The following is a 288,358-nucleotide window of genomic DNA, read 5'->3' as shown; positions in this document are numbered from 1 at the left end:
GACGGAAGTTATACTGTTACACTTATATCTGTCCTATTTCACATGTACATGTGTGTATTATACACAATGTTTTTTTGCGTATCCTAACCCCCTAAGTGTTCAGTATGAGAAGTTGTCTTGTCATTTACCCCAGCGGTTCACACCCCTTCACATTCTAAACCACAGGTACCAGATAGAGGTGAATCGTGTGCCTGCTGGCAACTGGGTTCTCATTGAGGGCTGTGACCAGCCCATCGTCAAGACAGCCACCATCACCGAGCCCAGAGGGAACGAGGAAGCCCAGATCTTCCGGCCGCTCAAGTTCAACACGGCGTCTGTCATCAAGATCGCTGTGGAGCCAGTCAACCCGTCAGAGCTGCCCAAGATGTTGGACGGACTGCGGAAGGTCAATAAGAGCTACCCCTCCCTCACCACCAAGGTGGAGGAGTCAGGGGAACATGTTATCCTGGGTACTGGGGAACTCTACCTGGACTGTGTCATGCACGACCTGCGGAAGATGTACTCCGAGATCGACATCAAGGTCAGTTCTCGCTCTCTCACATGTCCCTTCACCCAATTGGAACAACAAACTAATCTTCCTGTATCGGAATTGTAACATCTTAAACAAAATACCCTTCATGTCTGGTGTTATTCCTTGATTAGTTTTCCAGTACTGAATGTTTCCCTCTTTCTCCCAGGTGGCTGACCCCGTGGTGACCTTCTGTGAGACGGTAGTGGAGACGTCGTCTCTCAAGTGCTTTGCCGAGACGCCGAACAAGAAGTAAGCAACCACCATCTCCCCTGGGTCACCAGTGACCTAGCCTACAGTACACTAAACGACTAGTGTAGACTGTCTGCGTCCCAAATGGCACCCCATAGGGCTCTGGTCGAAAGTAGTGCACTATATAGGGAATAGGGTGTCATATGGGAAGCATTCGGTCCCATGTTGAGGTGTGAGGTTTCCTGTGCTGTGTGGATGGGTGGGAGATTGAGAGCTGTGGCTGTTTTGTCTGAATTTTATTGAACCTTTATTTAACTAGGCAAGTCAGTTAAGAACAAATTCTTATTTACAATGACTGCCTAGGAACAGTGGGTCAACTGCCTTGTTCAGGGGCAGAACGACAGATTTGTACCTTGTCAGCTCGGGGATTCGATCTCGCAACCTTTCGGTTACTGGCCCAATACTCTAACCACTAGGCTACCTGCCGCCCCTGTGTGATTGACGGTTGTGTGTTTTGATTGACAGGAATAAGATCACCATGATTGCCGAGCCTCTGGAGAAGGGCCTGGCTGAGGACATAGAGAACGAGGTGGTGCAGATCACATGGAACAGGTACGGAACACACCTGCACACCACCTATTTCTACAGAGACCTGCTGTATCCTTCTACCTGTCCACATGTCAGTGTCTCAACCCAAACAGACACCTTTCTTTACCGTACCTTGAGGCCTATCCTATCCGCAGGTGTGTGTGTGTGTCACTAATCCATCCTGTTGTTTAATCCACGGTTCCAGGAAGAAGCTGGGAGAGTTTTTCCAGACCAAGTATGACTGGGATCTGCTGGCTGCCAGGTCTATCTGGGCCTTTGGGCCCGACACCACCGGACCTAACATCCTGGTAGATGACACCCTGCCTTCTGAGGTGAGACCAGGGCTCTGGGGATGGGCTAGGTAGGGGTGGTGTGGAGGGCTGGTGGTCTTTGGGTCAGGCTGGGCTGAGGTGAGTTGGGCAGGCTAGGGCTCTGGGGTCATGCTGGGCTACTTTGGGGTCAGCCTGTCTGTCTCTAGGCCTAACTGTAAACAGACTGTGTGTGAATTGTGAGTGCGTGTTGGAGTTATTTAGGATGACTGCTGTCTAGCAGATGTGTGAACATGCATCGATGGATGTGTCAGTGAGTTGGCCCTCTGTCGACACCGGTGTGATCATGGGGGCATTGACCCATTGAGTGGCCTGTCATCGGGCACAACAACATCGGTCGTGGGTTAGTGTTATGCCACCTGGAAGACGAGGAAATATTATGATCAATGAGAACAATCAATCCCTCCATATTGATCTTTGATTATGACACTTGGGTGTAATGAAGGCAATTTTGTGTCCACCTGTATTCAGACGTGCGTAGCTTGGCACGAGGCATATGTCTCCAGGTAGTTGACGGTGTGTCATTGTGTGCAGGTGGACAAGGCTCTGCTGGGCTCGGTTAAGGACAGCATCATCCAGGGCTTCCAGTGGGGCACCAGGGAGGGGCCTCTGTGTGATGAACGTAAGTGTCTTGCCACTCTTTATCACTCACTCACTCACGCAATCACCTAACCGCTGTATGTCCCCTCCCTAGCTATCAGAAACGTGAAGTTTAAGATCCTGGATGCGGTCATAGCGCAGGAGCCTCTACACAGAGGAGGAGGACAGGTCATCCCCACAGCCAGGAGAGTGGTGTACTCTGCCTTCCTCATGGTGAGATCGTCCCTCTCTCTCTCTCTACCTCCCTCCCTCACCCTCTCCTTCCATCTTTCATTAACTCTCGCTCCCTCTCTTGCTTCCTATCCTTTTTCTCCTGAGTTACATGACCTTGATTTAAAGTGCTGGTTTCCTCTGACTTGCTCTTGTTTGTACTGAGGTGTGAAGGCCTCCCTCTTTCAAGGGTGTCTCCTTTTTTCCCCTTTTTTCTTTTGGTTCCTTGCATCCCTCCATCATTGCCTGCCTCTCGGGCTTCTCTCCTCTGACTTTCTCCACTGTTCTTTCCTCCTCTGCCCTCTATCTTCTCTGGCTCTCCCTCCTGCCCTCCTCTCCTCTGGTTCTCCTAATGGCTGTCCCAATTACTGTCCCTCTCCTGTCCCTCGCAGGCCACCCCCAGGTTGATGGAGCCCTATTACTTTGTCGAGGTCCAGGCCCCAGCTGACTGTGTGTCTGCTGTGTACACAGTACTGGCCAGACGGAGGTGAGGTCCGCAAACCACTAAATAACGATGTCTCCTCTGTACCATCCCAATTACCCCACCCATAACTTCTTGACTGACCTTTTTAAACCTTCATCTGGAAAGTTGAACGTGGAAATATTGTGCTGATTGCTCAAATGTGGTGGTTTTGTTATTGTCGTTGTTACAATTCTATCTGCTGTGTTTTTGTGTTGTGCTCCAGAGGTCATGTCACCCAGGACGCCCCCATCCCCGGGTCTCCCCTCTACACCATCAAGGCCTTCATCCCAGCCATTGACTCGTTTGGCTTCGAGACTGACCTGAGAACACACACACAGGGCCAGGCCTTCTCCCTGTCCGTCTTCCACCACTGGCAGGTGGGATCAAACGGCCGGACACTCTCACACACACACACACACATGTGTGCCCTCTTTCTTAATGCCCACCAGCTGTGTTAACATACACATGCACACACACTCGGACAGAATGATGCCAGAGTGACGAACCTCGTGCTCATGCCTGCCACTCTGAGTAAATTGGTTTGGATGCTGACTAGAAGGGTGTTGAGTCAGCAGCTATTGTGTACGCTACAGTTGTCTCTGTCTTTCCCCCCCTGTGTCGTGTGTCTCTCTCTCTCTTCTCCTCTTTGGCTGTGTCAGGAAAAATGTATTTGCTCCTCTAGTCTCCCCTCTTCTGTAAAACTGAAACGGAGGGGATTCCTCTCCGTAGCGTGGCCATCACCCCCTCCCAGTGTGTGGAGAAACAGTGTGGTGTGATGGCGTTTAGCGGCCCTGCTCCATCTGTTCATTGGGCTGCAGACGCTCCATTGATTTTTTTCTCCCCCGTTCAATCTTTCCCCCGCAGGCCTGGGGTTTTGTTACAGCACAGTCCTAGGATTTGTCCCAAATGGCCACCCTATTCCCTATTTAGGCTAGTGCACTAATATTGACAAGGACCCATAGGGCTAAATAGGGAATATGTTGCCATTTTGGGATTGGAATGCAGCCCCACACGGAGGAGGGAGTGAGAGATTGCAGAGTTGGCGAAACGGCGCCTTGCCTGATTTGGCGCCAAGAGATTCACTACCCCCCTTCCAACAGGCATGAAAACGGGATTGAGGTGCCGGTGAAGATGATAGTTTTAAGTAATCATTTTAAAACGCCATTCTACTCCGAACTAGATGTGCTAACGTTGCGGCGATGAAGAGTGTGACGGACATCCCCCTGACTCAGTGACATGGAGAACGCCGGCTGACTAGCAGAGAACAGATCACGTGTTTGAGTGGTGAAAGGTTTAGTGGTGGTGACTCTATTATAGGAGGCCTCTGCTCAGGTTTCAGCTTCTGTACATCTAGTCAGTGTGTGGAACATGTGAAGCCGAAGACTAGATGGGAAATTTCTCAAACGGACCATATTGTCCTTTGCACTCATTCCCCTTTTTTTTCTTTTCAACCCTCATGATCCCTGTTTCTACTCTCTCCTCTCCCCCCAGATTGTCCCTGGTGACCCCCTGGACAAGAGCATTGTGATCAGGCCGCTGGAGCCCCAGCCTGCCCCTCACCTGGCAAGAGAGTTCATGATCAAGACCCGCCGGCGCAAGGTACATATGTATACTACCCCCCCCCCCCCCCCCCTTCACCATGTCTGTGAGGGGAGGTGTGCCTTAAGTATGTACTATTGACCCTGCACATCACGACCATGTGACTGACCGACTCCCTGGTTTCCATGCAGGGTCTGAGTGAGGATGTGAGCATCAGCAAGTTCTTTGACGACCCTATGTTGTTGGAGCTGGCCAAGCAGGACGTGGTGCTCAACTACCCCATGTGAGGTGTCAGGAGACTGGTAGACAACGACCGGAGTGCTACCCTCCACCACCAGCACCACATTGTATGGGGGCTATAAACCCCACTGAGGTGGGTGGACATTGTCACAGAGGGAAGCGGAGTCTGCCAGTTTTGTTTCCTGCTTTCATATTGGTGATTTATGTGGACTTTGTTAACCAGGTGCGGTCACTTACCCCCATCAGTGACTTAAGTTAATCAATGAAGCACTGATATGGAACCCAACAGACCCTTCAATCTCCTGTTAAGACTTTGGCCACCCGTGCTCTCCTTGTAGGAAGGACTGTTATTATGATAGGATTGCATCTACAGTTGTAGGGGCTGGCGGGATAGCAACATCTCTGACACCTCTCATCATCAGCGCAATGAGGTGTTTCCCCTCATCAATGTCTTTGTTTATTTTTTGACATGTATAAATTCCCAAATGTTTTGTAGATGGAAGATGACTTGAAAGCAGGCTTGATTTTTTTTTATTGTGAAATTGGATATCTTGCGTCTGTTTTGAGTAAAAAATAAATATGCTTGTGAAATCAGTTTTGTTTGAATCCATAACCAACTGAGGTAACTTTATTTTCTTCACTTCCAGGTGTTTAGTTTGGTTCACATTGAGGGCCCTTTTCGGAAGTTACTGTATATACGTCATCAAATCAAATCAAATTTATTTATATAGCCCTTCGTACATCAGCTGATATCTCAAAGTGCTGTACAGAAACCCAGCCTAAAACCCCAAACAGCAAACAATGCAGGTGTAAAAGCACGGTGGCTAGGAAAAACTCCCTAGAAAGGCCAAAACCTAGGAAGAAACCTAGAGAGGAACCAGGCTATGTGGGGTGGCCAGTCCTCTTCTGGCTGTGCCGGGTAGAGATTATAACAGAACATGACCAAGATGTTCAAATGTTCATAAATGACCAGCATGGTCGAATAATAATAAGGCAGAACAGTTGAAACTGGAGCAGCAGCACAGTCAGGTGGACTGGGGACAGCAAGGAGTCATCATGTCAGGTAGTCCTGGGGCACGGTCCTAGGGCTCAGGTCCTCCGAGAGAGAGAGAAAGAAAGATAGAATTAGAGAGAGCATATGTGGGGTGGCCAGTCCTCTTCTGGCTGTGCCGGGTGGAGATTATAACAGAACGTGGCCAAGATGTTCAAATGTTCATAAATGACCAGCATGGTTGAATAATAGTAAGGCAGAACAGTTGAAACTGGAGCAGCAGCATGGCCAGGTGGACTGGGGACAGCAAGGAGTCATCATGTCAGGTAGTCCTGGGACATGGTCCTAGGGCCCAGGCCAGTTGAAACTGGAGCAGCAGCATGGCCAGGTGGACTGGGGACAGCAAGGAGTCATCATGTCAGGTAGTCCTGGGGCATGGTCCTAGGGCTCAGGTCCTCCGAGAGAGAGAAAGAAAGAGAGAAGGAGAGAATTAGAGAACGCACACTTAGATTCACACAGGACACCGAATAGGACAGGAGAAGTACTCCAGATATAACAAACTGACCCTAGCCCCCCGACACATAAACTAATGCAGCATAAATACTGGAGGCTGAGACAGGACCTTGATGTGTTATTGCACTGTATGTATATGGCGGTGATGTACAGCAGAAGTGGGTGTGTGCAGTGCAGAGCGCCACGTTGGAGCACAGGCGTCCGTGTGAGTGATTGGCATGTCTGTTTTGGGAGGCTGTGTGGGCTGTGACCGATGGACAGGCCTCTGGATGGGGATAGGCAGCCACGGAAGATAGATGGCGAGACCAGGGTCACATGCACCACAAGTGTGCTGCCCTGTGCTGGAGCACAAAGCCTCAGTCTTTCTGTGATTCCTCACATTCTATCTCCTTGCCTCCTTTATTGGAGGAGAAGGTCCAGGGTCCCTCCCCTAGGACCACCTCCAATGGGTTTTGAGAAGGAGACGAGGAAAGATGAATTGAGAAAGAGCCACCGGGAAAGGTAGCAAGGTGGGAGAAAGGAGGTTAAAGAAATGGACACTGGTGGTTTTGTTTCTAACTGAGCCTCTCTCTTGGTGCCCTGATGATTAATGTAAAAGTAAGTCAAAGTTTTCCAAAGCTTTTTCCACTGACCCAACTAAAGTCTGAGTGCACAAGGAATTGGCTCCAAGATACAACATTTGGCAAAGACTTGTGACATATTTGTGTAATAGCTTAAATATAACCACTATATATATATATATATATATGTGTTAGAAAGCAGGGCTTGATTCAGTACACTTGACTAATAATGGATTATACCCTTGTCTTGATGACTTGGTGTATGGTTATGTCTGGCTGTCACACCTAGAGAGCTCTGACATCTCAGCTGTATGCCCATCATGATTACTAGAATGGATACGGGGATGCAGGGTGGGGGATGGGACTGGACCTGGAGGGACAAAAAAACAGTCATCTTCGTGAGGACTCTGGTTTTCATTCGCGGAGACATCGGTACATTAAGATATGGAATGTTCCAGCAGGTTATTAGAAGTCCAATGCAGCTATTTTTTTAATCTAGATATCAAATCATTCAAATGGTACAAATAAGCAAATAGCTTCTTACCGAAGAGCAATTTAAACCTGCTGTTGTTGGCAGAGAGGTTTGGAACCCTCTTACTTATTGGCCTGTTTAACTAATTTACTAATGTCACCAGGCAGGTCAAAATTCCATCCCACCAAAAAAGGCTGGCATTTCAGCTGTTCTTTTCAAACCGCTCTTGCACTAAAAGGGCATCATAAATTTCACAGTGTTATTCCAAAGTCGAAGTGTGAAATAGATAAACACAGGGAAATAATGTTTTTGGCTGCACTGAGCCTTTAAATGCAACGTTTTATGACTTTACATTTTGTATCTTGTACATGTTTATGGTCTGATGTAATCAGTATTGTCAGTGTCGAACACAGCAGTTACAAGAGTCTCAGTTTGTTGGTAATTAACCAAGTCCCCTACCCTCCTTCGATGGCGTCTGTTGTGACATTGTATATGATCATTTTCACTCTCCCACACTGCTGGTATGTACTGTACAGTGTGCGAATGTGTCTTTTAACCCTCTGCAGTGGTCCTATCTCTCCCTACCCCGTGCTGGCTGGCGTGAGTTGTGATCGTGCGTGGCCCTGGGCAGTGGTCCTATCTCTCTCCCTACCCCGTGTTGGCTGGCGTGAGTTGTGATCGTGCGTGGCCCTGGGAAGTGGTCCTATCTCTCTCCCTACCCCGTGCTGGCTGGCATGAGTTGTGATCGTGCGTGGCCCTGGGCAGTGGTCCTATCTCTCCCTACCCCGTGCTGGCTGGCGTGAGTTGTGATCGTGCGTGGCCCTGGGCAGTGGTCCTATCTCTCTCCCTACCCCGTGTTGGCTGGCGTGAGTTGTGATCGTGCGTGGCCCTGGGAAGTGGTCCTATCTCTCTCCCTACCCCGTGCTGGCTGGCATGAGTTGTGATCGTGCGTGGCCCTGGGCAGTGGTCCTATCTCTCTCCCTACCCCGTGCTGGCTGGCGTGAGTTGTGATCGTGCATGGCCCTGGGAAGTGGTCCTATCTCTCTCCTTACCCCGTGCTGGCTGGCGTGTGTTGTGATCGTGCATGGCCCTGGGCAGTGGTCCTATCTCTCTCCTTACCCCGTGCTGGCTGGCGTGTGTTGTGATCGTGCATGGCCCTGGGCAGTGGTCCTATCTCTCTCCCTACCCCGTGCTGGCTGGCGTGTGTTGTGATCGTGCATGGCCCTGGGCAGTGGTCCTATCTCTCTCCCTACCCCGTGCTGGCTGGCGTGAGTTGTGATCGTGCGTGGCCCTGGGCAGTGGGACGGATGGCAGCGGTTCCTGCCGGTCTGAATGCACGTCCCCTGAGCGCTCACTGCAATCTGTGGACTGCTGCTAAATATAGACGAGAGACACTAGAGACCGCTCTCTGCTATGGCCTGGCTGAGGGCACCCTCCCCAGCAAGGCCTTCCCTCTCTTTTCTCATCTGTCTCTTTTCATCCTCCTTTTCATCTGCTTGATTCCCCCTCTTTTCATCTCCTCGCTCTGTCTATCTTCTCCTACACCTCTGGTTCTGTCATCTGCCTCCCTCTCTCTTTCAGTCTCACCTCTCCTCTACATCACAAGCAGTCACATACATCCCTCTCACATCCACCCACCCCCCGCCAGCAGAAAACATATTCATGTCTACTGTGATAAGAAATGTAATAATATATCATTATTTACATTAGTTTGTTAGTGTGACCCAACCACAATACCCATAGACTGAGCAGAGACTGGTGGCTAAATGCTAAATATATGTCTCCCTTTATCAGCAGATGACTAGAGACTGGTAGAGAGTAGGTGGCTTGATGACAGAGCTGCATGAATACGTAGAGGTTATTTCCTAATCCTTTAACGGGGAGGAGGGTTTGTGGCTGCCCTGACCTCCCCTCCATCCTTTCCTCCCTGAATAGTCACACATGTCCTAGAGACACAGGGGGGCGCCATTGCTGCCTGGCTGGCCGGTCCGTGACAAGTGTTGGTCTGGCAAGGTCGGAATACTGAACGAACAAAGGGGAAAAGAAAAAAACGCATGACTGTGTGACTCTCTCACCCCTAGGGCACCTGAAGGACCCAAAACACTGAATCATCATCCTCCGATGATGGGAGATCACAGGATCTGTGGAGGTCAGGCCACACTGAAGAACACAAGCAGCTAGGCAGGGAGAGTCGGGCTGGGGGATTGGCTGCACAGACACATGCCTGACAGAAGAAGCGAGACAGACTGGGTGGAATACATTGGACCCACATTGAAGAATTAGACCTCAAACTTAACTAGCCTGGTTTCAGTTAGCCATGTGTTCCCTGGCTTGAGGCTTCACACAAAGGCAGATCAAGACCAGGCCCCGTGTCATTTAAACATTTTTTTTTTACCTTTATTTAACTAGGCAAGTCCGTTGACGGCCTAGGAACAGTGGGTCAACTGCCTTGTTCAGAGGCAGAAGGACAGATTTCTCAGTACTGAGCAGTTAGTTAGGGAATGGGATGGATGGATGGAGTGGCTATGTTCCTTTCCAGTATAGAGCAGGAGTGAGAATGTTAACGTTATTTCCAGTGAATCAAGAATGGAAGATTTGACTCTATGGGATCATGATATGGAAGGGACTCTTTTGGAACTTTATCTTCCCCTTGGGACACTGTTGTCTTTGGCCTGGTGGTGGAGACTGTCAATTACACTCTGCATTATGGGTCATCCAACCGAGTGAAGTCATCAAAGTTGTATTGAGATCCCAACTTTCCTCTCTCCTCGGGCTCTTGGTGTTGAGCAGCAGCAACTGAACAGAACTAACGAGTGTAAACCTGGCATCAGCCTCTTCTCTGGGCGCCCTCACAGGCAGAGCCCAGACCCAACCCTTCCTGTCAAGCCTGTCCTGATTTGACAGGGAGCTATCACTGTGGAGAGAGGCTGAGGGACTGCCACTGGTCACAGCGGGAACCCGGTTCCGTTGTCACTCTCCATTTCATTGCCACAAGGTTATCTCTAAAAGGACTTACATTGTTCTACCGTTGGAACTTTCCGTGTCTCTTCGCGCGCTTCTCTGTGATGGAAGAAGTAGAAAACCCGGTGTCAGCGCAACAGCTCCTTTCATAAGAAACGTAAATCTTACATCAGGCATTTTTAGGGTAAGTAGAGTCAATTCGATTTTGAATTGGCCATTGAGGCAAAGTCAACATTCTATGGGCTTGTGCGTTAATAGGGAATTAGATGTGGATTAGGTTACTCTAACATTTTAACAATTCATTTGGAGAAGAAATAGCCTACAAAATTAGGTTATCACAATATTTGCACATCTAATTCTGCAGACAGTTCAAGGTAAGGTAACTAACTTTTACACAATTTAATTTGTTCCATTGAAATGTTCCCTCCCTCTAGATATAGCTCATATATTGAAATAGTTGTTTGCTAATGCAAAGGAATTGCCTCCTCAACGTGCGGTGATGTTTATGATGAGTTGTGTCACCAAAATCCAAATGTGTAACCTGACGGGCACGCGCACTGTCAAAGATGCGCAACATCCCACTGTTCTTTCGCATCACATCGACATCACTGCGCTTCTGACAGAAAATCGAGCTGTCACTCTCCGGTGTCCATCGTATCTTCAACCAAAACGTGTCAGCTCGAAGTCTAGCCAGCGACTATGTCATGCCAAATGGTAAACAAACGCTCGCCTGCCATAATAGATACGAGAGGAGAAGTCACTGTCGGATTGAGGTGGATTAGACCAGCTGAAGTCACTTGCACAAGACATCAACTCTCTGGTTTTCCGACGATGAAGCGACCCAAGAAGGAACAATAAGATGTGAGCGATTCATGGCTTTGTTAGAAATGTTGAATTGTGGCAACCCAATTCAGCGACTGACATGAACAAAATAATTTGTCTGAGAAGCTGATGCTACTGTTCCATATGCAAAGAAGCCGTTAGACCCGACAAGTGGCGCATGTAGCCTACTAGAGCGTTGGACTAATAACCGAAAGGTTGCGGGATCGAATCCCCGAGCTGACAAGGTAAAAATCTGTCGTGCTGCCCCTGAGCAAGGGCGCCGAAGACGTGGATGTCGATTAAGAAAGACCCCGCACCTCTCTGATTCAGAGGGGTTGGGTTAAATGCGGAAGACACATTTCAGCTGAATAGGTTCAGTTGGACAACTGACTATGTATCCCACTTTCACTAGTAGGCTACCGAAATAACAAGACCGTAGACTGTTCAGGAGTGCGCTCATTTGGGATTTGGAATGCATTTTACGCAGCAGAGAACTTTGCTTTAATCGACGTACTTGTATCATGAGAGAATAATAGTTATCATAGGAACATGGACAAATAATGCACAAGCTTTGCCTGATGCGATGAGATACTCTTCACGTTCTCTTGAGAATTGGAGCCAACCATATCAACACCGACAAAAATTTAAGTTTGGACTGTGTGTAAAGCCAGAACCGACTAAACAATTTCACGGGAACACCGCATCTATATTAAAGCATCTTCACAGACTCGCATAGCGGTAAGAATTTCTGACCTATACAATAACGATGCTGCTCTTTATTTGCCTATTCATTGTCTGCACGAGGCTGTGTTCCGTAGTGCGTTTTGGTTAGCCTTGGGTAATGGCAAATCGAACGCACATTTTTGCATGGTCTGTTTTTTTCGTAAATTGTGATCTACATTTTGCATGGCCTGTTTCACTGTTATGTTGCCTACAGACCTACTGTACCTTAGTATCACCAGGAGGGCAACTCTCAACCGACCACACCTGCACATGTGGTTGGAGAGGCGGATTAGATTGTGGCGGCAAATTGCGCGACGTAAATCTATTTTCTGAGTGCAATCCGTTTGCCAATCTCAAATGAATAGTCTTATCACCGGTTAATTGTATGGTTATTTCAAATACGTGTATTCGGTTTGCATGTCAATAAACGCTTCATTATCCTATCCTTTGTTACAGAATATTGACAGTTGTCATGTTGGATGATGATGATTTTTTTTAGTATGCATTCATTTAAATGTATGTAGCTTTTAGGAACTAGTGCTTGGTTTCTCATAGATTAATTAACGATCATGTGCAGTGCGCTCGATTAATGGGATTAACAAACGTTCGGTAACCACAGTCAATGAGTTGGGGACAATAGGCTCTGGAGCGTTAGCTACAGTTCATAGTGTTCAGTATTTACTACTATGCACAATAAAACAATACACAAGGGAAATGTAGTTGTCAAGATATACAGATCCTTTTTATTTGTTTTTAGGCTATTCAGAATATCTTGTTTTTGTCTTCATGCGAATATGGTAACATTAAACATGATGTATCTTTTACTTTTATGACATTACTATTATATAACAATTACATTATTATTATTTTTTATTAAAGGAGCAAAAGAGTGAGTCGTGGACAGTGGAATAAAGGTATACCGTGATTTTCAGAAATGGCCCTCCTCCCCATAGCCACCTTTTCCGTTTCTCTCCATTCCGTGGGTGTTGCTTTATTAGCCACCTGATTCTCTAATCCATGCAAGTATTCATTTTGACAAACTTCCCTCTCCCTGGATGTATTTAATGTATCTGTAACTGGTTCAGTCAGAGGCACTCCCATCACTTGGTATGGTTAACCCCAGACATAGCCTGGATATTCCATTCTTATGTTACTGCAATGAGTTCCTGTTCCATTATCCCTTATGCACATTAAATATACACTGAACAAAAATATAAACTCAGCATGTAAAGTGTTGGTCCCATGTTTCATGAGCTGAAATAAAAGATCCCAGAAATGTTACATACAGACAAAAAGCTTATTTCTCTAAAATGTTGTTCTTGTTAATGTCGTCCAACTGTTGATGAGCATTTCTCCTTTGCCAAGATAATCCATCCACCTGACAGGTGTGGCATATTAAGAAGCTGAAAAAAACCAGCATGATCATTACACAGGTGCACCTTGTGCTGGGAACAATAAAAGGCAACTCTAAAATGTGCAGTTTTGTCACACAACACAATTCCACAGATGTATCAGGTTTTGAGGGAGTGTGCAATTGGCTTGCCGACTTCAGGAATGTCCACCAAAGCTGTTTCTAGGTAATGGAATGTTAATTTCTCAACCATAAGCCACCTCCAATGTTGTTTTAGAGAATTTGGCAGTACATCCAACCGGCCTCACAACCACGTGTATGGCGTTGTGTGGCGGTGAGAGGTTTGCTGATGACAACCTTCTGAACAGAGTGCCACAAGCTACGGACAATGAACGCAGTTGCATTTTATCGATGGCAAGATCCTGAGGCTCATTGTCGTGCCATTCATCCGCCGCCATCACTTCATGTTTCAGCATGATAATGCACAGCCTTTTGTCGCAAGGATTTGTACACAATACCTGGAAGCTGAACATTTTCCAGTTCCTCCAAGGCCTGCATACTCACCAGACATGTCACCCATTAATTAAGCATGTTTGGGATGCTCTGGATCGATGTGTACGACATAGCTTTCCAGTTCCCGGCAATATCCAGCTCCTTCACACAGTCATTGAAGAGTGAGACAACATTCCACCGACCACAATTAACTGCCTGATCAATTCTATGCGAAGGAGATGTGTTGCACTGCATGAGACAAATGCTAGTCACATCAGATACTGACTGGTTTAATGATCCAAGCCCCTACTTTTTTTTTAAGTACTGTATCTGTGACCAACAGATGCATATCTGTATTCCCAGTCATGTGAAATCCATAGATTAGGGCCTAAATAATTTATTTAAATTGACTGATTTCCTTATATGAACTGTAACTCAGTAAAATCTTTGAAATATTTGCATGTTACGTTTTATATTTTGATTCAGTATACATCCGGTTTCTGTGTAGTATCTAACACTGACAGACTGGGATGGACTTCAGCATGTTATACAGTGACTGCACCAAGCTGCAGACACACAATACAATGTCTGTCTACAAAATGTAGATACATTTTACATAGCCCAGCACCAACAGAAAAGCTCTAGCCATGAATCCTACGTATTGGTTTGTGTTAAATACAGATGACATGTATTTATTCCGTCTCCCCTTTGGTGAAATGACCATCGTCAGCCCCTCATTGGCCCTGTTTTCCCAATACCTTCTTGTCCTCCTCTCTGCTTTTAGATTTACAAGGTGTGTTTTGGCATTTCTCTTCATTTCCACCATGGGACTGTGGTGCACACTTTTTTTAGGCAGTTTATCTCTGTCCCCCCCCAACAACCCCCAGACCAGCCCCCTTAATCCTGAGCTCTCATCTTAGTCCCTGGAGAGTGGGTGGGAGACCCGACCACTGCAGGGAGGAGGAGGGGTCAGCAGGGAGACCAGCCTCCCCGGCCCCAGTGCTGAGAGAGGGATGAGTAGCAGATTCTGTGTGGCAGCAAAAAAAAAGAACACCATCTCCCACATCAGTTCTTTATCATCAAGACTGATGTGCTCTTCTAATATCTCCATTCAAAACACACAAATTGCTCTCTGTTGTTGAGTCATCTGTTGGGGGAAACCACTGGGCCAGACTTCTACTGTAGACAATACAAATAATGGATAAACGGATGGAATAAATCATGGATATTAAGAGTCTGCTAGGTGCTAGAAGAGAGAGATTCGTCTCCCCTTGGGTAATAGTGTAGAATGTAAAATAAATCACAGCTGTTGTAAAATAGTAGGCTAATCATGGACCTAAAAATGGTCGACGTCTGAATAATGGTGTAGGCCGACGGACTGTATCTTGCAAAAGATGTCCTGAAAATGCAGTGTGCTCTTTCAGAAAAGGATTTGACATTTTCCTTCTTTGAATAGTGAATGTCATTGTAGAGGGTTCCTCACTCTCCGTCCAATTTTCTAGCTGCATGGGACAAGAGCTGAAATGCCTAGGCATTATGTGTACGTCGAGTTTAGCAGACGTAAACACACCTCCGATTTAACCCTGGTCGCACAGCGCACAGACAGAGTAGACTGAGGCTTTGTGTCTGAAATGCAAATGCTTTAGATTCCCTCCATTTTCCTCTTGGCTAGTGCTTTAGACTTGTCAAAAACAAAACAAAAACGGAGAATAATCTTAAAGTAGAATGAAGGGACCTGTTTTATCGAATAGTGTAAATGGTTGTTGTAAATTGGGTTTGTTGTGTGTTACTGACAGTTTTGGTCTGGTATGAAGTTATGGCAAAATTAGAAGGGCATATGTTCATTTTTGGGGGGGGAGGGGCTGTATGTCTCTGGGTTTTAATGTGGTTTATGTTGTGGAACAGTACTGGTATGATGATTGGGCTGGTCTTGTAGAACATCTTGGATCTTGGCTATGGGTTGTGGATTGAGCTGGTCTTGTAGAACATCTTGGAACTGTTTGCTCTGGATTATACATTTGGCTAGTCTCTTAGAACCGTTTCAATTTCACTAAGATATTGGGACAATTCATTGAACACTTGATGACCGTTTTGTGACACAAAGCATTCCTCTATCCACTGACGGAAGGTCATGCTGTACGTGAGTTAAGAAAGCGAGTAGAGGATTTTTAAACGTGTGTGGGGAGATGGGTGTGTTAAATGAAAGTTGCTTTCTTGAGAAAGGTCGACTACGTAGAAGACTTTGACCTTGCGGTTTTGTTTAATTGCTCTTAACTAAAAATGCATTTCTCCCCCCTTCTAATTCATCTGTAAGATTAATGAGTGCGCACTGCAACTACACACGTTCTTTGTCCTTGCTTCTTCTTAACATTGACACAGAAACGTGGTGGGGCGTCTGTAGTCCAAAACACGCCATTAGCATCACTTTGTTTGGCAATCGAACACAAAAAAGGTCCAACTGAAATTTGACTTCTGCTTCATCCCAACCCTTCCAAACATTCTAACAAAACTACACAGTGAGCAATGGGGAAGGACTGTGTCCTTGTCCTCGTGACTCATCATGACTTGACGTCAGTCTGAGGAGAATGTCCCCTGCGGTCACCCTCCCTTAAAACACAAATGTCTGTAGTTGACATTCCACGTGCAACGATGAGTCTTTCATTTTTGCTAAGCAAGAGAAATTGGTCATTTTCCTAACGAAGATAATCCATATCGTCATGATTCACGATACACCCATACTTATCAGGGTCATTTTTCTGGGGATAAAGTCAACTGTGTCATTTTGTTCATTTTCTATTCTATCTATTTTTATTGAAGACTTGTAGACAGGCTTATAGAGAGCCATGAATGTTCATCAGACCAGACATCAGAAACTTTGTCAGTGTTTTAAAGGTCTGTAATGCAAAGGAAAATGTCTGTGTGTGCATGCGGGTGTGTGTGTGTGTGTGTACAGACTGTGATGTCTGGTTTACCTCAGTGTGTGCTCCTAAGGAGAGGTGAGCAGCACAGCAAAATGCATACAGCCATGAGACTCCTTCCCACTGGGAAAGTCACTGCTGAGCACGGGGATCTGCTCAGACACATGTGCCTCGTGTAACACACACACATCGTCTCTCTCTCTCTCTCTCTCCCTCTCTCTCACACACACACAGACACACACACACACACACAGTCTCAGACACACACAGATTCACACACTGCTCTTACACACAGAGACGTTTACGCTCTGACATACATATTCACACAGATTTCTCAGACTCATGAGTCAGGGCTCCATGATGCATTTACGTACAAGCGTGGAGGAGACGGCACGGCCCGCAATGCGTGGCGACGGGTCTCATGCCTACTGCCCGCAAGTCACTAAAGGGGTGGAGCCGCATAGCTGAAAGCTGGCTGCACTACACGCAGTAGGAAGGAATGTACTTTAACCACAGACGCTGGTCGTTCACTCAATTAAACTGAGATCTATGTGTGTCGTGTGTGGGTGTATGCATATGGACGTTTGCGTGTGAGGTGCAGCTGTTGCTAGGGTGAAATATAGTCAGGACGGAGGATGCACAGTTGCACTGTTTAAACATAATCGCCAGTGCCGCTTGAAACATATTATATTGAGATACTGTATCTTGGCTCCTTAAACCAAAGCCTTTCTTCGCCTGCCTGAGTTCTAAGCTCTGTGGCTAATAAGCAGCTCTAGACTAACACACACACACACAAACACACACACAGTATGATACTAAGGTGAAACACGCTGTGAAACACAGTGACAAATTATCAGCAGGTTGTCTCCGCTGCGGTGGAACACACAGAGAAAGCCCTTTCACTCACACACACACACACACACACACGAAATATCAGCACACTCGCAAGGGTCATCTGCAGGGTGCAGAGACTGAGGTGGTCGTCTATAAGAATCCAGTAGGGGATCTGTGTCACAGTGCTGTGCACGGCGAAGGACGCACGATTTGTCCAGCAGCGTTCACTGCTCATGCCCCATTGGCTTAGCTGGGCCAGTCGTGGCTGCATGGGCTCTGTCTCTCTCTGTCCTCGTCAGCAGGAGAGAAGAGCTGAGCACAACTGCCAATCTCAGGGGCCACCGCAGCAGAGACAACCTGTTACTCCCCGGCAGCCAGACACAGCTACACAGAGAGGGAAGGAAAGGCACAGAGAGAGGGAGACATTTGATTTGCTTCTTTGCTGACACAAATGTTTTAGCTTATGATATTCATTCATGTCAAATCTGACATAATGATCTTTTAACGAATAGATGTGAATGAGCAGCTGAAAACATACAGTACACTGTATATGTCTAGTCTGAAACCAAGGGCCATGCAACTCTGAGTTGTCCAAGAGAATCCTTTCGGTCAATTGAGCATCTTTAAGGGTCTGCAGTACACATGACCAAAATGGTAGAGAGAGAGAGAGACAAGCTGGTACAAGGTTATTTTTAGCCACTGCTACATGTGCAGTAAGGGTTATTTTTCCGAGACATCCCACTGTCTTTGGTCACGTAGCTGTCCATCCCAACTCCATATGGTGGATAGGCAGACAGGTGGATAGATATCCTAGATGATATAGACATTGTCTCCAATGGGCTGAAATATTCGAGGGATTTCTCCATTTATACTGTGATCAGATCCCAGACGAATCACCAAACTGACATTCTCCACAACTCTTCTACCTGAAATAGGCTACTATTACTATGCTGATATGCCATAAGCTTTGTAAGCATGCATATTTTCCTGGTCTGACTCGCTGTGGGGGGGAGGGTCAGTTAGAAAATAACTCTGTTATACTCTAAAGATATGGGTATGGTTGTAGAGAGTCGAAGGACCGTGAATGTAAGAAGAAACCTTAGGTGCTAGCTTAAGGCCCGGAAGCAACCGCTACCAGCCTAAAGAACAAGGATGAGGCGGATGCTCAGGTTAAGGGGAGTTTAATGGAAGGAGATGTCCACATTCATACACATCTGACCACTCTTGGTTCAGATAATTGAGAATCCCATCCAGTGAGAACGGACATTAATTGTGTCTGATAATGATTGTCGTTCTGAAAAGAAAGGATAAATAAATGTAGGCTGTAGCACTGATATGACATGCATGACATGAAAGTACAAGCTAGTGTACAACACTGTAAAAAGGCCTAGCATAAATGAACTAGTAAACAGGCTCCATAAGCTCGAGGTCCTGTATATAAACAAATATATAGGAAATACAGCAATGTAGAAATGTCTACAGAATATAGCCCAGATTATAAACCGGGTGGTTTAAACCCTGAGTGCCGATTGGCTGAAATCTGTGGTATATCAGACTGTGTACCACAGGTATGACACAGAATTACTATTTACCGGTTTAATTATGTTGGTAACCTGTTTATAATAACAAAAAGGCACCTCGGGGGGTTGTGGTATATGGCCAATACACCATAGCTAATGGCTGTATCCAGGTACTCTGTGTTGTGCCGTGTAAAAAAATAGCCATTAGCCATGGTATATTGGACATATACCACACCCTCTTTGGCCTTATTGCTTAATTATAGCATGAACCTGGCACCATGCATGAGAAATGCTAACAAAGGGCTAATCGCTAATAAGCATGCTAAATCCTAATGCATTCTGAATACAAATGCTAATGCTCGCACACGCTAACGGGAGCGCGAGCTAACTAACAAGCTCAACACAATACAATTATTTACAACAGATGCTACTTGGCTCCAAACCCACAAGACATAAAGATCTCTGTGTTAAGCTGCACGCACAATAAAACATCCAAACTGCAAAGGTATGTGACCTCATGCAGGAGGACGAGTAGCGTGACCTTGACCAATAAGAACTCAAATAAGTTTAGGACTTTCTGAATGACTGAAGAACACCAGTAGAGTGTGCTAGAACAGCTGACTGAAGCTGGCTGTTTTGACACAACTCTTCTGTCCACTTCTGTTCTTTCGCTCAACTTGTCTGGTTTAGTCACTCTTCTGCATAAGTCCCTTTCTCTCCTCTTCAAACTCTAGGGAGTCAGCACTAACTACTTATGGAAGGCTACTCCATGATCTTGAGTTGAGGCAGAGAGAGAAGGGGAGGTCAATTTGAAGGGTCTTAGCTATGGGTTACATTTAAGGCTGTCACAGTAACATTGCCCTAATCTAGGCATCGCTTTATCACTCATTGACCTATTTTCTTCAAATCAGCTGTCAATCAGTTGTCAGGCCCCTGTCAGATAATGACCTTTCATCTAAACAGATGATGGAACAAACAAACAAACAGACACAGCCATCAGCTACGCACAGAGGCAGGTCGAAAAAGTATGTGAACCCTTAGGAATTACCTGGATTTCTGCATAAATTGGTCATCAAATTTGATATGATCTTCATCTAAGTCACAACAATAGACAAACAAAGTGCGCTTAAACTAATAACACACAAATGATTGTCTTTTTCTTGTCTATATTGAATATATCATTTAAACATTCACAGTGTAGGTTGGAAAAGGTATGTGAACCCCTAGTCTAATGACTTCTCCAAAAGCTAATTGAAGTCAGCTAACCTGGAGTCCAATCAATGAGATGAGATTGGAGATATTGGTTAGAGCTGCCCTGCCCTATAAAAAACACTCACAAAATGTGAGTTTGCTATTCACAAGAAGCATTGCCTGATGTGAACCATACCTCGAACAAAAGGGATCTCAGAAAACCTATAGATGAAGAATTGTTGACTTGCATAAAGCTGGAAAGGGTTACAAAAGTATCTCTAAAACCCTTGATGTTCATCAGTCCACGGTAAGACAAATTGGCTATAAATGGAGGAAGTTCAGCACTGTCGCTATTCTCCCTAGGAGTGGCCGTCCTGCAAAAATGACTGCAAGAGCACAGTGTAGAATGCTCAACGAGGTTAAAAAGAATCTGAGAGTGTCAGCTAAAGACCTACATAAATCTCTGGAACATGCTAACATCTCTGTTGATGAGTCATCGATACGTAAAACATTAAACAAGAACGGTGTTCATGGGAGGACACCACGGAAGAAGCCACTGCTGTCCAAAAAAGATATTGCTGCACTTCTGAAGTTCGCAAAAGAGCACATGGATGTTCCACAGCTCTACTGACAAGATATTCTGTGAACAGATGAAACTACAGTTGAGTTGTTTTGAAGGAACTCACAACACTATGTGTGGAGAAAAAAAGGCACAGCACAGCACACCAACATCAAAACCTCATCCCAACTGTAAAGTATGGTGGAGGGAGCATCATGGTTTGGAGCTGCTTTGCTGCCTCAAGGCCTGGTCAGCTTGCTATCGTGGGCAGGAAAATGAATTCCCAAGTTTATCAAGACATTTTGCAGGAGAATGTTATGCTATCTGTTCGCCAATTGAAGCTCAACAGAAGTTGGATAATGCAACAGGACAACGACTCAAAATACAGAAGTAAATCAACAACAGAATGGCTTTAACAGAAAATACGCCTTCTGGAATAGCCCAGTCAGATTCCTTACTTCAACCTGATTGAGATGCTGTGGCATGACCTAAAGAGCAGTTCACACCAGACATCCCAAGAATATTGCTGAACTGAAACAGTTTTGTAAAGAGGAATGGTCCATTCCTGACTGTTGTGCAGGTCTGATCTGCAACTACAGAAAACGTTTGGTTGAGGTTATTGCTGCCAAAAGAGGGTCAACCAGTCATTAAATCCAAGGGTTCACATACTTTTTCAACCCTGTGCTGTGAATGTTTACACGGTGTGTTCAATAAAGACATGAAAACGTATGATTGTTTGTGTATTATTAGTTTAAGCACACTGTGCTTGTCTATTGTGACTTAGATGAAGATCAGATCAAATTTTTTGACCAATTTATGCAGAGGTCCAGGTCATTCCAAAGGGTTCACATACTTTTTCTTGCCACTGTACATGTGCAGTAAGGGTTATTTCTCTGAGAAATCCCACTGTCTTTGGTCACGTAGCTGTCCATCCCAACTCCATATGGTGGATAGGTAGACAGGTGTATAGATCTCCTAGATGATATCAGAGATGGTAATTCATGTTAAATGGTTGACCAATCACGCTAAGTGAAGCTACTACACTGTTAGTCCTTCACATGCTGGATCTGATCAGACAGGTACATTGTCTCCAATGGGCTGAAATATTCAAGAGGGATTGATCCGTTTCTACTGCGATCAGATCCCAGACGAATCACCAAACTGACGTCCTCCACAACTCTTCTCCCTGAAATAGGCTACATCTATATGCTGATATGCCATAAGCTTTGTAAGCATGCATATTTTCCTGGTCTGACTCGCTGTGGTGGGGAGGGTCATTTGGAAAATGACTCAAACACTGTCAGTCTACTCTTCTGTTCTCTCAACTTTTGGGCTTTAGTCACCCTTCTGCATTAATCCCCATCTTTCCTCTTCAAACTCTAGGGAGTCAGCACCAACTACATATGGAAGGCTACTCTGAAGGCCCTTCCTGATTGATACTGTCTCCATAATCTGAGTTGAGGCAGAGAGAGAAGGGGAGGTCAGTCTTAGCTATGGGTTGCGTTTAAGGCTGTCACAGTAGAAGCAATAGTTTAACATTGCCCTATTCTAGGCCTCTCTTTATCACTCATTGACCTATTCTCTTCAAGCTGCCAGTCAGGCCCCTTCAACATAATAACTTTCAATAACAGATCATGGAACAAATCAAATCAATGTTTGTTGGTCGCGTACGCAGATTTGCAGATGTTATCGCAGGTGCAGCGAAATTCTTGTGTTTCTAGCAACGACAGTACAGCAATACTGAGCAATACAAAACAATACACACATAATCCAAAGTAAAAAGAAAGAAATTAAGAAACGCCAGAAATGAATCCCATGAACAACCCAAATAGCACTGCAACAGTAATCCAAATGAAATCTGTATGTTTCTACACCAGAGGAATTTACACAAGATCTTCTAAGAATGATATGTACAATACATTAGTAGATATATTTGAGTGAGCTATGTCAAGAATCCAGTATATAAAGAAATATGCGGTGTGTATAAGCAGTGTAACTAAAATGCAATGTACAGTAGTAGAAATATTAGAATGGGCTATGTGAAGAATACAGTATATAAATAGACAGTTCAAAACCCCATAGCAAAATAGATAGAATTGCAGGAACTTAGCTTCCGGACCTGAGTATAAATAATGTATATGTATGTGATTGGTGTGTATAGACAGGATGAATAGAAAAGGTGTGTACAGCAGTAGTTATATAAGATGAGCCTTGACTAGAATACAGTATATACATATGAAGTGGGTAAAACAATATGTAAACATTATTAAACTGACCAGTGTTCAATCAATCTATGTACATATGGCAGCAGTCACTAAGATGCAGGGTAGAGTACCGGGTGGTAGCCGGCTAGTGACGATGTCTGTCACTAAGATGCAGGGTAGAGTACCGGGTGGTAGCCGGCTAGTGACGATGTCTGTCACTAAGATGCAGGGTAGAGTACCGGGTGGTAGCCGGCTAGTGACGATGTCTGTCACTAAGATGCAGGGTAGAGTACCGGGTGGTAGCCGGCTAGTGACGATGTCTGTCACTAAGATGCAGGGTAGAGTACCGGGTGGTAGCCGGCTAGTGACGATGTCTGAGGTTCAGGACAGGGTACTGGGAGGAGGCTGGCTAGTGGTGACTAATTTAACAGTCTGATGGCCTAGAGATAGAAGTTGTTTATCAGTCTCTCAGTCCCAGCTTTGATGCATCTGTACTGTCACCGCCTTCTAGATGGTAGTGGGATGAACAGGCACAGCCTGTCGGCCTGCCATCAGCTACGCACAGAGGCAGGTTGACAACAACATGAAACGATTGGGCAAGAATTTTAAACAACAACAACAAACTAATGTGGCACGCTCGTCATTTTCCAACGGCCTTGTTACATCACCGCCATGAGCTAGCTCTCTCAGGGCGGTCCGGTCCAGTCCTCTCCCCCCACCCCCACAGTCTCTTCTCCTGCCCAAGTCTCTTTCCCTCTTTCCCCCCCCGAGTCATGTTTAAACAAAGTAATACAAGTGTGTTTCCATGGCCACAAGGCCTGGCGATTATCTGGTGGTGTGATAGATAGGGGAAAAGGCCTAAAGGGCTACGCAGATGCTAGCATGCTAGCTAATAATGGGCGTTAGCATCAAAGCAAACTTTGAGATTTTATGTTTTTTTTTAAAGAAAAGATGAGCTTGACAGAAGAGCTCAAGGGCTAACTTGAAATTGGCTGGTTTCCACCGTCACATGGGAAGGGCATGGATTCGGGGAAGGGAGAGAGATGTGAGGGAAAAGAGCCTCTCACATAAACAGCCTTAACTCAAGAGTGTTTACAGTATGACCAAGGAAGGGCTGATGGGGAATGTGTTCTATCTGAAGGTGATAAAGTATATGTTTTGGTGTGGGGCATGGGGGAGAGACTGAGTAGGGGTCCTTGGCTGGAGCAGTGGAGTTATGTCTGGATCTCATCTTCTGTCTACTGAACTTGGCAGCAGAGGACTCCTGGAGCAGCCGGTCCTCTCCCCTACACTCTCCACCCCAAGCCATCCAGTTATTGACCCAGTGAGGGACTTATACTGGAAAACTGGTCCGTTTATGTGTGCGGAGTCACTGGTAGCCCTGGCAAGACTTAGGCTACACGCATGAATACTATCTGAAGTCAGAGAGACACATAGTGAGCCAGGACTGTGCTTCTTCAGTCCAAGTCTGTAATCCTTCAGCGCGTCTCTGTTATCATTACTGGAAAGGAGCACGCTTCTCCTTCAAACACTGGTTTCTGTGGAGAACGACAACAATGAGATTACATGAAAACTGAGACTGACATGGCCAATGAACAAGCCTTTATTCGTCTGCTTGCCTGAACAATAAGCATCAGCGTGTGGTCTTGGATGTGAGACAGCACAATGTACAACAGTAGGTCCTACAATGGTGTAGTCATGGTATACTCTTATGCTTTAGCCTACCACGTTTTTAGGTGAATAAGGGATTTTTTGGGGGTGAATTCACTTTTGTTAACATTTTTGGGAGAGATCTGATGTGCCCCCATATTCATTCCATAGTGACTCTACCCCTCCTCCCTTACTCTTCCACTCTGTACTCCATTCCTCTCTCCTCCCTGGTGCACACACAGTCTTTTGTGGAAGGTAAAGTGATTGCTTAGTTCAACATAATGCTTTCCATCTGTTGAATTTGGCTTCTATTAGTTTCAATTGAATAAGTTGGTGTTGGAATCTTGCTCTAGGGCCTTAGGGGTCTCAAATAAATCCAGGGGAAAGTCCTATACTTTTCCATTTTTTAATCCCTTACTTAGCTATGGGATGTCACTATCAATTACCTTTAACTATGAGCTGCAGTTTCCTCTTTTCTGAAACAGGGAACTCTTCCACATCAGAAACAGATACACTATAGCTTATAGGGCATCTCTACTGAATGTCTCTCAAATGCAATGATGTTGTTTGATAAACCTTGACCATGTTGATAATTTTTCTCTTAGAGATTTGGGTCCTTGATCAAAATTCCTAGCCACTTAAAGGCCTAGGCTATTGATGATTGAGTTGGAGACATGCGTGGCCACACAGTCATGGGTGAACAGGGAGTACAGGAGGGGCCTGAGCACGCACCCCTGTGGGGCTCCCTTGTTGAGGATCAGCGTGGTTGAGGTGTTGTTGCCTACCTTCACCACCTGGGGTCAGCCTGTCAGGAAGTCCAGGACCCAGTTGCACAGGGAGGGGTTCAGACCCCGAGCCCTGAGCTTAGTGATGAGCTTGGAGGGCACTATGTTGTTGAAAGCTGAGCTGTTGTCAATGAAGTCAACAGAGGTACAGACCACTGGATCTTAAAGTTAACTCACCCTTCTGTATGTAAGATGTCTATTTTGACTCTGCCAGAGGGGGTAGCCAACATTGATTCATTCATTATTCAATGCTAATTCATTTCTGTAATAACTCATGCGTGTTTTGAAGGATTTAGTCATTTTCACACCCCAAATTAAATGTTCACAGCTCATGACAATAGCTTAAGTGCCAATTTGGCGCTAGTGAAAATATAATAAGTTCAGCTAATGACATGTTATAAAGTGAAATGTCAGGTGCTCCTCCATCCTCTCTGAGGTCATTAAAGATCCCATGGCACTTATCGTAAGAGTAGGGGTGTTAACCCCAGTGTCCTGGCTAAATTCCCAATCTGGCCCTCAAACCATCATGGTCACCTAATAATCCCCAGTTTACAATTGGCTCATTCATCCCCCTCCTCTCCCCTGTAACTATTCCCCAGGTCGTTGCTGCAAATGAGAACGTGTTCTCAGTCAACTTACCTGGTAAAATAACGGAGAAATAAAAATCCTATTGTTAATAATATTACACTCATTTCACTCACTAATCAATTTCTAATTTGTGTCGTTACGTTTTTACCATGCCGATGTCATCAATCATGGCAATTGGCAACACACCTTTTTGTATTCATTTCTCATTCAGTCATTTGGCTTTAATTTCAAAGGACATGAAACAGCCCATACAGATTAGCCCTCCGCTGGTATCTGGAGCAGAGATGTTGAATATGTTCAGATCCCAGGTCAGTTGGGAGTGTTCAGCTCTGTGACAGAGCAACAGGGGGTGAGCACATTTGGCAGGTCTCAGGTCTGCTTTGGCCTCAGGCGATGTACCAACTACTAACACAATAGAACTGGGCTTCTGGGAGCTTGAAATCATATCCGAATGCTCTTTATGGCCTCTCTCCTGACTCTCATGACCAATTTCTCCTATTCTCTTCCTCCCCATCCCATTGTCCCATCCCATTGTCTCTCAGGTTAATCTGGGTTTGCTCTGCTCTGACAGCGTTTTGCGGTTTGTCCAGTCATGAATCACCATTCTAATCATCTTTAGTCTATACCAAACACTGCTGTAATGGACTCACTGGAAATCAATCTCATCAATAAGGGAATCTTCCCCCTGTGTGTGTGTGTGTGTGTGTGTGTGTGTGTGTGTGTGTGTGTGTGTGTGTATCGACCCTGGTTCAGTCTCTGATTCCTGCCCTGTTTAATCTCCAGGGGCCTTTCCTGCACAGCTTGTTAGCAGCACATCTCACATCAGAGGCGTGTCTGCCTTAAAAATAAATTACCCCCCCCCCTCCCCGCCCTGAATTGTAGGAGTCAGCTACAGAATAATGAATATGTGTTGGTCTGTATTTGGCAACATTTGATTCACCTAATTACTGAACACAGAGGGTAAGAGTTGAATGACATACTGCACATGCAACAAAGAGGAATAGACATACACACTGATGCTGTGTGTTAGATGTGGAAGGAGGGAGTCTATATCCTCAGGGTCTTTGATGGATGATGAGGAGTTCTGGTGAGGAAAGAGGGGGATGGGAGAGGAGAAGAGAGGAGGCCTCGGTAGAGGGGGATTAGGAAGGGGGGGGCTACAGCTACACTACAGACATGGTGTGGTGGACGGGGGCTGGGTAGCGAGGGGTGTTGGGGGAGGGGAAGAACCTTGTTAGAGAGCTGATGATTTCCCCTCTCAGAGTCCACACACACAGCTCCATTTTGTGCCCTGGATGAAAGGCTGTGAATGAGTTGGTAGGGCAGAATTGTGTCTACCGGGTCCATGGTGCCATGGGCTCACAGACAGACACAGCTTTCCATTCATACACATTCTACTGGCGTAAGACTGTGGGCTCCATGCGTGCTAGGCTGTCTTTGTGTGGGGGAGTTGGTGTGTGTGTGTTTCGTGTTGCCATGTGTGAGAATCGCTCAGCTTTCAGGTTTTTCTTTGCTAATGTATGTAGGTATGCATAGGGCATCATGTCACTATCTGTGGTTAGCATGGCTTAAAAGAAAGTCGGCATGGAGAAGGAGGGATGGGGGGATAAGATAATACCACTGAGGAGGACGGAGAGAAGGGGTGGATGGTTCTCTCTATCTTTTTCTCTCTCTCTCTCCAAACCCAATCATCAAGACTCTGTCTTTCACCCCTCAGGCCCTTGTGGAGATTTCTGCACACTTTGATTAGTGCGATAAGCTCACAGTGCCTCTTCCCAAAACGATGCAGCGACTCTCGTAGTGTGACCCTTATTTTACAACATCACCCCCCAACAGAGTCTGTTTTCTATCACAGTGTATACATAGAGTTGTAATAGGAATACATTCCCATCCACATACTGCTGTGTAAGTCAAATGCAACACCCAGTACAGTTCATAGGTGTCCACAGAGACACCATCATATTTTTGATTTTTAAATCTGTCAGTGTTTCTTTCAGATGACAGAATGTCTCTCACAGTACTAGAGACCCAGTGTGCAAGCTGCTGCAGCTGCTACACCCCCCACTCCATACACACGCACGCACGCACGCACGCACGCACACACACACACACACACACACACACACACACACACACACACACACAGGCACACACACACACAGGCACACACACACACACATACACTCATGCACACACACACACACACACACACAGGCACACACACACACACACACACACACGCGCGCGCATACATACAGACACACACCCACACGCCACCGCTGCACTCGCTGCCCCTCCCCATTTGTCTGATGTTTCGCTTTGCTTTAATAACAGGACTGATGCCATTTAAATCTCTCGCTTCAGTGGAACTCAGTGGAAATCCAGAGGCATAAGTGGGTTACTGAGTTTCTCCTTTTTCACCAAAATATGATAAGGCAATGAATTCAAGTCACTGTGTGAGCGCAGCTATGACAAGCTGTAAATAAACCTTATATTATTAATACTAATAACACTACTGCTAATAATAGTAATGACATATCTTATGAGCTGTGTCCTGACTTGGTTTGAAGGAAACCTTTCCACCCCCACTGCCCTCTCTTCCCCTGCCTTCCTCCCAGGGGGTGTCAGCCACAGTACCCAGTGCCTAGGCTGTGCCCCCAATTCCCCCCAATTCCCCCCTCCCTAACCAGCAGCCAGGCTGTGCACCTCACCCACCCCCCCTTACCCAGCGCCCAGGCTGTGCCCCCAATTCACCCCAATTCCCCCCTCCCTAACCAGCAGCCAGGCTGTGCCCCCAATTCACCCCAATTCCTCCCTCCCTAACCAGCAGCCAGGCTGTGCCCCCAACTCCCTGGACATTATGCATCCCAACACAGCCAGATGGTAGTCCATCTCTATAACTAAAACACATGCACATTTAGGAAACAGATTTGACGTTAATGAGTCTACAGGATGTTATTGAATTAAAACAGCCTCTCCTCCTACATCTATGTTTTTCTCTACCAAACAACCCTCGTTCAATGGAAGGTATTTTAAGTAGTGCTTATTAATCAAGTCACCACAAATACTTTGCAAGGTATATTTAAATTTAGACTAAACAAAACCAGGAAACTGCTGAGTGATGTATTAAATCTTATTTGAATGGTAATGGTGGTTTGGACCTGAGAAGTGAGTGAGTGTGTGTGTATTGCACACGGTCTCTTACCTCTCTACCCTAGAGAGTAACCACTGCACCAGTGGAGGCTGGTGACTTGAGACCCACAGTATGAGCGCGGATTGCACAGACGACAAAAGCGTCTTTCCAAAATTGCCAAATCAATTATTTTAACCTAAAACATTTAATAAAGACATTGATAGTAAAATGGAAATGAGAGGGCTACTTACATACTGTTGGGAAGGGACCGCAGCAGTAATTAAACTAGTTGACGTGTTCAGAGGCTTTCAGTGCAGGACAAGGGTTGAGGTGTTCAGAGGGTTCAGTGCAGGACAGGCTCATCATGGATGGATGGTGTTGGAGAAGAACTCTTCCACTGAGGGCAGGACAAGATTTGACTGGGAAGACAACAAACAAGAACACTACACAGTTAGACAAAAGAGTTAAGAATGAGTTAGTCCAAGCACAGATTAAAATCACATTGATGTGAAATAATGGGATTTAGTGATTGACTCTACATACAGTAATGAGAGAAAATTGAAAGGGAACATTCAATTTGCCAGATGAGACATTGTTTCAGTTCATATCAGGAGAGAGTTGACACTGGTGGTGGAGTGTTCATCCCCTCTTAGTCAGGGAACAGGAGGGGACTTGGTTGTAAATACAAAATAGCAGCGCCATCCTAGGTTTGGGCAACAAGTTTGGGCAACCATGGAGTTAAACTCAGAATTGATATTCAAACACAGACTGCACATCTCGCCCACTTGACACATCAAAGTAGCCCAAGAAACGTTCCTGAATAAAGCCCCGATCATCCACATACCTGATGATAACTAACAACTGATGTCTGGGGTTTCATCCATTTGCCATGCGTCAACCTCTCTTTTAATCTCATTTTTAATGGATGATGCGATAAAAGTGATCAAATCATTCTGAATTGATTTCTACATCCCAGAGAAGACAATAGAAACTTCCATATGCTCAGCAAGTAAAGCATTGTAACATGCAGTTACCTTTTCAAGTTGTACTGGTTTCCCTTGTTAGCGGAACTTTCCTTACCATCATACCCCTTTGCTTGACAACGTGTCCAAAAATGGAGTATCCCTTTTTCTTCTTGTTTTTTGTCGCGCAGTTTAAATACGCAGACCTTCGTCCATTACATGATCAATGCGTCTTTTTCTCAGAAGCTTGAATCTGATGTGTGCAATGAAAGGGGTTCTTCAACAACAATCCCACTATAGTTAGTGTTAACTAGCCATTCTGGCGAGAAAAAACTCCACTCGTCTAGTATCTAGCTACTTACTTGCTACTAAAGTTAGCAGGGCACTAATGGCACTAACTTGACACCAAAATAAAGTTATAAAACCAAGAAAACAACATATAATCTACCCCCTCTGTCTCCTGTAGTTTGAAGAAACTAATTTGAATGGAATAATGTTTTTTTAAACGCTTCTTTCACTATTTCACTATTCACTATTTCACTATTCACTATTTCACTATTCACTATTTCACTATTCACTATTTCACTATTCACTATTTCACTATTCACTATTTCAATCTATCCAACAATGTCACCAACTCACCAAGCTTCTAAATCACACATGCGTAGTACTAGGTTCATTCTCTGATCCTTCTAAATCACACATGCGTAGTACTAGGTTCATTCTCTGATCCTTCTAAATCACACATGCGTAGTACTAGGTTCATTCTCTGATCCTTCTAAATCACACATGCGTAGTACTAGGTTCATTCTCTGATCCTTCTAAATCACACATGCGTAGTACTAGGTTCATTCTCTGATCCTTCTAAATCACACATGCGTAGTACTAGGTTCATTCTCTGATCCTTCTAAATCACACATGCGTAGTACTAGGTTCATTCTCTGATCCTTCTAAATCACACATGCGTAGTACTAGGTTCATTCTCTGATCCTTCTAAATCATTCTCTGATCCTTCTAAATCACACATAGTACTAGGTTCATTCTCTGATCCTTCTAAATCACACATGCGTAGTACTAGGTTCATTCTCTGATCCTTCTAAATCACACATGCGTAGTACTAGGTTCATTCTCTGATCCTTCTAAATCACACATGCGTAGTACTAGGTTCATTCTCTGATCCTTCTAAATCACACATGCGTAGTACTAGGTTCATTCTCTGATCCTTCTAAATCACACATGCGTAGTACTAGGTTCATTCTCTGATCCTTCTAAATCACACATGCGTAGTACTAGGTTCATTCTCTGATCCTTCTAAATCACACATGCGTAGTACTAGGTTCATTCTCTGATCCTTCTAAATCACACATGCGTAGTACTAGGTTCATTCTCTGATCCTTCTAAATCACACATGCGTAGTACTAGGTTCATTCTCTGATCCTTCTAAATCACACATGCGTAGTACTAGGTTCATTCTCTGATCCTTCTAAATCACACATGCGTAGTACTAGGTTCATTCTCTGATCCTTCTAAATCACACATGCGTAGTACTAGGTTCATTCTCTGATCCTTCTAAATCACACATGCGTAGTACTAGGTTCATTCTCTGATCCTTCTAAATCACACATGCGTAGTACTAGGTTCATTCTCTGATCCTTCTAAATCACACATGCGTAGTACTAGGTTCATTCTCTGATCCTTCTAAATCACACATGCGTAGTACTAGGTTCATTCTCTGATCCTTCTAAATCACACATGCGTAGTACTAGGTTCATTCTCTGATCCTTCTAAATCACACATGCGTAGTACTAGGTTCATTCTCTGATCCTTCTAAATCACACATGCGTAGTACTAGGTTCATTCTCTGATCCTTCTAAATCACACATGCGTAGTACTAGGTTCATTCTCTGATCCTTCTAAATCACACATGCGTAGTACTAGGTTCATTCTCTGATCCTTCTAAATCACACATGCGTAGTAAATCTAGGTTCATTCTCTGATCCTTCTAAATCACACATGCGTAGTACTAGGTTCATTCTCTGATCCTTCTAAATCACACATGCGTAGTACTAGGTTCATTCTCTGATCCTTCTAAATCACACATGCGTAGTACTAGGTTCATTCTCTGATCCTTCTAAATCACACATGCGTAGTACTAGGTTCATTCTCTGATCCTTCTAAATCACACATGCGGTTCATTCTCTGTACACACATAGGTTCATTCTCTGATCCTTCTAAATCACACATGCGTAGTACTAGGTTCATTCTCTGATCCTTCTAAATCACACATGCGTAGTACTAGGTTCATTCTCTGATCCTTCTAAATCACACATGCGTAGTACTAGGTTCATTCTCTGATCCTTCTAAATCACACATGCGTAGTACTAGGTTCATTCTCTGATCCTTCTAAATCACACATGCGTAGTACTAGGTTCATTCTCTGATCCTTCTAAATCACACATGCGTAGTACTAGGTTCATTCTCTGATCCTTCTAAATCACACATGCGTAGTACTAGGTTCATTCTCTGATCCTTCTAAATCACACATGCGTAGTACTAGGTTCATTCTCTGATCCTTCTAAATCACACATGCGTAGTACTAGGTTCATTCTCTGATCCTTCTAAATCACACATGCGTAGTACTAGGTTCATTCTCTGATCCTTCTAAATCACACATGCGTAGTACTAGGTTCATTCTCTGATCCTTCTAAATCACACATGCGTAGTACTAGGTTCATTCTCTGATCCTTCTAAATCACACATGCGTAGTACTAGGTTCATTCTCTGATCCTTCTAAATCACACATGCGTAGTACTAGGTTCATTCTCTGATCCTTCTAAATCACACATGCGTAGTACTAGGTTCATTCTCTGATCCTTCTAAATCACACATGCGTAGTACTAGGTTCATTCTCTGATCCTTCTAAATCACACATGCGTAGTACTAGGTTCATTCTCTGATCCTTCTAAATCACACATGCGTAGTACTAGGTTCATTCTCTGATCCTTCTAAATCACACATGCGTAGTACTAGGTTCATTCTCTGATCCTTCTAAATCACACATGCGTAGTACTAGGTTCATTCTCTGATCCTTCTAAATCACACAGGTTCATTCTCTGCCTTCTAAATCACACATGTAGTACTAGGTTCATTCTCTGATCCTTCTAAATCACACATGCGTAGTACTAGGTTCATTCTCTGATCCTTCTAAATCACACATGCGTAGTACTAGGTTCATTCTCTGATCCTTCTAAATCACACATGCGTAGTACTAGGTTCATTCTCTGATCCTTCTAAATCACACATGCGTAGTACTAGGTTCATTCTCTGATCCTTCTAAATCACACATGCGTAGTACTAGGTTCATTCTCTGATCCTTCTAAATCACACATGCGTAGTACTAGGTTCATTCTCTGATCCTTCTAAATCACACATGCGTAGTACTAGGTTCATTCTCTGATCCTTCTAAATCACACATGCGTAGTACTAGGTTCATTCTCTGATCCTTCTAAATCACACATGCGTAGTACTAGGTTCATTCTCTGATCCTTCTAAATCACACATGCGTAGTACTAGGTTCATTCTCTGATCCTTCTAAATCACACATGCGTAGTACTAGGTTCATTCTCTGATCCTTCTAAATCACACATGCGTAGTACTAGGTTCATTCTCTGATCCTTCTAAATCACACATGCGTAGTACTAGGTTCATTCTCTGATCCTTCTAAATCACACATGCGTAGTACTAGGTTCATTCTCTGATCCTTCTAAATCACACATGCGTAGTACTAGGTTCATTCTCTGATCCTTCTAAATCACACATGCGTAGTACTAGGTTCATTCTCTGATCCTTTTAAATCACACATGCGTAGTACTAGGTTCATTCTCTGATCCTTCTAAATCACACATGCGTAGTACTAGGTTCATTCTCTGATCCTTCTAAATCACACATGCGTAGTACTAGGTTCATTCTCTGATCCTTCTAAATCACACATGCGTAGTACTAGGTTCATTCTCTGATCCTTTGATTTGATAGACAAGATGTCAGTTCATACTGCAAAAGCTTTGATTGGTTGGAGGATGTCCTCCGGAAGTGGTCATACTTACCATGTAGGTCTATGGAAAGAGGTGAGCAGCACGAGCCTCCTAGGTTTTGTAATGAAGTCAATGTAGTCAGAGAAGGATGGAAAATAGCTGTCCTCCAGCTACACCCTAGTGCTTTTGAGACTACTGTAAACCTTCATTGCAAAACAGTGGGTTTTATTCAGGTATTTGGTGATGTGAATATAGTTAGTGTATAGTTTTATCAAAAAAGTATCACTTTTGTAATGTTATTTTATTTGTAGTTTTATTCACTGAGCAGGATGGTCCTCCCCTTCCTCATCTGAGGAACCTCCACAGCACCACACACACACACACACACACACGCACTATTCATGCCTCAAGACACAACAAGAAACACTCCCTCCCCTCCTGGCTCACAAACACATTAAAGCATTTTTCAGCCTAAAGTGGACTCCCTCCATCCACACCATTTTCCCTGTAGTTAGTTACAGCTGGGAGGACCTTTATCTCTGCATTATAACCCATACATACTGTACGCAGCCAACTCACAGATACTAAACATGCACTACAGTATCTTCATGTTCCCACCTCCCCACCCCCACACAGACACACAAACACACACACCACACATACACAAGCAATCTTTTACACACTTCCAGCGGAACATCTATGAACCCCTTTGCCTTTACGATCCTGTCTGTCACAGACGATATAAAAAATATTTAAGAAATAAAAAGAAACAATAAAACAACAACCTGTATTTAACCTTTATTTAACTAGGCAAGTCAGTTAAGAACAAATTCTTATTTACAATGACAGCCTACCCTGGCCAAACCCTGACAACTCTGGGCCAATTGTGCACTGCCCTATGGGACTCCCAATCCCAGCCAGATGTGATTCAGCCTGGATTCAAACCAGGGACTGTAGTGACGCCTCTTGCACTGAGAAGCAGAGCCTTAGACCGCTGCGTATTAATAGGGTTTCAGACAGGGGACAAATATACGTATACAATAACTCTCTAAACTGTACGCAATCACATGTGCATTCGCTTGTACACCCAAATGAACTCTAAGACCCCCTTCCCCCATCCTCCCCTCCTCCTTCCCCCATCCTCCCCTCCTCCATATCTTCCTCCCTTCCACCTTCCCCATCCTCTCCTCCATCTCTTCCTCCCTTCCACCTTCCCCATCCTCTCCTCCATATCTTCCTCCCCTCCTCCTTCCCCCATCCTCTCCTCCATATCTTCCTCCCTTCCACCTTCCCCCATCCTCTCCTCCATCTCTTCCTCCCTTCCACCTTCCCCCATCCTCTCCTCCATCTCTTCCACCTTCCCCCATCCTCTCCTCCATCTCTTCCTCCCTTCCACCTTCCCCCATCCTCTCCTCCATCTCTCCATCCCCTCCTCCTGTCCTGCCTGCTAATGAGATATCTTTCTAGGAGCTCACAAGTGAGTCGGAGCTCGGAGGTGCGGAGGTGTGTGCCTGTGCACTTTCCTGTGTGTGTGTGTGTGTGTGCGCGCGCGTGCGCGCGTGCGTGCGTGCGTGCGTGCGTGTGTGCTTACAGTGCAGGCTGATAGTGCTCCCAGCATAGTGCTCCCAGCCTCACTTCACCCCCAGGTCGACTCATTTCCCTCACACTAATTACAGACAAGAATCTCAGGAAAGCTTTTGGTGTTTAAAGGCTTCCATGAAATTACAGTTTTATGGTATGGTTAAAGTCTGCATCTAATAAAGAAATTAGATGTATAAGATATAAACTTAGAACTGCATACTTGAGTATAGGTATTTAAAGGTAATGGTTTTCTGTACCATTATATTGGTGTGCTTTTATTTAATAGATAATACATTTATCAATTATAATCATTTATAAGTAAACCTGGCAAACTAACCAAGACCAGTCACAAGTGACAGATCACCACTAAGATAACAAGGCTGCCAGACAGAGTCCACATGTTAAATAGGCTGTGGATTTGTGAGATGTGATTTGAATGTTAATACCCAGCGATTTTTCTTTCCTTGTGAGATGCTGTGAAATGTGGTGATGGGAATCGGTCCACTCTCAATAGAGAGATAAGAACAGAGTAGAGATAGCCCTTAACTCTCATTTACACTACACCGGAACCACTGGTGAGTGAATTCCTACAATACCAACAAAACACTTCTTATTATTCTCAGCAGGGAAGGATTATAACTCTATGAAGGTTTGAAGACGGGAAGGAAGGGATGGAGAGAAGAGACATTGGAAGGATGAAAATGCTTATTTTATTCATATTAATTGCTAATATTAATTGCTGTCTGGACACTTACTGTACCCTACCATTCTAATCATGAAGTATTTCTTCCCCATACACTGTCTATTCTAATAGATTCTACAAGGTCACTCCTTCTGCCGTGGACGGTTAGCAATTATACCGCTTATATTACCTTCTTCCAATACCCCCTCTGTTACCACCTTCTCCCCCACCCATATCACTGTCAACCCCCCTCTTCTTCAGGGGGATTTACCATAGAACCCCACCCCACCCCCCATCCATGACCCAGTTCCGAGGAGATGAAGGGTAAGTGGGGAACATTGTGTTTGCCTCAGAGAGACGGGATGCTCTCTCTCCTCTCTCTTTCACCAGCGCCTCACACTTGGTTAGACATACACACTGCTTCCTTGTTGAAGCACATGGCTCCGGGGTCATCTGTGTTTTGTGTTGTTTAGTGCGCTTGGGATTAGGCCAGGGCACTGGGACGCCAGCTCAGGTTAGTTTAAGGAGTTGCTAAAGGAGACTGAATAATAACATTAAGGAGATAAAGAGATGCAGAGAAAACACAGAAACAGGCTCAATGACAAAGGAGAGGCTGACTGGGCTAGGAATGTGGGGATGTCGCCTCCCTATTCCACCTTGTGGTACCTTTTGTTTGTTTTTGTGTGTGTGTGTGTGCGTGTGTGTGCACGTGCGCGTGTTTGTTGTGAAAGAAAGAACCAGACTGTATGTGTGAGCCCTTTTGTTTGTTTACTTGTTCATTTAATACTGGAGCCTTTGGCAAAATACAGTCTTTTATTGTTCCTTTAATACTGGAGCTCTTGAGGAGATAGTCTTTTATTGTTCATTTAATACGGGAACTCTTGAGGAGATACAGTCTTTTATTGTTCATTTAATACTGGAGCTCTTGAGGAGATACAGTCTTTTATTGTTCATTTAATACTGGAGCTCTTGAGGAGATACAGTCTTTTATTGTTCATTTAATACTGGAGCTCTTGGCAAAATACAGTCGGACAGTTTGTTTACACGTGTAGTGTTTTTTTCTCAAGCTGAGGAGAAATCCCAGATGCCTACAGTGCCACTCAGCCCCAGAGAGGGGAAGGAGAGCCTGCAAGATTGTTCAACTAACAAACATATGGAACAGCTTCATAGTTGCCTTCACTCCCTTTCGGATGCTGTAAAATACAGAATTCCTCACAATCTGTAGGCCTACTTTCCCACGAACACAGAGAAGCTGACACTTCTCCCTCCTTCCATCCGCCCCCAAATGTCTCCATCCATCTCTCCAAAGACGTCCGCATTCTCCACCCTGATTCCCCACTTGAACCACGGTCCAATATATCTGACTGGATGGGAGAATGTGCTTTTCTTAGAAAAGGTCAGAGGTTGTCCAACACTGTATCCATGTTTACCCTCTAAGGAGAAAGATCTGTGTTATTCTTGGTGTCTCATAGTAAAAAACAAGATCTTTTTATAGAACAGTTGAGGCCCAAATGAGGATCCCCCCATCCATCTTCTCTCCACTGGGGAATAAACTGTTGTGTTTGCTTTTGATTTGTGTGTGTCTGTACATGCTTGCTAGTGCGAGTGTGTGTGTGTGTGAGTGAGAGAGAGAGAGCGAGTGACTGTGTTAACTATAAGTATGTACAGGTAATTGACAAAATAATGGAAACACTTCAGTAAATGAGATATACAAAGTATGTTGAAAGCAGGTCCTTCCACACAGGTGTGGTGCCTGAGTTAATTAAGCAATTAACATCCCATCATGCTTAGGGTCATGTATAAAAATGCTGGTCAGGCCATTATTTTGGCTATCGTGGCTATGCCCCCATAGGATGACAAGGCCTCCATCCACAGGGCACAAGTGGTCACTGAATAGTTTGATGCGCATAAAAATGAGGTGAACCATATGCCATGGCTGTCTCGGTCCCCGGATCTCAACCCAATTGAACACTGAAGTGTATAGGCCTCTAGCAGTATGTTTGCATTAGATATGCGGAGAGAACTGTCTGAGAACATGAAGTCAGCTCTTTGTAATGTGTGATCATAAACACTGATAACCGGCTCAGTTTAAACCCAGCTGTGTACAGTCATTTTTGGCAGACATCCTTACATATCTGTCTAATCCGCTCCCAGGGTTATTGGTTGGTGCTTAGACAAAATAACAGGCAAGGAGACATGATATGAATTCCTCTACTAGATATGCAGGGATTTGGAATATTCCTGAACATTTGACAAAGGGGCTAATCCAAACCCCCTAGCTCAGATGTGATAGAGTAACCAAGCAGGAGAGAAATCCTGTGGTTATTGCCTTAAGGATTTACCATTGCTTTCCTCGCTGGCTAGAAGAAAACAACTTCCTCCCTCAGCCAGCGGCCTCCAACAGTCCTGGTTGGGTCTGTGCTCACTAACATTAAATCACACAGATGTGAATGACCTTTTGAGCTCTATCCTCTCTCCCTCTCTCTCCCCTTCTATCTTCCCCCCTCTCTTTCTTTCTCTCTCCCTCTCCGTCCTCATAAGCATTTACTCTGGTGTTCATTGTTGTCACACCGTATTGGACATTCTACTGTGCATAGTGTTATGTATGTTAGGACTCTGTATTAGAAGATGGCTCTCTCACATGAACCTAAATATACCAATTTAACGGGGTTATCTCTTACAGATGCCATCCTTGCTGTCAATCTAGCAAATTACTATGGTGTGTGTGTGTACGTGCATGCGTGCGTGTATGTATACTGGCTGGTGCCGTGTGTGCGTTTGTGCATATGCATGTGTGTGTGTGCGTGTGACACGGACAAAGTCTTCACTACACTGAACTCTGGAGGTGAATCTTGAATGACGTAGAGAGGCCAGGTTGGCACTGACCCTTAGAACAAGAACAGTCCCCTCAGCATGGTCCCCAACCACCATCCTCAGATGCAGAGAGGGAGGTCCGTATGGATAAAACAGAGCTGTGTGCGACGTTGTGTCGGTTTGTGTCCGTGTGTGTGTTGCTTGTGTGTGGAATGTGTGTGTTTTACATGTGCTGAAGCCTGTTTCTGATTTGGGGCGTACAATCAGACATCGACTGCCAACTCCCCATATGGTAGTGACAATTAGGACATGGAAGTTTGGAGTGGATACAGGAATGAACCTGAGGGAGATTTGGCATGGGTTAAGGAGTGAGATGTTGGGACAAGTGGGAGAAGGGAAGGGGGAGAAGAAGAATGAGATGTGATGACTAGTGGGAGAAAGGAAGGGGGAGAAGAAGAATGAGATGTGATGACAAGTGGGAGAAGGGAAGGGAGAGAAGAAGAATGAGATGTGATGACAAGTGGGAGAAGGGAAGGGGGAGAAGAAGAATGAGATGTGACGAGTTGGAGAAGGGAAGGGAGAGAAGAAGAATGAGATGTGATGACAAGTGGGAGAAGGGAAGGGGGAGAAGAAGAATGAGATGTGATGACAAGTGGGAGAAGGGAAGGGGGAGAAGAAGAATGAGATGTGATGACAAGTGGGAGAAGGGAAGGGAGAGAAGAAGAATGAGATGTGACGAGTTGGAGAAGGGAAGGGAGAGAAGAAGAATGAGATGTGATGACAAGTGGGAGAAGGGAAGGGGGAGAAGAAGAATGAGATGTGACGAGTTGGAGAAGGGAAGGGTAGAGAAGAGGGAAAGGCAAAGACAAAAGGAAGTCTCCATTGATTTCCTGTTAGTGTCACATGTCGCCTGAGAGAGAGGCTGGCTCTCCCATGGCGAGCTCCAACAGCGTGCTTTTAATTAGGAGGAGGAGCAAGAGAAGGAGGGATGGAAGGAGGAATGGATGTGTTCACCAGGCTGGGACCGTGCCGTTTTGTGTATATAGGCTTCATGCTACAGCACTTTCACTTCTGTGAAGTGTTCCCTCCCCAACTGGAGAGACAATCACTATTTCCCCCTCACAACTCACTGTGGATTTATGTTCATTATCCAACTGCCCGCCCACATTTTCCTTCTAACACACACAGTAGCAGTGTGTATGCGTGTGTGTATTTATGTGTGTGCTTGTGTGTGAATATGCAGTCCCCAGCGGCAGTTAATGTAGACAAACAAATGTAAAGTCTCTTGTTCCCTTTGGGGGTGAGTGTCAATTCAACCTTGAGAGAGAAATAACACAAGAGAGAGAGAGTGAGAGAGACACAATATACTGCCATGGGGAAATAAAGAAGAGAGAGAGAGAGAGGACTGCTATGGGGACACAGGAAAGGAGGATATGAGAAAGAGCTAGAGCGAGAGAGAGAGAGAGAGAGAGAGAGAGAGGACTGCTATGGGGACACATGAAAGGAGGATATGAGAAAGAGCTAGAGCGAGAGAGAGAGAGAGAGAGAGAGAGAATATACTGCCATGGGGAAAGAAAGAAGAGAGAGAGAGGACTGCTATGGGGACACAGGAAAGGAGGATATGAGAAAGAGAGAGAGCGAGAGAGAGAGAGAGGACTGCAATGGGGACACATGAAAGGAGGATGAGAGAGTGAGACAGAGAGAGAGAGAGAAAGCGCAAGAGACGTGTACTGCCATGGGGAAAGAAGAGGGAGAGAGAGAGAGAGAGAGCGAAAGACTGCCATGGGGACACAGGAAAGGAGGATATGAAAGAGAGAGAGCGGGACAGAGACAGAGAGAGACAGAGAGATCCGATTGCCATAGGGCCACAGGAAAAGAAACAGGAGAGACGAGAGAGAAAGAGAGATGGAAAATAAACATGCATAAGATAAATGGTTGTTCATCATGTCAGTTTAGTTGACAGTTTATGGTGACTCCATGTAGTTATTTGTCTAATACAGCCTATCCACTGCTCAACAACACCCATGTAGGATATATCTGGATACAGTATATCCAGTGACACAAACACATTCCCTCTCACTGGGCTCTCCTTCCATCCCATCCACACATGGAGACACGACCCTCCATGCTCAGCTGGCCTGCCTTAGGACAGGGTTGGGGACAAATCCATTTCAATCTCATTCAATTCAGGAAGTACACTGACATTCTTATTCCAATCCTCTTCTATGCTTTTCAATGAGGAAAATGTTGAATTGGAATTTAGGGCTCGATTCAATCCGTAGTGCAGAAGATCAGCGTTAAAGGCAATGCTTCCGTGTACATGGATACTGCATTCACGGTGAATGCTGCATATGTTGGCTCAATTGGAAATTACATTTCAATTTCAACCACGCTACAACACAGACCTTCCATCCTAACTTTCTGAATTGACTGGAATTAATATGGAATTGACCCCAACCCTAGTCCCAATGCTCCCTTGTCCTGCCTCAAATCCAACCCCATGCTCCCCTGTCCTGCCCCTACTTCCAGCCCCATGCTCCCCTGTCCTGCCCCTACCTTCAGCCCCATGCTCCCCTGTCCTGCCCCTACTTCCAGACCCATGCTCCCCTGTCCTGCCCCTACTTCCAGCCCCATGCTCCCCTGTCCTGCCCCTACTTCCAGCCCCATGCTCCCCTGTCCTGCCCCTACCTTCAGCCCCATGCTCCCTGTCCTGCCCCTACTTCCAGCCCCATGCTCCCCTGTCCTGCCCCTACCTTCAGCCCCATGCTCCCCTGTCCTGCCCCTACTTCCAGACCCATGCTCCCCTGTCCTGCCCCTACTTCCAGCCCCATGCTCCCCTGTCCTGCCCCTACTTCCAGCCCCATGCTCCCCTGTCCTGCCCCTACTTCCAGCCCCATGCTCCCTGTCCTGCCCCTACTTCCAGCCCCATGCTCCCCTGTCCTGCCCCTACCTTCAGCCCCATGCTCCCCTGTCCTGCCCCTACTTCCAGACCCATGCTCCCCTACCCTGCCCCTACATCCAGCTCCATGCTCCCGAGGAGGACCAGTGTTTCTCTGGCTGCTGAGGTTACATTGAGACACAGCTGTCCCCTCAGTCCTCACCAGGACACACACTCCACTGCTCTGCTCCGTCTGTTGGGAGACTACATACACAGATGGTCCAGAATCTGTTGTGTATGGGGATGGAGTCTGGGGTTTCAAATGTCTGTCGGTCGGTCCATCCAGACCTGTTCAATGCAGGGTATGATATGATGGCGGTGGTGCGTGTCCATAACAGGGAATATAGTGGCATGGTTGCATTATGATGCATCGTAGAAAGTGCATCATCACCAGCGGGGTAATTTGCACAGAGTCTGCGCAGTGTGTGGTAGAGATTAAACTAGGTTATGTAACCAACTATCCCCTAGGACTCAGCCCTAACCCATCTGACCTTGCTCCTAACCCCTCTCATTTGGGCCTCAGTTTGTCTGTTTGGCTCTGAGCTATGCTACGAGCGTTGTGGAGTTGATATAAGAGGAGTGCGTACAGAATGATGATACACTATTGCATGGTCTGTGACATCTCTGCCTGTGGCTTTAAAATCATTGATCCGGACTAAAAAAGTTCAAAAACACGTGCAAAGGTTAGGGGTATTTTCTGCTAGAATGATTGAGAAAGGGAAGGCCAGGATGTGGGGGGTGGTAGGATGGTAGGGGGAGGCAGCTGGAGACGTGCCCATGTTGGAGGCTCTCGCATGGGCAGCTGGTGGTATGACGGCCCCAGGCTGCTAGTTCTTTCCATGGCGCTCCAGGCCTGTGAGTGCAGGAAGAGGCTAGTCCTGACTGCAAGGCAGAGGACACTCTGGCCATCTAACATGGTGCCATCTTACATGCTGCCATTTTACATGGTGCCATCTAACATGGTGCCATCTAGCATGGTGCCATCTAGCATAGTGCCATCTAGCATGGTACCATCTAGCATGATGCCATCTAACATAGTGCCATCTAGCATGGTGCCATCTAACATGGTGCCATCTAGCATGGTGCCATCTAACATAGTGCCATTTTACATGGTGCCATCTAACATGGTGCCATCTAGCATGGTGCCATCTAGCATGGTGCCATCTAACATAGTGCCATCTAGCATGGTGCCATCTAGCATAGTGCCATCTAGCATGGTGCCATCTTTTATTTATTTATTTTATTTCACCTTTATTTAACCAGGTAAGCAAGTTGAGAACAAGTTCTCATTTACAATTGCGACCTGGCCAAGATAAAGCAAAGCAGTTCGACACATACAACGACACAGAGTTACACATGGAGTAAAACAAACATACAGTCAATAATACAGTAAAAAAAACAAGTCTATATACAATGTGAGCAAATTAGGTGAGAAGGGAGGTAAAGGCAAAAAAGGCCATGGTGGCAAAGTAAATACAATATAGCAAGTAAAACACTGGAATGGTAGTATTGCAATGGAAGAATGTGCAAAGTAGAAATAAAAATAATGGGGTGCAAAGGAGCAAAATAAATAAATAAATTAAATACAGTTGGGAAAGAGGTAGTTGTTTGGGCTAAATTATAGGTGGGCTATGTACAGGTGCAGTAATCTGTAAGATGCTCTGACAGTTGGTGCTTAAAGCTAGTGAGGGAGATAAGTGTTTCCAATTTAAGAGATTTTTGTAGTTCGTTCCAGTCATTGGCAGCAGAGAACTGGAAGGAGAGGCGGCCAAAGAAAGAATTGGTTTTGGGGGTGACTAGAGAGATATACCTGCTGGAGCGTGTGCTACAGGTGGGAGATGCTATGGTGACCAGCGAGCTGAGATAAGGGGGACTTTACCTAGCAGGGTCTTGTAGATGACATGGAGCCAGTGGGTTTGGCGACGAGTATGAAGCGAGGGCCAGCCAACGAGAGCGTACAGGTCGCAATGGTGGGTAGTATATGGGGCTTTGGTGACAAAACGGATAGCACTGTGATAGACTGCATCCAATTTGTTGAGTAGGGTATTGGAGGCTATTTTGTAAATGACATCGCCAAAGTCGAGGATTGGTAGGATGGTCAATTTTACAAGGGTATGTTTGGCAGCATGAGTGAAGGATGCTTTGTTGCGAAATAGGAAGCCAATTCTAGATTTAACTTTGGATTGGAGATGTTTGATATGGGTCTGGAAGGAGAGTTTACAGTCTAACCAGACACCTAAGTATTTGTAGTTGTCCACGTATTCTAAGTCAGAGCCGTCCAGAGTAGTGATGTTGGACAGGCGGGTAGGTGCAGGTAGCGATCGGTTGAAGAGCATGCATTTAGTTTTACTTGTATTTAAGAGCAATTGGAGGCCACGGAAGGAGAGTTGTATGGCATTGAAGCTTGCCTGGAGGGTTGTTAACACAGTGTCCAAAGAAGGGCCGGAAGTATACAGAATGGTGTCGTCTGCGTAGAGGTGGATCAGAGACTCACCAGCAGCAAGAGCGACCTCATTGATGTATACAGAGAAGAGAGTCGGTCCAAGAATTGAACCCTGTGGCACCCCCATAGAGACTGCCAGAGGTCCGGACAGCAGACCCTCCGATTTGACACACTGAACTCTATCAGAGAAGTAGTTGGTGAACCAGGCGAGGCAATCATTTGAGAAACCAAGGCTGTCGAGTCTGCCGATAAGGATGTGGTGGTTGACAGAGTCGAAAGCCTTGGCCAGATCAATGAATACGGCTGCACAGTAATGTTTCTTATCGATGGCGGTTAAGATATCGTTTAGGACCTTGAGCGTGGCTGAGGTGCACCCATGACCAGCTCTGAAACCAGATTGCATAGCAGAGAAGGTATGGTGAGATTCGAAATGGTCGAAATGATCTAGCATGGTGCCATCTAACATAGTGCCATCTAGCATGGTGCCATCTAGCATGGTGCCATCTAACATGGTGCCATCTAACATAGTGCCATCTAGCATGGTGCCATCTAGCATAGTGCCATCTAGCATGGTGCCATCTAACATGCTGCCATTTTACATGGTGCCATCTAACATGGTGCCATCTAGCATGGTGCCATCTAACATGGTGCCATCTAACATAGTGCCATCTAGCATGGTGCCATCTAGCATAGTGCCATCTAACATGGTGCCATCTTACATGCTGCCATTTTACATGGTGCCATCTAACATGGTGCCATCTAGCATGGTGCCATCTAGCATGGTGCCATCTAACATTGTGCCATTTTACATGGTGCCATCTAGCATGGTGCCATCTAGCATGGTGCCATCTAACATAGTGCCATCTAGCATGGTGCCATCTAGCATGGTGCCATCTAGCATGGTGCCATCTAACATAGTGCCATCTAGCATGGTGCCATCTAGCATAGTGCCATCTAGCATGGTGCCATCTAACATGCTGCCATTTTACATGGTGCCATCTAACATGCTGCCATTTTACATGGTGCCATCTAACATGGTGCCATCTAGCATGGTGCCATCTAACATGGTGCCATCTAACATAGTGCCATCTAGCATGGTGCCATCTAGCATAGTGCCATCTAACATGGTGCCATCTTACATGCTGCCATTTTACATGGTGCCATCTAACATGGTGCCATCTAGCATGGTGCCATCTAGCATGGTGCCATCTAACATAGTGCCATCTAGCATGGTGCCATCTAGCATAGTGCCATCTAGCATGGTGCCATCTAGCATGCTGCCATTTTACATGGTGCCATCTAACATGGTGCCATCTAGCATGGTGCCATCTAACATGGTGCCATCTAACATGGTGCCATCTAGCATGGTGCCATCTAGCATGGTGCCATCTAACATGGTGCCATCTAGCATAGTGCCATCTAGCATGGTGCCATCTAGCATGCTGCCATTTTACATGGTGCCATCTAACATGGTGCCATCTAGCATGGTGCCATCTAGCATGGTGCCATCTAACATGGTGCCATCTAACATGGTGCCATCTAGCATGGTGCCATCTAGCATGGTGCCATCTAGCATGGTGCCAACTAGCATGGTGCCATCTAACATGCTGCCATTTTCCATGGTGCCATCTAACATGGTGCCATCTAACATAGTGCCATCTTACATGGTGCCATCTAGCATGGTGCCATCTAGCATGGTGCCATCTAGCATGGTGCCATCTAACATGGTGCCATCTAGCATGGTGCCATCTAACATGGTGCCATCTAGCATGGTGCCATCTAGCATGGTGCCATCTAGCATGGTGCCATCTAGCATGGTGCCATCTAACATGGTGCCATCTAACATGGTGCCATCTAGCATGGTGCCATCTAGCATGGTGCCATCTAACATGGTGCCATCTAGCATGGTGCCATCTAACATGGTGCCATCTAGCATGGTGCCATCTAACATGGTGCCATCTAACATGGTGCCATCTCTCTGTTCGCATTCACTTTGTGTAACTTTTTCACAGTCACACATAACGTATTCCACCTCTAGCTCATACACACACACACACACTTTGTACACTTTCACTTTCCTCCTCCACATGCACAAACACACACCTACACACAGATATAACACACACACACACACACACACATTCTAATCCTCACACCTTCCCATTCCAGAGAGACAGTATGTTAACATCCAGGGGTCTGTTACCCAGATCTTCCTTTCACACGGTGATGACTCAATGACAGGTGTCACTCGAGATCCCCCTCTGCCACAGCTAGCGCTGACAGATAAGAGACACAAAATGCACATTCAAGAAACAGAAAACTGGACTGGGCTTACACAGCAGAAACCTCCAAAAATAACAAATGTATGGTTAACAGGTGCTGGAGCACTTAAAAAAAACAGGCAGACATATTTATCTTCTTACACTCGGGCTTTATTCAAACACGTATACTGACATCTGACGGATCCTCAGTGACGTCTTCCTCAGATGAAAAGATCCCTGTCTGTGTCACACTGTACTCTAAATTACAAGTCACTTAGTGCCGTTTATTAGCCTCGAACTGGGTGAATGTACAGTATGTTTGTGTCTTGGCAATGTGAAATCATGTGTTGAGCAGAGGGATAACAGTGATGGTTCTATAAAGACGGTGTGTTTAATGATGTCATGCAGGAGAGGAAAGGCCAGAGCCAGACAAGAGTCCAGACAGTTGAAGGACAAACTGCCTAATGGCTCAATGTGTTGATGTCAGCTCAGCTCCTCGGGTATGAAGTGCTAACACTGGTGCAGTACTCACTTTTCTGTTTTGGGGAGGAAAATAAATAAATATATATATATACAGTGGGGCAAAAAAGTATTTAGTCAGCCACCAATTGTGCAAGTTCTCCCACTTAAAACGATGAGAGAGGCCTGTAATTTTCATCATAGGTACACTTCAACTATGACAAACAAAATGAGAAAAAAATTCCAGAAAATCACATTGTAGGATTTTTTATTAATTTAATTGCAAATTATGGTGGAAAATAAGTATTTGGTCACCTACAAACAAGCACGATTTCTGGCTCTCACAGACCTGTAACTTCTTCTTTAAGAGGCTCCTCTGTCCTCCACTCGTGACCTGTATTAATGGCACCTGTTTGAACTTGTTATCAGTATAAAAGACACCTGTCCACAACCTCAAACAGTCACACTCCAAACTCCACTATGGCCAAGACCAAAGACCTGTCAAAGGACACCAGAAACAAAATTGTAGACCTGCACCAAGCTGGGAAGACTGAATCTGCAATAGGTAAGCAGCTTGGTTTGAAGAAATCAACTGTGGGATCTTTTTAAGTGGGAGAACTTGCACAATTGGTGGCTGACTAAACACTTTTTTGCCCCACTGTATATACAGTGTTACTGTACTACTGTAATGTGAGACTGGTGTTAAAAACACTAGTACACAATTGTGGGAACATACACACTCACACACACACACACACACGCACACAAACACACTCTAAACAGCAGTATGCACAGCATTCCTGACATCTACAGTACCTCCTCTATCCTAGGCAGGCCTTTTATGGTCACAGTGATCAATACTGCACATGTTTTATGGTGAGTCCAGGCAGGCAGCTTCAAACATTCCCATCTCTAACTTTCACTCCCTTCCTGCTCCTCTCCTCTCACTCCTCTCCTCTCACACTATAGGAGACACTAACCAGGGGTCTGAGGAGCTCCAGCTCAAGCTTCCCTATGGGCCCTGGTGAAAAGTAGTGCACTATGTAGGGGATATGGTACCATTTAGGACACAGCCTACAGTATGTCTACTAACAGCCAAGCATCCACTCCCTCCAGCGTTCAGCAGACCTATATTGGCCTCCCTCTATCTGAGTTCCCAAACTGTGAGAGGGAAGGAAGGTCGCTGTGGAGCTCCTTTTAAACCTCAGCCTAAGCTCTTATTTCATGGTTGGGTTTACCTTTCAGTCCGACTCACAATGAGCCATGCACCATTGGAGCCACTTAGCAATGAAATATATATATTTTTTTTGTGGACGCGTCACTCTGTGCAGAAGGCAACCTGGCTCTTGACACCTGGCTAATGTGGGTCTGAGGTGACTCCATGCTCCACTTGTTTTGGCCAGGCCGCCTGCTGGTTTAACTGGTGCAATTGGACTGCCTGGAGCCCACGGCTAACTTACATAGACAGGCTTACATTTACATTTACATTTAAGTCATTTAGCAGACGCTCTTATCCAGAGCGACTTACAAATTGGTGCGTTCACCTTAAGACATCCAGTGGAACTGCCACTTTACAATAGTGCATCTAAATCTTTTAAGGGGGGTGAGAAGGATTACTTTATCCTATCCTAGGTATTCCTGAAAGAGGTGGGGTTTCAGGTGTCTCCGGAAGGTGGTGATTGACTCCGCTGTCCTGGCGTCGTGAGGGAGTTTGTTCCACCATTGGGGGGCCAGAGCAGCGAACAGTTTTGACTGGGCTGCGCGGGAACTGTACTTCCTCAGTGGTAGGGAGGCGAGCAGGCCAGAGGTGGATGAACGCAGTGCCCTTGTTTGGGTGTAGGGCCTGATCAGAGCCTGGAGGTACTGAGGTGCCGTTCCCCTCACAGCTCCGTAGGCAAGCACCATGGTCTTGTAGCGGATGCGAGCTTCAACTGGAAGCCAGTGGAGAGAGTGGAGGAGCGGGGTGACGTGAGAGAACTTGGGAAGGTTGAACACCAGACGGGCTGCGGCGTTCTGGATGAGTTGTAGGGGTTTAATGGCACAGGCAGGGAGCCCAGCCAACAGCGAGTTGCAGTAATCCAGACGGGAGATGACAAGTGCCTGGATTAGGACCTGCGCTGCTTCCTGTGTGAGGCAGGGTCGTACTCTGCGGATGTTGTAGAGCATGAACCTACAGGAACGGGCCACCGCCTTGATGTTAGTTGAGAACGACAGGGTGTTGTCCAGGATCACGCCAAGGTTCTTAGCGCTCTGGGAGGAGGACACAATGGAGTTGTCAACCGTGATGGCGAGATCATGGAACGGGCAGTCCTTCCCCGGGAGGAAGAGCAGCTCCGTCTTGCCGAGGTTCAGCTTGAGGTGGTGATCCGTCATCCACACTGATATGTCTGCCAGACATGCAGAGATGCGATTCGCCACCTGGTCATCAGAAGGGGGAAAGGAGAATATTAATTGTGTGTCGTCTGCATAGCAATGATAGGAGAGACCATGTGAGGTTATGACAGAGCCAAGTGACTTGGTGTATAGCGAGAATAGGAGAGGGCCTAGAACAGAGCCCTGGGGGACGCCAGTGGTGAGAGCGCGTGGTGAGGAGACAGATTCTCGCCACGCCACCTGGTAGGAGCGACCTGTCAGGTAGGACGTAATCCAAGCGTGGGCCGCGCCGGAGATGCCCAACTCGGAGAGGGTGGAGAGGAGGATCTGATGGTTCACAGTATCGAAGGCAGCCGATAGGTCTAGAAGGATGAGAGCAGAGGAGAGAGAGTTAGCTTTAGCAGTGCGGAGCGCCTCCGTGATACAGAGAAGAGCAGTCTCAGTTGAATGACTAGTCTTGAAACCTGACTGATTTGGATCAAGAAGGTCATTCTGAGAGAGATAGCGGGAGAGCTGGCCAAGGACGGCACGTTCAAGAGTTTTGGAGAGAAAAGAAAGAAGGGATACTGGTCTGTAGTTGTTGACATCGGAGGGATCGAGTGTAGGTTTTTTCAGAAGGGGTGCAACTCTCGCTCTCTTGAAGACGGAAGGGACGTAGCCAGCGGTCAGGGATGAGTTGATGAGCGAGGTGAGGTAAGGGAGAAGGTCTCCGGAAATGGTCTGGAGAAGAGAGGAGGGGATAGGGTCAAGCGGGCAGGTTGTTGGGCGGGCGGCCGGTCATCACAAGACGCGAGATTTCATCTGGAGAGAGAGGGGAGAAAGAGGTCAGAGCACAGGGTAGGGCAGTGTGAGCAGAACCAGCGGTGTCGTTTGACTTAGCAAACGAGGATCGGATGTCGTCGACCTTCTTTTCAAAATGGTTGACGAAGTCATCTGCAGAGAGGGAGGAGGGGGGAGGATTCAGGAGGGAGGAGAAGGTGGCAAAGAGCTTCCTAGGGTTAGAGGCAGATGCTTGGAATTTAGAGTGGTAGAAAGTGGCTTTAGCAGCAGAGACAGAAGAGGAAAATGTAGAGAGGAGGGAATGAAAGGATGGCAGGTCCAGTTTTCCTCCATTTCCGCTCGGCTGCCCGGAGCCCTGTTCTGTGAGCTCGCAATGAGTCGTCGAGCCACGGAGCGGGAGGGGAGGACCGAGCCGGCCTGGAGGATAGGGGACATAGAGAGTCAAAGGATGCAGAAAGGGAGGAGAGGAGGGTTGAGGAGGCAGAATCAGGAGATAGGTTGGAGAAGGTTTGAGCAGAGGGAAGAGATGATAGGATGGAAGAGGAGAGAGTAGCGGGGGAGAGAGAGCGAAGGTTGGGACGGCGCGATACCATCCGAGTAGGGGCAGTGTGGGAAGTGTTGGATGAGAGCGAGAGGGAAAAGGATACAAGGTAGTGGTCGGAGACTTGGAGGGGAGTTGCAGTGAGGTTAGTGGAAGAACAGCATCTAGTAAAGATGAGGTTGAGCGTATTGCCTGCCTTGTGAGTAGGGGGGAAGGTGAGAGGGTGAGGTCAAAAGAGGAGAGGAGTGGAAAGAAGGAGGCAGAGAGGAATGAGTCAAAGGTAGACGTGGGGAGGTTAAAGTCGCCCAGAACTGTGAGAGGTGAGCCGTCCTCAGGAAAGGAGCTTATCAAGGCATCAAGCTCATTGATGAACTCTCCGAGGGAACCTGGAGGGCGATAAATGATAAGGATGTTAAGCTTGAAAGGGCTGGTAACTGTGACAGCATGGAATTCAAAGGAGGCGATAGACAGATGGGTAAGGGGAGAAAGAGAGAATGACCACTTGGGAGAGATGAGGATCCCGGTGCCACCACCCCGCTGACCAGAAGCTCTCGGGTGTGCGAGAACACGTGGGCGGACGAAGAGAGAGCAGTAGGAGTAGCAGTGTTATCTGTGGTGATCCATGTTTCCGTCAGTGCCAAGAAGTCGAGGGACTGGAGGGAGGCATAGGCTGAGATGAACTCTGCCTTGTTGGCCGCAGATCGGCAGTTCCAGAGGCTACCGGAGACCTGGAACTCCACGTGGGTCGTGCGCGCTGGGACCACCAGATTAGGTGGCCGCGGCCACGCGGTGTGGAGCGTTTGTATGGTCTGTGCAGAGAGGAGAGAACAGGGATAGACAGACACATAGTTGACAGGCTACAGAAGAGGCTACGCTAATGCAAAGGAGATTGGAATGACAAGTGGACTACACGTCTCGAATGTTCAGAAAGTTAAGCTTACGTAGCAAGAATCTTATTGACTAAAATGATTAAAATGATACAGTACTGCTGAAGTAGGCTAGCTGGCAGTGGCTGCGTTGTTGACTTTGTAGGCTAGCTGGCAGTGGCTGCGTTGTTGGCACTACACTAATCAAGTCGTTCCGTTGAGTGTGATAGTTTCAACAGTGCTGCTATTCGGGGGCTAGCTGGCTAGCTAGCAGTGTTGATTACGTTACGTTGCGTTAAAAGAACGACAATAGCTGGCTAGCTAACCTAGAAAATCGCTCTAGACTACACAATTATCTTTGATACAAAGACGGCTATGTAGCTAGCTATGTAGCTAGCTACGATCAAACAAATCAAACCGTTGTACTGTAATGAAATGAAATGAAAATGTGATACCGGGTTGTTGAGTGAGGAAGTTCTATTCGGTAGACGTTGGCTAGCTGTTGGCTAGCTAGCAGTGTCTCCTACGTTAAGGACGACAAATAGCTGGCTAGCTAACCTCGGTAGATTAAGATAATCACTCTAAGACTACACACTCTAAACTACACAATTATCTTGGATACGAAGACAGCAAAGACAACTATGTAGCTAGCTAACACTACACTAATCAAGTCGTTCAGTTGAGTGTAATAGTTTTTTACAGTGCTGGTATTCAGAAGACGGTGGACGTTTGCTAGCTGGCTAGCTGGCTAGCTGCTGGGCAGATAGCAGTGTAGACTACGTTAGGACGACGAAATACGATAATTACGCAATTATCTTTGATACAAAGACGGCTATGTAGCTAGCTAAGAATAAATTGCTAAGATTAGACAAATCAAACCGTTGTACTATAATGAAATGTAATGAAAAGTTATACTACCTGCAGACCGAAGTGCTCGGATGCGACCGCTCGCTCCAACCCGGAAGTAGAGGAGGCTTCTCCTCTCCCACACACACATACATTTTAATACAGCACTACACACAACACCACACCACACTACACTACACAATGCCATTTACACACCAGAACAACACCGTTAAGTCAACACAATCTGCACCTCACACAGAGGGATCACTAAGAGGATTCCCAAAAAGAGAGAGAGTGTGTGTGTGTAAAATGTGTTCTGTGATAGATCAATTCCTATTGGGATTATTTTGGCTCCTCTCTGCTACATTTGAGCATATTTTTCTTAGGTTTGATATCCTATTGTTTGGTTTGATATCCTACAGCCCCTCAAAATAACCCCATTTATTTCACTGTGCTGAAACTGTGTTGTTGGGTTGGATCGTGTATTCTTTTGGGGTATACCAGAGACTATAATGGATTTTATACATGTGGAGATTGCAGTCTGTCTCAATTTCAGAGATAACACTTGTTTGGATTTATGCTTTTCTATCTGTCTCCTCTCCTCCGTAATTCATCTCTGACTCCTGCTGTTGAACTTGAAGAAGTGAAGCTCATTGGTCTAACTCGATTTTATACATGTGGAGATTGCAGTCTGTCTCAATTTCAGAGATAACACTTGTTTGGATTTATGCTTTTCTATCTGTCTCCTCTCCTCCGTAATTCATCTCTGACTCCTGCTGTTGAACTTGAAGAAGTGAAGCTCATTGGTCTAACTCGACTATCTCTACATTCTCTGTCAAAATCCTCTCACTCATCCGCTTTCATGATAAGATATTGCGCGCTCGTACTTCTTTGCTCTTCCTTCGAAATTTTTGAGACATGTTGGTAGACAGTACGTTATGTATAATCTCCTTTCATATTTGACTAATTCTCTCTTTTCTCTCTCTCATCCCTCTGTCTTCATCTCTCTCCCCTCTCTCTCTTCATCATCCATCTCTCTCTCTCCTTCCCACCTCTCTCTTCATCCATCCCTGTCTCTCTTTATCTCTCCATCTCTCCCCCCACCCTCTCTTTTCATCCACCCCTGTATCTCTCTCTCTCTCTCTCTCTCTCTGTTTCCATGTCTCCATGTAGAGTCTGTGAGCAGGTGAGTGCGGGACCCTGTCTGCCCCACTGTCCAGTGACATAATGAGCTGGAGCTTCCTCACGCGGCTGCTGGAGGAGATCCACAACCACTCCACCTTCGTGGGGAAGCTGTGGCTCACCGTGCTTGTCGTCTTCCGCATCGTCCTCACCGCCGTCGGGGGAGAGTCCATCTACTATGACGAGCAGAGCAAGTTCGTTTGCAACTCGGGCCAGCCGGGCTGCGAGAATGTCTGCTACGACGCCTTCGCGCCGCTATCGCACGTCCGCTTCTGGGTCTTCCAGATCATCCTGGTGGCCATGCCATCTCTCATGTACATGGGCTACGCCGTCAACAAGATCGCCCGGCTGGACGAGGACAAGGGCGGGGGAGGGTTGGCCACTGAGACAGGGGGAGGGGGTGGAGGGGGCTACACCCACCGGAGGCCCAGGAAGATCTGCTTCGGGGCGCGGCAGCACCGGGGTATAGAGGAGGACCGGGACCAGGACCAAGAGGATGACCCTATGATCTACGAGGTGCCTGAGCCCGAGCCCCTCGCCGGGTCGACCCGCTGGCCCCGCGGCCCAAGCCCAAGGTACGCCATGACGGGCGGCGGCGTATCCAGGGTGACGGGCTGATGCGTATCTACGTGCTGCAGCTGGTGACTCGCACGGCGCTGGAGGCAGGCTTCCTGGCGGGCCAGTACCTGCTGTACGGCTTCCGTGTGATTCCTGTGTTTGTGTGCTCCTTCGAGCCCTGCCCCCACAGCGTGGACTGCTTCGTGTCACGTCCCACGGAGAAGACCATCTTCCTGCGCATCATGTACGGCGTCACGGTGCTCTGCCTCACCCTCAACGTGTGGGAGATGCTGCACCTGGGCATCGGGACCATCTGTGACATCCTCCGCCGTCGCCGCTGCCCGCCCCAGGAGGACGAGTACCAGCTGGGGCTGCTGGGACCCAGTGTGGCGGTCTCCGTGGGGGTGCCCGGGCCGGAGCCGGGAGCAGGGGGAGGGGTGGTGGGGGATGGGGGTGCTGAGTACGTGGGGTACCCGTTCTCGTGGAACGCCCCGTCAGCTCCACCAGGCTACAACATCGTGGTGAAGCCGGAACAGATCCCTTACACAGACTTGAGCAACGCCAAAATGGCGTGCAAGCAGAACCGGGCCAACATCGCCCAGGAGGAGCAGCAGCAGTTTGGAAGCAACGAGGACAATTTCCCCACGGGAGGGGAGGCCCGCGTGGCCCTCAACAAGGACATGATCCTGCATGCCCATGACCAGCTAGAGGCAGCCATCCAGGCCTACAGCCAGCAGCATAGGGCAGAGGAACACCTGGGGGACAACCATGATGACAAGCCCCAAAGCAACATCACTCAGGCCCAGCCACAGCCTCAGCCTCACAAGGAGCGCAAACACCGCTTCAAACACGGCAAGGGGGGCAGCAGTGGAGAAGGGACTGGAAGCAGCAGCAACAGCAGTAGTAGCAAGTCAGGGGTGGGCAAGCCTTCTGTGTGGATTTGACCCCAGACACACACAAATAGACAAACACACACACACACACTCCAGCCCTGGCCTGAGCCAGCACTGACGGAGCCCCATATCCGTGTAGTGTATGTGTCAGTGAGGGAAGGGGTGGTCCCGAAAACACCAGCGCCAGCCCTGAATGGAGGGCTGAGGTAGTGGGATGTCATGCTGTCTTTCTGTGGATATTTCAACACCATGTTGTGCCTTTAAAAATCCCACAAGCTGGAGGAGACTAGCCTACAGTAGTAATATGTCAGTGTGGACAGGTGAGGAGAGGTGTGTCAAGAGCACTAGGGATTTTTCGGCAGGCAGTTGTGTGTCTTGGTTGTCGCTGTCTAACCTACAAGACCCCGACACAACTCTCTGAAACAGTCTCTAGTGTTTCTGAACTCTTCCAGTTCTGAAGCAGACACTTGTTCTCTGTTGTTTTCCTACTGTCCCGTCTTCCAGTAGCCTGACGACTCACACTAAATTATTCTGTAGTTCGCTGCATACTTTAGTCTGAGCCTGCCATTATTGAAGTCGTTTGTGGTGACGAAGGGCACGTGGGGCATTGTACAAACAAAGTCATTAGTGATTGGATCGTCTCTAACCAATCAGAGTCCATGAGGAATTTTCAAACTGAATGTGTTGGCATTCGGTGAAGGATTGGGGAGGTACTCAGATCCAGACTCATTGAGGAGAAGAAACTAACGTCTGTGGGTGTGGTGTAGCGTTTGGCCGGAGCAAGGATTCTTGGCAGCCAGGCAAGTCTTCCAGAGGATATTGGGCTGAGAAAATGACTAAATCGTTATCACCATCTCTTTTTGGGGATTTCTGATCCATTTATTTATATCCCGTCCATTCTCTTGGTGATCCTGATTTCCATGCCACATTTTGATCAAGATAATCTGCTGGCTGACTTTCTGCAAAGTCACAGACTTCATAATACATTGGCATCAGAATGAATGGACATCATAATGCAATGACATCGCAATACAAAGACCATATAAAACAATGACTTTATAATGCAATGACATCATAATGTAATGAATGACATTGTAATACAAAGACAGTATAAAACAATGAATTTATAATGCAATGACATCATAATGCAATGAATGACATCATAATACAAAGACAGTATAAAACAATTACTTTTAATGCAATGACATCATAATGCAATGACTTCCTAATGCAGGGATAATATTGAAAAGGTCAATCACAATGTAGATGTTCAAATTCCCTGAAGGCTATTTTCTCTCCAAGGTCACTGATGTTTAATGTGTGTGTGACTTTATATTTGACCCAGGCCAAGTCTTTGAGTGCATGCATCTTCCAGGTGGAGGGACTGATCATGGCTTGATCAGATGAAAGTGGTCAGGGAGATGGTTGATGGAGACAGTCTGGTGAAGAGGGCTACTCTTGTAGCCACTGGAGTTCCCCTCCTTCACAATGTGTATGAGAAGCAATTATTCTCACCATTAATTAATACCATTTATTGACACCTCCCTGTGTAAACCTGCACTCTTTTCACTTTATTTTCTCTGTGTTTCTCTGTCACTAGTTCTTTCCATTTTGCACCTGTGTAAGGTTTTCTCAGTACTGGGTTGACATTTTATCTGTCTGGTTATTGAGTGCCCCCTGGTGGTACAGCTTTTAAACTAAGGATTTATCATCCCGTTAGTACAATATTACTTACTTTAATTTGGTATCTTACTAGTACTTACTAATTTCGAGTTACCAATGATCACCCAACATTCCAAACACCTGAAGTTAGTCTCTTCAGTTACACAGTAGCCCACTGTTTCCTTTTCAACCTCTTCCTTCCAAGAGCCTTCCTCACAGTGTTCAATATGAGACCAACAAGGCTGGAATAAAAACAGCTCTCCAAGCTAGCCGTGTTGATGAAGATCTGCCTCTCTGTTCTCCTCTGTCCAAGTATTTCTCTGAACTGCCATATAGGCTGTGTCCCAAATAGCGCCCTACTCCCTATGGGCCCTGGTCAAAAGTACTGCAATATATAGGGAATAGGGTGCCATTTGGGATGAAGCTATAGAGACCAAACACTGTTAGTGTGATGACGGCAGCGTCACTGCCATTGCCAAGACAACGTTAGGCTACTATGCAGCCAGGTTGTCATGTAGCTTTGCTAAGGAATACTGTGGCCATGCTACCTGAATCACAAAGGAGAAGAACCTGTGTGCTGTATGTAAGACCAATCCTTTGTATTTTTTGTAAAAGTCGCTCTGTTTTCTATTATGTGTAAGTGTGTTTCGGTGTGTTTTGGGAGGTCTAATGTAGCAGAAGTTAAATTGGTTTCCGTTTTGTTTTTTGACCAGTGGTGTTTTTCAAACAAAACTTTTTTTCTTCAATAAAGATTTTTAAAATAAACAATAATGATTGTTTTTACAGATAATTTCTTCTATAATTGTTTTTCTTTCATTGCCTTCAAATTGTACAAATAATATATTTTTTATAGGTACAATAGTTGTGTTTCATGTGGTTGATGTGTAAAATAAAAAATGTAATTGCCAAATGTATCCTTGTTTGGAAATAGACTCGTATTTGCCATGTAGCAAACTTCTGGGCCCATATTCAGAAATCATCTCGGGGTAGGAGTGCTGATCTAAGATCAGTTTGGCCTTTTAGATTGTAATTACACTCCTCAGTGTACAAAACATTAAGAACACCTGCTCTATCCATGACATAGACTGACCAGCTGAATCCAGGTGAAAGTTATGATCCATTATTAATCCCACTTGTTAAATCCACTTCAATCAGTGTAGGTGAAGGGGAGGAGACAATTGAGACATGGATGTGTGCCATTCAGAGAGTGAATGGGCAAGACCAAATATTTAAGTGCCTTTGAATAGGGTATGGTAGTAGGTGCCAGGCGCACTGGTTTGTGTCGAGAACTACAACACTTTTGGGTTTTTGATGCTCAACAGTCTCCCGTGTGTATCAAGAATGGTCCACCACCCAAACCGCATACAGTCAACAAAAGTTCTGAGTAGTGCTGACCAGCTGTGTGTATAGGAGCGTGCCAGGTTTTGGGCATGGGGGAGAAACTGCGAAATCTTTCTTAGCTCTGCTCAGCAGTGACTTTTCCCAATTTTAGGACTAATAATCCTGCTCTTTCTGTCCTAGTTGTACTGTTGGTTTACTATGGGTAGACCTTTCTCCTGATAGGCCTCTCCGGGTTGGAGCGAGCGGTCGCATTCGCACTTCGGCCCGCAGGTAGTATAGCTTTTCATTACATTTCATTACATTTCACTATAGCACAACGGTTTGATTTGTCTAATCTTAGCAATTTCTTCTTAGCTAGCTACATAGCCGTCTTTGTATCAAAGATAATTGCGTAATTATCGTATTTCGTCGTCCTAACGTAGTCTACACTGCTATCTGCCCAGCAGCTAGCCAGCTAGCCAGCTAGCTAACGTCCACCGTCTACCGAATAGCAGCACTGTAAAAACTATTACACTCAACTGAACGACTTGATTAGTGTAGTGTTAGCTAGCTACATAGTTGTCTTTGCTGTCTTCGTATCCAAGATAATTGTGTAGTTTAGAGTGTGTAGTCTTAGAGTGATTATCTTAATTTACCGAGGTTAGCTAGCCAGCTATCTGTCATCCTTAACGTAGGAGACACTGCTAGCTAGCCAACGTCTACCGAATAGAACTTCCTCACTCAACAACCCGGTCGCATTCCGCTTCGCTCCACAGGTAGTATCACATTTTCATTTCATTTCATTACAGTACAACGGTTTGATTTGTTTGATCGTAGCTAGCTACATAGCTAGCTACATAGCCGTCTTTGTATCAAAGATAATTGTGTAGTCTAGAGCGATTTCCTAGGTTAGCTAGCCAGCTATTGTCGTTCTTTTAACGCAACGTAACGTAATCAACACTGCTAGCTAGCCAGCAAGCCCCCGAATAGCAGCACTGTAGAAACTATCACACTCAACGGAACGACTTGATTAGTGTAGTGTCAACAACGCAGCCACTGCCAGCTAGCCTACTTCAGCAGTACTGTATCATTTTAATCATTTTAGTCAATAAGATTCTTGCTACGTAAGCTTAACTTTCTGAACATTCGAGACGTGTAGTCCACTTGTCATTCAATCTCCTTTGCATTAGCGTAGCCTCTTCTGTAGCCTGTCAACTATGTGTCTGTCTATCCCTGTTCTCTCCTCTCTGCACAGACCATACAAACGCTCCACACCGCGTGGCCGCGGCCACCTAAACTGGTGGTCCCAGCGCGCACGACCCACGTGGAGTTCCAGGTCTCCGGTAGCCTCTGGAACTGCCGATCTGCGGCCAACAAGGCAGAGTTCATCTCAGCCTATGCCTCCCTCCAGTCCCTCGACTTCTTGGCACTGACGGAAACATGGATCACCACAGATAACACTGCTACTCCTACTGCTCTCTCTTCGTCCGCCCACGTGTTCTCGCACACCCCGAGAGCTTCTGGTCAGCGGGGTGGTGGCACCGGGATCCTCATCTCTCCCAAGTGGTCATTCTCTCTTTCTCCCCTTACCCATCTGTCTATCGCCTCCTTTGAATTCCATGCTGTCACAGTTACCAGCCCTTTCAAGCTTAACATCCTTATCATTTATCGCCCTCCAGGTTCCCTCGGAGAGTTCATCAATGAGCTTGATGCCTTGATAAGCTCCTTTCCTGAGGACGGCTCACCTCTCACAGTTCTGGGCGACTTTAACCTCCCCACGTCTACCTTTGACTCATTCCTCTCTGCCTCCTTCTTTCCACTCCTCTCCTCTTTTGACCTCACCCTCTCACCTTCCCCCTACTCACAAGGCAGGCAATACGCTCGACCTCATCTTTACTAGATGCTGTTCTTCCACTAACCTCATTGCAACTCCCCTCCAAGTCTCCGACCACTACCTTGTATCCTTTTCCCTCTCGCTCTCATCCAACACTTCCCACACTGCCCCTACTCGGATGGTATCGCGCCATCCCAACCTTCGCTCTCTCTCCCCCGCTACTCTCTCCTCTTCCATCCTATCATCTCTTCCCTCTGCTCAAACCTTCTCCAACCTATCTCCTGATTCTGCCTCCTCAACCCTCCTCTCCTCCCTTTCTGCATCCTTTGACTCTCTATGTCCCCTATCCTCCAGGCCGGCTTGGTCCTCCCCTCCCGCTCCGTGGCTCGACGACTCATTGCGAGCTCACAGAACAAGGCTCCGGGCAGCCGAGCGGAAATGGAGGAAAACTCGCCTCCCTGCGGACCTGGCATCCTTTCACTCCCTCCTCTCTACATTTTCCTCTTCTGTCTCTGCTGCTAAAGCCACTTTCTTCCACTCTAAATTCCAAGCATCTGCCTCTAACCCTAGGAAGCTCTTTGCCACCTTCTCCTCCCTCCTGAATCCTCCTCCCCCTCCCCCCCCCTCCTCCCTCTCTGCAGATGACTTCGTCAACCATTTTGAAAAGAAGGTCGACGACATCCGATCCTCGTTTGCTAAGTCAAACGACACCGCTGGTTCTGCTCACACTGCCCTACCCTGTGCTCTGACCTCTTTCCCCTCTCTCTCCAGATGAAATCTCGCGTCTTGTGACGCCCGGCCGCCCAACAACCTGCCCGCTTGACCCTATCCCCTCCTCTCTTCTCCAGACCATTTCCGGAGACCTTCTCCCTTACCTCACCTCGCTCATCAACTCATCCCTGACCGCTGGCTACGTCCCTTCCGTCTTCAAGAGAGCGAGAGTTGCACCCCTTCTGAAAAAACCTACACTCGATCCCTCCGATGTCAACAACTACAGACCAGTATCCCTTCTTTCTTTTCTCTCCAAAACTCTTGAACGTGCCGTCCTTGGCCAGCTCTCCCGCTATCTCTCTCAGAATGACCTTCTTGATCCAAATCAGTCAGGTTTCAAGACTAGTCATTCAACTGAGACTGCTCTTCTCTGTATCACGGAGGCGCTCCGCACTGCTAAAGCTAACTCTCTCTCCTCTGCTCTCATCCTTCTAGGCAGCCGCCTTCGATACTGTGAACCATCAGATCCTCCTCTCCACCCTCTCCGAGTTGGGCATCTCCGGCGCGGCCCACGCTTGGATTGCGTCCTACCTGACAGGTCGCTCCTACCAGGTGGGGTGGCGAGAATCTGTCTCCTCACCACGCGCTCTCACCACTGGCGTCCCCCAGGGCTCTGTTCTAGGCCCTCTCCTATTCTCGCTATACACCAAGTCACTTGGCTCTGTCATAACCTCACATGGTCTCTCCTATCATTGCTATGCAGACGACACACAATTAATCTTCTCCTTTCCCCCTTCTGATGACCAGGTGGCGAATCGCATCTCTGCATGTCTGGCAGACATATCAGTGTGGATGACGGATCACCACCTCAAGCTGAACCTCGGCAAGACGGAGCTGCTCTTCCTCCCGGGGAAGGACTGCCCGTTCCATGATCTCGCCATCACGGTTGACAACTCCATTGTGTCCTCCTCCCAGAGCGCTAAGAACCTTGGCGTGATCCTGGACAACACCCTGTCGTTCTCAACTAACATCAAGGCGGTGGCCCGTTCCTGTAGGTTCATGCTCTACAACATCTGCAGAGTACGACCCTGCCTCACACAGGAAGCGGCGCAGGTCCTAATCCAGGCACTTGTCATCTCCCGTCTGGATTACTGCAACTCGCTGTTGGCTGGGCTCCCTGCCTGTGCCATTAAACCCCTACAACTCATCCAGAACGCCGCAGCCCGTCTGGTGTTCAACCTTCCCAAGTTCTCTCACGTCACCCCGCTCCTCCGCTCCCTCCACTGGCTTCCAGTTGAAGCTCGCATCCGCTACAAGACCATGGTGCTTGCCTACGGAGCTGTGAGGGGAACGGTACCTCAGTACCTCCAGGCTCTGATCAGGCCCTACACCCAAACAAGGGCACTGCGTTCATCCACCTCTGGCCTGCTCGCCTCCCTACCACTGAGGAAGTACAGTTCCCGCTCAGTCCAGTCAAAACTGTTCGCTGCTCTGGCCCCCCAATGGTGGAACAAACTCCCTCACGACGCCAGGACAGCGGAGTCAATCACCACCTTCCGGAGACACCTGAAACCCCACCTCTTTAAGGAATACCTAGGATAGGATAAAGTAATCCTTCTCACCCCCCTTAAAAGATGTAGATGCACTATTGTAAAGTGGCTGTTCCACTGGATGTCATAAGGTGAACGCATCAATTTGTAAGTCGCTCTGGATAAGAGCGTCTGCTAAATGACTTAAATGTAAATGTAAATGTTAAATCTCACTAACCTATGTAAATCAATCAATTAATCAAATGTATTTATAAAGCCCTTTTTACATCAGCCGATGTCACAAAGTGCATTGCAGAAACCCAGCCTAAAACCCTAAACAGCAAGCAATGCAGATATAGAAGCCAACTAACAGTACTTCATAAACTATAGTAACCAATTCAAACGAAAAAAAAGCATTCCTTGTAAGTAATAATCCTAAAGCCTATTGTACATGTTCAGTGCCACGTATCCATGGTTATAAGGCAGCCAACAGGCAGGCATAAATCACAGGAAGTTCTCCGTCCAGTCAGCTTCTCTTCTGGCAGTGATTGGCTGATTGGTATTCACTCTGCTCTGATCCCAGCAAGCCGCAGGTGTTATATATATATTTATTTTTTTTACCTTTATTTTACTAGGCAAGTCAGTTAAGAACAAATTCTTATTTTCAATGACGGCCTAGGAACAGTGGGTTAACTGCCTGTTCAGGGGCAGAACGACAGATTTGTACCTTGTCAGCTCAGGGATTCAAACTTGCAACCTTTCGGTTACTAGTCCAACGCTCTAACCACTAGGCTACCCTGCCGCCCAATGAAATGAAATCACATTTTATTGGTCGCATACACATATTTTGCAGATATTAACGCTAGTGCAGCAAAATGCTTATGTTTCTAGCTCCAAAAGTGCAGTAATACCTGACAATACAAAACAATAGACACAAATCCTTCAAAAAAATTAAGAAAGGAATTAAGAAATATCAGAACGAGCAATGTCAGATTCAGGAATATAAATATTTTTGTGTATAGACATTATGGACTGTATATGAATAGAAAAGGTGTGTACAGCCGTAGTTATATAGGATAAGCTTTGACTAGAACACAGTATATACATATGAAGTGGGTAAAACAGCATGTAAACATGATTCAAATGACCAGTGTTCCATGACCATCTACAGTGCATTCTGAAAGTATTCAGACCCCTTCCCTTTCTCCCCATTTTGTTACATTACAGGGTTATGAGACTTAAAATGGAGCTCAGGTGCATCCTGTTTCCATTGATCATCTTTGAGATGTTTCTACAACTTGATTGGAGTCCACCTGTGGTAAATTCAATTGATTGGACATGATTTGGAAAGGCCTACACCTTTCTATATACAATGCATTCATTAAATATTTAGACCCCTTCCCCTTTTCCACATTTTGTTACATTACAGCATTATTCTAAAATGAGTTAAATAAAAAATCCTCATTCATAGAGCTGGCCGCCTGGCCAAACTGAGCAATCGGGGGAGAAGGGCCCTGGTCAGGGAGGTGACCAAGAATCCGATGGTCACTCTGACAGAGCTCCAGAGTTCCTCAACCATCTCTGCAGCACTCCATCAATCAGACATTTATGGTATTGTGGCCAGATGGAAGCCACTCCTCCGTAAAAGGCACATGACAGCATGTTTGGAGTTTACCAAAAGGCACCTAATGGACTCTCAGACCATGAGAAACAAGATTCTCTGGTCTGATGAAACCAAGATTGAACTCTTTGGCCTGAATGCCAAGTGTCACGTCTGGCGGAAACCTGGCAAGATCCCTACGGTGAAGCATGGTGGTGGCAGCATCATGCTGTGGGGATGTTTTTCAGCGGCAGGGACTGGGAGACTAGTCAGGATCGAGGGAAAGATGAACGGAGCAAAGTACAGAGAGATTCTTGATGAAAACCTGCTCCAGAGTGCCCAGGACCTCAGACTGGGGTGAAGGTTCACTTTCCAACAGACAACAACCCTAAGCACACAACCAAGACAAAGCAGAAGTGGCTTCGGGACAAGTCTCTGAATGTCCTTGAGTGGTCCAGCCGGACTTGAACCGGATCGAACATCTCTGGAGAGACCTGAAAATAGCTGTGCAGCAACGCTCCCCACACAACCTGACATAGCTTGAGAGGATCAGCAGGGAAGAATGGGAGAAACCCCCCAAATACAGGTGTGCCAAGCTTTTAGCGTCATACCCAAGAACACTCAAGGCTGTAATCGCTGCCAAAGGTGCTTCAACAAAGTACAGAGTAAAGGGTCTGAATACTTATGTAAATGTGACATTTCAGGTTTGTATTATTTATTTATATCTTAAAAAACTGTTTTAGCTTTGTCGTTATGGGGCATTGTGTTTAGATTGATGAGGGGAAAAAACAATTTAATACATTTTAGAATAAGGCTGTAAAGTAACAAAATGTGGAAAAAGTCAAGAGATCTGAATATTTTCAGAGTACTGGGTGGTAGCCGGCTAGTAACAGTCTGATGGCCTGGAGATAGAAGCTGTTTTTCAGTCTCTATCCCAGCTTTGATACAACTGTCTCTGCCTTCTTGATGGTAGCAGGGTGAAAATGCCGTGGCTCAGGTGGCTGAGGTCCTTGATGATCTTCAATGTCAATCTCTCGCTTCCCTTTTTTTTTTACAAGGCAATCAGCCTGCATTAAGAGGAGAAAAAATGTTTTTTTTTATTTAGATCCATTTAGTTTCAGTTACTTTAAGGGTCATTCTTGAATTACGGTGGCATTTGGGCATGGCATTTCAAAAATAAAAACCACATTTTTCTCTATATATTTGTTTTTACATTTGGGTACATTTTTCCATTCTGAATCAACTAATATGGTATATTAATAACTTTAAATCATTTTTACCATTATGATAACATTGTGCCACCAGTAGGAGTAGTAGCAATGATGGTGACACCAATGAGACATTTTAGGTAAATGAGGATTTTCTAAAATGGAGACCACAAGTGCTCAAATCTAAGTTAATCAATCCTTTAAAAACAATTTACTAAAGTGATATGAATAATCATTTTACTCACAATGTTATTTCCCTTCATTTAAATTGACTTATGCCACATTCGCGTGCTAGTCAGAACAAGGAAACTCTGAAATGTCTAACTGGTTGTAGTTATACACGTGCCCGTGTTCCACCAGTTAGCAAGTCGGAAATGTCAGTTTCCGACTAGCATGTGAACGCAGCATAACACCAAGTGACACTTTGTATTTAGACACCAAGTTATCAATGGAATCCTCAAATTTATGACATACTAAAAGGGTATGATTAGCTAATAATTTTCTTTAATACATAGACCCCTCTCCCGATAACAGTTTGCCAATGGAGAGAATGCTCAAGGTCCTTGATATCCTTGCAATCAGTGATTTTAAAGGCGGTAACACCAATGGCATAAAACTGAGGGCCAACCCACCTGAGTGGCGCAGCGTTCTAAGGCATCACTACAGTCCCGGGTTCGATCCCAGGCTGTATCACAACCGGCCGTGATGGGGAGTCCCATAGGTCGGCGCACAATTGTCTGGTTAGGGTTTGGCCGGGTGGGCTTTACTTGGCTAATTGCGCATTAGCGGGCCGGGCGCCTGCAGGCTGACCCCCGGTTGTCAGTTGAATGTTGAGTGTTTCCTCCGACAATTTGGTGCTTCTGGATTAAGGGAATGGGTTAAGAAGCGCGGTTTGGCGGGTCATGTTTCGGAGGATGCATGACTTGACCTTCGCCTCCCGAACCCGTTGGGGAGTTGCAGCGATGAGACAAGATTGAAATTGGGGGGTCAAATAATAATAAGCTGAGGGACACACATTATACTAGTACAATTGTTTTTATTTTAATTGCCTTCTTTGTTTTTATTCATTTTATTTATATATTAATACTTTTGTTCACTGTCTAGCATTCAAAATGATAGATATCTCTAAATACCTAAAACATCACCTCTATACATCACTAGTGGGACAAACCAATTCGCAAGCCATCAGTAGTTTCTATAATACATACAAATAAATATGTTGCAGTATAAAGGACTTACATGTTTTGTTACTAAATAACAGTTAAATAAAACGGAACATTTATTATTTGTCATGTTTTGTCATGTTTTTGTTTTTACATGGTGCCAAAATCAAGAGGCAGCATCTACCACCACAATTCAAGAATGACCCCTAAAGAGGCAGGGGGAGAGCTGGGCCCCTCTTTGAAATCAAACTGTGTACAGTATATAGACTAAATGCCACAGAGAAAAGGGTTCAAAGTACCTGGGTGTGTTAGGGGCCAGTACAGGGTCTGTAGAGGCTCGACAGTGGCTCTATAGGGGCCTAGAGTCTATGTATGCATCCCAAATGGCACCCTATTCCCTATATAGTGCACTACTTTTAGGGTGCCATTTTGGGATGTATCCTGTATAAGCTGTGTGCAGTAGGGGGAAGCTGTCTCTATGTGGCCCCAGCCAGCAGACCCTCAGTGGGACCCGGTCCCAGGCAGTATAGGGGCCATCTCAGAGAGAAGGAAGGCTGAGGCCCCATCTGCTCCACATCTGAGCATCAGTCAGTGCGGACTGGGGTGACTTATGGCTCCAAGATGGGGCCTGTGTAGTTTGGATTTGTGTGCATGTGTACGTTCATGTAGGGGCGGACTGGCCACCTAGCATTTCAGGCAAATGCCAGATGGGCTGGTCCATTTTTAGCTCAGTGGGCTTATCTAACTTTTGTGCAAAATTATAATTATCTGGATAATAATGGGGGCCTCAAGGAACAAAATGGGCCGATGTGGGGGCCTCAAGAAAGAAACCGGTTTGGTGTCCTCAAGGAAAATAATTGTCCGGTGTGTTATACAGTGCCTTCAGAAAGTATTCATACCCCTTTACTTATTAAACATTTTGTTTTGTTACAGCCTGAATTCAAAATGGGTTAAATATTTTTCACCAAATATCACCCATTTACACACAATACCCCATGATGACAAAGTGAAAACATGTTTTTGACATTTTTGCAAATATATTGAAAATTAAATAAAGAAATATCAAATTTACATACTTTTTCACACCCCTGAGTAAATACATGTTAGAATCACATTTGGCAGCGATTACAGTTGTGAGTCTTTCTGGGTTAGTCTCTAAGATCTTTGCACACCTGGATTGTACAATATTTGCACATTATTATTTTTAATTCTTCAAATTCTTCAAGCTATATCACCCATTTTCAAGTCTTGCTGTAGATTTTCAAGACGATTTAAGTCAAAACTGTAACTAGGCCACTCAGGAACATTCAATATTGTCCTGGTAAGCAACTCCAGTGTACATTTGGTCTTATGTTTTAGATTATTGTCCTTCTGAAAGGTGAATTTGTCTTCCAGTGTCTGTGGGAAAGCAGACTGAACAACAAAGGGGTTCATAACAAAGGGGTTGCATACTTATTGACTCAAGAGATTTCAGCTTTTCATTTGTAAATTAAAATGTATAACAATGTCTAAAAATATAATTGCACTTTGACATTATGGTGTATTGTGTGTAGGCCAGTGACACAAACTATCAATTTAATCCATTTTAAATTCAGGCTGTAACACAATAACATTTAGAAAAAGCCAAGGAGTGTGAATACTTTCTGAAGGCACTGTAAATGCCAGGGCCAATTTCGGGTCCTCATCCGCCCCTGCATGCTTGAATGTGTGTGTGTGTGTGCAAGTGGATTTGGGCACTCTTCCTGACTCTGTGTCAACATGGTCTCAACATGGTCCCATGGTGCTTGGTGAGTGGGGTTGGAACTAGAAGGCGACGGTATTCAGCAGAAGTGCAGATGTGACACATCGCTTTCCCAGCACTTTTCATTCCAGCAGGAGACATAATGGCTTGTGATTGGCCTTGTAGGCTGTTTGTCTAACTGTGTGGGTTCTACATTAGACAGATACTTTTCTCAGACGTCACATTGTGTTGATGTCAGGCCCAGAATATAAACTGAAAAAAATAAAAGATCTCCAGTCAGACTGAATCAAAATGAAGTTTTGTTAACTGTGTCTACTCATCAGGAGGCTACATTATCTTCCTTCAGCATGTGTCTGTTGATGTCTATGTAGTTGAACCCTTTATGTACCCTTTACGCAGGGATCTATTTGTCTGATGATGGGTAGTCTGTTAGAGGTCCTCTATGTTTGTCAAAGTCACCTTTTGGGGATTTCATCACAAACCAACAGTAGAAAAGCACCGTTTCATAAATAACATAATAACATTTGTGTTTTCTAGCCTTTTGTAAAGGATGTTTCTGAGAGTTCCAGTCTGGTATCCCCATCAATGTACTGTATGTCTCCCTGATGCCTGTCTCTTCAGTATAGAAACACCACATCACCAGAACAAGACAAGACTGACATGGACTTTTGGGATGTTGTTGTATTGTCCTCTTACTGTCAGTCGGGTTCCCGTTTGATTTTGATTGGTGGAGAGCAACGGGCTGTACGGTCCTATCAGAAGGATTACAGTCTTACAGGCTGATGCTGTGTCACTATTCCAGCGACCCATGCAGCAGACGGGCCTAATATGTCACTTCTTCTCATGTCAGCTATGTCATATTTATTTGGCAGTTGTTAATTTGGTGACAGTTGAGTTTCAGGTTGGTATGAGAACATTTCAATCCTTGAGGGAGGCCTTGATTGACTGTCACAGAGGCCCCACTGGTATAAAGCCATTCTTAAAATAGAGGGGATTTTCTATTTGCAATCAGCTTGCTTATAATATCATTAATCATACAACAATGCACCAGTCGGAGACGGAGCGGAGAGCAGCAGTTGGCTCTACACTCAGGTCACAGTCCACATGAATGCAATCTCATGAACCCATGTTCTTGAACCGCAACATGTGAGGACCACTGCTTTCAAACAGTAACAAAAGTATTTTCCCTTATTATATGTTCTCGCTGACTGAATTGGCAGTAAATAAGCTATGTTACAGGGATGCAAACTGGTGAGGGCCTAAAAAGGTGGGACTTTTTTTTTGCACTGAAACATGCAAAAATTCCATGCTACGGGGAAATGCAGGTTTTAACTAATTAAACAACAAAGAATATGATCCACATGGTCAGGTGCTGTGGGTAAAATAAAAAGTGGTTAATGTGAACCTAACTCACAGCTAGAAAATTGAAAGAATTTGTATTTATTATGGATCCATATTAGCTGCACTCTTCCTGAGGTCCAGCAAAATTAAGGCAGTTTATACCATTTTTAAAACATTACAATACATTCAGACTGTGTGCCCTCAGGCCCCTACTCCACCACTACCACATATATACAGTACAAAGGCCATGCGTAAGTGTGTGTATAATGCGTATACTATCGTGTGTGTGTGTGTGTGTGTGTCTGTCCCTATGTTTGTGTTGCTTCACAGTCCCCGCTGTTCCATAAGGTGTTTTTTTTAATCAAATTGTACTGCTTGCATGAGTTACTTGATGTGGAATAGAGTTCTATGTAGTCATGGTTCTATTTAATACTGTGCACCTTCCATAGTCTGTTCTGGACTTGGGGACTGTGAAGAGACCTCTTGTGTCATGTCTTGTGGGGTATGCATAGGTGTCTGAGCTGTGCTCCAGTGGTTCAAACAGACAGCTCGGTGCATTCAACATGTCAATACCTCTCATAAATACATGCAGTGATGAAGTCAATCTCTCCTCTACTTTCAGCCAGGAGAGATTGACATGCACATTATGAATATTAGCTCTCTGTGTACATCAAAGGGCCAGCCATGCTGCCCTGTTCTGAACCAATTGCAATTTTCCTAAATCCTTTTTTGTGGCACCTGACCACACTGACTGAACAGTAATCCAGGTGCAACAACATTAGGGCCTGTAGGACCTGCCTACAGGTAGAGCAGCGCCTTATCATAGACATACTTCTCCCCATTTTAGCTACTGTTGTATCAATATGTTTTGACCATGGCAGTTTACAATCCAGGGATAATTGGTTAGGTTACTAACGTTAGCTCATCTGTTGTTGTAACGTTAGCGAACACCATAAACTCAATTATTTGATCAGTTAAGTTGGCTAATGTTGCTCAATATATCTGACTAGCTAACGGATCATTCGATCCAGCAAGCAAGATACTTAACAATACTTGTTCCACCACAATTTCTCCCTCAACTCAAACTTTCCAAATGCCAGTTGTTTTTCGGTTACAGTTCATGAAGTACGCAACGTCACCTTCTCACCCCGGTCTCCTTACCTAATCTTTATCGTTCAGAGAACGCGCTGCTTGCTGTACGTTAACCGACAAAACTGCCTTTCCACTCTCCGGCTGTCTTTCCAGAGCGTGCGCGGATGTCTCTTCAGTCGCGTGGCTGAGCCTTGGATACAGCATGTATTACTCCAAACGCGCATAACTCGTTCTCATACAGCTTGTAATCACCCCCCCCCCCCCCTCGCCTAAACTTTTCTCATTGGACCTGAACAAATCACTTAGGTCACCTATTTTGCATTAAAAATGGCGAATTTCGCCAAAAGGTGTCTAGCTTCGCATCCCCAATGTTAACATGATGTATTTGGGGAAGCAAGGGAAGAGGAGAGGAGTAACACCAGTGCTTTCAGGGGATAATTCCGGTTGGTTCTCTGCCCCAGGAAGATAAGAAGACATGAGTATCCAGCTGGTAATTTGAGGGATCTTCCATGGCTGGAGACAGTGATAAATAGCTGCTCGGGACTGGCAAGGTACAGTAATGATAGCACAATACAAAAACGGAAAAATCACATTTACATAAGTATTCAGACCCTTTACTCAGGACTTTGTTGAAGTGCCTTTGGCACCGATTACAGCCTCACTTCTTCTTTGGTATGATGCTACAAGCTTGGCACACCTGTATTTGGGGAGTTTCTCCCATTATTCTCTGCTGATTCTCTCAAACTTCAGGTTGGATGGGGAGCGTCGCTGCACAGCTATTTTCAGGTCTCTCCAGAGATGTTCGATCCTGCATTGTCTTGGCTGTGTGCTTAGGTTCATTGTCCTATTGGAAGGTAAACCTTCACCCCAGTCTGAGGTCCTGAGTGCGCTGGAGCAGGTTTTCATCATATTCATTTTATTTCGCACGATCCAGATTAGTCTCCCAGTCCCTGCAGCTGAAAAACATCCCCACAGCATGATGCTGCCACCACTATGCTTTACCGTAGGGATGGTGCCAAGTTTCCCACAGATGTGACACTTGGCATCCAGTGAATCTTGTTTTTCATGGTCTCAGAGTACTTTTTGGCAAACTCCAAGCAGGCTGTCATGTGCCTTTTACTGAGGAGCAGCTTCCTTCTGGCCACTCTACCATAAAGGCCTGATTGGTGGAGTGCTACAGAGATGGGTGTCCTTCTGGATGGTTCTCCCATTTCCACAGAGGAGCTCTGGAACTCGGTTAGAATGACCATTGGGTTCTTGGTCACCTCCCTGACCAAGGCCCTTCTCCCCTGATTGCTCAGGTCCAGCACTAGAAAGAGTCTTGGTGGTTCTAAACTTCTTCCATTTAAGAATGATGGAGGTCACTGTGTTCTTGGGGAGTTCAATCTTGGCTCAATCAGACCTTTTTTGGTACCCTTCCCCAGATCTGTGCCTCGACAAAATTCCTTCGACCTCATAGCTTGGTTTTTGCTCTGACATGCACTGTCAACTGTGGGACATCATATAGACAGGTGTGTGCCTTTCCAAATCATGTCCAATCAATTGAATTTACCACAGGTGGACTCCAATGAAGTTGTAGAAACATCTCAAGGATGATCAATGGAAACAGGATGCACCTGAGCTCAATTTTGAGTCTCATGGGGTCTGAATCATGCAAAAACCAGCCTCAATGGTAAGACATTCTCACACAGCATTCCATACATAGGTAATGCTATTTGTGGTGGCATAAGAGTCTGTTCATTTCCATCTTTGAAGTCTAGCGAAATACATTGAAATCGATAAGAAACAATACTGTGCAGCCGTATTCATTGACCTGGCCAAGGCTTTCGACTCTGTCAATCACCACATCCTCATCGGCAGACTCGATAGACTTGGTTTCTCAAATGATTGCCTCGCCTGGTTCACCAACTACTTCTCTGATAGAGTTCAGTGTGTCAAATCGGAGGGCCTGTTGTCCGGGCCTCTGGCAGTCTCTATGGGGGTGCCACAGGGTTAAATTCTTGGGCCGACTCTCTTCTCTGTATACATCAATGATGTTGCTCTTGCTGCTGGTGAGTCTCTGATCTACCTCTACGCAGACGACACCATTCTGTATACTTCTGGCCCTTCTTTGGACACTGTGTTAACAAACCTCCAGACGAGCTTCAATGCCATACAACTCTCCTTCCGTGGCCTCCAACTGCTCTTAAATACAAGTAAAACTAAATGCATGCTCTTCAACCGTTCGCTGCCTGCCCCTGCCCGCCCGTCTAGCATCACTACTCTGGACGGTTCTGACTTAGAATATGTGAACATCTACAAATACCTAGGTGTCTGGTTAGACTGTAAACTCTCCTTCCAGACTCACATCAAACATCTCCAATGCTAAGTCAAATCTAGAATTGGCTTCCTATTTCGCAACAAAGCATCCTTCACTCATGCTGCCAAACATACCCTCGTAAAACTGACCATCCTACCAATCCTCGACTTCGGCGATGTCATTTACAAAATAGCCTCCAATACCCTACTCAATAAATTGGATGCAGTCTATCACAGTGCCATCTGTTTTGTCATCAAAGCCCCATATACTACCCACTACTGCGACCTGTACGCTCTCGTTGGCTGGCCCTCGCTTCATACTCGTCACCAAACCCACTAGCTCCAGGTCATCTACAAGACCCTGCTAGGTAAAGTCCCCCTTATCTCAGCTCCCTGGTCACCATAGCAGCACCCACCTGTAGCACGCGCTCCAGCAGGCATATCTCTCTGGTCACCCCCAAAACCAATTTCTCCTTTGGCCGCCTCGCCTTCCAGTTCTCTGCTGGCAATGACTGGAACGAACTCCAAAAATCTCTGAAACTGGAAACACTTATCTCCCTCACTAGCTTTAAGCACCAGCTGTCAGAGCAGCTCACAGATTACTGAACCTGTACATAGTCATCTATAATTTAGCCCAAACAACTACCTCTTCCCCTACTGTATTTATTTATTTATTTACTTTGCTCCTTTGCACCCCATTATTTTTATTTCTACTTTACTTCTTCCACTGCAAATCTACCATTCCAGTGTTTTACTTACTATATTGTATTTACTTTGCCACCATGGCCTTTTTTTTGCCTTTACCTCCCTTATCTCACCTCATTTGCTCACATTGTATATAGACTTATTTTTCTACTGTATTATTGACTGTATGTTTGTTTTACTCCATGTGTAACTCTGTGTTGTTGTATGTGTCGAACTGCTTTGCTTTATCTTGGCCAGGTCGCAATTGTACATGAGAACTTGTTCTCAACTTGCCTACCTGGTTAAATAAAGGTGAAATAAAGGTGAAATAAAAAAAACAACAACATTGAAATGGTGTGGAAAGCATATTGGAGTGGGGTTGAAGAAAAGTATTTAAGGGATAATCATCTAGGGTTTATGTGTTCCATGGAAAATAATGAACGACGTGGAAGGTGTGTTCCATGACCCGCTAGGTGAGTGGAACTGACCTTCCACTGAATTGCATTATTTTCCAGAGAACGCATAGAGCCCCGAGTTGATTATGCCTTTTATACCATGGCTATAATTTAACACATTTGCGTTAGAAATGTGTTCATTTGACGCAAGAAATGTGTTCAACATCCACTGAAGTAGCTAGCAAGTTTACTTGATAGCTACAGTAGTTGCCGTGGTAACCAAACAAACAGACTTGCTAGTTTAGCCAATCAAACCATCAGTCTGAGTTTACCACTATGAAAATCTAATTAAAAAATGACAATAGTGTTTTCATTTCGACTTTTGCTTTCAAAAGCAGTCCAAACATAGAACATGTAAGAATGAACTATAGCCATTGAATTCTACCTTCCAAATATATCTTGCATTATAGGGAAATAATACAAGCTCTAGAATGCCCTTCTTACCCATGCATCTAGTTTTAACCTATTACTTACAGCAGCTACGGTGCTAATAAGTGAACTGTCAATCCTGCATCCCCCCCACCACTCCCTTGCTAATGTTGTTATTTAGTAACAGCACAGTTTCTTTACTGTCACCATGGTCACAGGGGGAGAGTATTTGTTGTTATAACGCTTTGACTTGTGAGAGCTGGTAACCATGGAAACCCTTTTTGAAAAAGGACTCCCCAGAAATGTTTATGGGTGACATCACTTCCCTGGTCTCCTTCTGTTCCCCCTTCTGTGTTTTTGCCCAAGGCTTCTGTGTCTGGGAGGTTGTGTTGCATTGTGCCAGTGTGGGCATGGCACGACCCAGAGAGCCAACCGGGAGACTGAGGCCTGAGACTGAGGCTGGGGCCCAGCCATCTCTGTGCTACATCCAGGACTGTCAAATGGTACAAAGAACCAGAATGGAAGAGATCTCTGTTTGAAGGGTTATGTAACATCAGTGTGTTTATGTTATTTATAAAACACACTGTGCCAGGTCACTTTCAAACACTGGACTAACATTGGACTAATGACACTCCCTAGATCCTTTTCACATTTGTTTTTAAATGATGTGCAAAGACAATTCCGTGCTCCAGCATCATTACTCTGAGTTAGTTTGGCCTGGGTAAGGTAAGAACCCCCCTTTGTTGTTATTTTATGGTTACAGAATCATTGAAACACTGTTTTTCTTTCCCAAAATGTATTTTGAAATGATGAAACAAATAGTGTTGGTATAGTAGTAGGGTCATTCCAGGAAACGAGTCCCTTCTGGTGACCTAATGAGACTCTTAAGGAAATGTTCTCTAAAGTTGTGGGAACATTTGTTGTTAGCTGGGTTTTGGATAGTCTAACTTGGAGAGAAAATAAACGGTTTTATTTCACCTAATTTGAACATTCTGTCATGAAGAGCACATGTTCAACTTAATAAAAATCGTGTTTTCCCATCATAAGAGGTTCAATAAAAAAATTAATATAGTCAGTGCCTATTAAGTGCCAAATAAAGTATCGGGGTTAACCGCAACAGGGTATACCATTTAATCTGAAATCAGCCATTTCTCCTTGTGACAGGAGGAATGGAAGCTTGTTGTGTGAAACAGAGAATGGCACTTGAAATAAAGCATTTTACAAAATGTATTTTTTTTAAATAATTTTAGCCTGTTCCTATATGGGTAACAGGGTTGACATGTTATGTTCAACCCACTCAGTTTCCCACCACAAAACACCAGAAAATAGCCAAAAAGAGTAGAAGCAGCTCTGCTTTTACACTATGATTTGACTATTAGATATTCAATGTTTCTTTTCAAAAACCTTTTTAAAAGAAATAGTTTCACCATATTAAAACGAGAGTTCAGTTCACGTAAAATGACGGCCAAGTTTTTTTTTTTTTCCTTAAAATGAATAACTAAATCATGTGAAATAAATAATAATCTTCAGAAATTACTTTGTTAAAGAAATAAAATAACTAAGGGCTTTACAATGATGGTGAAAATTGGTTAAGTGGGGTTAAGTGGGTTAGAATCTTTCTTGAAGTCACAGAGGGTGCACAAAGGGAGATCTAAAATTCAGAAGTCTTTATTCATTTAAAAAAATATGATTTATTGAATTTTCCATGTGGTCTATATTAAAGGGCACTTCATTTAATTTAACAGTCTTTTAAAATTCAATATTGGTGCACAATTTCTACTTAAAATATCAAAGAGACAAAAAGGGGACTCATTTCATGGAAGGACCCAGTACCACATTGAATGTATTATACACTATGTCATAATGAGATATAACACATTTAATCATCATTGATATTAAATAGAAATCTGAATGTAACAGTCCAGCTAAAGATTGCCCAATCCAGGAGGTATTAGATTGACATGACCATACATTCAGTTAACTCTTAAAGGCTCGCATGTGTTTTTTTTTGGCTAGGGTCAGGAAGGTGAGTCATATTAGGCACTACACTGACCCCCTCTGTAGTTGGGAAGGCCTCATCTAAACCATACATGTTCCAAAACACTTTGTATTTAAGTCCAACAAAACAAAAACATTCTCTAGATTCCAGCTAGAACACTTGATGATAAATACATAATTGTACACCTATACAGTATATGATATGCATATTTCATGTATTTACACCCATTTTGGGTACAGTACAAATTATTTGATTGCAGATCAACGTGTTCTGCAGACTCTCACACTGAGAATCTACAAACGGCTGCTGGGGAGACTAACTGTCCCAGTCTCTCCCTTGCTCCTCCACTGTGACCAGACATACGTCACATAAAACATGCCCCTGTGCTGAATACCAGAGTGTTCTGGGCCAGTCGGGGCCATCCCATCTGGCAGGTAGCAAAGACATGACTGGGTAAGTGCATGACTGGGTAGGACTCCTGAGAGAGCCTATAAGAGGGCCCTATGTCCCTGTTGTGTCTGTCCTAGCTGTAGGTAAAGTTCCGGTAAAGGGGTGGGGCCTACCTGGCCATGGGCGCACACTCCCCCAGGTGTATCCTGAGCACGCCCTGGCTGTGGAGTCTAAGCAGGTGGTCAAACTCAGCGGGCATAGCGTGCACCGTCTTCTTACTCTGCCTGTTGTCGTAGTAATGGTTGGTGAGGGGCTGGTGTCGCAGGGGGTGTTCATTAAAGGGCCAGAACCCATAGAGATGCACGTTGGCGCACAGCTCCAGTGCCAGGCTAGCCACGATGAGTCCTGTGCTGAGGCGTACCGTCCGCAGGCCCTGGCCCTGCCAGAAGTGCGCCAGACTCTGTAGGTACTCTGGGTTGAGGAAGACAGGCCGCAAGGGGCTGTCAAAGTCCTGGATGGTGTAGAGGGCCCGCAGAGACACAGGCGTGTTGGGGCCATACGAGAAGGCTGGCAAGAGCATCAGGGAGTCGCCATAGCTACGCAGGCTCTCCACGAAGGGCCGACGACGCTCCTGCAGTCCCCCATATCTGAGAGAGGATGGTATGGAGAGAAAAAGAGAGCGGTGAAGAACAGCTGGAGGAGATGAATTTGACCAGCACCAGAATATATGATCAGGTAATTTCTTAATCCACCATAAAACACCAGGTGATAAGCAGTATGAGAAGCCCAATGAACTCCGAAACTCACTTCTCCATGAGGATGCTGGGATTAGCTGTCACCAGGTCTGTCTTGTTGCCCACGTCTCTCTCATAGCCGTTTTCCAGAGGAGGGAGATTACACCTGAGAAAGGGAGACATAGAGGGAAGTGGTCAGTGAATTTGTTTCTAACAATGTTTGAGAGGAAAGGGTAATTATTGTGGAGTAATTTTTCCGTCTCACACCTGATAACAAACTGGGCGGAGTCGATTTTCTCTCCACAGCTGCTATTAGCTAGGATTCCCCCATTCCCAACAACAGAACACGTATCCCAAGTTGTATTCACAAAAGGATTCTCCTGTAAGGCAACACAACATGTGTCATGTCACTCTCTTTCTTAAACACACACTCACACACACTAATCATTGAGGTGACACTCTGGACCAGCTCAACAAACCTTAGCAAAGGTGCTGAACAGTTCAGGGGTCACCTGAAGAGGCTTCCTCTTCTCTCCATCGTACACAACCTTTGACCCCAGAGGAGTGTTGTCCTGTGTCACCATAGCCTTGGTAAGTCCATGACATCTTTTACTCAGAAGAGACCTGAGAACACAACAATAACCTTTTGATTATAAGATAAAGACACAGTATTAAAAGCGAACTGTAAATGAGTCATGTACTTCAAACACACATTTCTCTTATTTTGAAACAGTCTGTTTGATAAGTTAGGTATAAAAACCTACTGGTGATAAATGTAAGAAAATATCAGATATAGGAATACATAAACAAGGCCTCATCTTCATCTTGATATAAATATACAAATTGGAAAGGAATGTTTATTGAAAAGTATTGTCTTTTAGAATGTCCTTCCTTTCAAGTGTTTATTCATTTACAAAGCTCCTTACAGTTCTCTTTGGTGTTGTTTGGTGTGGTTGAAGTCTCTGTATACTCAGCTTCCTGTCTCCGCTAGAATTAGCCCGCGGAGACAGGAAGCTGAGGAAGATAGCCTTGAGAAGGGAAATACCCACTGACTGACTGACGCAATGTGTCGCAACAATCTTACATAACGCTGACCTCTACTTCTACTGCTACTAACAGCATGAAGAAGTAAACGCTAACATTTCACAGGTCACTTCTCCTGCTTTGAAGCACACTTCCACGTGCTTTGAAGCACACTTCCACGTGCTTTGCATCTCATTCTTCTAAGAGTAGAAAGGAAACATCCCCTTTGTTATGGTTAGTGACCCTCACAAAGTGGTCTTTGGCTCATATTGGCTGGCTTTTAGTGGGGTTCAGAGTCTGGGTTTATAGTGTGGTGATGTTTCACCTGAAATTTCTGAACTTGTCCTCCTGCTTCTTCCAGCTGTGAGAGTAGCGCTCCACCACTTTTTCAGTAACTGTATCCCTTTGACACACAGACACACACAGACACACACACACCACACAGACACAACACAGAACATGCAGTTATGAACCATGTAATGAAGTTAAGAACAGTAGAGAGACCGATGAGGTGGTTGTTGAGCAGAGAGGATTGTGGGTAGTGGTTGCCAGGGCGTGTATCTAGTCTCACCTGCAGCCCTTGCATGTTCCGGAGGGGACTGGCCCAGAGTTCATAATAGGATCTTTGTGGGGGGGTCTGCCAGGTTGAACATTGCTATGTACACCAACAGGGACAAGAGGAAGACAGAGAGAATAGAAGGATGAGTAGATCTCTGTTTGAACCCAGTACACCACTTATCTTGTCAACGCTTGTATAGCTGCATTGTTTGCTGTTGTATTTGCAGTGTATTGCTTGAGTTTACCATGTTACCTTCGTTGAATTAATTGTGCTGATGTGGTCATTTACAGTGTGTTTACATTAAACCAATAGCTGAATGTTGTGCATACTATAAACAACAACCTGGTGAGCTAAAGGGTTACTGAAGGGTAAACACAGCTGTTTAAGCGTGTTTTACTGTTCAAACAGGAAACCCGAACGCTTGAAGGAGTTTTACAGCAGCATTACAAACGGCAGTGCCAACCCCAAATTAGCTGAAAGACAAGGGACTTTATCAAAAACAGTCTGAGAAGAAATCCAAGGTCAAAGGTCAAGCCTGAATTTACTACATACAGATAATCCCCCTTGAAGTGAGCTATAAAGAGATATTTTAAGAACACACTTTCAGAGGGTACATGGGTTTCCCTGCTCCACAATGTGACACTCTTGTAGACAGTTATTTATGGCGGGATAATTGTCATATCCTGCAGATGGTGAATGTCAAACAACACTTAGTTCTATGATTCATCTGAGTCTAACGTCACATTCAGACAGTTAGTCGAGATGTGACTGGGGGGGGGGCGTCTCTCAAGTGTCAGTGTCACAGAAGGGCAGACACTAAGCTACAACAAGCCAACAGTGTGTTCATCAAGCGTGTTTTGGTAACAGCACGGGAAGACCTTTTACAGTGACTTCTCGATCTCAATCTCTTGTTCTTGTTCCCCTTTCACTTACTTATCTTCGCCTGCCTACAGGCGACATCTTCATTTCCCGCAGGAAACAGATCACTATTTCAAGTCAACGTCTAACATAGCACACCTACAAGCACATGCTAGGTTCGTATGTTTTTATAAAACAATGGGTCGAGGGGAGATAAGATCTGCTATAATATTTTTTTTTGTGTGAGCATGATATTTCAAAATGCACCAACGTTGAGCCATGTGCCTTTGCAACACCTTCCTCTTATTCTACCTACACTGTCAAATAAACAGTTGAGTTCGCTTCAGCACAAGTTGTCAAATTAGAACAGGTTGTCCAGAGTCCATTAATAGTGGTCTGGTTTAAATCCACAGTCAGTTAAAGACTTTGGGATTTATGATCTGAAATACATCAGCTCTGCTGGGGCACAAACAGAAGTTTCTCTCTCTCTCTCTCTCTCTCTCTTCCACCACATAATCAGGGTGTGTCGGTGGTTTAGTTAAGATACCCACAGTAACAAGCATTGAGAAAAACCAACCATTGCTCTGAGGAGAGAGCGAGAGAGAGAAGAGAGAAAAGGGGAGTTGGTGGAGGGGGTACCAGTGAACAGGCATAACCACCAACACTAAACATATCATATTTCACCCCCTGCACAACTCTTACCTTGTTCCAGTAGAGCAGCTACTCACACCAACCGATGTGAAACAATCACACATTAAAAGCAAAAGTGTGGAGACTCACTCCCTTCTGTCCTCTCTGTGCCTGTCTGGAGTATATGATGCTAGCTACCACCAGCCAGGCCTAATCCCCAAACCTAGCCCGTGGCTAAAGGCTCCAACACCTGCCCAGTCGAGAGGGAGGAAGTTGGGGAGAAGGGATGTGAAAGGGAGTGGGACTCACCGGTCTCTGAAGACATACCAGACGAGTGCAGTCAGGACAGTCCCCAGGATGGACAGGGTGAGCATAAAGCAGAACAGTCCCCTCATGCCTCTCTCCCCCTACTACGTCCTCTGGCTGGCCCTCTTCTCTCTCTCTCCCTCTCTTCTAGTGTCCCTCACTCAGCACTGACACATTAGTTTGTTTTGGCACCTTTCCCCTCTTTCATTTTCTTTTTTTTACCTCTCATGCACCCTCCTCCCTCCCTTGCTTTTTCTCCCCGATTGTACTTCACTGCTCACTCTGGCTCTTTCTGACTGGTTAATCTTTCTGTCTCACTCACTCCCCCTCCTTTTCCGCCCTCTCTTTCTCTCTCTCTCTCTCTCCCCTCGCTCTCTCTTTCTGAGCGTTTCCAGGCACACCGCTTCTGTAAGCAGGCTATCATATCTCTGTCTGTGCCCTATAAAAATACCTCATGTGCCTCTCTCCTTTCTTTCTCTCCTTTCCCCCCTCTTTTCTCCCTCTCCACTCGGCTCCTGTAGAACTACAATGTCCGTCTTGTCCTCACGCCCTCCTTTACGTAGATTGATGTGTCTTGTTTCCTTTCATCTCTCTTTCTGGCTTTCTCTTTCTCACTCCTTCATTGAGAGCACACCACGCTCTTACTTTCTGTCCACTGTAGTCCCACACCACGCTCTTACTTTCTGTCCACTGTAGTCCCACACCACGCTCTTACTTTCTGTCCACTGTAGTCCCAGAGCTCAAGCTGTTGCTCCTTCTGCATTTTCCAACCCCACCCCGGAGCCCCAGCCTTCTCTGCACTTTCCCCCTCCCTCCCTCTCTTCCTGTAATATCCGTCCCACCCCCATCCGAACCCCCTCTTCTCTCCCCTCCTCTGCATGTAGAGCAGCCAGTAATATAATTCCCTGGTACTGAATTAGCCCAGGGTCTGCCTCTTGACTTGTGTGTATGAGTGTGTGTAGTGTATGTACGTGTGTGTGTGTGTGTGTATGTGTTGTGTGAGCGTCTGTTTGGCAGGGATTTATTTTTCCCCTAGCCAATGATGGTCAGAGTAGGCTATCGGCCAATCAGATCGACGGTTTCCCTGTTCTCTATCTCGTGCCCTTCTTTGACTGCCCCGTTCCATATCTGGCTGGCTCTGCAAGTTTACTTTCCAGGTGGTTTTCAGGCTCAAGCTCAACTTTGTTTACAGCATCAGGCATCAGTTCTAAGAAGCTATTAATTAATACAACTTTTCTCACCCTGAGAGATGATGAGAGAGAAAGAGGGAGAAAAATATATACTTTGTGTACAACGCAAAACCCCAAACAATGCATGCAGAGCAGAATTAGGACTATATCTGCTAGTTATCAAAATGTAATTCTACAACCACCTAAAAGGAAGCAATGCCCACACATTCCACCACAAAGCCCTCACCTACAGAGAGATTAACCTAGAGAAGCATCCCCAGGCCAGCAAAACAATTAGTCCCAACCAAATTATGAGAAAGCAAAAATATAACTATTTGACACACTGGAAAGAATCAACCAAAAAACAGAGCAAATTGGAATGCTATCTTTTCCTAAACAGATAGTACACAGTGGCAGAATAACTGACCCCCATGACTGACGCAAAATTAAGAAAATCCTTGACTATGTACAGACTCAGTCAGCATAGCCTTGCTATTGAGAAAGGTCGCCATAGACAGACCTGGCTCGCAAGAGGAGACAGGATATTTGCACACTGCCCACAAAAGGAAGTGGAAACTGAGCTGCATTTCCTAACTTGCTAAATGTATGACCATATTAGAGACACATATTTCCAATAGATCACACAGACCCACAAAGAATTTGAAAACAAATCAAACATAGATCAATTCCCATTTCTGTTAGGTGAAATACCACAATGTTCAATCACACAGCAAGATTTGTGGCCCGTTGCCATGAGGAAAGCGCAACCAGAGGAGCACATTGTAAATACCACCAACATTTCTCTTTTTTTAATCTTCCACCACTATTCGTATTACAACTATTTACACATTGCTAAAACACTGATAATATAACACTTAAAATGCCTTTTTGAAACCTCTTTGAATGCAATGTTTACTGTTCATTTCTAATAATTTTGTTAAATATGTTTCTTCTCACTTTTGTTTATTGTTTATTTCACTTGCTTTGGCAATGTGCACGTATGTTTCCCATGCTAGAGTGGTAGAGGGCTCAGGGATGAGTAGTCTGTACTGATGAGCTGTGTGTGATGAGAACCTGTTTGTGACATAGCACTGGAGCCGGTTCAATCACCCGGGAAACTAAAGCAACACCCCCAAAATGACTTGAGAGGAAGAAAGAGCGAGGAAGAAAGAAAAAAAGAAAGTGAGAAACAGATGTCCTGAGGAATAATACTGGTTTGTATGGGATCCTGTTGCTTTGTATGAAACCTGTCTCCATCTCTCTCCTGTTCTGGTGGAGAGAGGGGGGAGTGTGGAATACAGAGGCAAAGAGGTGGAGGATAATGTTCAGGGTTTGGCTTTAGGAAAACCGTAGGCACAATGAACAATAAACACCTAGCTAATAGAGGCCACACCGAAATCATGTGTATTATACACCATATATTCAAAAGTATGTGGACACCCCTTCAAATTAGGGGATTCGGCTATTTTAGCCACACCCGTTGCTGACAGGTGTATAAAATCTAACACACAGCCATAGACAAACATTGGCAGTAGAATTGCCTTACCGAATAGCTCAGTGACTTCAACGTGACAATGTCATAGGATGCCACCTTTCCAACAAGTCAGTTCATCAAATTTTTTGGCCTGCTAGAGCTGCCCTGGTCAACTGTAAGTGCTGTTATTGTGAAATGTCTAGGAGCAACAATGACTCAGCCAGGAAGTGGTAGTCTACACAAGCTCACAGAACGAGACCACAGAGTGCTGAAAATCATCTGTCCTCGGTTGCAACACTCACTTCCAAGTTTCAAACTGGCTCTGGAAGCAACGTCAACACAATAACTGTTCGTTGGGAGCTTCATGAAATGGGTTTCCATGGCCGAGCTGCCGCACACAAGCCTAAGATCACCATGCGCAATGCCAAGTGTCGGCTGGAGTGGTGTAAAGCACTTCAAAGAGCAGTGGAAATGCGTTTTCTGGAGTGATGAGATGGCTTCACCATCTGGCAGTCAGACGGACAAATCTGGGTTTGGCGGATGGCAGGAGAACGTAACCTGCCTGAATGTATAGATGCCAACTGTAAAGTTGGGTGGAGAAGGATTAATGGTCTGGGGCTGTTTTTCATGGTTTGGCTAGGCCCCTTCGTTCCAGTGAAGGGAAATCTTAACGCTACAGCATACAATGCTGGCGGCAGCATGCATGCCTACAAAAATTGACATTCTAGACAATTCTGTGCTTCCAAGTTGGTTGCAATCAGTTTGGGGAAGGCCCTTTCCTGTTTCAGCATGACAATGTCCCTGTGCACAAAGCGAGGTCCATACATAAATGGTTTGCCGACATTGGTGTGGAAGAACTTGACTGGCCTGTACAAAGCCCTGACCTCAACCCCAATCAAACATCTTTGGGATGAATTGGAATGCCGACTCCGAGCCAGGCCTAATCGCCCAACATCAGTGCCCGACCTCACTAATGCTCTTGTGGCTGAATGGAAGCAAGTCCCTGCAGCAATGTTCCAACATCTAATGGAAAGACTTCCCAGAACACTGGAGGCTGTTATAGCAGCAAAGGGGGGACCAACTCCATATTAATGCCCATGATTTTGGAGTGGGATGTTCAACGAGTAGGTGTCCACATACGTTTGGTCATGTAGTGTATGTGATCAGATTTTATCAACAAGAGATAAGTCCTGTCTTTAAATTCCAGGGAAAAGCCCCATTGATTATGAGTAGGGCTCTGTCTTAAAAGCTACCGTTAATCTGGGAAGTTGCCCAGTAGGCTGGACTGTGCAGTCTTAAGCTCCCAAAACAATAGAGCTCTAAGAGAGGTTCTCCTGGCACATCTCACAGTATGCCCCTGCCCATGCAAAGATCCTGCTCAGTTATATAAGGGCACTAAATGTGCTACATTATGATTATGTGCAGTAAGGCTAATAAAAGATCATGAAGATCGGTCTACTAATAACACACACTAGGACTAATAGTGTTGCTAATGTTGGAGCTCACTGAGGCAATGAGGGAGCATAAGGGCAATCTGACAGTGCTATTAGCTAGCTCTGTGTAGGCAGGGAGGAAGGTGAATGGGTGAGTTGTGTAATGTTTTTGTGTATGATGACTGGTGTCTCTATGCTATGCTAGGCTCATGGATTCAGTGATTTATGTAAGCAGCTGGGCCTCCCATGGGGAATGTTTGCTATGTGTGTGCTGTGTGTTCCATTGGCCTAAGCCGCTGTACCATCTGGGCTTGACGTTGGTCAGGAGGAGGGGTGGATGTTATGTCCTTCTAGTTCCGTTGTGTCATTTCCTATTGCAGACAGAAGAACGGACAGACAGACAGACAGACGGACATACACGGACACACGCCGACTCTTCTATCTCCTATACACAGATAACAGTATTTCCTCTCAGATAATAATATGTATCCTTTCATGATAGAAGAGGGAGTTCTGGGAAAGTTCTTTCTTCTTCAGACTGTATGAACTATGAACCTTGTGTAGACGCCAGATAAATGACTCAGCCCTAGAGCATAAGAAGTACACGGCAGCATGCATGCCTACAAAAATTATATGATCGGAGAAGGACTGTGACGCACTGATAAGAAAAGACAGCGCTAGCTTGGAACCCTAAAAACAACGAAAGCAGCAGGCAGCAACACTGAGTATATGATATGCTGATAGTAGAAGGAGGCAGTGTTCTCTCTCTCTCTCTGTCGCTCTCTCTGTTGATAAAAGTCTCATCTCATTTTCCCCGTGTTACATGCTGTCCCACACACAGCACTCCAAGCCATATTAATTCCTTCTTGTTCCAAGCAAAAATGCCTTTTTTCCTAGGGCACATTTCTAATCTTATTAAAGCCTCGCTCTCTGGGAACAACCTGCTCTCCTCTCCCCCGCCTCCCTCACTTCCCCCGCCTGACTGAATAATTCATAAATTATCAATCTAATTCAATTGAGTATACTTTAAAGTGATTAATCTATTATTCAACAGAGAGAGGAGGAATCAGTCCAGTACACTCTCGATAAATTATCAAGATTTGTGTATGTGTGTGTTTACTGTTGACCTATTACAGTAGATTTGTGTATGGATAAAGGTCTGTTTGAGAGTTCTAGGTTTATCATGAATGGTTTTCTGTGTATTTAGGTGAGTGTATTTTGTACCTGTATATTTGTGTAAGTGTACATAAGTGCTGCTGGTCTTGATTGTCAAGGTGTTGGTTAAGTGTTGCTGTGTATGTTTCCAGGCTGATATAGCCCAGCTGTTCCACACAGGGAGCCTGAGAAGGAGCTTAGCTGTGGGGGTGGGATGGAGGGATGGAGGGATGGAGGGGAGGGGCAATTACTTCCTGCCTGTGCCCATGTGACATCACACGGCATGGCTGGGCAGCTTCTGGATACAGGACAAACGGTAACAAAAGGACCCAGTGTCCCCCGGCAAATCAAATCAAATCAAATTTTATTGGCAGCATGCACAGATTTAGCAGATGTTATTGTGGGTACAACGAAATGCTTATGTTCCGAGCTCCAACAGTGCTGTAATATCTAACAATACACACAAATCTAAAAACTAAAAGAATGGAATTAAGAAATATATAAATATTAGGACGAGCAATGTTGGAGTCCAGAGTATAAATATATATGTATATGATGGGATGTATAGACATTATGGACAGTACAGTGGCTTGCAAAAGTATTCACCCCCTTGGCATTTTTCCTATTTTGTTGACTTACAACCTGGAATTAAAATGGATTTTTTTTTGGGGGGGGGGGGGGGTTCTAAAGTTAATTTTTCATTTCACCTCAGCAAGTTGGACTATTTGTATATGTCCAGTACACGACATCCACATATAAAATCAATTTAAATTACAGGTTGTAATGCAACAAAATAGGAAAAACGCCAAGGGGGATGATTACTTTTGCAAGGCACTGTATTTGGATATAACATGTAGTATATCTGTAGAACACGTAGGACAGAATAGTATATGTACAGCAACAGTTAAATAGGATAGGCCTTGACTACAATACAGTATATCCAGTGTATTTGGAAGTATTCAGGCCCTTTGACTTTTTCCACATGTTGTTACTTTGTTATTCTAAAATTGATCAAATTAAATGTTTTCCTCATCAATCTACACACAATACCCCATAATGACAAAGTGAAAACAGGTTTTTGAAAACAGAAATACCTTATTTACATAAGAATTCAGACCCTTCGCTATGAGACTCGAAATTGAGCTCAGGTGCAACCTGTTTCCATTGATCATCCTTGAGATGTTTCTACAACTTGGAGTCCACCTGTGGTAAATTCAATTGATTGGACATGATTTGGAAAGGCACACACCTGTCTATATGAGGTCCCACAGTTGACAGTGCATGTCAGAGTAAAAACCAAGCTATGAGGTCGAAGGAATTGTCTGTAAAGATCTGAGACAGGGGGGCCCACAATGCAAATAGTCCGGGTAGACATCTGATTACCTGTTCAGGAGTCTTATGGCGTGGGGGTAAAAACTGTTGAGAAGCCTTTGTGTCCTAGACTTGGCACTCCGGTACCACTTGCCATGCGGTAGTAGAGAGAATAGTCTATGACTGTGTTAGAGGATTTTTATTCCTATATGTTCATTAAACAATTCAATTATAACAAAGCAAAACATCTGGTCCGTTTCTAAGAATTTGCAAGATTCTTATTTGTATAAAATAGATAAAGATCAGTCTCAAGATTAATAGCGTTTATTCCCGAGAGCTCTGAACATAATCCCATGTACATTAGTTTATATAACACACATTGCGTCATGTCTTACGAAAATGTCCCTCCTCCTCCTGGATCATGTCAAAACTGCTTTTCAATTCAGTTGCAACACATACACATTGCTTATCTTCTGCTACCATATGTTACACAATCTACTGCACGCCCAACAGTTTCTCCCCTCCCTGGTTGGGGACCAGACATATTTCATGTTGTTAGTTTCACTGTGATCACGAGTTGTCTGTAGACCCTTCCTCTTGGCCTATGTAGCAACATATTCTTCAACAGACAACAGATAACTCTGTGAGTTATAACTCTACGCCAAATGTATACATTATTTAGTCATTATTGATAAAAATCCTTCAACAGACTGGGGTGGCTGGGGTCGTTGACCATTTTTAGGACCTTCCTCTGACACCGCCTGGTGTGGAGGTCCTGGATGGAAGGCAGCTTATCCCCAGTGATGTACTGGGCCGTACGCTCTACCCTCTGTAGTGCACTGCGGTCATATGCCGAGCAAATGCCGTACCAGGCAGTGATGCAACCAGTCAGGATGCTCTCGATGTTGCAGCTGTAGAACCTTTTGAGGATCTCAGGACCCATTCCAAATCGTTTTAGTTTCCTGAGGCGGAATAGGCTTTGTCGTGCCCTCTTCACGACTGTCTTGGTGTATTTGGACCATTCTAGTTTGTTGTTGATCTGGACACAGAGGAACTTGAAGCTCTTAATCTGCTCCACTACAGCCCCGTTGATGAGAATGGGGGCGTGCTCGGTCCTCCTTTTCCTGTAGTCCACAATCATCTCCTTAGTCTTGGTCGCGTTGAGGGATAGGTTGTTATTCTGGCACCACACGGCCAGATCTCTGACCTCCTCCCTATAGGCTGTCTCGTCGTTGTCTGTGATCAGGCCTACCACTGTTGTGCGTCGGAAAACTTAATGATGGTGTTTGAGTCGTGCCTGGCCATGCAGTCGTGGGTGAACAGGGAGTACAGGAGGGGACTGAGCATGCAACCCTGTGGAGCTCCAGTGTTGAGGATCAGTGTGGCAGATGTGTTGCTACCCACCCTCACCACCTAGGGGCGGCCCGTCAGGAAGTCCAGGATCTAGTTGCAGAGGGAGGTGTTTAGTCCCAGGATCCTTAGCTTAGTGATGAGCTTTGAGGGTACTATGGTGTTGAACGCTGAGCTGTAGTCAATGAATAGCATTCTTACATAAGTGTTCCTTTTGTCCAGGTGGGAAAGGGAAGTGTGGAGTGCAATAGAGATTGCATCATCTGTGGATCTGTTTGGGCAGTATGCAAATTGGAGTGGGTCTAGGGTTTCTGGGTGTTGATGTGAGCCATTACCAACCTTTCAAAGCACTTCATGGCTACGGATGTGAGTGCTACGGGTCTGTAGTCATTTAGGCAGATTGCCTTTGTGTTCTTGGGCACAGGGACTATGGTGGTCTGCTTGAAACATATTGGTATTACAGACTTAATCATGGACATGTTGAAAATGTCAGTGAAGACACCTGCCAGTTGGTCAGAACATGCCCGGAGCACACGTCCTGGTAATCCGTCTGGCCCCGCAGCCTTGTGTATGTTTACCTGTTTAAAGGTCTTTCTCACATCGGCTATGGAGAGCGTGATCACACAGTCGTAAGGAACAGCTGATGCTCTCATGCATGCCTCAGTTTTGCTTGCCTCGAAGCGAGCATAGAAGTGATTTAGCTCGTCTGGTAGCCTCGTGTCACTGGGCAGCTCGCTGCTGTGCTTCCCTTTGTAGTCTGTAATAGTTTGCAAGCCCTGCCACATAAGACGAGTGTCGGAGCCGGTGTAGTATGATTCAATCGCAGCCCTGTATTGACGCTTTGCCTGTTTGATGGTTCGTCGCAGGTGATAGCAGGATTTCTTGTAAGCTTCCGGGTTAGAGTCCCGCACCTTGAAAGCGGCAGCTTTGCCCTTTAGCTCAGTGCGACTGTTGCCTGTAATCCATGACTTCTGGTTGGGGTATGTATGAACAGTCACTGTGGGGACGACGTCCTCGATGCACTTATTGATAAAGCCAGTGACTGATGTGGTGTACTCCTCAATGCCATCGGCAGAATCCTGGAACATGTTCCAGTCTGTGATAGCAAAACAGTCCTGTAGTTTAGCATCTGCTTCATCTGATGACTTTTTTATAGACCGAGTCACTGGTGCTTCCTGCTTTAATTTTTGCAGAACAACGTTGGACAGTCCTTACCATGGATACTTGAGTTTCTGGAGCAGGCGTGATCTGATTTGCCGAAGGGAGGGCGGGGGCCTTGTAGCCATCCCAAAAAGGAGAGTAGCAATGATTGAGCGTTTTTCATGTGCGAGTAGAGCAGGCAATGTGTTGATAAAACTTTGGTAGCGTTTTCCTCATAAAAGTAATTAAAGTCCCCAGCTACAATAAATGCGGCCTCGGGATATGCGGTTTCTAGTTTGTACAGTGTAGTTCCTTGAGAACCATTGTGGTTAAGCCTGAGGGGGAACATAAACGGCTGTGATGATGACTAAAGAAAATTATCCTGGCAGGTAATGCGTTCGGCATTTGATTATGAGATATTCAGGTCGGGTGAATGAAAGGACTTGAGTTCCTGTATGTTACCAAAATCACACCATTTGTAGTTATTCATGAAACACACACCTCCACCTTTATTTTTCCTGGAGAGTTCTTTATTCCTGTCTGAGCGCTGTACTGAAAACCCAGCAGGCTGTATGGACGGGGACAGTATATCTGGAGAGAGCCATGATTCTGTGAAACAGAGTATGTTGCAGTCCCTGATGTTTCTCTAGAAGGAGATCCTCACCCTTAGTCCTCCGATACACAACCCAACCAAGCCGCACTGCTTCTTAACACAGCGCTCATCCAACCCGGAAGCCAGCCGCACCAATGTGTCGGAGGAAACACCGTGCACCTGGCAACCTTGGTTAGCGTGGCCCGCCACAGGAGTCGCTGGTGTGCGATGAGACAAGGATATCCCTACCGGCCAAGCCCTCCCTAACCCGGACGACGCTAGGCCAATTGTGCGTTGCCCCACGGACATCCCGGTCGCGGCCGGTTACGACAGAGACTGGGCGCGAACCCAGGGTCTCTGGTGGCACAGCTGGCGCTGCTGCGCCCTTAACCACTGCGCCACCCGGGAGGCCACAAAGATGTTTTTTTAAACGAGTCGGACACAAAGGATTTACTTCAGACACGAGACAAGGCCCGTCATTCACATGAAGAAGAGATGGAGATATCGGGGATGTACATAACCAAACAAAAGTTTGGGGTCACTTGAAAATGTCCTTGCTTTTGAAATAATTTTTTTGTTTTTGTCCATTAAAATAACTTAAAATTGATCAGAAATACTGTGTAGACATTGTTAATGTTGTAAATGACTATTGTAGTTGTTTTTTTATGGAATATCTACATACAGTGGGGCAAAAAGTATTTAGTCAGCCACCAATTGTGCAAGTTATCCCACTTAAAAAGATGAGAGAGGCCTGTAATTTTCATCATAGGTACACTTCAACTATGACAGACAAAATGAGAAAAAAAAATCCAGAAAATCACATTGTATGATTTTTAATGAATTTATTTGCAAATTATGGTGGAAAATAAGTATTTGGTCAATAACAAAAGTTTATCTCAATACTTTGTTATATACCCTTTGTTGGCAATGACAGAGGTCAAACGTTTCCTGTAAGTCTTCTTCACAAGGTTTTCACACACTGTTGCTGGTATTTTGGCCCATTCCTCCATGCAGATCTCCTCTAGAGTAGTGATGTTTTGGGGCTGTTGCTGGGCAACACGGACTTTCAACTCCCTCCAAAGATTTTCTATGGGGTTGAGATCTGGAGACTGGCTAGGACACTCCAGGACCTTGAAATGCTTCTTACGAAGCCACTCCTTCGTTGCCCGGGCGGTGTGTTTGGGATCATTGTCATGCTGAAAGACCCAGCCACGTTTCATCTTCAATGCCCTTGCTGACGGAAGGAGGGTTTCACTCAAAATCTCACGATACATGGCCCCATTCATTCTTTCCTTTACACGGATCAGTCATCCTGGTCCCTTTGCAGAAAAACAGCCCCAAAGCATGATGTTTCCACCCCCATGCTTCACAGTAGGTATGGTGTTCTTTGGATGCAACTCAACATTCTTTGTCCTCCAAACACGACGAGTTGGGTTTTTACCAAAAAGTTATATTTTGGTTTCATCTGACCATATGACATTCTCCCAATCTTCTTCTGGATCATCCAAATACTCTCTAGCAAACTTCAGACGGGCCTGGACATGTACTGGCTTAAGCAGGGGGACACGTCTGGCACTGCAGGATTTGAGTCCCTGGCGGCGTAGTGTGTTACTGATGGTAGGCTTTGTTACTTTGGTCCCAGCTCTCTGCAGGTCATTCACTAGGTCCCCCTGTGTGGTTCTGGGATTTTTGCTCACCGTTCTTGTGATCATTTTGAGATCTTGCGTGGAGCCCCAGATCGAGGGAGATTATCAGTGGTCTTGTATGTCTTCCATTTCCTAATAATTGCTCCCACAGTTGATTTCTTCAAACCAAGCTGCTTACCTATTGCAGATTCAGTCTTCCCAGCCTGGTGCAGGTCTACAATTTTGTTTCTGGTGTCCTTTGACAGCTCTTTGGTCTTGGCCATAGTGGAGTTTGGAGTGTGACTGTTTGAGGTTGTGGACAGGTGTCTTTTATACTGATAACAAGTTCAAACAGGTACCATTAATACAGGTAACGAGTGGAGGACAGAGGAGCCTCTTTAAGAAGAAGTTACAGGTCCGTGAGAGCCAGAAATCTTGCTTATTTGTAGGTGACCAAATACTTATTTTCCACCATAATTTGCAAATAAATTCATTAAAAATCCTACAATATGATTTTCTGGATTTTTTCTCTCATTTTGTCTGTCATACTTGAAGTGTACCTACGATGAAAATTGCAGGCCTCTCTCATGTTTTTAAGTGGGATAACTTGCACAATTGGTGGCTGACTAAATACTTTTTTGCCCCACTGTAAAAAGGTCTGACCCATTTTGATTTATCCTAAATTAAAATGGCTATTTGAATATACGCTCCATGATCCCCTGCCTTAGTCTCTTCCTATAAAGAAACATTCTATGGGCGGCAGGTAGCCTAGTGGTTAGTGTTCGGCCAGTAACCAAACGGTTGCTAGATGGACTCTTCGAGCTGACAAGGTAAAAATCTGTCGTTCTGCCCCTGAACAAGGCAGTTCAGGCCGTCACTGTTCCTAGATCGTCATTGTAAATAAGATTTGTTCTTCACCGACTTGCCTAGTAAATTAAAATATGGACACAATTCTCAAATGGCATAGAAAAGTTGCCCAACTGATACATAATCATATTTGGCTAACAATGTGTCATGTAATTATTTAATCAGTGTTCATAAATTCCAATTATATTTATCTGTCTGATACCCAGAGGTTGTAAAGCTCTGGTCTTAAATAAAACAGACAGAATTCCCAGCTCACAATTGATCAGATCCCAATTTATTTGAGAGAGCTCTCAAGTTTTCACAAATACATTCCTTCTCATACCATCCTGTGGCACAGGCATAGCATTCTTCTTTGGCTACTGATCTGGTCGTATATTGAATCCACTCTAACCAGAGGTTGGAATCTCTAAACCCAGTCTCCAACTCTATCACTTCTTTAAAGTATTTTGTCTGAACTATTTGCACTGGTCCTTGGCCCTGGATGATTACACTAGGAATACCAGTTGTGTTAGGGAAACTGATTAAACTATTTGCACTGGTCCTTGGCCCTGGATGATTACACTAGGAATACCAGTTGTGTTATGGAAACTGATTCAACTATTTGCACTGGTCCTTGGCCCTGGATGATTACACTAGGAATACCAGTTGTGTTAGGGAGACTGATTCAACTATTTGCACTGGTCCTTGGCCCTGGATGATTACACTAGGAATACCAGTTGTGTTAGGGAGACTGATTCAACTATTTGCACTGGTCCTTGGCCCTGGATGATTACACTAGGAATACCAGTTGTGTTGGGAAACTGATTAAACTATTTGCACTGGTCCTTGGCCCTGGATGATTACACTAGGAATACCAGTTGTGTTGGGAGACTGATTCAACTCTGGCTGCCCATAGTATCCTTACCAGCTTTTACCTCTGTGACCTGGAACGGTACCATAGTATATGTTAAAGACTGATCAAAACCAATATACCATAATCCAAGACCCTGGATCTTTACAGTTTTAATGGTAATTCATACCTTTATACAATACCACCCCTGCTCCGGAAAACAGCCCAAAACTCCCACCTTTACTGAACTCCATCTGTTCCCATATTGAGTGTGTGGGTTTGCATAGCTACCCTTCTCAGTGTGAGCTATGACTTGATTCCATGAATTACACTGTGGTTTACACAAATACCTTCCCCAGAGACCCATTGTTCTAGACTGCCAAGGAGTGAAGGACCCCAATTGGTCTACATAGAACACAACTGAAATATCCTTCCCCAACTCCACTCTCACTTCCTTACTATTCAGTTTCAGTGAACTCTTAAGATGCTTTGGTAAAATCAAATTTCCCTCATCTACCATACGAGTCCATTTACCCTTTTCGGCCTCCTCGGGGGGTTCATGGTGTATCAGGAATATGACTCCCACAATCAGATAGCTCAGGACGGCCAGCATATCTGTAAAGCCCCACCCTCTCCCAGAGAACACATCATCAGCTAGAGGCCAGGCACACTTCCACTTCTATGAACAAACACAGGGATGAAATGACGGGGTTAGGGAATTTTCGTCAGAGAGATTGACCCCCGGATCCTATTGATTCCAGTTCTCCAAACCTAATGATAATTCCTCTTTACCTCAAATCATTAATCATAAGTTTTAATCAACGTCAATGTATATGTATGCTTAAGTGAACATGCTACCCTTAGATACAATTATCCTGATATCATTACTATCTAAATGTAATATTTTTTTCCTCTGTCGCAAATGCAGTACATTTCTCAGCGTAAGAAATCAGCAATTCAATCCCAGGCATTCAACAAAAAATGTAAACGTGTTCTCCCATGGCTCCTTCAACTTACATAAATTAGATAACTTCCATCTGTCCCAGAAGAAGGAATCCTACTCAAAACACATCAGATAATACCGTGTTTAATTAAGTAAAATCAACACCTAAAATCTACAATAAACAGTAAACAAATAAACAAACCAAGAATCAATTACCACCAGAATACATTATCAAATCAAATCAAATGTATTTATATAGCCCTTCGTACATCAGCTGATATCTCAAAGTGCTGTACAGAAACCCAGCCTAAAACCCCAAACAGCAAGCAATGCAGGTGTAGAAGCACGGTGGCTAGGAAAAACTCCATAGAAAGGCCAAAACCTAGGAAGAAACCTAGAGAGGAACCAGGCTATGAGGGGTGGCCAGTCCTCTTCTGGCTGTGCCGGGTGGAGATTATAACAGAACATGGCCAAGATGTTCAAATGTTCATAAATGACCAGCATGGTCCAATAATAATAATAAGGCAGAACAGTTGAAACTGGAGCAGCAGCATGGCCAGGTGGACTGGGGACAGCAAGGAGTCATCATGTCAGATAGTCCTGAGGCACGGTCCTAGGGCTCAGGTCCTCCGAGAGAGAGAAAGAAAGAATTAGAGAGAGCACACTTAAATTCACACAGGACACCGAATAGGACAGGAGAAGTACTCCAAATATAACAAACTGACCCTAGCCCCCCGACGCATAAACTACTGCAGCATAAATACTGGAGGCTGAGACAGGAGGGGTCGGGAGACACTGTGGCCCCATCCGAGGACACCCCCGGACAGGGCCAAACAGGAAGGATATAACCCCACCCACTTTGCCAAAGCACAGCCCCCACACCACTAGAGGGATATCTTCAACCACCAACTTACCATCCTGAGACAAGGCTGAGTATAGCCCACAAAGATCTCCGCCACGGCACAACCCACAATGTTTTACTGTTCAAACATTCAGATCTCCCTTTCTTACAGCCAAATATAGCCCAATGAACGCCACCAATCAATGATGGCCACCTCGCGATTCTGTTGCTAGTTTTAGCATCTTTTCAGACTACCCTGACGATATACAGCTACTTTTACAAATGTATTTGGAAAAACGTATTTGGACATTTTTATCAACTTCTGAAAAGTGACTCAAAGCAGTAATGCACGCATTTTCCTTCTAAATGACACAAACAATTTTCTCTGTCACCCTCAGTCACAACATCATTGCCGTGGCGACAAAAGTGCATTGTGAGTGATGTCATTAACAGGCGCTCGGCCCAGCCCAAACCGCAGCAACTTTCAATGAATTGCAAATTATTGTTGGCTGTCTGCAGCAGCAGTAGTACGGGTTCGATAAACCAAACCCCAATTTATCACAAATGTTGGACAACATCAATCAACATCTCTCAATCAAAATTGTACTGCCAGAAGTACAGAAAAGAGTGTATCTGAACAACGGTCAAAACAATTTGAGTAATGTTATTGTATATCCAATGTAATGACGCAGTTTTACGTTATTCCACAACAATCTACCTGCCTCTAGCAATTTACCCTGAAAATTAGTAGCCAACACAGCAACTAACTCTCTTCCTTACTTTCAGCATTTTAATTACGACTCCATTCCCAATACATTATTCAAACAGACATCGTCTTGCATCAAAATTCGCTTCGCCCTTATTTTAAGTTGAATGAATTAGTCTTTCAATTTGAACCAAACAAACTATTTAAAACGTTCAGTTTATATCTTATACAAACACTAGCGACTAAACTTTCTAGGCAAAACATACAAATAGTTTAAATACAATCAAAAACTCTGATTTTAGTAAAAGCATTTCCCGGGAACTGAACCCGGGCCTCCCGTGAGAATTTGACCACCGAACCACACATGCTATTTGGATAGCGAAGACTCTCCGCAAAGTAAACCTATTTTTACAATTGTCTGTATTCGTAAAATCCAGCACCGAGACTACAAAAATAGCCCTAATTTAAAAGCCCAAGCTTTTCCTCAGCGAGGATTCTCATTAATCTCGCTCTCTTCTATCAGAATTTAGGAATAGTTACTATTGTGACTCTTGATAAATTATTAGGTCTCACACGTGAGCGAATTATCGTTCCTTATGACTCTTGACTTGTTAATGAACCTTTCCCTTGCTGATATTCTTACTATAATTTTGTCCTACTGTATATTCTCACAATCTACATATATACATCATTTCCGTTAGTTTCCCTAGGTTCACAAATAGTTTACATTAATTTGTAATAGCCCCCTATATCTCGTCTCTTAATTGACCCACTAATATACTCTTGATCAGGTTCCACCTTAGATCTCAATATTAATTCGTTTACATTGGTAGTGCAGATAACCTAAGTCGTTTCGGACCTAAATCGCTGAGGACTTTTCCCTTCCTAGGTGGCTTCTAAATCAAATTCCTGTCTTCCAATTGCATAGGACACTACCTATATCAGGGTTCTCTACACATAATTCTAAAGACAGGTCACCAGATCAGAATGCCCCATGGATTTAAAAAAACAACGCCCAAACCACACAAGAGTCATTAACCATATTTCTCCAAATGTAGCCCGTCCGTCAATTCCCCAAATAAAGTTTTACTGAGCTTGTTTGTAGGCTGGGAAAAGCAATTTCCGTGAGATTCCGTCACCGTCTCTGTCAACCTTAGATATATCTCGGCCTGTTTTTTTAAACCCAATTTTCACGGGCCAGGTCTTTAAATAACGGGTTAAGACCGGCCCGTGCACGGTTTTCGGCGTACTACCTTCAGACGACAGAGGCAGGCTTCCAATTTATTTGCGAGAGCTCTCAAGTTTTCACAAATACATTCCTTCTTCTACCATCCTAAACGACGCACATACATACAAACCAACATGGATTTTCTCAGTCTAACCACAGTTTTACAACCCCTCAGCTGACAGTTCCAGGCTCCCCCAGACACCACAACCCTGGAGGGGCCCTCCCTGTCCTCTTATCTCCACATACATTCCTATCTTCCTAGCTACATGCCATATAACCCCTTCCTATTGAACATTAATATTACAAGAAAGACAGGGCAGAATTCTTGCCAGTTATAGTGCAGTATACCTCATTTAGTCATTATAGATAAAAATCCCATAACACAATGAGTCATAGACTGACTAGTGTTGCGAAGTAGGTGCCACAGTGACCACGAGAAAGTGCACAAGTCATACAGCTTTTCATTTTGTACTTGCAAATGTTTGATAATTTCATCAAATAAACAATTCCACCATTGGCTTTAGAGGAGTCAGCTATTGTACAGCTGAAAAGTACATTCTTATTCCATTCCTTTACTTAGATGTGTGTATTGGGTAGTTGTGGAATTTGTAGATATTGCTGTACTGTTGAAACTAGACTCAAGCATTGCCCTACAGTCGCATTAACATCTGCTAACCACGTGTATGTGACTAATAAAATTTGATTTGAAAAGGGTAGGGATACAACCACACCCCGCATATCCAAACCACTTGAATATCACCAACACTTATCACATTCTAACACTTTGTGGCACATGTGACGAGACAGTTTTACTAACTGTCCTCATAGCTCAACCATGTGGATTTACAAGTTAATAAAAATGCCAAGATTCTTAGCTCGTCATACAGCAAATGTAAGGTCATGTAACGCTTGTCCTGTCAATTTCCTACAAGCTTTTTGAAAAGTCTGGACTGAGGAAAAACAGTGAGATCAATCACACAATGTCATTGTGTAGGACAGGTTATATCCTTGTAAATATAAGTAATCCAATGACAGTTCACAATTGATAAACCCATGAAACCATGTCCAGGTAGTGTACATCACAGGTGTGATCAAGTAAGAGTGGACTCAGGAGACAGGGTTCTTTCATACACTTTTTATTGTCATCACTTGACAGAGGGAAGGGCAGGCGGTGCATGCCAGGGACAAGAAGCTGTTTACTTCTTGGTGGTCTCCTCCTCCTTTGACAGGGTCTTGATGATCTCCTCTTTCTTTGCTGCCAGGCGCTCCTCTCTGCGCTTACGGGCCTCCTTCGTCTTGGAACGACGGGCCTCAGCCTGGTCACTGCAGAGAGAAAAGTGGTCAAACACCAACTTATCTTTTGGCTGAACACAAATGTACATCTTACCATCTATAAACACTCCCATATAAAGTTCTGCTTTCAAGTGCTCATCAGCTCAGTTCCTTCTCCACTAATACAAAACATTGCACATAGAAACGTCTAAGGCAGATGGGAGTTGTAGTTTTGGTTTTAGACTTACCACAGAAGCTTCTTGCGGGCCTTGTCTGCCTTCAGCTTGTGGATGTGCTCCATGAGGATACGCTTGTTCTTGAACACATTACCCTTCACCTTAAGGTAGAGACTGTGGTACCTGCGGGGAAGGGGCAAAACAAGATGAGCAAATTAATCTACAATACACGGTTTAAACAATTCAATAAATACAAAATGAATAATTTAGCAATTAATGAACTACATTTGAAATTCCTTCCTAAATCAAATAGGAATTTGAACAGGGGTTAATCAGATAGCCAAGAGAAACATGACATCAAATTTCAACAAAGTTTGCAAAACCATTCTCAGGAAACATTTCTACCATTATAACTCGGTTGATTGTTAGCCATTATCGCTAGCAAATTAAGCCTAGGCTAGTAGAGTTAGCTAGTTCAACATAATCCATGTGCAAGAGACATCCTTGAAATGGACACAATAGGAGTTGCTATGCCTTGTGAATCTGTATACTCGAGGGTGGATGTGGAGAACTTACATGTGCCTGTCAATCTTATGGGACTCCCTGTAGCGACGGAGAAGACGACGCAGGATTCTCATGCGACGCATCCAAGACAGCTTCTCTGGCATACGGGCGTTGGCTGTACCCTTTCTCTTACCTGGGAGGGTGAGCAGAGGAAAGGATGGTGTTAGGCCTGAGATTAATACACCCCATAATTCACAATCCCGTTTTCAGTAAAAATCAGTTACGTAAATAAAAACATCACTAGTCGATATAGCTACTACAGCATTCACTCACCGATTCCTGTGTGTCTTCCCTTGCGACGCGCCAGCGTGTTCTTGCGGCAGCGGGCACGAGAGTGCACCGTGACAGGCTTGCGGATGATAAGACCATCCTTTACCAATTTACGGATCTGCTGGCCTGAGGGGGGACAGAAAATAGGGGTTAGACAAAGCAGGTGAATTTACAGCAAAAAATATATAAATATTCAGTCAACTACTGGGTAGATTATGCACAGGCTACATTAACTTCATCACATAGTACCAGAATAATGTGCAAAACACAAATTGGCTGAATCCTTACGGGAGTTGGCGTTAGCAATCTCATTGGTCTCGTTGGGGTCCAGCCATACCTTCTTCTTGCCACAGCGCAGGACGCTGGAGGCAAGCCTCTTTTGAAGCCTGAGCATGCTGGGTTAGAAATGAAGAGTTAGCTAACGCATTACATTGTGTGTAACGCATAACAATGTTGCTAACAACATAACTTAAATGTTTGTAGTGTGAACAGGGGCTAATCACAAATTTGAGCATAGTTTGCGAAACCATTCTCAGAATCATCATATTATCCTTTATAACTCCGGGTTCATTGTTAGCCATTAGAGCTAGTTAGATGCTAATGACTTAAGAGTTACCTTGGCTGCAACTGGGCTAACGTTACTCGACGTCGGGCTAGTAACGTTGACTATTATAGTCGTATAGCTAAATATCATCCACATGGTTACGGTTCTTAAAAAGTGACATGTTTGACACTGAATCTTACAAGACACAAATAACCAGCTCGCTAATACAAAACACCGGGGGAAAATCAGTCAAAATCGGGAGTCCAGTGTCCAAGTAGGTGTAGGTAATGTTAGCTGCCAAATGCTAACAAAATGTGGTAGACCAAATGTCAACACTCAGATTATATGGAACATGGATATCGTTGATACTACCAATATGGGAATCAGACGTGTTTTAAACGATCGTAATCTAGTCAGCTATGATAGCAAATGGGTTTAACTCGCATTTGTTTAACGTTAGGCCTGGAATGCCTCGTCTCAGAAATCTCGACAACATGGCCTCCCTGGCTCGGAACATCGTGCGGCACATTTAAATGAAATGTAGCTCTTCCAAGATGACATTTGTTAAGGGACTTTGACGGTAGTGTCGCGTAAAAATGTTGGGACAACCTTGGTAACCGTTTAATGGGCAATTCATGTTTATTTTATAAAAAATATGCGAATTTGGACTCGCACAAAGTCGTTTGGCTTACCTCATGGCTGCTACTGCAATAGAAAAAGGAAGAGTCGAGGGACGGACAGGGCCGTACCATTAAAGCTACAGGAGAATCCAAAATGAGATATACAGCGATTCTTTTGTGAAATAAACGGAATATGACACACATATAATCTTTTTAATGTGAAGTGTTAGCATTAAAGTACTAATTGGTAGAGAGAGCGAAAGTAAGATAGAGCAATATTGTCTGAAATCATAAGATAACGTAAATAGAAAATATGTTCTCCCCTTATCTGGGAATAATAGTATATTCCAAAGGTGGGTAGTGATTTCGCACTGCATTGTGGGTGAAGTCATACAAAATGCAGCTCACTCCTCACAGGAGAACAATGTCGAAGCCAAAGACTAAGACCGTTAACAGCTGATTTACACTGTCAGAGGAAACGTTTCTGTAAGGCTACGTTTAGATAAGCAGCCCAATTGTGATCTTTTTCCCCCATTAATTGGTCTTTTGACCAATCAGATCACCTCTGAAAACATATGTGAAAATATTTGATATATAGCATTTACTTTTACTCAAGTATGACAATTTAGTAGTTTTCCCCATCCCTGTACTTAAGTACATTTAAAACAAGATACTTTTCGACTTTTCTCAAGTAGTATTTTACTGGCTGACTTTTACGTGAGTCATTTTCTATTAAGGTATCTTTAATTTTACACAAGTATGACAACTGAGTACTTTTTCCACCACCTTGAAGGAGACCCTAATGTTGAAGCGAAGTTCGTGTGACATGAATGCATTGTGTGATTTCCTCTCTGAACTGAAAGAGATGGAGACCCACACACTGTTGAGAAAAATAATAAATCCAGAACTGAGGCTTGAATGCAAAATAAAGATTTTTATTAGAACATCATGATGCCCCAAAAAATCATAAATGGAATGTGAAAACAAAACAAACGTTTTGGTCTCAGGCCATCCTCAGTGTAAATCTTCAGCAGCACTCACACCTGGCTTCCATTTCAAGGATAATTGCATATGCTCAAGCAAGACAGAAAATCAATAAATCTCTACCTAGTACAACATAATGCATGTTCTAGATTATATACAAAAGGTAGAAATGCGGACAGAGAAATATCATCAATCATTGCTTTGACATAAACCATGTGAACATTTCCTCTGAATAAATAACACATGATTGTAATAGAGTATGAAGTTAAAGAGACCACTAGATGGGGCTATCGATCACCAATAAGAGGCAATGATAGCAAAGGGGTTTATTGAAACACTTCAATAACAATTCTTAATTAATCAAATAAAATGTTATTTGTCACATGTAGTGACGATTTTGGCATGTAAATCTTGGTAGGGCAAAAAAAAAAAGTGGATGCATGCCAACAAAGCCACTGTAAAATACAACACTAAACAATACATGAATTGCACTATAACGGTGACAAACGGTGCCCACAAACTGTTAGGACCTACAGAAATCTGTCCCAACAGCAGTTCCAACATCTTACCACTGCTACACCTGGCTATCAGCGGAGCCTTGTCTGGCAGTGAAACAGTTCATGAAATGCTTACTTACAGGCTCTAACCAATAGTGAAAAAAAGGTATTAGGTGAACAATAGGTAAGTAAACAAATGTGGTTTCTAATGACAATTGAGATGTACAAACTATTACATAAGGGGATGACAAGCGGATAAGAGGCAACCCCTAATTTCGATTAAGACATTAATGAGAAAGCTAGGACGGACGTAGTCAATATAACTATTTGTTTAGCACTTTTGAAATGTACAGTGGCAGAATTCAGAACATGGGCCGTTCTTACAGTGTTCTCCCTGTACACCAAGTCAGAACCCGTAGGACAAATAAAGGTGGCATATAAGCAGGCAATGAAAGCTCTTACAATATTTAGTGATTACATTTCTCAAAACAGGTTATAGGCTACATGTGCACCACCAAGTCAGAACAGTAGGCGAAATTAAGAGGGGGTAAAAATACTAAATTATTAGGGTGAGGCACATGGGCTACTAACATCTTACTACACAACATACACTTAGTATTACTTTCTTAGCTACAGTATTCATATCTCCCTGGCATATTACATCATTTATGCAGCAGCATACAATACATTTTTGGACTCACCTTGTTTTGCAGAGCTCACTTGAACAAGAAGGTGGCGTGGCGGTCCTTCGTGGGAAAATTTTGGCATCAAAGTCTGGCATTCTCTGGATTTATGGTGCTGGGAACTCTGAACAAAAACAAGGTTCAATCATGATGACATCATTGATCTTCAGGTCATAGCTCTAGAAAGAGGCCAGATTTACAATTTCGAGTTGGATGACCATTCAAATCGTATTTTCCCAATCGGAGCTCATTTATTCCCGGCTTCTCAGTTGTCTTGAACTCACTGAAGTCAAGTTTTCGCAGTTCCAAGTTAACAGTTGTTTTGAGCATGGCACAAATCATGCTTCATTGACAGCATGGCCAATGTTAAATGTTTAATCCTAGATTTGGGACCACACAGCCACTCCACTGAATAGCAGGCTAGGGATTGCTTTGCAATGCTTGCAGTTAGTCACTGATTCCTTCCAAACTACTGATTGTTGAATTTGCGATTTCCAACTTGTTGTATAATGAATATGTCCAATGGCCGATGAGCACCAATACGTTTTATCTATAATTTCTCTTCATTATTTCTCTTCATATGACAAGGATTAAAAAGGATTTTCCAGTAGATTGTCGACTTGATTCATGATGATGACTGCTAGCTAAGATTTTGAAAGTATGATATTGACATGTCAGTCCAATCAAAGCTACTGTACATATAACGTGATATGATGTAATTTTATCTGTGGCCAATGACCTTAAGCCTTCTTGGATGAGCAGTTCTAATGTAACTCTATGGAGGCACCTAAGGGAATAGAATTTTCTAGCTCTACCCTTAGACTTGGCAGTGACGTAGTGTCCCCATGAGTGACAGAACACTGAGCCAATCATGGTGCAACGCTCCGTATTTTCTGCTGGCTTGCCCCACCACCACAGAAAGCACTGAGCTAGGCTGAAACACCTGCATTTTGGAGCTGCCTTACTCAAGAAAACAAAAAAGAGACCATGTTTGTATGCTGATGAATTAACTCAATGATATATGTATTATTTACATTCTTTGCAAACTGATATGTGACACGTATTAATGCAAAAATAACATGCAAAACAGCAAGCTCCCCCCACAAAAAAATCATATATCATGAATGACAGGTCGCCACTGGTCACATGAGCCAAATACAACAGGTGTATTCAAGTGAAATGTTTACTTACTAGCACTTAACCAACAATGCAGTTTTAAGAAAATAGAGTTAAGAAAATATTGACTAAATAAATGGAAGAAAAAAAGAAAGAAAAAAGTAACACAATAAAATAACAATAACGAGGCTATATACAGGGGATACCAGTACCGAGTCAATGTGCAGGGGTACAGGTTAGTCGAGGTAATTTGCACAGGTAGGGGTAAAGTGAATATGCATAGATAATAAACAGCGAATAGCAGCAGTGTAAAAACAAAGGGGGTCATTGCAAATAGTCCCAGTGTCATATTTGATTAAATGTTCAATTGTTCAGCAGTCTTATGGATCGGGATAAAAGCTGTTAAGGAGCTTTTTAGGACCTAGACTTGGCGCTCTGGTACCGCTTGCTGTGCGGTAGCAGCGAGAACAGTCTATGACTTGGGTGGCTGGAGTCTTTGACCATTTTTTAGGCCTTCCTCTGACACCGCCTAGTATATAGGTCCTGGATGGCAGGAAGCTTGGCCCCAGTGATGTACTGGGCTGTACGCACTACCCTCATTAGCGCCGAGCAGTTGCCATACCAGGCGGTGATGCAGCCGGTCAGGATACTCTCAATGGTGCAGTTGTAGAATTTTTTGAGGATCTGTGGACCCATGCCAAATCTTTTCAGTCTCCTGTGGCAGAAAAGGCATTGTCATGCCCATGACCTTCTTGGTGTGTTTGGACCATGATAGTTTGTTGGTGATGTGGACACCAAGGAACTTGACATTTTCGACCCGCTCCGTCGATGCGAATGGGAGTGTGTTCGGCCCTCCTTTTCCTGTAGTCCACAATCATCTCCTTTGTCTGGCTCACGCTGCAGGAGAGGTTGTTGTCCTGCCACCACACTGCCAGGTCTCTGACCTCCTCCCTATAGACTGTCTCATCGTTGTCGGTGATCAGGCCTGCCACCGTTGTGTCATTAGCAAACTTAATGATGGTGTTTTAGTCGTGCTTGGCAATGCAGTCCTGGGTGAACAGGGAGTATAGAAGGGGACTAGGCACGCACCCTTGAGGGGCCCCCGTGTTGAGGATCAGTGTGGCAGATGTGTTGTTCCCTATCATTACTACCTGGGGGTGGCCTGTCAAGAAGTCCAGGATCCAGTTGCAGAGGGAGGTGTTTAGTCCCAAGGTGATTAGCTTAGTGATGAGCTTCAATGGGAGTATGGTGTTGAATGCTGAGCTGTAGTCATAATTCTCACATATGTGTTCCTTTTGTCCAGGTGGGAAAGGGCAGTGTGGAGTGCAGTTGAGATTGCATCATCTGTGGATCTGTTGGGGCGGTATGCGATTTGGAGTAGGTCTAAGGTTTCCGGGATGATGGTGTTGAAATGAGCCATGACTAGTCTTTCAAAGCGCATCAATGCCTGATGGGTGGAGAGTTATGAAATATAACATCCACCTGCATTCTGTCTGGAGAAGACTAAGTTCAAGATTACTACACTACGTGAATGTTTTATCTGCTGTGTAGAACAGGAGGACATGGAGGAGACGGGGTGACCAGACTGAAGCCATTTTCCCATAAAACTTCTACCTGCAACTAGCCTCTGCCACAAGCTTTCGCCTTCAGGAGCGAAGCCGGGGAGCTAACCTGCTTGCTTTGTTCATGTTCAATTTGATTTGATTTGACTTGACTTAAAGCCATTCAGACTACCCAGCAGCATAGAATGCAACTGACATCTCTCTTCTTGATAAGAAGGCATGCCAAATGGGTTACTGTAGTAATTTTCTTGACCAAAAAATAATTGTATGACATTGTCATCTGAATCAGGAATTGAATGGACATCAGTCGGCAAACAGCTGGAGAGAAGGATCTCACCTGAATGCTAAGCCCTTCTGCAGCCCAAATGAATGAGTCAATTAAGCAATAAGGCATGAGGGGATGTGGTATATGGGCAATACACCATGGTTAAGGACTGCTCTTAAGCACGACGCAACGCGGAGTGCCGCGATACAGCCCATAGCCATGGTATATTGGCCATATTCCATGAACGCCCGAGTTGCCTTATTGTTATTATATACTGGTTACAAATGTAATTACAACAGTAAAAATAAATGTTCTGCTATACCGGTGCTATACGGTCTCATATACCACTGCTTTAAGCCAATCAGCATTCAGGGCTCAAACCACCCAGTTAATAAAGGCACATAACCTACACACACACACACACACACACACACACACACACACACACACACACACACACACACACACACACACACACACACTGCCACTCAGGACACACACACCACAGAACTGCACTGATAAAGGGACATTCCTTGCATGAGGACCTCACATAAATAATTTACACTGGACAGAAGAAGGGGACAAAAACCAATCTACACTCTGTCACACCCTGATCTGTTTCACCTGTCTTTGTGATTGTCTCCACCCACCCCCCTCCAGGTGTCGTCCATCTTTCCCACTTATCCCTGAGTATTTATACCTGTGGTTTCTGTCTGTTTGTGCCAGTTTGTCAAGCAAACCAGCGGGTTTTGTGGCAGCGCCTGCTTTTCCCCAGTCTCTTTTCTCGTCCTCCTGGTTTTTGACCCACCTGCCTGACCATGTACCCACCTGCCTGACCACTCTGCCTGAGCCTGCCTGCCTTCCTGCCTGTACCTTTGCCCCACCTCTGAATTACCTGACCCTGTCTGCCTGCCGTCCTATACCTTTGTTGCTGTAATAAACATTTTCACTTCGACACGGTCTGAATCTGGGTCTTACCTTGATACCTGATACACTCAATACATACCTGTGTGATTTACATTCATGCACCTCCCCCAATGAAGAACACTACTTATTCAGACATGATTTCCTCTCTCTTTTATTTTTGTACTCGTTATTGCTACTACTATTTTTATACAAAAAATTATCATTTTCATTAAGCCTTTAAAAACATATTAATGGGAAAAATGTTTTTGTGAAAACTGAATAAATACTGAAGTGAAGTTAATAAATACACAAAGGATGGCGGTCAGATTCAGTAAGAACATAGTAAAAAGTTCTAGATGAACCTAGCTGGCCACATCTGTACTGCTAAGCTTCAATATTTTTTGCCTTTATTATTCCCCTGAGTTCAGCCATGTCAGATCCTTTACTGTGCAGCAGACTGTAAGGAGGAATGGACTACAGTATGCCTGTGCATCGCAGTATGGACATGAATGGACATCTATGTACAGTACCAGTCAAAGGTTTGGACACCTACTCATCCAATTCATTCTTTATATTTACTATTTTCTACATTGTAGAATAATCGTTGAGACAGAACTATGAAATAACACTTATGGAATCATGTATTAACCAAAGAAGTGTTAAACAAATCGAAATATTTGAAATTCTTCAAAGTAGCCACCCTTTTCCTTGATGACAGCTTTGCACACTCTTGGCATTCTCTCAACCAGCTTCACCTGGAATGCTTTTCCAACAGTCTTGAAGGAGTTCTCACATATGTTGAGCACTTGGCTGCTTTTCCTTCACTCTGCGGTCCAACTCAACCCAAACCATCTCAATTGGGTTGAGGTTGGATGATTGTGGAGGCCAGGTCATCTGATGCAGCACTCCATCACTCTTCTTCTTGGTCAAATAGCCCTTACACAGCCTGGAGGTGTGTTGGGTCATTGTCCTGTTGAAAACAAATCAGATGGGATGGCGTATTGCTGCAGAATGCTGTGGTAGCCATGCTGGTTAAGTGTGCCTTGACTTCTAAATAAATCACAGACAGTGTCACCAGCAAAGTGATCACACCACCTCCATGCTTCACGGTGGGAACCACACATGCGGAGATCATCCGTTCACCTACTCTGCATCTCACAAAGACATAGCAGTTGGAAGCAAACGTCTCAAATTTGGACTCATCAGACCATAGGACAGATTTCCACCGGTCTAATGTCCATTGCTCGTGTTTCTTGGCACAAGCACTTCTCTTCTTATAATTGGTGTCCTTTAGTAGTGCTTTCTTGCAGCAATTTGACCATGAAGGCCTGATTCACTCAGTCTCCTCTGAACAGTTGATATTGACATGTGTCTGTTAATTGAACACTGTGAATAATTTATTTGGGCTGTAATTTCTGAGGCTGGTAACTCTAATGAACTTATCCTCTGCTGCAGAGGTAACTCTGGGTCTTACTTTCCTGTGGCGGTCCTCATGAGAGCCAGTTTCATCATAGCGCTTGATGGTTTTTTCAACTGCACTTGAAGAAACTTTAAAAGTTCTTGACATTTTTCGGATTGACTGACCTTCATGTCTCAAAGTCATGATGGACTGCCATTTCTCTTTGCTTATTTAAGTTGTTCTTGCCATAATATGGACTTGGTCTTTTACCAAATAGGGCTATCTTCTGTATACCACCCCTACCTTGTCACAACACAACTGATTGGTACAAATTCATTAAGAAAGAAAGAAATTCCACAAATGAACTTTTAAAAAGGCACACTTATTAATTGAAATAGATTCCAGCTTGTTGAGAGAATGCCAAGAGTGTGCAAAGCTGTCATCAAGGCAAAGGGTGGCTACTTTGAAGAATATCAAATATCAAATATATTTTGATTTGTTTAACACTTTTTTTGGTTAGTAAACACAGAAAAAAGAAGAAACGTCCTCTCACTGTCAACTGCGTTTATTTTCAGCAAACTTAACATGTGTAAATATTTGTATGAACATAAGATTCAACAACTGAGACATAAACTGAACAAGTTCCACAGACATGTGACTAATAGAAATGGAATAATGTGTCCCTGAACAAAGGGGGGGGTCGAAATCAAAGTAACAGTCAGTATCTGGTGTGGCCACCAGCTGCATTAAGTACTGCAGTGCATCTCCTCCTCATGGACTGCACCAGATTTGCCCGTTCTTGCTGTTAGATGTTACCCCACTCTTCCACCAAGGCACTTGCAAGTTCCCGGACATTTCTGGGGGAATGGACCTAGCCCTCACCCTCTGATCCAACAGGCCCCAGACGTGCTCAATGGGATTGAGATCCGGGCTCTTTGCTAGCCATGAAGGAACACTGAAATTCCTGTCTTGCAGGAAATCACGCACAGAACGAGCAGTATGGCTGGTGGCATTGTCATGCTGGAGGGTCATGTCAGGATGAGCCTGCAGGAAGGGTACCACATGAGGGAGGAGGATGTCTTCCCTGTAACGCACAACGTTGAGATTGCCTGCAATGACAACAAGCTCAGTCCAATGATGCTGTGACACACCGCCCCAGACCATGACGGACCCTCTGCCTCCAAATAGATCCCGCTCCAGAGTACAGGCTTCTGTGTAATGCTCATTCCTTCGACGATGAACACGAATCCGACCATCACCCCTAATGAGACAAAACCGTGATTCGTCAGTGAAGAGCACTTTTTGCCAGTCCTGTCTGGTCCAGCGATGTTGGGTATGTGCCCATAGACAATGTTGTTGCCGGTGATGTCTGGTGAGGACTTGCCTTACAACAGGCCTACAAGCCCTCAGTCCAGCCTCTCTCAGCCTATTGTGGACAGTCTGAGCACTGATGGAGAGATTGTGCATTCCTGGTGTAACTCGGGCAGTTGTTGTTGCCATCCTGTACCTGTCCCGCAGGTGTGATGTTCGGATGTACCGATCCTGTGCAGGTGTTGGTACATGTGGTCTGCCATTGCGAGGACGATCAGCTGTCCGTCCTGTCTCCCTGTAGTTTTGATGTCTTCACTACTTTTCTACAATGTGGAAAAAAGTTAAAACAAAGAAAAACCCTGCAATGAGTAGGTGTGTCCAAAGTTTGACTGGTACAGTATTTATGACCATTATAACAATGTAGTGCTCATATGGGGGAAATCAAATGCAATGTATCTTTGTTTTTCGTGTCTCATGATTTTAATGTAATGAATATTGACTTATCTGTATAACATTGGAATCAATGTACCGTATAATTATCATCTTCAGGACTATATTGATGCTTTTCATGTTTCTCTGATTGCATTGAGATGATAGATAGATGATAGATGATAGATAGAATGTATATAAGAAAAAACAGTAAGCCAACAGGCTACATATCCTCACTGATGTACCACTGCCGACAAGTGCCTACAGTGCTACTTGAAATGAGGTGAGCATCTAAAAATGTGGATATAATCTGTGGTTAGACCAGGTTGCAACCTAGTCTAATTGCCTTACCCATTACCCAATCACAAGACATCCCTTCCGTGTTGGTCTCTCGTTGATTAATCAGTGATGAGGGTGGGGCCTGGTCAATGGGGCGTGGACCTATTCGGTTCGCAGCTGGAATCTCGAGTGGAGCGCCCCGTCCGTATTGTCTGAGTGAAGAAACAGAGGGTGGTGGGCTAGGATAGACTGTAGACGACGCCGCTGTTGCTATTGTACTTCGCTTGGGAAGCACCCTCGGGGAAACAACGGCAAGTAATTCGTTGACAATGACAATAGCGATATCATCATAAATATAGGAATTAGAAAATAGGATTGAAAAAGTAAATCAATGGTACAGAAAAGTAGTATGTCCAGGACGCCTTCGACCTCAACCCAGGAGATCCAAATGGACATGTTTGATCAACATCCACACGCACAGGTAAGCAGTATAGGCTACAACTCAAGCCTACCCGGGAAATCCCACCGTAGGTTTGATGGAGCCAGTCCGCCTGTTGCTGAAGCTTTTTGTTTAGACATTTTGACAGTCCACAGTTTGACTTGTCATAACAGGGACGATACAAGCAGGGAAGCAGGTGAACGAACCAGCTGCGAATAAGATTTAATGGAGTAGGTTATAATTCCCTGACACGTTTTTGTTGCTATGTGAACTTATCAGTAGGCCTAATAACCAGGGTAATAACAAAGTAATGCACGTATTCTTCATCTACAGTAAAAGCATTGGTTTGGTCACAGTTGGCCATTAATATGGTAACTGTGGCTGCTGTGTGTCTCTTCTTCCGTTTCTCGTTACCATCTACAGCTGTTTCACTTTCAAATAGAACCACAGGAATTATAGACTATGACATTTTTTTATTTTATTATTTTTTAAAAACAATTTATGTGTTGTAAAAGTGTGTATTTATGACATGACAATGACTATTTTTGGTTTGACCATTTGATGGTCAATAATTACACAAAGCTGCCTATTATTGTAGGCTAATGCTCAATGATGATTGAACTAACTCTGTCCGCAATTATAGCGCTATGTGCTATATGTTACTAGATGGATGAAGTCCACAAGTGATGCAAGCCACGCCCACGTATTAATGGACTGTGTGGACAGTGGACACGATTTTCTCGCTCATCCGTTTTGCCTTCATGCAGGAGTAAAGGACACCAAACTCTGTTTAATGGCTTTATAGCCTACTCATAGCTATTGCATTGTTATTTCTTTGCTGCCAGGAACTGTCATGGACTCAAGGTGTTGCTGATTAATGATGAGGATCACGAACATCCTTTTTCCAGAAATGAGAGGGGATGAATGCCATACACACTGGCAGACACATTTAATGGAATAAGATCGCACTTAATTATCATATCATGTGTTATAATGCTCTCTCTTAGAGCCATGCCTTTTCTGCCCTCCAAAAAAAAACAGCATATTGGCTTTTGATAATTGCTATATCTGTGCTCATGCAATATTTTCTTACAAAACACTTGTTCTTTTAGAACTCTAAATGTTCAGAATGTAGCTATAAATGGCATTCGGGAAGATACAGTATATGTTAAAACTGAACAAACCCCTCCCACGCCAATGACCAGAACAAACCCGCCCACGCTAAGCTCCATCGTTGTCTCTCCACGGAAACCGCGACATCACAGAAAAACAACACGTGCTGTATACAACCCAACACCTCAAGCCATGCCAAGTATGCTTCCTGCATGCCTCACTCTCCCACTCTTTCTCTCTCCATCTCTCTCTCCCTTCCCCATCATTATTTCTCTCTCTCTCGCTCTCTCTCTCGCTCGCTCTGCCTCTCTCTCTCTTTCTCGCTCTTTCTCGCTCTCTCTCTGTGACTGTTTTTAGATGTCAGATTTCTATCCCTTGCGTGTTAGTGCTGTGCTGAGAGACAGATGGACCCCCTCCTTGTGTAATGTGGTGGGGAAGGGTTTGTGTGTGGCACTCGGATCAATTAGATATAAAGTTCACGCAGACCTGCGGCGGGTCACGCTGGCATATTTATAACTCAGCTGTGGAGAGACGACCGGGGGACCACACTTGTAGACTACGTCCCAAATGGCACCACATTCCCTACATAGCGTACTTATTTTTGACTGAAGCCCTGTGGGTCCTGGTCAAAAGCAGTATAGTACGGTATAGCAGTATATAGAAAAAATGGTTCCATTTGTGACCGTACTAGTAATATCCTGGAGGAAAGGCACCCCAGCAACACTGAATGGCAACAACCAACCCCAACAGAGATGGAAATATATGAGCAGGCGCCGGAGAATGCTGAACTGATCTAAATCAAGCCTGGATACAATAGCTCAGATTATAGATTGTGTTTGTTCTTCTGCATGCAGCACCAGCGGAGGAGTGTTGTTGCTGTATGTTTGCCTAGAGAATGTTCGACTATGCTCTGTTAATGCTGGAAGATGGAGACACACCACAGGCTTGTCCTCCCATCCCTCCCCAGTTTACAGTTCCTGTCTAACAGAGCAGCGCTCGCGTCACACCCCCCTCTAATTAGTCACTTAGCCCTGGAGGTTGGTTACAGACAGGAAACCTCCCCTCCCTACTTCCCCTCTATGGCATTTCCCTGCCCTTTACTGTAGCCAGCCTCTCCCCATGGCCAGCTCAATACACCCCCCTCATTTCCTACAACTCACCTGTCAAGGATGCAGAGATCGTGTTGCGCTTTCTCTTTTCTTCATCCTCTGAATATGATCTATAGTGTGTAGACCACAGAGGATGCTGCACATGTCCGGGCCAGCATTGTTGCGGCTGTTGAGGGCACATTTGTTTAGAAGTTGTCAGTATAGGCAGAGACATACCTCTGGGCACTATGGTGCCCCGGCTCAGTGATGATGGGAGGGGAGCTGGACTACAGCTGGACCTACAGCTTGACTCAAACTCTCTGACAGCTGGCCCATACCACACACTGAGGAGTATTCTGATTAGACCTGTTGTAAAGTGTACTGCTCTGATAAATTTGGTCATATCTGTGGGCGCAGGTGTGTGCGTGCGTGTATGAAGGTGGGGTTGGTTGGGTTGCTGGGAGCAGGTGTGTGCGTGCGTGTATGAAGGTGGGGTTGGTTGGGTTGCTGGGAGCAGGTGTGTGCGTGCGTGTATGAAGGTGGGGTTGGTTGGGTTGCTGGGAGCAGGTGTGTGCGTGCGTGTATGAAGGTGGGGTTGGTTGGGTTGCTGGGAGCAGGTGTGTGCGTGCGTGTATGAAGGTGGGGTTGGTTGGGTTGCTGGGAGCAGGTGTGTGCGTGCGTGTATGAAGGTGGGGTTGGTTGGGTTGCTGGGAGCAGGTGTGTGCGTGCGTGTATGAAGGTGGGGTTGGTTGGGTTGCTGGGAGCAGGTGTATGCGTGCGTGTATGAAGGTGGGGTTGGTTGGGTTGCTGGGAGCAGGTGTGTGCGTGCGTGTATGAAGGTGGGGTTGGTTGGGTTGCTGGGAGTAGGTGTGTGCGTGCGTGTATGAAGGTGGGGTTGGTTGGGTTGCTGGGAGCAGGTGTGTGCGTGCGTGTATGAAGGTGGGGTTGGTTGGGTTGCTGGGAGCAGGTGTGTGCGTGCGTGTATGAAGGTGGGGTTGGTTGGGTTGCTGGGAGCAGGTGTGTGCGTGCGTGTATGAAGGTGGGGTTGGTTGGGTTGCTGGGAGCAGGTGTGTGCGTGCGTGTATGAAGGTGGGGTTGGTTGGGTTGCTGGGAGCAGGTGTGTGCGTGCGTGTATGAAGGTGGGGTTGGTTGGGTTGCTGGGTGCAGGTGTGTGCGTGCGTGTATGAAGGTGGGGTTGGTTGGGTTGCTGGGAGCAGGTGTGTGCGTGCGTGTATGAAGGTGGGGTTGGTTGGGTTGCTGGGAGCAGGTGTGTGCGTGCGTGTATGAAGGTGGGGTTGGTTGGGTTGCTGGGAGCAGGTGTGTGCGTGCGTGTATGAAGGTGGGGTTGGTTGGGTTGCTGGGAGCAGGTGTGTGCGTGCGTGTATGAAGGTGGGGTTGGTTGGGTTGCTGGGAGCAGGTGTGTGCGTGCGTGTATGGAGGTGGGGTTGGTTGGGTTGCTGGGAGCAGGTGTGTGCGTGCGTGTATGAAGGTGGGGTTGGTTGGGTTGCTGGGAGCAGGTGTGTGCGTGCGTGTATGAAGGTGGGGTTGGTTGGGTTGCTGGGAGCAGGTGTGTGGCGGCAAACTGTACAGTTTGTGAGCATGATTTTGTGAAAGAGAACATGGCTCTGAGAGGTTATTGATTGCAGGAATATGACCCATGTGGGTGTCTACCTTTTGAACACTGCACGTATTCATGCATACAGTCAATGTGTGAGTGTATTGTATGTTCCGATGTACTGGTCCCTGTCCATCTGTGCACACAGGAGCGACACAACCCACTAGTCTGATCCATCAGGCTTCCTGATTGCCAACAAATGCAATTATCCGGCACTGCGTATCCATGGTGACGTGGCCAGGGTGGGCTCTAATGCAGTGGAGGGCCCTGCACAAGCCAGATAGGCCATTTGCCAGGGATCAGCCAATCACATTACAGGGTCCCAACCTACATGAATAATGACAAGTAATGGAGGTAGAACATGAAGCTGAGCTAAGATGGTGGAGTACACTGGTGCTGGGAGAGGATCAGGACACATTGTCTCCTTTTAACTCCCATCTCTGGCAGCGCTCCATCTGTTCTGGTCATTGTCTTCTATGTTCCTGAAGCTCTCCTAATCATAGAGTTCCAGTATCATAAACAATTTAATTTTGTGGACTTAAAAGTCTTGAGATGAATTTACCGCTAGAACAAAGCTGGGAGGTTTCGTTATGTTTTCTCAACAGAAAATATGTTTGTGAACAAAACTTTGTTCAAGTGTACTTTTTTATTAAGACTTGCTTTGTGAAGCTTCTTCTAATGTCTCTTTTTTTTGGTTTCTTGTCTCCTTGTCTCCCTTCCTTCTAGGGAAAGTATTCCAAACGGAAGAGCCGCTTCAAGCGCTCCGATGGAAGCACTTCCTCTGACACCACCTCCAACAGCTTTGTCCGGCAGGTAAGACCCCCTATTCGCCTTATGCTGTACCTATACTGTACCGTATACTAGACTACCTGATTCCTCTGGTGATTAGTTCAAGAGATTCATAGGTGAGGATAGCCCGATTGGATCAGTATGGATGTTGCGGCAGCGCTATTAGCGCCTTCTCATATAAGTAACCCAAACACATTCACACGGTCACTCACACACAGCCGTCAAAGCTCTCTGCAGTTTTACTTACATTACACGTTGTTATCCTCTTTCTCCTCCCCCTTTCCTTCTCTTCTTTCTCATCTGTGCAATAGCTTTCTTGTTTCTTTTTCCCTTGACCTATCTCGGTCACCCCTCATTTATGTTACTCTCATAAACACAATTGATGCCTCTGCTGTCCTCCCCAGTGGACGCCCCCACCTACTCAGGACTCAATGTTTTTCACTATGAATCAACAATAAACTGGTCAGATCGATGCAGCTTGGATAAGAACAAGACCGAGAGTGAGAGTGCCTCTTAGGGACCCAGGAGATAGATCCCACCAGTCCTGATTGTCCTGGTTCCAGGTCCTCGTGTAGGGCTCAGACCCTCCCCAGCACTCCCTCCCCAGGTTCCCCGTGGTTCATTGATCAACACTGTCAGGGTGAGCCCATGGGAGCCTGCTATTCTCCAGCAGGAGAGACAGGCTTTAGGAAATATGTTTCCATGGGGGAAACGCACCACACAGAGACACTTCCTTTCCGGGAGGTCTGGAGAGGGGGAAGGTGTTTAAGGTGACACACGTGTCATCTCCATCACAGCTCATCATGCGGACGTGACATTTTATTAAAGCGGCCCTGTGTTATGCCACCATGTGTCCCCTTTCCCTCCCCGACCTCTTCATTTGAGGTAGGGGACGTTTTGCCCTGCCTGACGACATTAACCTGCTCGCTATGGGTGTCACACAAAAAAACTCCCCTCTCTTGGCAGTGAACACAGGGAGTGTAGCCTTCCTGTGGATTCTAAAGGTTAGCTAACTTCATCCTCTGTGGCACCCCTCCCTCCCCTACTCACTGGCACATCTCCTCATTAACTCTCTGTAAGTCTGCTCTGAGCCGGACATGTACGGTAGCAGGCGCCATTAAAGTGTGTGTCCCAAATGGATACCAACCTGTATACAACCTCAATTTGCAGTAAATCCTTCATTTACATGTCATAATGCACTACGTAGGCAGGCTGTGTTATGTCTATGTATGCAGCTAGCTGCACTGTATATGTTTGCCCCCTCTTGCGCAACTGCGAGCTGAACACTCTTTCCAAGCTTTAAGTCTCACACACACTGTCACACAATCAGCCAGCGGTGAAGCCGGTACACTGGTCTGGTTTCCATGGCAACCGGCACACCGAATCTCCCCTCTGTGTGCAGGCGCAGTGGGATGGAGAGGAGGAGAGGATGTTTCGATGGATTAGTGTGTATGTGTGTGTGTACACAATAATAGAGTACTTTAGATACACAGGGAGTGGCAGGCATGTAGTAATGAGCACCATTACTAGCTGTGATTGTAACCTGGGAAAGAAGAGGCAATATGGATGTGAAAGACACAAGATGTAGATCAGATGCACTTCTTGTGACCTCCTTGCCTCTTTGGAATTGTTCATTGCTGTTTCAATGTCTGGGCTGACTGAAGATGATTTGAGGATTCAATTCTACATCTCTCTCTTTATCTATCAATCTCTTTGTCTATTTCTATTTCTCTCTCTCTCTCTCTCTCTCTCTCTCTCTCTCTCTCTCTCTCTCTCTCGCACACACACATTCAGATGGGTTTTTGTGATCAATACAGTTGACTGTCCGGCTGTCCGGCAATGCCCTGCAGCTATTCTACCATAGAGACATGAGATGAGCTGACCCCTACACAACACAGTCAGTGAAGGACCATAATCAACCTGGCATCCCCGGGGGCTCATTCGCCAGGGTTCAGTTTCCTTCTTTTGCCATTCCATTTAGAGCAACTGTGTCAGTCCAACGCCATTAGGTCATGATTAATCATTATTTTTGATGGCACCAGGGTCAGGTCAATTGGCTGTTTCACAATAGAGAGGGCGACTTGTGTTACGTAAAAGAAAGCTGCTCCAAGCTCAGGACAAATAAATTAAATGCTACGACCGCAATGTTCACAGGATGAAGCCTATCTTAATAATACACCCTGAAATCACCTCTTCTCATTTGAGTGAGGAGAATTTGATAAACCGATAGTTACAATTTCCTCCATCTGAGTGGCAGTTAGTCATTTTTCCTCATTTCTTTTTCGCCCTCATATTTTCTCAGCTGTGTGGGAGAGAAATCCTGCTCGGGTGTATGTTCTCTTTCCATTGGAAGGGAAAATGTAATCAGTCCTTCTGTCAGTGCAGCCTGGCAGTCGGCTGCTTCTCTTTGAGGCGAGGGAACCAAACAGTAGTCTGAGTGGCTGACACTTGGGAGTGGCTCTGAGAATACTAGCCTGCCTGCCTCTCTCTGGCAATCTGTTCCTCATGCTGTGGACCTGGCTGGCTGGCTGCCTGTTCATCACCAGTCAGTCAACCACTCCTGCGTCGCTATGGCGAGGCACCTGTCACAGTGTCAGAGGTTGCCCTCTGCTGGTGGAATAGAGAGATACCAGACACCCTGCTTTCCTTAGTTTAGGCCTAGATTCAATCAAATCAAGCGTTAACCGGCGACAGCCAACACCCACATAGCTGATGTACACTGGCGTAGCACTCACCCCCATGAGCCCCCACCCCCCCACAATAAAACACACTTTTTTTCTCATTGCAAAATGTATAGAATAGCAGGAAATTTGCTCAGGGATTCTTGAAGGTTGGGACTGTCCTTGTCTAGTAGGGAAACATTTTATAGTTTAAAACAATTATTTTGTTGCATTATTTGAGCTTAAAATGTACATTTAAATTTTTTAATTTTCAAACTACTTTCAATATTATTCATTTCCATGTCTGCCCTATGCCTGGAAATGCAAAGGATCCCAATTTCATAATAAAAATGTCAATAATGAATATTAACCAAAGAAGTATCTTTCTTGTGACTATAAAGAATATACATATTTTAAATTGTTATTCCTAAAAGATGTGTTCGGAGATTTGGCCAACAGCGTCAGATTTGTCTAAAATCCTTATTCATGTCCTCATTACATATAGGGCAATGCATAGTCTGGAAAGTTCTCTACTTTTGATAGATTTAAACAGACAATATGGGAATCACCATGGTCACAACCATAAACTGTCAACGCCATCTGGAGTATGAATGTTGGTTCAAATATGTTACATTTAATTCGCTTTTAGTCATAAAGCAACTGAGGAAAAAACTAATTGCTACGGTCTAAACCACTTGAAAGAAGATGAAAAATGCAATTTTTGTTAACTCCGTGAAGCATCAACTCTATCAGAGTGCAGAAAGATCTGATGGAATGGTAGTTTTTTATTGGGGATTTTCAAATGAATGATTTTCCATATTTTACAGATGTTTGTATTGGACTTTTGGCAAAAATATGTCTGTCTTGAGAAGTTGTCAACTCCGTCAGTGGCTTGCCAGCTATGTCTCAACCTATATCTTAACCCCTTAAGATGAAAATGTCATCACCGTTTTCCATCACGTGCTTAAACAGTCAAAGTATTTGCTGCGCAAGGCCTAAGGGTTTGCTTTATACATTTTGTTTTATGTTCTACATCTATAGAAAAACATGCCAAAATGCTAAAGAAATTAGCCCTGCAGCATTTAATAGTGCTATTAAACTTGGATTACATATTTGAATAATCTAACATTAGCTTTAGAATTGCTTGGGCCTTGCGTGGGGGCCCTGCTAAATTGTGCTACGTCACTGCTGATGTTTTGGCGGTGTCATAGGTGGAACCGCGTCAAATCGATGAGCAGCTGCTCTTGTGATCATTGTTACGAAGCCACATCCGTTCAACTCGCATTAGAAATTAAAAACAAGAAAGTGTAGGATATATGGAAAACATTAAACAAAATAATGAGGATTTCTATCAGTCTTATCGAGGTGTAGATTACATCTCACATTCCAGTGTTCCAACTTGTAAACAAGCTGCATGGGATTTCGCTTAGTGCGACTCCGTGCAGCCAATGGCAATGTCCGCTTTAGGTACAGTATAATGCCAGGAGCCACTTGTGGGTTGGACAGCTCTAACGCAGTTCCACCTCCGACACGTCAAAACATCAGCTATGCGGATGTTGACTGAAGCAGATATGATTGAATTGGGCACCTTAGTTTAACAGGCTGGAGCCATTTTAACTGACTGACTGCTGCCTGGCTGGCTGCCTCACTGGGCCAAAGAGTTCAAGTTCAATTTTTTAATTTTTAAATTTTTTTTACCTTTATTTAACCAGGCAAGTCAGTTAAGAACACATTCTTATTTTCAATGACGGCCTGGGAACAGTGGGCCTGTTCAGGGGCAGAACGACAGATTTGTACCTAATCTTCACTAATCTGCCGACTCGTCTTGACTTATTTGCTGACTACTTGAAATGATCTAAGTTTGCGTACCTGCTTTCAGGTTGATGAAGTATGATCATGACATAAGGAAGTATGATCTAAAGAAGAAGGGACATGTTCATGATAGTAGAAGCTGGAATAATCCATTGAAGTGCAACACATTAGAACTGAAAGCTAGTAGGTATTGTATCTAGTTTGTGTAGCTGGAACAGGAATGCCAACTGTTGCCTGAACTTAATCAAAGAGATTTTAGAATAAACCTGTGTGGCCTTGAAATGTGTCAGTTTTATTTCCCTTGTCTTTAGTTTAGTTTTTTTAGTTTAGTTTAGTTTATTTTTACAGGGACAGTGCACATTAATCAACGTTTCAGTAAAAGTGCCGGTTTTAGCCAGCCGGCTAATTTTCAACCGCAGTCCCTGGGGACACTCACCTCCTATGTGCTGACTGGTTCCAAGTGTGCTGTCATATTATTGCGCACTGGATGTCCTTGTTGCCCCCCCCCCCCCCCCCCAATCTAGTCACTTCCTCCCCTCTGACCCCATATCATCCCCTTGTTTGATGTCCTGTTCTGGGTATAGAGAGAGGGAGAGGGCAGGATAGAGGACAGTTTTTTACACCCCCCCCTGCCCCAGCCTCTCTCCCACGTCAGTGGGGGCATTGAATGACTGACGGCTGCATACCAAGCCTCCTTCTGGGGCTCGCTGTGTTGCGTTCACGGTCCTGTTTCTGTCCTGCCAGGGCTAAATATAATTCCCCAGTTTGCAAATGTAGCACAAGTCCTGCAACCCGACCCCCCCCCCCCCCCCCAGCTCCCTCACTCCCCTCTCCTTTCCTCATACACAAGGTTCAGGTTCTTGGGGGTGGGGGGGTGTGTTAGGAGGGTTGGAGAGCACTCTCCTATTTTCACACATACAGTACTCTCTCTCTGGCTCTCTCTTTCAGACACACACACACACATACTTTTGGACTTACACACTTGCCGGCACGGTCTCTCTCTCTCTCTCTCTCTCTCTCTCTCTCTCTCTCTCTCTCTCACGCACACTGCTTGCTGGTCGTTGGTGTGGACTGTGGCTTTGCCCCTCTGGTTTGCCGTGGTGTGGCAAGCGCGGTATGGAGCAGACCGACAGGTATCGCAGGCCCGGCATGGTAAGACAGACCTGGCTAAACCTAAACGCATTACACTTTTGGTGAGTCTGTTTTGGCACCTGGTCCGGGAAGGGCGCCTTGCCGTACTGTCGGAGTGTGTGTGTTGGAGTATGTCTATGAGACTATGTGGGCGTGTGTGTCAAAGAGGGTTGAAATTTAGGTTGGTGGACAGGACACTTTAACTTAGAAAAAAGTTTTTGATGCGCCATTTCCTGGTCTCTCTCATTCTCGCTCTCTTTGATGCTATTATTTCGCCTGCGTTCTGTGATTCCATTTTGGGCTGGGCCACAGCTGCAGGGAGGGCGCTGGGTTTTTAATTAGACTTCCAGCCCCCCTGGTAGACTGCCTGCCTGCCGAGGGACCCGCCAGCCTCACTGTCCCAGACCCTAGCCCCTACAGAGGCTTCTTTCCTTCTCTCTCTCTCTCTCTCTCTCTCTCTCTCTCTCTCTCTCTCTCTCTCTCTCTCCTGTCCCAGCTGGTCTCAGCCTGGATCCACACAGACACAGATCACATCGTGCCTAACGTCAGTGTTTCCTAACGAAGAGTGTCCATGAGAATGTAATGGTTTTGACCTCCACAAGTTTCAGACCGAGTGCTACATTTATGTTGCTGATTTCTTGACCCCTAGTTTTCTGATGTTTTTTGTGCTTTTTATTGTTCCAGTTCCTAGGCGTATTGTCATTGTTTTGGTTGTTGTTTTGGTTTCAGAGTACCTTTTTTTTAAAATGCTGTAGGTTTCAACAGTATAATTAGACTTGCCTAGTACTACTATCTGCTATTAGCTTATCCTTTTTCAAAAAGTTATTGTTGATATTACTTCATCAGTGCCCACTTTGAGCTGAATCACACCTCTCTGTGTATTTGCGGTGAGGTCTGTACATGACCCACTTCTTTTTGTTTTTGTCTCTCTCCGCAGTGCAGGGCCTTTTTTAGATAGCAGTTCACAAAGACACGGTTGTCCGTCGTCCAGCCCATTGTCATGACAACGGCAGGCATCGTGTGCCAAGCACATGGCCATTTAGACATTGGGAAGCGCCACTGGCCATCGCGAGACAAGGAACGTCTCTAACGCTTCTCTCTTAGTACACTGTTAGCTACCAACCTGGCATTCTGCTTCTCAATACCTGTTGCTTTTTTAATCCTCTGGAAGAGTGTGGCTTTTTGTTGCTGCTTGTTCTTCAGTTCCACCGCTGACTGGTGTTGTACCTACTGTTTATGCCAGTGCTGCTGTTGTGGGATGTGAAAACCCCTGTAGAATAGGGATTGAGCCTGGGCTGATCATTCTGTCCCACCTCCCTCTCTGCTGGCAGTCTGAGTGTGTGTTTGCCCTGTCTCTGACTGTGTTTACAGCTGGGCAGACTGTTTGCTCCGATCACACAGAGGGCTTGGAGGGAGGGCTTGGAGGGAGGGCTTGGAGGGAGGGCTTGGAGGGAGGGCTGGAGGGAGGGCTTGGAGGGAGGGCTGGAGGGAGGGCTTGGAGGGAGGGCTTGGAGGAGGGCTTGGAGGGAGGGCTGGAGGGAGGGCTGGAGGGAGGGCTTGGAGGGAGGGCTTGGAGGGAGGGCTGGAGGGAGGGCTTGGAGGGAGGGCTTGGAGGGAGGGCTTGGAGGGAGGGCTGGAGGGAGGGCTGGAGAGAGGGCTGGAGGGAGGGCTTGGAGAGAGGGCTGGAGAGAGGGCTGGAGGGAGGGCTTGGAAGGAGGGCTTGGAGAGAGGGCTGGAGGGAGGGCTGGGGCAGAAATACAGCCTAGAGGAGTAGCGAGAGATTGTGATCTTGTCAGGATTAGAATGTCATAATTAATCATACCGGTGGTTTGGACCATTATTGTATTTCACTTCGGTATCTTTTCTTGCCATCGTTTCAATCTTATTTCACTCTGCCACACACACCGCCTTCTCACTTTGAATCGTAGTCTGTTTTTATCTGTACATCTTTATATCATCATGAAGGCGAGGCATATGACTTGACAACACGTATTCTTTGTTTTCAGACAGTCACAAAGGAGGACAGTAGATAGATGCATATAATATTCACCAACACATACTGGATACAGTGAGCTCTGAAAGTATTGGGACAGTGACACTGTCTTCTCCAGCACTTTGGATTTGATATGATACAATGAGGTTAAAGTGCAGACTGTCGGCTTTAATTTGAGGGTATTTTCATCAATATAGTCGGGTGAACCGTTGAGAAATTACTTCACTTTTTGTACATAGTCCCCCCTCCCCCCATTTTAGGGGACCAAAAGTATTGGAACAAATTCATTTATATGTGTATTAAAGTAGTCAAGTTTAGTATTTGGTCCCATATTCCTAGCATGAAATGATTACATCAAGCTTGTGACTCTACTAATTTGTTAGATGCATTTCCTGTTTGTTTTGGCTGTGTTTCAGATGACTTTGGCCCGATAGAAACAAATGGTAAATGTATTGTCACTTTTATTGAAAATAAGAAATGAATATGTTTCGAAACACTTCTACATTAATGTGGATGCTACCATGATTTACGGATAATCCTGAATGAATCGTGACTAATTCGGAGTGAGAAAGTTCCATATCATGCGCCTGTAATTTATGTGGCGGTAGTCTAGCGGTTAGTGTTGGGACAGTAACCGAAAGGTTGCTTGTTCGAATCCCTGAGCCGGCATGGTGGAAAAATCTGCTGAATATCTTGCGTCTGTAACTTATGCTGTAGCCTGTAGATGCATTCTCCCTCCTCCATCATGCCATCACGTATTGGAACAGTAAGGGCTTCATTGCATCAGAAGAGGCAACATCATTAACATAATTTCTCCCCTCAAGGCAACGCTTTTCACCCCTCATTATTCAATGCTCTTGTCTTTCACACTCTTTTCCCTCAGTTTTCAACTGAAAGCATTTCTTACTGTAAATTGTATTTAATGGATAAGGATGTGTGTCTGTGTGTGTGTGTGTGTGTGTGTGTGTGTGTGTGTGTGTGTGTGTGTGTGTGTGTGTGTGTGTGTGTGTGTGAGTGTGAATATTTGCCAAGAAAATCTAGTTTGTGAAACCTTCTGCCATGGCTCAGCTTTGAAGTGATTACCCATGTCCTCGTCCTCCTTCTCTCCTCCACCGCGACTCTACCTCTTCCTCCTCCTCCTCCTCCCCTCTGGGGTGGCAGGTAGTCTAGCGGTTAGAGTGTTGGGACAGTAACCAAAAGGTTGCTTGTTCGAATCCCTGAGCCAGCAATGTGGAAAAATCTGCCATTCTTCCCTTGAGCAAGGCAGGTAACCCCCACAACAGCTCCTCCTCGGGCACCAATGATGTGGACATCATGTCTAATAAATAAATGTATTTGGTGCCATATGTATTACTGACTATTTCTAGGGAGAACTTAAACGAATCTTGTCAAATTCTTCTAGATCTTTTCCATATGGGTATGGAGTGAGATTATCAGAGATGTGCGTATTATGAAACATTCTGTCTTATTGATTTGGGTGGGACCCAGTCATCATTATATAAGTCTATGGGCCCAGCTCTATAGGCAAAGCCTTGAAGCAGGATGTTTATTTTACATTTACATTTAAGTCATTTAGCAGACGCTCTTATCCAGAGCGACTTTGTTTATCAAATAGAAGCTCAGCTGTAGCCGTTAGTAACCAGTTGAGTGTGTTTCTGAGACCATGTTAATCTAGCCATTTCTTCTGCCTTCACCACTTCCAAAAGTGAGCGGTCCTATTCTGATTCTCTCTCGCTCTCTCTCTCTCTACTAAGCAACTGGGCTGGTTACTATGACACTACTGGGAACACTGGCCTGGCCAATGGGAGAGCAGCTATGGGATCAGGTGGTCTTTAGCTATTTTGAACAGGAGCTGTGAGCAATTAAATTAGTGACAGAATCCATTGACAAAGAGAGGGAGTGGAAGAGGGAAGGACAGTATGCAGTAAATGGGCATGTAGAGAGGCGATGGGAGAGAAAGAGAAAGGTGGAGGAGAGAGAGGACAGTAGGGGAGAAAGCGTAAGGGGGAGGGTAAGAGTAATTAGAGGTATCCATACTGCCTGTTGATCGGTACATCACCCTGGTCTCTGCCTCACACTCCCCCTCCAGACTTTATTTGTTTAGTCAAGGATTGATTAAGTCCCTAATTGTGTCTCCCTCTCTCTTTTTCTCTCCATCGATTTCACTCCCGTCTTTCTGTCTTTCTATTCTGCGGGTTTGTTATGTGGCGTGACCAGGTTGAGTGAGTGAGTCACGCATACTGTAAACACACAAGCGCGCACACACACACACACGCAGACTCACTCATCCCTCTTGCTCCCTCTCTGCTGCTTTCACTGCATCACAGACCTGTTGCAGCAGTCAGGGAGTTGCTGTTCTGTGAGTTATTCTGAGGCAGTAAGCTATTCTCTCTTTATTCTCTCTCGTAGACAAACACAGTCCTCTTGGTTCCTCATCTAGCTTAATTAACCTTTCTGTAATATTCAGCTCTCCATGTTGGGATGCACCTGTATGGGTTAGAGGATGACTCAGAGCCGGTAAGTGGCTATTCTCATCATTATTAAACACTGCATGTCTGTGTCGGGGAGATGGGCAAGGGTGTGTGTTTGTGTTAATGAAACAGGAAGTAGGGATGGTCGGGTGGCTCCCCTGGAAGTCTAACTGTTGCCTTGGTTACCGGGCGTGGCATTGCTAAGCCACTGATGATTTTGATGCGACAGGTGGCTGCACTAGAATCAACGTTCTGTTTGTAATTCATTCAAACCGTATAAAGTGACACAGTAAATATCAAAGTACCTATCTCTCTCTCAGATACAGTATTTCTGTTTGTCAGCGGCAGGTTGCCCTGGTGTACATTTAGTCCTTCAAGTCCTGTCTGGTCTCTATTGCTCTGGAGCAGAGATGGAGGCTGAAGCCGCTGAAACTTCACCTCCGACCCCTGACCCTGTTTACCTTCTGGGGCATTCTGGAACTCGACCCTTCTTTTTAATTTCTTCTCTTCTTTTCACACGGTTCTATGCATAGCAACAGTACCTGTAGTTGCTGTTGTAACAGCCAGAGACCAATAGGGAGTCCGAGTTTTCTGATTTTGTTATGGCACATACTTGTGTGCTAATTACCAAATGCCCACGTATTTGAACTCATATTTGAAATCATTACATATGGTGGATGTCAATTCTCACCACATTCTCACCTCTATTTTAAAACCCCACACCTAATGACTCACTCATTCTGCCTTGCACATTCAGCTGTCCGCATTCTTGTCTGCACCTCCCACGGGTGTATGCAGCAAGCGAGCGAGAGAATCTGACACCTGGAAAAACAGAACAAGTGAGATAGTTACATAAAGAGAGCACTCAAACATTTGACAAGTGAGCCAGGCTGTACTCCCAGTGCTGGGCTGTAGTGTACAGTATACCAGGCAGGGAACGCTCCGCTCTGAGCAGAGCCCCCCCAAGAGAGGAGGCCAGGCCAGCGTTTTTATTGTGTGGTATGGGTGGATTAGGGTCAGCCAGAGAGGCTCAGGTTACCAGGCATCACGGGTGGTGAAAGTGGACGAAACCATAGCCACTTCATGAGTAATTTATCAGTGCTAATATTAAATCCGGGCCTTTTTATCTCTATCTCCCTCTCTCTCTGACACGCCCACACTCAAACACATCAAAGCGCCTGATCAGATGTGATTCAGGTTTGCATATGTGTTTTGATGCATCCACTTCACACTCATATCACACCAGCCAAGTGTTATGTGCCAGACAGTAATGTGTGTATTTGATGAGTAGGCTTGAATGCAGGCAGGCAGCCAGGCAGGTTCCCTTTGTGCCTCCAGGTTATTAATAAAGGGCGAAACAAAAGAAATGCCACAGAGAGGTGGACCTGATGACAATTATAGGTGATTGTTTGGGATATTTGCCTCGAGCCATTCAAAATGAGGTAGGCATCAGGCAGTAGTACAGAACACACTACAGTACATATTATGGTCTAAACGGAGATGGACAGAACACACTACAGTACATATTATGGTCTAAACGGAGATGGACAGAACACACTACAGTACATATTATGGTCTTAACAGAGATGGACAGAACACACTACAGTACATATTATGGTCTAAACAGAGATGGACAGAACACACTACAGTACATATTATGGTCTAAACGGAGATGGACAGAACACACTACAGTACATATTATGGTCTAAACGGAGATGGACAGAACACACTACAGTACATATTATGGTCTTAACAGAGATGGACAGAACACACTACAGTACATATTATGGTCTAAACAGAGATGGACAGAACACACTACAGTACATATTATGGTCTAAACGGAGATGGACAGAACACACTACAGTACATATTATGGTCTAAACAGAGATGGACAGAACACACTACAGTACATATTATGGTCTAAACGGAGATGGACAGAACACACTACAGTACATATTATGGTCTAAACGGAGATGGACAGAACACACTACAGTACATATTATGGTCTAAACGGAGATGGACAGAACACACTACAGTACATATTATGGTCTAAACAGAGATGGACAGAACACACTACAGTACATATTATGGTCTAAACAGAGATGGACAGAACACACTACAGTACATATTATGGTCTAAACGGAGATGGACAGAACACACGACAGTACATATTATGGTCTAAACGGAGATGGACAGAACACACTACAGTACATATTATGGTCTAAACAGAGATGGACAGAACACACTACAGTACATATTATGGTCTAAACAGAGATGAAGCAAAGCATAGGGAGATGGGAAAAGCCAGGCAGTAGAAAATAACATGTTGAGAGAAGGGACAGAGTGAAGGAGAGAGAAAGCAGAGGGAGAGAGATCCCAGGGGAGGAAAAACACGGATTATCACGTTGGGCACAAGGCCTTGATTGTGTTATACCACAGAGATGAAACGGTATGAACATTTCATATCACGATTATAGTGACCAAAATGATCACGGTTATCAGTATCGCGGTTTTGTTAAAATGTGTAAAAAAGTAATGATACACTGAAATCGTTTTATATTGAAAACCAACAAACAACAAATAAAATTAGCAGCACTATGCACTTTTTGTGTGTATAAACGTTAAAATAATAACATTAGCATTAAAGATGGCACCATGTGGCCATGAGAGTTTAACGTTTCCCTAGTGCAGCTTTAAATGAACACAACCTTCAGTAAGCAAATCAAATAAACAAACAAACAAATAAAATGATCAGCACTCACTTTGTAGTGAGGCACGGCAAACTCCATCAGCCTCAGAAAGACAGGCCTCTCAATTTGAAATGGCATCATGTCCTTTGCAATGCAATATGAAAGGCCTGCAGTGAGGTCTTGAGCATTTTTTTGATGTGGGTGCATGAGCCTGCCTTTTTAAATGCTCGAGTGTCTGTGCCACAACTGTAGATGAGGGACCAGTAGCATCACTGGGTTTGCCTGCTGCACGCCTGTAAACGAGGGAATAGCAAATGTATTTATTATTATTATTATTGGTGTTTTATTATAATTATTCACTTACACACACACACACACAGTCAATCTTCTGTGTTGCATTTGAGTGTATGCAATGACCTCATGCGCTATTGACATAAATACAAATTAATCTTAAGAAGACTGTTATAGTAATTGCAATGAGCCCAACAATTGACCTAAATACAGGAGTCTTGTATAGGATTCTATAGTGTTTCTGCTGTTGGAACACTTTTACAACCCAAGTCGACGTCTGCCGGATTTTTAAATTCACAAAATATGTTGATTGGGTGACTAAACTCAGCAAAGAAATAAACGTCCTCTCACTGTCAACTGCGTTTATTTTCAGCAAACTTAACATGTGTAAATGTTTGTATGAACATAACAAGATTCAACAACTGAGAGACAAAATGAACAAGTTCCATAGAGATGTGACTAACAGAAATTGAATAATGTGTCCCTGAACAAAGGGGGGGTCAAAATCAAAGTAAATCAGTATCTGGTGTGGCCACCAGCTGCATTAACATTTACATTTAAGTCATTTAGCAGACGCTCTTATCCAGAGCGACTTAATGCATCTCCTCATGGACTGCACCAGATTTTCCCGTTCTTGCTGTTAGATGTTACCCCACTCTTCCACCAAGGCACCTGCAAGTTCCTGGACATTTCTGGGGGGAATGGCCCTAGCCCTCACACTACGATCCAACAGGTCCCAAACGTACTCAATGGGATTGAGATCTGGGCTCTTCGCTGGCCATGGCAGAAGACTGACATTCCTGTCTTGCAGGCAATCACGCACAGAACGAGCAGCATGGCTGGTGGCATTGTCATGCAGGAGGGTCATGTCAGGATGACCCTGCAGGAAGGGTACTACATGAGGGAGGAGGATGTCATCCCTGTAAAGCACAGCGTTGAGATTGCCTGCAATGACAACAAGCTCAGTCCAATGATGCTGTGACACACCGCCCCAGACCAAGACCGACACTCCACCTCCAAATCGATCCCGCTCCAGAGTACAGGCCTCTGTGTAATGCTCATTCCTTCGACGAAAAACGCCAATCCGACCATCACCCCTGGTGAGACAAAAACACGGCTCGTCAGGGAAGAGCACTTTTTTCCAGTTCTGGCTGATCCAGCGACGGTGGGTTTGTACCCATAGGTGACGTTGTTACCGGTGATGTCTGGCGAGGACCTGCCTTACAACAGTCCTACAAGCCCTCAGTCCAGCCTCTCTCAGCCTATTGCGGACAGTCTATGCACTGATGGAGGGATTGTGCGTTCCTGGTGTAACTCAGGCAGTTGTTGCCATCCTGTACCTGTCCCGCAGGTGTGATGTTCAGATGTACCGATCCTGTGCAGGTGTTGTTACACGTGGTCTGTCATTGCGAGGACGATCAGCTGTCCATCATGTCTCCCTGTAGCGCTGTCTTAGGCATCTTACAGTATGGACATTGTCATTTATTGCCCTGGCCACATCTGCAGTCCTCATGCCTCCTTGCAGCATGCCTAAGGCACGTTCACGCAGGTGAGCAGGGACCCATGGGCATCTTTCTTTTGGTGTTTTTCTGTAGAAAGGCCTCTTTAGTGTCCTAAGTTTTCATAACTGTGACCTTATTGCCTACCGTCTGTAAGATGTTAATGTCTTAATGACCGTTCCACAGGTGCATGTTCATTAATTGTTTATGGTTCATTGAACAAGCATGGGAAACAGTTTTTAAACCCTTTACAATGAAGATCTGTGAAGTTATTTGGATTTTTACGAATTATCTTTGGAAGACAGGATCCTGAAAAAGGGACGTTTCTTTTTTTGCTGAGTTTACATAACGTGTTATCGTGTGACAGTATTTACCTTGAGTTTTTCAAACTGTGGCAATGAAACACGGTTTTAATGATAATTAAAATTTGAAATGGTATACTAATAGTCGGGAATTTCACCTTGGTTTGTCATGAAACCGGTAACTGTTTCATCCCTAATTCCACACACACCTCTACAGTCAACTAATTTCTCTCCCCCATGTCTGTCTGTTGGTGTTTGTTATGGGGAGGTGTGTGTGTTGCTTGTGTGTGTGTGTGTGTGGTTCCAGTAATACTATTGCTGTCTTTATTGTCCTTACTGGCACAGGGGTTTTATTCAAGGACGTGTGGTCATGCCATAGAATACACTTGTTTACACACACACACACACACACACACACACACACACACACACACACACACACACACACACACACACATGCACACACGCTCGTACAAACATACAGCACACTAGAACAAATGACCATGCTCCTTCTTTCCTTCTCTTTATACCTCCTATCTCTCTGCCCTCTTTCTTTCTCTCTCTCACACATAAACCCTCACTCACTCTCTCACTTCCTTACTCTGTCCCTGTGTGTGTGTGTGTTGCAGGGCTCTGCCGACTCCTACACCAGCCGGCCGTCGGACTCAGATGTGTCTCTGGAGGAGGACCCAGAGGCGCTGCGGAAGGAGGCAGACCTACAGGCCCTCGCCACCCTCGAGAAAGCAAAGGTCAGAGGTCACTATGGCCCTCCCTGTGACCCTGTCCCTCTGTTATACAGTACAGCCGTACAGAACAGCACAGTCTTTAACCATTCACCCCGACCCTAACTATACACCTAACTATTCTCGCTAACAGTGTTCCCTCAATGTTTTAGGCACACGGTTAACACATATTATAACATATATTTCAATTCAATTAACATTCATTAACAGTCTTTGTGAAATAATAGACATTGAGCGACATGAGTTTAGTATCTCATCCTGTCTTGTCCACTCTGTCGCCCTCATGTCATTCGTCATTCGTCATTCTTATCCTCTATTCTCATTCTTTGTTCTGCCTTTTTCTTTTGCTCCCACCTCCCCAGACCAAACCAGTAGCCTTCGCTGTGCGGACGAATGTGGGCTACAACTCTGGGCCCAACGACGACGTCCCAGTGCAGGGCATGGCCATCTCCTTTGAAGCCAAAGACTTCCTACACATCAAAGAGGTACCAGAGCTGCGTAAACAACACTGGGCCTTCCTATTTCTTATTGTTAGATTGTTTCTGAAGATGAGTTAGTCCCCATACCCTTGAGCTTTACGAAGACGGCGGGATATTGTTCAGTTATAGTATGAACATCCGGTTCTATATATATATCTGATTGATGTGTCGATAAGCAAGCTAAGATGGCGGTGGTGGTTGCCTTGGCAACAACAGCAGGGGCTCTGAGCGAGGGAGGAGAAGACCGGTGTGTGTATTATTGGGTGGTATTGAGGTGTTTGTCTGTCTGTGTGCTCTGTGCAGAAGTACAATAATGACTGGTGGATTGGGCGTCTGGTGAAGGAGGGCTGTGAGGTGGGGTTCATCCCCAGCCCAGTCAAACTGGAGAACACCCGGCTACTGCAGGAGCAGAAGATGAGACAGAACCGCCTCAGCTCCAGGTACTGGCTGCTGCCCACACCCACGTCCCCTGGCACACATCACCCTGTCACTTTACGGCAACATAGATCAGTTACCTATTGGCTCCGTCATATCAGAGCTGTTATCCAACAGGGTTGGGCTCAATTCGAATTGAGGGCAGTTAATTCAGAAAGTGATTTGAATTTGAAATAATTCACGTCTACTTTTCAGTTTATTGAGAAGTCATTGAAAATAAATGCCCTTTTTTCGATTATTCAATTGTCATTTTAGTTTACTTTCTAAATTGACTGCCTTCAATTCGAATTGAGCCAACCTTGTTATCCAATTAGCTTCCACAATGCATGCAACATAATACAGTACAATTATCACCAAATCAACAGTCACTACTTCACAATTAAAAATAGGAAAAGTTCAATTTATTTTCAATGACAATTTTTTTTCAGTCCACCTCACTTTTCACCAGTAACCATCCACTCATTGTTCTCTCCTCCACCCTCTTACAGTAAATCTGGTGGCAGCTCCAGCCTGGACGTTGCCACTGGAACACGCAGGCCCACCCCTCCTGGCACAGGTAAGGTCAGGGGTGGTGGGGGGGTGGGGGGTCACCTTCACCTCTCGACTGGCTAGAAGAGACACACACATTACAGCACTGTGTGTGTGACGATAGATATAGCCCTCTGCGGCCTGTCGTTAATATTCTGTGTAGATTTTAACTGGATAGTTGGTGATCCATGATGAAACGGATATCTGCAGTGTGGAGGGGAGCGTCTCAGTGGGTGTGCTGCTGATACTGGAGTGAGATAGACAGAGAGAAGGAGAGGGGTCCTAGCAGGTCATTAGTATGGCTAACAGGACCAGCCTGAAATAGAGCGGAGGATATAGTGCTCCTCTCATTAAATCTGATCACTACGCTTGGCCAGACCAGGGAGGCATCCCAAAGGGCACCCTGTCCCCTACATTGTGCACTAGTTTTGACCAAAGCCTTATTGGCCCTTGTCAAAGGTAATGCACTTTAATAGGAATAGGGTCCGATTTGAGACTCAGCCCATACCTTATGTGTTAGCACTGAGCAGCAACAGTGTAGTTCAGTTCAGTTGCTGCTGGATAGACAGTACGGTTCACTGAGACGGAGGGAAATAAATAGACATAGAGACAGAAGGAAAGATTGATGGTGTGGAATTACAGAAATATATACACTACTGTTCAAAAGTTTGGGGTCACTTAAAAATATCCATGTTTTTGAAAGAGAAGCACATTTCCTTGTCCACTAAAATAACATCAAATTGATCAGAAATACAGTGTAGACATTGTTAATGTTGTAAATGACTATTGTAGCTGGCAACGGCAGATTATTATTATTATTATAATAATTTTTTTAAATGGAATATCTACATAGGTGTACAGAGGCCCATTATTAGCAACCATCACTCCTGTGTTCCAATGGCACGTTGTGTTAGCTAATCCAAGTTTAAAACACCAGTCTCAACGTCAACATTGGTGACTCCGTGACTCCGGGATGCTGGCCTTCTAGGCAGAGTTCCTCTATCCAGTGTCTGTGTTCTTTTGCCCATCTTAATCTTTTCCTTTTAGTGGCCGGTCTGGGATATGGCTTTTTCTTTGCAACTCTGCCTAGAAGGCCAGCATCCCGGAGTCACCTCTTCACTGTTGACGTTGAGACTGGTGTTTTGCGTATACTATTTAATTAAGCTGCCAGTTAAGGACTTGTTAGGTGTCTGTTTCTCAAACTAGACACTCTAATATACTTGTCCTCTTGCTCAGATGTGCACTGGGGCCTCCCACTCCTCTTTCTATTCTTGTTAGAGCCAGTTTGTGCTGTTCTGTGAAGGGAGTAGTACACAGTGTTGTACGAGAACTTCAGTTTCTTGGCAATTTCTCGCATGGAAGAGCCTTTATTTCACAGAACAACTTTCAGAAGAAATGTCTATTTCTGGCAATTTTGATCCTGTAATTGGAGTCACAAATGCTGATGCTCCAGATACTCAACTAGTTTGAAGAAGGCCAGTTTTATTGCTTCTTTAATCAGAACAACAGTTTTCTGCTGTGCTAACATAATTGCAAAAGGGTTTTCTAATGATAAATTAGCCTTTTAAAAATGATTAACTTGGATTAGCTAACACAACGTGCCATTGGAACACAGGAGTGATGGCTGCTGATAATGGGCCTCTGTACGCCTATGTAGATATTCCATAAAAAATCTGCCATTTCCAGCCACAACAGTCATTTGCAACATAAAAAATGTCTACACTGTATTTCTGATCAATTTGATGTTATTTTAATGGATAAAAAAACGTGCTTTCTTTCAAAAACAAGAACATTTCTAAGTGACCCCAAACTTTTGAATGGTAGTGTACATGTTTTTATTAGATAAGAACTGCCTGGGAGTGAGTTCATTGAATAATTGAATTGAAGACAGACGGACTAGATCAGACACGTAGATTGACTGTAACTGGCGTTGTTTCTCCGTTGATGGATGACCTAACAATGATGGATGTGTTACGTTAAAACACGACAGTTATAGTATGGTTCTCTGTATCAACCATATTTGTTATACCTGAACTGATATACCAAACCCCTCTTCCTGCCTGGCTGTGCCGGCTTAAAACACCCTTACCCACATCCAAATCACAGAGCCCTCACCACCGTAACCAGTCCCAGCACACAGCAAACCCCTCTTCCTGCCTGGCTGTGCCGGCTTAAAACACCCTTACCCACATCCAAATCACAGAGCCCTCACCACCATAACCAGTCCCAGCACACAGCAAACCCCTCTTCCTGCCTGGCTGTGCCGGCTTAAAACACCCTTACCCACATCCAAACACAGAACCCTCACCACCGTAAACAGTCGCAGCACACACAAAACCCTCCTCAAGGCAGCTACACACCTTTTTCTGCCTCCACCTCCTAGCACCTCTTCTTCTCTGCTCTCTCTCTGCTCTTTCTCTCTCTTTCTCTCGTCTCCGCCACTTCTTCATCAGCAGTGGATAGCTCTCTCTTCCACCTCCTGTCTCTCCACATCTCTCGCTTACTCACTGTTCTGTTTCGATTGCTGTTTTTCTGACCTGCTCATACACTGATTTCGTAGTCACCTATTGACTTTTTATTTCAGCACTGTTATTTCTGGTTCAGAACGCTGTCATTTCTCCCATTTCTAGATCTCAGATCGGAGTCTGTCCTACTCTCTGCTTTTGATTGCCTTGTCTTTTATTGATTACCTTTCTTATCATGCCTTTCTTGTCCTCCTTTTTCTCTTTCCTCCTTTTTTCTCTGTCCTCGTTTCTCTGTATACATCTCCACTTTTTCTTCCTCTTTCACTATTGCTCGATATTCTTTCTCTCTCTTTCTGTCATTCTCTGTCCTCTCTCTCTCTCTCTACCCCGCCCCACCCCTCAGCTCATGTGGACATGTCCACGATGGCTTTTGACTTTGACCCCCTGGACCTGGATGCTGAGGAGCCCCCTGAGCCCCAGGGTGACCCTCGCTCCCCCAAGGGCAGCGCAGGCAGCGTCACCTCCCCCCAGGGCCAAATCCACCGCCTGCCCTTCTTTAAGAAGGTAAAGCCCTCCAGGGGCCCCAGGCACTACGGCTGCTTCCCCTCCCCACCTCCCTTCAACCAACCCCCTCCCCCTACTGCACGCAGCTATGGCCCAGTCCTAGGCTATAATAACCTTTGTCTGTCCCCACTAGCCCCTCCTACACCCCTCATCTCTGACTTACTGCCCTAAACTGACCCACCGTTCCCGCCGCTAGCTAGCGCCTGTCTGATTCCCTAATCCCGATTGGCCCCTCTGTCTCTGGTCACCATGGTAACGCCGAGTTATGTTTGCCTGTGCGTTTCTGCGCTGATCAACTGGGGGAGGGGTTGAGCTAAAGACGACCCTGAACATGTTCATACATTCACCGATGCAAAAGCAATGTATGAATATTCGCAGACGGTGCGACTCTAAACAATAAATGTCATTATTGATCAGACTACAATGGATGTGGCCTCCGCTGTACTATTGAACAGCTCCCAATTCCCAACTAATCGTCACCTGTCAATAACAACACGTCCTCTGTCTTTTGTGCTTTTTGTCTCTTTTTGTCCCTTTTGCTCTGTCTTCTCGTGGGGGTTGTGTGCGGAATGGTACTGTAGGTGGTCCGGCTAAACAGAAACAGAAGTCGGTGAGTCGGTGCTGACCTTTAATTCACCTTTACCTTCTGTTCTGTCTCATCCTCCTCCTCTTCCTCTCTGTTGTCTCTCCATGTTTCTCAGTCTGCTCTCATGTCAGCTTATGCTAGAGAGAGTGGGAGGTGACTGGATTTGAACATTTCCTCATTTTTGTCAAGTTTTTCACTTATTCCCCAAGAAGAAGATTTCCGTGTTGCAGTTGTCCCCAGGGATATTGTGTTCCAAAATGATCAATTAAGAAATTCTTGGAAATTATAGGGAGGAACTGTGGGAAGGGAAATGTTAGTTCCACCCCCCAAAATGCCAGCAGGGCTTCCATTTGTCTCTCTCGTCAGAGCTGATTGGGTAAACACGGGCTGTCAGTATGCAGTCAGAGCTGATTGGGTAAACACGGGCTGTCAGTGTGCAGGCGTGTCATGGCCCCTGTCACACACGGTTCTGGTGAACGTTAATGCTCCCTGATGTGTTTTCATTCCCATTCTGGATGGCTGCTTTGAGTGACAGCCAATAGCCTATCATCAGCCCGCCTCGCTATCCCTCCCTATCTCAGAGCTGTCAACACAGCTTTGATCCCGTAGATACAGGAGACTGTGGAGGCAGAGGCACGCTTTGTCCTCCAATAGCAAAAACACTTTCTATAGATTACGTGAAAGTTCATGTTATTCAGAAGAAGCAACATAAATGGTGATCCACAGTACACCTCCCTCAGCACTGCCCCTCTAGAGATGAGCACCGTTTGGAAAAGTTCTTAAGTGTATTTTTTAGATGTAGTGAATCGTAAGGAGGTGAACTGCGTCCACTGCCTGGTTGTGGAGGTGTGGCTTTATGTAACGGAACGGAACTTAGTGGAGGAGAGCTCTTCAAGCCTCTATGCTACTGCTCTCAGTGCACTAAAGTGCTGCACGGAATACAGAGGAGAAGGCGTGTTGAGAATACAGAGAGCTGACACCGAATACACACGAGCACCCTACAGGTGTAGGATCTTAATTGGATCCCTTTTTGTTGCTGAGAATCTTGAAGCTCATTTGCATTTCCTGCAGCGTGATTTACATACATTTACTGAAAACCCACACTAGCACACCGTTATATTAACAGTATTGCACTTTTCATGCACACTACTTTTGGCCAGCTAATAGCCTAACCATGAATCAACCAACGTTATGGACTAAGCCTTCAAATGGGTCAAATGAAGAGCCTACATCTGTATTCTCCTCATGCCTTCCTATCTGTTACTGGATAGACCATGGGACCTGTTTTCCTCTCACCTGTCATTCCAAAACAGGACGCTTTCGATAACAGAGCAGATGCTTATAGATGCGGTGTTGGGCAGATGAATCATGCTCCTCATGATTCATATTGATGGAATGTTAATGTATGCGTTTTGTTTTACTTGTTAGAATATTGATTGACCGTGTGTGGGTGTTTTGCGTAAGAGTGCATGTCATTTTCAATGTGATTTGAGTGTTTGAAGTAAGTGTCTTGAGAAATGTATGCTCTGTATGTTGGTTCAAAATGAGGTATCTTTTTGTAGGTTTAGTGTGTGCTTGTTGTCTGTTTTCTCTGGGCCTAAAAACCCATTTGGCTTGGTGTTTATCTGGCTTCTTTCTATACAGCAATTGGGGTCTACCACACAGATACAGTGGGGCAAAAAAGTATTTAGTCAGCCACCAATTGTGCAAGTTCTCCCACTTAAAAAGATGAGAGAGGCCTGTAATTTTCATCATGGGTACACTTCAACTATGACAGACAAAATTAGAGAAAAAAAATGATGTTTTGGGGCTGTTGCTGGACAACACAGACTTTCAACTCCCTCCAAAGATTTTCTATGGGGTTGAGATCTGGAGACTGGCTAGGCCACTCCAGGACCTTGAAATGCTTCTTACGAAGCCACTCCTTCGTTGCCCGGGCGGTGTGTTTGGGATCATTGTCATGCTGAAAGACCCAGCCACGTTTAATCTTCAATGCCCTTGCTGATGGTAGGCTTTGTTACTTTGGTCCCAGCTCTCTGCAGGTCATTCACTAGGTCCCCCCGTGTGGTTCTGGGGTTTTTGCTCACCGTTCTTGTGATCATTTTGACCCCACGGGGTGAGATCTTGTGTGGAGCCCCAGATCGAGGGAGATTATCAGTGGTCTTGTATGTCTTCCATTTCCTAATAATTGCTCCCACAGTTGATTTCTTCAAACCAAGCTGCTTACCTATTGCAGATTCAGGCTTCCCAGCCTGGTGCAGGTCTACAATTTTGTTTCTGGTGTCCTTTGACAGCTCTTTGGTCCTGGCCATAGTGGAGTTTGGAGTGTGACTGTTTGAGGTTTTGGACAGGTGTCTTTTATACTGATGACAAGTTCAAACAGGTGCCATTTAATACAGGTAACGAGTGGAGGACAGAGGAGCCTCTTAAAGAAGAAGTTACAGGTCTGTGAGAGCCAGAAATCTTGCTTGTTTGTAGGTGACCAAATACTTATTTTCCACCATAATTTGCAAATAAATTAATTAAAAATCCTACAATGTGATTTTCTGGATTTTTTCTCTCTCATTTTGTCCGTCATAGTTGAAGTGTACCTATGATGAAAATTACAGGCCTCTCTCATCTTTTTAAGTGGGAGAACTTGCACAATTGGTGGCTGACTAAATACTTTTTTGGCCCGCTGTACATACTGAGAGAGTTATCTTTGACTAGAACCACAGTCACGTATGCCTTTTGGCTGGACGAAAGCTCCTGAGAATTTTAAGATATCAATAATGGCTCTTACCATTATCCATAGCTCATTCTGATCCAGTTGAATTATAGTTTATTTCATTTGCTATGACTGGGAGAGCAGACTTGAGAAATGGAAATGAGTGCTTTCGGTGAACATTTTTTGCGCTTGGTCTTGGTGCTTTTATCCTCTCCAAGAAAATAAACGGTCTCTGTCTGAAATGCTTTATATATATCATTCTGACTGTGCAGAGAGAAGGGAGAGTGTTGACATAATGTTGATTTATGTGTGTGTTTCTGTGGCTGTAGGTTGTGCAGCTCCGTACGTGTGTGTACAAAGTGGCTATAGGTTGTGCGTCTCAGAGTATGCGTGAGCTCTGTTCGTGTGTATGTCTTTGTTCAGACACAGTGGTTATAGTGTCTCACCCCTCTCTTGGTGCTCTCCTGTCTGACTCAGATGGAGCATGTCCCCCCTTACGACGTGGTCCCCTCCATGAGACCCATCATTCTAGTGGGGCCGTCACTGAAGGGCTACGAGGTAAGGCTACTGTGTAGCTCAATCTCCCCAACTGTCTTCATGGTTTATTATACCGGTCATATCCCCACGCCTCGGTTGTTCTTCTTCTCCTTGTCTCCCACCAGGTGACTGACATGATGCAAAAGGCTCTCTTTGACTTTCTCAAGCACAAGTTTGAGGGCAGGTGAGTTTCAGGCAAGCCAGAGAACACGACTGAAATATTTTTACCATATTTAGTAAAGGTTGAAAACGTCTTCAACATAGTATTTAGTTTAACCTGCTTTAAGACTTTTCCAGTTCTCAGCCCTGATTGGTTGATCGTGTTTCTTCCAGGATATCCATCACCCGGGTGACCGCAGACATCTCCCTTGCCAAGCGCTCGGTCCTCAACAACCCCAGTAAACACACCATCATCGAGCGCTCCAGCACCCGCTCCAGCCTGGGTAAGACAGGACCAGTAGGGCAAGACATCCTTGTACCTTTCTTGTACCTATAAGAAAACCATTGATCACAATAAGCGCCAGGACTGGCTCTGTGCCTTTCTAACACACACCCACGTGATCCATTTCAAAAAGCTTTGTTAGTTCATGTCTCTTATCATACGTTGAGCTATTGTGTTGTTACCTTTCACTATCAGTGTTGTCATATATCAATATTAGCTTGTGTAAGTATTTGATCCGGCTGATGACCTGCCTGACTCTAAATGAAATGCCAGTTTGTACTTGGACAATGACTGGTGTTTACCTGTCACCGAGTATTGGGATAAAGATATTTAAAAGTATTGTTTCTGTTGGTGATAGCTAACTGGTCAGCAAAAGGTCAGGGAATATTGGATGTTAGCATCTATTGATAACATACAATAGGGAGCCTCATAGTCAATTGAATTGAATGACACAAATGTTTTTACTTAGGTCATCAATCCGTTCCTTTTGGCATAGATAGTCTTCGATATCAGTGAGTAGGGCTAAGCACAGGACAGCAAGGCCCCTCTAGAGGAGAGGCTAGCTGAGCAGAGAGGGGCAGTGTAGCCTGTCCATGGGAACCTGAAAGGGTTGTTCTACCCTGAATTACTCACTGCCCCTCTCTGATCTGGCCTCTTCTCTTTCTCCATCCTGTCTTTTCCTACCCTCCACCCACCTGTCCCTCTCTCCCACCTCCCCTCCACTCGCTCTGGGTCTCTCAGACGTACTGGGTACGTATGCTCTCAACCCGTATGCTCTCAACCCCACGAGGAAGAAAACCAAGAGCTTTTTTTCTCTGTTTGCCTCCCCTGTCTGTCTCTCACTACTCTCCTCATACACTCATACCTCATGCATCTGTTTGCCTGTCTGTTCCTCACACATGTTTGTGAAAGCCTGTTGCTTGCAGTAATAACAATTTGAACTAAGGCTTGGAAAGAGTAGACTAATTACACAGCAGAATGAGTGCTCGGTGGGTCTGGTGGCTCTAGGCTGCTCAGCTGAGCGTCTGCCTGCTGTCTGTCTGTCTGTCTGGGGTTATGGGGAAATGTGATAGCGGGCCTGGGGGGGCAACTGTGATCAGGGAGGAGTGTACAGGGGAAGTTGATACTCCCTCCTCCATCCCCCATTGCCTCCCACCCTGTGACCCAGAATTAGGGACCCGACTGTAAAGCAACATGTAACAACACTTTACCTACAAGGAGCCTGTATGCATACTGAAACTCAAGCACAATTAGACTCTCATATATTCATGTGTTTTATATATATATAAATATATATATTTTATTGGTTACTACCAATCTCTGATACAGGGAACACATTCTTCACAGAGATGCAGTGTAAATAGAGGGAATTTGGAGGTTAATAAAAGCTAGGACAGTTTGTTAGGTTTTCATTATTTTAGGTAAAGTTAATTTCTCTTATCTCTCTGCGGAGCTTCTGGTCGCTGCCTTCCACCTGCAGGTTTAATTCCCTTTCTACTTCAGCGCTTCAGAGGGAGACCGTCTGAAGCCCGCAGCCCCTCTGCAAATTACCTGTCCCCTGTTTATGTAATTGTGGCTGGGGTTGCTACCAGAAGCTCCACAGAGAGATAATGTAATTGTGGCTGGAACACAGCCCCCCCCTCCAAAGAAATTTTACACACATCTGAGCGTATGATAAATGGGGACAGCCACACTGTTAAAACCATACAGGCTCTTCTAGGGTTTTGCTGAAGGAGAATAAGAGTGTACAAAGCCGAGAACATCCGAACAGACTAATACGTTTGCTCTGCCTGGTAGCTCTAACAGCGAATGCTATTACACTTCATCACTTTCAGATGATTTGCTTCGTTGACATGTTCAGAACGGTATATCAAACGCCACCACATGCATCTCATTCTTACAAGCCTCCTTGTAACAAGTTTGAGTTGATGTAAAAAGTTGTGTTAGAGACCATGTTTAACAGTGCATAACATCAGTTACTGCTCGTTGGAATGTGGCAAGAGAATGAGAATGCCCTTATGTTCCATTTAGTGGTGTGTAAATGGAATATCTAATGAGATGGGTTCTGTTTCACATGCACAGAACCTCTTGCCAAAATGTTGACATGCATGATAGTGTTAACATGCCACGTTTGCATGTGCGTGTATGTATCCTGTTTATTTTGGCGTGTGTGTGTGTGTGTGTGTGTGTGTGTGTGTGTGTGTGAGAAATATGAGTTATCAAAGTGGCAATAGTCACACGGATCTCCCTGTATACTCCAGAAGGGATTTAAATGTGGACAGAATTGAGATTTGACAACCAATTCAATTTGTATACTCTGTGTGTTCAGACACCTACTACACCCTGTTACTTATTGCATTTCCATGTTCTCTACCACATAGCGGAGGTGCAGAGTGAGATTGAGCGAATCTTTGAGCTGGCCCGCACCCTGCAGCTGGTTGCCCTAGACGCAGACACCATCAACCACCCCTCTCAGCTGGCTAAGACCTCGCTGGCTCCTATCATTGTCTACATCAAAATAGCTTCACCTAAGGTACCCCCTGAATTTGTGGTCGATTGACTTCCTCTATCACGTCCTACTGAAATGTCATGTATTTGACTGAAATGTCTGTGGATGTGACATCTCTGTCAGTGACCAGCGGTATGTTGTTGCCTGTTTCCCTTCAGGTCCTCCAGAGGCTCATTAAATCCCGGGGGAAGTCCCAGGCCAAACACCTAAATGTGCAGATGGTGGCAGCAGACAAGCTGGCCCAGTGCCCCCCTGTGAGTGTCTGTCTGTGGCCCTGGATTCCATGGCCGAAAGGCACATGTTCTTACATGCTGTTTGCCCTGAACAAATTAATTCACAATTACCAGTCTGAACAATGGCATTGGCTTAACATTGAAATGAATGCCCTTTTAAGTAACTGGCTGAATCTCTGACGTAATGTCCCTCTGTGTTGTATGTAGGAGCTGTTTGACATCATCCTGGATGAGAACCAGCTGGAGGACGCCTGTGAGCATCTGGCTGACTACCTGGAGGCCTACTGGAAGGCCACCCACCCCCCCAGCAGTAACCCCCCCAACCCCCTCCTCAACCGCACCATGGCCACGGCCGCCCTGGCCGCCTCACCAGAGCCCGTCTCCAACCTGCAGGTACAGGTGCTCACCTCCCTGCGCCGCAACCTGGAGTTCTGGCCCGGCCTGGATGGCCCCGGGGCCGAGCATGGGAAAGTGGCCGAGCACGCCCTCTAAAGGCCAGCTGTGGGGGACGGGGGACGGCTCAGGGGGAGCGACACCGCCTTCCTAACCCAAACCCGTCTGCCTGCTCTCCAGATATATCTCCTCCCATCCTCCCTCTCTCCATCCCTCCCTTTGACCTGAAAGAAGAAACCTAATCACATTGTTTAGACCACACACATTCTCATTCATAATACTATATAGAGAAACACTACATACATGGAGAGATGGAGGGGGCTGTTAACTGGAGAGTGTATACTGGGTCCATCACATTGGATCCAATTGAGCACAGACATTCATATTCACACACACACACACACACACACACACACACACACACACACACACACACACATCAGAGTGCTCAGAACAATATAGGCCCCACACATTACTGTGAAAGCCTTCTGCATTAGAAAACACCCACACACAAACAGAGAGCTTCGTCCTCTTCGAGAAAACCTCTCTGCAAATGACACAGTATGTTAGAGCAACACACACAGCAAAATTAGCAAAGGAGAGTTTATATGGGCAGGACACTGGTTCCAGACCAAACCAACACTGGGGAGGGTTTTCTGTGAGAATAACACACACACACAATCACATTGGAGTTGTGAAATTAATTGACGGGCGCAGTTATTGGATGAAATGAAAATCCTCCATCTGTCCATCAGTCAGAGAGGTACAATACCTCTGTCTCTGGTCTGCTGCTGATTCCTTGTTTACTGTAATTGGTTGAGAAAATGGAGTTGTGTGCCCCTTACCCAACCTCAGGGCTCCCTGCCTGGCCTCCTTTCTTCAGCACTCCTTTATCGTCTGGGAAACGGTGTCCAGTTTACTTCCCTTCTCCGTGTTGCCATGGCACCGTCCCTGAAAAGGAGCGAATCATCTCGGCTGCTTGGCCAATGTGTGCCTTGTTGTTGTGGCATCATTTCTAGTTTTCTGATTTGTGTGGCGTGGCAGGGATGGGCTGTGTGTGTGTGAGAGCATGCATATGCGTGCGCGCGTGTGTGTGTAAAGTGATGTGGGCCATGACTAATAGGAATGTCCTATTTCATGAATTCACACAGGAAACTCTAACCAGCAGAAAAATTATAATCTGGGTCTCATCTCCAATCAGCCACTGGCTTCAGCCAAATACATACAGCATGACTCATGACTGTCATAGTCCAAGACCTTGTAAAAGTGTCCAAGTTGCTTCCATATATCAATGAGTTATACCCACAGAATTGATTTAATCGTGTTCATTTAGATATAAATGCACTATTATGAACTGTGCTTTCTCTGATTCAGTAGGTCATATTTTATATGGTGCGGCTAGCTGTACATTGCCTGAAGTCAGCGCGTCAATTCCGCCTGCACTGATCTGTCTCGGCTGAGGGCCGAGAGAATGGCGGCTGTATAGATTCATTAGAATTCATTCAGTTGGAGGAGATTTTGTTCAGTTATTATTTTACTGTCAATGGGTGTGACTAAGCTCTGCCTATTCAAAGTCATTAGCAAGGATCAGCCAAATGTTGGCTTCACCCAACTCTAAAGTGTCTTGTTAAGTGTGCTGAGTTTAAACAGAATGTAATACTTACTACTTAGGATGAGGAACATGCTTGTGAATGAAAAAGAGATATCACAATTAGTTGAAACATCATTTTAGCTGCTGTGAAAAATCAGCCATAAGAGGGCACTGTTGGTTTTGCAGCCAGGAGCTGAACATGGTGTTTTGCTTGCCTAATGACTGCATGGCTGATTCTCTTACAGATGATGAATGAACACATTTCTGTAGTCTAATGGAAAAGAGTCTGCGTGCATGTATTAAATACAAAAAAGAATGTCACTTTGACCAAGTAATTATTTACACGGTGTGTTTTAAGTACTGCATAAATATATCCATTGTTATACTGTGAACCTCTATGTGTTGCATTGTGAACTGACTGACTGACATTACTGATATCCTGTTTGATCTAACTGCACCCTAACCTGTCCTAACCCTGTTGACTAACCCACTGCCCGGGTCTTGTTCTGTCTCACTGTGTCTCTGCATGGCGTGTGGTGTGGGCGGGGCTCGCTGCAGGGGCCGTACCTGGTGACCGGAGAACAGAAGCGGGAAGGGCCTCTGTCGGAGTGCGGTGGTAGCGGCAGTCTCCATGACTACCAGAGTGACCAGGGAGGGAAGCAGCAACCGCAGCAGCAGAAGCAGCAGACCTACATGCACTCCTCACGGGGCCAGCTACGGGCAGGGGGTGGGAGGGGCCTGTCCCGGCAGGACACCTTCGACTCTGAGACTCAGGGCAGTCGGGACTCTGCCTACACTGAAGCAGGGGACTCTTGCATGGACATTGAGACCGACCCCTACGAGGAGTCTGAGATGTACCGCGGGGTAGGGGGCGGGGGCAGCCGCCTCCACCTGGCCCAGCACCATGGCCGGCAGGCCTCCTGGGAAGACGAGGGGGCCGAGCCGGACCAGGAGAACCTCAACCACCCTCCCATGGCCTCCCATACCCAGCCTGGGCAACATGGCCGGGCCAAGCTAAGGGAGAGGTATTGCCAGGAACCCGGGGATACCGGCACCAACATGGGCCACAACAAGAATCAGGAGGACTGGGGGAGGGACGTGTACATCCGCTGAACACACATCACAACAAATGGGCTAGGAGGCTGACAGACAGACTGGGGGAGGAAGGGGAGGGAGGAAGATCACGGTTAGGGCTAGGGGGTTAGCGGGGAGAGGAGGGTGGGTTTGGGGCTCATGAATTAATCTGTTTACAACCCTACTAAAGAGGTACTTTTCTCATTGTTGAGTACGCTGTAAAGAAGAACACAACTGCCAGACGCCATCCACCTCATCCAGATATTTTAGCTATATTCAATTAATTTATGTTTTGAGAAAAAAAGCAGTTTGGTTGGTCTCTTTTTAGTTTATTTTGTTAGTACTACTGCATGAATACCATGGAATCCTACTGAACTGACAGCACGAGGACAGTTATCATTATGATTATGAATTCATCATTGTGTGATCTGTATGGCTTAATCTCTGTAGTGTAGAATGTGAAGGCTGATAGAGCTGTAAGTCTGTCATGTCTGTCCTCTGCAGTCTTAAACAGGGTTGTATGTCCCATGTACAGTACAGAGCATCAGGGTCTCTATCCCCACAGCTTCAGGCTCAGCTTCAGGATTCAGACACTTTCAGGATGGATCCTAAGCTTTTTGAGTCCCTCTCCCCCGATTCCTCATCACCCAGACCTTAAAAGCTATCTGGATGGAAAGTTGCCATAATGTCTTCAGAATAGTTTTGAGATAATTGGTTTATTCGTTTGACGCTTACCTTAATGTTAAGAATAAAAGGAAACACCCCAAAGATACTACTTCTTCTTCCCTAACCGACTTCAGCCATAGCATTGAAATATAACTGTATTTGTCTGGTTGTCCCCATCTGTTTACTGCTATTTTAGGGATACTGTCTGTCTGTGGGTGATAGCTTTGCTCCTGTAATATACATTTGTCTTTTTGAATGTGGTACAGTTCATACGCAGCACTACAGTAGTAGTCGCGTGAATGAAATGTCCTACCTAATAGTCTCTCACACCCTCAGACTTTACTTCAAGAACTCCAATCACAAGTGCCGGAATGTTTCGCCAAGCCACGCCCACCATTGTCATGGCGGGATGTCTTATCTCTTGTCACACTCGCTGTTTTCATACGCGTGTCTTTACTGTATGTGTCTTCTTGGCAACTACCCTGCACTGTAGCCCACCCTGTCGCTCCAGCACGATGTCCACCACCATCTTGTTTTCTCTGCACCAGCTTTGTGTTGTCTACGTGTTACAGGGCACACTAACAGTTATGTAAGAGTTGTTTTGCGTGGTAAATCACCCCAAACGTTCAACCAAACGGCTAGCTTGTCTGAATGTCAGATGCCATGCACTTCACTTCTTGATTTCTGACTGACATTAGTGGTGTTTTTTTTTCTTCCTGTGGACATTTGCATTTTATAAGGTCCTCAGTTCTTTAGCGCTAGTGAGAAGAGTGTAAGGGGGGGGGGGGGATAGGTACAAAACATGGTCTTTAACTCAGTTAACTAAATGGAGGATCCACAAATATCTTTGGTGGGCTCCTTCTGCCCACCCTTTCAGTCAAATAAATAAATATAAAATAATAATTCGTAAATAATGTTTATTGTTGCGTTATCGCAATTGTTAAAAAGATGGAAGAACATGTATCATTGGTGCCTGATTGTAGCTACATTTAGCTTTTTCTGCCTTTCATTTTTAATCTGTGGATAAATTCGTATTTTAATTAAAATTTTAATCAGAAGAAAAAGGTGCTTGGGAATTTCATTGTGTCACTCCTTTAATCAAATAAAATTGTATTGGTCACATACACGTGGTTATCAGATGTTAATGCGAGTGTGGTAAAATGCTTGTGCTTCTCTTTCCGACAGTGCAGTAATATCTTAACAATTCCACAACAACTACCTAATACACACAAATGGAAAGGGATGGAATAAGAATATGTACATATAAATATATGGATGAGTGATGACCGAGCGGCATAGGCAAGATGCAATAGATGGTATAAGATACATTACTCATCCCATATGTATATACTGTAAGATATGTAAACATTAAAGTGGCATTATTTAAAGTGACTAGTGATCCATTTATTAAAGTGGCCAATGATTTAAGTTTATGTAGGCAGCAGCCGATCTGTGTTAGTGATGGCTGTTTAACAGTCTGATGGCTTGAGATAGAAGTGTTTTTTCAGTTTTTTTAAATGTATTTTTATTTCACCTTTATTTAACCAGGTAAGCTAGTTGAGAACAAGTTCTCATTTGCAACTGCGACCTGGCCAAGATAAAGCATAGCAGTTCGACACATAGTGGGGCAAAAAAGTATTTAGTCAGCCACCAATTGTGCAAGTTCTCCCACTTAAAAAGATGAGAGGCCTGTAATTTTCATCATAGGTACACTTCAACTATGACAGACAAAATGAGGGAAAAAATCCAGAAAATCACATTGTAGGATTTTTAATGAATTTATTTGCAAATTATGGTGGAAAACAAGTATTTGGTCACCTACAAACAAGCAAGATTTCTGGCTCTCACAGACCTGTAACTTCTTCTTTAAGAGGCTCCTCTGTCCTCCACTCGTTACCTGTATTAATGGCACCTGTTTGAACTTGTTATCAGTATAAAAGACACCTGTCCACAACCTCAAACAGTCACACACCAAACTCCACTATGCCCAAGACCAAAGAGCTGTCAAAGGACACCAGAAACAAAATTGTAGACCTGCACCAGGCTGGGAAGACTGAATCTGCAATAGGTAAGCAGCTTGGTTTGAAGAAATCAACCGTGGGAGCAATTATTAGGAAATGGAAGACATACAAGACCACTGATAATCTCCCTCGATCTGGGGCTCCACGCAAGATCTCACCCCTTGGGGTCAAAATGATCACAAGAACGGTGAACAAAAATCCCAGAACCACACGGGGGTACCTAGTGAATGACCTGCAGAGAGCTGGGACCAAAGTAACAAAGCCTACCATCAGTAACACACTACGCCGCCAGGGACTCAAATCCTGCAGTGCCAGACGTGTCCCCCTGCTTAAGCCAGTACATGTCCAGGCCCGTCAGAAGTTTGCTAGAGAGCATTTGGATGATCCAGAAGAAGATTGGGAGAATGTCATATGGTCAGATGAAACCAAAATATAACTTTTTGGTAAAAACTCAACTTGTTGTGTTTGGAGAACAAAGAATGCTGAGTTGCATCCAAAGAACACCATACCAACTGTGAAGCATAGGGGTGGAAACATCATGCTTTGGGGCTGTTTTTCTGCAAAGGGACCAAGACGACTGATCCGTGTAAAGGAAAGAATGAATGGGGCCATGTATCGTGAGATTTTGAGTGAAAACCTCCTTCCATCAGCAAGGGCATTGAAGATGAAACGTGGCTGGGTCTTTCAACATGACAATGATCCCAAACACACCGCCCGGGCAACGAAGGAGTGGCTTCGTAAGAAGCATTTCAAGGTCCTGGAGTGGCCTAGCCAGTCTCCAGATCTCAACCCCATAGAAAATCTTTGGAGGGAATTGAAAGTCTGTGTTGCCCAGCAACAGCCCCAAAACATCACTGCTCTAGAAGAGATCTGCATGGAGGAATGGGCCAAAATACCAGCAACTGTGTGTGAAAACCTTGTGGAGACTTACAGAAAACGTTTGACCTCTGTCATTGCCAACAAAGGGTATATAACAAAGTATTGAGATAAACTTTTGTTATTGACCAAATACTTATTTTCCACCATAATTTGCAAATAAATTCATTAAAAATCCTACAATGTGATTTTCTGGATTTTTTTCCTCATTTTGTCTGTCATAGTTGAAGTGTACCCATGATGAAAATTACAGGCATCTCTCATCTTTTTAATTTAGTTTAGTTTAGTTTATTTTTACAGGGACAGTGCACATTAATCAACGTTTCAGTAAAAGTGCCGGTTTTAGCCAGCCGGCTAATTTTCAACCGCAGTCCCTGGGCAGGTTATTAAAAACAATTACAATATAGACAATAGCACCATAGAACAAGCAAGACATAGCAACATAGGACAAGCAAGACATAGCATACAGACAGAGCAACATAGAACAAAAAGCAGCAAGACAAAATTCATAAAAGCAACAAAGTGTTTCCACACCTCACAAGCTACAGACAACAGACAACATGGAAAGCGGCAACACACAGCTAGGGACCATGTTCACAAATCTGATTGACCTTTAGCCAGGTCTTCAAGCATTTTGTGAAAGTGTGATATGTGGTGCAGTTATGTGTGTCTGATGGCAGTGTATTCCAGACATGGGAAGCTCTCACAGAGAATGCAGATTTACTAAAGGTGCTTTTCCTTAGGGGAGCTATACAGTCACCTCTCATGGCAGACCTTGTGGGAGAACTTGCACAATTGGTGGCTGACTAAATACTTTTTTGCCCCACTGTACAACAACACATAGGTTTTTTTTACCTTTATTTTACTAGGCAAGTCAGTTAAGAACAAATTCTTATTTTCAATGACGGCCTAGGAACAGTGGGTTAACTGCCTGTTCAGGGGCAGAACGACAGATTTGTACCTTGTCAGCTCGGGGATTTGAACTTGCAACCTTTCGGTTACTAGTCCAACGCTCTAACCACTAGGCTACCCTGAACAAAACAGACAGTCAATAATAGGAAAAAAAAAAGAAAGAAAAGTCTATATACAGTGAGTGCAAATAAGGTCAAATAAGGGAGTTAAGGCAATAAATAGGCCATGGTGGCAAAGTAATTACAATATGGCAATTTAACACTGGAATGGTAGATGTGCAAAAGATGGATGTGCAAGTAGAGATACTGTGGTGCAAAAGGAGCAAAATAAATAAATACAGTATGGGAATGAGGTAGATAGATGGGCTGTATACAGATGGGCTATGAACAGGTGCAGTGATCTGTGAGCTGCTCTGACAGCTGGTTCTTAAAGCTAGTGAGGGAGATGGGAATGTCCAGCTTCAGTGATTTTTGCAGTTCCTTCCAGTCAGTGGCAGCAGAGAACTGGAAGGAAAGGCGAGCAAAGGAGGAATTGGCTTTGGGGGTGACCAGTGAGATATACCTGCTGGAGCGTGTGCTACGAGTGGGTGCTGCTATGGTGACCAGCGAGCTGAGATAGGGTGGGGCTTTACCTAGCAGAGACTTGTAGATAACCTGTAGCCAGTGGGTTTGGCGATGAGTATGAAGCGAGGGCCAGCCAACGAGAGCGTACAGGTCGCAATGGTGGGTAGTATATGGGGCTTTGGTGACAAAACGGACGGCACTGTGATAGACTACATCCAGTTTGATGAGTAGAGTGTTGGAGGCTATTTTATAGATGACATTGCCGAACTCAGTCTCAGTCTTCAGTCTCTCGGTCCCAGCTTTGATGAACGTACTGACCTCGCCTTCTGGATGATAACGGGGTGAACAGGCAGTGGCTCGGGTGGTTGTCCTTGATGATCTTTTTGATCTTCCTGTGACATCGGGTGGTGTAGGTGTCCTGGAGGGCAGGTAGTTTGCCCCCGGTGATGCGTTGTGCAGACCGCACCACCCTCTGGAGAGCGGTTGAGGGCGGTGCAGTTGCCATACCAGGTGGTGATACAGGCCAACCAGATGCTCTCAATTGTGCATCTTTAAAAGTTTGTGAGGGTTTTAGGTGACAAACCAAATTTCTTCAGCCTCCTGAGGTGGAAGAGGCACTGTTGCGCTTTCTTCAACACACTGTCTGTGTGGGTGGACCATTTCAGTGTGTCTGTAATGTGTACACCGAGGAACTTAAAACTTTTTCCTTCTCCACTACTGTCCCGTCGATGTGGATAGGGGGTGCTCCATTTGCTGTTTCCTGAAGTCCACGAAACAGCAGAGGGGGCCGATAATCACTGATGATTATCAGGGACACACACTTGCACATCCTCCACACCTAGAGAGCTGTATGACTGAATACATTAGTTTGCTATTTAAATTAGCTATACTTTAAATTATCACTCAATTCTTGCACTGCAAGTAACTTAGGTATAATGCTGATTGAAGCCGTTGTCAAATAACAGAAAACCTCATCAGGCGCATATCGTAACAATACGTATAACAGCTGAAGCTTGCTGTACTTTACCTTTTATTACATAAACTATGGCTTCAAATATGTTTTCTGTTTCTCTTGCGAAGGCAAAAAAGAAGAAAGCCTCTTAAGAACTTGTGGTTTTAGACTCATCTCTGGTTGAAAACCCAATAGCCGCAAGGCTCAGTACGTGACGTGCCCTGGATTGTCATGCCTACACTGTGGAGGAAACTATTTTGTTTTGTTTTTAATTCCAGACATTTTAAAAAGAAGTAAGAACCATATAATGTTCTATGGGAGGAAGTAGTTAAGTAAATATCTAGAAGTTTGGGTGCGGTGGTCCCTCTTCCTGAATCTGCGATCATATGTTGCATAGTTTTTCAGGCTTTCCCTAATGTCCACACCATGACCCAGAGTGACCCCTGACTGAGTCCTACCATTACAGGATTCTTGAGTGAATCCCATGTAACTAAATAGGGGTCTGATCAGTGTTCGGATTAGGGTGGATGTCAGTGTTGGCGATATTCAGTAGGGATCCGGCTATGATATTCAGTGGGAGCACTAGGGCATACACTTCACAGAGTAACTAAGATATGAGTGTGATAATACCGTTTTAAAAATATATTCATGTGAATTAAATGGAAAAATGGAACAGCTAGTGTTCCTGAAGTTAAATGGAAAACACATTACCCCCTGCACTGCCATAAAGATCCAGACTTCTAAGCAGAAGCCTCATGTTGTGGGACTATCACTTCTACCACCAGGACATTTTAACTTGGGAAAGTCAAGCCCTGAAGTTAATTCAAAACATATTCTCATTCACGGGAATAGAAAGGGAATTCCAGGGGAATGTCACAGTCATTGTTTTACTTTTGGAAGCCATCAATAAATATCACCTGTAGAATTCCCCTGAAATGAGGCTTGGTCAAAGTACACGGTACTTTACGGGGCAACTAAGATATTAGTGCAGAGTTCCGTTTTTAAAACAATTGATGGATATTCATGTGATTGAAGGGGATCAGCTAGTGACCCTGCCCACTGGGCACAGACATCAATTCAACGTCTCTTCCAAGTTTGTTTAATGTAATTTCATTGAAATGACGTGGAAACAACGTTGATTCAACCAATGCGTGCCCATGGGTGAGGTTTACATGCAAAAATATTACACACTGCACTGTGGTGAAATAAAGATCCAGATTTCTTAGCGCCTACGGTTGAGAGACATTCCCACTTCTGCCATCATTGTAGACAATATTTCAAATTGGGAAAGTCATGCCCTGAAGTTTATGATAAACACAATCTCAATCACAGGAATAAAAAGGCCATTCCAGGTGAATGTCACAGTCATTGTTTCACTTTTGGTTACTAAACATGTAGAATTCCCCTGCTTGAGATTAGGTTTGAGGAACTATAAAGTTCCGCGTCCATATGTGGGTGATGGAGTTGTCCTCCCATTCATCAGCGCTCTCATTTCATTCGTCACATTTGCGTCATGTTTTGCTACAGACGCGTGGCCACGCCCGCTTTTAGCTGCTGAGGAATTCCTTTGCCCCGCCTTTTTCTGTGACTCGCTCCAATCATCCCCCAAAATCTAGCTGGCTAAGTAAAAGAATGCATTGCCTATTTTGATCGCAGAATCAATTTGGTATCGATAGACAACCCATGGGCACATATCTCGTTTTGTTTGTGTCGACGAAGGTCAGGAAAAATACCTTTCTAGGTTGTGCTACCTAATGTTTTCCAGGTAGTTGGCTTAATAGCCTCGATGCACAGCACAGGGTTAGTTATCAGTACAGTTATTTAGCTAGCTAACGTTAGCTATCTTTGCTTGAAGTGTGGGTTGCCTATTGTGCTAGCTAGCCAGCTACCGTTAACCGCTATCTGATTTGCTGTGTTTGAAATATTTTCATATTTCTTTGAGTTGTCTTCATTCTCATCACCGGTGGATATGGGACTACTCTTTACCAAGCTGATGACTGTCTTCGGAGACCGAGGTAATCGGTTGTGTGCCTGGATACATTTAGCTAATTTACTGCTATTATTGTTGCTCCTAAGTAACGTTAATCTGCACTCCTTGCCTGATAATTTCTGCTTGCTTGGTTTGATAACGTTAGCTGCTTTGTAGCAGAGTGTTGTTATGGACTGGATTTAAATTATGAGAACGCAAGAAAAACTGTTAGACGTGATTTTCAATAACGTTAGTGACAGTTTAAAAAATGGTTTAATTTCGGCATAGCCAAAATTGTAGCTAAATTTCTAACTACACCGGGCACCTTCCAATAACTGGTTAATTTCTGTCGGACACGAGCTAGTCCGTACTGGATGTTCTGTTCACTGTGTCAACGTTCTGCACACGTGTCCCGTGTAATTATCTGTTTTCTATGTAGCGGTAGTGATAGTGAATTGCATTAATATTATGTAACCAATAACATTTTGTCAATCAGTACTGTTTACCTCGTTGATGAGATGATGGCAGGTTATGTCGCTGGGGTTGACTATCAGGGTCAAATGGCCCTTGTTTTACCTAATAGTAACACTGCAAACAGAGGTTTTGACCCCTTTGGATAATAAAGATGTCTGCCCATGTTTTTCATATCTGGTATTTGAATCCATGGCTAGACCCTTCAAAGAGAGTCCATCAGTCAGATGTGTTGTCATGGTGATGTTTGATTCGCTTTGGGGGTTACAGGTCTGTGAATGGCAATCTGTGTGTCTGTTGTGTAGAAGTGTGTAAATCACTTTCCTCGTTCCTTTTCTCATAGAACACAAAGTGATCATAGTGGGCCTGGACAATGCTGGGAAGACCACTATCCTCTACCAATTGTGAGTGATATCAAAATAGATTTGTATAATTCATGATCACATAAGTCTCACATTTATGCAAATTATATTTATAATCACTTAGTCATAACAATCACTCTGTCCTCTCAGCCTTACCAAAGAGGCGGTTCACACCTCCCCCACCATTGGCAGTAACGTAGAGGAGATCTCTGTACGCAAGACCCGCTTCCTGGTGTGGGACATCGGAGGCCAGGAAAGCCTGAGAGCCAGCTGGAACTCCTACTACTGCAACACAGAGGTACGGATCTCTTGATGTGTGTGCCGCAGAATGTCTTTGTCGAGGAACAGCATGTGTGTTTTTTTTACATAACAAAGTGTGTACAGGTTGGTTTCTGGCCAGTTACAGCTGGAGTAGAAATAGAACCCTGGTGAAGGTGCTAATGCCTAAACACTTTTAGCTTTAACTTCCCCTTTTCCCTCCGAGACTGTCTGAATAGCTACAGCTGGAGACGAGATGTTTTCCAGCTCTCCAACGATTAGGCCAACACTGAGTTATTACACTTTAACCAGCAGCTGATGGTTGTTGTCATTGATAAGGCATGGGAACACTATTACATCATCTGTTACAGAACTAACCATATCAGTCTGCTGTCCTGAGTATTCCTCTAACACACTAGACTGTTACTGAAGTCATGTTAAACGTTGATGAGATGAGAGCACTCGGAGCCTGGGGTAAAGTTTAAGTGAGTAAGTTGGTCCTCTTTGGCCAGGGTATTCAGTTGTTTTGTCTCTCTTTAGATTGTGATTCTGGTTGTGGACAGCACAGACCGCGAGCGCCTAAATCTGAACAAAGATGAACTTCACCGCATGCTTGCACATGAGGTAACAACCACCTGGGGCTTTTGGGGGGGATTATGGGAAGGGGGAGGGAGGGTCAGCTCAACCTCACTGTTGAGATTTTTTTCTGAAGACCAGTTTCAAATGCAGGAAAGTTCATTCTTAACTTCCTTTTTCCTGTATGTGACACACCAGAAATATTAGCCGATTGTAATTTCCTTATTGTATCAATTAGGTGGATGATTGAGGATTACTTTTAAGAATAAGGGCACTTTGTTTTCTAGGTGGTTCACGTTCCATTGTCACTCACCTTATGTATCTTTTTAAAGGTGCAATATACAGAAACCAGCCATTTCCTGGTTGCTAAAATTGTAATAGTTCACCTAATTTCAGTTTGTGACAAACAAGCAATCCAAACTGCTGTGAAATATCTTTTTGATACCCAAAAATATAATATTTTTAGCTGTTTGAAGCTGGTGTATAAAATTGCTTCTTAGGCTTGCTTTCAATGAGAATGACAGATCTATAACTCACATTTCTATGTGAATTTGATCAGGTGGCCCAAAAAGTGACATATTGCAGCTTTAACATGTTGACGCGTGAGCTGTGTTCATGCTCTCAATATGACTCACATCAACACTACAGAGCAAACAAACTGATTTCAAACCATGATGGGTTGTTTCAACATTTCCCCAGTGTATTGACAGCTGAGCTATTCAGTTTCTGTTCCGCTGATGCTGCTATTTTCTATTATCTGAGACGTCGCAGCAGAGAGATTCTGTAGATTTCCACAGGAAACGCTCAGACGTGTAAATATGTTGAATATAAAAACAACATAATTGTGCCTCCTGTCTGGCTGGTGTGTAGGACCTACAGAATGTAACCCTGCCTTTCTCTCCTGTCCTGTCTGGCTGGTGTGTAGGACCAACAGAATGTAACCCTGCCTTTCTCTCCTGTCCTGTCTGACTGGTGTGTAGGACCAACAGAATGTAACCCTGCCTTTCTCTCCTGTCCTGTCTGGCTGGTGTGTAGGACCAACAGAATGTAACCCTGCCTTTCTCTCCTGTCCTGTCTGGCTGGTGTGTAGGACCAACAGAATGTAACCCTGCCTTTCTCTCCTGTCCTGTCTGACTGGTGTGTAGGACCAACAGAATGTAACCCTGCCTTTCTCTCCTGTCCTGTCTGACTGGTGTGTAGGACCTACAGAATGTAACCCTGCCTTTCTCTCCTGTCCTGTCTGACTGGTGTGTAGGACCAACAGAATGTAACCCTGCCTTTCTCTCCTGTCCTGTCTGACTGGTGTGTAGGACCTACAGAATGTAACCCTGCCTTTCTCTCCTGTCCTGTCTGACTGGTGTGTAGGACCTACAGAATGTAACCCTGCCTTTCTCTCCTGTCCTGTCTGACTGGGGTATATGACCTACAGAATGTAACCCTGCCTTTCTCTCCTGTCCTGTCTGGCTGGTGTGTAGGACCTACAGAATGTAACCCTGCCTTTCTCTCCTGTCCTGTCTGACTGGTGTGTAGGACCTACAGAATGCTGCGATTCTAGTTCTGGCCAACAAGCAGGACATGAAGGACTCTATGACAGTGGCAGAGATCTCCCAGTGCCTCACCCTCAGCTCCATCACAGCCCACTCCTGGCATGTACAGGCCTGCTGTGCCCTCACAGGGGAGGGGTGAGTACACTGCATAACTACAGACACGCCTGGGCCTCCTCTGTGTGTGTGTGTGTGTATTATAACATTCCCATAAATAACCTTAAGTCACTCAAACACAGTTTAATTTTCAAAACCATTTCCATCTCTTTCTCCTAACCTCCAGACTACCTGCCAGTCTGGACTGGATGAGGTCTCGTGTCCTGGCCAGTTAGAACTCCTTCCGTGGGCTCATCCCAATTGGAACCAGGACAGCTATCCTTTGATCCAACAAACACAACCTCTCAGACGTCACAGCCAAAGCCACAGTGCCCAGATCAGGATCTCCACTATCTGTAGTGACACTGCCCCTCTGAGCCCCAGGGGTGGCCCCAGTCCTGCCCTGTCACCCTCATGCCTTACCCAGCCCTTAGTGTGTATGCCAGGGCTGACCAGAGTCCAGGTCTGCCTCGGGATAGAGGAGGCCTGGAGGAACCTGGCAGAACCTTAGCTAGACATGCCATGGTGTGCCAGTGTGCATGTGCATTAGCATCTATGTGTGGTGTGTGTGTGAGACTCCGTTCTAGAGGTCCACCATGTTTACATAAGAATCCCTACCTGTCAGACCTGACTCCATGAGGATGACACAATATGCCCCACATAAGCTGAAAAGGGACCTAATCACAGTATTTAAGCCTCCTGTCCTCATGAACTCCACAGAGGTAGAATGGGAGGTTGCATTGGATTTCTTTAACATACAGATTTGTACCTCTGACCTTGAGGAAAACCACAGTACAACAGGTTAAGAGGCCAGACCTAATGGTGATCAGACTGGTGCTCAGCCTTCTAAGCTAACAATGCACAAATTACTTGAAGTATTTATATCAAATAAGAAAAAGGGGGTTTGCTTGACAGTGTAAAATAGTAGCATGCTTTCTGTAAAAAGCAAGATGCAAAACAAGTATTGTCTGATTTAAAACAGGTTAATCATGTATTTTTATACATATACAGTGGCTATGTATTTTACGGTACAAAATATTTTTTTGTACAAATAAATGTTATTATTGATAAACTTGTGACTGGGCTGCCTTCTCTGTAGTAGGGGAATTACACATGGAACAATTTGGGAACGCCTGAACCAATGATGTATATACTGAACAAAAATCTAAGTGCAAAAATTTCAAAGGTTTTACTGAGTTACACTTCATAGAAGGAAATCAGTCAATTGAAATGCATTTATTAGGATTTCAAATGACTGGGCAGGGCTGCAGTGATGGGAGGGCATAGGCCCATCCACTTGGGAGCCAGGCCCAGTCAATCAGAATGAGTTTTTCCACACAAAGCGTTTTTTACAGTAAGAAATATTCCTCAGTACCCCCCCCCCCTTCTCGGATGATCCCACAGGTGAAGAAGCCGGTTGTAGATGTCCTGGACTGGCGTGGTTACACGTGGTCTGCAGTTGTTAGGCCAGTTGGATGTACTGCCATATTCTCTAAAATGATGTTGAAGGTGGCTAGTGGTGGAGAAATGAACATTCAATTCTCTGGCAACAGGTCTGTTCGACGTTCCTGCAGTCAGCATGTCAATTACACACTCCCTCACAACTTGAGACATCTGTGGCATTGTGTCGTGTAGCAAAACTGCACATTTTAGAGTGGCCTTTTATTGTCCTCAGCACAAGGTGCACCTGTATACTAATCAATCTGTTTAATCAGCTTCTTGACATGCCACACCTGTCAGGTGGATGGGTTATCTTGGAAAAGGAGAAATGCTCACTAACATGGATGTAAACAAATTTGTGAACAACACATTTGAGAGAGAGCTTTTTGTGCTTATGGAACATTTCTGGGATCTTTTATTTCAGCTCATGAAAAAATGGGACCAACACTTCACATGTTGTGTTTGTATTTTTGTTCCCTATATATATATATATATGGAACACCCATGTCTTGCTCCCATGCAGATTTTGTATTTGCCAAGGAAGGCAGATTAATGTTCTGTATTATGTCTGATTAGATGTTAATAGAGAGAAACTGCTTGCTTGTTTAAGGCTAAAGTGATTTCGGAATTGGGACCAGATTTTATTAATTTAACTCACATTTCTATGTACATTTCGTGGGGTTGCCGAGGTGCCTTATTGCTATTGTAAACGGGTTACTAACGTAATTAGAGCAGTAAAAATACATGTTTTGTCATACCAGTTGTATATGGTCTGTTATAAACTGGGTGGTTCGAGCCCTGAATGCCGATTGGCTGGCCAATATACCACGGCAAAGGGCTGTTCTTACGCAACGCTGAGTGTCTGGACACAGCCCTTTTAGCCGTGGTATATTGGCCATGTATCACAAACCCCCAAGGTGCCTTATATTAGCTGGTTACCAACGTAATCAGAGCAGTAAAAATACATGTTTTCTCATACCTGTGGTATATGGTACTACGGTTGTCAGTCAATCAGCAATCCAAGGTTTATATTCCCAACAGTTAACAGCTGCACTACACTTTATTTACTAGTCTTGATAACACCAGCCCCTCCACAGCTCGCGCATTAGCGGGTTCAAAATAGGGGGCATCCGGATTTGAACCGGAGACCTCTTGATCTGCAGTCAAATGCTCTACCACTGAGCTATACCCCCACTGTACTGTAGTAGCAAAATAAAAGCTAATTATCCTAAGGACTATGTTCCTATATTAGAAAAACATTGTTTTATGCGGTAGTTTTTATTTTCGGCACAAAAAAAATGTATTTCGCGGGTTAACGATGTTTTTCAAGACGTGTTCGTCTGTTAGGAGAGCGCACACTGTGCACTCGTTTCCTCCACTAGGAGGAGACAAATACATGTGTCTCTTGGGTGCTTTCAGTACTGTACAGTACACTGTATTTTATATATGCTATTAAGGGAGAAACGAATGTTAGTGTTTCTTTGTATCTTTTTGTCAGTAACAACATCAGTCGGCTCTCATGCATGCCCAATGATATATATATTTTTTATGAATATGCATGCACCCTAAACACATTAGATAAAAAGATGGGTTTGGTCACAGTTTTAAACCTCAGATAGTAAAACTCTAGTTATGTCGTGCATTTGCCATAAAACAACAACAATAACCACTCACATGACACATTTCGATCAGTTTAAGTTTTATGGTGTATATAGGGCAGGAATTGATGATGAGACAATTAAGGGTGCAGAATGTTGTTAAAACCGTGACCATGGAAACCAAAAATGTGCGAAAAGGCCTGTTGGGAAGACAATGCAACAACTAAAAACATCTTTCCAGGCCTTATTACATCCCAGACACTTGAAATGACATTGAGGTTTATTTGCATTACAACAAGGAGATTGCATTCCTCCGAATTTCAAAAGTAAATCTGGTGGTGATAGAAACGTGTACATTTGAAAATAAAGGAGAGCCGCACACTCTAGGAGCTCAGATGCAAAGAATGTAATATCCAACGTTTCACACACTTATGCTTAATTTGTAATGATGTCTGAGTGTTGAAGTGTAAAAATGACACCATGTGGTTTGCTTAATATAATAAATTATAATAATATAATTACTTTTACTTTTACTCAAGTAGTATTTTACTGGGTGACTTTCACTTTTACTTGATTCATTTTCTATTAAGGTATCTTTACTTTTACTCAAGTATGACAATTGAGCACTTTTTCCACCCCTGAGAACCAACATTGATCCTTTCAGATTTAAGAGCGGTATGGGGAAAGAACCCTTTTTGGAATTGTTGGGTTTCTGACATGATTTGGAATAGTCTTCCAAAGAACTTGAAATTCATAAAACCTCCATGGTCCATATCAAGTTTTCTCACTTAAAATAGCTAAATAGTAGGATGTCTCGTAAGTGAGCCGTAAGACTACATTATGTGGGTGAGAAGAAAATGCTCCCATCTACTGGACAGGCTGTGGTACTACTAAAAAAAGCATCACAGTAGAAGTAAACTTTCGAGATGAACTCTGGTATCCTTGATGATTTTCTTAAATTGTAGGTGGAGGCATATCCAGCTGGACTGCTCTTATGTATGTATTTTAAACATGTCTAATAAATGAAATTAATCAATCAGTCTTACAATATATATTTCTAATGGAAAATGAATAGAGATAGACATACATTTAAACTGTAAACTGGTTAAAACTGACCATATGTGCATGTTTGTTTATAGATCTGTCTATGTCTAGGCTTCAACATCCCCATATTCTGTTTGTCTATGGCAGGGATGGGCAACTTTGATGGGGGTGGGGCAAAGGGAAAGTAATACAAAAGTAACTGAAAGTTATCAGATTACGTTACAGAGTTTGGGTAATCCAAAACGTACGTTACTGACTACAATTTTGGACAGGTGACTAGTAACTGTAATGGATTACATTTAGAAAGTAACCTACCCAACAACCCTGTGTTCACTCATGACTGTGTGGCAGCGCACATCTCCATCTCAATCATCAAGTTTCCTGATGACAGAACAGTGGTAGGCCTGGTTACCAACAACATCGAGACAGCCTACAGGGAGGAGTTGAGAGCTCTGGCGGTGTGGTGCCAGGATAATAACCTTTCTCTCGATGTCAACAATACAAAGGAGCTGATCGTGGACGACAGGAGACAGCAGAGAGAGCACGCCTCCATCCACATCGACGGGGCCACAGCGGAGAGGGTGAAAGCTTTAAGTTCTTTGGCGTGCGCATCACTGAGGACCTACCTGAAATGGTCCCTTCACACCGATCGTGTGGTGAAGAAGGCGCAACAGCGTCTCTTCAACCTCAGGAAGCTGAAGAAATTCAGCTTGGCCCCTAACACCCTCACAAACATCTATAGATGCAACATTGAGAGATCATTCTGTTCGAGCTGTATCATCGCCTGGTACAGTAACTGCACCGCCTGCAACCGCAGGGCTCTCCAGAGGGTGGTGCGTTCTGCCCAACGCATCATCGGGGGAACACTGCCTGCCCTCCAGGACATCTATAGCACCCAGTGTCACAGGAAGGTCAAGATGAGTATCAAGTACCTCAGCCATGGCCCGTCCACTACCATCTAAAAGGCGAAGACAGTACAGGTGCATCAAAACTGGGACCGAGAGACTGATAAACAGCTTCTATCTCCAGGCCATCAGTTAAACAGTTATCACTAGCCGGCCTCCGCCCGGTACTCTACCCTGAACCTTAGACACTGTCACTAGCCGGCTACCAACCGGTACTCTACCCTGAACCTTAGACACTGTCACTAGCCGGCTACCAACCGGTACTCTACCCTGAACCTTAGACACTGTCACTAGCCGGCTACCAACCGGTACTCTACCCTGAACCTTAGACACTGTCACTAGCCGGCTACCAACCGGTACTCTACCCTGAACCTTAGACACTGTCACTAGCCGGCTACCAACCGGTACTCTACCCTGAACCTTAGACACTGTCACTAGCCGGCTACCAACCGGTACTCTACCCTGAACCTTAGACACTGTCACTAGCCGGCTACCAACCGGTACTCTACCCTGAACCTTAGACACTGTCACTAGCCGGCTACCAACCGGTACTCTACCCTGAACCTTAGACACTGTCACTAGCCGGCTACCAACCGGTACTCTACCCTGAACCTTAGACACTGTCACTAGCCGGCTACCAACCGGTACTCTACCCTGAACCTTAGACACTGTCACTAGCCGGCTACCAACCGGTACTCTACCCTGAACCTTAGACACTGTCACTAGCCGGCTACCAACCGGTACTCTACCCTGCCCTGAACCTTAGACACTGTCACCCTGCATCTGTACATAGAGTCGTTGAACACTGGTCACTTTAATAATGTTTACATACTGTCAATGGTGGAAAAAGTTCTCAATTCTCATACTTGAGTAAAAGTAAAGATACCTTAATAGAAAATGACTCAAGGTAAAGTGAATGTCACCCAGTAAAATACTGCTGAGAAAAAAACAATATTTAATCAATTTTAGAATAAGGCTGTAATGTACAAAAAGGTGGAAAAAGTCACGGGGTCTGAATACTTTCCGAAGGCACTACAGTATTTATATTGAAGACTCTGACATTGCTCGTTCTGCTGTGTCTTATTTTTTTTCCTTCTTTTGGATGATATGTATTGTATTGCCAGACATTGCTGCACGGTTGGAGCTAGAAACAAGCATTTCGCTACACCTGCGATAACATCTGCAAAACGGTGTACTTGGCCAATAAAATTTGATTCGATTTGTTCATTTGGATGGATATCACTGCTAAGATATGTCGTCTAGGTTCTTCGAGAGCATACACGAACACAACATTTGTTTGATAAATTGTATGTGCCACTCAGTTCCATAGTCAGTAAGGGCCCGATTCCAACATAATAAATTATGCCTTTCTTACACATGCACTTCCTACCCACTTCTCAGTAGTTGGTATTCAGACTTACTGAGACTTACCTAACTGAGGATCTCAATTTAACCTTGCGCAATACCCTAGATGCAGTTGCACCCCTAAAAACTAAAAAAATGTCTCATAAGAAACTAGCTCCCTGGTACACAGAAAATACCTGAGCTCTGAAGCAAGCTTCCAGAAAATTGGAACGGAAATGGCGCCACACCAAACTGGAAGTCTTCCGACTAGCTTGGAAGGACGGTACCGTGCAGTACCGAAGAGCCCTTACTGCTGCTCGATCATCCTATTTTTCTAACTTAATTGAGGAAAATAAGAACAATCCGAAATTCCTTTTTGATACTGTCGCAAAGCTAACTAAAAAGCAGCATTCCCCAAGAGAGGATGACTTTCACTTTAGCAGTGATAAATTCATGAACTTCTTTGAGGAAAAAATTATGATTATTAGAAAGCAAATTACGGACTCCTCTTTAAACCTGCGTATTCCTCCAAACCTCAGTTGTCCTGAGTCTGCACAACTCTGCCAGGACCTAGGATCAAGAGAGACGCTCAAGTCTTTTAGTACTATATCTCTTGACACAATGATGAAAATAATCATGGCCTCTAAACCTTCAAGCTGCATACTGGACCCTATTCCAACTAAACTACTGAAAGAGCTGCTTCCTGTGCTTGGCCCTCCTATGTTGAACATAATAAACGGCTCTCTATCCACTGGATGTGTACCAAACTCACTAAAAGTGGCAGTAATAAAGCCTCTCTTGAAAAAGCCAAACCTTGACCCAGAAAATATAAAAACTATCGGCCTATATCAATCTTCCATTCCTCTCAAAAATTTTAGAGAAGGCTGTTGCGCAGCAACTCACTGCCTTCCTGAAGACAAACAATGTATACGAAATGCTTCAGTCTGGTTTTAGACCCCATCATAGCACTGAGACGGCACTTGTGAAGGTGGTAAATGACATTTTAATGGCATCGGACCGAGGCTCTGCATCTGTCCTCGTGCTTCTAGACCTTAGTGCTGCTTTTGATACCATCGATCACCACATTATTTTGGAGAGATTGGAAACCCAAATTGGTCTACACGGACATGTTCTGGCCTGGTTTAGATCTTATCTGTCGGAAAGATATCAGTTTGTCTCTGTGAATGGTTTGTCCTCTGACAAATCAACTGTAAATTTCGGTGTTCCTCAAGGTTCCGTTTTAGGACCACTATTGTTTTCACTATATATTTTACCTCTTGGGGATGTTATTCGAAAACATAATGTAAACTTTCACTGCTATGCGGATGACACACAGCTGTACATTTCAATGAAACATGGTGAAGCCCCAAAATTGCCCTCGCTAGAAGCATGTGTTTCAGACATAAGGATGTGGATGGCTGCAAACTTTCTACTATTAAACTCGGACAAAACAGAGATGCTTGTTCTAGGTCCCAAGAAACAAAGAGATCTTCTGTTGAATCTGACAATTAATCTTAATGGTTGTACAGTCGTCTCAAATAAAACTGTGAAGGACCTCGGCGTTACTCTGGACCCTGATCTCTCTTTTGAAGAACATATCAAGACCATTTCGAGGACAGCTTTTTTCCATCTACATAACATTGCAAAAATCAGAAACTTTCTGTCCAAAAATGATGCAGAAAAATTAATCCATGCTTCTGTCACTTCTAGGTTAGACTACTGCAATGCTCTACTTTCCGGCTACCCGGATAAAGCACTAAATAAACTTCAGTTAGTGCTAAATACGGCTGCTAGAATCCTGACTAGAACCAAAAAATTTGATCATATTACTCCAGTGCTAGCCTCTCTACACTGGCTTCCTGTCAAAGCAAGGGCTGATTTCAAGGTTTTACTGCTAACCTACAAAGCATTACATGGGCTTGCTCCTACCTATCTCTCTGATTTGGTCCTGCCGTACATACCTACACGTATGCTACGGTCACAAGACGCAGGCCTCCTAATTGTCCCTAGAATTTCTAAGCAAACAGCTGGAGGCAGGGCTTTCTCCTATAGAGCTCCATTTTTATGGAACGGTCTGCCTACCCATGTCAGAGACGCAAACTCAGTCTCAACCTTTAAGTCTTTACTGAAGACTCATCTCTTCAGTGGGTCATATGATTGAGTGTAGTCTGGCCCAGGAGTGGGAAGGTGAACGGAAAGGCTCTGGAGCAACGAACCGCCCTTGCTGTCTCTGCCTGGCCGGTTCCCCTCTTTCCACTGGGATTCTCTGCCTCTAACCCTGTTACAGGGGCTGAGTCACTGGCTTACTGGGGCTCTCTCATGCCATCCCTGGGGGGGGGGGGGGTGCGTCACCTGAGTGGGTTGATTCACTGTTGTGGTCGGCCTGTCTGGGTTGGCGCCCCCTTGGGTTGTGCCGTGGCGGAGATCTTTGTGGGCTATACTCGGCCTTGTCTCAGGATGGTAAGTTGGTGGTTGAAGATATCCCTCTAGTGGTGTGGGGGCTGTGCTTTGGCAAAGTGGGTGGGGTTATATCCTTCCTGTTTGGCCCTGTCCGGGGGTGTCCTCGGATGGGGCCACAGTGTCTCCTGACCCCTCCTGTCTCAGCCTCCAGTATTTATGCTGCAGTAGTTTATGTGTCGGGGGGCTAGGGTCAGTTTGTTATATATGGAGTACTTCTCCTGTCCTATTCGGTGTCCTGTGTGAATCTAAGTGTGCATTCTCTAATTCTCTCCTTCTCTCTTTCTTTCTCTCTCTCGGAGGACCTGAGCTCTAGGACCATGCCCCAGGACTACCTGACATGATGACTCCTTGCTGTCCCCAGTCCACCTGGCCATGCTGCTGCTCCAGTTTCAACTGGCCTGGGACCTAGGACCATGTCCCAGGACTACCTGACATGATGACTCCTTGCTGTCCCCAGTCCACCTGGCCATGCTGCTGCTCCAGTTTCAACTGTTCTGCCTTACTATTATTCAACCATGCTGGTCATTTATGAACATTTGAACATCTTGGCCATGTTCTGTTATAATCTCCACCCGGCACAGCCAGAAGAGGACTGGCCACCCCACATATGCTCTCTCTAATTCTCTCTTTCGTTCTCTCTCTCGGAGGACCTGAGCCCTAGGAACGTGCCCCAGGACTACCTGACATGATGACTCCTTGCTGTCCCCAGTCCACCTGACTGTGCTGCTGCTCCAGTTTCAACTGTTCTGCCTTATTATTATTCGACCATGCTGGTCATTTATGAACATTTGAACATCTTGGCCATGTTCTGTTATAACCTCTACCCGGCACAGCCAGAAGAGGACTAGCCACCCCACATAGCCTGGTTCCTCTCTAGGTTTCTTCCTAGGTTTTGGCCTTTCTAGGGAGTTTTTCCTAGCCACCGTGCTTTTACACCTGCATTGCTTGCTGTTTGGGGTTTTAGGCTTGGTTTCTGTACAGCACTTTGAGATATCAGCTGATGTACGAAGGGCTATATAAATACATTTGATTTGATTTTGATTTGACTTACCTTATGAAGGTGCGTAATGGGCTTTGCAGGCATGGTTCTCTTGCGCATGCTGAATGAATGTAATTCAAACACTGAAAACCCTCTAACTTCCCAGACGGCAGATTTTCAGGGTTTTCAGTACATTTATATTAAACCATCCTTTCAAATACAGTGAACCTTTAAGTTTGAATTTTGATGACAGACTCAATAGAATAATCCAGAGAACGGCTTCAGAATATTTGGGATCAATGAAAGAAAGCCATCGAAATATATTCATATTGATCTGTCGTTTCAGCACCAATTGATAGATTTAAATTACTATGTTGTCACGACATTTTCAACCGCTCCCTGACCCAGTCTGTAATACCTACATGTTTCAAGCAGACCACCATAGTCCCTGTGCACAAGAACATCAAGGTAACTTGTCTAAATGACTACTGCCTGTAGCACTCACGTCGGTAGCCATGAAATGCTTTGAAAGGCTGATCATGGCTCACGTCAAACTCACCATCCCAGAAACTCCGAACCCACTCCAATGCGCATACCGCCCAAACAGATCCACAGATGACGCAATCTCTATTGCACTCCACACCGCCCTTTCCCATCTGGACAAAAGGAACACCTACGTGAGAATGCTGTTCATTGACTACAGCTCAGCGTTCAACACCATAGTGCCCACGAAGCTCGTCACTATGCTAACATTGTAAAATAAATGTACACGTACATGTTATTCAATCATTGCACCCACACTGCTCGCGTGCGCCAACGAGCGTCTGAGTAGCCAGGTGCTAAAATAGAACTTAGTTCTATTTGTGACGCTTGACGCACTACAAGTCATGTCTCTCCCATCTTCTCATTGGTTTTTAAGAATATATTTACCCACGTGGATGATTGAAAGATGAGAGGAGGTCCACACTCCAGTCCAGTCGGTTGTGGTAATGCACCTTAAAGTTGGTGGCCCACCTCCATAAAAAGTATAAAAAAGAAGAAGAAGCCTGAGGAGAGGAGAGATTACTAGAAAACAAACGTTTACCCTTTTATCTGTTGATTAATTGTCGGAGTAGAGGACCTTGTGCATTTCAGGTAAAATGCAACCTAATTTTTATATCCAAAGACAAATTAGCTAGCAACAGCAAGCTAGCTAGCTACATTGCCATAAATGTTTAATGCTTTTCAACCTGTCCCTGAATATAGTTGGTTCAGAGTTTGTTTTAATATTTCAACCTACGTGTCCTGATTGCATCTGGTGTGGTGGGACAAAATCAACATGCGTGCGATGGCGCACACGGACACACGCGCGTATGCCATCTGGTCAGCATGTTAGGTCCCTGGAACTGAACACTTCCCTCTGCAACTGGATCCTGGACTTCCTGATGGGCCACCCCCAGATGGTGAAGGTAGGCAACAACACATCCGCCACATTGACCCTCAACATGGGTGCCCCTCAGGGGTGCGTGCTTGGCACCCTCCTGTACTCCCTGTTCACCCACGACTGCATGGCAGCACATGACTACAACATCATCAAGTTTGCTGATGACACAGCGGCGGTAGGCCTGATCACCAATGACGATGAGATAGCCTATAGGGAGGAGGTCAGAGACCTGGCAGTGCGGTGCCAGGACAACAACCTCTACCTCACCGTGGGCAAAACAAAGGCGCTTATCATGGACTACAGGAAACGTAGGGCCGGACACGCCCCCATTCACATCGACGGGGCTGTAGTGGAGCAGGTTGAGAGCTTCAAGTTCCTCTGTGTCCACATCGCTAACGACCTATCATGGTCCAAATACAAAAAGTTCTAAAGATGCACCATTGAGAGCACCTTGACTGGCTGCATCGCCGCTTGGTATGGCAACTGCTTGGCATCAGACTGCAAAGCAATACAGAGGGTACATCTCTGGGGCTGAACTCCCTGCCATCCAGGACCTCTATACCAGGCGGTGTCAGAGGAAGGCCCTAAAAATGGTCAAAGACACCAGCCACCCAAGTCATAGACAGTTCTCTCTGCTGTCCCATGGCAAGCGGTACCGGAGTGTTAAGTCTGGGACCAAAAGGCTCCTGAGCAACATCTACCCCCAAGCCATGAGACCGATAAATAGTTAACCAAATAGCTACCTGGACTATCTGCATTGACCATTTTTGCACCAACTCTTTTTGACTTTATGCACACACACTGAACTCTACCCACACACTCACATGTACTTACACTGACACTCCAACACACACACACACACACACACTCATCAGATACGCTGCTGCTACTATCTATTATCTATCCTGTGGCCTAGTCACTTTACCTCTACAGTATATTTACATATCTAACTCAATTTCCTCGTACCCTTGCACATCAACTCGGGTACATAGCCAAGCTATCATGGCTAATTTTGTATTCATTCCTCATGTTACTATTTTTTTAAAATTATAATCTTGGTTTTGTTGATCGTATTCTGCATTGTTGGGAAGGGCACATAAGTAAGGATTTCACTGTTAGTCTACACCTGTTACACCTGTTGCTGAAGCATGTGACAATAAACATTTTCTTAGTTTAGATTTGATCTTATTTCGGGATTAGAAAAGTATTTATGATTAATAAAAATACAATTAAAATGGTTTGGAGAGCCTTTACACACGAAGGAAAGAAAACGGTGGTTTGATTCCTTCCGAAAATTGGCACATTCAGTTCTTAAACCCGTGGTAATGTTGGGAAATGATTGTACGTAGAATTATAATAGGGAGAATAATGTACAATAGTAGGCTATACCCTCGTCTATTGCTACACTAACCATGGAACTGTGTGATGACACAGCCAACTATTGCACCATACGCCGGGTTCAAACTGTTACGGCTTTAGTCGGCGCTCAGCTCCATAACCATTGAATTAGCTTTAGCTTACTTGTCGTTTAATTAAAATATATTATCAACTGTTACTAACGATCTTCAGCAACAACCACGTGGCCGTGGCGGCGCTTACAGAGGAAGAAAATGTGGATAAACGAAACAATGTAATGAAATGGAACGATAATGTAGGCTGTACCAACTGAATGTGTGTTGTTGAATGCGTGTTGTTATCAGGAATACTGACGGTCAGTACTGATAGTGTGTAATATGTATCAATGTAATGAAATGGAACGATAATGTAGGCTGTACCAACTGAATGTGTGTTGTTGAATGCGTGTTGTTATCAGGAATACTGACGGTGTAAGGAATTGCTATTTCGTATGCAGGTGACTAACTTACTGCTAATTACATGGCTACAACTCACAGTAAAGCCTGTGGGGTCCCCTACAGGATAGCTCCCACATTACACATAATCTCCTTTGTAACCGAACACTGTGCCCGAAGAAGATCCTACGATGATGGACAGACAACTGAGCCAATGGCGGAAGACTACAGACTACAACCAGCTGAACCAATCCGGAGATCCGATCTTCCTAGGGTCAACCTACTTTCTGTGACGTATATAAGAGCTGTGCTGACTGTTTACGCTCTCTGCCTGCTGTTCCAACACGAACTAACGGAAGAGCCGTATTTACGTGTACCAGATATTTTCACTCTGAATAAACTGTTTACTTGTCATAAAATTTACCACTTAGTCTGAATCGATCCTTGACCGGCTCACCCATCTACATATCCAATTGCTAACACTACCCAGATTCATATCGCACGGCGGAAGGGTAAGACATTTTTTCACTGTCGGACAATAAACAGAGTTCGGGAGAAGAACTGGAATTAACAGAATTCCGGGGGCCAACTCTCGAATGAAGTAACCCTACCTGTCCTATCACCCCTGTTTTTGTTCATAGAAGTGAAGATGTGTCTGGCTCTGGCTAAGTGATGTGTATTTTGTTCCAAAATAAGCATAAGAATCCCTAGATCTGGGTAGACAAGAAGTTAGAGTAGAGATTACATGATAACCGACTTCGGACAGTTCTAGGATTGGAGAAGAGGGTATCCTTATAGCATGGAGGATCCCACAAGGGTGGATAGGTTTTCCATGATATGGGGAAACCTGGGAGCAATGTTGAACTTTGTAAAGGTGATGAAATCCTACTAACCATCCTCTGCTACCATTTCTGTTAGCAATTGGATATGTAGATGGGTGAGCCGGTCAAGGATCGATTCAGACTAAGTGGTAAATTTTATGACAAGTAAACAGTTTATTCAGAGTGAAAATATCTGGTACACGTAAATACGGCTCTTCCGTTAGTTCGTGTTGGAACAGCAGGCAGAGAGCGTAAACAGTCAGCACAGCTCTTATATACGTCACAGAAAGTAGGTTGACCCTAGGAAGATCGGATCTCCGGATTGGTTCAGCTGGTTGTAGTCTGTAGTCTTCCGCCATTGGCTCAGTTGTCTGTCCATCATCGTAGGATCTTCTTCGGGCACAGTGTTCGGTTACAAAGGAGATTATGTGTAATGTGGGAGCTATCCTGTAGGGGACCCCACAGGCTTTACTGTGAGTTGTAGCCATGTAATTAGCAGTAAGTTAGTCACCTGCATACGAAATAGCAATTCCTTACAAAAGTCAGTACTGATAGTGTGTAATATGTATCAATGTAATGAAATGGAACGATAATGTAGGCTGTACCAACTGAATGTGTGTTGTTGAATGCGTGTTGTTATCAGGAATACTGACGGTCAGTACTGATAGTGTGTAATATGTATCAATGTAATGAAATGGAACGATAATGTAGGCTGTACCAACTGAATGTGTGTTGTTGAATGTGTGTTGTTATCAGGAATACTGACGGGCAGTACTGATCGTGTGTAATATTTATCATGATAGAAATAGGAAACAGAGAAAGTCGGGGTAGCCTATAATTAAGACATCCGAGAGTGCCCATCCCTGCAAGTTTCAATACAATGCTGTACAATTTCAGTTCTGCATAATGGCACAGCATTTCAGAAACGTTACTGTGGGAAAGTTGATGTGTTGATGTGGTTCAACATTTGTCTAATAAGGTCAAATATATCTAAAAGAGGTGTCGTTTATATTTACAATTCCCTTTTCCAAACGGATTACTCCTTTACCTAGCTCTTATTAACAGCTCTTATCAAGTTGTAAATTACAGTGCATGAAGAATCTAGACCTTATTCATTGTTTCCTTCTGCGCAAAGACGGTGGAATTATTAGGGAATTAAGTCAAGGTCAGAGTCCGGATATCTATAGACACATTTCCACCACACCTTCATTTATTTGATCTCCACCCAAAACAAATAGCAGGTGAATAGCATGCTATTCTCAAGCTTAATTCTAGGTCGGAATAAACGTAGAGAGAAAACTGCATAAAAAGGGAATTAAGCTCCATTGACTCTGGTCTGAATCGGGCCCATGTTTATGATGGCCTTACCTACCCAGTTAGACACCATTCACTATTCACCAACCCACCATTGATAATAACTATTAGACCTGTATCAAAGAAAATGAGGGGGCACCCAGATTTGAACCAGGGACCTCTTGATCTGCAGTCAAATGCTCTACCACTGAGCTATACCCCCTGATAGAAAGGCCTGTCACTAGAGGTATTCTAGTCAATGTTCTATGTGTTTAATAGGTTAGAGCTACTAGAACATTGCTCCAAGCCCTGTAACTATAAAGTGTATGTTTTCTTTTATTTTTATTTAACCTTTATTTAACTAGGCAAGTCAGTTAAGAACAAATTCTTATTTACAAGGACGGCCTATCTCGGCCAAACCCTAACCCGGACGACACTGGGTCAATTGTGCGCCGCCCTACGGGACTCCCAATCACGACCGATTGTGATACAGCCTGGAATCGAACCAGGGTCTGTAGTGATGTCTCTAGCACTGAGAAGCAGTGCCTCAGACCACTGTGTGTGTGTGTGTGCAGGGTTGGGCAGGTTACTTTCTAAATGTAATTTGTTAGTTACTAGTTACCTTTCCAAAAGGGTCAAATGTGCGCAGCCCTACGGGACTCCCAATCACTCCCGGTTGTGATACAGCCTGGAATCGAACCAGGGTCTGTAGTGACACCTCCAGCACAGAGGTGCAGTGCCTTAGAACACTGTGTGTGTGTGTGTGTGCAGAGTTGGGTAGGTTACTTTCTAAATGTAATCAGTTAGTTACTAGTTACCTGTCCAAAATTGTAATCAGTAACGTAATTTTTGGATTACCCACATTTTGTAATGTAATCTGATTACTTTCAGAAACACACACACACACCACATCCAGAACACAGAGCCAATATTTACCCAGCCGTCTGCACAACACAGGAGGATCAGATGTACAGACACATGAAAGAGGAACAGAAAAATGGAGAGAGAGAGACAGGGTGACAGCTACTAAAAAAAGAGTGAATGAGGAAGATGGAGAGAGAGAGCTTTGTTAAATGAGAGGGAAAGAGTACAGAACTGAGTGGGTGTTTGTAATACAGGAGAGGAGCTGAATATGAGAAATAGTTTGGATTGAAGTGAATGACACTGGAACAGCAGAACATTCTTCGGAGGTTTGTATTTTTACATCCAGATCCAACATGTTATTGACCTCTTTGAATCTGACTGACTAGTGGAAAAGGCTGAATGACCCACAGCATAATGTGAGTCACTTACAATTCAAGTCTCTCCCTCTATTTCTGCTGTAATTCCCCAGATGACCAGTAGAGACCAGTGTAAGCAAATTAAATTGTGGGAGCTTATTCAGAACATGCTCGTAGAAATCTGTTTACAGTAAAACCGAGATTTATCTTTTCATTGTGCAAGAGAATAGTCAGCTCTATTGTAACATTCCAATGTTCAATGACATTCGGAGTATCATGCCCTACTAAATATGTCCCTAGCCCTAGTATGCAGGCTACATTTTCCAGCAGTGAATCTTGAAAAGTCTCAACTGTCATTTCCTCACCAGCGTTCTCTAGCCTGATTTTTCAAAGTGGAACTGATTGTAATGGAACAGCTGAGAGAGAAGCGGAGTGATGGTGGAGACGACCACACAGTGTATGTAAAGGAAAGCTTATTTGAGCAGTATAACAGGCAGAGCTGCTGTCGCATGTTCCTTGGAAATTAAACCATAGCCAAACAAAACCAGACATGCCTCTTTTTCATACGACCCACAGAACGTATGCTAAGTACTCAGACAATATGTTTGTTTTGTATTGACCAGATCAACGTTCCATAGCAGTGGGCATGGAAAACCAAAACTAAAGTGCTTATGGACAGTACCTGTATATGTCATTGTGGTAATTATCTGGTATGGTGGCTGTATGGTTAGAAGCACTGTTAACCGCTTGTTCTTCACTACAGTTTATAACCAGAAGGTCAATAGACAGATTCCGGGAAGAGATTGTTCTGTTTTTACTGCATTCATTTAATTCTCGGCAGCAGCCATGTCTGAACACAAAGGCACTATATCACTGTCCAAGGCAAGGAGATGGCATGGCATCTACTATTGAGTTCCCTCAGAGATAAGAGAGAGGGCCCCACTGGGATTCCAGACGATTTCACTAGAATCCAAGTCCAAATATGGAAGGAGAGAGACAGAGAGTGGGGCACATCAAAGCAAAGAGGATGAGAACATGAGAGAGGCAGGACATGCAGGGAGAGAGAGAACACTTTCATCTCCTCAGCTGCTACGCCTGATCATCCCTCTGTCTTTGTCATCGCCATGGCAACAGAAGAACAGCATTGAGAGGGTGCTGTAGAGGGAGAGAGAGTGTGTAAGTGGAGAGAGCACGCGAGGAGGGAGGGAGAGGAGAGGGAGCTACAGGGTGACTGGGACCAGGAGAAACTCCGTGGCTGAAAGAGAAGAGAGGGAGAAGAAGGAAGAGAGAGTGAAGAGAGAGCTGTGTGTTTTTGTTGTTGCTGAACAACATGTGTCTCAGTGTGCTGCTGCTCATCTTTCTCTCCCAGGCAGAGTTGGGGAGAGTTTGGGCTCAGCAACAAACAGGTAAGCTTTTCTTTCTCCCCTACCTCTCCTGTGTTTTCCATCGTGATTCTCTTGTCTCAGTGTACTTCCTCACCTTTTTTCACCTGTTGTCTCCTCCCTCCTTCTCTCCTCATTTCCCCCATGCATCACTCTCTTCATACCACTGGAAGTTGGTGGCATCTAAATTGGGGAGGATAGGCTTGTGGTAGTGGCTAGAGCAGAGTTAGTGGAATGGTATCAAATACATCAAACACATGGTTTCCATGTTTGATGCCATTCCATTCGCTACGTTCCAGCCATTACTATGAGCCGCCCTCCCACCAGCAGCCCCCATTGCTTCACACAGCCTCTCTTCAGGTCACTCGGGTGTTGTACTTTCTGCCGTACAAAATACCACCTCATCCAGGCGCTTCTCTCCCTTTTTTAAAATTCCAGAATCCTCTTTTATTTACATAACATATGCCATTTACATCTGTCCATCTCTCTTTCCCCTTCATGGCTCTCCCACGTCCATCCTAAGATGTCACAACAACTTATGATCACATGGAATAATAGCAACTTTTGTATTTAACATGAAAGAAAAGCTGTAAGCGTTATGGCATTCTTTTTTATTTTGTATTTCATGGCTTCAATAACCTACGTACAGATGTCTTTGAAGACCCTGTTTTTCACTAATTGACTTATATAAGGGAAATGGTACAGGTTCATGATTGTGTTTGGAAACGGGCATACCTTTATTTTCTTTGTTTGTGCAGAAAAGTTAGTTCCTAGTTTGCAATGAAAGTGTGACCATAAAAAAACACCATGGTCCAGAAACGTGCAAATGACTCAGAATAACAATCCCACAAAACAGCTTCTGCCTAACATTAGATTTGGACGTATTTCTCCCTGCCACTCTGCTAACCTAAAAGTCAGGCGGTCCAGGGTGGGAAAGGAGAGGTGAACAGACAGAGAGAGAGAAACTGTTGGGGAATGGAGGCAAAAAAAGGTGGTAGCTTGATGAATCGTGTGCGTTTTTTAAAATCCTTTATTTACCCAGGTCTTTCTCACTGAGATCAAATCTATTTTTTTTTCAAAAGACACCTGGTCCAACAGCAGCAGGGGGGAAAATGTTTCAGACACAACATTGAACAAAACTCTACACAGACACAGTACAACAATGACATATTACATGTGTGTTTGTATGTACGTGTGTTGAAAGTGTATGCTTTTCTGTGTGCTTGGGGTGTGACAGGAATGCCTGTGGACCGATGGAGGGGGATGCATCGCGATGTGTTTCTCCTCCTAGCCATGTAAAGCCTTTCATCAGAGACTCATTAGATTTGTCTCCACCACTGTCCCACCACTGCACTCCTCTTTCTATGATCTCCTCACTTTTCAATAAATCCTGTAACCCTTATTAGCCAAATCTCTGCTCCCAATTCCTATTTGATTTCACTAGTACTCTTCGCTGACTGTCTTCCTCTCGTGACCTTTGTTTTGCTCCAAAATCCCTTGAGGAAAGGCAGATGCATCCCATTCTCCTGCCCTGATGCTATCTACCACTTTCAAAACAACAACAGCTCTTCACTGATACTATCTACCACCTTCAAAACAACAACAGCTCTTCACTGATACTATCTACCACTTTCAAAGCAACAACAGCTCTTCCCTGATACTATCTACCACCTTCAAAACAACAACAGCTCTTCCCTGATACTATCTACCACCTTCAAAACAACAACAGCTCTTCACTGATACTATCTACCACCTTCAAAACAACAACAGCTCTTCACTGATACTATCTACCACCTTCAAAGCAACAACAGCTCTTCACTGATACTATCTACCACCTTCAAAACAACAACAGCTCTTCACTGATACTATCTACCACCTTCAAAGCAACAACAGCTCTTCACTGATACTATCTACCACCTTCAAAACAACAACAGCTCTTCACTGATACTATCTACCACCTTCAAAACAACAACAGCTCTTCACTGATACTATCTACCACCTTCAAAACAACAACAGCTCTTCACTGATACTATCTACCACCTTCAAAACAACAACAGCTCTTCCCTGATACTATCTACCACCTTCAAAACAACAACAGCTCTTCACTGATACTATCTACCACCTTCAAAACAACAACAGCTCTTCACTGATACTATCTACCACCTTCAAAACAACAACAGCTCTTCACTGATACTATCTACCACCTTCAAAACAACAACAGCTCTTCACTGATACTATCTACCACCTTCAAAACAACAACAGCTCTTCACTGATACTATCTACCACTTTCAAAACAACAACAGCTCTTCCCTGATACTATCTACCACCTTCAAAACAACAACAGCTCTTCACTGATACTATCTACCACCTTCAAAACAACAACAGCTCTTCACTGATACTATCTACCACCTTCAAAGCAACAACAGCTCTTCACTGATACTATCTACCACCTTCAAAACAACAACAGCTCTTCACTGATACTATCTACCACCTTCAAAGCAACAACAGCTCTTCACTGATACTATCTACCACCTTCAAAACAACAACAGCTCTTCACTGATACTATCTACCACCTTCAAAGCAACAACAGCTCTTCACTGATACTATCTACCACCTTCAAAACAACAACAGCTCTTCACTGATACTATCTACCACCTTCAAAACAACAACAGCTCTTCACTGATACTATCTACCACCTTCAAAACAACAACAGCTCTTCACTGATACTATCTACCACCTTCAAAACAACAACAGCGCTTCACTGATACTATCTACCACCTTCAAAACAACAACAGCTCTTCACTGATACTATCTACCACCTTCAAAACAACAACAGCTCTTCACTGATACTATCTACCACCTTCAAAACAACAGCTCTTCACTGAGCTAAATGAATAGCTTTTTGTGTTTATCTTACACAGCATAAAATTAGATTATTTTATTTTTTACATGCAGTGTAAAAAAAAAGAAGCTGTTTGAAATAGGATCAAGTAGAGCTACCCCTCGAGAGCTTTCTGCAGCATCTAAACCAGATTATGAAAACACCGTTTGAGGGATGAAAATGAATTGTGAGGCTGCTGACCTCAGAGCTTGGCTCTCTGTTCTTTGTCCTGTTGAGAATTTCACTTAACAAATGACTTGTGTCTGGTCCAGCCATACTGGGGCCAAGCCTGAACAGAATAAAATGGAATGGATAAATCTGGATATACTAAATATCTGTGTGGCTGACATCCACAGATGTGATTTCACTGTCGTGGAGATTTTGATCTGCAACAGCAAGGGTCATTGTGACATCGATAAAGACACTCCTGGCAAGTTTCAAGAGAACAGAAGGATCCGTGAAGTAGGGATAGAGCAGGGAGGGAGACAAAGATCCTATTCATTATCTCCAGCACCATACCAGTGTCTACATACGTGTTCACGTCACGTTTCTATGATCTGTGGTCAAAAAGAGAATAAACTAATGTAAAATAAATAATGGTTATCTGTGACATCACAGAGTAGGATTAAAATAAACAAATTAAAACAGTGATTTTCAAAACCTTGTTTCTAGTCAGAAGGGGGGTATTTTATTGCTCCCCATGTTACTATGCATCTCATAGTGTTTGAAAATCACAGTTTCTAAAATTAAGTGTTTTAAATTTAATGGTGTCATCGGCTAGAACATTATAACTTTATTTTTTTTTTCTACAAAGCATAGAAATGCTCCATTTTCACATATGTAGAAATATTGTGCTGGAAATAATGAAAATGAGGTTGAAAAGTGGTAGAATTGCCCTTTAACGATTCTTTGGCAGAGTTAAAGAAAGTGGTTTTCTGGATGATGAGGTGTGATGTTGGCATTGGGGAATAAGACATGGTTCAGCACTGATCTTCATTGAGCTGCCTGACTTAGTTCGTTATGGGCTTTGTCTTATCGTACAATGAAAACCAGAATTAATTCCTTTACCTCATCCACTGAGAGATTGGGTTTCACCATAACAAAGGAAGTGTGAGGTCATCACTGCTCTCTTGTTTTCATAGAAGAGATCTTGGTGTTTTTTCAAAATGTAAAATCTCTTGTTTCAGCATAACACCTGCTACCTTATAGGCGTTATCATATATACGTTTTTGGGTATTGTGCCACCCGCCAAGTCTTATTTGACTGATATGAGTAATGTATTCAAGTTATAACGTGAGGACAATTTGCTTGATGCAAGTTTTTCAGACTCTTCACAGTCACTTTCTGTTGGCATTCTGGATGGTGGTTGTTCCTCTTGTGGTTCTGACCCTACAATTACCACTGCAGCTGTAGTGAGTGAGTGTGTGTGCATGCAGTATATGTCAGTGTAAAGCAGGGATGGGCAACTGTTGGCCTGCGGACCAAAAAAAAAATATATATATATATTTAGGAACTCAGTTGGGTCTCAACTTAATGTTGAGAGTTAGAATAATAGAATACACAAAGTGTAAAACTGATACTTTTTCTCTGCGCCTCATGGGCATTAGTTATCACATTTGAATTGCATGAAATTAGGTATAAAATTGCAGGCAACGCCATGACCTGGTCACAAAGCCTAATAATCAACGTACATTTCAATAATCCATAAGAATGGCTGAAGAGAAATATTTAGCAATATTTTTGCCATATTAGGTCAAAAGTTCACTTTTTAATTCAGGTATCAATGATCATTTGCTGTGGGTTTTGTAGTTTCAAGCTTTTATTGTCACGTGCACAAGTACAGTGAAATGCCTTTCTTGGAAGCTATTTCCTAATGCAGTAACCAATATCAATGTAGTGCTATAAAATAAAGTAGAACAAAAACACACAGGAAATAGAAACAAGAACACTGCAAAGTAAGTATGCTATACACAGAGTCAGTGTCTATATCATATTTACAATGTGCAGGGATACAGGAGTGATAGAGGCAGATATGTATAGGAGTAAGGTGACCAGGCTTCAGGATATATGATAACAGAGTGTCAGTGTGCGTGTTATGTGTATGTGAGCAAATTAAGTGCATGTGCTAGAATGTCAGTGGGAGTGAGTGTGTAGAGTTCAGTGAGTGTGTAGAGTTTAGTGAGTCTGCATAGAGTCAGTGCAAAAAAAATAAAAAAGAAGGCAGTCATATTCATATGATCGGCCACATTGAGTTGATCTGTGGAATTAGTGTGGCATCCAGCTGATCCTGGGCCAGCCCTGGCAGCTGCTCCCATGCAGGAAAGGGTGTGCCCTCTCACCCCCGGTCTGACTGACCACTCACAGAAACCGGCCTGGAAATATGGGCTGAGTGGTTTCTTAGCATCAGGGTTATTTTAGTGCTCAGGCCAGAAGACTGTTTGACTGTCTATCGGCCTATGAGTTGTAGTTTAAACTTGACCATGTTGAGAGAGGGTGTGGTGTAGTTTTTCTGCAGACCTGACCTCTGTTTTAGACAATTCAAATCAAATGAAAGGAAAGCCTGAGGTCTGTGACTAAGTGACAGTTTCCTGTGTTTCAGCAGGCCAGACACTCAGTGTGGGCCTTATATTATAACAGAGGAGGTGTTTATGTTATAATGGTATTCTCACTTGTCATATCCTATTTCTCCTCTGTCATCAGGCATTCTAATACAACAGTGGTTCCCAGACTGTGGGGTCGAGAGGTCGGCAGGGGGGGAAGTCAGTTGGGCTTTCAACATACCTTTAAAACTTGTAATAGTAGAAGGCACCAAATTGGGTAGTGCATCTACAGTTTTCGTCTTGTCATGTCAGTCATCGCAGACGTTAAGAGAGATATTTATAACTTGTCTGAAATGTCCAGATCAACTAATCCATTTTAGCTAAAAAAAATGTGGTCGATTTTTTTGCCCATTGATTTTGTTGTAATGTTTGAGGCACTCACTCTTGTCGTGATGTGTGTTTTGTCCTATATTTTAATTGAATGTATTTTTAATTTTTAATCCCAGCCCCCATCCCTGCAGGAGGCCTTTTGTAAACAAGAATTTGTTCTTAACTGACTTGCCTAGTTAAATAAATAAAAAAGTTAAAAATTAAGTCAGATATCACATGAACACTCAACAGGATGTTCGCCAATGATGGAAGGGGGGCCAGAGTGAAAAAGTTTGGGAGCCACTGCAATACATGATTTATTACCCCGCTGGCTCTGTATGTTCTCTCTCCCATCTGGGGAGATGACCCTGGATTGTAGAACTGTGTTGGAACCGGGTTCACAAGAGAATTGGATGTTGTAGCCATAGAAATAGAATGGTCCTATATGTTTTACATCACCAACCATACCACACCTCATTTCCCCAGAAACATGCTGCAGTGCTGGCAAAACGCATACGTCTATGGGGAAAACGTGACACCAAAGATCCAATTGGACTTTTGATATTTTCTTTTGCAGAGAAGGTCCCCGTACTTTTCCTCAAAAAGAAGAGCAAGGATACAAAACAATCTAGGACCAAATCTCCCTCGTGACACTACCCACTATCACAGGCCTCTCACACTCTTTTAGCATTTTAATTGCCCTTAAATTGCCCTTAAGTCCCCTCCATTTCCTTCACAGCCCTCTATATACTCCTTATCTCGACTTGAAGCCTCTTGGAGTATTTAATTGTTCTCCCCCTGCTCTGGGTATAATAGTCTGTAGAGTTATGCCGTATAATTACTAGCCTTAGTGCTAGTCTGTTTGTTTCTGCTCGCTTGCCAAGCAGGCAGTAGGTAGCCTGCCCGTTAAGAGCGTTGGGACACTTACTGAAAGGTCGCTGGTTCGAATACCCGAGCTGACTACCTGAAAAATCTGCCGATGTGCCCATGAGCAAGGCACATAGACCCGAATTGCTCCTGTAAGCGCCACTGGATAAGAGTGTCTGCTAAATTAATGTACATGGAAACACCTTTTGGAATTGTCATGCCAAACATATGTTTGTCTTGACAATGGAGTAGGCAGAAGCACAAACAGATCTGGGACCAGGCTATAAGAATGCATAGGAATTTAACTTACAGTGATTTATAGGATCTATATCAGTTATGGGATGTAAGAGCCTTTATCGCATCCAGTTGGACAGTGTAGTACATGCATTCAAGATAGGGGTCATTATGTTTTAGTGATATAAAAAAGATATATGACTGAACATTTCCTTTGAAATAGACCTCGGCTAGAGCCAATAAAAACATACCATGTAAGAATCTCAAACGATAACGTCGACAAAATAAGACATTTACGATTTACAAATAGGATGGAGTGATAAACCCCTGATCGCCTGAGTCTATTTGAGATGAGGGGCATTAGATGAACCTTAGCTGCACTTAAACCCTCTTCACTCCCTTCTCTCAGCAATCATCCTACTAGCAGGACGGAACACATGCAAAACAGTCTGGATGGAAGAGTGACTCTTTACCACAAACAGTCCTTTAAATCAAATCAAGTTATATTTTCACATACACATGGTTAGCAGATGTTAATGCGAGTGTAGCGAAATGCTTGTGCTTCTAGTTCCGACAATGCAGTAATAAACAACGAGTAATCTAACCTAACAATTCCACAACTACTACCTTATACACACAAGTGTAAAGGGATGAAGAATATGTACATAAAGATTTATGAATGAGTGATGGTACAGAACGGCATAGGCAAGATGCAGTAGATGGTATCGAGTACAGTATATACATATGAGATGAGTAATGTAGGGTATGTAAACATTATATTAAGTGGCATTGTTTAAAGTGGCTAGTGATACATTTTTTACATCAATTTCCATTATTAAAGTGGCTGGAAATGAGTCAGTATGTTGGCAGCAGCCACTCAATGTTAGTGGTGGCTGTTTAACAGTCTGATGGCCTTGAGATAGAAGCTGTTTTTCAGTCTCTCGGTCCCTGCTTTGATGCACCTGTACTGACCTCGCCTTCTGGATGAAAAAGGGGGGAACAGGCAGTGGCTCGGGTGGTTGTTGTCCTTGATGATCTTTATGGCCTTCCTGTGACATCGGGTGGTGTAGGTGTCCTGGAGGGCAGGTAGTTTGCCCCCGGTGATGCGTTGTGCAGACCTCACTACCCTCTGGAGAGCCTTACGGTTGTGGGCGGAGCAGTTGCCGTACCAGGCGGTGATACAGCCCGACAGGATGCTCTCGATTGTGCATCTGTAGAAGTTTGTGAGTGCTTTTGGTGACAAGCCGAAGTGAGACCTCTTCCTCCACCTCCTGCCCTCTTATCAGAATCCTCTAGACAGGCAGGCTCCTCTTGTTGGCTTGGTGATAAGCCAGTGATTTAAGTACCGATGGCCTTGAGAGTTTTACTCTAGACCACTGAACTGATCAGAGCTGGCCAACTACAGCCCTGCTCCCTCCACACCCCTCCCTTCCAAAACATGACCACTTATTGCAATGCAGACCATCACAGATAGAATAAAGCTATACATATTGTGGCAATGCATTGCTGTTGCTATGTTTTACATAACACAAGAGGCACCTTATAACAATGACCACCTTGTATTTGATGCAGTCTGTTTTCCAACGCCCATATTCAGCAGTCATGTTTCATTGATGCTGTAATGAAACAAAAGATGGCACATCAAGAAGAAATATCGTATTCGGAGTGCGTGCAAATATCAGACAAAATGAGACCTGACAAATATGGGTGGTGCCAGTATGGTCAACACATTGCTAGTAATACTCATCCTGTGGCCGTGGTTTGATGAGGGCTTTGGATAGAATATCACTAATCGCTGGTGAAGTGATCACTAGAACCACATTTTTTAGGTGTTGTGAATGAATGCAATTTCATGGTTTGAGCAGCTGGCCTGTGTTTTTCCCCCAGTCTACTAATTTTAGTGTGTGAGGTATGCCAACTTAACCGATAGGTTATATCACCAACACCTACTTTATGTCTCCTACCCACCCACACAAACACTTGTGGCCACCATAGAATCCGATCATTGCCAACACACATTCCACTTGCAGGTTATTTCAGTGTTTGGTTTAGCGTTCTATTTATATACTAAACATAGGCTTCTTTTCAGATTTGTCAGAGACAAGCCACATGGACACAAACTGCTGGCTAGTGTTTGTCAAGCACCAGATTATTCACTTAGGGTTAACTATACCTAAACGTTCTGAACAGTTTAAATGAATGAAGTGATTTGACTCAAAAAAATGGCAGTTTATATGAAATGAACACCTGTTTGTGCCAGCCAGGGTTGATTCCACCCAGTAGGTGCAACAACAAAATCGGCTACCAAAAATGGCCATGTTCTGAGTTGGAGTTCTATCACACACGGTATACGATTACAACAAACATCTCTTTCTCTCGCTGATCTAGTAAGAAAATTCCAACGTGACCAGACTGCAGACTGTGTTACTACCCGCCTGTTACCCAAGTCAGTTTGATCTGCTCAACAACAGTTCTTTTCAGAGAGAATTTGCAGCAGCCGTGCTGACCACGGCATGTTCGTGGTGATTCCACCGGGAAGAGTGAGATTCACAGATGGAATCTCTTTGCTTTTTTGTTTGCCATATGCCTACCGATATTCGAAAACGTCCTTTCGTCTACTGAAAGCAAGAGACAAAACATGAAATGTATACAGTACAGGAAGGTTCCCAAATGTAGGGTTAGAAGAGACACTCCGTTTGAAAAAACAACAACACGTGCGGTAACGTTCATATAGTAAATGTGACGTCATGAACACACCCCCCCTTTCAGAGTCGGACGAAAAATTCTGAATCATGTCTGATGTCTGATGTCTGAATCAGGAAAGCAAGTTCATCAGTTAAAAACTCATCATGTAATGACGACGTTGACAATAAGTGAGATTGTCAACATTGGCTGGGGTGTTTATGGGCATATTCAATATCTCCCTATCCCAGTCTGCTATCCCCACATGCTTCAAGATGGCCACCATTGTTCCTGTACCCAAGAAGGCAAAGGTAACTGAATATAATGGCTATCGCCCCATACCTGCCACCCTAGACCAACTTCAATTTGCTTACAGCCACAGTAGATCCACAGACGATGCAATCGCCATCACTCTGCACACTGCCCTATCCCATTTGGACAAGAGGAATACCTATGTAAGAATGCTGTTCATTGACTATAGCTCAGCATTCAACACCATAGTACCCTCCAAACTCATCATTAAGATTGAGGCCCTGGGTCTGATCCTCAACACTGGGGCCCCACAAGGGTGCATGCTCAGCCCCCTCCTGTACTCCCTGTTCACCCATGGCTGCATGGCCAGGCACGCCTCCAACTCAATCATCAAGTTTGCAAACAACACAACAGTAGTAGACTTGATTACCAACGATGACGAATGTGAATGTGGTGCCTGGAAAACAACCTCTCACTCAACGTCAACAAAACAAAGGAGATGATCGTGGACTTCAGGAAACAGCAGAGGGTGCACCCCCCCTATCTACACCGACAGGACTGCAGTGGAGAAGGTGGAAAGCTTCAAGTTCCTTGGTGTACACATCACTGACAAACTTAAATGGACCACCCACACAAACAGTGTGGTGATGAAGGCACAACAGAGCCTCTTCAACCTCAGGAGGCTAAAGAAATTGGCTTGTCACCTAAAACGCTCACAAACTTTTACACATGCACATCTGAAAGCATCCTGTCGAGCTGTATCACCGCCTGGTACGGCAGCTGCTATGCCCACAACCGTAAGGCTCTCCAGAGGGTAGTGAGGTCTGTCCATTGCATTACCGGGGGCAAACTACCTGGCCTCCAGGACACCTACAGCACCCGATGTCACAGTAAGGCCTAAAAGATCATCAAGGACATCAACCACCTGAGCCACTGCCTGTTCACCCCGCTATCATCCAGAAGGCAAGGTCAGTACAGGTGCATCAAAGCTTGGACCGAGAGATTGAAAAACAGCTTCTATCTCAAGGTCATCAGACTGTTAAACAGCCATCACTAGCACATTAGAGGCTGCTGCCTATAGGCATAGACTAGAAATCACTGGCCACTTTAAGGAATGTAACACTAGTCACTTAATAATGTTTACATATCTGGCATTACTCATCTCATATGTCTATACTGTATTCTAAACTATTCGACGGTATCTTAGTCACTTAATGTTTACGTATCTGTCATTACTCATCTCATACGGTTTTCTATACTATTCTACGGTATCTCATTCACTTAATAATGTTTACATATCTTGTATTACTTATCTCATATGTATATACTGTTTTCTATACTATTCTACGGTATCTTAGTCCGTTCCACTCTGACATCGCTCGTCCATATGTATATAGTCTTAATTCATTTCTACTTAGAGTTGTGTGTATTGGGTATACGTTGTGTAATTTGTAAGATATTACTTGTTAGATATTACTGCACTGTCGGAGCTAGAAGCACAAGCATTTCGCTACACCAGCTATAACATCTGCTAATCACGTGTATGTGACCAATACAACTGGATTTGATTAGATTTGATGATAATACACAAAATAGTCCAATGCATATAACAAAAAAGAAAAATTGTTAATATTCAAAGTTGACCTAACCTCATGTTTTATCTTCTGAAGGCTGAGGGATGGGTCTAGAGAAATGTAACCACTCTCAAATTCATAGTCAGAGCTATAGATGCAACTGTTTGGCCATAATGACCATCATAACGATGGTTTGGAGGAATAGGGGGAGGCTTGCAAGCCGAAGAACACCATCCCAACCATGAAGCACGGGGGTGGCAGCATTGTGTTGTGGGGGTGCTTTGCTGCAGGAGGGACTGGTGCACTTCGCAAAATAAATGGCATCATGAGGGAGGAAAATTTTGTGGATATATTGAAGCAACATCTCAAGACATCAGCCAGGAAGTTAAAGCTTGGTCACAAATGGGTCTTCCAAATGGACAATGACCCCAAGCATACTTCCAAAGTTGTGGCAAAATGGCTTAAGGACAACAAAGTCAAGGTATTGGAGTGGCTATCACAATTCCCTGACCTCAATCCTATAGAACATTTGTGGGCAGAACTGAAAAAGTGTGTGCGAGCAAGGGGGCCTACTAACCTGACTCTGTTACACCAGCTCTGTCAGGGGGAATGGGCCAACATTCACCCAACTTATTGTGGGAAGCTTGTGGAAGGCTTCCTGAAATGTTTGACCCAAGTTAAACAATTTAAAGGCAATGCTACCAAATACTAATTGAGTGTATGCAAAGTTCTGACCCACTGGGAATGTGATGAAAGAAATAAAAGCTGAAATAAATAATTCTCTCTACTATTATTCTGACATTTCACATTCTTAAAATAAAGTGGTGATCCAAACTTGCCTAAGACAGGCAATTCTTTTTAGGATTAAACGTCAGGAATTGTGAAAAACTGAGTTTAAATGAGTTTGGCTAAGGTGTGTGTAAACTTTGGACATCAACTGTATATTTTAGTATTTTGATCATTTGTGCAATTCATACAATCCCTCAAAAATGTGCGTGTCAGCAGTCAAATTTTGAAAATAAAGCTTGATGTACAACTTTATCTCGCAACTGTATTCTATACAGAAACGCACAATAAAAAAATCTAACACATGGACAATGTTCTGTGCACATAAAACACAACACTGCTGACATAAACGAGAAGGCTTGGAGGTTGCAACCAATGCTAGCCAGCATCTGTATGACACTGGATGGCGACAGGCCAGCAGAACTAACAATGGAATCTAGCTAGCATAGACATCTCCAGCACCACACATAGACAACATCTCCAGCACCACTCATGTAAAACACCTCCTGACTTAGATAGATGAACTGGCAACTAACCATCTCAATAACTCACAAGCAATTGCCATGCGATAAACAAACAAATTACAAAAATGACAGCAACAGATCATGACCAGACTGCACTGAGAAATGTCCCAAACCGAACAAAACACTTTCTGCTTTCAGCCCCCTACTCAAAGTACTTTAAAAGAAAACCAACCAGACGCAACTAAACAAAATGTCCAGTGGGGGGCTCTACATCACAACGTGCAATCAAAACCTGAATGAGGCTACGGCCACACATGGAAAATTGAAAACGGATGAAATCGTATATGCATTCGTGTTGAATCGGTAATTTCTGTCATTTCCAAACACAAAATCTCTATATGGCTCCGGCCTGAGAAGCAGAATAACCAGATGCATTGTGGCCTCAAGCAGAGTGATGTCCCCACATGTGTTATCTGATAACCACGGAGGTCCTCAGAGATTGGTCCCTCCTAATCCCAGATGATTTCAAATCCACATTGAGTTATTTGTTTGGGATAATGTTTCAGCAGAATGTTGTGGAACATATGCTGTGCTGTAAGTAGCTTTGGGAACTGCTCACAACTTTGGATCCAAGAGACAGAACATTGCAGTCCGTGGGATATGCAAGACAAGGAGAGGAGGAGGAGGAGGAGGAGGAGGAGAGAAAAGCAAAGCGGCAGACAAACAAGAAATCCTCAAGGCCTTTCTAGGTTGTTGTATTGTGATAAGACTGTGGTCCAGCCAACACACGTCTTACGTGTGTGTGTGTGTGTGTGTGTGTGTGTGTGTGTGTGTGTGTGTGTGTGTGTGTGTGTGTGTGTGCGCAGGTGCATGCATGGGTGCGTGCAGGTGCAGTTGTAGGAAAAAAGGAGTTCAAAAGTTGAAATGCATGCCAGCATTCCCTCATGGCCAGAGATATGTTAATGCTATGTTCACTTTCAGCCCACAATATCCAAACCATTGCATTGAGTAATACACACTCAGTTCAGGATTATGCAGTAACCAAAAGCCAGGGTTGGGGAGTAGTGAACTACATGTAGTTCAACTAGTAATTTAACTACATTTTGCATTAGCTTTGTGATAGTTTAGCAAAATTCTAATCTTGGTAGTGTTTTCAGAAGAGAATGACTTTTGTTTTGCCATGGGTGTAGCTACCTACTGAAGTTTTTTTGCAAAAAGAAAATATGGGTGATGTAGGCAAGAATTTCCTTTATTTTTCAGCATAAGACCTGCCTAATTCTCACTTTAAACTGATTTGTGTTTAATGGGCTAAATTATACATTTTGTTAACATCTGACTCCAGAGTGCTCTGTTCTTCCAATTTGTAGTCCATGACATTTCAGATTTAGATATGATAATTTAGTAGTTTTGATGTAGTGAACTACATTTTCAAAGTAACTTTAGTTAAGTCAACTATATTTGTCTTAAGGCTAGCTTTAGTGTAGCTTAACTTCCACCCGTGAGAAGTAATTTGAAGTAGCTTCCCCAACTCTGCCTAAAGCAGATGCTTGATTTGTTTATAATGTGACCGAGTGGGTTCCGGCATGCACCTTCTGATTGACACTGACTTGATCTGTGTCACTGACTCACTGTGTTTTGGACAGCGATGCGGTATCATGTGAATGGACAGCAGCATGATGAGAGGCCATCACACAGGACCCCCAGAGAACCGTGGCTGGGTGACGCCAGGGTGGCCAGGGAAGTACTGGGAGGAGGACTGACCATCGACACCCTACCAGACAACATGACACACTTAGTGGTGAGTGGCGCTGGGGAAGTTGTCCAACAACACACTAGTGTGGACAAGATGTGTACGTACAGTATGTCAATGCGAGATTCACTTGTTCCAGTTGTGGTGGTAGAATACTGCTCCCTGCTGGCCTTATATAAAACAAATCAATGTTGAAACGCATTAGACTGCAGCAACCTTGCTGCTGAAATGTACAATCCAAGACATTCAAGGATATCCTAAGGTTTCTAAAAGCGTATCCGCATAACTTATTTAGTATGCACCCTGCATTCTTCATATTTAGTATCCCTCTCTTTTGATACTACTATGTAATAAACTGGAGACTGGAACTCAATGTAGAATGTGTGTTTGTTTGTTTATGTGGGCTTGCATTCAAATGTTGCTTTCACTGTTAACCCTGTTGTTCATTATAACATTTCATCTCCACTCCCTCTCACACCATTATTCTATCTCTCCCATCTCATCCTGCAACTTCTCCTCTTGCACTCACCTCTACTGTTTCCATAACAGGAGGACGCTGGTAGGTATTACTCATGGCGTAGTTTTGGTCCCGATGACCCGCGCACAGATGAACTCTGGGTAGATCTAAACGACCTAGGACATGGCCAAGTCAGAATGCATGGCATTTTGTCCAATACACACAGACAGGCTGCGGTGAGTTATACACTTAGATACACACACACACACACACACACACACACACACACACACACACACACACACACACACACACACACACCTACGCTCATGCACATTTAATTTCCCTCCCTCTCTCTCTTCCTCCTATTCCAGAAGGTTGCCCTCTCATTTGACTTCCCCTTCTATGGACATTATTTGAGGCAGATTACCATAGCAACAGGAGGTACATTTCATTATTCTTTCGACACATGGCAAGTTGTTCAAACTCAGATGGAGCCACTTATCACATTTCTTCTTTTCTACTTCCTGCTTGTTACTTACGTTAAGCATAGAAGGAGTGAACTATTGTAACTACCAGTTGGCACTTGGCATGCATCTCCATAGAACCCTGACCTCTGACCTTCTTCAGGGTTTATTTTCATGGGAGCGGTCACACACCGCATGCTGACAGCAACACAGTACATCGCTCCACTCATGGCCAACTTTGACCCCAGCTTCTCTAAGGAGTCTACTGTGCAGTACCTGGACAATGGTAAGCCGTAGAGTAACATTAAGACAGCGCTTGTTATTTGACTTTTGACCCTTGGTTGACCTCGGTGTGACCTGTCCTGTGCTGACCCCAGGTGAGGTGTTTGTGGTGCAGTGGGAGCGGGTGAGACTCCATGGGAGGGAGGCAGAGGGGGCATACACCTTCCAGGCTGCCCTGCACCTCACAGGGACCATCACCTTCAGCTACAGAGATGTGAGAGAGACTTACAACATGCACACTTATGAACCTTGTACAACATGTCTCTGATTTGAATGTATTTGAATGCCTGTATCTAAACGCCAGGCACACTCTGTCAATTCTTCTCTACCTGTCTCTCTCGCTCTTTCAGATACCTTTGCCAGTGGAGGTGATAAGTTCTGCTGAGCACCAAGTGAAGGCAGGGTTGTCAGATGCATTCATGGTGAACCTGCCTTCCCCTCAATCCTCAGGTTAGAAGCAAGGGTTCCCTTAACCCACATCCAGGTTGGCAAGTCTTTGATGTCAAGGACTTTTGCTAAAATGATCTGAAATTATATCTCTCACATAGATGCCCAACGTCGGCTCTACGAGTACCATCGGGTGGACATCGATACAACTAAGATCACCAACAACTCTGCCTTTGAGTTCACTGCATTGCCTAGTAAGCAACTAATCTCTATCCCTCATACAGGCCTCTCAGACATTTCATCCTCAATATCAGTCACAGGCACAGCGTAGTATAATGTTATTGCCAATGCCAATCATGTCGCTACAGAATCAAAACCCAGGTCTCTGTCTCTCCCTCCCTCTGTCCAGCCTGTCTGCAGCATGACAGCTGTGAACTCTGCCTCTCGTCCAACCTAACCTCTGGCTGTACCTGGTGCAACGTCCTCCAGAGGTGAGCAGGAGAGGAGTGTAGGTCGCTATCTGAATAAAGGAGCCCTTGTTTCTTTGTGTTTGACATCTGTGTCTGTTTCAGGTGCTCAGACGGAATGGACAGACACAGGCAGGAGTGGCTGGACTACGCCTGTTCAGAAGAGGTAGAATTGGACAATGTCAATGAACGTTCACATACTTTACATGTACTGTACATCAAATGTAAATCACAGTCTAAGCTTCCTCTGTTAAAACCACAATTCTCATCCATTATATGGACAGGCAAAAGATGTCACCTGTGAGGATTATTCCAAGGGGGGACCAGACAGCTCTATTGACCCTTCAGTTCCCTCAGACTCTGAGGTCACCACACCCCTGGGGCCCCTACCAGAAGGCCCTTCCACAGAGAGTAAGTCAAGTGTGTAAATGAGTGTGCCTGGGAGGGTTTATATCGGAGTATCAGAGTTCAACTGTGCCTGCAGCAGTGTTAAACAGAGCAAGAACAATGATGCCATAGTAATGCTCTAGCTCTCAGTGTCTGTTTTTAGCCAGTGCCTACAGTAATCTGAGTGTTCTTAGAACATGCAAAGAAATTGCACAGAAATGGAGTTCAGGAAAATAACAATGGAAGCAGTTTGAGTCCTAACTGTTCAATATTCAAACTGATCCTAAATTTGATCTTCCTGCAGATAACACCAAACGTGTGATTCTATACAATGGTAAAGGTGGGTGGATCTTGATTCCCTTTGAATTGTGTGTATGGAGCTATGTTACAGGATTTTGATTGTACATTGTCTCTCTTTCCTGGTTAGACGTGAAGACAGGCCCTCCGAGACAACACGACGGGTCAGCTCACACGGGAGTTATAGCAGGTGTAGTAGCTGCATTGGTGCTACTGCTGGCTCTGACACTGCTGGCTCTTTACATCAACTCTCATCCTTCTGCTGCCTCACCACTCTACATCCTACAGGTTAGTAACACTATCAGGGCTCACATTCAACCAGCTCTGTCAGTCTGTGTCCTGCTAGATGTAGACTTCTACTCCCATTCTCTTGAACCTTTTCAAAACAATGACCTGTTTGATCTTATTTCAATAGCGACGCAACAGCTACTCCATGAAGTTCAGGAAGCAGCGATTCCACTCCAACTACGTAGAGGTAGAGGTGGAGGTCGAAGGTCACGAGAAGGAGGGGATCATGGAAGCTGGACAGTGCTGACCGGACTGAGGAGCAACTGGATGAAGAGGAGAGAAAAACGAGTTTGTAGGAGAGGAAGGAGAGAGCTTAGAGCTACACACACATTCCCTACTCCATTACACAAATAATATTTTTCTGTTCATTCATTTTTCAATAATCACTTCAATATAGTCCCTGTCTTTGTTGGCAAAAATATTGTATATACTTTTTGGTGGACAAAGTCTTAAACTCTTCTCGTACACATCCGTGACTCAGGTTTTCGGGAAAGGGACAAATGAGAAGAGGCCACTTTTAGGCTTTGCTAGAATTTCTTTGTTGAGTTCCAAGTTTCTCAGCAGGTACGGCTTGCTGTCTCACCATTTACCACACACCTCCATGGGATGTGTAACTGGAATAAACTGTGATACATTATGGCTATCAACATCCATGGAAAAAACACTATAAAGGATTCTGTATCCCTGCACTTCCATGACAAGAACGAAGACCAGTTGACGATGTTCTTCAATGATAATCTCTGTACAGTTCATGTTTGAATGTTTTGTTCCTGTATTGCTTTTTTTTTTATATACCAGTCAAAAGTTCAGACACACCTACTCATTCAAGGATTTTTCTTTATTTTGACTATTTTCTACGTTGTAGAATACTAGCAAGACATCACAACTATGAAGTAACACATATGGAATCATGTAGTAACCAAAAAAAGTGTTAAAAAAAATCTAAATCTATTTTATATTCTTCAAAGTAGCCACCCTTTGCCTGGATGACAGCTTGGTACACTCTCAAGGCAAAGGGTGGCTACTTTGAAGAATATAAAATATAACATGTATTTTGTATAACACTTTTTTGGTTACTACATGATTCCATATGTGTTACTTCATAGTTGTGATGTCTTGCTAGTATTCTACAATGTAGAAAATAGTCAAAATAAAGTCAACCCTTGAATGAGTAGGTGTGTCCAAACTTTTGACTGGTACTGTGTATGCCAAGAATGTATTTCATAAATTGATCAGAGGCAATTCAATGCTCTTCATACATGACTTTGACCTTCCAAATTAACCCCAGATTGAGGATCATGTTTTGAAATGCAGTAATTTGAAAGAATAAAGCCATTAGAAAGAATAATGTGTAATTATAATGTCAATCAGAAAAGGAGAAAACTCAAAGTGGGCCTATAATCTCTGCATCCTGACCAGTGAAACCAATTCTGATTTGTGACAGCAGATGTCACCCAAACCAAACTCATTTGCAACTGTATTCCATGTAGGCCTTCACAGCAGCCTACATACATATTGTAGCAGATGGCATGATCATCATGTGGAATAAAAAGCTTTGGCGTGTATTCTACATACATTTTCTGTATGTCATGTTCACGATGTTGTCGTGCGCCTGTTCCACTGTGATGGTGGTTTCCACTAGATAGCACAGCCACAAAGTAAAATTGGCTTTATCAAACAAATTCATAACAACACAAAATTAGTTTGTTGGTCTTAATTGAGGATTAGGGTTAGACATAAGGTTATCAGTGTGGTTAAATTGAGGGATAAGGTTGGGTTTAGGTTTAAAATCAAATTGGAAGAATATACATTTTAGAAATAGGCGGAGTTTACGACTTTGTGGCTGTGGTAACTAGTGACGACCAGTGATGGTGGTGTGATAAATCTAGTTCCGCATTCCATGGAATCAACCAACTGAAAAGCATTGAGTATTGCTATTTGCGTTGGATTTCAGTATCAAATATAGTATACGCTGATCGATCTCCATAGATTGATATCTGATCACGGGATTTATCCAATTATTAACGTCGCCTCTGAAATCAAGCGTCTCCTTCTGGGACCGCCCCCTTTCCTTTCTCCTCGGGAGCGCGGCATTGGAAAGAGAGGCGCCGTGCCCGCGCTTTACGTCTCTGGTTCGTGTACTGACAGCCAGCTGTGCGGATAGAACGACAACAATCTACGGGATTTGATCAGTCCAGCCGTCAAACTTGACCCGTATTGTTTGGGAAGAACACTTTTACTTGACAGATATTTTTGTTTTTATCGTTTAATTTATCCGACTACACAGCATTCCTCAAACATGAATCCGTCGTGTGGCAGATGTGGCACAATCGTGTACCCCACGGAAAAAGTGAATTGTCTGGACAAGGTAAGGAAACAAATATTTGTAACCAAACATTTGAATTCGCAGGCCCCTGCTTATGTTTGTGTATTATACATTCCATTTTCAATACAAATGTCTTTAGCGTGTTTAATGATTTGTGATGCCTGGGCAGGTAGGCTAACTAACATTAGCTAGATAGCACGTTACCTGTCTGTGTGGATGTGATTGTGAAAGACTAATAACGTTAGCTAGCTTGCTCTTTTGTTTTGTTGAACGTTTAGCTAACTAGCTAATTAGGTTTACTAGTTAGTTATGTTATCTAGCTAACTAGACGTTTAAATTCTGATATTTTTATTTCACATTTGCCACGTTGGATTTTCACAGATTTCAATGCTTGAACGAAGTGTTTCCTGTTTTCACCACAAACAAGCCAGTTTCGCTCGCTGCGTTAACGTCTGGTTAGCTAGCTAACGTTATCAACGACAGAAATGTCAGCATTGCCATCAGCCAAATATAAGACCAGTCAGTGTCAGATTGTGATTGATGCCATACAACGATCGATTATGATTAACTAGTTTGCTGGTCACTAAAGATGGACTTTTACTCCATTGCATTGTGAAATCTATCTTATCTCTTAGGTTAGCCCAAATTGTTCATTTCAGTTCTAGCTAGCGAAATTAATGAGTATGTTCGTGATTTCAAAGTTAGTTGCTAACGTTAGTTTCAGTTCTCACCAAATCCAGAAATAAACATGTGACGCGTTACCATCGCGAATTTCATAGACATAACTTCCTGGTGTAATTTGTGTCGGTGTCAATTTGACTCAAGCTAAGCATCTTGGTTTTTCAGGTTGGGACAATAATTTGGGGTTGTTCAATTGCAATACAGTGCCTTATCAAAGTCCAGTGTTTACTAGCAGCTCACACAAGCTACTCCGGATAAGGAAGTGTAATCTTATCAGGGTGTGGAAGATTTAAAACTCAAAGGGAACAGAGCCATGCTTCACACATTAAGGGAAATTGTCAATACTTTAAAAAAAAGTAAACACAATGTCACAACATCCATCCGTGAGGGCTTTGTGTGCACGCCCAAGCTAGCAAGTGTAATATAAAACAGTCACTCTACTATTGTGGTCTTGTCTGTTTAGTCTCTTGTCACTCAGTACTGCAGTAACACATGTTCTGCAGCATGTTGTCTTGTGTAGCTCATTGTTATTTATGCTGTCAACAGAAACGACACTACCTTTATGGCACATGTAGCCAAGTGGTTAGAGCGTTGGACTAGTAACCGAAAGGTTGCTGGATCGAATCCCCGAGCTGACAAGAAAAAAAAAATCTGACTGTCTGCCCCTGAGCAAGGCAGTTAACCCACTTTTCCCCGGGCATGGTAGACGTGGTTGTCAATTATGGCAGCCCACCTGAACCTCTCTGATTCAGAGGGGTTGGGTTAAATGCGGAAGACACATTTCAGTTGAATACCTAGTCAGTTGTACAACTGAATGCATCTCCCTTTCACTCTTGTCAATCAAGCTGAACCACACAATCCCTGTACCCACTTCTTTTTGCACACAGGATAGGCTAAGGCTATAATAATCACATATTCTCATGTGGTCCCTCTTTGTGTAATTTGAAGGTCCGTTACTTTTGCTGCCAGAGCGCACTGAGCAGAGTGCACATTGCATGACTTTAGTGGAGGATGTGGGCGGGGTCACCCTTTGTGGTGAGAGAAGGATGCATAGGCATTTTCTACACACTCTCAGCCAAGTGATGCCGGGGGGGGGGGGGGGGTACAAATTGTCTACTGGACATTGGGAAGGCCTTGTGGAGTCGTAATGGGTGTAATCTATTTGGGTCGATAGATGGAGCGTCTGGTGAGAGATGATAGCGCACATTACCAGACATCAGAGATGCCAATACTTGTGTGCACTGCACGCCCATGGGTTTGAACTCCTCATACTCCCTGTTGCGAAAGAACAAGGCCCTATTTATTGTTGTCCAACAGGATGGAGATGAAATTGACAACCCTGACCTTGGATTGAAATGTAGATCCTAAAATAAAACTATCCCGTACATATTCATGTAAACTGTTTCTGGGTGTTCTGGCTAGAAATCAGGTGAACTGAACATTAAGCAGAACCGCCGCCGTGTTCTCTGGAAAATCGTGAGCACGCTGCCCCGAAGCAGCGCACATTCCGGCAGACAGACACTCCCATAAAAATTTGCTCTGTCAGAGGCCTGCTGTGCTGCCTGTCTCCCCCTCTGAGCCCAGGGAGCGTCTGTCTTAGCTGCTATTCCGCATCAGCGCTCTCCTCCTCAGACATGAAAACAACCTCCCTATTCCCCTTCTGGGCACTGGCTGCCCTTCTCGTTTGTTTAAACCAGACGAGGCCAGCCGTGACAGGCGGCAGTTTTTCCAGTCTGGTTCAGGTGAAGGCAGCCAGGGTAGTCAAGGCTGCAGCGTGCGGTTCCCTCGGCGACCGCTGAATACTTGCTTACCTGACAAACTGTCTTGTGTAATGTATGGGGCTGTGCTGTGGAGAAGCTGGGTCATAGATGCTAGTTTGTCTGCCACCCTGCATTTCATTATAGTCTGACGGGGCTGGGATCTGCAGGAGGGGGCACCTGAAGTTGAGGGGTAAAGACAGGAAATGTTATGTGAGATTTAAGAGATTAGGCATACTTATCTGTCTTGCTTTCAATATGTTGACGTTGCCTGTTAGTAGTGCAGTACTATGCTTCAGAGGTTTTTGACAAGTCCTCCTAGCTATCGAAACAGATGAGTGATCTTGAGGACCAGGGGCTTCACTGTAAGGGTTATGTTAACTGCAGGAGATGGGATTTTGCCAGATAGTAGGTTATTCATAACCATAGTGCCGACTGTACACACTATGCAAACCTGGTTTAACCAAGCCTGGAAACATGGCTGTGTGCGTATTGGATTTGTTTGACTGTGTGCAAGACGGATGATAATGTGTGCATCTGTGTTTCTGCGTTCTGGGAGTCTCTGTTATATTGATGGAATGATTTCCTGTGTGGGAGATTCTGTATACAGGTAAACGCATACTCAATATGTGCCTTCTACCCTGTGTCTGTGACTCGTGCCTATACTTTTTTTTCATTTGGATGGAGGTTCTCTCTCTCTCCCTATGGGCAACCCGTTCTGCAAGGACTCTGCCTGCCTGCTTTATCAATATTTCATTGACATAAATACCACTATACGTCTGCTCTGTGGCTTCAAACGTGTGTACCTGGGTGTGAGCGGCCCAGGCAGTAGGGTGAAGGCTTTATCTGTTTCTGCCCAGCATGGAAGAAGCTCTCCTCTTTGAAAAGCAGAACCCCCCCGCAGGTAGAGGGGGAGAGTAGGGAGAGAGAAACCCGTGATCTTCTTCAACTCTGGAAGAAGGGCTGGTTCAGGGAGGGGAAGTGTGCACATAAGGCCACAAAGAAGAATAAAACACAGTCTCTTGTCTCCTGTTCCGACTCAAATATCGTCTCTTAACGTGCAAGGTAACATGTCGGAACGCGTAGATAAGCTAACTTGATAAAAGCTCTTTAAAAAGATCATTCAATGTCATAGCCTTGGATTTTTGGTTTAGGACTCAGTTTTACTGATTTTCTATATATAAGCCGTAGCTTACATTAGGGCTAGGCGGTATACCGTATTTTACTATATACCGGTATTGATGCATGGACCGGTTTGGGTTTTTACTTTACCTTCTATAACGGTATTTGAATGTTTGGTCTGTTAAATGTGATATGCAGTGTGTGACGTCCATTTTTATAGTTTACTCCGCTACTTGAGTCATCCCTCTCCGCTCTCTCTCTCTCTCTCCACGCCGCTTTCCACACAGACCTAGTCCCACCCCATGTCACTCAAGGAGTGCATTTGTTGTTGCTTGACCACGGGACACTTTCGTTCAGTCTGTATGGTCAATGCGGCACATGCAACAATGTTTCCAATTTGATCTTAATATAAATCCACAAGTGTTGTATAATTACAATATTAGTTTCTTTCTTACATCTGCAAACAGCTAGTTTGTATTTTCTTAGCAAGTTAAGCTAAATTGTGTTAGCCACTTATGCTAATTGCTAGTTAGCTGGCTAGTGCTGGTGGAGGCCTAAATCAGCAAGTTGTTTGTGCAACAGTGTCTTCTAAATCAAAGAGGAATATGCGAAGCATATTATGTGCATGTTGGCTATATGAATAAAGATTTAATGTAGCCAAAAATTATAGGGTCCCCTAGGAAACGTGTAACATAACTTTGGTTCCTACCCTGTCACAATAACTCATCCATGCCATTTTCATTCGTTGTCATGTCAAACATCACTGTATTCAAAGTGACCACTATTATTTCTATTCTAACTATAGAATTATAATAAACATTATATTTCCATGATTCCAAAAGTTCACCCAAGTGTTTTGATCTAGAATGTATGTGTTGCCACCCTAGGGTCGGTCACACACTACTCATAAAGTCCATTTTCAACTTGAATTAAATCAAAAACATAAAATACAGTCAGATTTGAAAAATAGCATATGATATTTTGGTCAAATCGCCCAGCCCTAGCTTACATGCTGACCACACCGCTTGCGTCGCAAAATACTTGTACACGTACATGTTCTTCAATCATTGCACCCACACTGCTCGCGTGTGCCAACGAGCATCTGCGTTGCCAGGAGCTAAAATAGAAGTCAGTTCTATTTGTGACTGAACACGGTGCAAGTCCTGCCTCTCCCATCTCCTCATTGGTTTATAGAAGCAGATACCCATGTGCCATCCCCTCATTGGTTATACCCATGTGGGTAATTTGAAAGAGGAACTGAGGTTGGTCAGTCATGGTAATACACCTTTTAGTCATGGTATGGTAATGGCATGGTATGTTCAGTCATGGTAATACACCCACTGGCTACAGGTTATCCACTCGTAGCTAGCGCTCCAGCAGGTATATCTCACTGGTCACCCCAAAAGCCAATTCCTGCACCTGTACATAGCCCACCTGTAAACAGCCCATCTATCGACCTACCTCATCCCCATACTGTATTTATTTATTTATCTTGCTCCTTTTTACCCCAGTATCTCTACTTCTGCACATCTACCATTCCAGTGTTTTAATTGCCACCATGGCCTATTTATTGCCCTTATCTTACCTCATTTGCACTCACTATATGCAGACTTTTTGTTTTCTTTTGTTCTACTGTATTATTGACTATGTTTTGTTTATTCCATGTGTAACTCTGTGTTGTTGTATGTGTCGAATTGATTTGCTTTATCTTGGCCAGGTCGCAGTTGCAAATGAGAACTTGTTCTCAACTAGCCTATAACAATTCAACGTTTATATCCCAGGACAAATTAGCTAGCAACTGCAAGCTAGCTAGCTAAATTGCCATAAATGTTTAATGCTTTTCGACCTGCCCCCAAATTAATATAATTGTTTCAGTTTGTTTTTGGTATTTCCACCTGCGTGTCGTGATCACGTTTGGTCTGGGGGAACAAAATCAATTTGCGTGAGTCCGATTTGGGTATGGTGTTATTTTTGCAGGGTAGAGGTTAAAATAACAAGACTTGAGAAAATGGCGTGCATAAACAGGCGAAGCAAGGCTCACCTCATCAGTGACATTCCTTCAAGGTGCATTTTAGATTATCAAATTGTGCTTTTTTTTTACATTTTAGTACCACTTTCTGAAATTGGTTATGGTTAGGTCACGTTCCAGTTATGATAAAATAGAGCCCTGGAGGGTAAGATTAAGATTTATTGTGCCTCCTGTTTAAAATGATTTAATTAAATTGGGACTGGAAAAACGCTTTCAGTGTAAACTGAAGCGACTAAACGCAAATATATAAAGTATGTAGAACGGGCGGCAGGTAGCCTAGTGGTTAGGGCATTGGACGTGTAACCGAAAGGTTGCAAGATCAAATCCCCGAGCTGACAAGGTAAAAATCTGTCATTCTGCCCCTGAACAAGGCACTGTTCATAGGCCGTCATTGAAAATAAGAATTTGTTCTTAATTAACCGACTTGCATAGTTAAATACAGGTCAAATATTATTTATTTTTTTAAGATTATGGACCTATATATTTTAAAATAATTGAATCTTTGAGAACTAACAATTAATTAAAGCTAGACAGTAAGGGAGAATTGACCATTCTGAAAATAATTGATTTAGAGGTGTAGATTTGATGTTTTAGCAGAAGAACACTGCATTAGCCATGGCAAAATGCATAACATTGCAGAAAATTGGCTTTATAACAGCAACATTTTCTCATCTCTATGGTAGAATTGCAGGAAAATGGCTTTAAAAGAGCAAAAATCTCTCTCAGCTCCATAGGTAAGTAGGCCGTCATTGTAAATAAGAATTTGTTGTTAACCGGCTTGCCTAGTTAAATAAAGGTCAAATACAAAAATGTATTAACATAAATGTGTAGAATTGCAGGAAATTGGCTTAGAATGCTAAAAGAAGTATTAAAAAAATCTGCTGCACTAACAATCTACTGCACCCCCTGCGAAACCCACCACCGTAAGCTCCTTTTGATCCAGACACAACCCTGCATGGTACAACGTCTTAGTTAGGTCAAAGGTCAGAATGCAATCTGTTGACTGAACCAACAGATACCGCCACCATTATTTTAAGGCAAGCTGAGAGGTCAAACTCAACTCCTCCCCTGTAGCTGAGTCATGTCCACTCCCCCGCTCATCATCTTGGCTGATGCAGTCACACCCCTACAGGCACAAGCCTCATACACTGTTGCTCTGCAAAAAACATATGCAAAACTCCTCTCTCCCCAAATAGCCCCCCCCGGCTATCTCATCAGGATCAACAGTGCCAACTCTCTGCACGCTAGTCTGCCTACCACCTGTCAGCACTGACTGGACTGTTCTACAGACACTGTTTATAACAGGCTCATTCAAATACACGGCGTCAATGACTAACTGATGATCTGTCAGTTGATCTTATTCAAATAGGCCTTTCTGATACGGTCTGATCAGACAAGCAAGTCATGTAATTCAATGTTTTTCCACTGAAATGAGCTTAGGCCTATTTAAATGGTTGGGCAAAATTTAGATGGAATATATTTTAAAATCTGATTAATGTTGTCCGAGGGGTGAGCGGTTTTTCCAGCCAGTCGTCTCCGTTTGTGACTCAGATCAGAGGCAGAGTCCATGGTGGAGTCAGTCACCTGAGGTAGTGACTCATGCGTTGCTTCCCTGGTCAGGTGACTTGGTAAGGTAGTTAGTTCTCTGCTCTGTATGTGAGTCTATGGAACTGGGACACCCATTGCTCTCAATACTATGGTGCTATTAATAGGAATACAGAGAGATTTGATTTTCCTGTTCTCTGTGTGTGAGATGGAGGATTTAGGAAAATACTGTGGAAAAGGGACTGTTCAGACCAACTGTAAATTCACAGTTCAAGCTGGGTGTGGGCTTCCTGTCCAGAAACAAGTGAGTCAACATTCTACCAAAATGCTCTGAGTCTCTCAGTTCTCCACAATCGGGGATTTCAGAATGGTTTGGTGCCGGGCAGGCAGTGTCTCTGTCTAAGCACACTACAGCAGATCTCCCCACACACACCACAAGTGGTCTGTTGATGCGTGTTAAGTGCATATTTTAGCAAGTGCTGTGCTTCTCCCACTGGCCAAAAGCAAACGCATCAGGTAGGTCAATAATTAACAGTGGGCTTTAATGAGTTAGTGTAGCATTTCCCAAACTCAGTGCACATTTTTGGTTGCCCCAGCACTACACAGTAGAGGTCGGCCGAGTATGATTTTTCAACGCCGATACCGATTATTGGAGGACCCCAAAAAAAGCCGATACCGTTTAATCGGCCGGTTTTTATTTATTTATTTGTAATAATGACAATTACAACAATACTGAAAGAGCACTTATTTTAACTTAATATAATACATCAATAAAAATCAATTTAGCCTCAAATAAATAATGAAACATGTTCAATTTGGTTTAAATAATGCAAAAACAAAGTGTTGGAGAAGAAAGTAAAAGTGCAATATGTGCCATGTTGCAGTTGTGCCATGTTGCTCACAACATGAGAACATATGAAAGTTGGTGGTTCCTTTTAACATGAGTCTTCAATATTCCCAGATAAGAAGTTTTAGGTTGTAGTTAATATAGGAATTATAGGACTATTTCTCTCTATACCATTTGTATTTCATTAACCTTTGACTATTGGATGTTCTTATAGGCACTTTAGTATTGCCAGTGTAACAGTATAGCTTCCGTCCCTCTCCTCCCCCCTACCTGGGCTCGAACCAGGAACACATCGACAACAGCCACACTAGAAGCAGCGTTACCCATCGCTCCACAAATGCCGCGGCCCTTGCTGAGCAAGGGGAATAACTACTCCAAGTCTCAGAGCGAGTGACGTTTGAAACGCTATTAGCGGTCACCCTGCTAACTAGCTAGTTATTTCACATCGGTTACACCAGCCATTAGGCTGATAGGCTTGAAGTCAAACAGCGCTGTGCTTGCGAACATCTGCTGGCAAAACGCAAGCAAGTGTTGTTTGAATGAATGCTTACGAGCCTGCTGCTGCCTACCATCGCTCAGTCAGACTGCTCTATCAAATCATAGACTTAATTATAACATAACACACAGAAATACGAGCCTTTGGTCATTAATATGGTCGAATCCGGAAACGATCATTTCGAAAACAAAACATTTATTATTTCAGTGAAATATGGAACCGTTTCGGTATTTTATCTAACAGAGGTGGCATCCCTAAGTCTAAATATTCTTGTTACATTGCACAACCTTCAATGTTATGTCATAATTACGTAAAATTCTGGCAAATTAGGCAGCCCAAACAGTTGCATATACCCTGACTCTGCGTGCAATGAATGCAAGAGAAGTTATACAATTTCACCTGGTTAATATTACCTGCTAACCTGGATTTATTTTAGCTAAATATGCAGGTTTAAAAATATATACTTCTGTGTGTTGATTTTAAGAAAGGCATTGATGTTTATGGTTAGGTACAGTCGTTTAACGATTGTGCTTTTTTTGCGCTTTTGTTAAATCATCCCCCAGCGTTGCATCGATTATATGCAACGCAGGACAACTAGTAATATCATCAACCATGTGTAGTTAACTAATGATTATATGATTGATTGTTTTTTATAAGTTAAGTTTAATGCTAGCTAGCAACTTACCATGTCTTACTGCATTCGCGTAACAGGCAGTCTCCTTGTGGAGTGCAACGAGAGGCAGGTGGTTATAGCGTTGGACTAGTTAACTGTACGGTTGCTAGATTGGATCCCCCGAGCTGACAAGGTGAAAGTCTGTCGTTCTGCCCCTGAACAAGGCAGTTAACCCACCGTTCCTAGGCCGTCATTGAAAATAAGAATGTGTTCTTAACTGACTTGCCTAGTTAAATAAAGGTATAAAAAAAATACTAAAATAAAACCAGCTAAATTTCGGATTGTTATGACAACTTGAAATGGGCCCTAATTAATCGGCCATTCCGATTTAATCGGTCGACCTCTACTACACAGCACTACACAGCTGATCAAAGCTTTATGATTAGTTGATTATTTGAATCAGCTGTGCACCCCTTAGGACTAAGTTTGGGGAAACCCTGAGTTAGTGGCAGCCAGATGTGGGCTTACTGAGGCAACACACACACACACAGTGAACGAGTGTGTGTGTGTCAACCTTGTGAGTGTAGTAGTGTCCCTATCGGGTGTGCACACAGCCAGTCAACGTGTCTGGAGTGCCTCCTATAGCCTGGGGTCTGTCCATACTGGCCGGGGTCTCGGCCACAGTCTGAGGGATCATTAGGCTGACCGAGCACGTTCACAACATTTAGTACTGGGCCCCCGCTGACAGACACGCATGCCCCGGAGCTGTGCTGATGCAGGGAGACAGTCCTGCTTTTTACTGGATTACATTTTCTCGGCCTTGGTTTCTGCAGTGTCCTGATTCTCTTACTTGACAGCCTGATCCAGCCTCTCAGCCTCAGCACCCACTCAGGCCCCAGCCGGGTTTGTCTGGAGTCTGAACACTGACAGTCTCATTCCCTCGTTCTAAATGAATCGCTCCTCCTCTCCTTGTCTCTCGGTAGTGTATTGGTCCCAGAGATGGTCATGGGATCTGTGGGAGGTGTAGTCCTGACCTGGTGGGTTAGCAGGTTTCGGTGAAGGCCAGGTATTCCTTTTGTTGTTGTTGACACGGCTGCAATCCAAGCCTGTCCTCTATGGAACTGGAATTCACCCAAGGTCAATATTGCGTTTACCCCGGTAAACACAGGATCAAAGTCCACTGCTGCCATTCAGCTCATCTTTACCCCTCCGCTTGCGGCATTAGAACCCACAGTCACACACTCCTCTATTGGCTCTCCCTTTGTTCTATTTGTTTATCCATCGCTTCTCAATAACACAGATTAGGATTACAGATTAGGGGAGATGCCCTGAGGGAATGTAGAGAATATGGCAACAGAGAGGCTGGAGTTGAGACATGAGATTGGGATGAATATTTAGACAGGTGGACAGACGCCTTCTAAAATGGCCACCACATCTGGAAAAAGCTGTGGCCTAGATTTAGTAGAAATGTAAACTACCCACACCGTGGTGGTGTTTGATCTGTCAGCGATTTGACATGCCAGAGCCACAGAGAGGGAGAGGCAAAGACGATGCATCTGCCAGTGGGTCTTCTCTCTCTGACTGGGCCTGTGTAGTGTGGTTGAGGTATAGGTTTAGCCCAGTGTTGCTGGCTGGCTCTGGATCAGGGCTCCATTGACCAGGGCCTGTGTCCCGAATGAGCCCACTCCTTTGTCTGCCTCAGCCCGGCTCTGCTGGTCAGCAGCTTCACACACACACACAGTCCTGGGTGGTCCGTCGGTAAAGGCCAGTGTGAGAACACACCAGACCAGACTTGAATTCTGAAAAGGTATCAGAGCGAATGGAGTCATGGATTTAAGGCAGAAGCCTTTGTCCCGTAGTGGATAAACTGCATCCAGGAATCCCTGCTATATGTTTTGTAAACACTCCTTGTTCTACAATCCTCCCCTAGTCACTGTAGGTTGTGGACAGGTGTATTTTATACTGATAACAAGTTCAAACAGGTGCCATTAATACAGGTAACGAATGGAGGACAGAGGAGCCTCTTAAAGAAGTTACAGGTCTGTGAGAGCCAGATATCCTGCTTGTTTGTAGGTGACCAAATACTTATTTTCCACCATAATTAGCAAATACATTCATTAAAAATCCTACAATCTGATTTTCTGGATTTTTTCTTCTTATTTTGTCTGTCATAGTTGAAGTGTACCTATGATGAAAATTACAGGCCTCTCTCATCTTTTTAAGTGGGAGAACTTGCACAATTGGTGGCTGACAAATACTTTTTTGCCCCACTGTGTGTGTAAATATATATATATATCTACAACATTACTGAATTAACACTTTTATTTTAACTTAATAATATACATAAATGAAATCAATTTAGTCTCAAATAAATAATGAAACATGTTCAATTTGGTTTAAATAATGCAAAAACAAAGTGTTGGAGAAGAAAGTAAAAGTGCAATATGTGCCATGTAAGAAAGCTAACGTTTAAGTTCCTTGCTCAGAACATGAGAACATATGAAAGTTGGTGGTTCCTTTTAACATGAGACTTCAATATTCCAAGGTAAGAGGTTTTAGGTTGTAGTTAATATAGTATTTATAGGACTATTTCTCTCTATACCATTTTTTAATTTCATATACCTTTGACTATTGGATGTTCTTATAGGCACTATAGTATTGCCAGCCTAATCTCGGGAGTTGATAGGCTTGGAGTCATAAACAGCGCTGTGCTTCAAACATTGCAACGAGCTGCAGGAAAGTGCTGTTTGAATGAATGCTTACGAGCCTGCTGCTGCCTACCACTGTTCAGTCAGACTGCTATATCAAATCATAGACTTCATTATACGAGCCTTAGTTTCCGGATTTGACCATATTAATGACCTATTATTTAAAAAACAAAACGTTTATTCTTTCAGTGGCAACCCTAACTCTAAATATTGCTGTTACATTGCACCACCTTCAATGTTATGTCATAGTTATGTAAAATTCTGGCAAATTAATTACTGTCTTTGTTAGGAAGAAATGGTCTTCAAACAGTTCGCAACGAGCCAGGCGGCCCAAACTGCTGCATGTACCCTGACTCTGTTTACACTGAACGTAAGAGAAGGACACAATTTTCCTAGTTAATATTGCCTGCTAACGTGAATTTCTTTGAACCAAATATGCAAGTTTAAAAAATATATAGTTGTGTATTGATGTTTATGGTTAGGTACATTGGTGCAATGATTGTGCTTTTTTTGCGAATGCGCTGTTAAATCATCACCCGTTTGGCGAAGTTGAAGTCGGCTGTGATTCGATGATAAATTAACAGGCATCGCATTGATTATATGCAACGCAGCACAAGCTAGTTTACCTAGTAATATCATCAACCATGTGTAGGTAACTAGTGATTATGTTAACCTTTCTAGGGCAGGGGTTCCGCTAGCGTTTTCGCTGAAAAGGCAGCACGCGAAATTAAAAAATATTTTGTTTAAATATGTAACTTTCACCCATTAACAAGTCCAATACAGCAAATGAAAGATAAACATCTTGTTAATCTACCCATCATGTCTGATTTTAAAAAAATGCTTTACAGCTAAAGCACAACATATGATTATGTTAGGTCAGAGTCAAGTCACAAAAACACACACAGCCATTTTCCAGCCAAAGATAGGAGTCACAAAAAGCAGAAATATAGATAAAATTCATCACTAACCTTTGATTATCTTCATCAGAGGACTTCATGTTACACAATACATGTATGTTTTGTTCGATAATGTACATATATTTATATCCAAAAATCTCATTGTACATTGGCGTGTTACGTGCAGTAATGTTTTGATTCCAAAACATCCGGTGATTTTGCAGAAATACTCATAATAAACATTGATAAAAGATGCAAGTGTAATTCACAGAATTAAAGATAAACTTGTCCTCTATTCAACCGCTGTGTCAGATTTCAAAAAAACTTTACGGAAAAAGCATAATCTGAGAACGGTGCTCAGAACCCAAAACAGCCAGCGGAATATCTGCCATTTTGGTGTCAACAGAAGCTAGAAAAAAAACACTAAATATTCACTTACCTTTGATCTTTATCAGAAGGCACTCCCAGGAATCCCAGTTCGACAATAAATGACTGATTTGTTCCATAAAGTTCCATAAAGCCCATAATTTAGCCACTTGTTGTTAGCGTGTTCAGCCCAGTAATCCATCTTCATGAGGCGCGAGCACTTCCTCCAGACAAAAACTCAAAGTTCCGTTACAGTCCGAAGAAACAAGTCAAATTATGTATGCAATCAATCTTTAGGATGTTTTGAACATAAATCATCAATAAGGTTCCAACTGGAGAATTTCATTGGCTGAAGAAAAGCATTGGAACGAGAGCAAACTCTGTTGGGAGCGTGCGTCATGAGACCGAGGCTCTCTGCCAGACCACTCACTCAGAGCGGAGAGTGCCAAGATGGCTGCTTGAACAGACACTTTTTTACCGAGCTCCGTACCAAACTTCAGAAAGATTGTGAAATAAAAAATAAATAAAAAGTTTAGTCATTATTATTTTTATTTGTTCAAGATACAAGACCTTTCCTGTGACTGGAATGATAATTGGATCATTTATTTCAGCATGTCCATGCAAAGTCGCAACAAAAAAAGAAAGGAAAAAGTTAGTTCTATTGCTAATCAACAAGAGAGAAACGTGCTTATAGACAACTGCCATAACTACACTTGGCCTATGGATAATATCATGCTTTCGAATGCTGAAGATGACGAATTCCCCTCTTTACCAGTTACTCCGTGCAAACCTCCACCCCCCAAAAAACCCAACATGAACTCTGACATCGTGGCTACCCTCTCCTTACTCATCAACTCCAGGTGTGACGCCATTGAGAAAATGGTAGGCGCGAACACCATGGTTATCGAAGGCTTGAAAAAGACTGTGGAGATTGCATGTGGTGAAATTAATGATGTGAAAACGAGAGTGGCAAAAGTTTTAAAAAATGTGGAAAGGGTGGAAAAGAATAACAATGTCTACCATAGACGTCTCACTGATCTGGAACCATACACAAGAAAATGGAACCTGAGACTCTACGGCTTGCCAGAGGTGGAGAATGAAGATGTGCGAGGAGAGGCTATCCACATCTGCCAAGAAGTTTTGCCTGCAGAGAAGAACAAAGTTGGTGATACCATCGACGTTCGTTGTACATCACCTCGGCAAGAAGCAACAGCAAAACAATTCAAGACCCAGGGGTATCATCATCCTATTCACTACCAGATTCTACAGCGATGCTGTCTGGAAAGCTGCTAGGAAGAACGCCTTCCTTCAGAGTCATGTTATGCGTTTCGCCGAGCATCTCAGCCCGGAAGACATAGAAAGAAGGAACAAGTTGTGGCCAACGATCAAGATAGCACGAAGTGAGGAGAAGGCTGCTTACTTCGTCGGAGGACGAGGTTTCATCAACGGTTCAGAAATCCATATTCCTCCCTAAAATCTCACCAGAAGGAACAGGTTGATGGTTTCAGCCATGGTATTCTCATTTTCCTTATGTGGTTTACCTAACAAGCATCAGGTGACTATTTTACAGGAATACTCAGGTATTTCAATTCATTAGTTTGTTCTTGTATGACGTCTGCCCACGTGTTCTCGCACACCCCGAGAGCTTCTGGTCAGCGGGGTGGTGGCACCGGGATCCTCATCTCTCCCAAGTGGTCATTCTCTCTTTCTCCCCTTACCCATCTGTCTATCGCCTCCTTTGAATTCCATGCTGTCACAGTTACCAGCCCTTTCAAGCTTAACATCCTTATCATTTATCGCCCTCCAGGTTCCCTCGGAGAGTTCATCAATGAGCTTGATGCCTTGATAAGCTCCTTTCCTGAGGACGGCTCACCTCTCACAGTTCTGGGCGACTTTAACCTCCCCACGCCTACCTTTGACTCATTCCTCTCTGCCTCCTTCTTTCCACTCCTCTCCTCTTTTGACCTCACCCTCTCACCTTCCCCCCTACTCACAAGGCAGGAAATACGCTCGACCTCATCTTTACTAGATGCTGTTCTTCCACTAACCTCGTTGCAACTCCCCTCCAAGTCTCCGACCACTACCTTGTATCCTTTTCCCTCTCGCTCTCATCCAACACTTCCCACACTGCCCCTACTCGGATGGTATCGCGCCGTCCCAACCTTCGCTCTCTCTCCCCCCGCTACTCTCTCCTCTTCCATCCTATCATCTCTTCCCTCTGCTCAAACCTTCTCCAACCTATCTCCTGATTCTGCCTCCTCAACCCTCCTCTCCTCCCTTTCTGCATCCTTTGACTCTCTATGTCCCCTATCCTCCAGGCCGGCTCGGTCCTCCCCTCCCGCTCCGTGGCTCGACGACTCATTGCGAGCTCACAGAACAGGGCTCCGGGCAGCCGAGCGGAAATGGAGGAAAACTCGCCTCCCTGCGGACCTGACATCCTTTCACTCCCTCCTCTCTACATTTTCCTCTTCTCTCTCTGCTGCTAAAGCCACTTTCTACCACACTAAATTCCAAGCATCTGCCTCTAACCCTAGGAAGCTCTTTGCAACCTTCTCCTCCCTCCTGAATCCTCCCCCCCCCTCCCTCTCTGCAGATGACTTCGTCAACCATTTTGAAAAGAAGGTCGACGACATCCGATCCTCGTTTGCTAAGTCAAACGACACCGCTGGTTCTGCTCACACTGCCCTACCCTGTGCTCTGACCTCTTTCTCCCCTCTCTCTCCAGATGAAATCTCGCGTCTTGTGACGGCCGGCCGCCCTACAACCTGCCCGCTTGACCCTATCCCCTCCTCTCTTCTCCAGACCATTTCCGGAGACCTCCTCCCTTACCTCACCTCGCTCATCAACTCATCCCTGACCGCTGGCTACGTCCCTTCCGTCTTCAAGAGAGCGAGAGTTGCACCCCTTCTGAAAAAACCTACACTCGATCCCTCCGATGTCAACAACTACAGACCAGTATCCCTTCTTTCTTTTCTCTCCAAAACTCTTGAACGTGCCGTCCTTGGCCAGCTCTCCCGCTATCTCTCTCAGAATGACCTTCTTGATCCAAATCAGTCAGGTTTCAAGACTAGTCATTCAACTGAGACTGCTCTTCTCTGTATCACGGAGGCGCTCCGCACTGCTAAAGCTAACTCTCTCTCCTCTGCTCTCATCCTTCTAGACCTATCGGCTGCCTTCGATACTGTGAACCATCAGATCCTCCTCTCCACCCTCTCCGAGTTGGGCATCTCCGGCGCGGCCCACGCTTGGATTGCGTCCTACCTGACAGGTCGCTCCTACCAGGTGGCGTGGCGAGAATCCGTCTCCACACCACGTGCTCTCACCACTGGTGTCCCCCAGGGCTCTGTTCTAGGCCCTCTCCTATTCTCGCTATACACCAAGTCACTTGGCTTTGTCATAACCTCACATGGTCTCTCCTATCATTGCTATGCAGACGACACACAATTAATCTTCTCCTTTCCCCCTTCTGATGACCAGGTGGCGAATCGCATCTCTGCATGTCTGGCAGACATATCCGTGTGGATGACGGATCACCACCTCAAGCTGAACCTCGGCAAGACGGAGCTGCTCTTCCTCCCGGGGAAGGACTGCCCGTTCCATGATCTCGCCATCACGGTTGACAACTCCATTGTGTCCTCCTCCCAGAGCGCTAAGAACCTTGGCGTGATCCTGGACAACACCCTGTCGTTCTCAACTAACATCAAGGCGGTGGCCCGTTCCTGTAGGTTCATGCTCTACAACATCCGCAGAGTACGACCCTGCCTCACACAGGAAGCGGCGCAGGTCCTAATCCAGGCACTTGTCATCTCCCGTCTGGATTACTGCAACTCGCTGTTGGCTGGGCTCCCTGCCTGTGCCATTAAACCCCTACAACTCATCCAGAACGCCGCAGCCCGTCTGGTGTTCAACCTTCCCAAGTTCTCTCACGTCACCCCGCTCCTCCGCTCCCTCCACTGGCTTCCAGTTGAAGCTCGCATCCGCTACAAGACCATGGTGCTTGCCTACGGAGCTGTGAGGGAACGGCACCTCAGTACCTCCAGGCTCTGATCAGGCCCTACACCCAAACAAGGGCACTGCGTTCATCCACCTCTGGCCTGCTCGCCTCCCTACCACTGAGGAAGTACAGTTCCCGCTCAGCCCAGTCAAAACTGTTCGCTGCTCTGGCCCCCCAATGGTGGAACAAACTCCCTCACGACGCCAGGACAGCGGAGTCAATCACCACCTTCCGGAGACACCTGAAACCCCACCTCTTTAAGGAATACCTAGGATAGGATAAAGTAATCCCTCTCACCCCCCCTCCCCCTGAAAAGATTTAGATGCACTACTGTTCCACTGGAGGTCATAAGGTGAATGCACCAATTTGTAAGTCGCTCTGGATAAGAGCGTCTGCTAAATGACTTAAATGTAAATGTAAATGTATGACCAGAAGTCCTATTTTGTTTACAAACTTGCGAAGAAGATTGAAAGCTGAATTTATGTTTTATGTATAGAGTAACTAAGATACTGTTTTAAATGACATACAGGTCTGCTCTGACTTTACACGGTTATTGTTCTATTTAGTTATTAATACTTATTTCCAAAAAAGGTCTTAGGAACATTTATATGCAAAACATTTTGTTATTCAATTATTTTATGATCAGTTTTCATATGTACTTAAAATAGTAGGTACCCTTTTATTTAAATTATTATTTGTTGTTTTATTTCTCAGAATAGTTCCTGATTACACTAAAGAGGGTTTTTAGTCTCTTACTACAAGAACCCTTGGTTTGGTCTTGAACATAATTTCCAGTTGAGTTGAATTTCAAAGGTTATGGAGTAAGTCGCTCTGGATAAGAGCGTCTGCTAAATGACTTAAATGAATGATAAATGATATAAGCTATTTTCACTTTAACCTCTTAGTCCGCCCCATCCCGCATGCGGTATCGTTACTACAGCCTCAAGCTCATTAGCATAATGCATCATTAGCGATTTTTAAAAATCGCAAATGAAACGAAATAAATATGCCTGTTCTCAAGCTTATCCTTTTCTTAACCTGTTGCTCCTACCCTCTACTTTTTTGAACATTTTGTTAAAAATCGCGCAACATTTCAGCGCCCTGCTACTCATGCCAGGAATATAGTACGTTCATATGGTTAGAATGTGTGGATAGGAAACCCTCGGACGTTTTTAAAACTGGTTAAATCACGACTGTGGCTATTACATAACGTGCGTTACATCGGAAAGCGCAGGAAAACCTGATCACAGAAAATGGAAATAAATATCCTTGCGCCACTTCAAGCAATTGTTAACAGTGAGCCGAATTAGATAAGACCGAGCATTCAACTCCCACAGCATCCCCATGTTGTCGAGTCTTGTGAATTTAATCATCTTTGATTCTTGGTTGAACCGAAAGAGGGGCACCGCTTACCTCCGGTCTCCGCCCAGATCATTCCGGAAGAGCTCTCTCCTGAAATTTTTTCCAAGACGACAGCTAATGATATTTACATCGCCTACGGATTATTTTTATCGCTTATTAACGTTTACTAATACCTAAAGTAGCATTACAAACGTATTTCGAAGTGTTTTGTGAAAGTTTATCTACTTTTTGAATTTTAAAAAATTACGTTACGTTGTGAAATCGCTGTTTTTTTTTCGTTTATCACACAGTCTACATATAACGATATCTTGGCTTTATATGGCCCGATTTTAATCGAAATAAAGACCCAATAGTGTTTATGGGACATCTAGGAGTGCCAACAAAGAAGATGGTGAAAGGTAATGACTGTTTTCTATTTTATTGTGCGGTTTGTGTAACGCCGAAATGCTAATTATTTTGTTTACGTCCCCTGCTGTGCTTTTCTGTTGTAGTGTATTGGTGCATGCTATCAGATAATAGCTTCTCATGCTGTCGCCGAAAAGCATTTTAAAAATCTGACTTGTTGCCTGGATTCACAACGAGTGTAGCTTTAATTTGATACCCTGCATGTGTATTTTAATGAACTTTTGAGTTTTAACTAATACTATTAGCATTTAGCGTAGCACATTTGCATTTCCAGAGCTCTAGTTGGGACGCAAGCGTCCCAACTAGAGGCAAGAGGTTAACAATCCTGTCGTCTCAGATTTTCAAAATATGCTTTAGAACCAGAGAAAATCACTAATTTGTGTAAGAGTGGTGATGGCTAGCTTAGCGTTAGCATTATCATTTAGCACGCAACATATTCACAAAAACCAGCCAAGGAATCAAATAAAAATAATTTACCTTTGAAGAACTTCAGATGTTTCAATGAGGAGACTCTCAGTTACATAGCAGATGTCCAGTTTTTCCTGAAAGATTCTTGTGTAGGACACATCGTTCCCTTTTGTTACTATGCATATGGCTACCGAAACTAACCGAAAATTCAGTCACCTACATGTCGAACTTTTTTCCGAATTAACTCCATAATATTGACTGAAACATGGAAAACGTTGTTTGAATCAATCCTGAAGGTGGTTTGTCATATTTCTCTCCGTTGAAAGCACCGTCCTTGTAGCCTGGTTTGTTCTGAGATTTGAATGGAAAAATACCGGGACCTGACTTTTGCGCACCAATTGCCACGCAGCCACCTAGCGGGACACCTGGTAAATGTAGTCTCTTATGGTCAATCTTCCAATGATATGCCTACAAATACGTCACAATGCTGCAGAGACCTTGGGGAAACAAGAGAAAGAGTCCGTTGATTCCTGTCGCATTCACAGCCATATAAGGCGATCATGGAAAACGTAGCCTCAGAAATCCTGTGCATTTCCTGGTCGGTCATACATCTTGGTTTTGCCCGAAACATTTGTTCTAAGGGACTCACAGTGAAAATCTTTGCATTTCTGGAAACGTAAGACTTGTCTTCTTTCCAAAGCTATCAATTCCAAGCATATTCGAGCATCTTTTCGTGACAAAATATTGCGCTTAAAACGGGCACGTCTTTTTATCCAAAAATGAAATACTGCCCCTATAGGACTAACAGGTTAAATTGACTTAAATGGTGCAGATCTCGGTTCCTTATCGTTTACGTTCACTGCTCCTACGTCTTTGACTCATCCTACTACGATTTATACTTTTATTTGTTGTTTTGTCTTTGTCTATATCTCTTAATGCTAGGGGGTTACGAAACAGTGTGAAGCGCAAGGCCTTATTTTTATTTGCTAAACAATTTCGAACAGATTTTTGCTTTTTTCAAGAGTCTCACTCAATTTCTGCTGATGCCAACTTCTGGAGGTCACAGTGGGGCAACTATATTTGGCTTTCCCATGGATCTGAACGCTCTGCTGGTGTCACTACAATGAAAAATACCTTTGGTGGTAATATTCTACACTCGGAATGTGACCACTTTGGTCACTTTATTTGTCTTGTGATCAGTTACAATGACATTACACTCATTACTGTAAACTTCTACGGGTACAACACCAAACATGAGAATGATGAGTTGCTTGAATCTATAGAGAAACATATACTTCATTGGTTATCTAAATTTCCCAATTCGTTATTATTGATAGGAGGGGACTTTTACACTACAATAGATAATTCAACTGATAGATGGCCCCCAGGTAGGCCAACCAATCAGAATTTGGGTTTAATACTTTTTATGGAAAAGTTTGATCTTACTGATATATGGAGAGAGAGGTTTCCGGCCGAAAGATCATTCACTTGGAGTAACAAAACAGGCTCCAGACAATCCAGAATAGATTTTTGGCTTATATCCAAATGTATTGATAGTGAGTGTGTTACTACAAATATTTGTACTACTCCCCTCACAGACCATAAGGCTATTTACATTGATATCAAAATATTTACCCCTGATACGAACCTTGGTAGAGCATCCTACTGGAAGCTAAATAGCTCATTATTAAATAATGATATAGTTACATTTGAGGTTAAAGATCTGCTCTCACACTTTTGGGAAAGGGCTTGTGAAGAAAAATATTTTTGCAAGAACTGGGAGCTCTTTAAATTTGAGGTGTCCAAATATCTTAGAAAATATGGTAGTAATCTTGCTAAGACCAGAAGAGCTGAGGAGGAAAAGGTGATCATTAAGATAACTTCCCTTTCTCAGAGGTCCCCAGCTGACCTCTTGGGGGAGGAGAAGATGGAACTAATTGAGTTACAAAATAAACTGGATAATATATATAAATTAAAAGCAGAAGGAGCCTTTATTAGATCTAGGAAAAAATGGATTGAGGAGGGAGAACAGAATTCATCCTATTTCTTTAGACTTGAGAAATTTCACTCTAAAAATAACACTATCCATAAGTTAAACATTGATGGTGTTATTACAGATGACCAAAAATTAATCGCTAAATACTGCAGCAATTTTTACAGAAAATTGTATAGCTCTACGTACTGTCAGGAATCCACAGATATGTTTTTTAACTCACTGAATAATGTTCACTCTATCAGTGATATAGAATCTAAACAGTGTGATGAACCCATCAAAGTTGAAGAGATTATAGAGTCTATCAAACATCTAAAGAACAATAAATCACCAGGTGTTGATGGAATTACATCAGAATTTTACAAATTATTTTCTGAACAAGTAGCTCCCTTCCTATTTGAAGTCTTTTTAGAGAGTATTAAAAACAATGTTCTCCCTCCTACAATGAGTCAGGGGTTAATAACACTGATACCTAAACCTAAAAAAGAAGTGCTGCTCATCGATAACTGGCGTCCAATTTGTCTTCTTAATAATGACTATAAGATATTAGCCTCACTACTTGCAAAAATAATTAAAGAAGTCCTGGATGCAATCATTGATGAAACACAGTCTGGCTTCATGAGGAACAGACATATTTCTAACAATGTCAGACTAGTATTAGACGTACTTGACTACTCAGACCTAATAACTGAGGATAGCTTCATATTATTTTTAGATTTTTATAAAGCATTTGACACAGTAGAGCATCAGTTTCTCTTCCACTCCCTTGAGACTTGGCTTTGGGGATTTTTTTTCTGTAAGGCTATTAAGACTCTCTATGCAAATGGTAACAGCTCTATCAAATTGAAACATGGCACCTCACCTAGATTTGAGTTAAAGAGAGGAATTAGGCAAGGTTGTCCTATCTCTCCGTACCTGTATTTATTAATCACCCAATTTCTTGCAAATTCTTTAAATAATAGTCCTGTACAAGGTATTTCCATAGCTGGTAAAGAAATTATTATAAGCCAGCTGGCTGACGATACTACACTTTTTCTGAAAGACGCTAACCAAATTCCCATATCGATCAATGTGATACAATCCTTTTCCAAAGCGTCTGGTCTATATCTTAACATTAAGAAATGTGAACTCATGGTTGTCAAAGATTGTGTGACACCTTCATATTATGGTATTCCAGTAAAAGAAGAACTTACATATTTAGGCATAACCATTACAAAGGATCAGAAGTCTAGAGGCTTACTAAATTTTAACCCTCTTATTAAAAAAACCCAGAAGAAACTAAATCAATGGCTACAGAGGGACTTATCTTTAAAAGGTAGAGTCCTAATAACCAAGGCTGAAGGTATCTCTAGACTAACATATGGTGCTCTATCTTTATATCTTGACCGTAAAATAAGCAAGGAGATAGACCAGATGCTTTTCAACTTTCTTTGGAGAATCCGTACCCATTACGTTAGGAAAACTGTTGGAATGAACACTTATGAGAATGGTGGACTGAATTGTCTGGATTTTACTGGATTTTAAATAATACTTTCAAGATCAATTGGATAAAGCAATTCCTAAGAAGACCCACTTCTATCTGGAATTGTATTCCTCATCATGTCTTCTCTACTTTTGGTGGCCTTAACTTCATGTTGTTTTGCAATTATAATATTGACAAAGTTCCAGTGAAACTTTCTGCTTTTCATCGGCAGGTTTTCTTGTCATGGTCCTTAATTTATAAACACAATCTTTCTCCACACAGATATTATATATGGAATAATCGGGATATATTGTATAAAAATACCTCTCTGTTTTTAGAATATTGGTTCAGAAATAATATCCTATTGGTGAGCCAACTGGTAAATGCAGAGGGTCTTTTACTCAGTTATAAAGAATTCTTATCACTTTACAAGGTCCCTGTAACACCTAAAGATTTTGCAATTGTTTTAGATGCCATTCCCTCAGGTGTTGCTATGTTATTCAGGAACATGTCAAGACCTGACCCTCAGAGCCTACCCTCTATTGACCCTGTTGACTCATCAGTAGGAAAGATTTGTTTCTCTTTTGGTCCATTCAACAACAGAGCGATACGATCCTTGTTTCAGCAGGATGTTGTATCTATACCTTATGTCATGCCTTATTGGAATGGATTTATTGATAATATCTGTTGGAAAAAAGTTTGGATGTTGCCACACACATACCTACTTGTTAACAAAATTAAGGAAGTTTCCTTTAAAATGATTCATAAATATTATCCTGCCAACCACTATATGAAGAAGTTTAAGGAAAATATCAACTCAAATTGCTCCTTTTGTAATGACCACCCAGAAACAGTTGTGCATCTTTTTTGGCATTGTATGCATGTAAGAAAACTGGCAAGACATCAGTAGGTTTATAATTGAACACATTTATGAAGATTTTACACTATTGTGGAGAGATGTACTGTTTGGATTCTTTACATAGAAATAAGCGGAATCATTTTTATGTAATTAATTTCATTATTCTTTTGGCCAAAATTCATATACACAAATGTAAATTTACAAACAGAAAACCACATTTTCGTACCCTACAAAAAGAAATTGAACTGTATTTTAAGACTGTTAAATGCTCTACTAACAAAAAAGCTGTTAGAATTGTAAGTATATGCATGTCCCTTAAGGTCCTTGTGTAATTGTAATGTGATATTGTACCCCCTAGCTCGATTGTCTATTGTTTGTAATCTATGTATGCTTGTGTTCCCTCATGTGCTTTATGTATTGATTTGTTGTAAATAAAAATAAATTTTAAAAAATCATTTAAAAAAAACACTCACTCAGAGCATTTATGAGCCCCTCCTTTATAGTAGAATCCTCAAACCAGTTTCTAAAGACAGTGACATCTAGTGAAAGCCCTAGGAAGTGCATCCTCGTTCATATCTCACTGGGATTTCATTAGGCACTGTTTTGAAAATAGACTTCTCACTTCCTGTTTGGATTTCTTCTCAGGTTTTTGCCTGCCATATGAGTTGTGTTATACTCGTAGACATCATTCAAACCGTTTTAGAAACCCCAGTGTGTTTTCTATCCAGTACTAATAATAATATGCATATTTTAGCATCTGGGACAGAGTAGGAGGCAGTTCAGTCTGGGCACGCTATTCATCCAAAAGTGAAAATGCTGCCCCCTATCCCAAAAAGGTTCAAATTTATTGTTTTTTTATAAGATAAGTTTAATGCTAGCTAGCAACTTACCTTGGCTCCTTGCTGCACTAGCGTAACAGGTGGTCAGCCTGCCATGCACAATGCTGTCTCCTCGTGGATTGCAATGTAATCGGCTATAATCGGCATCCAAAAACGACGATTACCGATTGTTATGAAAACTTGAAACCGGCCCTAATTAATCGGCCTTGCCAATTAGTCGGGTCGACCTCTAGACCTGATGGATACCCCCAGCCGTAATGCCCTTCTCCCACCACAGGGACACTGCACAATTTACTGTGTGTGTTTGAATGAAAGACAAACATGCAATCTGCTTCAGTGGGCTGTCTTATTTATGTGCTTTGTGTGTGTAGGCAAGTAGTGGAACATGTTTCGTGAGAGGGATAAAAATAAATGGCTGAATAGAGAATACCCCAGAGCCATGTTAATAAAGACTATCTTTCTCCCTCTCTCTCTCTCTCTCTCTCGCCTTCCCTTGATAGCAGGAACGGCCAGATCATTGCCTCACTCCCTGGTGTTACTCTCATCCACCCCTCCCTCTCCTCGCTCTCTCCCTCCTTTCATGTTCCTTCCTCTTTCCCTCCAGCCTCCCTCCCTCGGTCCCCCTCTGAACCCTCAGGCCACAGATCAGCCTGCTGTCGAGAGAGAGGGGGAGATTAAGAAGGATAGGGCTGTTGTGAATATGGATAGAGGGAGAGAAGGAGACCAAGGCTTGCAGAGCTGAACGGACAGAAAGGAAGAGAGGGGGTCAAATCAAACTGAATACGAGTCTTTTCCAGCCGTCAGTCATCCCATTAAGACAGCTCAATGTGCTCTGTTGGCAGTGTTGTGAATGGCTATGGGTGAGTAGGGTCAGGGCAGGGAAACTGGGTCAGTCACTAGATGTGTGTGACGCGTGCGTGTGTTTCTGATTAACGTTAGATCTCCACACAAGGCCAGGGAATATTAAGGCGGTGTGACTTTGAGGCTTTGATTATGCTGCCAGCTAGGTTAACAACCTGTCAGGACATTTAGCTCTTATTTAAACACTGTGTATCCTCAGACGTTTGCGTCATTGTGCAACCTCTTCAGAGAGTGGCTGACCATTACGAGTGGCGTTAGTGGAGTACCAAGAAGGTGCGCTGGATGCCTGGGGTGGTTGGAATGACTTTTCAAATGCACACATCTACCTCTCCATCCACCATGGTAGAAGGGCTTTCTGACAGGATGCTCAAGCCAGCAGGTTTCATCTCTAAAACACGACCAAAACTGTTCAGGGATCCTCAATGCTGCTTTGTTCTATGAGGGAGTTTTACAGAAGATGGGTGGGGTGTCATGGTGGACGTTGGCAGTTCTCTCTAAAAGTGGATGTGGCTCTGCTCTAAACTGTGTCTAGTCAGCCACTGGGCTTCACGCATGGGTTTTGCAAACACGCCACACGTCCTGTGACGTGGCTTATAAATGACCACTGTGTAGACATGCCCAGAGAAAGAGGAAGTTGTCTGGTGACCCTTAACCCCTCTGCGCCTGGACAAACAGACCTCTCTCTTTCTCCATTCTCCCTCTTTCGTCCAGCTAAAAAGATGATTATGTTCTTATTCATCCAAATATGTCACTTCCTGGTGTGAATATGCTGCGTGGTTTAGGTCCTCCATGCTAGCATTGAGAACAGTGAAATGAATGTCTAATCTCTCTCTCTCTCTCTCTCTCTCTCTCTGACAGTACTGGCACAAAGGATGCTTCAGCTGTGAGATCTGCAAAATGACTCTAAACATGAAGAATTACAAAGGCTTTGAAAAGAGACCATACTGCAATGCGTAAGTAGTCCCCAAACCTGTGTGTGTGTGTGTGTGAGAGAGACGTAATAGAGGTTGGCAAAAGGCTCAGGTGTTCGTCCCTCACACCAAACAGAAGTGGCTGATTTAGCTTATTGCGGAAGACTGGTCCAGAGACTGACCCAGAGTGGTGTGTGTGTGTGATGTTCCAAACCCAGCTGTGTGTACTTCAGAGCGCTGTAGAGGCTCCTCAGTTCCTCCCTTCCTTATTTCCTCATCTCCTCTCCTCCATTTCTGTGTGTCTGGCTCACCGAAGAGAAGAGCTGGGTGTGGGAAAGGGCATGCTTACACCCCCTCCTTGTCAGGGGGCCAACAAGGAAAATTCCATAAGTTCCTCAGCAGTGACACACACACACACACACCAGCCAACTCATGCTTCACACACACACTCCCACTCAAGCCCAAGCTCCTACGGCTGGTTAGGAATCCTTGGAATTCCCCTCTCTCCGCGCCAAAAGAAGGCGTGGCCAGTTAGTGACCCCCTTCCCTCACGTACACACAGTTAGTGACATACACGTCTGGCTAGGAAAACACTCTTTAACTAATGATACACCCTTGCAACCTTCTCCTCCGCTTCTCAATATGTTTGTCCATCTGTCTCTCTGCCCAGAATCCAACCAGGAAAACACACACGCACACACAAGTTCATTTTGAATACTGGAGAGTAGGGATTTTCCCATGAACTTCCTACTTCTCCAGTCACTCTCTTAGATCCCGATCTTTCAGAGAGATCATGCGGCTTTGCCTTTAGCAGGATCATCTCTATTCTCTCCTCAGACCTGCGTTCTCGCTCTCCCTCCTTCAGGAAGCAGGCCCCTCCAGACTGTTTATTGCTTTTCTTTCCGTTTGTGTAAATCCCTGTTCGTCAGAGTAAACCCCATCAGCGGAAGAGCCCCCAACCCCCCGGCTCTAACGCTACTATAACTGTGTTGTGGTTTTACTGTGATCATAGCGTAGTTTTCTCTCTGCAGTGGATAGAAGTTTGTTTTTTCACTCAACGCTGCCCACCCACAGCTGGGCTGAGAATCCCTGTGTCCTGATTAGTCGGCCAGCTCACAGGGGGATTGTAGGAGATTTAGGAGGACGGACAGATTGGAAATTCTTCTTGGCAATTTTGTTTCCGTGGAGTTTGAGAGCGCCTTGGGAAAGCTACTGTCATACCGTTGTTGTTGTTCTCATGACCCCTGGATTCACAAACGCTGTAAACCAACTTTAATTTAATCAATCGTGTTTATAGAGGCAGTTTCAGCTTGACCAGTCCCTCCATGTTTCATAGCAGGCTAATTCAAATCTGGACCTCCAAGTCGGTTCCATTGTTGATTAGGCCTGGGAACTGCCAGAGACCTCACCATACGATATTATCACTGTACGGAGGTGCACTTACAATATGTATTGCGGTTCAATACCGATTTGATGTTCCAAAAACATTGCTCTGTGTGTGTCTGCTGCAGAGAGACGGGAGCATGAGGAAATTAGTTGTTTTGATCAGTCATAGAAAGAAGTGCTGAAAACCATGTTGGCTCACTGTTTTAAAAAATGGAGAACAAACTATTGGGTGAAAATGACTGGCGTTTTGGCGCAGGTACAGCCGAGTAGCACTACCTAACCCTACCTAGTTTTTTATGTTATATATACAAAACGGTGCTTTGAGTCAATCTTCCCTTCTTACCGGTGACTGCGACACCAGGTGGGTGAAATGAATTGTCAGAACGGGTAGAACAGAAACCCAGCAGTATTCCGGCTCTCCAGGCTCAGATTTGAAGAGCCCTGTTCTGTAGTAACACAGTTGGCAAGTTTTACTTTCAATTTGTGTCTTTAACTGTATAGTTAATGAATAACAGAAGTCAACACAAGCCATTCTTTCTGAGAGAATGACATAATCCTAGTGGTTCTAGCAGGTACTTTTCACAGTTTGCCTAAGTGCTCAGTGCCAGGTCCTGATCGACACTGACAGGATAAGAACCCAGTCAGTGAAATGTCTCCGCCAGACATGTTTTAACATTTTTAGCCTCTGTGTCGTGGCTTCTTCTGTCAGTCTCCCTGTGTGGACGCCAGTCAGACGGCTCGGTCTTAGCGACGTCTCTCTGTGTTCTGCCATCTACACCAGCTCAGTCCCGTAGATAAAGACAGGCTTACTACACACCTACTCTATAGTACTCTGGCCCAGCCTACCTCGGAGTCGCTTCCATTGATGTTTTTCCCCGACCACGATCCAGGGCCACATCGGGTATTCTCATCCCATCGAGGGTTAGGCTAATTAATTTAGCATTGAGGGTAAACTGATCCTAGATCAGCTACTTTGTTCTTGAGTGCCCCTATGGACAGGAGTGGGTGTGGCCTGTCAAAGTTATTTTCCACCTGCTCCTAGTTCCACTATGCCAGTAACCCTTGCTCTCTCCAGTAGTTAGTTAGTTCCTGTTCTATCATGTTCTACTGGAGAGAGCAAGGGTTATCGGCATAGTGGAACTAGGAGCAGGTGGAAAAGAAGCAGTCTAATAATGTGTGTTTGTGGCTGTCATTGATAGCAGAGGGAGGCAGTGTGTGGCTCCTAACCTTGTTCCACTGCAGCCTGACCGATAGATGAGTGTTATTGGTTACTGACGCAAGACTCATACATGTACAGGCATTACATAGCCTTCACACACACATTCCTGTATAACTGGTCCCCACAAGTATAGTTAAAGTCGTGTACACACACACACACACACACACACACCAAAACAAACTCAAACGCACAATGAGTATCAAGTATCTGTGTGCCAGCTGCACACTTGTCTCTCTGTTCCATGCTGCAGCAGCCTAAAGCACAAAAGAGGCTCTGTAGAGCACACACTGGCCACAAACCAACCAGACACACCCGTATCCCCAAATAAAACCTACAAATAATCTATTATGACTTTTAGAATGAAGTGAGTGGAGTGCACCTCAGTTTCATCAAGCCGCCCAGTCACAGTCCTAGAGCTCTATAGAACAGTAGATTACAACAGGATGCTGTTACCAAACGTTACACATGACATGGCAAACTGAGGCTTCAGCTCTAACCCTGACCTAAGCTGCCCGCTAGCACAGCCAACCACTACATTTGAATGGAATTTGATAGCAGTACTCTCTCTGCCTTTTCAGGAACGTGTGTCAGCATACACGGACCTGTGTGTGCTTGCACGCTCCACTGCAAGGAAGGTTGCAGGTAGCCAGCCGTTAGAGGTAAGGCAGCAACCGGAGGGTTTCCAGTTCGAATCCCGGGTCCAACAGGACAAATTGTCCAAGAAGTGAGCTGGCAACCAGAAAGTTGATGGTATCAAATCCTAGATGCATTTGCCTGCCGTTGTGCCCTTGAGCAAGGCCCTCAACCCCCCACAACAGCTCCCTGGTTGCTCAGTGTGGCAGCCCCCCACACTTCTCCAACAACCCTGTATGTGTGTCTTTTGGAAGGGTTGGGTTAAAAGTGGAAGTCACATTTTGGTTGGACCTTGTGTACAATTGACCAGTTTAAGTGATCTTAATCTTAATATCACACAACCTGTAAAGTGCTCTGTTCAGCACTTTCACTATACTCTGGGCTCACACTCCCTCTCTGCTGTTTGAGCTGAGCTGTGTGTGGGTTTAAAAGGGCTTGTTAGTTATTTTCTCATTCCTGGTATTAGATAATTGCACAGCATTCTTCAGAAGGCCTCATTGTTTGAGGCTTTGAGCTCGTCCGTCTTTCTACATCAGTTTAAGTATAAATTCAATTACCAAGTTGTCAAGGAAACACTAAACATATTGCCTAACTGGGATACCCGATGCAGAGGGTGGGGGATTGAGGTCGTCCCACCCCCTGGGGCATGCTGGGTAGTGGAGTCCATATGAGCAGCTAGATTCAGTTGTGGGAAACAAATGCTTCGTTTGCAAATTATGTGTTGGAGTGTGCCCCCGGCTATCCATAAATAAATACCATTGTGCCGTCCTGCTTGCTTAATATAAGAAATTTGAAATGATTTATACTTTGATACTTAAGTATATTTAAAACCAAATACTTGTAGATGTTTACTCAAGTAGTATTTTACTAGATGACTTTTACTTGAGTCATTTTCTATTAAGATGTCTTTACTTTTACTCAAGTATGACAATTGGAAACTTTTTCCACCACTGGTTTTTCCACACCTGCTATGACTCTCAACCAGGCATTTAGTAACCTTGAAAGAAACATCCCCACCTCCACAACGCATACCCTCCTGCCAGTCCTGTTGACGGTGACAGGGGCCAGAGATGTCACCTGTCTACATGGGTTCCTAATTCACCCTGGAGACAATCTCTAACAATGACTGAGGTTTATTTGAGCTGCCTTGCTTTTCTGAAAATTCTAGACTCTTCAAGTCAAATCTGGACCTCGAAACCAGTTCTGTTGCCTTTAAAAAAAAATGTATTCCCTTCTTGACTGATTTTAGACCTGGGACACCAAATGGGTGCAATGAATTATCAGGTATAACAGAACCAGCAGTAGTCCACACCTGGTAGGTCAGATTTAAATACACCTTTTCTAGACCAGTGGTTCTCAAACTGGGGCCCCCGAAAAGGGTTTGTTTGGGGGGTCGTCAGTGTGAATCTGAATGGGGGAAAAATACATTTTTTCCCCCTTCATTTTTTATGTTTGTATTTAATATTGATACCTTTGCCCATTCGACCTGGTTACTAACATAAGTTTACAGTATTGCATCAAATGATTGTCTCAAAAACATAATCTGTGCTTCAGAACACCAATGACCAGTCATCAGCATTGGTGCGCAAGGGCGGGAAAGCGCCAATCCAGATTAGTGACTAGAAAGCACTTGCCTGGCAAAAACAGTGCATTTGTATTATCCACGTAAAACACACTTCAGCAATCTGCTATAGTCACGTCTTCGCAACAGCAATAGGCTACCTTTTCATATTTCAGATGGGCCTAGTTTGAGTGTGTTGTCATCATATACCTCAGTGGTGGTACTGGTTGTATGTCTGGAGATGGCTGTAACATCACACTACCGTCAATACTTATGGGATGAAGATGTAACATTCTGGCGAATGGATTCCGATATTTGTGAGGACGAGAAAAGCTACAGACCGATCACGCGTCCGGTTCCTGTAACCCGCGCTGCGTACAGGTAGGCCGTATGATGCTGCTTGGCCGGGACTCCGGGAAGTAACATGTTATCCCTCGTTCCTATTGGCTGCTAACATGAATGACATTCAGTTTAAAATGCAGGTGTAAAACTCATTTCGGTGTCTTAAAGTCGACCAAATAACTGAACACGACAAAGTCTACACCTGTTGTATTCGGCGCATGTGACAAATAACATTTCATTTGATTTACCTTGCGCAATGCACAGTGATTTGGGCATGTGCGTGAGAACAGGTCGCGAGCTTTGAACCACTCTTTTTGGGGGTCGCCAGTCAAAGGGGTGAGAACCACAGTTCTAGATGGTGTGCCTGTGTGAATACCCTGTGCTAATGTTTTCCTCATTGTGTGTTTTTACAGACACTACCCCAAGACAAACTTTACCTGTGTGGCCGACACTCCCGAGAACCTCCGCCTCAAACAGCAGAGCAAGATGCAGAGCCAGGTAACTAGCTACACACCAGAACACACACACCCTTCCTATTCCATTTTACACACCTGGTAATCCCAGTTCACAGGCCTCGTAAGACCTTCAGTGTGGAAGTAATTAATGATCCTTATATTGAAATTGTCTTTGATGTTCTAATGATCTATGATGATGCTTTAGTGGTCTTTGATGGGGCTGGGCAGTATACCGTATTTTACTATATACTGGTATTGATGCAGGGACCGGTTTGGGTTTTTACCTTCTAAACCGGTATTTGAATGTTTGGTTTGTTAAATGTGATACGCCGTGTGTAATGTCAACTTTTAGAGTTTATTTCGCTACTTGAGTCATCTCTCTCCGCTCTTTCTCTCCGTGCCACTATCCACACAGACCTAGCCACCTTGTCACTCAAGGAACGCATTTGATGTTCCTCAACCACGAGACACTTGCGTTCGGTCTGCATGGTGAATGCTGCACATGCAACAATGTTGACGACAACAATGCTCTTTTCACTTTGCTTCTCAATATAACTCCACTAGCGTTCTAGAATGACATTTAGTTTGTGTTTCTTACATCGGCAAACAGCTAGTTTGTCTTTTTCTTAGCATGTTGCGAGACGCTAATTGTTAGTCGCTAATGCTAATAGCTAGCTAATAAATGTACTGAGTAAAAGCAAACGTAGCTAGCTAATAAATGTACTGAGTAAGAGCAAACGTAGCTAGCTAATAAATGTACTGAGTAAAAGCAAACGTAGCTAGCTAAATCAGCATGTTTGTGCCACCGTATCTTCTAAATCAAAGAGGAATATGGATCTGGCGGACTCACTAAACACACATGCTTTGTTTGTAAATGATGTCTGAGTGTTGGAGTGTGCCCCTGGCTATCTGTAAAAAAAAGAAAATGGTGCCATCTGGTTTGCTTAATATAAGGAATTTGAAAGGATTTATAATTTTACTTTTGATACTTAAGTATATTTTAAACCAAATACTTTTAGACTTTTCTGAAGTAGTATTTTACTGGGTGACTTTTACTTGTCATTTTCTGTTAATGCATCTGTACTCAAGTATGACAATTGGCTACTTTTTCCACCACTGCAATTGAGTGCAGGAAATGCAGAAATGATAAAAGTGCTGACATTTGTTTTGCTTGAATTGAACAGTTTAAAAGAATCAGAATGGCGATTTCAATGAGTATGTGTTGCCACCTTAGGCTCACTCACTACTCATAAAGCAAATAAATAACTTTTATTATTCAAAAACTAAAAATACAGTCATGCCATCCATTTTTAATTTTAATTTTATTTTTATAAATACGGCGATATAATATTTTGTCCATATCGCCCAGCCCTAATCTATGATGCTGCTCTGGCTCTAATGATCTATGATGTTCTAATGATCTATGATGATGCTCTGGCTCTAATGATCTATGATTCTCTAATGATCTATGATGATCATTCCTGTTTGTGGAGACACTCCTTTAAACTGCTAGGATTTGTGTTGTCTCACTCTCCTCCCACATGTTAGCATGCAGTCATCCTCTATCTTCCTGCTTGGTTCTCTGCCTGTGTCATTGCTGATTCTCCTCCAGTCATGGTTCTCCTTTTCCTCCCCTCCCCCGCTTTCTCCTCTCACTCTTCTCTTTTCCCCTCTTTCGTTCGTTCATATTTTACCTCCCCCAGAAGAGACAAAGTCCCCCCCCTCTTTATGACGAAGAGCCTGTCTCTTGGCATTCCTCTCATTTCCCTCCTCTTCAGATTTCACTTTCTCTTCCTCCTTCGACCTCCCTCCTCCTGTATCAGTGTCTTTCCGTCTCTTCCTCTCGTAAAGTATTGTAATGAGGTGTGACAGACCTCCCTACCCTGCTACCATAGCAATAGGGTTCCCGTGGCAACACTGCGGGCAGTGGTGAGGGGATAGAGAAGCGGCCCCAGTTCACCGCACACTAACACCCTCCACCTCCGTTCGCCACTCTAACATTCAAATCATGAGCTGGCATGGGCACACACACACAGACGTACAGTAGCTAGCTACAGACACACACACACACTTGCATGTTCACAGTTTCCGAGACACACGGACAGTTCGAGTCAGAGTCTATTTCCTGTCTACTCCTCTAATACTCTATGACAGGGCCTCTGCTACGGCCACCCAGTGTGTTCAGGAAACGTCTATGGGAGGCTCACAAAGGACCCGTAGTCAGCCACCGGTACATGGAGTATTCCACACACACTTACTCAACTCACACACAGCTACATTTACAAATCCTTTAGTTTATATTAATAATGTTCCCATGTTCTCAAGTGTGATTATGATACGTATGTAGGAGGACAGGTTATTAGTAGTTTGTTGAACAGACTAACACCCCATGTAGAAAAACACCATCTGTGCCGGTCTCTCTCTTCTCTTTGATCTCCCCCCCCCCCCCCCCCCATATAACACACACACACACTCTTCGCCAGCTCTCTTTGCCACAAGAGTCATGTGGACTGGAAGCGATAGTCCGACTCAGTCCCGATGCCCCCTCACTAGTGTGTCTCTCGTTCCATCTCTTTCGCTGTATAAAGTGAGAGGATGACTAGAAGACTAGATTTGGAGAAATGGCCACTGCAGTCAGTCACAGTCCAGACCCATGCTGATTAACAGCACCACCACCAATCCGGATTACATGCAGAGGGATGGGCGTGTGTTTGTGTCTCTGTGTTTGTTTCTCTCTGTGAGTGTGCGTGTGTCGGGTTTAGCTGTGGATTAGCAGCCATACTTGACTGACTGTCCCAGTGTATGTAGTCTGCTAACCAGCTCCCAGGGGGCTCCAAGAGGACTGGGTGGATCCTAGAAGTCCAGTAAACAAAAGCTGAGACAACATGGCCACACAGAGATAAGAGACCAGCCACACACACACACACAGGCTAATGAGACAACTGACAGATGCTGGAGCTAGTATCTACAGCACCAACCTACAGAGGAGATCAACCAGCTCCACATCTCTGCTACGTGTAAACACACACCGCCTACATCATATGACAAAGTGCAGTAGCTCTAAAACGGACACACACACACCACCAACTCTTAGTGCACAGAGAGCAAGTCTCCCATCTCATCTTATTATAGCAATAATAGGTGACCCAGTTTGGGTATTTTGTTTTTTTCTCCCCTCTTTCAAAATAGACTGTTATTCTGGTACTTCCTGTGATAGAAGGCTGATTTCTATCGGCCAGGCTCTGAGGCCTGGTGGCTGCTGGGAGATCTGGACATGGTTTGGAGGGGGGGTATTGAGAAGACTGCAGGTGAAAGGTTATGAGCGACAGTTGGCCTTAATAAAACTGTCTGGAAAATGCATTGGTTTGTCCTTAATAAAACTGTCTGGAAAATGCATTGGTTTGTCCTACTGCTAGAACAGGAGAGTTGGGGTGTAGAGTTGAAGTCGGAAGTTGACGTACACTTAGGTTGGAGTCATTAAAACTCATTTTTCAACCACTCCACAAATTTCTTGTTAACAAACTATAGTTTTGGCAAGTCGGTTAGGACATCTACTTTGCATGACACAAGTCATTTTTCCAATAATTGTCTACAGTCAGATTATTTCACTTATAATTCACTGTATCACAATTCCAGTGGGTCAGAAGTTTACATACACTAAGTTGACTGTGCCTTTAAACAACTTGGAAAATTCCAGAAAATTATGTCACGGCTTTAGAAGCTTCTGATAGGCTAATTGACATCATTTGAGTCAATTGGAGTTGTACTTGTGGATGTATTTCAAGGCCTACCTTCAAACTCAGTGCCTCTTTGCTTCATGGGAAAATCAAAAGAAATCAGCCAAGCCCTCAGAAAAAAATGGTATACCTCCAAGTCTGGTTCATCCTTGGGAGCAATTTCCAAACACCTGAAGGTATCACGTTCATCTGTACAAACAATAGTACGCAAGTATAAACACCATGGGACCACGCAGCCGTCATACCACTCAGGAAGGAGACGCGTTCTGTCTCCTAGAGATGAACGTACTTTGGTGCGAAAAGTGCAACTCAATCCCAGAACAACAGCAAAGGACCTTGTGAAGATGCTGGAGGAAACGGGTACAAACGTATCTATATGGACAGTAAAACGAGTCCTATATCCATATAACCTGAAAGGCTGCTCAGCAAGGAAGAAGCAATTGTTCCAAAACCGTCATCAAAAAGCCAGACTACGGTTTGCAACTGTACATGGGGACAAAGATCGTACATTTTGGAGAAATGTCCTCTGATCTGATGAAATAAAAATAGAACTGTTTGGCCATAATGTCCATCGTCATGTCTGGAGAAAAAGGGTGAGGCTTGCAAGCCGAAGAACACCATCCCAACCGGGAAGCTCGGGGATGGCAGCATCATGTTGTGGGGGTGCTTTGCTGCAGGAGGGACTGGTACACTTGGACAATGACCCCAAGCATATTTACAAAGTTGTGGCAAAATAGCTTAAGGACAACAATGTCAAGGTATTGGAGTGGCCATCACAAAGCCCTGACCTCAATCCAATAGAACATTTGTGGGCAGAACTGAAAAAGCGTGTGCGAGCAAGGTGTCCCACAAACCTGACTCAGTAACACCAGCTCTGTCAGGAGGAATGGGCTGAAATTTACCCACTTACTGTGGGAAGCTTGTGGAGGGCTACTCGAAACGTTTGACCCAAGTTAAACAATTTAAAGACAATGCTACCAAATACTAATTGAGTGTATATAAACTTCTGACCCACTGGGAATGCGATGAAATAAATAAAAGCTGAACTAAATCATTCTCTCTACTATTATTCTGAAAGTTCAAATTCTTAAAATAAAGTGGTGATCCTGATTTTTTTTTTTTACTATGATTAAATGTCAGGCATTGTGAAAAACTAAGTTTAAGTGTGTTTCGCTAAGGTGTATGATAACTTCCGACTTCAACTGTATTTAGTAGACAACAGTAGAGGGATTGGCAGAAGATCTGAAAGGCAGTCAGCAGTGCTCAATTTGGTTGCCCGACTTATGATCACATACAGTGCATTCGGAAAGTATTCAGACCCCTTGACTTATTCCACATTTTGCTACATTGGTACCTTATTCTAAAATGTGTTCAATAGTTTTTTTCCCCCTCACCATTCTACACACACTATCCCATGACGACAAAGCAAAAACATTTTTTAAAGAAATGTTTGCAAATGTATATATTTATATAAAAAAAATTATATTTACATAAGTATTCCGACCCTTTGCTCAGTACTTTGTTGAAGCACCGTTGGCAGCGATTTAGTCTCTAGTCGTCTACAAGCTTGGCACACCTGCATTTGGGAAGTTTATCACATTCTTCTCTGCAGATCCTCTCAATCTTCTGTCAGGTCTGCTTGGGGAGCATTGCTGCACAGCTATTTTCAGGTCTCTCCAGAGATGTTGGATTGGGTTCTAGTCCAGGCTCTGCCTGGGCCACTCAAGGACATTCAGAGACCTGTCCCGAAGCCACTCCTGTGTTGTCTTGGCTGTGTGCTTAGGGTCATTGCCCTGTTGAAAGGTGAACCTTCGCCCCAGTCTGAGGTCCTGAACGCTCTGGAGCAGGTTTTCATCAAGGATCTCTGTACTTTGCTCTGTTCATCTTTCCCTCGATTCTGACTAGTCTCCCAGTCCCGGCTTCTGAAAAACATCCCCAGAGTATGATCCTGCCACCACCATGCTTCACTGTAGGGATGGTGTAGGGATGGCAGGTTTCCTCTACCATAAAGGCCTGATTTGGAGTGCTGCAGAGATGGTCATCCTTTTGGAAGGTTCTCCCATCTCCACAGAGGAACTCTAGAGCTCTGTCAGTGACCATTGGGTCTTTGTCACCTCCCTGACCAATTGCTCAGTTTGGTCGGGCAGCCAGCTCGAGGAAGAGTCTTGGTGATTCCAAACTTCTTCCATTTAAGAATGATGGAGGCCACTGTTCTTAGGGACATCTTTTGGTACCCTTCCTCAGATCTGTGCCTCGACACAATCCTGTCTCGGAGCTCTACGGACAATTCCTTCAACCTCATGGCTTGGTTTTTGCTCTGACATGCACTGAACTGTGGGACCTTATATAGACAGGTGTGTGCCTTTCCAAATCAATTGAATTTACCACAGGTGGACTCAATGAAGTTGTAGAAACATCTCAAGGATGATCAATGGAAACAGGATGCACCTGAGCTCAATTTCGAGTCAACAAAGGGTCTGAATACTTATGTAAATAAGTTATTTCTGTTTTTTATTTTTAATAAATGTGCAGATTTCTACAAACCTGTTTGCTTTGTCATTGTGTGTAGATTGAGGAATGTTTTATTTCATCCATTTTAGAAGGCTGTAACGTAACAAAATGTGGGAAAAGTCTGAATACTTTCCAAATGCATTGCATGCCCAGAAATTCAAATTGACACGCAAAACATATGTACACTTTCTGTCTTCCACTTACACACGAGAGGAACCAGAAATATCAAATGTTGAAAAGAGAGTGTGTGTGTAGCCTATATTTAGTCATTTAACACGAATGGGACCCACACGTCACACACACGTTGTGAATCATGGCCCAGTCATCTCCTGCCTAGCCTCACAAGGTGTGTGTGTGTGGGGGGGAGGACAGGTCAGCACTCTGTAGAGCTGTGTCAGTCAAACAGCAGTCGGGTGACCTGTGTGTTCAAGGAGCATTTAGAGCCGCAGACCCTGACCAACATGTCAGGATGGGTTCCACTCTGGCCCAGAGTGCACCTCTACATACTTTCCTTTCTTCTCTACACTTTCCTGTCTACCAATAAACCCATCAAATACACTGGGAGTGGGACTGCCCCAATCCTTAGAACAACGCTGGCTGGCTGTAAGAGATGAGTGTAGGCGTAGAAATATAATATATAGATTGTATTTCTGTTAGTGTGAGACTGGTCAGAGTGCTGCTTGGTAATGGATTACTGCAGCAGGCTCTTCCAGGGGTGGGCAGACGGGCGGATATTAGTTGTTGGTGCAGTCTAGCACCAGAGAGAAGTGATGGTCATTGTTGACATGTTACTGGGACTGTTGTGTTTCATAAGGAACCTGAGTATGTACTTCTGTATGTGAATGAGTTGGTACTTAATTAGTGTGTTTGTTTTACTGTAGTGTGTGTATGAATCCACAAGTGTTGCCTCGGTGGTACAGAAGGCCAGCTGTGTGTGAGGGAGAGCTGCTGTGTTCATTGTCATTAGAGTGATACCCATCTGATTCTACATGGGCTGGCCACTTCCTCTCATGTTGAGGGTCACACTGGGAAGGGAGTGGTAAGCACGCACAAAGGCCTATGCATCAGGGTTTCCGTTAACTGGTAATAGCCGGCTTTTGGCCACCATTTATTTATTTATTTTATACGTTTTAAAAAGCGGATAAATAAAATTGTCAACTGCGTTTTATTTTCAGCAAACTTAGCATGTGTAAATATTTGCATGAACATAAGATTCAACAACTGAGACATAAACTGAAAAAGTTGCATAGACGTGACTAACAGAAATGGAATAATGTGTCCCTGAACAAAGGGAGGATCAAAATCAAAAGTAACAGTCAGTATCTGGTGTGGCCACCAGCTGCATTAAGTACTGCAGTGCATCTCCTCATGGACTGCACCAGATTTGCCAGTTCTTGCTGTGAGATGTTACCCCACTCTTCCACCAAGGCACCTGCAAGTTCCTGGACATTCCTGGCCCTAACCCTCACCCTCCTATCTAACAGGTCCCAGACGTACTCAATGGGATTGAGATCCGGGCTCTTCGCTGGCCATGGCAGAACACTGACATTCCTGTCTTGCAGGAAATCACACACAGAATGAGCAGTTTGGCTGGTGGCATTGTCATGCTGGTGGGTCATGTCAGGATGAGCCTGCAGGAAGGGTACCACATGAGGGAGGAGGATGTCTTCCCTGTAACGCACAGCATTGAGATTCCCTGCAATGACAACAAGCTCAGTCCGATGATGCTGTGACACACCGCCCCCAGACCATGACTGATCCTCCACCTCTAAATCGATCCCGCTCCAGAGTACAGGACTCGGTGTAACGCTCATTCCTTCGACGATAAACACGAATCCAAACCATCACCCCTGGTGGGACAAAACCGCGATTTGTAAGTGAAGAGCACTTTTTGCCAGTCCTGTCTGGTCCAGTGACGGTGGGTTTGTGCCCATAGGTGACGTTGTTGCAGGTGATGTCTGGTGAGGACCTGCCTTACAACAGGCCTGCAGTCCAAGCCCTCATTCCAGCGTCAGTCCACCATCTCTCAGCCTATTGCGGACGGTCTGAGCACTGATGGAGGGATTGTGCGTTCCTGGTGTCACTCCGGCAGTTGCTGCCATCCTGTCCCGCAGGTGTGATGTTCGGATGTACCGATCCTGTGCAAGTGTTGATGCATGTGGTCTGCCACTGCAAGGACGATCAGCTGTCCAGCCTGTCTCCCTGGGGCGCTGTCTTTGGCGTATCACAGTATGGACAATTTATTGCCCTGGCCACATCTGCAGTCCTCATGCCTCCTTGCAGCATGCCTAAGGCACATTCACGCAGATGAGCAGGGACCCTGGGCATCTTTCTTTTGGTGTTTTTCAGAGTCAGTAGATAGGCCTCTTTAGTGTCCTTAGTTTTCATAACTGTGACCTTAATTGCCTACAGTCTGTAAGCTGTTAGTGTCTTAACGACCGTTCCACAGGTTCATGTTCAATAATAGTTGCTTGTTCAATGAACCATAATGGGAAACAGTGTTTAAACCCTTTACAATGAAGGTCTGTGAAGTTATTTGGATTTTTACAAATTATCTTTGGAAGACAGGATCCTGAAAAAGGGGCGTTTCTTTTTTTGCTGAGTTTATGAGGCATGTCTTACCTTGTTTACCTAGCCAAAATCATGCAATTATTTAAAATAAACGTTCTTTAATTGGCCAGTATCCAAAGGCACAATTTTAGTCGTATTAGCAACCCATGCTAGTTGTTGAATATTAGATCTCCCCTCTTAATGTCTAACGGATGTTTTCACATTTCACATCAAACTGCTCACATGTGCGGTGCGTTGTCCCCTAATTGCATTATGGAACCAACATTTGCGTGTGTCCTACTGCCTTGTGCGCATTGCTGCAATTGTATAATGAATAGTATCAACATTGTAAGCTAAACGTTCTGATCGGTTTCATCAGACTCGTTGCTTTTTAACAATTGTATTATTTATTTATTTGTATATGTAGTCTAGGCCTACTGCTTGTATGAATTTTGGATCGATCATCCCACAACTGTCCCAGAATTTGTTTGGAATAGGCCATTTCTTTCTCAACAAACTGATCAATAGAATAGGTAAACTTTTTTTTTTTAACTATGGGGGATAGTAGATTGACGTAGGCTAGTGATTTTCCTGTTCATTAGGCCTACTTGTCATGTTGGCTGAGGTGCCCTCTGTTGTACACACACCTCTTGGTGTGACCTTATTAGGCTATGTCAGCACATCCTGTGTGTATGGTCTCTCTGCCCTGGCAACAGGAAGTGACTGTCACCACCACTTTTGAGGGAGGGTGGGAGGGTAGCGCATGCTAAAAGTCATTAAAACTATAGCCTGTTTATTTACATTTCATGTCTAGTTATATGTACATATAAACTCATCTTAATTACCTCATGCTCCTGCATATCAACTCTGTACTGGTACCCTGTGTTTTTAGCCATGTTGTTACTCATTGTGTATTTATTACTTGTTATTGCTTTTCTGTTTTCTCTGTTTGCACCCGTAAGTAAGCAATTCACTGTTAGTCTACACCTGTTGTTGCTGATGTAAAAATGGCTTTATAAATGCATTTGATTTGTTTACAAAGCATGTACCGAAATAAAATGTGATTTGATCTTATTTTTTACTCTTTTGAAACATTTGACTCTCTTGACGTGTGTGTGTGTGTGTGTGTGTGTGTGTGTGTGTGTGTGTGTGTTCCAGGTGCAGTACAAGGAGGAGTTTGAGAAGAACAAAGGGAAAGGTTTCAGTGCTGTGGCCGACACGCCAGAGATGCAGAGAATCAAGAAAACACAGGACCACATCAGCAACGTACGTCTGTCTGTCAACGCTCACACGCAGGACCTGTCACAGGACAGGAACAACAACCATCTCTCTCCCTCAGGTTGTCTCAAATGGAACCCTGGTCAAAGTAGTGCACTATAGGGATCAGGGTGCCATTTGGGACTCAGGCCTGTCTTTATCCCTTACCTGCAGTGCTGGCTCCTTTGACCACTCACGCTCTCTCATATATATATATACACTACATGGTCAAAAGTATGTGGACACCTGCTCATTGATCATCTCATACCAAAATCATGAGCCTTAATGTGGAGTTGGTCCCCCCTTGTTGCTATAAAAGCCTCCACTCTTCTGGGAATGCTTTCCACTAGATGTAGGAACATTGCTGTGGGGACTTGCTTCCATTCAGCCACAAGAGCATTAGTGAGGTCGGGCACTGATTTTGGGGATTAGGCCTGTCTCGCAGTCTGCATTACAATTCATCCCAAAGATGTTCGATGGGGTTGAGGTCAGGGCTCTGTGCAGGCCAGTCAAGTTCTTCCACACCGATCTCGACAAACTATTTCTATATGGACCTGCACGGGGGCATTGTCATGCTGAAACAGGAAAGGGCCTTCCCCAACTGTTACCACAAAGTTGGAAGCACAGAATCGTCTAGAATGTCATTGTATGCTGTAGCGTTAACATTTCCCTACACTGGAACTACGGGGGCCTAGCCCGAACCATGAAACACAGCCCCAGACCATTATTCCTCTTCCGCCAAACTTTACAACTGGCACTATGCAATGGGGCAGGTAGCGTTCTCCTGGCATCTGCCAAACACAGATTCGTCCTTCAGACTGCCAGATGGTGAGGTGTGATTCATCACTCCAGAGAACACATGTCCACTGCTACAGAGTCCAATGGCAGCGGGGTTTACACCACTCCAGCTGACGCTTGGCAACGCACGTGGTGAGCTTAGGCTTATATGCAACTGCTCGGCCATGGAAACCCATTTCATGACGCTCCCGATTAACATTGTTTTGTGCTGACTTTGCTTTCAGAGGCAGATTGGAAATCCGTAGTGAGTGTTTCAATCGAGAACAGATTCTTTTTTAAAGAGCTTCAGCCCACAGCGGCCCCGTTCTGTGAGCATGTGTGGTCTACCACTTCGCGGCTGAGACGTTGTTGCTCCTAGACTTTTTCACTTCACAATAACAGCACTTACAGTTGACCGGGGCAGGTCAAGTAAGTAGGGCAGAAATTTGACTAACGGACTTGTTGGAAAGGTGGCTTCCTATGACGGTGGCACATTGGAAGTAACTGAGCTCTTCAGTAAGGCCGTCATATTGCCGGTGTTTGTCTATGGAGTTTGCATGGCTTTGTGCTCGATTTTATACACCTGTCAGCAACAGCTGTGGCTGAAATAGCTGAATCCACGAATTTCAAGGAGTGTCCACATACTTTAAACCATTTAGTATGTATGTGTGTTATGTATGTATTCATGCACGTCCTTACCACTCTGATGTGCAGATTGTCTCTTAGTCCAGAAGTGCTGTGTGAAGCCTGGGCACAGGGTTATGTTACTTTGTCCCTCTGTGGTCCTCTGTTGCAGAAGGCTGCTGCCTAGGGCCTTGCTTGCTCTGGCAGACCAGGGACACACATCCTGACATCGCAGAACATAGTTGCCCTGCTCTGTCTTCTCTAATGACTTAATGAGTGTGGAGGGTGTTGGTTAATTACTGCTTTCATACAGGAACAGATCCTGTGTGTCTGAGACGGTGGAAACACACACACACACACACACACACACACACTTTATTACCACACACACACACACACACACACACACACACACACACATCAACACTTCTACAACCCCAGGCAAATACAGAGAAGAGAAACATGAGAAGTCTGTTACAGTGTCCCAGCTGTTATCAGTGTGTGTGAGGACAGACCAAGCCAAGGGGTGCGGCTGATGATCTCTTTCTTTCCCTCCTCCTCGGATGGACCCACACTCAGTAGGCCAGAGAGAGACAGACATGTCCAGCTCTCTTTGAAATGTGAGATGTCCAACTCCAGCCCCTTCTCGTTCACAACTGTCTGTCTGGACTAGTCCCCGTCTCTCGCTCTCCTTATCTCTCTGTCATATGACTCTAATTCACATTCATTTAGAACGTTCACTAAGGTCTCCAGCCCTCTGTCCCTTCCTACCTCTAACTTTCTACTGATTCATGTAGTGAAGGTTAAGAGGAGGGGGGGGGCAGTTTTGTGTCCGGGAGTGGGACTGGCATGGGCTGAGCTTTTCCTGTTCACACACACACACACACACACACACACACACACACACACACCATCTGTGTGCAACCTTCACCTTCAAAACAAACAGAAGTAATGTCAGACTCTCTCACGTAACATATTGAACATGTTGCTGGCTCTCTCACATTTAAAATAACTGTCTTCTCACAGTCACTGAACGCAATATCCTCACTCACGCTTAACACGGTCTTCTCCTCCGCTTAACACACTGGCCTCTTTCACCCACCCAGAGAGGGGGAGGGAGAGAGGGAGGGGGCAGAATATAGGCTGTGTCAGTCTTATCATTCAGGCTGGGAATAGTAGGGCTGTTATACTGCAGAAAAGGATCTGTCTCAGGTTTATTGGTCATTTGGAGATGAATGCGGTCTCTCTCTGTGATGTTGGCTGGGTTGTTATATTAGGGCTGGTGCTGCTGGTTGTGATGCAGCTTTGATTTACCTGAATAAACAAGGAAAGCATGTACTGCCATCCAGGACCTCTATACAAGGCGGTATCAGAGGAAAGCCCTAAAAATTGTCAGACTCCAGCCACACTAGACTGTTCTCTCTGCTACCGCACGGCAAGCGGTACCCCCCCCCCCCATAGCCACTATTTGCATTGCAACACCCCCCCCCCCCTTTCACTCCTGTGCTACTCACTTTAATAATAACTCTACCTACATGTACATATTACCTAGACTAAATGGTGCCCCCACACATTGACTCTATACCGGTACCCCCTGTATATAATATTGTTATTGTTATTTTACTGCTGCTCTTTAACTGCTTGTTACTTTTTATTTCTTATTTGTATTTTTTAAACTGCATTGTTGGTTAGAAGCTTGTAAGTAAGCATTTCACTGTAAGGTCGGCGCATGTAACTAAAAGGTCATTTTCACCCAGTATTTTTGTTAGACATGATATATTTTGCACCATTTTCTGTCTTCCTCCTTTGGGTCTCTGTTACTCTTTTCAATTTCTTACCCTTGCTTTAGGCCTGTCTCTCTCTCTCTCTCCACTTTTTCTCATTTCACCTGTTCCTGGTGATGTGTCAGCAATGGTTGCTAGGCAGCGCTGAGGTCACCCAACTTCCGGCTACGATGTCATTTCCTGTGTCAGCAGGCCTATTGTAGAAATGGAGAAGCACGTAGCTTAGCACTGTAGCGCCCTACCTATTACACACGCAGCCCTACTGCCTGGAGTGGGATCTGGAGACACCTACTGGGCACGACATGAACTGCACTTTATTTCCCTGCTCTAAATAGCTATCTGCTGGACTGGTACAGTCAACAGGATGCAATCTGAATTTTCTTATCAAACTAAGCAGCACCATACATGACGTCTGGGTGTTATATCTAGCCACTATGTATCAGAGCTAAATGACAAATGTCACAATGCAAATATAATGTGTGTGTACACAGATTAAGTACCATGAGGAGTTTGAGAAGAACAGGATGGGAGGAGAAATCCCATCTCCCCAGCCCAACAGCCCCAATCCAGGTACACATGCTGTCTCGCTCGCTCTCTCGCTCTCTCTCACACACACACACTATGGAAATACATTTATTAAAGATGCACGATGACATTTCCTGGTTGCTAAAATTCGAATGGTCTGCCTAATTTCACAAGCAAGTAAAGTGTAGAGAATTATTGTACCATCTAAAATATATTTCTCAAGACCAACATTTGATTACATTTTGTAGCTTTAACATCAGTGAGAGTAGACACATGGTTGCATTTATACCTGGGCGTAAAATGTTTGCTTTTTCGGCTCTGTGGACAGTTCCTGTTTTTTAGCACACCTGAATACAGTGATTGTGAGCTAGTGGTTAACCTGTGCATTCACTGTGTACATGTTATCACCTCTCAATATCACAGAGAGTCATTGTTCTAATAATTGACTGAAAGGTGCTAAATGATGGCTGCAAGTTTTGACTTGCTGTGCTGTGGAATTCTCTGTATCAGAGCCCTGGGGCTGACCAATGAGGTGCCAGTTAGATGGAGGGATAGGGGGGGAATACAGCAGGAGGAGATGAGACGGGGGGGGCCAAAATGTCTATCCTTCACTCTGATTCAATCACTCACTCTCCCTCTCACAATTCTCTCTCCCCAACTTTCTCTCGCTATCTCTGGCTCTCTCCTACCCCTCTCCTTTTCCCTCTCTCTCACCAGTGTTCCAGCAGCCCCACCAGCCCCCTGCTGCGTCTAAGAACTACAGCTATGAGTCAGCAGCGGCTCCTGGACCAGTCCGTCAGGTGGCCGCCGCCCCCCCTCCCAGCTCCGGGGTGAGACAGAACCCTCCTCTCTCTTGTGTTAGGATCTATCCCAAATGGCACCCTATTCCCTATTTAAAGCATCTGCTTTTTTTTTACCAGGGCCCGTTGTGGCCCGGTCAAAAGTAATGCACTATTTAGGGAAAGGGGTGCCGTTTGGGACGTAGGCACTGTTCTCTCTGCATGGGGGCCTCCACTGTGTCTGGCAGTATCCACATGGCCCCCCCCAGTAGCTTTGTCTTGTAGCAGAGACTGACTGTCTCTGTTGAAGGTGGTGTTATAGGAACTTCATGTTCTCTTTCTCTCCCTTTCTCCGTACCTTCTCCCTTCCCTCCCTCCTATTCCTTTTACATCCTCTCTCTCCTCTCCATCTCTCTCTCTCCTCTCCATCTCTCTCTCTCCTCTCCATCTCTCTCTCTCCTCTCCATCTCTCTCTCTCCTCTCCATCTCTCTCTCTTCTCTCCATCTCTCTCTCTTCTCTCCATCTCTCTCTCTTCTCTCCATCTCTCTTTTTCACTCGTTTTCTCTTTTTCACTTCTCTCTCTTTTTCACTCGTTTTCTCTCTCTTTTTCACTCGTTATATATATATATATATATATATATATCCCCCTTCTCTTCCTGTGTGTAGAAGCGGTACCAGGCGGTGTATGACTATGCTGCAGCCGATGAGGACGAGGTGGGCTTCCTGGAGGGAGATGTGATCGTGGACGCGCAGGTGATCGACGAGGGCTGGATGTACGGCCGTGTCGAGCGCACTGGCCAGCAGGGCATGCTGCCTGCTAACTATGTAGAGGCCATCTGATCTGAGAAAGAGAAGTGTGGGAGGGAGGGAGAGAAGCAAATGAAAAGCCCAGTGCCATCTCATCTTAATGCCGCTTTCTATTTCTTTCACTCGTTCTCCGATCTTTCCTGTAAGACCCCCCGGTGTACCCCTGGTCTGCTCTCCTCCAACGACACTCTGTCTGTCTGTGCTGCCGTCTATCTGAATGTCTGTTTGTCTGCCTGTCTCTGTCCCAATTCTTTGGTCCACTAAAAAAAAGCAGTCAAGTGGAATTTAAGTCTTACAGAAGAAACATGCCTCCATCTTACAGGCTATATATACATCAGGGGTCATAGTGTATCACAACTATCCTAGCTACAGCACTTCATTTTCCAGCAAACTATGATGCAAAACGATATGAACCTCCCCCTTTGTCAATCAAGTTGCCATGACAGCAGAGAACTGAGGCCAATGTGGTCATGAGAAAATGAGTTTGGAATGTGGGTGTGGCATCTTCAGAAGTTGTTTTTTTCTTCTTCTTTTTTCCGTTTTTGAAACTGGTTGAAATTGGTCTGACTGGAAGCTCAGTGTAGAATCTTACTATATCTGGGCAGTTAGAACTCAGCTTGAATATTTGACTTGTGTACATTCCATTAACCATCAATACCCCATTGTTGTCGCATCAACCAGTCAGTGAGCAGTCTACAGTATCAGTCTTACCAGAGAGGTCTTATATATTTCTATAACTACACGTACGCATTTATCAATAGTACTTATCTGTTACCTCACCTGTCTTACCCTGTCCTGCACTGCATTGTGGGTATTGTTCTGAAACTCAACTGGAATCCTATCTAAACTGAAGAGCGCCTCCTGCCTTGCCTTGTACCTCAAGTTCAGGCATTTGAAGTACAGGAGGGATCAGGGACGAGTTAGTTAGGGGACGTGGTTACAATCTTCTTACAATCATGTCATCACCTTAGTCAGTGGGTGTGAAGCTATTCCTCATTCTCGCTGTCTCCCGCTCGCAGCCTCATGCCTTCCGACAGTCTTACAGGAAGATGAGTGACGTGATGGTTGGAGAGGGTCTGGGGCGGAGAGAGGGGGTAGGATCAGGCCAGGTCCTGCCCCTATTCCAAGAGAACCAACATCCGAGTTTATCAATCGTAAGCGCGAAGGCCAAACACAATTCCCAAAACAATTCTGTATTGTCAATCTTTTCTCTTTTTTTTCAAATTATTATTTTTTTCACTTTGTTTTGTTGTTAAACATTCCAGTCCTTTGTTATGAGAAGTGTTGAACGGGGGTCAGAAATCCAGGCTGTGGTAAATGTTAGTGTTTTATTTCCTATCATGCTGTTTTTTTCCCCCCTTTGCTTTTGTTGGTATTCTAAGAGGCTTATTTTAAAAATGTCAATGTATCAAATACATTTCGGAAGTAAAACGGCAACTCGATTTATGAACCAATAAGGCACGCTAGTTTTGTCTAGACGTGTGCGTATGCTGGGTTAGAAATCCCAACGATTTAGATCCATGGGGTAAATCAACCATCATGGGTTATGTATTTGCCTGATAATTCGTCAACCCAATTTGCCTGTTTTATTGTGCCAACTCGTGACTGGACCACCTCGCCCAGTTCTCTTTTCCTTGAAACTCCGAAGAGTGGAGAGCAATGTTCTGGAGTGCCACTGGCTCATGAATATTCACATGCTCATTAATGAGCAGTCGTCATGGCGCATAGTTACATTAGGCCCCCGCTCTCTCGCCCGCATTTATAGATCATCTCTGACATTCTATAGGCACACATTTCCATAGGACATTCCCTGCCTATGTAGTGGCACCCCTGTGTTGCACAGGAAACTGAGAAATGTTACGCGACAACGACGTAACTTTCATAGTCGTAGCTACGAGATCTGTCTGGATGTCCTGTCAGGAGCAGATTCTTCCAGTGCCGACGGATCGTTGTACATTCCGTGTCCCGAGGGACCGTGTGAGGCTGGGAGAGGGACGCGGTGAACTCCTCCTCGACCGCTTACTTATCTTTCCCACCCTAATGTTTCTTCCCCTTCTCTGATGCACTGTGACTGTCACATGTGAGGGGGGGGGGATTAAAAGTCTTGTTCCGCCGTATAGCCTGATTTGATGGTGGTGTTGTACAGTTGTTTTGGGTTGTAGGTCATGGTGCTGGGGAAGGAGGGGGCTTTTACCTGCAGACTAAAGCTGTAGTGTGGAATGATTTTGATCTAATGAGGTGAAGGGGCAGTATAAAGGGTAAACGGTACCCTTTTTAGTACCAGTGTGGTGGGACGTGTTGGACAATAAGTAGGTGTTGACCGTTCATATCATTTTGGCTTCAACTTTGTAATGTGATGAGTTATAACAATGATGCTTAAATGAATTAGAATGAACACAACGCACACCTCAACCCGACTGGATAATCAGATTGCCATGCTGATTAAAAAAAAGGTAAGTCTAGGCTGGCATTTAGCATCTATGATCTCTACTTGACAACTGGACATTTTTAAACTCGTACACTGTATGAAGGGCCGTTTTGGGGCAGAGCCATTTGAAGTCTCACTTGCTTTGCTGCAGTAACTGAAGAAAGGGTGAGGAGGAAGAGGTGGTTTGGCTTGACGTGAATGGGGTGTTGGGAGTTTTTATGAATTTGGTTGGCCTCTTGTACAGTATCAGCAGTCAATGCCTCAAAATAAAATAGCCTTGGCTATGTGGAGGCTTTGGTGTGTTTTATAGATGGGGAATAAACCAAGCCTTCGTTGGCTGCCACAGCTGTTTTTCCTTTGCAGTGATGTGGATTTGTTTTAGTTGCTAGGGGTATTTCGGAGCGAGGCGAATGATGGTGGTAGTTGGAGGGAAACCAATCCAAAGTGGCTAAAGACAAGCCAATTGTGTTTTTGTGCGACTTGAGTGATGATAGACCACAGCGGCAAGGCGTAGACATTATTATTGCACCATGTTATTGTCTGTATTGAGCTGGATGGGGCTAGGAAAGGGATGCTACTAGGAAAGCGTACTACTACCCCCAACCTAAGGAAAGACTAGGAATCCGCCAGGAGACCAATATTCTCTTCTGCTTTGGTATCACTCCTACAACTCTGCAGTATCATATCTCATATCATCACCTTGTTCTCCTCCCCCAATGTATGTGGTCATATCAGTCCTATGGCCAAGAGTCCTCCAACCTTCTACCCCAATTAAAGACTCCTATGTCCTATGCTTCTGATGAATAAACCATCCCTGCTTTTGTATGATACTGGTATAGGAAGTGCAGATATAAATCACATCAACCAACCACAAACACTGACCTAGCATTCAGACCGATGTTGTGCATTCCATCAAAAAATTATTTTGTTTTGATAGCATTTTTGTTCTTCTGATTTTTTTTTTTTTACATGCATATATTGACATTCTTAAAAGAAAATCAGACTCCAGTTGAATTTTAAGGAACTGATAAAAGCATCTCATGTTGCCCTGTTTCAGCACTTCGAATTGTACTTAAATATTCTACAGATTAAATAAAATGTCATTTTTACTCGGTAGCGTCCAGTATTATTTGCTTCCTTCAGTGTAAATTCTTCCTCATTCGGTGTGATTCATTGACTATATGACTACGACTTTGCTGAACACTAAACGCAGATTGCATGTATTAAATGTATATGGGACTGGGCCCTCAGCAGAAATAAATGTCCCATGTTTTACGCTACTCCCTATCCTGGTTTTAATGTCTACCCGTATGCTTCCACGCGTACAATATTATAGAAAGTATAGGGCGGGGAGGGGCTTCGTGCATAGAGATTATTCTGCTCCGGCTATTTCCGATCTTCCCCGATCTGCGCCGGTTTTAAGGGGGCTTCCAATTTCTTCGTCGTGTGTTCTGGCGATACATCTGCATCCTCCATTTCTGGCATTCTCATCATGTTGGACATTTTAGTGTTGATGTTTTTTGCTATCATGGGACTTGTTTTCCTATCCTACATAATTTACATGTTATGATGTGTGTCCGGATTTTGGACCCAGCCGGTGAGCCGCTCCTACATCCGCGGTACCCATCGCTGACAGTGGTAAGTAGCGCACACCGATGAAAACGTCAGCCTCTTATGCTCTTTAGTTATTGAATTGTAGGTTTTAAAATTGTAAAGATACAAAAATGAAAGATTAAGTTGTATATGACAGATAGTGCTGAAACATTGATGGGCTATATATTCATAATTTTGAGAATCTAAAAACAGTTTCTAGTTAGCGTTATGATACGATGTTGGTTCATACTATTAAAAATATTTTCACCGGTATTTATTTTCAATTATGACGCTATATTAATGGTGGTTAAAGGTGTTGGGAACTCCGTTAACCTTGTGTCCCGCAGGATAGAAATAACAGGAAAGAATAACACTGACGGGGAGCATAATAAATGTGACACCTGTGCATCCTGCTCAATCTCTTCCAGGGAGGAATGCTCTTCAACGTGGAGGAGAAGGGGGGCTTTACTGCTCCTCTGGGGGGAATGAAGATGGCCCATCAGAGGGGGAAGACCTTGTAGGGTGGATAGACTGGCAGCTGGTGGACACTTCTCTGTTGGTCTCTAGATTCAGCCACCCGACTATGATGACCCTTATTGAGATCAGGTCTCCTGTACCCCAGTAGGCTCCAATAGCCAACCCCTGTGCTCTACCGACTCCTCTTCTAAAATTATTATCTGTGTGTAGAACGCATAGGAGTTAGTAAAGATGTCAAATTGGTAAGGATGTAAAGCTATAAGGAGTAAGGTTGTATTGCAGTAGTATTGTTTGTGCCTATTTGACTACACTGTGAGGGTTAACACTAACCCCCAAACTGTGCAATGTACAATATCTCCATGTTAAGTGCATGGTTTTGTGTGTTAGGCTATATAAGTAAGTCAAAGGATAGAGACTTCATCCTATCAAGGAACTTGGACAGTTATTATCTTAGTCCTAGTTGTTTTCTATGAACAGGCTGAGATGCTCTTGATTGACCTCTACTTGATCTAAGCGTTGAAGCAGGACTATGTCCACTCTGCCCTTTTTACAATCAGTGAACCTAAAAGGCCAGGGGGTTGTGTTAATGCAATAGCTATTAGCCACAGTCACACAGAGATTATATTGGCATGTCAGTACTAACAAAAAATGTATACATTAAAAGTATTAGCTAAACTTTTTTTCAGAAGCTCTGTGTTCCTGGAAGAGAGGTAATTCCATCTAATTATTGCATTAAATTGATAGGATCTGGAAGTAACTCCCATATCATCACTGTTGTCACTGTAATCATGAATGACTGATTTATCTTAAACAGTATTGATAAGTCGAGTGGTCCACACACTGAATGCATGTTTTTATCCCTCAGATTCATCACTGCAGTTTGTTTTTCTCACACAAACATTAGTGTTATATTTATCAGAGCCAAGGCAAATGCCAATATTTTTGTGATGCCATTGAAATAAAGGTTTGCGCACGAAAACCTGGCTAACTTTATTTCACTTCAAAATGTGTGAATGTGCATAGGTATGCGAGAGGGAGTGAATCATTTGTAGGAATTTTTTATGTTTGCCTACATTTGAAGGTTTGAGTACAGAAGAAACCAGATCGCAAGCCAGCTGTTGACATATGAGGGATTGTGTGTGAACCTACACAGTGTACAAAATATATTTTGCCCTCAGAACAGCTTCGATTCGTCAGGGCATGGACTCTACAATGTGTTGAAAGCGTTCCACAGGGTTGTTGGCTCATGTTGACTTCAATGCTTCCCACAGTTATGTCGAGTTGGCTGGATGTCCTTTGGGTTGTGGACTATTCTTGACACACATGGGGAAACTGTTGAGCGTGAAAAACCCAGCAGCGTTGCTGTTTTTGACACAAACCGGTGCGCCTGGCATCTACTGCTATACCGCGTTCAAAGGCGCCTCAATCCCATGGTCTGTTTGGTTATAGGGTTATTTGAACTAATATTTTTGGAATGAAGTATTTTAAAAATCATAGGCTATTTCAAGGAAATAATTGTAACCTATTTTCAAATACTTATATAGAAGTACACTGTGTATGTGCGCACACGTCCCCTCATGTCAACATGAAGCAATTGACACAAGTCCAGCTGGCTTGCGATCTTGCAATTCTACACATTTTGCCATTACATATGTTATATGTTCATCTGATATTTGATTGAGAGTGACTTACATAATCAATGGGGGCCCCCTGGAGGTCAGGGCCCCTGGGCACATGACTTGCATTACAGATAAACCATTTTTATTTTGGGGTGGGAGGTCGAGGGAAACTGCATTGAGTACAGTAGATCAATAAAGCTACAATACTCTAACACATGGTTTCCCAATCTCGGTCCTGGGGCCCCAACTGGGTGCACATTTTGGTTTTTGCCCTAGCACTACACAGCTGATTTAAATAATCAACTCATCATCAAGCTTTGATTATTTGATTCAGCTGTGTATTGCTAGGGCAAGAAACTAAACGTGCACCCAAGTGGGGCCCCAGGACCGAGTTTGGGAAACACTGCTCTAGCAGGTGTGAAAGCTGCATAAGCTGAAAAACCTTGCTAGTGCATAGGTCAAATGTGGCTTTGTGATGCTCTTTTGAATTTCCTGTGTTTTTCTGATTCAGACAAATGATGTCTCTTAAAACATTGTTTTTGTAGTTAATCATACAAAAGAGAAGGAGCATTTGACCAGCATGAATTCATGTACAAACATTATTTTTCATTGGCTGATCAATTAAGTTCAATGCAGATCTCCAAACACATTCACTATCGATGACTAAAATAACAAATTGAGTTTTAAGAGATGGTTTAATAAACACGTAGTCATTTTAAAGCCTGTGTATCATTAAAGTAATAGTTGTGAAGTATAAAAAATGATCCATCCAAACTAATGCTGAAAACAAATCACCACACCATCTCTATATGATCTGATGTGTACAAGCTTATTCCATCAAGATAGAGATATCTAGGTGGACATAACCCGTTTTAGCATGGACGTTGGCATTGAGGACTTCCAGCATTTTAAAATAGTCAACTGGGTGGGTTGGGCCATGGGAGCAATCAGCCAATGATCAAATTGTTGCCTATTGTTTGGCTTTAAGCTACAGTGCATGCGGAAAGTATTCAGATCACTTAACTTTTTCCACATTTTGTTACGTTTCAGCCTTATTCTAAAATTGATTACATTGTTTTTTCCCCTCATCAATCTACACACAATACCCCATAATGACAAAGTGAAAACCAGGTTTTTAGAAAAGTTTGCAAATTTATAAAAAATACCTTATTTACGTAAGTATTCAGACCCTTTGCTATGAGACTCAAATTTGAGCTCAGGTGCATCCTGTTTCCATTGATCATCCTTGATGTTTCTACAACTTAATTGGAGTCCACCTGTGGTAAATTGATTGGACATGATTTGAAAAGACACACAGTACCTGTCTATATAAGGGTCCCACAGTTGACAGTGTATGTCAGAGCAAAAACCAAGCCATTAAGTTAAGGAATTGTCTGTAGAACTCCGAGACAGGATTATGTCGAGCCACAGTTCTGAGGAAGGGTACCAAAACCTTTATTCAGCATTAAAGGTCCCTAAGAACATAGTGGCCTCCATCATTCTTAAATGGAAGGTGTTTGGAGCCACCGATACTCTTCCTAGAGCTGGCCTCCTGGCCAAACTGAGCAATCGGGGGAGAAGGGCCTTGGTCAGGGAGGTAACCAAGAACCCAATGGTCACTGACAGGGCTCTAGAGCTCCTGTGGCGATGGGACAAACTTCCAGAAGGACAACCATCTCGGCAGTGCTCCACCAATCAGGCCTTAATGGTAGAGTGGCCAAACGGAAGCCACTCCTCAGTAAAAGGCACATGACACCCCGGTTGGGGCGAAGGTTCACCTTCCAACAGGACAACGACCCTAAGCACATAGCCAAGACAACGATTTGGGAGAAGTCTCTGAAAGCCCGGACTTGAACCCGATCGAACGTCTCTGGGGTATAGTGTGTTGATCGATGAGCGATTTTTTTTTTTTTGTAAAAATTTTTTTTTTTTTTTTTTTTTAAGTAATCCATTTTAGAATAAGGCTGTGACGTAACAAAGTGGAATAAGTCCAGGGTTCTGAATACTTTCCGAATGCCCTGTTTATCAAAGATGGTGGATAAATTAAATACATGGGTTTTTTTCCCCCATAAAAATGGTCAAGGTCCTTGTCGGTGTTCCCTCTTTCGCATGAGCTGTGATCTCGCACGGGAACGCATGCTCAAAGATGGTCACGCGAGAGAGAGTGCCCACTTAAGCAGACAGGAACCATGACAATTTTCTTCAATGGAAAACTGCCCATTGGTGATATTTTAAGGTATCCAATCGGGAGAAACTCTCCCCACAGTCAGAGCAGGAGTAGGGCTTCTCACCTGTGTGTATACCTTGGTGTTTTTTTAAGCTGCCCATTTGAGAGAAACTCTCCCCACAGTCAGAACAGGAGAAAGGCTTTTCTCCAATGTGCACTCTCTGATGAACTGATGGAGCTTGTGATTTTGTGAAGCACTTCCCACAGTCAGTGCAGTAATACGGATTCTCTCCCGTGTGTATTTTTTTCTTTCTTTGCTTTGATAGAAATGGGAACATCTCCTAGCAATGTGGGCAGTTGTGAGACCTCGTTGCACTGTGATCTTTCTGCTGTTGCTCTCTGGATGTAGAGAATGTCTCAACACGGTCTCCCGTGTGAACAATATCCAAAGAACAAGTCAGTTGGTGTGATATAAACAGTGTACAAAACATTAGGAACACCTGCTCTTTCGACGACAGACTGACCAGGTGAATCCATGTGAAAGCTAAGATCCCTTATTGATGTCACCTGTTAAATCCACTTCAAATCAGTGTAGATGAAGGGGAGGAGACGGGTTAAAGAAGGATTTTTAAGCCTTGAGACAGTTGAGACAGATGTTGTGTGTGTCATTCAGCGGGTGAGTGGGCAAGACAGAATATTTAAGTGCCTTTGAACAGGGTAGGGTAGTAGGTGCCAGGCGCACCGGTTTGAGTGTGTCATTAACTGCAACGTTGCTGGGTTTTTCCACGCTCAACAGTTTCCTGTGTGTATCAGGAATGGTCCACCACCCAAAGGACATCCAACCAACTCGACACAACTGTGGGAAGCATTGGAGTAAACATGGGCCAGCATCCCTGTGGGACACTTACGACACCTTGTAGAGTCTATGCCCCGAAGAATTGAGGCTGTTCTGAGGGCAAAAGGGTGTGCAACTCAATATTAGGGAGGTGTTCCTAATGTTTTGTACACTCTGTACACATGACTTATACATAGACTCTACAATACAAAGGGGGGATAAAATGGTTCTAAAAGTGGATGACAGTCAAAGAAAAGGACCTGCCACTCACTATCACCAGGGTTAGCAACCACACAGACTTAGCAACTACACAGACTCATTTCATAGATCTTCAAATCACTGGCAGTTTGTCTACTTCATTTCTTTAAACTACTCGTTGAGCACTCCAGATAGCACAGTTCATAAATCAAATGAAATGCTGGCAATGCTGAACAGGTTTGAATGTTGCTATCTGGGTGCACAGTGATGTGGGCTGATGTGGCCAAAATGCCAGGGCCGAATTTTTGTCCCAGTCCACCAATGCATCCAACACTGAAAATAAAGTTAGCTGTCATTGGTGACCGAGTTCCGGTCGTAGTGACCGTTGATCAAGGGAGGAGGAAATGGTGTCCCTTCAGAGGGCAAGAATGCAATGTTTGTTAGGAGAAATGCAGTATTATCACAAGGAGACGTATACTTGGAATACAGAGGAGGAACGTTGTGAAAGAGAGTGAGGGTGGTAAGAGGGTGAATCTGTTGAAGATGTTGGAAAAAAGGGAGAAGGTAGGTCGAAGAAGGCTGCTGGCAAGTGCAAACAGAGTGAGCTGTACACCGTATCCAGTTATGGAAGTGGATGATAAAAAGCAACATTGTGCTGCTCTGTTTGTTGATTTATCAAAAGACATTTGATTCACTTGGCAATAAATTGTTGAAGGGGCAGTAAATTGGTTCAGGGACTATCTTTCTGACAGAACACAATATGAATATGAATGTGAATATACTGACAATCACAAGTCTAGCTTTCTTGAGATTAATAGAGGTGTGCCTCAGGGTTCCATTTTAGCTCCTGTGTTGTTCTCAATTTGTATTAATGATTTGGGAAATGGGATGCAACCAGCAAAGTTACATCTACAGTATATGCAGATACAGTCATATATTCATGTGCTTCTTCTCTGGTTCAGGCTGTTGAAGAGCTCCAGACTGCGTTTCAGTCACTGCAGGCCTCCCTTTATGATCTCAAACTGGTCTTGAATGTACAAAAAACAAAATTCATGACCTTCACCAGAGCTCGCACTCAGCCAAAGGTTAGCATTGTCACATCTGGTGGCTTATCCATTGAAAAAGTGTCATCCGACAAATACCTAGGTATATGGTTGAATGACAAGTTGTCCTTTAAAGTTCACATGGATAGTCTTGTGTGGGATCTTAAGTTGAAATTGGGTTTTTATTTTCGTATTAAGACTTACTTCCCGCTTATGACTAGAAAGAAGCTTGTACAGGACCGTTTTCTCTCTGTAATTGATTATGGTGACTTGTTCTATATGCATGCAGCCTCCTCTGTCTTTGAGAAACTGGGCTCTGTTTATCATGAATCCTTGCGCTTGTACTAAATGGTGGGTTGGACCTCACTTTAAATGCGCAGAAAGCTACATTTGTATGTGTTCATCTATTGATAGAGGAAAATATGTTTGAAATGACTAATTATGTATACATTCCAATCAGAAACTGACTAGTCCAAATGCTATAATGTACTGTCCCTCTTGCTCCTTTTCACAATTGTATATAATGTAGTCAGGAAGTTTAGTAACAATGAAGGTCTGTTCTTTAAGTTCATTCAGTTGTACAAATCTCCAGGTGGTGGGAACGGGCCATCTCCAAAATGGTCGGGAATGTTGATTTATGCTGACTGGCCTTGACTTCGTGCTGATAACGCGGAGGCTTGAGAATTAGAGGGGCCCTCTGTTTGTGAAACGGAACGTTTGGAAAACGCTGACGTCATTTTCAGTTTATAACCTGTGGTAATGTGTGTAAGCATTTAGTACTCACTTGAATTAAACGCTATTTACCTGGCTTTTAAGACTGGTCTCAATCTATTTCATGCATAATTAATGAACTTACAATTCATTAATGAATTAGATATGAGTGTTAATTGGTTTCGGCAATTAAAGCAAACAGGAATTTAGAATTCCTCTATCATCTATACAAAGACCTTTTGGGTAAACTCCTTCTTTATCTCTGTAGTCTGGTCTCCTTCACCACCAGCAGTTACCTTACCCGGTCTGTTTGGTGGTTGCTACTTAAAGTCCCCAGGACATATACAGTATTAGGCATGACTGCCTTCTCGTCTTGTGCACCAGAGGCATGGAATAGTCTACAATCCATGCTTCATCTAGATATGTTATTGCCACTGAATGAATTAACATTTTTGACGGAAGACTCTTATAGAGGAGTGTTTTTTAGGCTGGATCATGTTGTTGAATTGTATTGTTGTATGTTTGAATTCTGTAAAGTATTGATTGTTGCTGCCTTTCTGGCCAGGTCTCCCTTGAAAAAGAGTCTCTGGGTCTCAATGGGCATTTCCTGGTTAAATAATGGTTAAATCCATTTAAAATGAGTGTGAATTACCAGAGGTGGCAGGTTTGGTGAGGTTCTTGGAGTCCGAGCCCTGCACCGATTGTCAGGATAAAGACAAGTCTGTTATTTTTTGAGAAATTGGACACCCGCCTTTTGGCTGATCAATATGTGGTTTCAGGGTGGGTGAAAATGGAATTGGGTGCTGTGGAGGTAACCGGAGGTGGGCTTGTGACAATTGTTTGTATTTCTGTCGGTCACAGGGAGCGGGCACTCCGCGCCACACGAATGGGGACTAACGGTGACTTGTTTTTCCCTCAAGAACATGGCTCCATTGAAAGGAGTGATTACTGGGTTAGCGGTAAATGTGAAGGTGGACCAGATGAAGGTGAAGCTTGTTTGTGATGCTCGTCATTTGGTGCGACGCAGACAGGGTGGCGTGAGTTTTGATGTTGAGTCTTTGCCGGACAAAGTGATGTTAGGATATTTCAGTTATCCCGTATGAGCTTCTGTTGCCAAATCCATGACTTTGTTGCAGGTGTCAAGCTGGCAGCAGTGTGTGGGAGGGAGGTTCCTAGGTGTGAGAAGAGTGCAAAAGGGCATGAGACAAAGGAATGTGTAGGATTGTGGAAAGAAGCGCTATGTGTTAAATGTAGGGGTGCCCGTGGTGCTGGGGGTGAGAAGTGTCCAGTGCGAGAGAGGTAGGTTGAGGTTACCAGGGTTAGAGTAGTGCAGAGGGTGTTGTATGCTGGGTCAAGGGTGAGAGATCCTGAGAGGATCAGTGTGAGTAGTAGATCTGTGTCAGCGCAGAGGGATAGGCCAACGAGTGATATAAGATTGGCTTCTTAGCATTTATAGCAATGGTTATCAACTGTACCGCAGGGATGGAATGTAAAACACAGAAAATAGAGGTTGTGGTGGCAGCTGCAGAGAAGTATTTGGGTGAAGGAGATTTGACTTCAGAAGAGTTACAGGTGTGTTGATTGGTGGTGTCTCTGGGTTATTAATGAGTGTAGGGATAGATGGCAGGGTCGTTTTATTTATATATATATTTACACACACACATACATTTGAAGTCGGAAATTTACATACACCTTAGCCAAATACATTTAAACTCAGTTTTTCACAATCCCTGACATTTAATCCTAGTAAAAAACCCTGTCTTAGGTCAGTTAGGATCACCACTTTATTTTAAGAATGTGAAATGTCAGAATAATAGTAGAGAGAGAGATTTATTTCAGCTGTTATTTCTTTCATCACATTCCCAGTGGGTCAGAAGTTAACATACACTCAATTAGTATTTGGTAGCATTGCCTTCACATATTTAACTAGGGTCAAACATTTCGGGTAGCCTTCCACAAGCTTCCAACAATAAGTTGAGCTGGTGTAAATGAATCAGGTTTGTAGGCCTCCTTGCTTGCACAAGCTTTTTCAGTTCTGCCCACACATTTTCTTTGGGATTGAGGTCAGGGCTTTGTGATGGCCACTCCAACACTTTGACTTTGTTGTCCTTAAGCCATTTTGCCAAAACTTTGGAAGTATGCTTGGGGTCATTGTCCATTTGGAAGAGCCATTTGCGACCAAGCTTTAACTGCCTGACTGATGTCTTGAGCTGTTGCTTCAATATATCCACATATTTTTCCTTTCTCATGATGCCATTGATTTTGTGAAATGCACCAGTCCCTCCTGCAGAAAAGCTTGCAAGCCTCCCCGTTTTTCTTCCAAACATAACGATGGTCATTATGGCCTAACAGTTCTATTTTTGTTTCATCAGACCAGAGGACATTTCTCCAAAGAGTACGATCTTTGTCCCGATGTGCAGTTGCAAACCGTAATCTGGATTTTTTATGGTGGTTTTGGATCAGTGGCTTCTTTCTTGCTGAGCGGCTTTTCAGGTTATGTCGATATAGGACTCGTTTTTACTGTGAATGTAGATACTTTTATACCTGTTTCCTCCAGCATCTTCACACTGTTCTTTGCTGTTGTTCTGGGATTGATTTGCACTTTTGAGTCTGTAATCCAACCCAGAATTGCTGATGCTCCAGATACTCAACTAGTTTAACCAATAACCAGTCTGTGTAGAGATATTTGATGCACGTTAGCAATGCTAAAGTTTTAACATTTAGCTCAAATGGAAGCTTGCTGCAAGAGTCAGGGTTAGTTGTAACAACTTGTGAGAAAATGTTACAACTAACCCTGACTAAAACTGGATGTTTTTGGTACATGTTTTATTTTACTTTCAGCATGCCTTGATCACGGAAAAGAAAGACAGACAGGGGAGTACCTCTCCACTCTTTGAACAGAATGTCAAATGATGTAACAGAGCAGGGGAAATCAATTATATCAGTTGCAAAGTTGTATGGCATATGTCATGTGATGCTGTGCAGATTCTGCAAAAAGAGAAAGAAGCTACTGGAGAAGTGGCCGAGAGAGCTTGTAGGCTACCATCTTTATTGATGAGCAGGAGCAGAAGTTGTCTGAGTATCTCTTGAGGACAGCTAATTTATGCCCACTTCCAGGCCACCTGTCCAGCTGCCTTCCAGGCCACTTGTCCAGCTGCCTTCCAGGCCACCTCTCCAGCTGCTTTTCAGGCTACCTCCAGCTGCTTTCCAGGCCACCTCTCCAGCTGCCTTCCAGGCCAGCTACACACCTGAATACTCTTCTGATTTCAACCCAGTTGATGTACACCCATTCAAGCACTCAGAAGGAAAAAAATAATATTTGCTCTGCCTAAAAAAACTTCTGGAAAAAAGCAAGCCAAAACAAACCACACCGAATAACAACTAAAAACTGTCCTGCTTATGAAAAAAATACAAAACAAAGCAGATTGAACCAGAAGATTCAGATTCCTCCAAAGAGGAAAACTTTAACAATTCCAAATCCAAGGAGGTCTGGTTGTAGTGCTGGGAATGCAAAGTATGGGCCCACCAAGCCTGTACCACTGTCACAACTGTGACTCTGATTAAGTGTACATGTCCAACATTCAGCCACACGCCAGAAACGTTCAGGTGTTTGGTTTAGTCTAATTGTTGTTTGGTTGAGAAAGACCCTTTAGTGGAGGGTGAAATAATTAACATTTTATTATTTAGTTCCATTTCCTCCATGAACGAAGCAAACTATTTAGCTAGCTACCAACCCAGAAAAATAGTCTTTATAGCAAGAAAGTTGTGTCGATGATTTTCAAACTGAGTATATTCATTAGATAAGCTAGTACGGCGGGGGTCTGTATGGTTTCCTATGTGTTCTCGAGTTCGGCTTTCCGACTCTCACAACCCGAGCTACCAGAAAGGCTTTGTTTATAAACATTCTGATTTGGTCTGTACTAGACTTGGTCATCATCACTTATGGATGTATAACTTATGATGATAAACCATCTGGTTAGAACCATCTGCTCTTGCCTGGTTAAAAAGAGGTTAAATCAAATAAAAACAAATACCATGATAAACAAATATCCCGTTCTTCTCTTCCTCTTCTTCATCTTTAATGTTGACATTCAGTCTGAGTGTTGGACTGCTGTCTTCCAGCTTCACTGATGCCATTTCTGGATCCAGGGGTGTATTCATTAATCGGATTGCGTTGCAAAACGTTTGGTCAGTAGCAGTTTACTCGAGAAAGCAAACAGTTCAAAACCGGAGGGACCTATCTGAACTTGTCCAATATAAACTCTTGTTTTTGTTGCAAAACATTTTCCGTTTGGATTAACGGGTTCAGTTTTAAAAACGTTTTGCTACAAAATCTGATTTATGAATACACCCTTCTCCTGCAAACAGTAATTTCAGTTATCCAGAAGGACATTATTGCTAAATTACAGAATCTGCCCACGAGAGGTTATGCATAACAGTGTTTGCAACAGTAGGCTTGTGATAATGGCTGGAGCTGAATAATTTGAAGTGTATCAAATACATGTGTTTTATACCATTCCATTTGCTCCGTTCCGGTCATTATTAGCCATCTTCCCCTAAACAGCATCACTGTCAATCTGGCAACACGGGATAGATCCCAGTCCAGGGGTGCGTTCAATTCGATTAAATGTTTGCTATGTTGCGTGACTGTTTGTACTGCACGAAGCGTTTCCCCTAAACATTCAACCCACAACCCAACCCCCCGTTTCTCAACTGGTCATTTAGAACAGCACTGTTTCCGTTTAATTGAACGTTGGACATCGTTTTTCCGTACTTAACACAGCCATGAATAGACGTTTGAGTTCAACGTCTTGGTCCTCCCCTGGGTGTGCCACCTTCAAAAGGACCATCAATACCCAGAGGATTACAAGACTATTTAGATAATCAATTGGGCATTTCAACAGCCTGGCCCTCAATATAGACCTGGACATACATTGTTAACCTGGCCACTGTTTCAAACGCTAACTTTTTATCATTTGTGGCACAAAGTCAACACTAGCTATATTAGTATTTTTGTGCTTCATGTCCAAATCATCCTAAAGTGTTAAAGTATTGTAACGATACGCGCTATATGAGCGACATTACGATTCCAACCAAGTGGGTTAACCCTATTGGCCCAATGCGTAGGATGTTTGTCTTTCACGCCAGGCAAACCAGGTTTGCTTCTCTGCCCCGCAGTTTGCTACATTGGCGTCAGAAGTGGGATAGTGGGTGTGTGTGCCTTTCCTGTTCGGAGAGGCAGTGTAGAGATCCTCGCTATATGAACCATGTTACAATTCCCACAAAGTGGATGAACCTTATTGGCATGATTCATAGGGTGTTTGCCTTTCACGCCAGCGACTCGGGTTTACTGCCCCACGGTTTGCCTCAGTTTCTAAACATTTATTGTGTAACTCAACAAAGTTACTTATAGATGATAAAGCATGGATTACTGTCATACCTTGTCCAAAGACTGCTTACAAGATAAGGAAACCAATATGTAAATGTGTAATATGGGTGAACTATCCCTTTAATGTTATTTAGGCTATCCAGTTTTCTTGAAGACAATCATGTTTCAATATTTTAAACAAACAACAAGCACATTTATCAACCCCCTCTCCCACCATCTTATCCCCTCTCATCCCCCACTCCCTCATCCATCCGTGATAATGGTATCGGCACTCCAGGCTTATCAGAACTGGTTCTCATAGACAGACAGACAGACAACGCATAATAGCAGTATACTATAGCTGATATACGGCCCTCAAATTCAAATTTGGACCTTGAAGCCAATTCAACTTCTTTCTTTTTTAATCTTCCCTTCTAATTAGGGACTGGTTTAGATCTGGGAATGAGGGATCATCACTCAATGGGTGGGCAGCATCTTAATAGTCTAATAGTGGCCTCCTGTCTTTGTCTCCTCTCCTTCGTTTGCACTGATCTGAAAACACAGGATAGGTAGCATCAACATGGTGGATGGGAATTTGTTCTCAGCTATCCAGGTATTTCACACAGGCATTTTGTGTGTACTGAGATGCTGCACAGTTAATGATGACAGGTCCTGCCACGTAAGCAGTGCAACTGTTATTTGTGGTGCTGGCGACATCTTGTGGTTGGCTCATGTAAATCCAATCACAACCGCAAAATATAAACGCAACATGTAAAGTGTTGGTCCCATGTTTCATGAGCTTAAATAAAAGATCCCAAAAATTCACTCCATCAATCAGGCCTTTATGGCAAGATGGAAGCCACTCAGTAAAAGGCACATGAACGCCCAATTGGAGTTTGCCAAAAGCCACCTAATGGAGAAACAAGATTCTCTGGTCTGATGAAAACCAAGATCGGCCTGAATGCCAAGCGTCACACCTGGAGGAACCCTGGCACCATCCCTACGGTGAAGCATGGTAGTGGCATTATCATGTTGTGGGGATGTTTTTCAGCGGCAGGGACTGTGAGACTAGTCAGGATCGAGGGAAAGATGAATGGAGAAAAGTACAGAGATCCTTGATGAAAACCTGCTTAGGAGCACTCAGGACCTCAGACTGAGGTGAAGGTTCCCCTTCCAACAGGATAACAACCCAAAGCACACAGCCAAGACAAAGCAGAAGTGACTTAGGGACAAGTCTCCGAATGCCCTTGAGTGGCACAGCCAGAGCCCGGACTTGAACCCGATCAACATTCAGATATGATGGCTGGTTCCAAGATGGCGTAGCAGTAAGTCGTCCTGTCGTCCTGTCCCTTGTATATATTGTTTCTTTTTCGTTTTTTACATATTTTTTTTTCGCATATCTCTTTAAAAACGTTTTGCTAAACATAAGCTTCCAAATACTCTCCTGCAACCCGCCTCACCCAATGTAGCTATTTTTCCTAAAGTATTTATATTTACTTCGGAACCGGAACCCCTCAACTGAAGCTAGCCAGCTAACCACCAGCTATGCTAGCGGTCTTCAGCTAACCGGTCATCAGCTAACCTTTAGCCCGGAAAGCTCTCGCCAGTTCGAACAACGCGACCCTAACCAGAGCATAACGGACCTATTTATTTTTCATCCCCGGATTCCCACCGCAAACTGAACATTTTTCAGCTGGATCTTCACAACTAGCTATCTAGCTAAACCGCAACACCGGATGATTACTCCTGGCTAGCGTTTCCACCCACTTAGCTTGAAGCTAGCCCGGCCAGAGCACCTGTAGCATACTCCTGGGCTACAATACCCGGGCCCACGACCGGTCTATCAATGTCACCGCATGAAGAGGAATAAACAGACTCACCCTATTGCGACGTCCCCCAAAGGCTAACTCTCTAGCCCTCGCTATCTCCCTGCTTGCTAATTCGGCCTGCTAACTGCTAGCTTGTCTAGCTCCGGTCCGCTAACTGCTACCTTGTCTAGCCCGGGCCTACGAACCGTTAGCTTGTTAGCACAGGCCTGCTAACCGTCTGAATCGCCGCGTCCCAAACACTCACTGGACCCATATTTACTTTCTATCTCTTTTTGATTTTTAATTTGTTTATACCTGCCTCACCCAATGTGATATGGAATCGCTATTATTTTTAATTTTTTAGAACACACTCAAGAACCTCCAGAAGCTAACTAGCTACAAGCTATTTAGTCATTGTTATTTTTTTATTTACCTGGATAACACTCGCCAGTCCAGCTTCCCTGCCCATCCACCGCTGCCCCCTGGACACTGATCTCTTGGCTACATAGCTGATGCACGCTGGACTGTCCATTAATCACGGTACTCCATTCTGCTTGTTTGTTTTATCTGTCGGCCCCGTTGCCTAGTCAACGCCATTTTACCTGCTGTTGTTGTCTAGCTGATTAGCTGTTGTTGTCTCACCTACTGTTTTAGCTAGCTTTCCCAATTCAACACCTGTGATTACTGTATGTCTCTCTCAAATGTCAATATGCCTTGTATACTGTTGTTCAGGTTAGTTATCATTGTTTTAGTTCACAATGGAGCCCCTAGTTCCACTCTTCATACCCCTGATACCTCCTATGTCCCCCCCAAAAAAATCTCTGGAGAGTGTACAAAGCTGTCATCAAGGCAAAGGGTGGCTACCTTGAGTCTCAAATCTTAAATATATTTTGATTTGTTTAACAGTTTTTTGGTTACTACATGATTCCATATGTTTTATTTCGTAGTTTTGATGTCTTCACTAAATAGTAAAAATAAAGGAAAAACCCTTGAATGAGTAGGCGCGTCCAAACTTTTGACTGGTACTGTATGTAAATGTGATATGTAAATGTGAAAGCCGTGGAAATGTGACCGTATACCACGGGTATGACAACATTTATACCACATTCATTTTTTAAATAAATGTGGACAAATGTCTAAAAACCTGTTTTTGATTTGTCATTATGGGGTCTTGTGTGTAGATTGATGAGGGAGGGGGGGGGGGGGGGGGGGGGGACGATTTCAGAATTTTAGAAGAAGTTTGTAATGTAACAAAATGTGGAAAAAGTCAAGTAGAGTTCAAATTCAGGTATAGGCCTAGCATGACAATGGCACCCAAGATGATAATACCACATTTTGATACATTTCAAATGCAATATTCAACCAGAATGTATATTCAAATAGTGCAGAAATTCGGTAGATCGGCGTTTTATGTAAATAGCCCGAATTATAGGCCCATATAAAAACAATGGAGTTCAACCTTCACCACCTAGACAGGCTTAATGCAATATTCGAAGTATCCAGTAGGTGTCACGCTCTTCTCAGATTAATACATAACCTTACATCAAAGTCAATGTACTGTAGATTGAATCAGAAAATTATTCCATAATACTACTGCGTCTGTTAGAGCCAATTGAAAACTATGAGTATGTCAAAGAGGTCTAGGAAGACCAAAATTCATCTGCTCTAATGCCATATGTTTCTACTGTATTCCATCTATTGATTAGTGGTAACATTATGGCTTAATGGCATTGGTGCTTCTATTTCACAATTTGAACACAATCATAACAAAATTATAACTCTTGTTGAATATAGGCAATATTATCTTGGTTGTTGTAGCCCTAACTGTAATCTATCTAATCAACAGATGATGATGACCATCACCCAACAGGACTGAGAGCACCTGAGTCTCTGGAATCTTCATCCCTACTTTTACACTAGGTTAATTGGTTTAAAGACTGGGTTATTGCATATTGAGGGAGTATAATACATTTCCATTTGATTATAATCTTGACTATTTATGAGCATTTTTTTGGGATGTTTTGACCCCCTGCCTGCAGTACCCTTGTCTTCCTCCCAAACTACATGATCAGCTTTAAGCCCAATAAATACACCCCCCCCCCCTGGTGCCCCCCTCTACCTCCTTCAGCCAGTAGTAAAGTTTCTCCCTGACATGTCCATGCCCAGCCAGTCCCTCTCCGTCAAATATTCTGCATTCCACCGCTGATATTATAATCTACTACTCTCACTGCAACAATACCCCTGCTGTTCTATCTTAGAAAGGCTGTGGTACACACACACACACTTCTCAGTTCAAACAGGCATATTGGAATTACAAGAGATGCATTACTGACAATCCAGCCCTCCATACAAAGACAAATAACCAAGACCAATAAAAAGTAGTATCTATCACACGGCAGCTATGTTATGTGTCAGTTGAATCGGAATAAGCCAGAACAGGTGCTGTTTTGTTTTTCAGATGTGGACAGACCCCTGCTTTCCAGATTAGCCCATGGTGTTTTGATGTGTAGGATGATTGAGTAGGCTATACATGTGTTTTATGCAGTGTTGTGGCTAATATACAACATGGAGAGTTTTTCCATACAAACTGATTGAATGATGGTATGTATGCATGGTATGATCACAATGGCCCCCATGGCATTTCTCCACTATGGCACCTGTAACCTCTCATAACTCTTTGAGAGAGAGAGAGAGGGAGAGAGAAGGTTGAGGGGTGGGGGAGACAGAGGGATATAGCAGCAAGGGGTAGAGGAGGAGGAAGTAATAATAGAATAGAGGAGAGGGAAGGGGGGGGATAGAGAAAGCAGAGAAAGAAAAATAAGTGGAGAAGAAAGGAGAGAGAGAGAGAGAGTTGTGTTTAAGTTTAGCCATAGCCTTCAGTGAGTTGTCCAGTTCCTGTAGTGGAGGGGAGGGAGTTTCCCTCAGTACAGGCTGAGAGAGGAGGGAAACTATAGAAGATGTGTTTGTCCTGACTGACCAAGAATGCCTGGGCCTCGTGTGTGTGTCTCTGTGTTTACATGCTTGTGTATATTCACATGTATTGTAGGTAGATATAAACAATTGACCCATACTCCCTCTCACTCCCTGTCTGTGTGTGGCACTGCATCACTAAATATTTCTTCAAGTGAGGGAAGCACCATGAAAAACATGCATTCCTTAAAGGGGCACAAGGATCCCTATAGCCCTCCCCTGCTCTCCCCTTTCCCCCAATCACATTACCAGGACTACATGGACTACATGTTCCAACATGCTCCACCCTTGCAGGGGGTCATAAATCCTGCCAATGGTTTTGTACCAGGAGACCTCTGGTTGGTGTATTCTATGGCAACTGAGGTTTTCAGAGAGGCATTAGCTGGACAGCTGGCAGAGAGTCCCTCAGACCTCTACCGGGGGTCACATGGTCTGGCCCGACCAACCCCTTTCCTCACTCCTCTCTCACCCCCTCCTTCCTACTCTCTCATTTGCTCATTCTGGCTCTGTGTTGCTACAGCAAGAGGGGAGATGGGAAGGTGGGAAGTGGAGAGAAAGAGGAGGGAGTAAAGAGGAGGAGGAAGGAAAGAGGAGGGGGCAGCAACAGAGGGGGAGTCGAGTCATGTGAAAGAGAGAGAGCGGGAGTCATCTCTCTGTGTAATTCTGCTATCCGTGAGAGAGGTGCAGATTCCACACACGCCCAGTTTCCCCCCGCAGCTCCACGGAAACAAGCAGGAGAACGACAGAAGACAGGAAGAACAAGAGAGGAGCGACTGGCGGTATAAACACAGGCTGTCAGAGCCACAGAGAGGAGGGAGAAGGAGCGAGGTATAGACAGGGAGAATCATGCCTCTCCAGAGTGTCGCAGCCGCCCGCTGCCTGGCTGCCTTGCCTATTTGAGGAGAGGAGGATCCCAGTTGGGAATACTGAGCCAAGAACGCCGAAGGGGAGCCAAGGAAACGCCGGTGATTCTGTACCATGAGCGGGAACAGGAGGAGGGAGGAGGCTCGCTGAAAACATGGACCAGGTGAGGAGAGGAAGAGAGAAGAAAGGAGGAGTAGAGGGACAGGGAAACGCCGCGTAGTATCTACGCACACCACAAACATACCTTACACACACTAAACACACAGTAGACGCTCTGATCCATTCATAACATCCACCACCCCACCTATTTCCCTCCCAGCACTCCCGGCCCCTGGGCAAAAACAAACAGCACAGCACGCTTCTTCTCCTCCGCCGCTACTAACGTATCTGATCGCCCCCTGCTACTGTTGCCTGTCCCAGTCAGGCTGAGGGGCGGTGTGGTGCCGTGCCTGGGGGAGAGAGCTATCGGGTGTGCCTGTCGTCAAACAGCCACCACCAGCAACCAGGCCTCTGGAGGGTTGACAATACCATTCAATACTATGTATTTTCTCCCAGATTTGTACTGTGATCAACAATACACAGGAGAGAGATGACTTGCTTTGGTAATGTAAACATATGTTTCCCATGCCAATAAAGCCCTTTGGACTGATTTGGAGGGAGAGAGACAGGGGTGTGGTTTAGCAGGCATATTTGATGATGAACCCTCTTAACCAGATCCCTCTGTAATTTGCACCGCGTCACATTATCAGTTAGAATGGAGGGGATTGCAACGCTAATCAGGGCTTTACTATGGTTGTGTGCTTCACTGTGTGTGTAACCCTAACCCATTGGCTTTAAGAAGGGTGTCACGGTGAGGACGCCATGCAACAGGGCTCTCCGACGAGGATGCTCAGACAGAGAGGCGTTCAGAGTAGAAGGATAGACATGAGCAAACGCTCTGTCTGAGCTATCCAACCAGGACCACAAGTTCACTCACAAAAAGTGAATTCACCGGTGTGTACTTGTTTTCCTATGTTATCAGGACCCCCAAGTCCTGACAATTCACCCAAATGTTCTAAAAAGGTAGGAAAACAATCACTTTTTTGAAAAGTCAGGACTTTTTTCATGTCCTGAATTTGTTCAAATGCTATTTTAAGCTTAAGGGTTATGTTTAGGGGCTTAGGGAAAATATGATTTGTAATGGTCAAACATTTTGACACACCAAAAGGTCCTACAATTTCACAAAAACAAAGCTGTATGTGTGTGTGTGTGTGGATCATGAGAGTGGGTCATTCATAGAAAACAAATTCTAGTAATTCTTTCTATGGGGTCGTCATGGTCTGTAACAGTGTGTTTCTATCTGTGTCAGCGGCCCTATGACAGTTTGTATGCCATCAGCCTTATACGTGTCTGTGCATCACCTGTTCTACTCCAAGCGGATGTTGTGAGAATGAGACGTAAGGAGAAACCACTACAGTATTCTATAGGAGAGCATAATACAATGTGTGGCTGTGTAACTATTGGTGTCCAATGTCTCCATTTCAATGTTGCAAATGTCTAGATGTGTGTGCAAACATATATTTAAGAAATAAGGCCGGTGGGGGGGTGTTGTATATGGCCAATATACCACGGCTAAGAGCTGTTCTTAAGCACGACGCAACGAGGAGTGCCTGGATACAGTCCTTAGGCGTGTTATATTGGCCATACACCACAAACCTCAGAGGTGCTTTATTGCTATTATAAACTGGTTACAAACGTAATCAGAGCAGTAAAAATACATGTTTTGTCATACCTGTGGTATACGGTCTGATATACCACGGCTTTCAGCCAATCAGCATTCAGGGCTCATGTAGGGTACATGTCATATGCACTGAGTGTACAAAACATGATCAACATTTGCTCTTTCCATGACCTAGATCAGGTGAACGATATGAACCCTTTTTGATGTCACTTGTTAAATCCATTTCAATCAGTGTAGATGAAGGAGAGACAGCTTAAAGAGGATTTTTAAGCCATGAGACAATTGAGACATGGATTGTGTATGTGTGCCATTCAGAGGGGGAATGGGCAAGACAAAATATTTAAGTGCCTTTGAACAGGGTATGGTAGTAGGTGCAAGGCGCACCGGTTTGTGTCAAGAACTGCAACGCTGCTGGGAAGCATTGGAGTCAACATGACCCAGCATCCCTGTGCGACGCTTTTCAACACCTTGTAGAGTCCATGCCCCGACGAATTGAGGCTGTTCTGAGGGTGAAAGGGGGGAGGGGTGCAACTCAATATTAGGAAGGGGTTCTTAATGTTTGGTACACTCAGTATTTATGTAGGCTATATCTGTGATACTATCTTTTCTGCTGGCATTCACACATTTTGTGGCATTTACATTAGCTGTCAACAGTTTTTATCCACGCTTTAATGACCTGAGAGTGGATGGAGCAGTAGAGATCAGGGAAAGGGCCATCTATGACCCAACCTTTACCTTGCCATCAGGTAGCCTCCATCACCCCATTAGGGCTTACAGTATAGTCACCTCACACTTCTCTGGCCCTGTCCACTTGGGACCTGTGCTTGGCTGAGGTTGATGACACTGATGTTAGACTGGACTCTGTAGTCTGGTTGTATCTGATGTTAGGCTGGACTCTTTAGTCTGGCTGTATCTGATGTTAGGCTGGACTCTGTAGTCTGGTTGTATCTGATGTTAGGCTGGACTCTTTAGTCTGGCTGTATCTGATGTTAGACTGGACTCTTTAGTCTGGCTGTATCTGATGTTAGGCTGGACTCTGTAGTCTGGTTGTATCTGATGTTAGGCTGGACTCTGTAATCTGGTTGTATCTGATGTTAGGCTGGACTCTGTAGTCTGGTTGTATCTGATGTTAGGCTGGACTCTGTAGTCTGGTTGTATCTGATGTTAGGCTGGACTCTGTAGTCTGGTTGTATCTGATGTTAGGCTGGACTCTGTAGTCTGGTTGTATCTGATGTTAGGCTGGACTCTGTAATCTGGTTGTATCTGATGTTAGGCTGGCCTCTAGTCTCTGTTATATGTGTTGTCTGGCTGGAGGCAGCCCAGGGATGCAGCAAGACTAGGACCTGAAATAGTGATGAATGAGTACGAAGAGAGGAGAGCTGTCTGGGAGATGGCAAGGAGCACAGGCACGAGTCCCTTCTCTTCTCTCCCCCAGACAGTGTATCCCCTGGTCATTGATTACCTCATCCCCCATTCTACCCCTCCTCTCCCGAGGTGGTGTGTGTGTGGTTGTAAACAACACGTTTTAGGGGGCTACTCCTCACACCCTCCTCAGGTCAGGGTGAATGATTCATAAGGACCACGGGGGGACAACTGCTCTGCATTTCAAATGGCACCCTAGTCCCTATATAGTGCACAACTTTTGACCCAAACCCGTTGGGCCCTGGTTAAAAGTAGTGCACTATAAAGGGAATAGGGTTCCATTTGGGATGCAACCATGGTGTACTTTCCATGCCCATCCTGTAAGTCTGCCAAGGTGATGCTAGCCCCCCACTCTAGTAGAGGTGACATCATCACTGCCGGCCAGCATCCGTGTGTGTGCGCACGCACGTATGTGTGTGCGTGCAAGAATCTGATTTAATTGTGTGTGTGCGTGTTCCATTTGTTAGCCTAGTTTCTCATTTCAGAGATTGGCCTGGGGCAATCACACAGTGTGCTTCTGTACGGTGTTCCACGCAGCAGAGGGAGCTTCTCGTTTTGGGGTCATACCACTGTACATGTTCAACAACAGAGCTTACTACTACAGTGTTTGCATCAGTGGCTGGGGGTAGGTTACACTACCACAGTGCAGGAAACAATACTATTTATACGAGTCTAATCTGAGAAATGCTGACATGACATGGCTTTGGTGCAGAGCTCGGCTCTGATGTCATTGTCATGGATAGTCCGTTTTTTTAATGTTATTCAATTCTATGGAAATGATGTCAATTTTATTTCTACGTTCTATTTGTACTTTGTGATGGGCTGTCTCTTCAGTTGCATGGGTGTGGACTCCTTGAGGTGACATTGGACATTAGAGTTTCCAGAGGAGTCATTTGATCTCGCTGATGGGTTGTTTCTGCTTCAAAGTTGGGGAACACTGATGACATTGGACCCTTAAGAGAGGAGGAACATCTGAGACGCTGTTTGTCAGTATAAACAGCAGCATTATGGCAATATAAACAAACATCAACATGTGTTTACTATAGAGACTTAGTGGAATGACACGTATGCAAAGTCACATTACTGTGGTCTCTCTGTTTCTCTCACACACATGTACACACACACACGTACACACACGTACACACATTTCCATGAGTGAGTTATAAAGGAGGGTAGTGGCCCATAGAGGGACAGGAAGAGGCTGGTTATATAAGGAGTGTGTGAGAACAGATCAAGGACAGGCAGCGGTGAAGAGCTAGTGCAACACTCCTCCCTCCCCCGCAGGAGGAGACCTATCTGTGTTTGTTTTTACCGGAGAGCAGAGGGCCACACAGGCACTTTAGCGCATATGCATATCTCCTCGGTAAGTGGGTGTGTCTGTATGTACAGTGCCTTGCAAAAGTATTCCCCCATCCCCCTTGTTGTTTTTCCTATTTTGTTGCATTACAACCTGTAATTTAAATTGATTTTAATTTGGATTTCATGTAATGGACATACACAAAATACAAAACAAAAAAAAACTTGTTTCAAAAAATTGAAAAAGGAAAAGTGGTGGGTGCATATGTATTCACCCCCTTTGCTATGAAGCCCTAAATAAGATCTGGTGCAACCAATTACCTTCAGAAGTCACATAATTAGTTAAATAAAGTCCACCTGTGTGTAATATGTGTCACATGATCTCAGTAAAAATACACCTGTTCTGAAAGGCCACAGAGTCTGCAACATCACTAAGCAAGGGGCACCACTAAGCAAGCGGCACCATGAAGACCAAGGAGCTCTCCAAACGGGTCAGGGACAAAGTTGTGGAGAAGTACAGATCAGGGTTGGGTTATAAAAAAAAGATAAGCCAAAATGCATGTGGGAGACTCCCCAAACATATGGAAGAAGGTACTCTGGTCAGATGAGACTAAAATTGATATTTTTGGTCATCAAGGAAAACGCTGAGTCTGGCGCAAACCCAACACCTCTCATTACCCCAAGAACACCATCATGCTGTGGGTATGTTTTTCATCGACGGGAACTGAGAAACTGGTCAGAATTGAAGGAATGATGGATGGCGCTAAATACAGGGAAATTCTTGAGGGAAACCTGTTTCAGAGATTTGAGACTGGGACGGAGGTTCACATTCCAGCAGAACAATAACCCTAAGCAACACTCGAGTGGTTTAAGGAGAAACATTTAAATGTATTGGAATGGCCTAGTCAAAGCCCAGACCTCAATCCAATTGAGAATATGTGGTATGACTTAAAGATTGCTGTACACCAGCGGAACCCATCCACCTTGAAGGAGCTGGAGCAGTTTTGCCTTGAATAATGGGCAAAAATCCCAGTGGTTAGATGTGCCAAGCTTATAGACATGCCCCAAGAGACTAGCAGCTGTAATTTCTGCAAAAGGTGGCTCTACAAAGTATTGACTTTGGGGTGGTGAATAGTTATGCACGCTCAAGTTTTCAGTTTTTTTGTCTTATTTCTTGTTTGTTTCACAAAATAAATATTTTGCATCTTCAAAGTGGTAGGCATGTTGTGTAAATCAAATGATACAACCCCCCCCCCCCCCCCCCCAAATCAATTTTAATTCAAGGTTGTAAGGCAACAAAATAGGAAAAATGCCAAGGGGGTGAATACATTCGCAAGCCACTGTATGCATGTGTGTAAAGTGTACTCTCTTTACTCTGCACGCTCTGCACTGAGAATGAGAACCCTGCCTGGGTGCACATGGCCGCACAGCCAGACCCACTGCAATGCACAATGGGTAGGGAGAACCAAGCAGGCAGGCCAATCAATAGTCATTTAGGGAGAACTCAGTGAACCCTGTGGGCTCTGATCAGCTCCGCTCCGGTCTGAGCAGGGCTGTGGCTGTGCATGTCAATCCCAGCTCAACCTGCCCTCAGAGCTGGAGCTGGTTCATGCTGCTCGCAGGCTGGGTCAGGCTGGGGGGAGAGGTCAAAGGGGAAAGGTTACACTGGGTCTGGGGGAAATGGGGAGAGCATGGGCAAAAGACCAAGGGTTTCTGTGTAGTGCACCTATAGAATGAGTCATGTGAAATATATGTCTGCGTAGGTACACTACATGGCCAAAAGTATGTGATTATATCTGCGTAGGTACACTACATGGCCAAAAGTATTTAATTCCAAAATTATGGGCACCCCCTTTGCTGCTATAACAGCTATAACAGCCTCCACTTTTATGGGAAGGCTTTCCATTAGATGTTGGAATATTGCGGCGGGGAGTTGCATCCATTCACTCACAAGACCATTAGTGAGGTCGGGCACTGATGTTGGGCAATTAGGCGTTGCCCGTAGTTGGTGTTCCAATTCATCCCAAAAGTGTTCGATGGGGTTGAGGTCAGGGCTCTGTGTAGGCCAGTCAAGTTCTTCTACACCAATCTCGACAAACCATTTCTGCATGTACCTCGCTTTGTGCACGGGGGCATTGTCATGCTGAAACAGGAAAGGGCGTTCCTCAAAGTTGGAAGCACAGAATCATCTAGAATGACATTGTATGCTGTAGCGTTAAGATTTCCCTTCACTGGAACTAAGGGGCTTAGCCCAAACCATGGAAAACAGCCCAGATCATTATTCCGCCTCCACCAAACTTTACAGTTGACACTATGCATTGGAGCAGGTAGCGTTCTCCTGGCATCTGCCAAACCTAGATTCGTCCGTCAGACTGCCAGATGGTGGGGCGTGATTCACCACTCTAGAGAATGCGTTTCCACTGCTCCAATGGTGGCGAGCTTTACACCCCTCCAGCCGACGCTTGGTATTGTGCATGTTGATCTTAGGCTGATGTGCGGCTGCTCGGCCATGGAAACCCATTTCATGAAGCTCCCGAGGCAGTGTGGTGAGTGTTGCAACCGAGGACAGACGATGAACTGACTTGTTGGAAAGGTGGCATCCTATGTCAGCGCCACGTTGAAAATCACTGAGCTCTTCAGTAAGGCCTTTTTACTGTCAATGTTTGTCTATGGAGATTGCATGGCGGTGTGCTCGATTATATACATTTTTTATACACGGGTGTGGCTGAAATAGCTGAATCCACTAATTTGAAGGGGTGTCCACACACACACACACACACACAACCTGGTCAAAAGTATGTATGTACAGTTGAAGTCAGAAGTTTACATATACTTAGGTTGTAGTCAATAAAACTTGTTTTTCAACCACTCAACAAAATTCTTGTTAACAAACTATAGTTTTGGCAAGACGGTTAGGACATCTACTTTGTGTATGACACAAGTAATTTTTCCAACAATTGTTTACAGACAGATTATTTCACTTATAATTCACTGTATCACAATTCCAGTGGGTCAGAAGTTTACATACACTAAGTTGACTGTGCCTTTTAACAGCTTGGAAAATTCCAGAAAATTATGTCATGGCTTCTGATCATTTGAGTCAATTGGAGGTGTACCTGTGGATGTATTTCAAGGCCTACCTTCAAACTCAGTGTCTCTTTGCTTGACATCATGGGAAGATCAAAAGTAATCAGCCAAGACCCCAGAAAAAAAACATTTCTAGACCTCCACAAGTCTGGTTCATCCTTGGGAGCAATTTCCAAACACCTGAAGGTACCATATTCATCTGTACAAACAATAGCACGCAAGTATAAACACCATGGGACCACGCAACTGTCATACCACCCAGGAAGGAGACGAGTTCTGTCTCCTAGGGATGAACGTACTTTGGTGCGTAAAGTGCAAATCAATCCCAGAACAACATCAAAGGACCTTGTGAAGATGATGGAGGAAACCGGTACAAAAGTATCTATATCCATAGTAAAACAAGTCCTATATCGACATAACCTGAAAGGCCGCTCAGCAAGGAAGAAGCCACTGCAAAACCGCCACAAAAAAGCCAGACTATGGTTTGCAACTGCACATGGGGACAAAGATCATACTTTTTGGAGAAATGTCCTCTGGTCTGATGAAGCAAAAATAGAACTGTTTGGCCATAATGACCATCGTCATGTTTGGAGCAAAAGGGGGAGTCTTGCAAGCCAAAGAACACCATCCCAACCGTGAAGCATGGGGGTGGCAACATCATGTTGTGGGGGTGCTTTGCTGCAGGAGGGACTGGTACACTTCACAAAATAGATGGCATCATGATGGAGGAAAATTACGTGGATATATTGCAGCAACATCTCAAGACATCAGTCAGGAAGTTAAAGCTTGGTCGCAAATGGGTCTTCCAAATGGACAATGACCTCAAGGATACTTCCAAAGTTGTGGCAAAATGGCTTAAGGACAATAAAGTCAAGGTATTGGAGTGGCCAACACAAAGCCCTGACCTCAATCCCATAGAAAATTTGTGGGCAGAACTGAAAGAGCGTGTGCGAGCAAGGAGGCCTACAAACCTGACTCAGTTTCACCAGCTCTGTTAGGAGGAATGGGCAAAAATTCACCCAGCTTATTGTGGGAAGCTTGTGGAAGGCTACCCAAAACGTTTGAGCCAAGTTAAATAATTGAAAGGCAATGCTACCAAATACTAATTGAGAGTATGTAAACTTCTGAACTACTGGGAATGTGATGAAATAAATAAAAGCTGAAATAAATTATATTATTATAATAACTATTATTCTGGCATTTCATATTCTTAAAATAAAGTGGTGATCCTAACTGACCTAAAACAGGGAATTTTTACTAGGATTAAATGTCAGGAATGGTGAAAAACTGAGTTTAAATGTATTTGGCTAAGGTGTAAACTTCCGACTTCAACTGTATGTATGTATGTATTTACAGTGGGGCAAAAAAGTATTTAGTCAGCCACCAATTGTGCAAGTTCTCCCACTTAAAAAGATGAGAGGCCTGTAATTTTCATCATAGGTACACTTCAACTATGACAGACAAAATGAGAAAAAAAATACAGAAAATCACATTGTAGGATTTTTTATGAATTTAATTGCAAATTATGGTGGAAAATAAGTATTTGGTCACCTAAAAACAAGCAAGATTTCTGGCTCTCACAAACCTGTAACTTCTTTAACTTCTTGCGTCGAGCAATCCCGTATCCGGGAGCGTAATCATAGCCTCTAGCGCATTTCCATAACGCAACGTTAACTATTCATGAAAATCGCAAATGAAATGAAATAAATATATTAATTCACAAGCTTAGCCTTTTGTTAACAACACTGTCATCTCAGATTTTCAAAATATGCTTTTCAACCATAGCTACACAAGCATTTGTGTAAGAGTATTGATAGCTAGCATAGCATTAAGCTTAGCATTCAGCAGGCAACATTTTCACAAAAACAAGAAAAGCATTCAAATAAAATCATTTACCTTTGAAGAACTTTGGATGTTTTCAATGAGGAGACTCTCAGTTAGATAGCAAATGTTCATTTTTTCCAAAAAGATTATTTGTGTAGCAGAAATCGCTCCGTTTTGTTCATCACGCCTAAGAAAACCCCCCGAAAATTCAGTCATTACAACGCCAAACTTTTTTCCAAAATAACTCCATAATATCGACAGAAACATGGCAAACGTTGTTTAGAATCAACCCTCAAGGTGTTTTTCACATATCTATTCGATGATAAATCATTCGTGGCAGTTGGGTTTCTCCTCGGAAGCAAATGGAAAAATATTACGCAGCTGGAGATTACGCAATAATTGCGACGGAAGACACCAAGCGAGCACCATGTAGATGTAGTGTAAAATGGTCAATCTTCCAATGATATGCCTACAAATACGTCACAATGCTGCAGACACCTTGGGGAAACGACAGAACGTGTAAGCTCATTCCTGGCCCATTCACAGCCATATAAGGAGACATTGGAACACAGCGCCTTCAAAATCTGGGGCACTTCCTGTTTGAAATTTCATCTTGGTTTCGCCTGTAGCATCAGTTCTGTGGCACTCACAGACAATATCTTCGCAGTTTTGGAAACGTCAGTGTTTTCTTTCCAAAGCTGTCAATTATATGCATAGTCGAGCATCTTTTCGTGACAAAATATCTTGTTTAAAACGGGAACGTTTTTTTATCCAAAAATTAAAAGAGCGCCCCCTATATCGAAGAAGTTAATAGGCTCCTCTGTCCTCCACTCGTTACCTGTATTAATGGCACCTGTTTGAACTTGTTATCAGTATAAAAGACACCTGTCCACAACCTCAAACAGTCACACTCCAAACTCCACTATGGCCAAGACCAAAGAGCTGTCAAAGGACACCAGAAACAAAATTGTAGAGCTTCACCAGGCTGGGAAGACTGAATCTGCAATAGGTAAGCAGCTTGGTTTGAAGAAATCAACTGTGGGAGCAATTATTAGGAAATGGAAGACATACAAGACCACTGATAATCTCCCTCGATCTGGGGCTCCACACAAGATCTTACCCCGTGGGGTCAAAATGATCACAAGAACGGTGAGCAAAAATCCCAGAACCACACGGGGGGACCTAGTGAATGACTTGCAGAGAGCTGGGACCAAAGTAACAAAGCCTACCATCAGCAAGGGCATTGAAGATGAAACGTGGCTGGGTCTTTCAGCATGACAAGGATCCCAAACACACCGCCCGGGCAACGAAGGAGTGGCTTCGTAAGAAGCATTTCAAGGTCCTGGAGTGGCCTAGCCAGTCTCCAGATCTCAACCCCATAGAAAATCTTTGGAAGGGAGTTGAAAGTCCGTGTTGCCCAGCAACAGCCCCAAAACATCACTGCTTTAGAGGAGATCTGCATGGAGGAATGGGCCAAAATACCAGCAACAGTGTGTGAAAACCTTGTGAAGACTTACAGAAAACGTTTGACCTCTGTCATTGCCAACAAAGGGTATATAACAAAGTATTGAGATAAACTTTTGTTATTGACCAAATACTTATTTTCCACCATAATTTGCAAATAAATTCATTAAAAATCCTACAATGTGATTTTCTGGATTTTTTTTCTCATTTTGTCTGTCATAGTTGAAGTGTACCTATGATGAAAATTACAGGCCTCTCTCATCTTTTTAAGTGGGAGAACTTGCACAATTGGTGGCTGACTAAATCTTTTTTGCCCTACTCTATGTGTGTGTGTGTGTGTGTATGCATGAGCCAGTTGCAGACACTCATATGTCCTGTACATACTGTATGTCCTGTACAGAGCCTCAGTCTTGTTTATAAGATGGTGTGGGTCTTCATACATTACATTCCATGTAAGTACAGAGATAGAGAATGGGGCTAGGGTGTAGGGAGGGAGTTCCCTCCTGGCCCCTGTACTGTTATTGCTGTGCCACTGTGGATATACTAAGGCGGCGTCCCAAATGCCACCCTATTCTCTACATAGTGGAGTACTTTTGACCAGGGTCCTTCAGGCTCTGGTCAAAAGTAGTGCCCTATATAGGAAATAGGGTGCCATTTGGGATGCACATAGCTCTGTGTTTACTCCTCTGTCTGTACACCACTCCCTGGAGGCCTGCTCTTAGACACAAGGTGACATGTGTGTGTGTCCCTGTGTGTGTGTGTCCGTCCCTGTGTGTGTGTGTGTCCGTCCCTGTGTGTGTGTGTGTCCGTCCCTGTGTGTGTGTGTGTGTGTCTCCCTGTGTGTGTGTCCCTGTGTGTGTGTCCCTGTGTGTCCGTCCGTCCGTCCGTGCGTGCGTGCGTGCGTGTGCGTGCATGCCTGTCTTTATGTGTGCTGTGGCTCTCTGCCAAAGTTATCTGGCAGATTGTTTTGTCTGTTTCCCATAGATGGAATGCAGTCAGCTAGGACCTCGGCGTTCGGAGTGAAAGGGGTGAGATTGAGGGAGAGAAGACAAGAGTGGGTAGTTATAAAAAGATAATAAGAGAGAGCGAAAGAATGAAAGGGAGAGAGAGCAAGATAAAGGGAGGGAATGAGTGTGTGTGTTCCACAGTGGAACAGGTGGTCTAATCTGCAGTCAGCTCTACCAGGCACCCCCTTGTCCCTCCTCACCCACCCTCCAATCTCTGCAGTTTTAATAATTTCTCACTTCTCCTTTTGGGCCATAGAGAGAGATGAGCGCTGTTACTGTTCTGGAGTGTGTGTTTTTATAACGGAGATATACATTGTGTATAGGCCTAATGCCTATTTGTATAGGCATTAGGCGAGGACATTGTTATTTGTGGTTAAGACACAAATAACAATGTCCTCAAGTCACCCTCACGTACACCACACTGTATTAGCATCTAAAAGTTCTCCCTCACTTGCAAACATTTGAACTATTGACTAAACAACATATGCAAGCACCCCCCCCCCCCCCCACACACACACAAACAAACAAACAAACAAACGTACTCATCCACATAGAGAAGACTATTCTGAGATACAACTGCATTTGTCTGTCTTGTCGTGGGGAGAGAGATGAGAAACAGAGACATAAGAGGTGGACACACACAGCTGTTCTGGAGTGTAACCTGCCTGGCTCTCCAGATCACACTAAGACTAAGTCCTCGTGGAACACGTATGTAACATGCTCACAGGGATGTCTGTACTGATGCCAGGTGGCTGTTGGGGGGGTAAAAGGTGAGCTGGTGGTGAAACCAGCGCTTGTCAGGTGACGCTTTTCACCAGTCATGTAGGGGCTGGGCTGAGAGAGAGAGAAACCACACGACCAACAACATTGGACACTTTATGGAACACAAAGCCTTCTATCTCATCCTGAAATATCAAAGGTCTGAGGTCATCTGCCTTTGGCCTAAAGAGCAGGAACATGGACTTTATCAAATAAATCAGAAATACAGACATTGTCATCCTACAAGAAACATGGTATAGAGGAGACGGACCCACTGGTTGCCCTCTAGGTTACAGAGAGCTGGTAGTCCCATCCACCAAACTACCAGGTGTGAAACAGGGAAGGGGCTCAGGGGGTATGCTAATTTGGTATATAGCAGACCTAACTCACTCTATTAATCAAAACTGGAACATTTTACATTTGGCTAGAAATTCAAAAGGAAATGATCTTAACAGAGAAAAATGTCCTCCTGTGTGCTACCTATATCCCCCCACTAGAATCCCCATGCTTTAATGAAGACAGCTTCTCCATCCTGGAGGGGGAAATCAATCATTTCCAGGCCCAGAGACATGTACTTGTCTGTGGCGATCTAAATGCCAGAACCGGACAAGAACCTGACACCATCAGCACAATCAATCAATAAAATTAGATTTATAAAGCCCTTTATACATCGGCCGATGTCAAAGTGCTATTCAGAAACCCAGCCTAAAACCCCAAACAGCAAACAATGCAGATGTACAGTTGAAGTCGGACGTTTACATACACCTTAGCCAAATACATTTAAACTTGGTTTTTCACAATTGCTGACATTTAATCCAAGTAAACATTCCCTGTCTTAGGTCAGTTAGGATCACCACTTTATTTTAAGAATGTAAAAGGTCAGAATGATAGTAGAGATAATTATTTATTTCAGCTTTTATTTATTTCATCACATTCCCAGTGGGTCAGAAGTTTACATACACTCAATTAGTATTTGGTAGCATTGCCTTTCAATTGTTTAACTTGGGTCAAACATTTCGAGTAGCCTTCCACAAGCTTCCCACAATAAGTTGGGTGAATTTTGGCCCATTCCTCCTGACAGAGCTGGTGTAACTGAATCAGGTTTGTAAGGCCTCCTTGCTCGCACACTCTTTTTCAGTTCTGCCCACAAATGCTATATTGGTTTGAGGTCAGGGCTTTGTGATGGCCACTCCAATACCTTGACTTTGTTGTCCTTAAGCAATTTTGCCACAACTTTGGAAGTATGCTTGGGGTCATTGACCATTTGGAAGACCCATTTGCGACCAAGCTTTAACTTCCTGGCTGATTTCTTGAGATGTTGCTTCAATATATCCACATAATTTTCCATCGTCATGATGCCATCTATTTTGTGAAGTGCACCAGTCCCTTCTGCAGCAATGCACCCACACAACATGATGCTGCCAACCCTGGTTCTTAACAGTTGGGATGGTGTTCTTCGGCTTGCAAGCCTCCCCCTTTTCCTCCAAACATAACGATGGTCATTATGACCAAACAGTTCTATTTTTGTTTCATCAGATCAGAGGACATTTCTCCAAAAGGTATGATCTTTGTCCCCATGTGCAGCTGCAAACCATAGACTGGCTTTTTATTGGTGGTTTCTGAGCAGTGGCTTCCTTGCTTCCTCGCTGAGCGGCTTTTCAGGTTATGTCGATATAGGACTTGTTTTACTATGGATATAGATACTTTTGCACCTGTTTCCTCCAGCATCTTCACATCTTCATTTGATGTTGTTCTGGGATGATTTGCACTTTTTGTACCAAAGTACGTTCATCTCTAGGAGACAGAACTCGTCTCCTTCCTGAGCGGTATGACGGCTGGGTGGTCCCATGGTGTTCATACTTGTGTACTATTGTTTATACAGATGAACGTGGTACCTTCAGGCGCTTGAGAATTGCTACCAATGGTGAACCACAATGCAGATAGCCCTGTTAGCCAATGTGTGGGAGCACTGGTTGGTCGGCCCAATTGAGGTAGTATGTTGTACATGAATGTATAGTTAATAAAGTGACTATGCATATATGATAAACAGAGAATAGCAGCAAAGTAAATAGACGGTTTGGGGGGGTTGAGGTTGGGCACACAATGCAAATAGTCCAGGTAACCATTTGATTACCTGTTCAGGAGTCTTATGGCTTGGGGGTAAAAATTGTTGAGAAGCCTTTTTGTCCTAGACTTGGCACTCCGGTACCACTTGCCATATAGTAGTAGAGAGAACAGTCTATGACTGGGGTGGCTGGGGTCTATGACAATTTTTAGGTCCTTCCTCTGACACAGCTTACCTTCTACCTTCTGTAGTGCCTTGCGGTCAGAGGCCGAGCAATTGCAATGTTGCAGCTGTAGAACCTTTTGAGGATTTCAGGGCCCATGCCAAATCCTTTTAGTTTCCTGAGGCGGAATAGGCTTTGTCGTGCCTTCTTCACGACTGTCTTGGTGTGTTTGGACCATTCTAGTTTGTTGTTGATGTTGACACCAAGGAATTTGAAGCTCTCAACCTGCTCCACTACAGCTCCGTCGATGAGAATGGGGGCGTGCTCGGTCCTCCTTTTCCTGTAGTCCACAATCATTTCCTTAGTCTTAGTTACGTTGAGAGATTGTTATTGTTATTGAGGTTGTTATTCTGCCACCACACGGCCAGGTCTCTGACCTCCTTCCTATAGGCTGTCTCGTCAATGTCTGTGATCAGGCCTACGACTGTTGTGTTGTCCGCAAACTTAATGATGGTGTTGGAGTCGTGCCTGACCATGCAGTCGTGGATGAACAGGGAGTACAGGAGGGGACTGAGCATGCAACCCTGTGGAGCTCCAGTGTTGAGGATCAGTGTGTCAGATGTGTTGCTATCCACCCTCACCACCTAGGGGCGGCCCGTCAGGAAGTCCAGGATCCAGTTGCAGAGGGAGGTGTTTAGTCCCAGGATCCTTAGCTTAGTGATGAGCTTTGAGGGTACTATGGTGTTGAACGCTGAGCTGTAGTCAATGAATAGCATTCTTACATAAGTGTTCCTTTTGTCCAGGTGGGAAAGGGAAGTGTGGAGTGCAATAGAGATTGCATCATCTGTGGATCTGTTTGGGCTGTATGCAAATTGGAGTGGGGTGTAGGGTTTCTAGGATAATGGTGTTGATGTGAGCCATTACCAACCTTTCAAAGCACTTCATGGCTGCGGATGTGAGTGCTACCTACGGGTCTGTAGTCATTTAGGCAGATTGCCTTTGTGTTCTTGGGCACAGGGACTATGGTGGTCTGCTTGAAACATGTTAGTATTACAGACTCAATCATGGACATGTTGAAAATATCAGTGAAGACACCTGCCAGTTGGTCAGAACATGCCCGGAGCACACGTCCTGGTAATCCGTCTGGCCCCGCAGCCTTGTGTATGTTGACCTGTTTAAAGGTCTTACTCACGTCGGCTACGGAAAGCGTGATCATACAGTCGTCCGGAACAGCTGATGCTCTCATGCATGCCTCAGTGTTGCTTGCCTCGAAGCGAGCATAGATGTGATTTAGCTCGTCTGGTAGGCTCGTGTCACTGGGCAGCTCGCAGCTGTGCTTCCCTTTGTAGTGTGTAATAGTTTGCAAGCCCTGCCACATTAGACGAGCGTCGGAGTCGGTGTAGTATGATTCAATCTTAGCCCTGTATTGACGCTTTGCCTGTTTGATGGTTTGACGCAGGGCATAGCAGGATTTCTTGTAAGCTTCCGGGTTAGAGTCCCGCACCTTGAAAGCGGCAGCTCTGCCATATAGCTCAGTTCGAATGTTGCCTGTAATCCATGACTTCTGGTTGGGGGATGTACATACAGTCACTGTGGGGACGACGTCCTTGATGCACTTATTGATAAAGCCAGTGACTGATGTGGTGTGCTCCTCAATGCCATCAGAAGAATCCTGGAACATGTTCCAGTCTGTGCTAGCAAAACAGCCCTGTAGTTTCGCATCTGAGTGGTTTCCTGTTTGCTTATTTCCTTATACAGCTGACTGAGTGCGGTCTTAGTGCCAGTATCTGTCTGTGGTGATAAATAAACAGCCACGAAAAGTATAGCTGAAATCTCTCTAGGCAAGTAGTGTGGCCTGCAATTTATCCCAATATACTCTACTTCAGGCGAGCAAAATCTAGAGACTTCCTTAGATTTCGTGCACCAGCTGTTGTTTACAAATATGCACAGACCCCCCCCCCCCCCCATCTTGTGTGCTGTTCTATCTTGCCGGTGCAGCGTAGTAGTATTGATGGTAACGGCAGCTTTCCCAGTCGCCTTCTCCGGGTCCTGACCAGGCATCCGGCTCTTTGTCCTCTGTACCTGTGTCGCTTCCTCTTGCAAATGACGGGGATGTCGGTCCTGTGGGGTGTTTGGAGAATGTCTTGTGCGTCGTCTTCGTTGTAGAAAAATCTTTCTAATCCGAGGTGAAGCCCACAAAGATCTGTCAACTCAGACAGGAAGATCACGTCAGTGACTCAACCCACTCAAGTGACGCACCCCTCCTAGGGACGGCATGGAATAGCACCAGTAAGCCAATGACTCAGCCCCAGTAATAGGGTTAGAGGCAGAGAATCCCAGTGGAGAGAGGGGAACCAGCCAGGCAGAGACAGCAAGGGCAGTTCGTTGCTCCAGTGCCGTTCACCTTCCGTTCACCTTCACACCCCTGGGCAAGACTACACTCAATCATAAGACCTACTGAAGAGATTAGTCTTCAATAAAGACTTAAAGGTCGAGACCAAGTCTGCGGTAGACCATTCCATAAAAATTGAGCTCGATAGGAGAAAGCCCTGCCTCCAGCTGTTTGCTTAGAAATTCTAGGGACAATGAGGAGGCTTGCGTCTTATGACCGTAGCGTACGTATAGGTGTGTATGACAGGAACAAAATCAGAATGATAGGTAGGAGCAAGCCAATGTAATGCTTTGTAGGTTAGCAGTAAAACCTTGAAATCAGCCATAGCCTTAACAGGAAGCCAGTGTAGAGAGGCTAGCACTGGAGTAATGTGATCAAATGTTGGGGTTCTAGTCAAGATTCTAGCAGCCGTGTTTAGTGCTAACTGAAGTTTATTTTGTGCTTTATCTGGGTAGCCGGAAAGTAGAGCATTGCAGTAGTCTAATCTAGAAGTGACAAAAGCATGGATACACTTTTCTGCATCATTTTTGGACAGAAAATATCAGATGTTTGCAATGTTGCGTAGATGCAAAAAAGTTGTCCTTGAAACAGTCTTGATATGTTCGTCAAAAGAAAGATCAGGGTCCAGAGTAACGCCGAGGTCCTTCAGTTTTATTTGAGACAACTGTACAACCATCAAGATTAATTATCAGATCCAACAGATGATCTCTTTGTGTCTTGGGACCTAGAACAAGCATCTCTGTTTTGTCTGAGTTTAAAAGTAAAACATTTGCCGCCATCCCCTTCCTTATGTCTGAAACATAGGCTTCCAGATAGGACCATTTTGGGGCTTCACCATGTTTTATCGAAATGTACAGCCGTGTATCGTCCGCATAGCAGTGAAAGTTAACATTATGTTTCCGAATGACATCACCAAAAGGTAAAATATATAGTGAAAACGATAGTGGTCCTGAAACGAACACCGAAATGTATAGTTGATTTGTCAGAGAACAAACCATCCACAGAGACAAACTGATATCTTTCTGACAGATAAGATCTAAACGAGGCTAGAAATGGTCCGTGTTGACCAATTTGGGTTTCTAATCTCTCCAAAATGATGTGGTGATTGATGGTATCAAAAGCAGCACTAAGGTCTAGGAGCACGAAAACAGATGCAGAGCCTTGGTCTGACGCCATTAAAAGGTATTTTACCACCTTCACAAGTGCCGTCTCAGTGCTATGATGGGGTCTAAAACCATACTGAAGTGTTTCGTATACATTGTTAGTCTACAGGAAGGCAGTGAGTTGCTGTGCAACAGCTTTTTCCATTTTTTTTGAGAGGAATGGGAGATTCGATATAGGCCAATAGTTTTTTATATTTTCTTGGTCAAGGTTTGGGTATTTCAAGAGAGGCTTTATTACTGCCACTTTTAGTGAGTTTGGTACACATCCGGTGGATAGGGAGCCGTTTATTATGTTCAACATAGGAGGGCCAAGCACAGGAAGCAGCTTTTTCAGTAGTTTAGTTAGAATAGGGTCCAGTATGCAGCTTGAAGGTTTAGAGGCCATGACTATTTTCATCAATGTATCAAGAGTTATAATATTAAAAAACGTGTCTTAAAAATACAAAGATTTAAAGAAGAGTGTCATTTCTTTCTAATGATCATGATCTTTTCATGAATCCTTGGTTGGGGTCTGAGCAGATTCATTGTTGCGATTGCAAACATAATAAAATGGTGGTCCGATAGTCCAGGATTATGAGGAAAAACATTCAGGTTCACAATATTTATTCCACGGGACAAAACTAGGTCCAGAGTATGACTGTGGCAGTGAGTAGGTCCGGAGACATGTTGGACAAAACCCACTGAGTCGATGATGGCTCCGAAAGCCTTTTGGAGTGGGTCTGTGGACTTTTCCATGTGAATATTAAAGCCACCAAAAATGTGAATGTTATCTGCCATGACTACAAGGTCCGATAGGAATTCAGGGAACTCAGTGAGGAATGATGTATATGGCCCAGGAGGCCTGTAAACAGTAGCTATAAAAAGTGATTGAGTAGGCTGCATAGATTTCATGACTAGAAGCTCAAAAGATGAAAACACAGTCATCTTTTTTTTGGTAAATGTAAATGTGCTGTCGTAAACGTTAGCAACAACTCCGTGTTTGCGGGATGCACGGGGGATATGGTCACTAGTGTAACCAGGAGGAGAGGCCTCATTTAACACAGTAAATTCATCAGGCTTAAGCCATGTTTCAGTCAGGCCAATCACATCAAGATTATGATCAGTGATTAGTTCATTGCCTATAACTGCCTTTGAGGTGAGGGATCTAACATTTAAGTAGCCCTATTTTGAGATGTGAAATATCACAATCTCTTTCAATAATGACAGGAATGGAGGAGTTCTTTATTCCAGTGAGATTGTTAAGGCGAACCCCCCCATGTTTAGTTTTGCCCAACCTAGATCGAGGCACAGACATGGTCTCAATGGGGATACCTGAGCTGACTACACTGACAGTGCTAGTTAGTGGCAGACTCCACTAAGCTGGCAGGCTGGCTATCTCATTGTGGAGCTAGAAGAGTTCGAGCCCTGTCTATGTTCATAGATAAGATAAGAGCACCCCTCCAGCTAGGATGGAGTCCGTCACTTCTCAGCAGGCCAGGCTTGGTCCTGTTTGTGGGTGAGTCCCAGAAAAAGGGCCAATTATCTACAAATTCTATCTTTTGGGAGGGGCAGAAAACAGTTTTCAACCAGCGATTGAGTTGTGAGATTGCTGTAGAGCTCATCACTCCCCCTAACTAGGAGGGGGCCAGAGACAATTACTCGATGCCGACACATCTTTCTAGCTGATTTACACGCTAAAGCTCTGTTGCGCTTGGTGACCTCCGACTTTTTCATCCTAACATTGTTGGAGCTGACGTGGATAACAATATCCCTATACTCTCTACACTCGCCAGTTTTAGCTTTAGACAGCCCCATCTTCTGATTAGCCTTAACGTCGGTAGCTCTGCCCCCTGGTAAACAGTGTATGATCTCTGGATGATTCTTTTCAAATCTAATAATAATGGAGTAATGGAGTCGCCAATTACTAGGGTTTTCAATTTGTCAGAGCTAATGGTGGGAGGCTCCGGTGTCTCCGACCCCGTAACTTGTGGAGGAGAGACCAGAGAATGCTTGGCCTCTGACTCCGACTTGTTGCTTAATGGGGAGAACCGGTTGAAAGTTTCTTTATGGTGAATGTGCAACATCGGTTGAGCATTCCTACAGCATTTCCTTCCAGAAGCCATGGGAAAATTATCCGGCTGCGGGGACCGTGCGAGGGGATATATACTACTATCTGTACTTACTGGTGGCACAGATGCTGTTTCATCCTTTCCTACCCTGAAATTAACCTTGCCTAACGATTGCGTCTGAAGCTGGGCTTGCAACACGACTATCCTCACCATAAGGCGATCGTTCTCCTGTATATTATGAGTACAGCGACTGCAATTAGAAGGCATTATGTTAATGTTACTACTTAGCTTCGGCTGGTGGAGGTCCTGTAGAACCATGTCCAGATAAAGCATCATGTTAATGTTACTACTTAGCTTCGGCTGGTGGAGGTCCTGTAGAACCATGTCCAGATAAAGCATCATGTTAATGTTACTACTTAGCTTCGGCTGGTGGCGGTCCTGTAGAACCATGTCCAGATAAAGCATCTGGGGTGAAAAAGTTGAGCACGGGGAAGAAAAAATATATATAAAACGGTAATTAAAAAGTAAAAACCGTCAAGTTGGTAGGTAGCAAAGTAACGTTAACAACAACCCTCACAGCAGCACGTAAACAAGTCCACAAGTTGTGACTGGAAGGGGGGACAAACACCTGCCTAGAGGTGACAGCATTCCCTCCCTCATATGACAAAATAACCAACAAAAACAGGTCACAACTCCTGCAGCTCTGTCACACGCTGGGCATGCACACAGTCAATGGTAGGCTTCGAGGGGACTCCTATGGTAGGTACACCTATAGCTCATCTCTTGGCAGTAGTACTGTAGACTACTTTATCACTGACCTCAACCCAGAGTCTCTCAGAGCGTTCAGTCAGCCCACTGACTCCCCTATCAGATCACAGCAAAATCACAGTCTACTTGAACAGAGCAATACTCAATCATGAGGCATCTAAGCCAAAGTAACTCAGTAATATTAAGAAATGCTATAGATGGAACAAATGTAGTGTGAAAACCTACCAAAAAACAATTAGGCAACAACAAATTCAATCCCTTTTAGACAACTTCCTGGACAAAACATTCCACTGTAATAGTGAAGGTGTAAACTTGGCAGTAGAAAATCTTAACAGTATATTTGACCTCTCGGCTTCCCTATCAAATCTAAAAATTTCAAATAGATAACCGAAGTAAATGAACAACCATGACAAATGGTTTCGATGAAGAATGCAAAAACCTAAGAAAGAAATTGAGAAACCTGTCCAACCAAGAACATAGAGACCCAGAAAACCTGAGTGAACCTATGGTGAATCACTAAAACAATACAGAAATATACTATGAAAAAAGAAGGAACAGCACATCAGAAATCAGCTCAATGTAATTGAAGAATCCATAGACTAACCACTTCTGGGAAAATTAGAAAACACTAAACAAACAACAACACAAAGAATTATCTATCCAAAATAGAGATTTTTTATGAGTAAACCACTTCTCCGATGTTTTTGACATGATCAAATCTTAGAACCAACTATTAAAGATGACCAGAACCCACTGGATTCTCCAATTACCTTGAATGAACTACAGGACAAAATAAAACCCCTCAAAACCAAAAAGGCCTGTGGTGTTGATGATATCCTCAAATATACAAACAAATTCCAATTGGCTATACTAAAACTATTTAACATCATCCTTAGCTCTGGCATTTTCCCCAATATTTGGAACCAAGGACTGATCACGCGCCAATCCACAATATTGCAGACAAATTTGACCCCAGTAACTACCGTGGGATATGCGTCAACAGCAACCTTGGGGAAATCCTCTGCATTATCATTAACAGCAGACTTGTACATTTCCTAATTTAAAACAATGTACTGAGCAAATGTCAAATTGGCTTCTTACCAAATTATCGTACGACAGACAACGTATTCACCCTGCACACCCTAATTGACAAACAAACAAACCAAAACAAAGGCAAAGTCTTCTCATGCTTTGTTGATTTCAAAAAAGCCTTAGACTCAATTTGGCATGGTCTTATACCAATTGATGGAAAGTGGTGTTGGGGGAAAAACATATGACATTATAAAATCCATGTAACATTGTAAATCCATTTAACTTTTTCAGCCTGGCACCCAAATTTGAAATGTTGTGTTTTCCTGGGACCCAAGCTTAGGAAAATATGCAACTATATGTAAATATAGGTACATTTCATTGCCCTTATGCCTAAAACAAATGCAATATAGACAAAAACAAATAACAATGAAATGTAATATTCATATAAATATATATGAATGTTTATTTTCCCCCATTAAAAATACTCTATCTGTCTAGGTTGGAACTGTTGCTGTTAAATACAATACATATGTTTTATTCTGAACTAGAATACACTGATTTATCACATAACACAGATGTAGACCAGAAAACACACACAGTCCTAATGAGAGGTGAGTGGCTGGTTGAAGTTCAACAAGCGGGTCTATTCTGGGCTCTAACATTAACATTAAGCACTTCCCCGCACAAAACACATTGTGGGTGCTCCTCGTTATTTCTCCAAGTTTGTATGAAAGCGAGAGAAACTCACCCCTGTATTTGCGTTTTATGACAATTGAGCTCAGTCAGAACTTGTGGCTTGCATGAGTTTGTTTGATGATAGCGGCGAGTGGGAATGACAAGTCAGTGGCTGACATGGCATCATCTGCTGCTGAACGACAGCGCTGCATCTTGTGTCGCGGAGTGATCTTTAAGAAGACTGCCGAAAAAAAAATCAATTGAACCGCAATGCACACGGGCATCACCCTCTCGCGCAGCTGTCAAACTGAGCGAAGACCGCTGCTAAGCGAGCACACTTGAACAGAGAGCACAGATGCTTGGCCAAATCAATTCCAGTAATTCATTAAATAATTATCAATTTACTCTGACACGTCGCAACCCACACTTTAAGAACGGCTGATGTACACAAACAACAAGTGTGCGGTTAAAATTGGCAAAAAACACATATTTCTTCCCACAGGGCTGTTGGGTGAGACAGGGATGCAGCTTAAGCCCCACCCTCTTCATATATATCAATGAATTGGCGAGGGCACTAGAACAGTCTGCAGCACCCTGCCTCACCCTACTAGAATCTAAAGTCAAATGTCTACTGTTTGCTGATGATCTGGTGCTTCTGACACCAATCAAGGAGGGCCTACAGCAGCACCTAGATCTTCTGCATAGATTCAGCCAGACCTGGGTCCTGACAGTAAACCTCAGTAAGACCAAAACAATGGTGTTCCAAAAAAGGTCCAGTTGCCAGCATCACAAATACAAATTCCATCTAGACACCGTTGCCCTAGAGCACACAAAAAACAATACATACCTTGGCCTAAACATCAGCGCCACAGGTAACTTCCACACAGCTGTGAACGATCTGAGAGACAAGGCAAGAAGGGCCTTCTATGCCATCAAAAGCATCATAAAATTTGACATACCAATTACGATCTGTCTAAAAATACTTGAATCTGTTTCGAACCCATTAACCTTTATGGTTGTGAGGTCTGGGGTCCGCTCACCAACCAAGAATTCACAAAATGGGACAAACACCAAATTTAGACTCTGCATGCAGAATTCTGCAAAAATATCCTCTGTGTACAACGTAAAACACCAAATAATGCATGCAGAGCAGAATTTGGCTGATACCCGCTAATTATCAAAAACCAGAAAAGAGCTGTTAAATTCTACAACCACCTAAAAGGAAGCGATTCCCAAACCTTCCATGATGGATGAACCTGGAGAAGAGTCCCCTTAGCATGCTGGACCTGGGGCTCTGTTCACAAACACAAACTGACCCCACAGAGCCAAAGGACAGCAACACAATTAGACCCAACCAAATCATGAGAAAACAAAAAGATAATTACTTGACACCTTAGAAAGAATTAACAAAAAAACAGAAAAACTAGAATGCCACTTCTAAACAGAGAGTACACAGTGGCAGAATACCTGACCGCTGTGGCTGACCCAAACTTAAGGAAAGCTTTGACTATGTACAGACTCAGTGAGCATAGCCTTGCTATTGAGAAAGGCTGCCGTAGGCAGACATGGCTCTCAAGAGAAGACAGGCTATGTGCACATTGCCCACAAAATGAGGTGGAAACTGAGCTGCACTTCCTAACCTCCTGCCAAATGTATGACCCTATTAGAGACACATATTTCCCTCAGATTACACAGATCCACAAAGAATTTGAAACCAAACCTGATTTTGATAAACTCCCATATCTACTACGTGAAATACCACAGTGTGCCATCACGGCAGCAAGATTTGTGACCTGTTGCCCCAAGAAAAGGGCAACCAGTGAAGAACAAACACCATTGTAAATACAACCCATATTTATGTTTATTTATTTTCACTTTTGTACCTTAACCATTTGCACATTGTTACAACACTGTGTATATATACATAATATGACATTTGTAATGTCTTTATTCTTTTGGAACTTCTGTGAGTGTAATGTTTACTGTTCATTTTTATTGTTTATTTCACTTTTGTATATGATCTACTTAACTTACTTTGGCAATATTAACATATGTTTCCCATGCCAATAAAGCCCCTTAAATTGAGAGAGAGAGACTGATCAGGGATAAATCTAATAAATGGAGGGATGGCCGCTTTATCAGGTGCATGAGGCAGGGCAAGCAGCCATCCAATTAGAAGGCTCAGAGTTGAGGTTGC

General features: G+C 44.1%; 7 protein-coding genes, 2 non-coding genes and 1 pseudogene across 15 annotated transcripts in view; 6 read left to right on the top strand and 4 right to left on the bottom strand.

The window, feature by feature from the left end:
* The window catches only part of LOC115110244 (116 kDa U5 small nuclear ribonucleoprotein component), a 16,095-nt gene extending 10,832 nt beyond the window's left edge, over window positions 1–5,263 (top strand). Inside the window, exons 17-26 of the mRNA XM_029635736.2 lie at window positions 166–520; window positions 678–760; window positions 1,226–1,312; window positions 1,494–1,620; window positions 2,152–2,239; window positions 2,312–2,430; window positions 2,820–2,914; window positions 3,114–3,267; window positions 4,382–4,489; window positions 4,621–5,263. Of these exons, the coding sequence (XP_029491596.1) occupies window positions 166–520; window positions 678–760; window positions 1,226–1,312; window positions 1,494–1,620; window positions 2,152–2,239; window positions 2,312–2,430; window positions 2,820–2,914; window positions 3,114–3,267; window positions 4,382–4,489; window positions 4,621–4,716 (1,312 nt within the window). The 3' untranslated portion in view covers window positions 4,717–5,263. The remainder of the gene's footprint in view (window positions 1–165; window positions 521–677; window positions 761–1,225; window positions 1,313–1,493; window positions 1,621–2,151; window positions 2,240–2,311; window positions 2,431–2,819; window positions 2,915–3,113; window positions 3,268–4,381; window positions 4,490–4,620) is intronic.
* A 3,717-nt stretch (window positions 5,264–8,980) lies between these two features.
* LOC115110243 (gap junction gamma-1 protein-like) lies at window positions 8,981–57,716 on the top strand (annotated as a pseudogene).
* An 18,089-nt stretch (window positions 57,717–75,805) lies between these two features.
* Window positions 75,806–81,434, bottom strand: LOC115110242 (alpha-2,8-sialyltransferase 8F-like). 3 transcript variants are annotated; one of them, XM_029635734.2, is made up of 7 exons: window positions 81,104–81,434; window positions 78,871–78,954; window positions 78,625–78,702; window positions 77,756–77,900; window positions 77,544–77,656; window positions 77,350–77,442; window positions 75,806–77,189 (listed from the first exon to the last, which is right to left on the bottom strand). In XM_029635734.2, the coding sequence occupies exons 1-7, from the start codon at window positions 81,106–81,108 to the stop codon at window positions 76,712–76,714; spliced, it is 996 nt and encodes a 331-aa protein (XP_029491594.1). In that variant the 5' UTR covers window positions 81,109–81,434; the 3' UTR covers window positions 75,806–76,711. The 3 variants fall into 3 exon arrangements, with proteins under 3 accessions (XP_029491594.1, XP_029491593.1, XP_064866141.1); XM_029635733.2 differs by lacking the exon at window positions 81,104–81,434 and adding an exon at window positions 80,656–81,086; XM_065010069.1 differs by lacking the exon at window positions 81,104–81,434 and adding an exon at window positions 80,419–80,649.
* A 17,001-nt stretch (window positions 81,435–98,435) lies between these two features.
* On the bottom strand, window positions 98,436–100,933 carry LOC115110241 (large ribosomal subunit protein eL19-like). Its single transcript, XM_029635732.2, has 6 exons — window positions 100,834–100,933; window positions 99,886–99,992; window positions 99,601–99,723; window positions 99,340–99,460; window positions 98,836–98,946; window positions 98,436–98,638 (listed from the first exon to the last, which is right to left on the bottom strand). The coding sequence occupies exons 1-6, from the start codon at window positions 100,836–100,838 to the stop codon at window positions 98,512–98,514; spliced, it is 594 nt and encodes a 197-aa protein (XP_029491592.1). The 5' UTR covers window positions 100,839–100,933; the 3' UTR covers window positions 98,436–98,511.
* Window positions 100,934–110,409: 9,476 nt separating this feature from the next.
* Window positions 110,410–147,191, top strand: LOC115110240 (voltage-dependent L-type calcium channel subunit beta-1-like). Of its 4 annotated transcripts, none has more exons than XM_029635730.2 (14): window positions 110,410–110,673; window positions 115,174–115,260; window positions 130,715–130,834; window positions 131,191–131,313; window positions 131,611–131,747; window positions 132,231–132,298; window positions 135,881–135,909; window positions 139,070–139,150; window positions 139,255–139,313; window positions 139,463–139,572; window positions 141,953–142,104; window positions 142,239–142,334; window positions 142,521–142,706; window positions 144,856–147,191. In XM_029635730.2, the coding sequence occupies exons 1-14, from the start codon at window positions 110,584–110,586 to the stop codon at window positions 145,408–145,410; spliced, it is 1,893 nt and encodes a 630-aa protein (XP_029491590.1). In that variant the 5' UTR covers window positions 110,410–110,583; the 3' UTR covers window positions 145,411–147,191. The 4 variants fall into 4 exon arrangements, with proteins under 4 accessions (XP_029491590.1, XP_029491585.1, XP_064866138.1 ...); XM_029635725.2 differs by lacking the exon at window positions 135,881–135,909 and adding an exon at window positions 135,139–135,299 and having other exon boundaries at window positions 144,856–147,189; XM_065010066.1 differs by lacking the exons at window positions 110,410–110,673; window positions 115,174–115,260; window positions 135,881–135,909 and adding exons at window positions 120,729–120,860; window positions 135,139–135,299 and having other exon boundaries at window positions 144,856–147,184.
* A 5,743-nt stretch (window positions 147,192–152,934) lies between these two features.
* On the top strand, window positions 152,935–157,709 carry LOC115110239 (ADP-ribosylation factor-like protein 5B). Of its 2 annotated transcripts, XM_029635723.2 has the most exons (6): window positions 152,943–153,376; window positions 154,145–154,205; window positions 154,314–154,461; window positions 154,962–155,045; window positions 156,528–156,679; window positions 156,825–157,709. In XM_029635723.2, the coding sequence occupies exons 1-6, from the start codon at window positions 153,331–153,333 to the stop codon at window positions 156,871–156,873; spliced, it is 540 nt and encodes a 179-aa protein (XP_029491583.1). In that variant the 5' UTR covers window positions 152,943–153,330; the 3' UTR covers window positions 156,874–157,709. The 2 variants fall into 2 exon arrangements, with proteins under 2 accessions (XP_064866137.1, XP_029491583.1); XM_065010065.1 differs by lacking the exons at window positions 156,528–156,679; window positions 156,825–157,709 and adding an exon at window positions 155,868–156,521 and having other exon boundaries at window positions 152,935–153,376.
* A 1,489-nt stretch (window positions 157,710–159,198) lies between these two features.
* On the bottom strand, window positions 159,199–159,270 carry trnac-gca (transfer RNA cysteine (anticodon GCA)). Its single transcript has one exon. It is a non-coding gene; the product is annotated as a tRNA-Cys (tRNA).
* Window positions 159,271–171,885: 12,615 nt separating this feature from the next.
* trnac-gca (transfer RNA cysteine (anticodon GCA)) lies at window positions 171,886–171,957 on the bottom strand. Its single transcript has one exon. It is a non-coding gene; the product is annotated as a tRNA-Cys (tRNA).
* Window positions 171,958–173,983: 2,026 nt separating this feature from the next.
* LOC115110238 (plexin domain-containing protein 1-like) lies at window positions 173,984–192,590 on the top strand. The gene is made up of 14 exons (XM_029635721.2): window positions 173,984–174,360; window positions 188,629–188,783; window positions 189,285–189,428; window positions 189,567–189,636; window positions 189,823–189,945; window positions 190,037–190,155; window positions 190,292–190,391; window positions 190,490–190,582; window positions 190,738–190,819; window positions 190,901–190,961; window positions 191,080–191,206; window positions 191,487–191,522; window positions 191,610–191,767; window positions 191,895–192,590. Exons 1-14 carry the CDS (start codon window positions 174,285–174,287, stop codon window positions 192,012–192,014), a joined length of 1,464 nt encoding a protein of 487 aa, XP_029491581.1. The 5' UTR covers window positions 173,984–174,284; the 3' UTR covers window positions 192,015–192,590.
* A 1,259-nt stretch (window positions 192,591–193,849) lies between these two features.
* On the top strand, window positions 193,850–244,732 carry LOC115110237 (LIM and SH3 domain protein 1-like). Its single transcript, XM_029635720.2, has 7 exons — window positions 193,850–194,135; window positions 220,195–220,289; window positions 225,802–225,886; window positions 235,800–235,907; window positions 239,575–239,653; window positions 240,326–240,438; window positions 241,055–244,732. Exons 1-7 carry the CDS (start codon window positions 194,067–194,069, stop codon window positions 241,226–241,228), a joined length of 723 nt encoding a protein of 240 aa, XP_029491580.1. The 5' UTR covers window positions 193,850–194,066; the 3' UTR covers window positions 241,229–244,732.
* Window positions 244,733–288,358: the final 43,626 nt, after the last annotated feature.

This window comes from Oncorhynchus nerka, linkage group LG26, assembly GCF_034236695.1.
Source record: "Oncorhynchus nerka isolate Pitt River linkage group LG26, Oner_Uvic_2.0, whole genome shotgun sequence".
In the NCBI taxonomy this organism is placed as follows: domain Eukaryota; kingdom Metazoa; phylum Chordata; class Actinopteri; order Salmoniformes; family Salmonidae; genus Oncorhynchus; species Oncorhynchus nerka.
Note: the sequence above shows the minus strand (reverse complement) of the source record. Positions and strands in the feature narration are given on the sequence as shown.

Bases quoted from the DNA above. Each gene is read 5' to 3' on its own strand.
- LOC115110242 (XM_029635733.2), bottom strand. From the start codon at position 80,741: ATGAGGGGACTGTTCTGCTTTATGCTCACCCTGTCCATCCTGGGGACT. The intron at 78,955-80,655 runs GTGAGTCCCACT...TGGTGTACATAG, and splicing joins TGGTATGTCTTCAGAGACCG to CAATGTTCAACCTGGCAGAC. The intron at 77,443-77,543 runs GTGTGAGACGGA...TCCCTTTCTCAG, and splicing joins TCCGCCCAGTTTGTTATCAG to GTGTAATCTCCCTCCTCTGG.
- LOC115110241 (XM_029635732.2), bottom strand. The intron at 99,461-99,600 runs GTGAGTGAATGC...TCACCCTCCCAG, and splicing joins GGGAAGACACACAGGAATCG to GTAAGAGAAAGGGTACAGCC. The intron at 98,947-99,339 runs GTAAGTTCTCCA...CCTTCCCCGCAG, and splicing joins CATAAGATTGACAGGCACAT to GTACCACAGTCTCTACCTTA.
- LOC115110240 (XM_029635725.2), top strand. From the start codon at position 110,584: ATGGTACAGAAAAGTAGTATGTCCAGGACGCCTTCGACCTCAACCCAG. The intron at 130,835-131,190 runs GTCAGAGGTCAC...CCACCTCCCCAG, and splicing joins CCACCCTCGAGAAAGCAAAG to ACCAAACCAGTAGCCTTCGC. The intron at 135,300-139,069 runs GTAAAGCCCTCC...TGTCTGACTCAG, and splicing joins GCCTGCCCTTCTTTAAGAAG to ATGGAGCATGTCCCCCCTTA.
- LOC115110239 (XM_029635723.2), top strand. From the start codon at position 153,331: ATGGGACTACTCTTTACCAAGCTGATGACTGTCTTCGGAGACCGAG. The intron at 155,046-156,527 runs GTAACAACCACC...ACTGGTGTGTAG, and splicing joins ACCGCATGCTTGCACATGAG to GACCTACAGAATGCTGCGAT. The intron at 156,680-156,824 runs GTGAGTACACTG...CCTAACCTCCAG, and splicing joins TGTGCCCTCACAGGGGAGGG to ACTACCTGCCAGTCTGGACT.
- LOC115110238 (XM_029635721.2), top strand. From the start codon at position 174,285: ATGTGTCTCAGTGTGCTGCTGCTCATCTTTCTCTCCCAGGCAGAGTTG. The intron at 188,784-189,284 runs GTGAGTGGCGCT...TTTCCATAACAG, and splicing joins ACAACATGACACACTTAGTG to GAGGACGCTGGTAGGTATTA. The intron at 191,207-191,486 runs GTAAGTCAAGTG...ATCTTCCTGCAG, and splicing joins AGAAGGCCCTTCCACAGAGA to ATAACACCAAACGTGTGATT.
- LOC115110237 (XM_029635720.2), top strand. From the start codon at position 194,067: ATGAATCCGTCGTGTGGCAGATGTGGCACAATCGTGTACCCCACGGAA. The intron at 220,290-225,801 runs GTAAGTAGTCCC...GTGTTTTTACAG, and splicing joins AAGAGACCATACTGCAATGC to ACACTACCCCAAGACAAACT. The intron at 235,908-239,574 runs GTACGTCTGTCT...GTGTGTACACAG, and splicing joins CACAGGACCACATCAGCAAC to ATTAAGTACCATGAGGAGTT.